Source organism: Gymnoscopelus braueri (assembly GCF_963280865.1).
Source record: "Gymnoscopelus braueri genome assembly, chromosome: 9".
Classification (NCBI taxonomy): Eukaryota; Metazoa; Chordata; class Actinopteri; order Myctophiformes; family Myctophidae; genus Gymnoscopelus; species Gymnoscopelus braueri.
The window spans coordinates 19,365,890-19,570,092 of record NC_137610.1 but is presented as its reverse complement, the minus strand read 5'-3'; the positions used below and the strand labels follow the sequence as shown (position 1 = coordinate 19,570,092).

Genomic DNA, 204,203 nt, shown 5'->3' with positions numbered 1-204,203 from the left:
CTGAGAAGGCAGTGGAGAGGGCACCACTTGAGGACAGTTGGCATGCAAAAAACAAAACAAACAAACAGCCAACTACACATAGCCTAAATAAGCATTTTAAGATTTGTGTTCTTAAAATGTTTTCTTTTTTAAACAAAATGTGTTCAAGATTTTTTTTTTAAAGAATGTCACAAGTTGTGAGCTTGTAGATTGGCTATAAATATTGTCTGTAAATAGTCTAAATCATATTCCAATAAATATTACAAACATATCAGACATCACTGATGTGAGCCAAATAAGGGAAAGTGTTTTGTCTTGGAAACTTGAGATGTGCTACCGTTTTCATATTTTTGGGGAATTATGCTCACAGGATTTGGGGTTTAGCAGTCCACTGAGAATCCCATTGTTGAAGCGCAACTTCTTTTCCCAACACAGCCTAAATCATGTTTGTCATGGGACAAATGCAACCGAGAGCACACAGCTGCTAAATCTTTCGTGGAATACAGGAAGAATTATGCCAGCAGCACAGACAAACTTTGAGCCAAGAGACCATTACGTGCCAGTGCTACAGCTTGCTACAGTGATAATTACAGTAGCTACAAGTCAATCCACACCTCCTGAGTGAAATGTAACCAAAATATGTAACCAATTTCTACATTCTTAGTTACAAATGCCACAGCAAACCCCACACATCAAAGCTAGATGAGAGCAATCTAGCTAATTATCACATTAAGTGATGTTACCATGGTGACAAATACCACAGAAAGGAGCATTTGTTGGAACAACATTAAGGAGTAACTTGAACAGTAGCTCCCGTTTTACAACCACCCCAGTGTGGTTACTCTTGAGTCTTTGCAACTTTGCAGGTCATTTTCATCATAATACAGATCAACAGGTTTAGCAATGAGGACACTTGAAACAAAAAGTGTTATCTTGAAAATAGAACCACACCATAAAGTTGGCAACTTGGCAACAATTTCTGTTAACTCACCTCCCGCAGTTTAATGGTCTGCCTGACTGCCTGCCTGATGAAAAAGGAGTAGTGGGAGAAACAGCCCTGTCACACTCTCTCTCTCTGTGTGTGTGTCGCTGTGCTACCTGATCCACTGGAGCCTCTGTGTATGTGAGAGAAAGAGAGAGAGAGAGAGAGAGAGAGAGAGAGAGAGAGAGAGAGAGAGAGAGAGAGAGAGAGAGAGAGAGAGAGAGAGAGAGAGAGACAGAGAGACAGAGAGACACACACACAGACACTCAGAGTGATGGGGATGGGAGGGGGCAGGGGTACAGAAAAGTGAAGTGGTGCCGCCATTCCCCGTCGCCCTGGAAACCAACGCTCTTTCAAAGAAATTGGCCAATGGCAAACAACGGCAATTGTGTCGAGACAAAAAGTCACATGACCGCCAAACCACCACTCCCTTTGAACAGAGAGAGAGAGAGAGAGAGAGAGAGAGAGAGAGAGAGAGAGAGAGAGAGAGAGAGGGTTAAAAAACAGTCAAGAACCGAAGAAAGAAGATAAAAAAGAATAGCAGCAAAACAGACAAAAGGATATAGAAAGAGAGAGAGGGAGAGAGAGAGAGAGAGAGAGAGAGAGAGAGAGAGAGAGAGAGAGAGAGAGAGAGAGAGAGACAGACAGAGATGAACAGAGGACACCAGGGGAGTTGGGTGGGGGGGAGGGCAGGTGTTATCCAGTCCAGTCAGAGTCACAAGGGGGGCCAGGCAGTGAACAGGCCCCACTGTCTGAGTATGAGCTAGGACCACTTTCCAGCACAACTTTAGCCTAATTTATGGAGTAACTATAAATGAGGGTCGTCTCACCATTATGGCCTGCTAGTACCTCTCATGGACCCAGCAGGTTCACTACAGCCTATCTCCTGTTGCCAAGAGGAACTACACTCACAAGGGGACAGTAACCATACACTTCTGTCTCCACCTGAAACGATACTCTAAAACTTTAGCTATCAACTTCCACTTTAGGCCATTAAATCAGCAAAAGAGACGGGTGACTTCATTGACTTTATGTTACTTACTGTAGGAGCAGCAACAAGGAAGTTATTGGTTTGTGTAGCCTCGTCAATACTTTGGAACCTGTTCAACAAAATGAAAGCAATACTTTACAGGCCAAGACTCCCAGATGAACAATTGAATTATGCTGACCACAGATGTTCAGCTATCAGCTATTTACAAAAAACTAAAATCATTTATGCATCTTTTACTTGGCAAGAGGTGCTTGAGCACAATCATCTGCCTTGTTATACCGTGCCTCGTATCCACAAAATCAGCCTCCTTCAGGACGGTCTCCCTCTCTGAAAACCATTTACCAAGAGAAAAGGGCCCAATTACCCCACTATGGCATGGCGGTGACAAGATTGCTGATGAACCATGGAGTGAGAAGACAGAAAAACCAATGGTGTCTATCTAACAAATGGACAGCAAATAACAAGGCTAAGCCTCTGCCATTGATTTATCGAGAAAGATAATGGAGAGGACTAGCTAAGGATTACCACTCCTGTAACAGCTTGTCAATGGATAATAGGCATATTCTGGCTCTGGGCTTACCCGCAGATTCCTGGGATATTATTTTGGATGAAAGATGCGGCACAGAGATTAAAACATTAAAACCGTAACTTGGGTCAGCGTTTCAGACACTGAGAACAATGACATGTAGCATACAAACACTTTACTTTGTTCCGTAAAGTGGTTCCGCTTTGAACAACAAGAATGTGGAAGTTAGGATGATAAATTATCGGCTGTGTGGCTACACTTACCGTAATGTTTAATCAAATTACTCATTGAGCCGTTGCTTGATAAGCATATCATCAGTCTAGACCTACGTCACCTGACCTCTGCCACGGTTTAGATGGACGAGCAAATGCAAAACACACTCAGATACATTAATCGGACAGACAGTTGCCTACCCGTGTTCATCTTTGAATTCCCACGTTGGCTAAATAAATGGAAGACATAATGGAATATTTATGCAAACAGGACACATTTAGCAGAACAGAGTAATCCAGAGAGAGAAAGAGATCGAGCGAGCGAGAGAAGTCAAGTAATGTTGTTCAGTGTAATGACATCATTAAAGAGATCTTCTGAGGAGGGGGGGGGCAGTAGAGGCCATAATGCCTGTCGCTGGATCAAATCCCTGTACATAGTACTGAATGAGATGAAGTATAAGATAGACCAAGTGTGTATATGAGAGAGAGAGAGAGAGAGAGAGAGAGAGAGAGAGAGAGAGAGAGAGAGAGAGAGAGAGATCTCCAGCTGGTAGACAAGCCCTTTTGTCCTCTAGTGTGAAGCAGCTGGTCAGATGAAGTCACCATAAGAGGGTTTTTCAGGACAGAATTAAAAGGCAAGCAACTACTTCACTGTCCAGCAGCAGCCGCCTTATGTTCCAATTTTCTATCCATTTCCGCAAGGAGACCAGAAGTGCAGATTTATCCTGTCCTGGGAAAATTCCCCACACACTGCACACAGCATACAAATCATTCTCAGTGCAGCAGCACTAAGTCTTATTAAATCCATTCCTGGAATGAACGATCATACTTCTATATTGCCTAAATGTAATTTGGCCGGTCTATATCATCATCTGGCAGCAGGTTTCGACTGAACATGACTCGTGAACAACTTGAATGAGCTGAGGAAGATAATGGATATAGATGGGAAGACACACACACACACACACACACAGAGTGATGGAAGAAGTACACACATGTTTTACTTAAGTAAAAGTATCAATACTGCAATGTAGATATACAGTAGCCTGGTAAACCCTCCCTCCGGAAAATCTCATTTCCATTTGATTTCAAATAAATTAGAAATTAGATTTCCGGAGGGAGGGTTTACCAGGCTAGATATACAGTGCAATTCCATGCATATTCAAAATGCACATGAGTAAAAGTACAAATGTATTGGCATCAATATACTTAAAAGTACCAAAAGTAAAAGTACACATTGTGCAGAATGACCCATTTCACAAGTTCAAAATGTATAAATATCTTTTGAAAATGGCAGATCTACAAGGATCGGCTATTTTCAAATATATAGGGCTGAAGTTGGTTATGTTTTGTTATGATAATCAAAATAACTAGTAGCCCTAACTAAAGTTTCCACATTAGTGAAGTAAAAAAGTATAATATGCCTCTGAGATGTAGTGCAGTAGAAGTTAAAGTACTGAAAATTGGAAATACTCCAGTAAAGTAAAAAATACCTCAAAATTGTGACCTTACACCACTGCACTGCACACAGACGCACGCACACACACACACACACACACACACACACACACACACACACACACACACACACACACACACACACACACACACACACACACACACACACACACACACACACACACACACACACACACACACACACACACACACACACACACAAAAGAAGATTCTGACTGACCCCATGCCAAAGTCATCCTGTACAAGTAGGCTATTCCACTCCAGCTGATGTCTACTAAATGCGTATGCTCACTCGGTAGACGGTGTTGCTCACCGAAAATAGCCATATGAGCCTATTTATGGCTATTTTTTGGGGCGCACGACACCGCCATACGAGGGAGCTCGACTTAACAAGCATGTTGAAGTGAAAGTGGAGTGGAGAAAAGGTGGAGTGGAGAAAGTGTTATCATGGTTGGTTCACTTACCAATGCTATTCGGCAGCACTTGTCGCATTATTTCCGAGAAAATCGACTTTCAGAAAAAGTATTTCACACATTTTATTATAGGCCTGTTGCTGTTGCCTTAAGTTTTGACTGAAGCACCGGTGCAGCAACTCATAACTTAAATCTGTCTTGTCTTGTTGTTGCATTGGATGAAGTGTTTTCATTTCATCCATCGTGTCACCCTCCAGTCTCCACACTAGTACTAAACAAACAACCGCACTAATTGACAGCTTTGTTAAAGGGATGGTGGAATACCAAAATGTTCGCCCCAAAACACAGTCGCCCCGGGGCAAATCGGCGAGCTCGGAACGGTCGCCACCTGGTATTCCTAAACGTAACCTCAATAAACTATGCCTGAACGGTTTAGGTTTAGGCTAAGCCTAACCTTATTCATCCTAAACGTAACCTCGGTAAAATGGTGCCAAAACCTAACCTTGTTCCCAAACTTAACCTCAGTAAAACTATGCCTAACCCTAAACTTATTTCTCTAACCTTATCCTCAGTAAAAACAAAGAATACAAGAACCGCTGGGAGAAATGAGGGCGGGCGTGTTTTGGGGCGAGGCTTGGAATTTGGCCGATAAACTCTGCGATGAAAAGTCAAAACAAACATCAGTAAAGAAAGACATGTGTAGGTCGTCTTAAGGTCAACTTTTAATACAAGCAGAACAAATGGATGGTGCTGTCCTGTGACTGCTGTCTGTGGGGGAAAAAAACGTTTTTAAAGCATTCACGGCCAAAATGTGCCTATGATGATAAGCCAACAAAGGCAAAACTAAAATAAGTGGCACTTTCACAGTTTGCCCCTTATAAAAGTGGTTGGCTGAAAAAGCAATTTAAGGCTTTATGGCTGTAGAATACCAAATTTTATGACCCATGTTTCTTTCATCCTCACCAAATATACTGGGTTGCAGGGATGTTGTAATATAAAATATGTGCTTGCCACACTAATAAGCCAACAGAAAACATTTTAAGCACCCAGTCACTTTGCATTTCCTTTGATCATTTCTACATTTGGTTTTTAGTAATATGACATTGAAAGAGTGAAAATGCTAAATTGTATATATGTCAATTTAACTGGAATAGAAAACCTTGACTAAGGGATTCCCTTAGGCGTAAGCGAAGCCTGATAATAAGCGTTGGGGCTCTAAAGATGGTGATTGGTGGGTCTGGTCTGTCCAACTTTGGTCCCAACAAAGACTTCTTAGCTGGTTCATGGATTGCCATAGAATGTGTTGTGCACCTGCATGTTCCCCAGAGGGTGAATCCTACTGATTTTGCTGACTCTATGGCCTTTTCCTCTAGCGCCACCCTTAGGCCAATCCATTTGCACACAAGATATGTCAAAATATAATAGGTGGATTGACATGAAGGTTGCTCAGCTCATTAATTCTCCCTGATGAACCTCAATCATTTAAGTGACCCCATGAACTTTCCCAGGGCTCCATACTAAAGTTTTAGTTGGTTTCACTGCAACGTTTTCATATACTGTAGGTGCACCAGCATATCATTTAGGTGCACCCACCCACACACATACATGTATGTAAGGTGCACTGGTGCGACCAATGTAATGTTTTAGTTGCACTGGACAGATATTTGGGTGCATGACATTCTGGAGCCCTGTTTCCTCTAGCCTCAGGTGAAAATGTCAAGTTTGCACATCCTGTAAAATATCTCCTAATCAAATAGGCAGATTGCAGGATTAGCTGAATCGGGTGACCTCATGGTCTTTCCTCTAGTCTATCACCACCATTATAGGTCAAAATATTCACTTAGTGTTTTCTGTTCTAAGGCACTTAGTAACTTTTTTACGCGTGCGTGCGTGCGTGCGTGCGTGCGTGTGTGTGTGTGTGTGAGATTGTCCAGAGCTAATCTCATAAACCACTGGAATGATCAGTGTCAAATTTCTTGTGCACACTGCATGTGCAGAAGGTCAAAGAAGTACCTCCATCCATTACTTATTTTTTACATATACGTTTTATACTTTTTGAAATATTTAACTCTGTATTTATGGTAATTTATTTTATTACACTTTAAAGCATTTACTGTTTGCTTTACCTGTTCAAACTATTTTACACTGGTTTGGTGTAAGGAGCAGCATGGCTTCTAGGGGCCACTAGTGGGGTTTTTAGACTCTTTGTTTCTCCATCAATGAAGATACACAGATGTTGCTATGTTACTTCAAGATGTTCTATCTAAACTGATAAAGACATTTTCATACAATCTGCCAAGGACCACACAGTAAAAATATAATAAATCTTAACATTCATAAACAATTGTGAAACATCAGGTGAATTATTTTTTCATGCCATTTAATTAGTCATACCTAGGGTTGTTAGGGAAGGTTGGCTCAATTCAAAAAGCTATAAAAATTGCGAACAATAGTTCTTGTCTACATACCTTGACGTGATGTCTTAATTTGGTTGTAAAGATTCCACCAAAGATGATTGGAATTTTCCTTCCAGCGGGATGCCTTCCATACCTTCACCTGGGCCTGTCTGAACTCATACTGTAGACATTAATTTCCACAGGTACAATGCCTGTTGGGATTTGTTACTTAAAAAACCCCCGAAATATATGCATGCCAGAGAATATTGGCATGTCTCTAAACAAGAATTGAGTTTCCCTGTAATAATTTCACTCACTCACACACACACACACACACACACACACACACACACACACACACACACACACACACACACACACACACACACACACACACACACACACACACACACACACACACACACACACACACACACACACACACACACACACACACACACACACACACACACACATCTACAGTCAGGATGTACAGTATATGAATGTAGGCTGTTGCTAACGTATTGCATGACCCTCCAGGCTCTGATAGCTTTGATGGAGTCTGCCGGGAGCTGCAACGGCATCCTACCTGGCACAATAATGAATCTCATCCAATCACAACACACAGACATTTGTGCTGCTGTGATTCACAGCATGTGTTGACACAGTTTTCCTCACTTCAGTCAGGTAACTAGTCTAAGAGCAGCTAGCTATCTTGCATTTCTGTGTCTATGTGCTTGTCTTTGCAGTTATGTGTGCTTGTGTCTGTGAAAGATACATTTTGTTAGTCGTAGTAACAATAGTAATAACAATAATCGCAGTAGTAACATCATCCTCCCTCTACGTTTAAAATATATATATAAGTTATCTCTTGGGAACATATTTGTGAAGTATTAGAAGATGGTGTTATTTTGGTGTAGGAATAATTGTCTTTTTAAGTTGATTTCTGTTTACAACACCCCCATCCCAGGCCTCTTCTAATCACTGTACCCCTTCCTTCAAATAACTGTGGAGGCCTTCTGCTTATCTAAAATGTTTCCTCTTCAACTGTTCCACGCCGTATAAAAACACACATATTTATTCAACCCTTCAATAATATGTAAAAACAGAGGTTTTATTGAATAACCGCGTCATTAGACTTGACACATACAGTAATTACAGTTCAAACCTTGTCCCAATATGCAAACTTATTGGCTACTAATCAAAGCACAAATAAAGGTTCCAACCCACAGAGTTTTCAGTACATAAACAACAAAACATTCTGTGTTTACCCGCAAATACCAGACCCACCTGGTTTCTCACATAATTTAGTAATAACTGGGGAGTGAAACAGAGCTTCTCACAAACCAGATTAAGTGCCTCTCAGTCTCAACCAGCTGTGAGAATATTCCCCTAACAAGAGTGGACAGGAAGACGTGCAGCCATTCTCCCACCATAAATGTTTCTCCTCTCTCATTCCCCTTTCGCTCAACTGTGTGATGAGAAGACGTATCAGCACCAGTAATAGCAGGCATTTGGTTCAAAACAAAACACCCAACAGGGAGCTAGTTCCAAGCAATCCCACAGATCAGCCAGCCGTATGGTGTGAGAAGATTGCCGAGCAGCAGACGATTGGCAGAGAACAGGTGTGTGCGGGAGAGCAGTGGAGCTGAAGACGAGAGATGGACCGACACTCATTAGCTTATTCAAGCAAAAAAAAAAAGAGAAGAAAAACACCATCTTCATCGTTACATAATAGCCATCTTGTGGTTGAAGCTCTGGGTTTCTGTGGACACACGAGCATGCAAGTTGAAACATACACCCACCCGTGTGCTGTGTGTATCCTTAAACCCTACACCCTAAGTGTTCTTTGCGGTTATGATGACAACCGGTCCTCTGTTATTCTGTGGCTTTTATTTGTATCCTGTTGCCGGAATCAACAGAGAGACATAACTGACAGATATGGAAAGGTGATTGTGCACGCGTGCATGTGTGTGTGTATGCATGTGTGTGTGTATGCATGTGTGTGTGTGTGTGTGTGTGTGTGTGTGTGTGTGTGTGTGTGTGTGTGTGTGTGTGTGTGTGTGTGTGTGTGTGTGTGTGTGTGTGTGTGTGTGTGTGTGTGTGTCTTTCTGTCTGTCTGTGACAACTCCAGGTATCCAAACACAAGACTGGGCATGTTCAAGTTATCAGGATGGTGGTTGAGGCGGTTCACCTGGAATGCCACGCGAACAGCCGAGTGACAAAACAAAAGTGCTACAACTCTCATACCTGTGCCCTCTGGAACAGATTAGGGATCAGATGTGGTCTGTGTCTCGTCCCAACCTTTAAGCCTCGACCAAAACTGTAGTCTCAATATGTCTCTGTGTATTTCTCTGTGTTCCATAGAGCATCATTCACAGACATACATATACATATACATATACATATACATACCCCCCCCCCACACACACACACACACACACACACACACACACACACACACACACACACACACACACACACACACACACAATATATAAATGAGACACATTAACTCAACTCACCAAACACTCTGCTCAACTCTAAATATGTTTGCACTTGTACTACTGTAGTAGTATATTAGTCGATATGTCACAAAACAAATAGTTGCCTATTGTACCAGGAGAAACTCTTGCATACTTTAAGTACACATACTGTGACTTATGATGTTAAAGGTCACCCTTGATCTGGCCTCATACAGAGAAAGGAATGCAGAACATGAATCTCGAGTTTCAAGGTGGTGAGCTGAAGGGGAGTGTTCACTCAAGAAGGTTGGAGCATAGACTGTATAGGGTTGGAGGCATAGATTATAAATTGGATGTTTTACATACAGTGCCCTCTAGTGACTTGATGACAGTATTACACATAACTATATCATTGATCATAGTCCAATCTCCACAGAGATAGACACAACATTTGTTTCGGGTTTTTTTGCAATCAAACCAATACTGATGTTTGAATGTTTCTGTGAAACCAGAATTTTTTATTCATGAAAGAAATGTGTTCACATTTAGGTTAGGTTATTCACACTGTGTTAATGTTTAGGCTGTGTTAATGTGTTCCCACTGTATTAAAGCTGCACTTTTATGTCCTACTGGGGATTCGAACCCAGGTACCCTGTGCAAATGCTGACATATTTCGCTTGAGCACGCCTGCTTGCTCAGGGGAGATATTTAATTTTGACCTTCAGGCAGTACCACTTGTCAACCGGTAGTGGTCCTACAAGACCACAGGATCTAAATGTCTCAATATAATAGCTGGGAGACCAAATACAACCACTGCAGTTGTTAGTTATATTGTATTAACATACTGTATTATACAGAAGTTTGGTCAAAAGAACATTTTATTTACAAAAAAGGTTACATTGTGTATCTTTACTGTTTAGGCCCTTCTCACATGGACAGAAATCACCAAACTTCATTGGTGAGCTGTCCCAAGCTGTTGAGCTTACTGAAACTATCGTGAATTCCAGTCATCAGTGTCTTGTTTAATTAATACTCATTAATGAGTACTACTCATTAATGGTTATCATTATCGGTCCATCCCTAATCAACATTCATTCAGAACCCTGTAGACATGGTAAAAGGACAAACATTTAGTCACTGCACAAAATATCCCTTGTGTTTTACATTTAATACTTGTTGTTTACTATTGACTATTGAGGAAGGTGGATCACAGTAACTGTGCTGTATTATTATTATTATTATTATTATTATTATTCAGTAAAATACCTCTGAGGTAGAGTTTACAAAAAGTTACAATAATGCAGAATTTAACCCTGAGGGACCCATGTGTGGTATCAATTACACACCTTCAATAATCACACAGCTAAACAAAAACAAAAGTCTAACTCTTCGGGAAATTTTATGTAACTGTAATTATAATAACCCAAAGAAATGGTACAAAAATTGTTCATTTTTAGTTCAATTCAGTCTCAATGGAGCTGATCTTCATCGGATCTCAGTGACAGCTCTGCTGAAACAGAGGCCTCACCCTGCTTAACATCTGTCTATGGTGTTTTTTCACAGTGAAGGAAACATAACTGACTGTTCTCACGGGAAATCCCAGGAAATTACATCAGATCTCCAAGCAGAGCACTCCTCTTGCGAAGTTTTGAGGCAATAGTCACACTCTAAAGCATGTCACATTGATCAATGTTCAGCCAGATGTCCTACCCGTTCCTCCCACCAGGGTATTCATGTTCTGATTTCAGTCCAGGTGTGAGCTCCCCCTGCTGGGCTGGAGGGTGTGATGCTGAGGCTGTTTTTGTAGCACTGCCCTGGCTGTATGAGGACGCATAATAGATGGTCTATCCAGTGGTCTGGTGGGTTGATGTTGGCTCGTAGACTGCATCGCTGATACACACATCCCCATCCCCGTACTGAAAGAAAGTACATTTGTTTAAGTACATTCATAGTTACACATCTATCTCAAAATATAATGTGTTAATACATAAGAATTAATCAATCAACATTAGCTGAAACTAAATTAAATCAATCCACAGGAATTCAACCAGCAAAACCTGCAAGATACTAAGTATCTGTAGTTGTTCCCTACAAATATAATATGAATAGGTTCAAGATCTAATATGCCTGCAAGATAATGTGTCGACTTGGTCAGATAAACTTTATAACTCCATACCATGGATCTCGGAGGCCTCCATCTTTCAGGGTGGTTGGCCGATGGGGTATCTGTGTCGTCAAGGACCATAGAGGGGCATTAGTTTATACACAGAAGTATGCTCTCTCAATCGATGCTAGTATTGACAGTGCAACTTCAGAAATCAAAATAGGATACTTGCGCATGATATAGTGCTACTATATGTTTTATTTATCCACACCAAACTAAAAACAGGCACTTTAAGTATAACCACCTCTTTGACCCTCGAAGATCCCAGTCCGGAGACGGTGGTTTGTGTGGTTTGCTGCTCTCCCGGGCTGGCCTTGGACATTCCACTGCCCAGGCTGAGCTTGAGTCTGCGTGTTCTTATCCCAGATGGCCTCCTTCCAGTGGTTCCTGCAGCACTCGTTGGAGGAGAAGGGGACAGGCTGGTGTCTGGAGACAGGGAGAGTCGAGCTAACTCAGGGGATAACGCTTCTCTGTGGGACAGGTCTGAAAACCAAAATGTCAACATTACTGTAGATCGCCCATTGATTGGTTATAACACTACAATTAACTGTGGAAAAGTTAGAAAGGTTGTGTGGAGCTTCTGCATTCTCTTATCAGAGACATCTCGTCTTCACTTTAGACACCATAATAACTCTCAACCACGTGAATCCTAGCATCCCTATTCTGGACATGTCATAATTGGCAAAGATTCTGCAAAATAGGCAAACATTTGGCGAATATAGATGTACATTTGGTGAAAATAGCTGATCTACAAATTCACAATGCATTGTGGTGCGATGTATTGTGAAAGTGTAAATTGGCTATTTTTGCTATTTGACAATGACGTATATTGTTTAAGTGGTTAAGTAAGGTTCAGATGTCAACATTGCTGCAGACATGTTAACGTCAAATATATGTCGTTTCTCAGTTTTTAGTGAGAGGAAGAGCTCTCAGCGACTATTCACCTGGGGAAATAGACTGGAAACAGGAATCAGGAGATGCAGAGTCAGCTTCACGGGCTTTCCTCTCCTCTACCTCTTCCCTATCATCATCATCTTCATCACTGACATCACTCTTCGTCACACAGAGGTCCTCCTCTTCGTTGCCATATTCCTCCTCCTCTTCATCACCATGCTTAATAGTCAGTATTTGTGGTAATCTTTCCCTTTTTATGTCCAGTAGGCGTCTGAAACACACAAATAATAAAAGAGGAAACAAACAAGGTGAAGAGTTGTTTCACTTCCCTCTCTCACACTTGCAGTCAAAAATCTCAACTGTACATCTGCTGTGTCTTATGCACACCTCATCATCTACCCCAGTGAAATGACAGCTATAAGTCAATTCAAAGTTTATTAACAAAACACATTTAAAACCACATGAAGCTGTCCAAAGTGCTTTACAACTTTAATAAATATTTAAAAAAATTGTTTCTTTATGGTATTGTATTGTCATTGTGCTACAAAATTGCAAAGAAAGACAAATAGGAGAAGATGGGTGGGGTGTGGATACTGGGCAAGAAAATACAAACAACTAAACGACGGGGTGACTCCCATCATGTGGATCTCTGACTTCATGTGGCCAGTCTATAACATCAGTCATCTATGAAGATCTATGACGTATGACTCCACATTTGGGCAAGGTCTCAGCCCGATCAGATCACCATTAACTTGATTGAAAATAAATATAAAACATAATGTGAATAAATGTGTGGATGTACTTCCGTGGCCTACTGGCAGCGTGCACAAGACATTTGGTGCTGATTGGCGCAGTGGTGTGCGAGATTGCGACACACACACACACACACACACACACACACACACACACACACACACACACACACACACACACACACACACACACACACACACACACACACACACACACACACACACACACACACACACACACACACACACACACACACACACACACACACACACCGTAAAAGATTTAACGTAATGGGTAGAAGTTTGAGAAAACGATAAAAGCCAAGTGGCCTTGAAGGGTATTGAGTAGAGATGGGTTTTTAAGCGAGACTTAAAGGCAGCTATAGCAGGAACACTCTTGACACAGACTGTCGCCCTCTAGCTTTAACTGGGATGATGAAGCCTCACTGTCCTAGAGCAGTGGTTCTCAACCTGTGGGTCAGGACCCCCAGGGGGTCCCCACATGATTTTGGTGGGGGGGTCCCCAGATGACAGTGAAGTGACAATTTAAGGACTTTTAAGAACTTTTTAATACTTAAAAAAAAGGAGGAAAAAAAGAAAGAAAAAAGACCATTTACTGCATCAAAAGTCATCAACAAACTGGTCAAACATTGGCTAAATTGTAACAATATAAGAAAGAGGCAAATCTACAAGCTCACAACGCCTCGCAATTTATCTGTGGATCCGAGTCAAACAAAATGTAATGCCTCAACTCCTACAATTCCAAGTGCTTGTCAGGGTGGGGGGTCCCCAGTTCAAATATGATAATTTTAGGGGGGTTTTATGGTTTAAAAACAAATCATAAAGCTGAAAAATGCATCCTGTATGGGACTGGGACAGAAGCATCCCTATTCTGGGGGGGACTCAGAAATAGCAGATCTACAAGCTCACAACGAGTCACAAAGTGTCACAGCATGACGTATTGTGAGCGTGTAGTTCAGCTATTTTCAGCAAAGAGATTTTGTTGAAATCAAACAAAAGAAAACAAAAGCTTACGGTGTCGAGAGAGGAAAAGAGTGGTCCATGTACAGAGCCAACAACTCTGGTCTAGATGAACAAGTATAGAGGGTTTAAGTGGTTAATTATAAGGGCTCTATCGGATGCCTAACAACGGCTCAGAGTACGATCTGTGATGGGTTCTAAGCACAAGAAAGGGGCACAATCCTTCTCTGGAAGGATGAAAGTCTATTGTGACTCCGGAAGTAGGCACGGTAGCTAAACGGGTGAATGGGGGTCAGTGAGTGGTCAGTACTTGGCGTGCTGCTCCCTCCAGGCTCTGAGTTCAGCGAACACACTGCTGCGCTCCCCCACGTCGGGCTCCTCCAGATCATACGTGTGTTCTGGCACGTGGATAGGCAGGTCACTCGAGGTGCACGTCGATGTGGTGGGTGCCGTCTACAGAGCGGAGAGAAGGGAACATGAGTGTCTGAGGGCAATAATAAATTATTAGATTACTTTTGAGATTAATCGAATAATCGAGAAGAGAGTTTTTTTTTTCAGATTCATGAATCAACACAAAAAAGTTCCGATTGATCAAATCTATTTTGATCTATTTTATACTTCGTCATACAAAAGTGTCACGCAAAAATAGTGAGTATAGCCGATTGACGTGTTGTGAGCTTGTAGATCGGCTATTCTCGCTATTTTGTTTGACATGTTTGATTCAAAGTCCATTTACACTACTGAATTTATTTTGTAATTATTTTGTAAAGACCACCTAACCCATTAAGACCTGGAAATCATCTGTGTCACTTTAGATTTCTTTGGCTATTGAAAAATAGCAGATATACAAGATCTGCTATTTTTGAAAAATCGTTTTAAAAAAATTGTTGATTTTTTTCAAAAAACTGTTAAGATTTAGAAAACATTTTTAAGAGTCGCCTCAGGTCTCAAATCCCCAAATCGATTCAACAAAAAAAAAGGATGATTCTTTATGATCAATTCAATTGATTAGTCCGATTAACTGTTGTGCTCTAGTGGAAAGAGAGAGAAGCGAGAAGGAAAGGAAAGGACAAGGGCAGATGAATCAAGATAAGAGAGAGTGAGAGAATGACAGCAGCTGTGTGCTTATGCCAGTATGACAGATACTGCAGCATGGTGTCACGACTGAGAGCGCCATCTGTCACCGCTGCACCTCCACCCCCCCCCCATTCCCATCGATAATTACCTCCTTCTGTTTATTCTGACATGACGTTAGAGGGGACGTGCACACTGTGCCAGCCGGCCATAATGACCTGTCACGGCCCATAAATACTCCCATTCACTCCAGTTCCATGTCCCTTTCATGTTAAACTAAATGCTGCACTTCAGGGGCTGGAACGTGCGGAAGTGACAGATTGAAAACGATTAACTGACGACAGATTGCGGATTCGGATCCTTCGAGGAAAACTTGGTGGGGATGTTGTTGTGTATTCTAACACAAGCGTGTCACGTACCCTCAGTTGCTCTCTCCTTGCTCGCAGAGCCTGGACAGGGTTACCACAGAACAGGATCTTTCCAACCCCTTCAAAAAACAACAGAGAAAGGACTTGAGCACAAGAAACCACTGTCGCAAAGTCCTCTAGGAGGCACTGTTGTGTGTTCTATACGGGTAGGCTTTCTCACAGCATGTAGGTTAGTCTATTTACTATACAGTATACACTGTATATCACAACCTTTATTTGCCCTGGGGGTAGGGAGGGTGATAAAAGGTCAGAGAGGGTGATGAGCTTCATTGGTTAGCTGCTGTATCAGCCCAAAAGCAGATGGCCAATCAGCGCACATTTAGCATCACAGCTCTAGAGAAAATATGGCAGATGACTAATCAATGGCAGTGCTAGTCTTGCGTAGCCAGAGGATCAGAGATGTTCGCCTACTAATACATCTGGTGACATGACATCTAAATTCAGTGAATGTTCTCAAACTGGGTGGAAACAAACAGAACTTTAAAAAATAACAGCATTGTAGAACATGCTAAGATTTTGGTATGGTACCAGGATTGGTATTCAAAGTAGTGGACATAGGCATCCAAGCCTATTAATTGAATTTAGATTTATCAGTATCAAAACAAAGCCAGTGCGAGCTAAGCTACAGGATGCTTAACTGTCACCGCGAGCAACTTCACTGCTGAAGGAACTCGCTCATAAAAAGGATGAAACGATTGCTGTGGAGGGTATGATAACATTATTAAAACATTATTATATATTATTGCCCAGTATTCGTTGTATTCATATACTATTGCATCATATAGGTAACATTGATGAACTTAGGAAGCAGAAATGTTACTGTTGCATGTAGCAAATGAAGTGACAGCAGTGTAGTGTAGGGTAGGCTAAAAGTCTCACCATGTGTGAGGACACTGGTATTGGAATACACTGCAGCTGTGTCTGAGTCTGCAGAGCCAGGTCTGGATCCAGGAGGAGAGAGCACTCTGGACCCAGCAACTGACACAGGTCTGGAGCCATCCATGGATGGCGGCCTGGACCCTGTGGAGGGTCTGGAGCCCGCTGAGGACAGGCTGGAACTGGGCCTCTTGTTGGGAGGACAGGTACTGGCTGCTGTCAGCTCTGCCGAAAGAACAGAGTGGGATGGGATCGCTTTATTATGAACAAGGTTTAGAGATCCGAAATTAAATATGACTGTTTCAGGTCCAGTCTTTGATCTCATAAAGAAAAACACTTGTGCGCACGCACGCACGCACGCACGCACACACGCACACACGCGCACGCACACACACACACACACACACACACACACACACACACACACACACACCATCTTCAGTAATGGCCTGGGTGGAGTCTCTGATGGCGTCTCGGAGCATGGCCCACTCTTCTCCCATGGTGCTGCTGCAGCCAGGCCCCTCCTCCTCCGCCTGCACATCGTCTAGGTAACGCAGCTGAGGGACGAGCTCCCTCACCGCTGCCCGATAGCTGTACTCCTCTGTCTGGGAGGGGTGGAGTGAGACGAGGGGAGAAAGGGAAGACAAAGAGGAGCGGAAGGAAGGAATGGAGGAGATTGAGAGAGAGAATGGTATAGGGAAAAACAGAGGGAGAGGAGAGAGATCAAGGGAAGGAGGAAGAGGGGGGAGGAGGGATTGGACAGATGGAGAAATGGAGTAAGCCAAAATGGAGGCCAAAAGATGGAAATTGTGACTGCTGTAATATATACAGATGTCCAGTTTAAAGTTTCTTCGTATTATCTAGTTAATATCAAGGTAATTATAAGACAATATTACAGGATATATTAATGCTATACTATTATCTAAATATTCTCTAGACTATTATGAAAATGTTATAGTGACACCCATATCCTGTTTCCTTGTTTGTCTCATGGGTGAAAAGGGAACAGGATCTGTGTGTCCTGTTGAAGGTGACAAGGTATGACAGCGTGACTAAAGTCATCATACTGACTCATTTCAAAAGATACAGGAGTAGGCTGCAGAATGACAACATCCCCAGGGGACCATTACGCTCAATCAAAGCCGGCACCGTGCCAGCTATCTGCAGGTGGGACAGAGGAGCTAAACGAATGTGTCAAGGGCGGCTATCCACAATGTCAATTTAGAAAGACCATACCGCCATCAATTCATGTGATTCATTCTATTCACAGCAAAAATGCCTCCTACCTCTAAGCAGTGGTGCTTCAGGTTTTTCACTTTATAAAAGTAGCATTACCACAATGTAGAAATACCCTGTTATGAGTAAAAGTCCTGTATTCAAAGTTTTACTTAGTAAAAGTACTCACTGATTTTCTCACATTTCTTCCACCCTATTCACTGGCTTTTGGGGAGAAAGGAAACGGACTAGTCACAGCTGATTCTGTTCAACGAGCGGCCTCATTGACCTTTTTTAAAGTCCAGCAAGAGGCAATAATACTTGACATTTCTGCGTGATCAAATTGATTTCCAAGATTGCATCAAAGGATTTACAAGCAACCCTCTCTGATAGTATCATGGAAAAGTGTTTTTTATCTCGACCAGGTCAAAAAGCTGGGAGACGGAGATTATGTTTTCGCCCCTGTCCGTCTATTCACAGTTAGGACACTGCTGGACCGATCGGCAGGATTTTTTAAATTGGCCTCATGGTGGCAGGCCACTTTTGGCCTATAACTCTTACAATACAATCAATATTTTTTCAAGAACCTCCACCCCAAATGTTTCAAAACGACCACATGCTGGTGCTATAACAGGTCGCATAGATCCCATTTTATCTAAGGCCACACACACAGGCATATAAGGGACCAGCATATCCTTGCAGGGCTTTAAAAGTTATCAGTAAAATTCTAAAATCACTTCTGAAGCTCAATTGCAACCTGTGGAGAGCAGCCAAGATAAGTAAAAAATATATAACTCGTTACTTGATCATTGAAGGATAGGTCAGAATCAAACATCACACAGGTTACGGGCCACAGGCAACTCACACAGGCAACTCCTGTCTAACAACACAATTAAGTATCAAGCACATGCACACTGAAATTAGGTTATGAAAGTCAGTTCATGACAATGAAGTCTCAATGGAAAGGAAAGCATCAGAACCTTCTACACTTAGCTTGCTAAATGCTATATTAGGGCATCGGCCTTCCCGAATGGCCAACTCAACACATCAGCTTCGCAGATTGGCCAAGCTTTGCGTGACATGTGTGCCTCTCTACAATTATAAATGGTAGCCTGCATAATATGACCAAAGACAAGTCTTCCATGCTGCTGTGGCAGTGACGCACAAGGTGTATTTCTTTGGAGGGTACCATTCTTTTACACAGTCTTCACTCAGGAGATCTATTGTAAATCCACTTTGGTACTGGTGTGTGAAATGTTGCGCTGGGTGGTTCATCTGAAAGGACCAAAGAGAGTCTTCCATGCTGCTGTGGCAGTGGGGCACAAGGTGTACTCATTTGGAGGGTACAGTGGCAGGTTGACCTACATCTACAACATGGGCCAGATTGATGTGCATGTCTTCAACACAGTGTTTTTGTGCTGGAAGAGGTTGCCCCTGGTGACAGCTGGAGGAGAACATCCCCTTGAGGTTCCCTCCATGCGCTGCGGCCACACAGCTGGGTTGATAGAAGATGTCATCTACATCTGGGGAGGGTGCACCGTGGAATATTGCAACGTGCTTTATGCATTCGCTGTCAACACCCACAGATGGTTTAAGCCCAATGTTTCTGGGACTGTTCCAAGGGCAAGGTGCCACCACTCATCCTGTATCTTGGGGACGGTCATGTACATCTACGGGGGACAAAACCTTCAGACTGACTACAGCTCCAGTGATATCCACAAGCTGGACACGGCCATAATGGTCTGGTCTTTAATTACACCCAGAGGCATTCCGGCATCAGAATCTAAATGTCACTCTGTCTCCATCATCGGGACAAAGATGTTTGTATTTGGCGGCATAGTGGATGGACAAGGGAACAACAACCTCAGAGTGTTTGACACAGAGACCAACTACTGGCTGGATATGCCTTCTGCACAGCTCCTTCCAGAACAACGCTCAGGTCATTCATCATTTGCATACAATGGAGAGCTGTACATATCTGGTGGCGACAACTTGAACGAGAGCTTCAATGATTTTTGGAAATTCAACCCAGAGACCTTCTCCTGGAAGAAGGTCGAGCCCAAGGGGAAATGCCCACGTGGATCGATGGCAATGATGTGCTGTTGCATGGTGCAAGATTTTATCATCCTCGTAGGAGGATGGAACATACCCAATCACCTGTACATCTTAGACTTAAGTCCTAGTCTGAAGATGTTATGCAAGCTAGCAGTTATTCAGTACGATCTGGAGCAGGCTGGACTCCCACACGATATCATCTGGGAACTGGAAGCCATGACTACCAACAGCCACAGAAAGAACAAGCCCACAAAATGAATAAATAGACGACAACAGCAGAGAACAAGATCATGAGGCAATGGAACAGAAGAAAGGGAGGAAGATGACTGCAGAAGGTGAACTTTGTGTGGGGGGGAGGGGGGCTCCACCTGTGTGTGTGTACCACACTGAACACTTGTGCATGCTGCCAGCAGGCCAAGGAACCAAATCCCTGAATGTTTTTCATTTTTGTGAATTCTTAACCCACTGTCCCTCCAGGCTATGGGAAACATGTCTGCAAGGCTATGGCGTGCAACTAGCCAATTGGGCGCGAGCTGTCCTCCGGTGCATGGGATCTATTACTAGTCAATTACAACACTACTTTTGCTCCAGGCATAAGCCGGCTTGACACATATTCTGTGAATTTACAGACAGATAACTAATTGACCACACGTCACATCAAATGTTACACTGACTATGTAACATACATGCCTGTGTGCACGTTCATGGGACAGACAGAGAGGAGAGGGATATACATGCAGTTTGACATGCATCAGACAGTTTCATTGTTACTGGGGGTGTGCCTCCTGGCAGAGATTTGTACTCCACTGACCATGTAGATGTAACTAGTTGTTTCTTGATTTTTCAGCGTGGTTCTGCAGGTGGCTAGAGAGCTAGTCTGTGTGTCTACGTGTGTCATAATTATTTATTGTGTATGCTGCCATTCGCGTACACAAGAAATACCTCCATGGATTTGGTACCTCGGAGAATTCTTTTTCACATAATTATGTTTTGAAATATTTGACGTAATGGTAGTCAATGCGGCTCGGATCCGGCTAAAACCTTGCCCAAATCAAAGTCATACTTCTTAGATACGTCATAGACGATTTGATGTCACAGAATAGCCACATACTGTAAAGTCCCAGATCCACATTGACATTGGAGCCACGCCGTTTCCATGTGGATCCTGAAATCCATGATTAGATTTTTAAGATATGCTCATGTATCCAAAGGGTAGAGACAGAATTACATATTATAGAAGACACTAGGGTAGCCAATCTCCCTCCAGATTATTTATTTTTGCCACACCATAATTGAACCCTGAGTTGTTTATTTGTTATCTGAGGGCAGTACAATATTAACCACTTTAACCCTGGCATCCTAGTTTTGAAGAATTATTACAATTTCAGAAATTGTTCTAAAATAGAATATCTCACAATGTATCACGCTACGATGCATTATGAGCTTGTAGATTGGCTATTCTTTTAATAATTCTGAAATCCTTTAGTGATTAAGTGCTTCAGTGGTTAAATGTCCATATAATGTGCCAACATATTGTAATGACTTCTAAGCACCTAACAAAGTCCTGGTTACTGGAAAAGGTTCCAGTGTCATTCAGGTAGGTTCTTTTAATTTAATTCAGGCTAGAAAGGGCTGTTTGTTCTTTTTATGTTAAGTGTATTGTTCACGTCATGAAAATGTTTTAATTTAAAATTATTTATTGTACATGACTGTGATCTGTGATCTGACATGTTTATTTCATTATTTATTTTTTGTAGGACCTCAATGAAAATACTGTAAGTCCTGGACTTTGTGTCTCATCCTCAAATGGTCATAATTACTAGTTTTCAAATAAACTACACCAAACTAAACTAATGAGCAGTGGGTTTCTGATCTGCAGGAGCAGTCATGACAGTGACTTTTCATAATTGTAACTTCTCAACTTAAACTGATGCCCCAGGTCCGATGTGTCTCCCCTCAGATGGACTTTTGGGCTTGTTGCTTATTTGGGATTGCTTCCTAAGGTAAATCAGAGGTTGTCAAACTCCCATCTGGAAATATTTTGTGCCAGGACCCCCATACAAGATTTATGTTGAGTTAAATGTTTCAAAGTTTTCATATTTTTACAAGACGTGTGTGTGCAGGGCCGTGCCAAGGGTAGTGCGAACGGTGCGGCCGCACAGGGCCCCGCGCTTGGGGGGAGCCCCGCAATTTTTTTTTTTAATGAACAGAATCACATTTATTAAGAGTTATAAAAAGAAATAACCGCAAATAACCACCAAAAACTCGGAAATATCCGCCAAAAACCGCCAAAAAATCCGTCCCCGCGCGGGGACGGGGGCGCGCACGCGCACGCGAGTTCGCACAGGGCCCCGCATTTCTCCCGCACGGCTCTGTGTGTGTGTGTTGTGAGCTTGTAGATCAGCTATTTTCAAAGTAGATCTTGATATTCAAATTTTCCTGTGTGTGTGTGCAGTGGTGGAAAGTAAGTAAGTACATTTACCCTGTACTTAAGTCCTGTACTTAAGTACTGTACTTAAGTAAAATGTTGAGGTATTTTTACTTTACTGTATTTGAGTATTTCCAATTTTCATTACTTTTACTTCTACTCCACTACACCTCAGAGGCAAATACTGTACTTAATTTACTCCACTACAATTATTTGAAAACTTTAGGTACTAGTTACTTTATAGATTTTGATTATTATTACAAAACATACATTACTTTGGCTATTTGATACTAGCCGATCTACAAGCGCACAACGCCACGCCAATACTTTTGTACATTTACTGAAGTGCATTTTGAATACCGGACTTTTACCGGACTTTTACTTGTGTAGTAAGTATTTCTACATTGTGGTATTAATACTTTTAATTAAGTACAGAATGTGAGTACTTCTTCCACCAGTGTGTGTGTGTGTGTGTGTGTGTGTGTGTGTGTGTGTGTGTGTGTGTGTGTGTGTGTGTGTGTGTGTGTGTGTGTGTGTGTGTGTGTGTGTGTGTGTGTGTGTGTGTGTGTGTGTGTGTGTGTGTGCGCTCATGTGGCCAACACTGGTTGAATACCCACATCCATGCCCCTGGCCCTGAGGCAAAGAGAGCAAGGGAGCGGCGCTTCCTCACTTCTAAAAATAGGATTTGGGTTTTTAATTCAGTTGCTTATTTGAAAAAGAAAAATGAAATGATCCTTGTGGTTGTCTGCGGAGGGTCATCGTTCCACCTGCAGGACATAAAATGGACTTGTACAGTATATTGGTAGGCACTCTCACATTTTCCCTGTGGGAATAATAACGTGTACTAGCCCTAGATTCTAAACCAGGAATCTCGGGCAGCTTTGAAAGCAAATTTCCTTAATGGTTATGAAAGAAGAAACTGGGGTGTGCTACCCCACAAAAATAGCACTGCAACATTGTTAATAATATGATGAGTCACTGCAGGAATGGATTTAAGCTGGCTAATTTCTGGTTAGCTAGATGTGGTGAATAGTCTACATTCTAACATTATGTGTGACTGACTCCTCAGGTAGGCTGAGGTGTGCCACTGCCACTGTGTGGTTATTCACTGGTGATACTGAACATTTATACTTCCATTTATTGGTCGAATATAGCCTACAACGTATGTTAACTCATTGAGACCTCGTGCAGATGTCTAGTGTTAGACTCAAGTCTTATATCTCTACTCTTACATGTCTCTACTCTTACTGCACCTATCCTTATGTTGTTGCTGCTACCACACCTGAATTTCCCCACGGAGATCAATAAGGTTTATCTTATCTTATCCTATTCATGCCCTCTGGAGCGGCAATGGCTTCATAAAACAACTATGTGGAACTTCATTATTTCAAAAATATTGAGACAAGAAATGTGGGTTGATAACAGAGAACTACAGTAATATTGTCCATATGACATAGTTTGCAATGAGGTCTGGTCTTTTATCAGGACAGAGCGAGAGCAGAGTGAGCCCAGTAAAAGCACTGTGTTACAGAGAGATCAAATTAGAGCAGGGCACTCCCACTCAACACCACACCACACAGATGGAGTGAATGAGAGAAAGAGCAAAGACTTAGAAGAGGAAACGAAGGAGAAAATAGGGGTGGATGAGGAAGTAAAGTGGATGTTTGTGTGTGTGTGAGAGAGAGAGAGAGAGAGAGAGAGAGAGAGAGAGAGAGAGAGAGAGAGAGAGAGAGATAGAGAGAGAGAGAGAGGAATGATAGTTTGGCAAGAAAGCAAATCCAAGGACCCTTCAGTCACTACAAAGAGCTTGCCTAATGCATATTCAGATCAGCCTCTCCCCTCATTGCCCTAGTTTCCTAATTAATGCTCTGCTGCTGGGTGTAAATAAACACATTCACACTGGCCCAAAAACCCACAGTATACTGAGTCTAGAATGATAGGAAGTAGAGAGCTAGCCTTCCCATTCCCAATATCTCCAACTAAATTCTATAATCATGAGCAATCTTGTGTACAGCACATTAACATCAAATGAGTGTATATCAATCAATTGCCACACCAGCTGGCTGTGGGTTAAAGACCCCTTTACCAAGTAATAAGATCACACAAACACTTTTCATGTCTCCAGAAATGGCATTTGCATTCTAACATTACTGTATGTGCAAAACCCTTGAGGGAGGTAGGAAGCATGGCATCATACAAAGATATTTCAAAGTAATTTCACGCCCACGTCACAATATCAACAAGAACAACAACCCACAACCACAGGTTTGCAACACTGTAACATCTGCCACAGCCCAAACCTTTTCACCAGGGATTCTGCTGTGTTCCTTGTTTATTAGACATCTCCTATTGATAGCTTTATACAAGTTAACAGTGAAACATAATCCTACCTCGATGGCAGCGGGGTGTGGGCAGAGACACACAGGGTTGCCCCGCAGGGTGAGTGTATTCAGTCGACTGCACAGTCCCAGGTACTGAACTTGGACCAGGTCGTTCACGTCATTACCCTCCAGATCCAACACCAGCAGGTTCTCTAGCGCGCTGACTGGACTCAGGTCCGACACGCTGTTGTAGGCCACGTACAGCTCCTGACACAACGAGATACAGCCAGGTTAAGATGGCCTCTGTTGCCATTGGACGACAGTGAAGATAAGGAAAGTGCGGGCATAGAAGTGGAATGGCATGCAACACACACACAAGTCCCAAACTGAGGACATTGCAGTCTTGTTGTTAACGCATGGTTGAGCCATCGGGGCTCCCTGGACTGACTTACGCTTAAATCTGTTTTATCAACCTGTTTTGTCAACCTGGTCCTTAGTTTCCTAATTGCTTCCATCATGCGGATTGGTCATCATGATAAAAATGGCACCACTTTCTTTTTGTTTGTTGTTGTTTTTAGTTTTTTCCCCCAATTCTTTTGTCATTGCAATCCCCCTTGTCATGTGTATTGTCACTGTCACTGCCAACCCTATACATGTTGGTCTTGGGGAGGGTGTACACAACCACGTCCCCTCTGATACACATGGAGTCATCAGCCATTTCCAAAGGAGTTTCAACGGGACGGTGTAACGCATGCGGAGGAACACGCTATTATTCCAGGTTCCACTCCCTGCTGAACAGGTACCCTGTATCCTTGTGCCACCCGGACGCCTCAAAATTGCATCACATTCAACATTGAGTTTCACTTACAGGAATTCCCACTCCATGCAGCTGTCAAATGTAATCTTAGCTATTACGTTATGTACTCAACATTAAAGTAAGAGAAGACAGACAAGTAAAGAGACGGACAGGGAGAAATGCAGATAAGACAAGACAGACAGCAAGGAGAGACAGAAAAGGATATAGTCAAATAGGGAGGCAGGCAAGTGCTTTTTAGGGGATACAAAGAGAGAGCGACTATAAAAATGGAGGGCTGTCAACATTGATACTACACTGAGACATTTACAACCTTTCAACTCTACCTCGACAGAGGAAAAACAGATGAGGCCTTCTAGGTCTCGCAGGCAGCACCTAGACATCCACAGTATCTGCAGGTGGGAAAGGGTGGTTCCCAGGTCCCTGAGAAGAATAAAGAACAACATTGCGTATGATGAGAAGGCTATTTAGTCCCTCAACTATTATGGCAAGGGACTAATTTCTCTCCCCCTCTAAACGGGCCTCTCCCCTGCATAACCCCTGCTCTCCAACGTCCAACAGAATGTCAGTCACTGTATCTAGAACTCCACAATGCTCTGTCAGCTACAGTCCCACAGCCCAGAGCAGGAAATGCTATCAGAGGCTGTGCACATCCGGTCAGCTCTTCGCTGGTCCTCTCATGGGTGGATTCAGCTCCCTATCTTCCTGCACTCTCTCTCTGTATGCTGTCTCCACCTGTGCTGACACAAGGAGCACTAGACTGTGTGTGTGTGTGTGTGTGTGTGTGTGTGTGTGTGTGTGTGTGTGTGTGTGTGTGTGTGTGTGTGTGTGTGTGTGTGTGTGTGTGTGTGTGTGTGTGTGTGTGTGTGTGTGTGTGTGTGTGTGTGTGTGTGTGTGTGTGTGTGTGTGTGTGTGTCTCGTTCTGTCCTCCTGGATGTTTATTGCATTCCTTCCATCCGATATCAATGACACAGCTGTGGCTGCAAAACTGATAGGACAATCCAAGAGAGAATGGTGCATATTGGTTTACTTTTCTTAGAACTAGCCAAAATACACACATAATCGGCTTTGTATCCTATGTGTGAGTGGCAGGTGAATGCATATGCAAGATGCAACTATAGATTCATCCAGGACAATGAAGCATACCGGATTCGTTGATGCACGTCGTCCTCTCTGATTTACAAGCTGCTGCATGCTTGTCCCCTACAGAAGCATCCTGACTGTTACAAGTCCCTCCTGGACTACCGTTAGCTTGGGTGGAAGCAGAGCAGAGCCCAACACCTGCACTGTAACCACACTGCACTCTTAGATCAGACACAAAGACCCATGAGCCTTTAAGAAGCATGCCTTCAAAGCCAAAGCATTTAAATAGATTCCAAGCCTTCCACTAAAAGGCAGGGCTGATGTGGAGAGTGACAGGTATACCCACAGGGACATCTCTGCTCTGGTTCTAATTAAAGCTCTCTTAAGGTAGTTTGACTTCTTGTAGCAGATTGTGAATACAAACTGGGTCATCTGGCTCCATGTTCTTTAACTGGACTCTTTTAAGTGGTATCAATTATTTATACCTATATAATATAATATAATATATAATATAATAAATGTTTTTCTGACCATTACACTCAGCTTGGTTTTTGTGTTACTCCTTCAAACTACTATGGGAACGGCAAACTGAAAGGGAGCGCGACGCTATTAGAGGAAACACAACACTGAAAATGAACAAGACAATGACTGTTAGGGGGTGTGACTTTCCACTTACCTTATTGACGTGATCACACTGTTGTTCAGTTTGAGTTCCACTAGCTCAGGCAAGTAGACACCTGCGAGATGATGAGATAAAAGAAAACATTTCCTTCTCTCACGTCACAGTGGGGTGATGACTTGATTCAATTGGGCCTTAAACTGCTTGGCTCACTTCCAGCCGCGCCTCACCAACATTTTAAACTCCATTCAGACTGCTGGTGGCGTGAGTCACTCCTGTACAGACAACCTTCCATCATGCCCACACTTTACGCAATCTAGGATTTTCCTGGGACGAAGTTAGGCATAATGGACAGGTTCCCTGCGATTATCAACTCACTCAGCAAGCGGGGATGCAGGATATGAAGTGGTGTGCAATAGCAACATCTGTCATGGTACAGCACGGACATTTAATTGTTTTGTTCTTTTGTTTGTTTTGCATTTGGATATTGCCCACTTGAAACGTTCCCGATGTTTCTTTCTTGTAATTTCCTGTCATGGCCTTTTTCTTGGAGTTTTTCCTTGAACAGTTGTGAGTCTAAGGACAGGGGGTGTTGTTTGTTTCCTTTGTTATATGTGGGCCTGTAAAGCCCACTAACTAAGTGATTGTGGGTGATACAAATACATTTGAGCGGAGTTAAGTTGGGTGGGGGCATGAACCTAGTGTGAGTGTGTGTGTGTGTGTGTGTGTGTGTGTGTGTGTGTGTGTGTGTGTGTGTGTGTGTGTGTGTGTGTGTGTCTGTCACATTAATTCATTGTAATTAATTCATTAATTCATCTATAGCCTCATATCTAGTTCTGAGTTTCTGCATGGCTATTCATCAAACATCGGCATCTATCACCATCTCAACAACATTTCACCTACCAAAGCGTAATGACATGGGTTCACATTAGTTGAAAACAAAAACAAGCTTTAACAACATAAACAATGCAGCTCTGTTGAAATGTGCATCAGCTTACAGGTGATTCTCCAACATTACATCATACATCATAGTTTCCATTTCTGGAAGCCTTGAATTGTGACTTTCTGTTGGGTCCTTACCAAAGTTATCCAACGTCTTTTCCCGAGTGTCCACACTGATCTCTAATGAGGTCACCTGGGAAAGGTCCTGAGTTCCACAGAAGGATTTCTGGGAAGGACAAAAAAGAGCTCTATACACAATGAATCAAAATGATCTTAGATTGTTAGTCATGGGAGTTTGGCATATTGTCTTCTGCCTTACGTATGGACCACTTCACCTATTTTCAACCTATGCTATCTTCATATAATAGGTCCTCACTAATACTCATTATAAGAGAGCAACATTTATCTGTCTACTTGCTCTGTGCCTTAGAGGAGGGCTGTGGATAGTTTATAAACCTGTCTACTACCACTGACATCATCGGTAGGCAGGTTTGGTGATTTCAAAGATTTTTTTGTCCTATGTCCTATTTTTTAATGCAAGATCTCAGTGCTTAATATTGAGTTCAGGTAAAAAGATTTGTCTGTCTCTCTCTACCTTAAAACAACACCCAGTTTGCACAACTACTTTTCTATTCCAAAATGTAACGTAGTTCACCTGAAAAACTGACACATCGTGTACTGTACTGCCTGGCCACCTGCCCAAATTTAACACAACAGATGATTATTGAGGGGAGTGTTTTGTACAGCATGCCTTTTGGCTCAGAATAATGGTGCACACACCAAAGGCTAATCACACATCTTAATGACAAGATCTCACTCTGTTCAACTTGCTGTTTCTCCTTTTCCCTGGCTGTCTGACACCCATCTCACAGGAAATCCTATACAATCGAGATTCCAGACAGTGAGATTGTTTTATGACTATTAGGGTAGAAAAGGGTAGTTGGCTTGACAACCTACAGTACAGTACCCTCCCTTTATTTTCATAAAGAAGTTTGGCCATGGATGAGGTAACTACTTTGTGGAATATCGAAACAGTAATGTGGCAATAGCTCTAAAAAAAATTTAGTGCAACACAAACAGTCGTTTCACACTACTTCACCAATCACCACTCAGCAAGCTTTGTGCGAGGTGTTGTGAGCTTGTAGATCGACTATTTTCATAATATTTATCTGTGGAACCGAGTCAAACAAAATGTAATGCCTCAACTCTCAACTCCTACAATTCCAAGTGCTTGTCAAGGTGGGGGGGGGGGTTTGTTCCAGTTCAAATATGATTATTTTGGGGGGTTGCGGCCTGAAAAGGTTGAGAACAACTGATAGGCTATTGTAGGCTGGGGACTGGGTGAACACTGATTGCATGTCTAGCTATCTCCAAATCCTCACCAGCTTTGCTGGAGACAAGTACAGCTCCACTGTTGTTTCCTCATATGAGTCCTCATATCCAGCAGGTGAAGGATTCATCTGGCCTGATCCACTTAACTCAGTCACCATCACACGAGCTGTGCCAGGTCGTGCTTGAGGCATGGACTCATGAGAGCCCCTCATGTCTCACAGGTACCTGAAATGGATGACAAAGTATTTTTTATAGCAACTAGTTCTCTTGGCTGTTTAGCAATGTACTAAGAAAAAAGGGAACCCCAGAAGAGTGGGCACCTGAGTGGGCACCATTTATAGATAATTATTTTATATTTATATGTATTTCATCATTTAGGTTTATGATATCTTTGACCACAAACTCAGGTTTAAAATATAGTAAAAATATGTGGCTAGCTAGCCACATATATTAGCTAGCTAATTCTATTCACTTCTAGTTATTTCACCACCACAGTAGTCAGTTTAAATCAGTTTAAAAGTTGTGACTGCTGTATTAAAGGTAGGGTAAGTGATATTTTTTGGTATTTTTCTTTCTTTTTTGTTAAAAAGGTTAAAGTACTATATTCTGATAGTAATCATTGCTACAGAGCGTTTGTTCGGTCACATGGGTCTCTCCAGCTCTTTAGTAAACAGAATATAGTACATTTTCAGGTAGGTGACACATTTTAAGCCAATCAGGAGAGAGCACTGAAAATGCATTTTCTGTTTAATAAAGAGCTGGAGAGATATTGGAGACTCCTAGTCCTTATATGGACAGGACACTCTATAGTAACGAGCACTATCAGAACATAGACCCATTTTGCAATTATTTGAATAATTGCAAATCACTTACCCTACCTTTAATATAAAAAAAATTATAAATGAAAGTTATGTGATCATTAAGCCGAATTTGGCTACTTTTAACAATAATCTTAAAATATAATTTTCCTTACCGTCACAATATTTGACTCGGTCCAGCAAATTGTGGTCTAAAATCCTGAGCAATAGCCTACATGTCCGGTCGAAATGCACTTAGAAAAACAAACCATAGGAGCAAAACAGAGGCAAAAGTTTGCTTGACGACGGCAGAGGACTTCCTGGATACGGTGCGGGGAGCCGCTATGCTCCCTGGGATATGTAGTATTGGGATACCTACATTGGCAAAAAGCTCTGCCTTCCAAAAGCCAAGAAGAAGCAGTGGCGGTCTGGTGGAAAAAGTACTTTAAAAAAAATTAAGTAAAAGTATCAATAATGCAATGTAGAAATACTCTATAACAAGTAAAAGTCCTGGAATAAAAAAAATACTTGAGTAAAAGTTCAAAAGTATTGGTACAAAAGTAAAAGTACTCATTAAGCAGTCCCGGCCATTTCTCACGTTTTCAAATGTATAAAATGACAAAAAATCTTTTGAAATAGCAGATCTACAAGCTCACAATGCGTTGCATCGCGTCGCATTGTGAGCTTGTAGATCTGCCATTTTCAAATGGCCTCAATGTGGGCTGATGTGGTTAATTTATGTTTTGTAATCAAAATCTACAAAGTAACTAGTAACTAAAGTTTTCAAATAATTGTAGTGGAGTAAAAGTAGCCTACAATATTTGCCTCTGAGATGTAGTGGAGTAGAAGTAAAAGTACTGCAAATTGGAAATACTCCAGTTAGTCAAGTAAAAAATACCTCAAAATTGCACGTAAGTACAGTTCTTGAGTAAATGTACTTAGTTACTTTACACCACTGACGGTGGTGGTGGTAGCTGGGGCGGTTCTATGGTTGATAGAGCTGGGCGTGGGCTCAACAGTCATCCTCACTCTCTCTCTCAATTCAATTCAATCCTCTCTCGCCCTCTCTCTCTCACTGGAAGCACATTGTTCAACGCGGGTAGATTTTTTTTTACTCAGATCGGACGCATTTGACTGGAGGAGGGGGGAAAAAAAGTAATTTTATTATTATTATCATTATTTTCGGGGGATCATTGGAAGAGCTCGTCTGTCTGCTGTGTGCCTCTGTCCCCAGGCTGCCCTACCCGCCCAGCCGGAGATCAGCCATCAGACGAGAAGAACCGTGTGTTTTCTGCTCATCTGAGGAGAAAGAAGAAGCAACAGAGTTGAAACATTGTCTCTCCAGGCAGGAACAACACGTCGCCCACCGTGTTTTAATTGGAGGCTCTGCTTATTGTAAGTATGCAGCGCACATTCCTGCGTTGTGCTACGAATGTGTCGCTACACCTAAACGCCCAATAGTATAGTACGATGGTGTCTCTTGCCGAAAAATAACAGATCTACAAGCTGACAGCCATCTCTTGACCACTTAAACCCCCATATGGGTAACCGGAGTCCCTCAGGGCTCAATAAATACTGGTGTCTATTCTGTTTTCTGTTATTGTGGGGAAAGCTTTCGCTGAAAATAGCAGATCGACAAGCTCACAACGCGACGCAATGAGCTTGTCGATCTGCTATTTTTCAGTGAAAGCTTTCCCCACAATACGGATGCTGCTGGGGTTTTAAGTGGTTAATGTAGATCTGTTCTTTTGCGGCAGGAGACACCATGGAGTATATAAATGAAGGCAAGGCGTTGTGTTTCTGTGATAAAGGATGGTGTGCTGCTGGCATCGGTGAGCCGATCAAACCGTGTTTTGTGTAAATCAGTGGAGAATGGATCTTGGATCGCAGTTTGACTGTTGCGTTGAGAATAGATTACGACATTATTATTGACGCCCCGGCAGCAAAGCTCTTAACAGCCCCAATTCTGACGTTCATTATGCAGGGTTATTAGCGGGGGTTTTGAGGCACAGCCTGGTTCGCTTATTAGTTATAATACACCATCATCTTCATGACATGTTTCTAAACCACATAGAATAAAATATATTAGATTTGATCATTTGAGTTCGGGTGTTCGAATCGAAACTTGGCAGGGAGGGATCCAGGGGATCCACTGTGCTGTGATCCGTGTGTTGCCAGGTTTTGCGAGAGAAATAAGCAACCAGGTATAGCAAAACAAGCCAAAAAGAAGCCACATGAGCACTTTAAACCTATACATCGGCTATTTGAAAATAAACATATTTTCAAAAAAATCGTGAAATAAAATGTGGAATATTTGGAATATTGTTTCGAAACATTCTAACACAAATTCCCCCTGGACCCTGGGACAAAACCTTAATGAAAATATTTGAGAACCACTGGTTTTAAGAATAATTAAAAAAAAATGGAAGCAAGTAAAAAGCAAGTACACGTTAGAAACCAGCTAAAAAAAAGCGCAACCACCACCAATTTTTACAAGCAACTTTACAATAAAAGAAGCCTAAAGTCGCTTATAATAAGACGACATGGCAACACTGGCTGTGATTTCTCTCTCTCTATCTAGCTCTCTCTCCCATTTGAAATTGAAACATAGCCTACATACTCAATGTCAGAGAACATGCTTCTATATATTCTATATATATATTCTATATATTCCTATGTTATGTTATGTGTGTCCAGCATACATAGCAGCTCTATTGACGGTTGCTGTTGACTGACCGCACAGACACACGGGTGACGCCCCGTCACATAGAGTACAAACTGACAGTGTTGCCATGTCCGCTTTTTATAAGCGACTTTGGGCTTCTTTTTCTGGGAAGTCCCTTGTAAATATTGGTGGTTGCGTTTTTTTGGGGGGGCTTGTTTCTAAAGTGTGGTTGCTTATTTGGCCTTGTTTCCTAAATGTCGTTTAAACCAGTGATTCTTAAACATTTTCATGTCAAGGACCCCCAAATTAATATGTAATTGTCCGTGAACCCCCCCCCATCTGAAAGTATTGTGCCAGGGACCTCCATACAAGATTTTTGTTGTTAAAATGTTTCAACAATTATTTCAAATTTCCCCAAATTTTCTTCAAAGATTTTTTCGAAAATAGCAGATCTACAAGCTCACAACGCGTCGCATCGCGAGCTTGTAGATAGTCTATTTTCAAATAGCCATGTGGCCTATTATAGTCGCTTCTTTTGGGCTTGTTTTCATAGACCTGGTTGCTCATTTCTCTCGCAGAATCTGGCAACACTGGTCTAAACTGAATGTAGCAGCACTGCGGAAGTTGCATTCCATTACAAGGCGTTTGGAACTCCTGGGCCAACTTCTTCTTGGAGGGATTTGATTTTTTGGTAACTGTTCTCTGTTTCTGCCAGGCTCGTTCATCAAGGTGAAAGCAGAGAACAGGGACACGCCGTACGCAAGAAAACGGCAAATTATGACAGGGCAGTTAACCACTTAAACCCCATATGGATGACATGGAGTCCCTCAGGGCTCTATACTTAAGTAGGCATTTTCTGTTTTCTGTTATTGTGGGGGACAAGCTGTGAGCTTGTCAATCTGCTATTTTCAGCGAAAGCTTTCCCCACGATACAGATGCTGGGGTTTAAGTGGTTAAACCAATGTCTGCTGGCTAAAGCATCCAGACTTTACTCTCAGTGTGATGTTAGTATCACTAGAACCAGTTGAACCACGCTCAAGTCAGATGGACCAGTCTCAGACAGGTGACTTTGACGTGGCCCAATGACTCCATGTAATCATAGAATACATTACACGCCAGTGACGTCACTGGTAAACACCTGGATAGTTAAGCCATTGTGGGAGTCTGTGTCTCTGTTCTATCTCTCTGTGAGCTGCTGTAGTCTGAAATACCGTTCGTTCGTAGCCTATGTGTATTGTGGTGAACTCGACAACATACAGGACACAATACCCACAACAGCCACAAACACAACCATCCTGCTGACCACTTATGATAATCAAAACTCCATCCATGTTTAAAATAAATAAATAATCATATATCATTCATGCCAACCAACCCCTCCCCTTGAATGCCACTTCTTTGCATTTTTCCAAGTTTTTTTGTTGTGTGTGATATAGATATTTTGACATTGTCTGAGTAGATTAGCATGTATGTAGCCTACATGTTCAGTCTGTGACTGCGAATCACGATTTAATCCAAACTGCATCGGATAACTGCATTCCAGATGTTTGCGACTGTAGTGCAGAACAGAAAGTGTCCTTGGATGCTGACTTTGTAAATTGTTTGTGTATTCCTTAAGTGGATGCTGATGAAGGAGGAGGCTAGATTGTTTGTCGAGAGGGCTGACCGTGGATGTTGGGTGTTGTTGGGTGTTGTTGGGTGATGTTGTTCTCTTTCTCTCTGCACCTCTCACTAGCATCTATGGTTATGCAGCTCAAACAATGCTTTCTGGGCACAGAGTGCTTTTTATTGAACAACAGGGAGGCCTGTCACAATTATTACATAATCGCTGTATCTAATCGCATTTATTTAGCATTTTGCTTGTAGCGCGAAGTTATTATATGATATTTTTAGTCATATCTGCCCTGTGTAATATTTGTTTACAAACCTAAAAGGCAAACAGAATATGTTATTTTTTATGTGTTATGTTCAATGCCAATGGTGACAGCCCTAACAACATGTGAAAATAGGGTGTTTGTCCCATTCTCAGTCAGATCGCAAGACCACTGATGAATTCTGAGGCCTCTCTTCTCTGATGAGCCTTATGGCTCATCCAACTGGCAGCCCTTTGTGTGGGGGCCAGGGGGTCGGGGGGGGGGGGGGGCTTTCAGCTGGCCTTTTCATCTGTGCTGCTGCTGCTGCATCCACCACCTGAAAAGATGACCCAATGGGGTAAAGGTCACTCAGACAGCCCTTCAAGCGAAGGGCGGATTGTTTCAAAGAAGCCACCATGGCACACAGGCTCTACATGCAGTAGATACACGGTTGATGCGTTCTTCTCACCTGCGTTTGTGAGACAGAGAACTTTGCTCTAAAGACCAATCATATTTGTATGTGCTTTTACAGGTCATCTTGAGGGCTGAGTATTTACACCGTCTATGAATTAATAGATTCTCTGCTTTCTGAATGATGTGAAATCCTCAACACCCTGTGTTTTTTTTTATTGGCTATGGAGAACAGAACAGTGATTCCTCAGCTGCCTGTCATCACTGATGGTTGGATGCCATTTAGGGGGATGATGTCATAGGTGCAGAGGGAGGGAGAGAGGGGGTGGTGGGCTCCAGTGGCTCCAGGATGGGTCCTGGTCTCTCAGTATTTGACTGTGATACCTCCCTGGAGAGATTCTCCTTACCATCATCGCTCCATTAAAAATCTATTATCCCTGCTGTGGGCTTGTGGCTCTGCCAGTATGGATCCTTTAACCAATTAAGCGCTTTAATGGAGAGTGGAATGCATGCAGAGAAAGACGGCCATTCTTGTGCCCTCCTCCTTCCACAGGGTGTGTTCTCTTTTGAAAGAGGGGTTCGTTGCAAGGTTAACCCATTCAAACCGGGAACGCATCTGTGTAACCACTTTATTCATATTTTATACTTTGGCTATTCATAAATAGCAGATATACAAGTAGACCTGCTATTTTTGAATAATATTTGAATATATAAATATTCTTTAAAGGGAACATTTGCTTCTGGGGGGTCCATGGAACAAATTTTTTTTAGATGGGGGTCGGCGGCCATATAGGCTATATATATATAATTTTGGGGGTCCTAGACATGAAAAAGTTTGAGCCCCACTGCTATAGCAACATACGTTTTTCTCAGAAAACTGTTGGGATTTAGAAGACATTTGTAGAATCCCCAGAAGCAAATATTTGAGTTACAAATGTTTGCTTAAAAAAAAATACATATATTCAAAGATTTGCACAAATGTTCACGACTTTTCAAAAATAGCAGTTCTACAAGCTATGAGCTTGTATATCTGCTGTTTTTGAATAGCCAAAGAAATAAAAAAATGACACAGATTCTTTCGCGGTCTAAATAGGTTAAAGGATGAGGCATGCTCTGTGCGATTGTGGAAATAAAAAGAGATGTCATGAAAATATAACCAAGACCTCTGTGTCCAACGGGTGCCCTAGTAGCCACACAGGTGGGCTCTCTGGCAAAAATGTTGGCTCTGAAAAACCGAGAGGACAACGTCAACGGCTTGGATTTTTCGTCCCCTTTTCTTTCTTTTTGTCTCCGCCAGGCCGAAAGGCATGGCGAGAGAGTATGTTTTCGCCCCTGTCCGTCCGTCCGTCCGTGTGTCCGTGTGTCCGTGTGTCCGTCCGTCCGTGTGTCCTGTCTGTGTGTTACCACCAAATCTCAGGCACCGTTGGCCCGGTCGCTGCGAAACTGTGCACACACACTCCCTGGATGCCAATTCAGAACCTCTGCCTCAAATTTTTCACATAGGCCTGTCATAGCGCCACCAGGAGGCCGATTTGTGCAAAACCCATTTTTCCCCATTACTCCTACAGTTTTTAACCAAACCTCATGCAAATCGGTACACAGTATCTCTATAGTCATGTGATCAACCCTGATCTGTCCGATTTCCCATATTCCATCCTCATTGGCTAAGGTTACCATCCAAAGTTTGCAGGATTGGTCCGTTTTGAACAAACTGCCTCAAATCATGAACGCAGCTTGCCATTTCCATAAAATTGCACACGCACATTCCCACTAGGCCGAGGAAGAAATGGCACTTAAAACTTTTCACATCAGCCTCATGGTGGCGCTATAACAGGCCGATTTGCATTTTTAACTATAACTGCACCGATCTGCGTGAAACTTTGCACGCCTACTCCCTAGAGGCCAAGGAAAAACATCTGCACTGCATTTTTCACATCTGCTTTTTACAGCGCCACCAGGAGGCCGACTTATGTCAAATACATTTTTGGATATGAATCCTTCAGATTTTATCCAAACATCACGCACATCGGTACACTGTATCTCTATAGTCATGTGATCAAGACGCATCTGTCAGATATTTCATATTCCATCCTGATTGGCTAAGGTTGACTTCCAAAGTTTGCAGGATTGGTCCGTTTTGAACAAAATGTCTGAAATCATGAACGTGGCGTGCGATTTCCGTGAAAATTTGCACGCACATTCCCAGTAGGCCGAGGAAGAAATGCCACCCTTTTCACATTGGCCTATTATAGCGCCACCAGGAGGCCACAATAACTTACCTGACCTGGCTCCGAGGAGCACTTTTTCTAGTTTTCTCTTGTTTGTTTCCAGGTCGACCCCTTCCCTCCTGTGGTCGGCTGCTGTGCCCTTGGTTTATGAAAAAGAGCAGCCCTCTCTCGTTCCCTCACCTAGTTCCTCCTTCTTTTCTCCCATCACCCCTCTCTCGCTGCGCTGTGCTCGCACCCTCAGTAAGCTGTCATGTAAGATTATCCTCTTGGTCCAGGCAGGGCTCTAGGGTTTCAAAATGAACTGTTAATTTCCCAGGCTGGAGGTGGCGGGGGCTATAAATAACCTTACACACACAGACATAGAGCACTCCTTGAGCAAAAGGGCGCAGCCATGCAAAGATTTAGTGGACCGGGGAATGGAGAGGGTCATGAGACTGTGTGTGGACACTAGCACCATGGCTGTGGACTCGCTCTCTCAAGTTGTATAGGTGAATAGTATGGCTGCAACTATCGATTCTTTTCTTCAATCGAATACTTTTTCAATTAATCAAATATTCTTTTAGCGTTTTTTTTTTTAAATAATAGCCTATATATTTTTTATATATATCAAGTTATCAACAAATCGACAAAAATTTTTTAATTAACTTTTCTGTAATCGATTAACTAGTCTGATTAACCCCACTTTGTCATACAACGGTGTCAGGCAAAAATTGCTAAAATAGCCGATCTACAAGCTCACAAAGTGTTGGCGCTGTGACACTTGCATGGCAACACTCGGATCGCGGCGTGTTGTGAGCTTGTAGATCTGCTATTTTAGCAATTTTCAAAACGTTTTTTAAATAATAAGTTTGTTTGAACTGTTGCACCCGTAGTGAATAGTACATACTAAAATCATTAGTGTTAATTTTAACCCTTAAGGCCAGTCCACACTCCACACCAATGCAACTAGTCTCAACTACTTGCAACCATTATCCCTAATGGCAGTTGCAAGGTTTTGTTGCAAGGAGTTGCGACTACTTGCATTGGTGCCGGTCTGGCCATTATTAGTCCATTTTACACACACTCTCAGTGTTAAACTTAACACTGAGGATGTTATGGGTAGGTAAGTTCTCCTGTATTCTCTTATGGTAAACTGGTTCACATTTTTATCCCTGTAAATCTGTGATTTTTCAATGAAGTCGAAGTGCTATCCTGAATGATATGGGGCTTATTCAGATGTTTTGCTACTGATTAGTGATTTTTGCTTCCTTGTAATGAACAGAACATAAAGCTGTGTTTTGAGCAAAACAAAATGGACCACATTTTGTTACTATTGGTCATCTAGTGCTGTGTAAATAACTCTGTGTACGTGAACAATTGTTGTCCTTCTGGAACGAATTATGTCTCTAGTGGAGGACCATGATATTTTGACACTAATTGCTATGCGATATGACAGCCAGAGAGAGAGAGAGTGTGTGTGTGTGCGTGTATGTGAGTGTGTACTACATGGAGGGTATAACCATCAGTAGTACAGAACAGTGAGACCAGAAATGAGTTGTGCTCTATTGCTATTTGTTTAGATATCGTGATCTCATGTGGTCGTGTCCTCATCTGGCCCCAATACCTGGGTGGGCACCTCACTGCTCCCTTGCAACCACCTGCACAGACACAGCAGCTCACTGCCAGCTCACTGCCAGCTCACTGCCAGCCAGGCCTCGCTGACAACAAGTGGCTGCACTCCACAGTGGCACAACAGCAACTCTCTATCAAAGATTCATTTAGCCTTTCCTCCCCATATGTAATGTGTTGGATTATTAATCAGCCAGCATCATGGCCTAGTTTTGAAAGTGATAGCGATAGCATCTCTCTCTCTTTCCCCCCTCAAATATACAAATAGCAGACTATCAAATTTGCATATTAGGCTGTACATTTCAGTCCTTTGAACACACATTGTGATCCAGTTATTTAACATGCATGATGAAAGGAATTGTGCTGGCACCTAATGTATCGCCTACAGAGTATGACTGTGAGCCTGATGTTAACACTGATTTACAGTATGTTTTGGTGTTGGTTGTAAGTTGTGAGGCTATAGGGAGGCTCGTTCAAGCAGTAGACATTATTATGATGCGTATATGCAGGGTTCGGTTTGTTGGGGGAGGGCTAGGGGGAAAATCCATGCTTCTGCTTTTGCTAGCCCCCCAATTTTTGTCACCAATGGGGCAATATGCTTTACCCTGCTTCTGGTCTGACTGAATTAAACACAGGCATTTCCTTTTGGGAAATGCTGACTGTCTGATAGGTATGTTTGATATTTATTTTTGATAATATCACAATTTAACAATTCGGGGGAAAAAAATATTTAACATTTTTAAAATAGCTCATAACACAACGCATTGTGATTTTGTAGCTTTTTTCCCCTCTTTTATTTTATTTTATTTTATTACAAACCAAACCCTGCATATTAGACAGGCTTGAGATTAGTCTCAAGCCTGTCATTCCAACGATGGACGGAGGGTCTGAGACACAAGGCAGCATGTCTGGGTTTTGCCAGAGAAATAGTCAAGGTAAGCCTCTGATTGGCTGGGCTGTAACGGAAGAATGATAACTTTTCACCCTGTTGCCGTTGTTGGCTCCTAGAGCTCAAAACAAAGCAGTAATAACAGGCTTAAGCCCCCTGCTAGCCCTCGATGTGAGTCTTGTTGCCTGTCCCTGTCTGCCTGTGTCAGCACAGCCTGGTCTCTGCATTGCACTGTACTCACGCCGGTGTTTATTTACTGAGAGAAGGCTGTGAGGAGCGAGGCTAGCTCTCTGGTTCTGGCAAATGGACTTCACACACCAACCAGGACGAGCTGCACCTCGTACCAGATTGGTTTATTTACAGTAAGGAAGAAGGAAGCTAAATGTTTGGCCACAAGATTGAGGGGTCGGGGTAATTCTCTTCCTGTTGTGCTTGAGAATTATAGCCATCGGGGTGTTTTTACAAGAAGGCTGCTGTTGACATTGGTGATGGTGTAGAGAGCTACCTGTTCCATTAGAACACACTCTGGCAGCTGTGTGATGACCAACAGTGTTGTGTGTGTGTGTGTGTGTGTGTGTGTGTGTGTGTGTGTGTGTGTGTGTGTGAGAGTGAGAGACGGAGAGAGGGCTAGAGAGAATAAGTGGGTGAATGTGTGTTATGTATATTGGTGAGCAACAAGTCTCCCTTTTCCATCAATCATTAACATCAGTTAGCCAAGAGTCCACTCATCAGCAAGTCTGCTCCCTGATCAGCAGTCAGACACACACACACACACACACACACACACACACACACACACACACACACACACACACACACACACACACACACACACACACACACACACACACACACACACACACACACACACACACACACAGAGAGAGTCAGACGTTGTGACAGAGGTGTACACGTATTCAGCATCTATTAATACAACACCACACCCAAGACCCAGGGACAAATATTGGACTTACTGCACTTGGAGTGTGCGTGTGTTGTTTCTGACTCTGTGCCACAGCGTTAGCCTCGTGAAAGGAGTTCTCTCTGGATGCTCTCTGTGTATCATGCTCGCTCAGACTGTCCTGAGGCCATGTTGATGTCACCTGTTACTCCTCTCCTCAAGGCAATGAACAGTGCAGCTGTGTGTGTGTGTGTGTGTGTGTGTGTATTTGTTTGTGTGTGCTTGTGTGTTGCTGTCAAGAGTAGAGCTGTTCCATTCAGCACTCGGGTGGCACAGTAGCTACCCAAAACTGCGGAGTCTGGTGGTTCGAATCCACTGCGGTGCATCCGACTTTGTCAAGTGTCTATACGAACACAATTGACCTGTGTTAACTTCAGGCGAGGGAAGACGGGACCGGTGGGGAGGGTGATATTTGTCACTACACATACTCCACTCCTACGGGCTGGTGCGGCACCTGTCAGCAAGGGAGCGTTGGGCGGGAGGAGTAGGACGAAGGCATGTCCTCCCGGTGGGGGCTCCTCACTGGCAGATGAGTCGGTAGGATACAACAGCAGTGACAACACACAGAAATGTGCGTGGGGAGGGATCAATTGGGGAGAAAAAAGGGGGTAAAAAGCGCCAAAGGAAGAAAGAGTGTTCCATTCAGGTCGGCCAAAATGCTGATGATCACCTGGCCTATAATGCTGCTGTGTTCACACTAGCAACGAAAAAGCAACAAGCTGCTATACCTTTGCAATGAGCCAGCGCCATGAAGCTATAAGAGACGCCTGTCACTTGTCGCTGTGTGACAAGTTGACCTCGCTTCAACTTTTTTTTAGCACTCCAATGACGCAGTGAAGCATCAATCAGTCATATGTTTGTTTCACCATTTCCACCCCCACCCCTTCTCTTTCCCCACAATTCCGCTTTCCCTGTGCTACCTAACCGTACCCTTTTACGCAGTGTGGCTGGAGGAACACTCAACAGTGACTGCAGCCATGTCGCTGGCCACGCTATGCTTTTAGACTCTTAGTCTTGTTTTTTGTTTTTCCTTACAGAATTATATACATATGCAGTGCCCATAAAGAACATAGGATGACAGATGAATTTAGGTGCCTATTAAATCATGACGGGTAACATAGTGTTTGTTGCAGGTGTTATGTGTAATTTTGTATTCTATATGTGTGTTGTACCTAAAATAGAATATGTTGTGCCATTAGAATAGACACAGGGGGTGAGTGTGTAAATATTATTCTATTCTATATCTCATTTACTTGTATGTTCCCTTGTTCATTGCACATCACACAGGATAGGATAGGAATACACTACAAGGCCATGAAGGCATCCATTTCAGACGGGAGACTGCTCTGCTGGACACATAGCAGATGGATCTTCTATTCCTAAGTGACAGCAAGACCTCTATTTATGACGGCAGTGTTAAAGTCAGGGTGGGGCAGATACAGATAGTAGGGCCAGAGGGGGATAATATGTCCCTAGTAACATTGATGTCATTGGGCATGCAGCATAACTTTATGGTAAAAGTAGGGATGGTTTTGTTTAGCTTATAGGGTCCTAGTGTTCACATTTATTACATAGCTGTCTTCATTTATATTAAGACTACAAAAAGCGCAACTTGACACATTGCATTGCTTCGAGTCTGACCAGTTCACTTGGTAAAATGGAAATATTTATTTTTGAAGTGGGTGAAATGTGGGCGACGCAGGATAAATAGGATGCCTGAAGTTTACTTTTGACTGTCGCTCTAAAGCAGAAAGTGAAACTGAACTTCATATTCTATTCTCTACTCTGCCATGTCATGGAAAGGTACGGGATTTCCAAGTTATTTCCCCATGAGCTCTGTCACGAGTAATGACATCGCTGACGTTGCCATTCTGTATGATGTCAACTTGAAGTTGTTACCAAGGAAAGCTTCTGTCGTTCTGTGGTTGGTATACAGATATCAATATAATCCTATTATACTTTGTTGAACGTCAAATAGAGAAAATAGCTCATCTACAAACTCACAACGCATCATAGAGCTTGTAGATCAGCTATTTTCGCTGAATGTTCGCCTATAATGACATGCCCAGAAGAGACGCTAGGGTTCATGTGGTTCAGCTGCGTCTTAAGAGACAATGTTGTCCCAACTCGATCAGTATTCTTGAGTGAAACATGACAAGGAGATCAGCAACATTTGGTTCAATATTGGAAAACCACCACGGCTGCATTAGGTTAATCTTCCTCCTCTGTCATTATTACATGATCTTTTCCTGTGTCAGACATGCATTATCAAGTCGTTACCAGGAGGCAGATGTGGTTGTCGTTTGGTAATAGATGTGTCACACATGATGTCATCGCCTACCACAGTTACCAACATCTCTAACAGCTCCACCCATATGACTACTTCCTCTGTTCATTGACTCACCTCCCTCGGCCCTCCCTCTGGTCAGCACTATATTGGTAGTTATACTACACGATCACAATCCTGGTGGCGATTTAACTTTGAGAGTATACAAATGTATAATGTAACCAAATAGACCTGTAAGTTACATTGGTGTACTTTCAGTGTTGCAAATAGAGACATCAATAAATGAACACTGAGGATTTTGCTGTGTGTGTGTGGGGGGGGGGTTGCGCACATGCAAGTACATGAACGCATGCAGGTTGCTCTGAGTCAATAGTCAAGTTGATTGTGCCGACTGTGACGGCACAATCAACACAGACTGCAGTTATTGTGCACATTTGTCAAACCAGTCTGTCTGAATGCTGTTATAACCAAGTAACTACGGTAAAATCTGGATTATTTTCACTGCATTCTTCTTTACTGCTCGATTCAACTGAACCGATTTTAATGTTATAATGGATTATTTTAGGCTAGGACAAAATGTCATGACATTATGGCACTTATGGAACTTGAAGCTTTGTGAATATTTTTTTATTGTACCACAACTATGGTTGCCACCCATCCCGTAAAATACTGAATTGTCCTTTAATTGCCAATTAAATCTCACATCCCGTTTTGAACCAATGCGGTTCAATACGGTTTGTAATGTTTTCTGTGGCGCATGGTGGTCCATCAGACAGCATGCCTCAGAAGAGCAACAGTCTTGTAACGTCAGGAACACCCAGGTTTTTATAGCTGCCCCAAGCATCTCCCAAAACGTTTATGGTATGGAACATCAATTCGATTTCCGTTGTGTATTTACTAGCAAATAGATGTCAATGCTTGCTTGCTACCTGCCATCTAACTCTCACCCCATGAGGTGAGCGAAGCCTCTTCAGTAGACTCTTATTTGTAGAGATATGTATTGTCAGCTGAAGAACAGACTACGCAGAGTGAAATCACTCAATTCCTACAAGACTTCCCTGAGGCAGACATGGTATATTGTTTAATACATCATGAATTCTTGTTCTCCTCATAGAAGGTGGCAACCCTAACCACTACTATTTAATTTCCAATACTGAGTAAATCAGTTCCTCCAAGGTAAAGCACCCCAACAGACCGAAAAACTGCATGACATTCATCTTTGCATTGCACCTCCACCCCCATAACACAGCAATTAAATAATGGGGGGAAAAAAACAACCCAGTAAGTCAAGCCCTTGTTTTTAAAGGTATTGAATCATGTACTGTAACTGGGAAGGGGCTCATTGTCTAGGTGAAAATAATATAAGTTCTGTTTACATTGGGAGTCTGTCCCGTTTCATTAATAACGGTATTCATTTGTGGCCATCTCTGCCCTGTATGTTGACAGGGCATTAACTGGATTCAGTGAGTCCACTGTGGAGACTGAGGGAACACCTGCAGTTATAAAAACCCTCTTCTGGGGCCTCTTGTTCCATCTCTCCTGGGCTGACCCCCTATGGGGGGAATGTAGACGAAATACACAGAAAGGTTAATCTAATAGCCTGTTGATTTGATCCAGCTTAACATAGACTGGGAAACAGATGCCTATTCCTTTTCTTATTAGACCTTTAACAACCTATTTTAAAGCTTTACTTTTACTGTGTTGAGGCGAGGGTCATAAATTCAACAAGCAGATATTTCAAAGCAATGATGTTTAAACTTTGGTACAACATTGGGTTGCATAGCTACCTACCTGGGCATAAGCGGTTCTCAGAAATCACTTGAAGTACATAAACAACTGCACTCAAAACAGATTCTGCCAATATATTTAAAAAAAAACACTAGTCCTGGTACTTAATTGTGGGAAAGTGAAATAGCAGTTTTCATGTTATATTACCCTTGAAGTTCTATATCAACAAAACCGATATGTCACCAATATAAGTGTAACTCGAGCGATGACACCAGTGGGTGAAATGGGTGAGAAAAGGATGTACCAGGATTCTTGTTTTTCTTTTCTTTTCTGTAAATGTACTTTGTGATTTATAAGTTTAATCACATAAGCAACACAAACATGATGGACAATATTTGTTATCATGCCCAGGTAGCTTTCCCACACAAGGTGCTACCGAAGTTCAACATCACTTTGATAATAGTTTGTTTCTTTAGTGTCTGGTGTGCTCTGTCCATGTGGTTGTGTTCAGAGGCAGGCATCGGTAATGTGAAGCCTTGGTGATGAGGATCACTCTGCCAGTGTCACACTGCACTCTTTCTCTCTCTCTCTCTGTGTCTCTCTCTCGCTCCTCTCATGCAGACTCTCACTGCCCTCAATGAGCACGAGAGGATTGGAACATTGAGTACCTTCAGCACATTTTTCACATTCCCCTCTGAGGGTCTCAACCTCAGCCCCTCCGCCACACACACACACACACACACACACACACACACACACACACACACCGCTAACACTCCTGACTGTTGGGTCAGAGATGGTAAGAGCTGTTGTGTTTATATGGGGCTGCACCATTGTTTACGAACAGATTTCTCCTCCCTCCCAGTTTAACCACTTTCTGGCATCCCTATTTTGGGCATGTCATTATAGGCAAAAATGTAACAAATGTTAAAACAGCAGATCTACAAGCTCATAATGCATCACAATGAGGCACAACGTTGTGAGCCATCTGATAGAAAAATCAACTAAAGACATAAAACAACCTATATGTTGGCCTTACAGTCAGAGCTTCAATTCTATAATATCTGATTCGGTGTCTGTCACCCGCTAATGTTTCTGGGTTACAAGCTCAACCTGGGGATATGTTATATATTTAATTTTGCCGGCACGGTTGCTAAGCTCTCTGTGGTCTTTGTGTTGTCTTTGATGCAGCAGCGGAGTGTGGTGAGCAGCAGCACAGAGGATGACGGAGTACAAACTGGTGGTGGTGGGAGCTGGAGGTGTGGGCAAGAGCGCACTCACCATCCAGCTCATCCAGAACCACTTTGTGGATGAATATGACCCCACCATCGAGGTATGTATGGCACACTTCTGCACATGCTCAGACACCTCGAGTCATCTAACCAGAGGTGGTGGTGGTGTTTAGCGGTAGTAAATGTCCACAAAGGACAACGTGTGTGTGTGTGTGTGTGTGTGTGTGTGTGCGGTAGTAAATGTCCACAAAGGACAACGTGTGTGTGTGTGTGTGTGTGTGTGTGTGTGTGTGTGTGTGTGTGTGTGTGTGTGTGTGTGTGTGTGTGTGTGTGTGTGTGTGTGTGTGTGTGTGTGTGTGTGTGTGTGTGTGTGTGTGTGTGTGTGTGTGTGTGTGTGTGTGTGTGTGTGTGTGTGTGTGTGTGTGTGTGTGTGTGTGTGTGTGTGTGTGTTCTGTGTTCTTTGTTTTGGCAATATCATTTTTGCAAATATTTTGGCGTGGTGAGGTTTACACAGTCAGTTCTCAAAAGGTGTATACACACACACACTTATACATACATACAGTATATTGTGTGTGTGTATATACATAGATGTTGATATATAGAGATAGAGTGTAGTATTTGTGCACTTTGTATTATGTACACAGTAATAGCAAAGCAGTGTGTCGAGAGCCCCTTGTCTTCACATCTGCCACTGACCACCACGTCAGTATTGTCTGACATCTTGCCCCTGGAATTGTTCTGTTTTACCGCAAAGACCAGCACTCCCCAAAACCAACTTATTTAATTTATGAGCAGATGCTCTATCAATTCAATTCTCCAAAAAGGCCAGGTTTTGGAAGAAGTTCCCTAATCTAGTTTGGAGGTGAAGCATTTAGTCTGCCCTAGTACCTTGCAATTCCATTTGTCTTTGCCACGAGAAAGAAATATTTAGACAGGGCAAAGAATTGACAGAGCTAGAGAGAATGTTTTGTCCTCTCTTCTGTTTCCCCTCTCTCTTTCTCACCACGCCTGCCTCTGGCCGGACAATGTCCTTTTTGTGTATGTGCATTCCTAGCCCCTATGCTCTAACACACAAAGGGACTGCACTCCATGTTTGTGTGGCTGGGTTGGAAGGCTAAACATTGGCTACACTGCCCCTCTGACGGCCTGCTGCTCATCTGGCGGGGACTGGACAGAGAATTTATTTTAATGCCAGATATTGGCTAGTTCATTCTCAGCATCTTCAGCTCCCTGGGCATCATTTTAGATTTGAGATCAGTGTCGATACCCGTTATTCAACACTAATACCAAAATAATACTTTTTCTTATCTTACATTTAAAAAACAAAAAACAAAACAAAAAACATCTTGAATGAATTAAACAAATACATGATTTCGTTATAGAGGAATACATAAAAGATATCTATATCTATCTATCTATCGATAATATGTGCGTGTGTTTATGTCTAGTATGAATACAATATTAAATGTGAATATAACCGTCTATGAGTTGACTGCCCCCTAAAAGGAGTTAGAATGTTTGGTCAGCTTTTTATACTAGCTGCTACAGATGTGATTTGGTGGTTGCTTAAAAAGTATCAGCGTTCAATCCAACCTCAATTGACTTCCATCTCAATCATATTTATTTAATGTATTTTCACTGGAACAGTGAACAGTCATTGCGCACTGTTCATGAATTTTTGCCACATTCTCTACAGTGCTCTAAAATACTGGAATACCCTTTTTCAGGATTCATACCGGAAGCAGGTGGTGATTGACGGGGAGACGTGTCTCCTGGACATCCTGGACACTGCAGGTCAGGAGGAGTACAGCGCTATGAGGGACCAGTATATGAGGACAGGGGAGGGCTTTCTCTGTGTCTTCGCCATCAACAACACCAAGTCCTTTGAGGACATTCACCAGTACAGGTGTGTGTGTGTGTGTGTGTGTGTGGGGGGGGGGGGATAGGGGATTCACACAATGATGACTATGCAGATGATGAGATCTATTATTGTTTATTTAATTGGTGCGTTAAAGTGCTTCGTATGGCTGTTTGTATTATGTGCTATGTTTGTGTGTTTTGGGTGCTCTCATAGGATCTGGGTGGGGAGGGGTGCGCGTGTGTGTGCGCGCGTGCGCCAGAGCCCTGCAGTAGCTGGATGATGTCATGTTGTAGCGTTTAACACAGCTAAAGAAAGCTTAGCCTCCGACTGTAAGATTACAGCACACTGCCAATGAAATTGATCCTGACTCAATTAGAGCAGAGGGGAGAGGGAGCATGCCCAAGGACAGAGAAGGAGAAAGGGAAGGAGAGATCAGAGAAAAATCTGATGGCAATGATGGTATATTATTTTATGCGATAACGTTGGGATTATCTGACCACAACCAGCCTTGTGTGCGCTATGTCGAGGTGACCGCATTCTGCATGGCCTTGCACGGCCTTGTTTGTGCCGCATTCGACACAACTAACCACTGACATCACTTGGAAAGGATGAACCTTCACACAGCCCACAAAAGCATGTATGAGCTTAGACTACATGCTAGGAATAGGTGCAGGTCAAGGCTCTGCAGCATTATTTAAAGATCCTTCGTTCATTTGTCCGGCACAGCGCGTGAGAAATCTCTATATAACTGAATGCTCTTCCAATGGCTGATTTATACTTGGTTCCCACGCAATGTCGCGCATAGCATAGCAAATGTTCAAGTACATTGCAGATCTACAAGCTCGCGCAACGCGTCGCTAAACCGCAACACCGACATGCAACTAAGTATAAATCAACCTTCATGTTGGCACACAGCGTACCACCTGCCTGCTGTTTGGCCTAGTCTCTACACAAGCATTGTCTTTCACTTGTACTCTGGACGTGAACCCACCGGTGCTGTCATCCCAGAGTGCACAGCCCAATAAGACTATAGCTGCTTATTTGTTTTCACAGGGGTATTCTCAATTCTGCGCTACTAGACTTTATATGCCTGCGTGACCAGCAAATTACAAGGCACTGTGTCATCTCAATAGCGCATCAGATGAGTGTGGTCATAAAATGCCATTCGCGGGGTCTGTCTCAAGCTGTGTGTTGGACACGGGGGGCTGACCGTAGCAAATGTAACCTGCAGTCCTTCAGCTCAGGGAGAAATGTTGCGGAGGCAGAAGCCACAGGACCGGGGCTGATAGATTGATCTGACCCACTCCCCTCAGTCAGTCCCTCAGCTGGCTAGCTTTCAGGCTGGCTGCTGTGGTGATGAGGTAATGCTGCCTGCTTGCTGTCCACCTCCCCCCTCCTTTCTCCAGCAGTGCAGCACAGCCCAGCCCCAGCAGGCCCCCGGCTCTTCCTCAGGGTCCTAGTGCTCCCCGGCTGGTTTGGCTCTCTGGTGGTAGAGCTGCTGTTGTTTATGAAGCAGGGAGGATTCTTGACAGAGGAGAATGCTGTATGCACGTGAATAAACACTAGGGCGTGTCCACGGACCCAAAAAGACTAGACGGAATAGAAAATGTGAATAAACGTGTCTATTTTTCACTTCCCCTTCACAGAGAACAGATTAAACGTGTCAAGGATTCCGATGATGTTCCCATGGTGCTTGTGGGGAATAAATGTGACCTGCCAGCACGCACGGTAGACACACGGCAAGCACAGGAGCTGGCCCGTTCGTACGGCATCCCTTACATCGAAACCTCTGCCAAGACACGACAGGTAACCGACCGTACAAGTACACAACCTCAAGTACACAACCTCACTCAGATGCAAAGGCAAGAACAACAGCAGGGTCTAATAACGGCTCCCCTGTGGTGTCAGACTTGCCCAAATATGGAGGGACGGCAGGAAGGCAGATCTGAGATTTATGAATTCACAAAATGTGAAGAATATTCACACACACACACACACACACACATACACACATACACACACACACACACACACACAAGCAGTACGTATCAAATATTCTGCAGCATGCACAAGAAATTAGGCGCTGATTTGCTAGATTAGTCTCAGACAGACACACAGACAGACCCTCTTCTAGATGGCTTGCCCCCTGGGAGCCACGGCGTAGAAACCTTCCATCTAACTCTGAACATGCAAACGGATAACAGACTCAATTCCCAGCCTCATCTAAAAAAAAAACAAGTGTTCTGCTACACAAATCACTCAATGTAGGCTACTGTAATTGTGCCTCGTTTACCATCCTCTTACAACATGTCGTTGTGAAGAAGGCAGAGGTTATTATTTGCACTCTGTGAGGTTTAAAAGGTGGACATTTTGTCCTGCAAACCCATATATTTTTTTAAATGTGTTCTCACTTTTTCTTTTAAACGGAGCATAGATTGGAGAACTGGACTCCAGGAGTGTGGTCGAAATTATTCTCTTTTTAACGACTACAAAAAAGAATACGACTTTTCATAAATAATGAAAATATTCTATTTCCCCCATAATATCTTGCAGATATCCAGTTATTGTACGTTTTCACAGATATACATGCCTATTACATACACATACAGAGCAGTGAGAGATGTGTTTTGCTGTGCTGGGAACATTCTATTATTCGGCAGGTGATGACTCATGGCCAGGTTGCTTTGCCTTGAAAACTGTTGAAAGGCTTGTGAAGGGTGATTCTCTGCACACTGTCCATCATACAGTACATGTACATTATAATATGTACTTCCATATAGACTAACACATTCAGTGCTTTAATGGTAAGTCAGTTATTCAAATTCTAAATTCATACTGTTTTTGATCATTGTTGTGTGCAGGGAGTGGAAGATGCCTTCTACACGCTGGTGAGAGAGATCAGACAGCACAAGCTGAGAAAGTTGAACCCTCCTGATGAGAGTGGTCAGGACTGTATGAGCTGTCGCTGTGTGGTATCGTGATGCAGGTAAGACATCTTCCCCTGGATCTTTGCACTGTGAAATCCTCTGTGTTCATTTAACTCTGAGAGTGTACACTCTACACTGAGTCACAAATGTATAAATTCATGCTGAGAATTTGACTGTGTACTTTTCAAAGTTGCAAACTTTACCAGTGGATAGCTACAGTATCTGCGCCTGTTGTACAGGAACATTTATACTTTCAAAATCTTCAGTGTTAATTTAACGGGGTCCATTTGGCTACATTTGTACTCTCTGAGATGAATCCTGAGGATTTTACTGTGTAAGCATATGACTGCATCATTAAAGGACCAATCAGTGATACATACATAAAACATAAACAAATGGATAGCTCCACGACCAAGAATGTCTTAATTGACTAAAAACTGATATGTTATTAGAAAATTGTATATGTTGTATTTTGGGTCTGTAATAGGTTTGTTTACATTGGTAATATTTGCAAACATTGGAGTAAGAAAATACCTATATTGTCATTTATGATGAGAGAAAAAAGTTCCAAATAGCACATTTTCCATCCTACAAATCAAATGCTTTAAGAATGCATGTGAATATAACCTAATTTATATGTTCAAATCAATCCCGCATTGGGCCTTTTAAGAATGTTTCCATTTGATTTTCCAATCAATGCAACAACACGACAGGTGTAATTGAATTTCTCGTTTTCTTTCCCTCTCTAGCTCACCGTTGCAGGGTGAGGATAGGATCTACAGTACGATGCATAGAGGCAGCATGGACTTTGAAGATTGAAAGCTGAAACAACACGAACATAAACTTTTCAAAAGAGATGGCGGTCAAAGCAAAAGCAAGCGAGCAAGGAAAACCACCACACTTGACTGTACCATAGACCTTTATTGAAAGGAGGACTTGGACCCTTGGCCTAAATGGCTGGCAGAACTAGGTTCCCCTAGGATGGTCCGTCCTCTCTTTCGGTCCATGTCTGCCTATGAGCACCACCACTAATGACTGTCGACTCCAGTGTGATCTCGCTGGGCAGCTCCCTGAGTTCCTGCTAACTTATTGTTTTACAGTCTCAACACTGGTCTTAAAGGGGGCATCACCCGCCCTCTCACACCTTGAAAGCCTAATTCCCTGGCCCCCGCCCCACCCCCACCTGCTCCCCCTGGAAAGACTGACTGGACTGGACTGGATATTGTTTTAACCGAACCCACTCATAAAAACCGCATTCCGCTTGACCACACCATGCCTGTTGCTTCTAGAGTGGCTGTGCAGTAACCTCATTATACTGGATGCAGGGGTATGAAGTCTGACATGAGATGCCATGTAGGAATGATTCGATTTTAAACGTCGTTCACTGGTTCACCTGGCCATAAAATGTTTTACTTTACAGAGATTTTTTTTATATATATATATATAATTATTGATTTGATTTCTCTCTCTCTCTCTCTCTGATTGAGGGTTATGAAAGTGATCACTCAGCGCTGTTAAGTGAGTAGGGATGTTTATTTCAGGCGACATGTGATTGCCATGTTTAAGGACCTGTCAAACTTAGCCAGAAGCCCATTGCGTATGGATGGGGATCTGCATTTGATGAAAAAAAGATGGACTCATGTTCAGAGATTGCAGCTGCCTTCACCCCCTTGTGGATCCCAATTTTTGTGTTCTAAAGATTCTCTTTGGGGAATAATAATGGTAATGGCTAGTGTAGGTTCTGGTGCAATAGGATTGTTTATCTGATTTAAAACGGATTGGGAATAAACCATCTCTCACGCCTACTTATCGTGTATTTCTTTGGTTTGCGAAAGAAGGCGCTACAGACCATTACCGGTAATTGTTGCCGCCATCTTCATGGTTGCCAAGACTGAAGTGACGTTTTCAGAACGGAAGACTAGCAATCCCTTTACAGCCATGCAGTGGGCAGGACAGTGGCAGGCCATGGTTTCAGACAAAATAGCAACCATCTTTCTTGTTGGATTTAATTTAGATAACTATGGTGTACGACTGGTATTTACTATAAGGCAACATATTGCAGCCTTTCAGTAGATAGCAGGTGCTGTTCCTCTGTTTATAAGGCTCAGGAATTGGGGTCCAGGAAGGTCTCATGTTCCTGGGCCCAAGAGAATAAATATCACCAGTTAGTTTCACCAGAGTGTAACGCACAAGTCCTGCCTTCAGAGTATGGACGATCTGTGGAACAATAGGCTACATACACCAAACTATCCTCAAACTGCTTCTCTTTCTATTCACAACTGCCGCCTCACCTCTTGAAAGGAACAATAACCAGTATAGGTGCTCCATATTAATTTGTGGAACTTACGTATAATAATGAATTTGATGTTGAGTTTTGGAGGTGCATTGCTTTGTTTCCTTAATATTGACTAGCTTGTGCTCTCCTATGATTAACTGCATTTGTTTGCTGCCTACATGGAAAAAGACTGTGTTTATCTTGCCTTATCTGTTAGCTAGCTAGTACCTCATGTATGCAGTGAATTCTGCTTGAGACAAGTGTGGTGTTCTGTGCGTTTTCATCGTTTTGTGTATGACTGAAGAAATGTTGAGATTAGACTTGCACTGTACTGTACAGTATTTGATGTTGCATTATCTTAAGAAAGGCCAACCAATCACCCCAAACACTACATTAATGGGATTTATTTCTTTTTTTATGGCATGCATGTCAGAAGATGTAAGTCTAATGTGACAAATGCAATGCCAAAACCTTCCTTTTGACATGACTCACTACAACACCCTCTGGTTTAACGCACTGTGGCTATTTTTATTCATTCAGAGTTTAAATTGTGAATTTCCATTAAAATAATATAAAAGCCAACCACATTTGAGCTTTTTTCTGTGAAGTAGATTAAATTAATGCAAAAGATTTTATTTTATTGTAACAATAGGGTTGCCCCCCTCATAGTCAATTAATTGGTCCTTTTAGGATTAGTCATACAAGAATTTCTTGGTCGATTAGTTGATTTAAATTTTTCCACAGAATTAGTTATTTCCAGAAGTACATACCTTTCTGGGATGTACAAGATGTCAAAAAGGTGCAATGCATGCATGTGTGCATCATTGCATGAGGAAAGCTCAATTTTACAGATTTATCAAATACATTTTAATGCGTTAGTCAACAAAGACCTTTACCATTACTCGACTAAGAATTTCTTAAGTCGAAAGCTCGGCTACCTGTTATCTTGTTACCTTTACAACTGTTTGCCATGACTTGACATGAATGGTGCTCACAATGCATTTTCTGTGTGTGGACTATAGGACAGACTTCCCTTGAATCCCTAAAATAAATTGTACTGTGTCCCAAGAAATCCATCTAATTCCTCTCATGCCAAAATCAAATTAAACCACCTGAAATGAGAGTAACCGACCTGGACCCTCCACTTCAAGAGGCTTCCAATGTTTGGACCTAACTTCCCTGACTGGAGTACTCCAGGTAGCCCATGCTGGGACACTAATCTGTTGGTAGAACAGTTAAACAGAATGAAGAAATGGCATGGCTTCATCCCCAGAAACTGTGGACACATTTTCACCATTATTACCATGCAAAAGTCAGAGACCTGTTTTTGTGTGAAGATTATGTTGTCGTTATCCGGATGTCTTGAAATACTCTCCAATGTTTCCTGAGTTTCAAAAATGATGAAGATCCTCCTTTACTTTGTGGCTTGGTTGAATTTGTACAGTTCTAGTAAAGCTTGTTCATTCTCACATGACTAAAAGACATTTTTGGAAATATTGTCGATGAAGATAGTGTTCAGATTGTTTTTCTCTAAATAATTTTAATTGTTATTTTGGTGGGGAGAAAAAGGGTATAAAACTGTGAATGTATCTAAATGAGTTAGAGATACTGTTTGATTTACGCTGAGGAACTGTTTTAACACATTTGAGGTAAAAAAAAAAGAAATGTTGAAAAGAATATGGACGATATTAAACTTTCCTACCATTTCCCCAAATGTGTACATTTAAGGTTGAGCTAATAGCGCCACTGTTGATCCCGATTATAGCCTCATTGCACGACGGAGTCGCGCACCAAAAATAGCCAATTCACAAGCTCACAATGTGTCACGGATGCGACACTTATCTTGTAGACCTGCTATTATCGGCACACGACTCAGTCATACGACGAAGTATACATCTGGCATTAGTTGTTTCTATGGTTGATTTTCTTCATGGAAAAGGGTGTGGTGTGGTTCTTAACGTGTACTGACAGTCCCTAGTCCTCATGTCTTCTACCTGTGTTCAACAATATATAAGATCTGTGATGATAATACCATACAAATCTATGCATTAAATGCCCATTAAATCAGAATTTTAATGTCAAGTTGCAAAAGGGATACATGGCCAGCAAACCACAGGTGTATGTGTCTGAATAGCTGGGAAGCATGACAAAAACCATATGAAACAATGGGAGTTCTGCACAAAGATACAGAGGGTCTAAGGGATTGCTTCTCCCTTGCAAAGTGTGTAACGAGGAGGTCTGAAAATGAAATGTCAAATATTTTACTTTAATGTATTTACTCTCCAGCAATGTGGCAAATGTATAACAGGACAGGAATAAAGATGTCAAGATGAACACATGTCCCAGTGCCATGTCTGTAAACTATTGTGACTACTACCTCTCTAATTGGACAGAACTGCCATCTACAGGCCGATGTACAGTAGTGTTTACACTTTCAGAGTTCACACTGGATTTCACTGTCCAGTTGGATTGACCCAGGTTTGTCATGTCATTGTCCAACTTTAGTTTGACGTGATTACTAAGCTTAGTTTATATATTTTTTTACGCAACTTTGCCGTTATTCAGTCCAGATACCAAACAATGTGAACAAGCACATTGTTGCATTAACCTCCTTCAGTAATGAACCAAGGAATTTGGGGCAAGAGTACATCATGTTTCATAACAATGCAATTACATTTGATTATTAGATTATACAGGCTAATAGTGTTGACTAACTGCTTTTAACTTCATATGTGTGTAGTTAATATTCTACTGGAAACCCTCATAGGGCCCACGTTAAACCCAGACAGGTTGTGAACTTGTATGATGGCTTAGCAGATGAGATTAAGCTTGGTTGCTAAAAGTAGCATGTTGGGCAATTTGAGTTAACATAATCAGCTAATTAATCACCAAAAAGCTTTAATTTAGCTTCCAATTAACTTAGAAAGGTGAATAGGTTATTAGCATAATTTGCATTTATTATGTAAACATTTGGTCAAAATCAAGAAATTGCTATATTTTAGTTTTTAGTGAACTTAGACAGGTGAAGGCGAGAGTGGGATCAAAGGCATTGTGATAAAATCCTGGAGGAGTTCCAGACACACTTTCATAAAATCCTGTACAGCATTGTGAATGGACAGGTGGCTCCAGCTTCTGCTTCAGATTGGTGAACAGCAGAGCAATGATTTTCTAGCTTTTCTTCCAGAAGGCTTCCATAGCACCACTGAGAAGAGAGACAAAACCATGGAGGTGATGAAGAAAGCCATGACTGTTAAAGGCACGGCCATCTACGACATGGATGCCCACTTTGCTCAACTCTAGTAGTGGGGCAGTAGCGGCGCGGCATAGACTTTAAAGATTTATTTGATGAAGAGCTCAGCCCTGTTCCACCATCACTCATCGATGAATATTGTTGCCTGAGGAAGGATGACAAGTCTGTCCTCGGCAATAAATTACGAGTACCTGATGAAAATCATCCACTTCCCAATGTTGTCCTGTGTGACGCAAGTCAGCTGCTCCAACACATTGTCTGGCCCGTGGCAGGTAAAATCAGGGACATTGCCTCTAGCATGAATGTGACGCCTCGCCAATGCCTATACTGCAGCTGAAGCTGATGAGACCTTCGTCATGAGGGGTCTGACATCACCCTCATTAGCTACATTACATGTTGCAGACAGCTGGAACAGGGATGGCCACCATAGCACCACCTAAGGGATGACACTGACATATTTGTCCTGTTAGTGTACTGGGTTTGGAAGGCCGAACTTCAATAAGCAGTGCCGATGGAGAAATGGGATGACCATCCTGGACATAAATGCCACTATCAGGCCATGGGGTGAGCAATCTGGGAACCCATTCGGTTTCTTAATGAGTAAACATACTCTGGGAAGTCTGATGATTTTGAATTGCTTTCATTTTATCGTAAACGTTCATAGGAAACACCATTACTGGGTCCATGAAATTTCAAGTATAACTCATTCATGATAAAAAATGAAAAGAAACCCACACATAAGCTTCTTGAACTGTTTTATACAGGACACACTGTACTTCCGGGATGATGACTGTTGAAAGGCTGTGAGGTCAATGCTGGGAAAGCAGGTCAGATTTATTACACCCAGGCAATCAAAAGGAAATCAGATTGTGTGCGCACGTGTTTAAGTGTGGCAGGGGCAGTATATATGTGATAGTTAAAGTCTTTAACCACTTAAGCCCTATGCACTACAAGCTCACAACGATCTGCTATTTTCACTCATTCAGACATTTTGATATATACGTTATTTTTTTACATTTCGTCTATAACGACCAAAATAGGGACAGATTAATAGTATGTCATGTATTTTTCCAAAACGTGGTCAGCAAATACACTGACTATATTCACATCACTAAAAAATAAGAATAATTTGAATATGAAACGCCATGAAATCAATATGTTTTTGTCTGGTTTGACAGGGTCTGTATAACAGGTGTACAACTTTTGGGCGTGGTTCTCTGCCTTCTTATCCTAGTTTGCCCTTCTCCATATTATGGTACATGATAGTGTGATTCTGTGAACCTTGACCCAGCTCTTTTGACAGAATGATCATTTCAAAAAGCTACAGCACAAACCCACCCAGTGGCAGTAGTTAGTCCAATAATATGTCAAATTAATTAAATTAACTGTAGAATTTGTTAATTTGGGTCACTGTCATATTTAGGTTATGTAGTCTAGTTACTGCTATTTACGGTTAAGCTGAAATTGCATAAATATGAGGTTATCCTGTCATTGGCCTGCATGGGTGGTAAAAGATGACTGGTTACCCATTAACCCTAGAAAGAGGAAAACATTCAGAGTCTGTGACAAAAAAGATACAAACCAAGAAGTGTCTTTGCCCGGATTTAAGTAACCATGGCATCCTACGACAGTGTGGATCCAATTAAGAAAATGCTTCCCAAGGTAAGAATATGTCTCTACATTTGATGTATTTACACTTTCTCTGAAGTAATAAAGATGTTTATAACCTAGGAATAAGAACCTTGCACACAGTACCTTCAAGCACCTTAAGTGCTAGGACAACGGTCAAACTGTTCTCTCTCTTAATACTGCTGCTTTTCATATTCCTTCCTTTTTTGTATATACGCGTATGCTTATTGTCTCCGCCAGGCCGAAAGGCATGGCGAGAGAGTATGTTTTGCCCCCTGTCTGTCCGTCCGTCCGTCCGTGTGTGTGTCCGTGTGTGTGTGTGTGTGTGTCCGTCCTGTCTGTGTGTTAGCAGCTAATCTCCGGCACCGTTGGCCCGGTCGCTCCGAAACTGTGCACACACACTCCCTGGATGCCAATTCAGAACCTCTGCCCCAATTTCTTCACATGGGCCTGTTATAGCGCCACCAGGAGGCCGATTTGTGCAAAACCCATTTTTTTACATTACTCCTACAGATTTTATCCAAACGTCATGCAAATCGGTACACAGTATCTCTATAGTCATGTGATCAACACAAATCTGTCCGATTTCCCATATTCCATCCTCATTGCCTATGGTTGGCTTCCAAAGTTTGCGGGATTGGTCCGTTTTGAACAAAAAGCCTCAAACTATGCACGCAGCTTGCGATTTCCGTGAATTTTCACACACGCATTCCCACTAGGCCGAGGAAGAAATGCCACCCTTTTCACATTGGCCTGTTATAGCGCCACCAGCAGGTCTAATTTAGCAAAACACATTTTTGGAACAAAATGCCTCAAATCATGAATGCAGTGTCTGATTGCCGTGAAAGACCTAAGAATAAATGGCACCCTTTTCACATTGGCCTATTATAGCGCCACCAGGAGGCCAAAATAACATACCTGACCTGGCGGAGACCTGTGCTCCGAGGAGCACTTTTTCTAGTTATTATTGCAATTGTCACTGTTATGCTACAATGTCTGAGGTGAAAACAATTATACTCTTATGTGCCTGTACACAAGATGTAACAATAAAGATGGACCATGGACCTTGAATATCACCAGTATAGTAGTATTTTCCCTTTTCAGACATATATGATTAGTGTCTGATTGTTCTGTTTTCTATCTTTACACACAGATATATGCCCATAGGAGACATGTAGCACATGAAATATTTGTTGCACGGACCCACTACAATTACCTTGTGCCAATGATGGATAAATATGGTAATAATACGCACAAAAGAATCCATATATGATGTTCTTACTGTACAGCCTGTTACTCTCCTCATTCATGCACATTTTTTGTTTTTAGTTTTTTTGTAATAAATGTTCCCTGTTTCTACAGTTTTCAATGATGGCACTGTAAAGGACTTGATGAGTTTAAGGGGCACCATCCCTGCCTTGTACAGAGGTAGCAATTACATTCACCTTGAGAAGTTGAAACATAACCTGCATTTTAACACCCTAACCCCTTCCATATTGTTTTCCACAAAGGCAAGACCTACAACATCCCGGTATGCGTATGGTTGGAAGAAAGCTACCCTGCAAGCGCTCCAATATGTTATGTCAGCCCCACCCGTGAAATGATGATCGTTGAAGGAAAGCATACGAACAGCAATGGTCAAGTCCAGCTGGCTTACCTACAGGAGTGGAGACAAGTAAGGGGATCAGACTGTACCTGGCGTTCCTATGTTGGGCATGTCAATACAGCTGAAAAACTTCCAAAATTAAAAAAAAATCACACCCAGTGTGAAGTGGGCGGTGTGGTCACAGTGGTCATCACAGTGATGGAAGTTCACTTAAAGAAAAGTAATATTGTGGACCAACCATTGTACACCCCTAACTTTAAAAAAACCCCATAAATGTTTTTTTTTTTAAATAGCAAAAAAAAACATAAATGTGTTTTTTTTTTAAGTGCATAGTCCTATTTATAGGGCTATGCACATGTGTCATGTTTCACTAGCCAATCACAGTCCTGAATAGACTGTGATTGGCCAATCACGGTGCAGGGTTAGGGGGGTACAATGGTGGCCAATCACAGCGCAGGGTTGGGGGGGTGCAATGTCCAAACCTCACATATAGGGGAGGTTTCACCGCCCAAAAATATCTGCTATTTTCACTGTGCGACACAAGTGCACGACAAAATATAGAATATGACAAGTGATTATCATGTACGATTGGGGAGGACAATGTAATGTGAGAAAGATAATGGCCAAAGTGTAAACAGCTAGGATTTTCTACCATGTTCCGGACTGTAAACAGACATGCATCATTAAATTCCTAGTCTACAGTATTCACCGACAGGATGATGTTATGAAGCTTGAGCTAGATATCAGATCTTTTATCTCGTCTTTTATCTTTTTAGGTTTAACAACATTGACTTGTTACAGTTTTTTCTAACTTGTCTGGGGATTATCTTTTATTTGTCAATCAGGCTGAGTGTGATCTTGTGAGTCTGCTCCAGGTGATGGCAGCCATGTTTGGAGAATCCCCCCCTGTGTGCATAAGGCCCCATCCAGGACCTGAACAAGCCACATGTAAGATACACTCTCCATGCATCTCTGTCGCTTATCTCTCTCTTGACTTATGTGATAAGAAGTACTCAAATTGTTTTACTTAAGTAAAAGTATCAAAACCCTATTGTAGAAATAGTCTGTTACAAGTACAAGTTCGGTATTCAAAATTGACTTGAGTAAAAGTACAAAAGTATTGGCACCAAAATATACTTAAAGTACCAAAAGTAAAAGTACTCATTCTGCAGAAGTTTTCAAATGTATAAAAATCCTTTGAAAATAGCAGATCTACAAGCGCACAACGCTACGATGCGTTGTGAGCTTGTACTCAAAATTGTACTCAAGTACAGCACTTGAGTACATGTACTTAGTTACTTTACACCACTGCTTATATCTCTCTCTTTCACATCTCTATTTCTCTTTCGCGCACGCACGCGCGCACACACACACACACACACACACACACACACACACACACACACACACACACACACACACACACACACACACACACACACACACACACACACACACACACACACACACAGCCTGAAGCAAAAACAACATGAGTGGATGTGTCCAAGGTAAACACTGATAAGAGAGTTCCATGACTATTCTAGGACACATCTACTTACATGCTGAGGCCAGGTTCAACACGAACAACAAAAACCAAAACAATTATATTGTTGTTACTTACAGTAAGAATGTATCCCTCTTTTTTTTTTAGGTTCACGTCAGTTCCACAGACAAGCAGAGGGACTTCAGGAGACTGAGGCCCACCTGTCACTAACAAGAGATGATGGTCTACCTTTCCAGCAAGAAAATGAAACCAACTGTTAGTGCATTAGTCTATGTGTTATGTATGACTTAGTGTTGCCCATTTATTTGTCTCAATGTATTAATGTCTCAATAACACAAGCTAAATAATCATAGCAATTTGCCTTTTTTAATCAGCTGGCACTTTTTGCAATTTTATCATCAATCCAGGTAAATTGGAAAGTGGATGTTGCATTACTACACCTCATGAATAGGCCTATAGCCTGCCACATTTTGTAAATATGAAATCAAACATGTTCTCAGACGATGGAAATCTACCAAAGCCAACAAAAACCGTAATATATTCCCTGTGTATTTCATTGTAATCATTTATTTCTGAAGTCATACTTTACCACAACCACCTCCAGCCAGAAGAGGGTGGTGTTGTCACAGAAAATGAAAACAGTAATAATAACCCATGACAATAATAGTCAAAAATGCTTGATCATCACCTGATCCACAGAGCCTCCTCTGATGGGCAGTTTGAATGCTTTACAGAGAACATTTCCAAAGTCACTGTACTCACATTCCACCTGTATATCTCAAATGTTTCATGTGGTCCCATTTGTATATGAGTGTGTGTGTGTGTGTGTGTGTGTGTGTGTGTGTGTGTGTGTGTGTGTGTGTGTGTGTGTGTGTGTGTGTGTGTGTGTGTGTGTGTGTGTGTGTGTGTGTGTGTGTGTGTGTGTGTGTGTGTGAGTGAGCTAGCCTACTTGAAATGTAACAAGTTCTGTTCTAACATGTTTACAATATTACAATATGAATCTATAAACGTCTTACCTTCTAAAAGTGCATCGCAAATGGTCTGTAAGTTATGTTGCAACTGCTGCGCTACTCAAAACTTGGTTCATTATTGGAGTGAATGTAGCCTAGTTGTAGCCAAGAGTCAGTAAAGGCAGGTGCAGGTAATTGGCAGAGTTGAAGTGTTTCCATCATGTTCGTAATAGGCTACTACTGTACAAAAGGTTTTAGTTTTTCATTTATGTTTTCAGCACCTAAGGGTACACAAGGTTGGTAGGCCTACAATTTTCGTATAGTGTTGTTTAGTCTCTCAAAGCCATTCAGTGACTACCTGGTAGACCTACACCCGTCAAAGAATCTTCGAATGCTACAGAGATGTCTCAAAACCAAGAGACTGGTGAAACACATAAATGTTTGTGTAACACACAGCTGCTACTAGGGGTGATCCTCGACGGGGTCATACCTATGTTCCCCGGGTTCTATGTTCCCCACTAAGGTTATGGTTAGGGTTAGGTTTAGGTTAGGTCCTATATTCCCGCTCTCCCTAGGAAACGGGGAACATAGGACCCGGGGAACATAGGTACGGAGCCCCGGCCCTAACCCAGGCCCAGCATGCTACTAAATTAAACAAGGGGAGAATGTGATTAGGCACATAGGCTATCTATGGGCACCTAGCTGCCACACAATTAACTGTACACCAAGGCATCCCGCCACACACACACGCACGAGCGCATGGTGCCTGCTTGTACTGTGTAGTGTATGTATGTGCATATGGGTATTGGTAATGGCCCATTACCTTGACTTAAAAAAATCACACCCAGTGTGAAGTGGGCGGTGTGGTCACAGTGGTCATCACAGTGATGGAAGTTCACTTAAAGAAAAGTAATATTGTGGACCAACCATTGTACACCCCTAACTTAAAAAAAAACATAAATGTGTTTTTTTTAAGTGCATAGTCCTATTTATAGGGCTATGCACATGTGTCATGTTTCACTAGCCAATCACAGTCCTGAATAGACTGTGATTGGCCAATCACGGTGCAGGGTTAGGGGGGTACAATGGTGGCCAATCACAGCGCAGGGTTGGGGGGGTGCAATGTCCAAACCTCACATATAGGGGCGGTTTCACCGCCCAAAAATCACACCCAGTGTGAAGTGGGCGGTGTGGTCACAGTGGTCATCACAGTGATGGAAGTTCACTTAAAGAAAAGTAATATTGTGGACCAACCATTGTACACCCCTAACTTTAAAAAACCCATAAATGTGTTTTTTTTAAGTGCATAGTCCTATTTATAGGGCTATGCACATGTGTCATGTTTCACTAGCCAATCACAGTCCTGAATAGACTGTGATTGGCCAATCACGGTGCAGGGTTAGGGGGGTACACTGGTGGCCAATCACAGCGCAGGGTTGGGGGGGTGCAATCGATGTCGATGTCCAAACCTCACATATAGGGGCGGTTTCACCGCCCAAAAATCACACCCAGGCGGTGTGGTCACAGTGGTCATCACAGTGATGGAAGTTCACTTAAAGAAAAGTTATATTTCTGAAGTGGGTGGTGCTACTTATTAACAATAAACAATAAATAAACAATGGTTGGTCCACAATGGGTGATTCACTTAAAAAAAACAATAAATGTGTTTTTTTTAAGTGCATGGTCCTATTTATAGGGCTATGCACATGTGTCATGTGTTTCACTAGCCAATCACAGTCCTGAATAGAGTCAGCCAATAAAGTCAGCCAATCATATTACAGCTAGCATTGAATGTGTAGGGGTTAGGGGTGTACAATGGTGGCCAATCACGGTGCAGGGTTAGGGGGGTACAATGGTGGCCAGTGATTTGCATTGAATGAGTAGGGGTTAGGGGTGTAGGGGGGTACAATGGTGGCCAATCATAGTGCAGCGAATGTCGATGTCCAAACCTCACATATAGGGGCGTTTGCACCGCCCAAAAATCACACCCAGTGTGAAGTGGGCGGTGTGGTCATCACAGTGGTCATCATAGTGATGGAAGCTCACTTAAATAAGTTATGGCCCATAACCATATAAGGAGTTCCCAATGCAACTACGCCCAAATATGGAGTGTGTTGTCTAACCTCAATGTGTCATCATAGCGCAAACAAATCAGTCAGCTCCATATATGGGCACAAAAGGGACAAGGACTGACAGATATAGAGATCGCACAGTCCACATATGGGCATATCAGTCGGATCAGCGGTGCAACAAAGGTGTGAGGGCCGTTTATTATAACTAGCCTAAAAATTTTATTAACCATAAACCCAATACGCCCATTACATAGGCTATTTGAAAATCTAACAAATGTGAACTTTTTAATTGTACATTCCTTTCAAAGTGGGTTAAAAAAAAACACTGTAGAAGCTATTTCACTGTTCACTATTAAGGACATTGAGGTAAGAAGCGTGCCTCTTCCCCAACACTCCACTGACTGTGGAGTGGCGTTGTTGCTGTGAATGGGTATGGTGCACCAGCTTAATATGTTAATATGTATTTTAGTCCTGCAATAAATAAACAAACTATGTAGGCCTACAGAGTAATGCTGCCAGTGCTGACACAAAGCCTAACAAGGAGTCTCATCTTTTCAAACGTTTATTACAACACAGCATCTGACAACATAAAGTTCACCCATCTTAAGTGTAAAAGGACAACTCCCGAGTCCCATTATGTGCATGTACACTCATTACCTGCAACGTGCTTGTGCAAGGTTAAAACACACTTTCGGGTAAACTGAAATGAATTGCAGTCTGCCGGAAAGCTAGTGGGATGGATTAACAATACACAATTAAAAACACTGACCAAAAAGAAAAATCCTCAGAAGAGGAAGATGGTATAACAGTAAAGTAAATATTACAGTAGTATTAGCTAATCAACATCAAGAATCTTTACATTGAACTTTAACTTTATAAGCAACTATATCTTCTGTCGACATGACATTCTGTACCAGTATAGGATTTAGACACAAAAGGCCTTTCAAGTAAATTCCACACAGGAGATCACATTATCTTAATCCACATCTCTGTATTATTATCCTTTGTACAATTCCGTAGACAAGACATGTATATTAAAACGGTGCAGTGAATGCATACAGGACATACAGACAGACAGACAGACAGACACAGGGGGCAAAATAAATCCAGTTATAGCACTTAAACATTTTACTCTTTTGTTTTAAAAGTGCACAGTCAAAAACTGTACAGTATATAAAAGTTAACGAGTGAGGCAGCAAGACACAAAACAAATGAACTTTTTTCTTAATAAGAAAACAATACTCCAGTTACCGGTATGTTAATTTGACTCGTAAAAAACTGTAAAAACCTAAAAGTGGGGTTTTTCACCCTCATCCTTCACCCGAACCCTAACCCTAACCCTAACGTTAACCACACGCACTCTCTTCCCTTAATCGGACTAATCAGGAATGGAAGAAGATACCACCCTGATCATCTGACCAGTGGGGATGACCTGGTCTCACCGTCAGATACAGACTGGAGAGGTCACATGACTCACTGTTGACTACATGGAAATATATTCAATCCATTTACCATAACTTCACCTTTCCCTACACCTCTGTGCCATACTCACCCGACACTGGCACATGTCTGGCAAATCATTAACAAGAGATGACTTGTTCAGTATAAGGACAAATAAGGGGCATGGCCCTGTTTTACAGTACCTTAAAGTACTCTGTGCAACTGTGTTTTTTCCTTGGCTGAGGATTCATGCACATAAAGCATTTTTCTTTTTTAAATAAGGCAACATTTGTGTTAAAGACGAGGCACTTTTTGAAAATTCTGATGTCAGTTCTCATCGGCTCCTTGTAATGTAATTATCTGCGATTGTGGGTAAATGCCCTGTGCTTGAGGGTATGTGTGTGTGTGTGTGTGGTCTCTCTCAGCAGGGGTCCTAAACTGTGCCCAGACTGTTTCTCTGGGCCCTCAGGGGGCTGAGATGTGGTGGTTGGCCTGAGGCGGTCCCAGGAAACCAAGTCTCTGTTTGTTCTTCCTTTGCTCTGTCATCTGTGGAGAAAAGAGTGTGAGAGAGTGAGTGAGTGAGAGAAAGAAAGAGAGGAGAGAATGTATAAATGTGTCTAACTATGTTAATATTGGTGTCAGTCAAATGTCATTTATTTTCCACTATTTATAACATATTTTTTTGTTTTGTTTTTTCTTCTGTTGCCTGTAACTTTGTTGGGTAAAGGGACAGGAAGATGTGCAGCATGGATACAAATAACTCAAGAGATAAAGTGCAGCATGGATACTAGGGGTGTGCCGATATATCGTCCCACGATATATCGCGATACGTTTTCGTGACGATATGTATCGTTTTGGGGGGGAAAAAATATATATATATATTTTTTTTAACAATAATTATAATCAGGCATGCAAACAGCCCCGAGGTGAAAAGGGTGACAACATGTTTTTATTTTTTCGGGTCAGGTGTCACACTATTGCCCTATTTGGATTCAAAACGGCTATTGTAGCTGAAAAGCTACAAGTTTGCATGTCTGAATAATGCAAAAACAGAATTATTTGTTTGCATTTGCTTTTTTTCTCCCCCATATATTTTCATAATAAAAAAGTGCGTATCGTATCGTATCGTATCGAAATCGTATCGAAGTTGTGAGCCCAATATCGTATCGTATCGTTTCGTGAAATTCGGCACACCCCTAATGGATACCAATAAAAAAAAAGAGGTCCCATTTGAGTTATAAAATGCAGTAAATGAGTTTCCTCTTTCCATATTGTGAATAATAAAAGTGTATCGTTTTAATATAGAGTAGAACTGGGGGTCCGTGGCCATATATATATATATCTTTTTTTTTCTTTCTCCAAGACGTGTTCCTTGGCATCAGTGATCCCAGATGCACAATGTAGCGTTATGTGGTTTTTAACCCGTGGGTTATGCTATTAGGCTGTGTTTAGCCTACTTGAGTGGGAAGTTAGCTATAGCTACCACCGAGGTCAAAAATAAAAACAATAATAGCAAACTGTAGTTCACCTGTACTGCATGCAGGCTCAGAAACAAGACTATGTGTTGAGCAACAGCAGGCAGCAAGTTGATTTTATATGTGGACTATGACGCTAATTGCTGTTGATGTGAGTACTTTATTGTGACCTGAAGTTTTGGGTGTTTATTTCTTAGGCTGGGCTCTCTAGGTCAGGATAGAGGAAGGACAGGCCTACTGTGAGGCAGCACAGGTGGGTTTGTCGACCACTAACAAGATGCTCATTGAGGTAAAATGCTACCAAATGTGTTTTAACAACTCGATGACAGGAAATGATCATGTGAAATTGTGGGAAAACAGATCAATTAATTGTTTTCCTGTTTTTTTGTTTGTGCATTGTAGAGGGGTGCATTTGGATTTGCGCTCAGGCTCGTTGAGACTCGTTGAGGAAGTGTGACCTCACCTGCTCCTTCAGCTCAAACAGCTGGCCAGAGAGCATGGACACCAGAGTGACGGTGCATTCCAGTTTCTCCTGCAGAGAGCGCATCTCGTTCTGCTCACTGTCCCCTTCGCTGCTCACCAGAGACATGGCTCTCATGCGGGGGAACCAGTCCAAGTTCTTCTCCTGGGAGGAGAGGAGACATGGTGAGAGATCAGTATGAGAGAAAGACTACATGGAAAATGGAGGTGGAGACAGTGGGGGATGGTGGCAGAAATGCAGCGGTGCGTCAATTACAGAAAAATACATACCAAAAATACAGATTACGTAAATAATATAGAATCATAGTCCTACTGGAAAAATGAAAATAACCTAAATAAACAGAGAGCTGGGAGACACAGAACAGAAATATTAATAATTCCGTCAATGGTAATTGGCCCATGTTCCGCAAATGTCAGTGTTAAAAAGTTCATACTAGGATCACAGTCTCCTGGATACTACAGATAGCAGTTATACACCAATATGAACCGCAACAGGCACTTCAATTTCTTACCCTTTCCACAAACAAGTTGCTGATGTAGGAATGAGTCACTGGGAGAGTGTGTATCTCATGTAGTGTGTCTCATGCAAAGATTATCATACAGCGAGCTTGACTACATTGGGTGTAACTAATTTCTATTTAACTGTATGGTGTCCCAGCACGCAAGGAGCACATGTTAGTTTCCGTGCTACATGAGTATAGAGACACATCTCCATCCACCAACAAGGGATTATGGACAGTAAATTGGAATGCGAGGGCCTCTCCACACATTTGCTGCAAAAGGCACAATGTTCTCTAATGCACTGGGTACGCCTCCTGTCTGAGGAAACAGATTAATACCAGACACCCTAAAACTTCAACACTATCAAACCTGCATGCTGAATAGGTTTCAATTTGACTTCACCAGGCACTTCAAGCTTTTGTGGCCAAAGGGCGTCAAACTATACTACAATGACCTGAATCATAATTATGTTAACAAAACACTACCAACCTTAATCATCTGAGCCACGTAGCTCTCAGGGCCGGTGTACTCGGTCGGGTCCTTCACCCTCACCAGAACCATGAAGTTAAGGTAGTGCCACATGTTGTGTTCTGACTTGAAATGCTCCTCAAATGACACTGTCTTGTTGTCAAATTTGTCTCTTTCCAGCCCTGTTATGAAACAGAAGACGTGAGGTTCGCGGAATGAGGTATGTGTGTGTGTGTGTGTGTGTGTTAATTACAATGTTATTTTGTGAAGCACAGTTTAACACACACCACAGATGAAGCAAGTGGTTTTGAGGACTTCTTCCTTTTTCTGTTTCTCGCTCCTCAGGTCGGCGAACGTGTCAATGATCACACCGAAGATGAGGTTGAGAACGATGATGATGACAATAAAGAAGAACAGAAGATCATACACCACCCGGGCAGCAAACAGAGGCTCCTGGGTAGGTAGAATTTACAAAGGTAAAATATAAAGTAAGTAGGTAAATAAGTACAAATGAAACCCCACTGACACTGTCATCATCACCAGGAGCAGCATATACGGTACAAAGAGAAACGTATTGCAACTTTAAGTTACAAAGAGGGATTGAAACGTAAACAAATGGGTAGCTCCCTCTAACCCCCAAAATCATAATAATCTAGAAAGGGTGCACTTAATGGAGCACAAATCTCTGACAGAGAATGTCTGATGTCATCAAAACATTTGTCTTATTGATGTCCAAATATAGTTCTATACAGCTCAATATTTGGGCTGTATGTATCTATTTTAACACATTGACTGCCAGCATTAAAAGTTTTAATGCTGGCAGTCAATGTGTGAAAATAGATGAGAATCAGAAACTTCATTACCAGGTTTTCAATCATTTGCTTTGGCAAAATGCAGGGACAACTCCAGCGATCAAGTGTATGGACATAAGGTGCAACTGGACAGAATACACAATCACCAAGTGTACATACGTTGGACAACAGGTGATACAGTATATCCATCTAAACTCATTTAAGATGTATGTTACCCTACAATGTGCGATACTTGATGTCATCATTCAGACATTTGGTTTCCTTACCTCTTTAGAGGGCCTCCTGAGAATGTCCCCCACGCCTCCTCCATTCCTCAGTCCCTGGTTCAGTACCGTTATAATGCACATGAGCAGCGTGTCACACACCCTCTCCGTCCCGTCATCCTCGGCTATCACAGGACACACACACAGAGCAGAAAAAAGGGTATAGAGGGGAACGAGTGAGTGAGAAATACAGAGCCTTTCAGAGAATAAGATCACCATGAAGATGAGTAAGATTGAGTTCTAAACACTTTTCTTGGTTCCTTTGATAAACCCACAGGGCTTCCTCATTCGGGGATCTATCTCTTCGCTCACAACCTTTCATAACCACAACCTTCTTGCGAGTCAGCAACAGAATGCAATGCAATAATGTAACTGCCAGCGAAAGAAAGTACAGAAAGAAATACAATGAAACGTTTATTAAGACGGCAGTTTATTTTTGATAGGGTGAGAACCGGAGGAGTAGGAAAAAGTGAAATTTACACAGTCAAATCCCCAGTGTTAATTTTAGTTTCTCAGAGACTAAATTTAACACGAGGAATATTACTGTGTATGAACATGGAAAAGACAGAAGGAAGAGAGAGAGATGAGGGTGAGGTCACATGCGTGCCCCTGTAGCACAGGTGATCCACAGACTGACGTAGACAGTGCAGGAGAACAAAGGCCGATGACTCACCCCTCCAGTGTGTGTGAGTGTGGGTGGGTGCGTGCGGGTGTAACCTTTAAGGAGCTACCGACAGCAAAGGTCTCATGCCATGTCTTTAACCCCATTTTCAATCGGGGATGAATAAAGTTTATCTCATCTCATCTTCCATGCACAAATACACACAATGTATGCAACATACTGTCAAACACTAGATCTGATATGTGTAACAATGAGAAAATAACAACTGTGCCTGGCACAGACAGACACAGGATCAGTAAAAAAAAAAGAAAAAAGCTTAGAATCAAATTTCAGGGAACTTTCTGTTGTTTTCAGTAAACACTTACCAGCAGCAGAGCTGGGTGAGGGTTCAGGGCAGCTGTCTCTCACACATGCCTCACCAACCACTCTTTTACTTAATAAATCCTTTGGACCTGGAACGAGAAGCACAATGACAAAAATGACAAAGACACAGAGACGTCATTATTACAAAGGATGGTCCACGTGACCGCTACCACAACTTAGCTGTGAGTAGCTGCAAACCCTTCACATTGGCTTTCATCAGCTCAGATAATACCAGGGAGAAAGACTTCAGGAATTATGTAAACTAAAGCAGCAGGAGCTCGTGTTAAATCATGTTAGCTCCACCTGGAGTAAAATGTAGGTTTCTGACCTGATACATGAAGGCGGTCCACCTCCATACGGAAGTCATCCTTGAGGAAAAGGAAGCCGATGATGGAGAAGAAATAGACAAGGAAGATGGCCAGCACGGCCGTCAAGAGGATAGAGCGACCGTTCCTGGTCACGCTCTTTATAACGTTGAGCAGTGTCTCTTCTCGGATCACCAGGTCAAACAGCTAAACACAACCACATGCAACATCATCAACAACGTTCATAGAGAAAATCTATCTTTGTAAAAATCAAAACTAATATTGAACAAAAAAAAACTACATTTCTGGTATGCTTGTTATCAATGCAATGGAATTGAAATGCCTCACCAAGAAGCTGTAGAAGAACTCGTGTACAAAGAGGCCCAGTACGCAGATGAGGGCATAGCTCAAATGGTAGATGAAGAGCATGTCCATAACAACCGCTTTGTAGCCACGGGTAAAAGTTCCCTGGTTTCCCACGAAGCTCACGAGAAAGACCACCTTGTTGAACAGCTGAAAACGAAGAAAACGGCAAAGCAGAAGTATCTCTGAAAAAGGGAATTAACTAGAATGACATTATTGTACATTAATGGACAATAATTGACGTATCCCTCCACAACGGGTTCCGGGTCCGGGTGTGGAACAGCCTACCAGAGCATGTAGTTGATTCCATCACAGACAATGGCCTTTAAGCCTTTATAGACAGTTCATAGACATCTCCTGACCACCCCTGACACTGACTGTTGAGCTGCAGTGAACCGTATGATTGGCAAATGGATACATTATCTTACTTGGCTATTGTTCACAATTGCATATTTTTTAAAAACTTTACCAGAAGTCACATGACTTACATTGGTGGCTCCCAGTAGCAGCAGAGCAGGGCCAAGGCCCATAGTGTAGATGGCACGCAGTATGAGAGACACCAGGAATAGCACCAGGCCCCACGGCTTGGGGAGGACATACAGCAAGGGGGTGAGAACCCCAACAGACACCCACAGCAGGACATTCCAGAATGGAGGCAAGGTGCCTGGACATGGGAATAAAACATCATCAACTCATTAATAAAGTGAACTAATTGCTCTGCTTGCCACAGCAGTGAAGTCTTGACTTCTCATGAGAGGCAACACGTCCAAGACGGCCACAGCGGTGGCTGTGAACCGTAAGGTTCCTGGTTCGATACCCAGCTCTTCCTGGATTTGGGTCAAAGTGTTCTTCAGCTAGACACTGAAACTATATCTGCTACTAATGAGAGTGGTACTTTGCATGGTTACCTCCACCGTAGGTGTGAGGATGTGTGTGTGCTCACGTGTGTGAATGGGTGAATGTAATGCACATTGTAAAGTGCATTGGATAAAGGTGCTATAGAAATAAAGACCATTTACTTAAGATATGTAAAGAAGTGGCTCATACAATAGGGTTGGTTGACCACTGATCTGATGACACTGAACACTTGTCTTCTTTAGCTAGCAGTGTGAAGAGGAGCAAAACTAATAGCACCTCCAGAGATTGTTACTGAAGTGGCTTTTAATTTTAAGGATACAAAGACACCACAATAACAGCCCATCAAGAGAATTCTAGATTCTAGTTTGACCAAACTGAACTGAACTCAATGCTCTAGCAGAAATGCTATCCATCTCATGTGTATCCAGCATGATGGCAAGGCACACAAGACCCTCATCAAGAATTTATAGTTCCAATATCCATCTAGAATGGATATTCTACCCATAAAGATAAAGATATCAGCATAATACCCGTAAAGATAATGATACCTGTACAATTGAATTGGTAGAATTTAGACTGACTTAAGCCAATGTAGCTCAGCCTCGTACAAAGAGGAGAGGTTCATTCCTTTGTTACACTCAGGGGGGATTTGAGCCAGCACCGGGTCTGAAGTGAGTTCATTATTACTTGTAATAACATTCAGCACATCTCACCCTCGTCTCCATCATCACCAAAGGGGTAGAAAACTGCCACAGCGATGTTGAGCAGGCAGGCCAGGTAGAAGGAGATACTCCCCCAAAGAGAAATGTGCCGTGAGAACCAGAAGAGAGCTGTATTCCCTTTTATTAAAGACATTAAGAGGATTTAGTAAAGGATAGACTGACACAAGCATGCACAGTCATACAAAAATACACACATAATTATGCAAAAGAACAGAGTAAGAGTAGGCCTGACAATTTACTATGTTAATAATGGCACCCAGGCATTATGCAACAGAACATTATAATCATCCTGTTGATGACAGTTTCTGTTGCAGCGATCATTATCTCTTTACCTAGAGAAACCACAAAGTCTCATTGCACAATTCAGGGACTTACTTCTAATCTTCTTCTGCCACTTCATCTCATTAAAGAGGTTGTCGAACTCCTTGAAGAAGTCATTGACCTTGCTGCCCTGGTCATCTCTCTCTGTGGTGGTGAACACACGCACCTTTGATTCCTCTGTCAGGTACTCACAGATGTTTGGGACGGGAAATACTATCTGTTCCATGGTGCGGTCCTGACGCACAATCTGGCAGATACAAACGTGAATTTTGAATTTGTTGCATGAGACTGAAATGGTGCATCCATCTTTTTAATGTGCGACAATGTCTGAAGAACAATATGGACTCCGTGTGCAAGATCCTTTAGTCTGGCCCTTCGCCTGAGACCAATTTGCTATGGAACATCCTACCAGGTCATGGCACACAATACAACTCCCAATCAAAATTGTGATACTTAAAACTGTATGGTATTTGGTGGATAGTTTGGATAGAGACACGTGATGCCAAGACCTACCTCTATCTGAGCGGTGTGGTTGGCATAGAATTTAAGAGCATCATCTCCCTCATGGTGCTGATCCGGCCCTGTCCCCGGTCCCGACACTGTGCCTGGCTTCAGGCTCTGCTTAAGGATCTTATGGTGTCTGGCCAACTAGGAAGCAGGAAAATAATACTTTATTACAACACATTATTCTCTCACCACATGCTCAGCTCAAACACACAACTGTAAGGTGGACTGGAATGAGATGCTTTTGTTAAATACAGTAAGCTATGTTCTTTTATAGATATAGACATTCACACACAGTACAGGGGTGTGTGTGTGTGTGTGTGTGTGTGTGTGTGTGTGTGTGTGTGTGTGTGTGTGTGTGTGTGTGTGTGTGTGTGTGTGTGTGTGACACACACACAGCATTTCACACAATCTACACACACACAAACAAACAGGGTCACACAATTAATCGCAAGTAATCGAAAATGGTGATTTTAGGTTTCACATTGATCTTGCAAGGGGGTACTAACCAGAACAATGTACAATCCATCTCCTCAACCACCACGATCACAGAGGTCATTACATACCATTTGGCCAAAGATATGTCACCAATAGCAACGAGCAACAAGGCAGGATCATTAAAAATCAGCATCATCAATAATCGCGATTAATAATCGTGATTGCAACAGCAAGCTAAATTGTTGTGATCATAATTTTAGCAATAATCATGCAGCCCCACAAGCACAAGCATTTTCTACCTGGTGACTCAGAATGTAGATATTATGTCCAACGTCTCTAGGTTTAATAAGGAAAGTTTGGGTCTCCTCATCTGGGTCACTGTCCATTCCCTGAGCATAGACCTCCTTCATCACATCCACCTGTCAAGACAAAGGCTCTGCAATTCAAAATCACTTACATTCAACTGAAAACAGACTTGTTTGACACAGCACATTGTGGATGCATTTGTGCATTCTGCGTTGGCACTTACCAGTTCATTGGGTCTCATTTTGAACAGTATCTTCTCTGCGTTCTCGCTGTCTTGGCGACTCTCCATGATGGCCAGCAACAACTTGGAGGCATTGTTCTACAAGACAGACCCCGACTGGTGACCTTTACATGCAAAATAACTGTACGCTACGTAGATGACAGAGAGTTCTGACTATCATGGTTGCATGGATCAAATATTAACCTGGGACTGTTTAATTGAGAGAAGTCACAAAATACTGTATACAATGTCATTCCCATACGTAATCCTATTTTCATTTTTTATCTACAAGGGAGATTACCACTACTATCATTTCATTTAAAAAAACGACGTTTTTTAAAACCCGTGCTTCATATTGAGCAGAATGCAAGGGCTCTCAGAGAGACAGGGGTTTCTTACCTTGAGTTCCATTACCAGGTCCAACCGATGCTTCCCCAGGGGGTTGATGTCATTGACGATCAGTGCGATGATTATGTCAATACCATTCGACTCATGCTTGACTATACAGGACTGGTTGAAATAAGAGGGACCATGGTTGATTGCATATCACTTCAGATAACAACAGCATGTTAAATCGAGACAATTTATTTAGTGAAAACCAAGTGATGTGGTCCCTACCTGATTCTCATGACAGGGTCCCTGGCAGTACTCTGTGAGGGTCTCCAAGGTCTGGCGGACAAGGTCCACATTGCTCTCATTGATGTAGAGGCCCAGCAGCCCCAGGCCTCCAGTGGTGCTGCCACAGATACAGTCCAGGAACTGGAGTGTCTCACACACCAAGTTGTAGTTAGTCTTGTTGTTCTGGTTGCGCAGAAAGTTCTATGAAAGAGTATGTGATTACCAGTTGTACATTGTCTCTACTGTCTTCCTCCCTCACTCTCTCATACAAATTCACTGTCTACGTCTCATGTAACCATGCCGGATTTAGCTAGAAGCTCATTTCAATCCGCTGTCGCCACACATAAAAAATATTTGAAGAATACCATACCTAGTTTAAATCTAACTAAAAACCTAAATACCTACCAAAGGCTATTACTTAAACAATAGAATATCTAAAGCCTAATTTGACATATCTAATATTTAAAAAAGTATCAATGGTCACATGGTTGAGACATTGTTAACAATTGTTTTAGTTTTGTAGGTAGGTTACAGGTCATGGGTCATCATACTGTAGCCGATAGGGTATTGGTCATATTATTGATCAGACATGGAAGTGTGCGTAGTATAATCCTTCCTCGTACTGTATATGACAGACAGACAGACAGACAGACAGACAGACAGACAGACAGACAGACGGATGGGGTGAATGCATGATCTCCTGGTGGATAATAAGTGAGCAAAGTGAGTCACCATATTCAATATAAATGTATAGAAAACCAAGCTTTTAAGTTCTTTCAGTTCTTAACAACCAGTACCTGCAGTTCTAAGTTATGGTTCTCGCAGAGTAGCTGCAGGTAGCGCAGGATGGGTTGCATAATGGTGATGGCAGGACTCATCTGAGTTTCCACTACGGCCTCCTCTGACCCAAGCACCTCGCCGGACTGACCAAGACCCTCCAGCTCTGTGTCCAGCTCCTTCCTGAAAGCACAGAAGGCCTTTGAGGTTGCACTAGAAGCCTCCTTCAACTGGCCTCGCATGTCCTCCCTCATATAAAGACCTGAGTCCTTCCCTATAGGGCACAAAAGGACAGACATAATAAGAACCACGATTTTTCTTGCATCAGTACTAGAGGACAAGCATGGTTGTGTGGACATTTAGTGAATGAAGTATTATCTAGTATTATTTAGTTGATACTATAGTGCAGTGGTTCTCAACCAGTGGTCCGGGGACCACCAGTGGTCCTTGAGGGGGTTCCAGGTGGTCCCCAGCTAAATGATGGAGAGTTGGTAACCAGATGGACCCTTATTAGATCTTTAACTCGAGCGTAAAATGAAGCGTAAACTCGAGCGTAAACTCGAGCGTAAAATGAAACCAAATGGACCCTTACGGGTCCATTTGGTTTAATTTTACGCTCTCAAGAGTTAAACTATTGTTAAACATCTGCATTACCTAATTTACAAGAAGTCTACACAATTAGAGAATGTAGAAGAATTGTTATGTTGATCGTTTGGCTGTTATCTCTCCTATGGTACCAACATCAATACAGCATGGAATTGTGGACACAATCTTATCAAACGAGTGAAACGACAACAAAATATTCTACGTTTTGGGGTCTGAGAGGCTAAAGCTCATCAAACGGTGGTCCGCGGCTCAAATGCCGAACAAAATAATGGACCTTGATATGAAAAGGGTTGAAAACCACTGCTATAGTGGATCATTAACTGACTGTACCTTTCTTGAACCGTTGAACAGTAGTGTCACTGTCATCGTCCCTTTTCCTGCTGCTGCAGCTGACATGTCCATCAAACATGTTGACGGACACAGTGGATCGGATCTCTTGCTGGGCCGAATGCATACGGTCGAAGAACACCTTGAAAAACCTCTCAGACTTCTTCTGTTTGTGCAGCTGGTTGTAGAACGAGTTCTGGGTGGATGGAAGAGTGAAAAAAAACTAAACTCACACAAACTTCTGAATCAGTGTGCCTGAACGTGTGGGTATCGTCAATATTTATGTACTGGCTTGCGAGTTTAATCAATCTGGGGTTTGAATAAATAATGAGAGTGTGTGTGTGTGTGTGTGTGTGTGTGTGTGTGTGTGCGCGCGTGTGTGTGTGTGCGCCACACCATGTGCAAACACTCTAGATGTTACTGTGTACCTGTATCTGTGTGTTTCCACCCTTGAGGAGGGCGATGCCCAGAAGGATGCTCTCTTCAAACACACGGTCGTTCTTGGTGTTGACGATGAGGTCAATGACCAGCTCTGATGCCCCGACATTGTCCAGGAGACACTGAATCTCCGACATACTACTGCCTGGCTTGTCAGAGTCCACCACTGGGGACCCTCCTGTGGAAGTGCAATATTCATCATCTATACTGGGTATATACTGTACTATACTAGTATATTTTCACTGTCAGGTGGAAACCTTGTATGTCCAAAACCGCTACTTTTAAGGAAATGGAAAAAACAGAAGGGTTCCAAAGAATTCAATTGAGTTATTATTTAGTCACCAGCTCTTGTTAACTCTTACCCTGCCAGAGTTTTTTCAGAACAGTCTGTAGCCTCTGCCAGGGTTTTGACCGATTTTGGTACCTTTTCGCATAGCCACAAAATATTTTTCTCAAGTATGATTGATCCCCAGAAAATTTCTAATCACAGATGATATTCAGATTTTTTTTTTTTTTTTTTCCAGGACGTTTTTAAACGTCTTTGGCAGGCAACAGCTAATTTCTCAAAGACGTTTATAAACGTCTTTGGCAGTTATAGAGTTAATATTTTCATTGGTTAAACATCTATAAAACCCACAGATACACGTAACCACTTTCACTTTCAATTTCACAATGCGTCACGATGCGTTGTGAGCTTGTAGATTGGCTAATATCGCTACTTTTGTCTTGTACGACAATATAGGGCATTAAATAACAAAACAAAAACATGTTGGTTACTAGAAATGATAGTTAACTTTTCTTAAATATCAATACATATATATTACTGTGTAAAATTCATCATATACTACATCCTGTATATATACGGCACAATATATGCTGGTTATAGTGTTACTGGTTGTATTTTTCAGTACCTCCAGATGATGGCTTGACAAAGCCTCCTGATGAGCTGTTCCCACTCCCAAAGTCTGATATGGAGTGAGGCCTTTGATTTCCAAAGTAGCGCGTGAGGAGAGACTTTCTTAACACTTTTCCCTGCCGAGTAAAAAAAATACTTTTAATCTGCACACAAACACTTCAGGCTTTGACATGAGTTATTGCTTTCATTGTTCCAGAAAAATGCACACTTTCAATGCTGCCCATTTTGAGCTTCTCAACCCAAAATCTTATCATCTCTTTGAGGGTACTTACTGATCAGTCACTCTGAGTTTCATGAAAATCTGATTGTCATGCATTGCTGCAGGCAGGGTAATAAACTAAAGATGAAGATGATCATTTGAAATGAGCAACGTGATGCCAGAAAATTTACCCTTCACCACTACAGAACTTCTAACAGCTAACTTTGAAATCAGAAAAAATGGTTGGTTGGCTGCAACAAACGTCCTCACCCTTCAGAATAAGATAATTAAGGATATGATATGACACTTTTGTCATGCCCCTCTCCCCTCCCCATGAGGGCACTAACGCACAAAAAACCTTGTCTACTCAAAAACTTTACTCATATCAACCTTACAGGCCTCTAGCAGTGAGGGTGTGTGAAAGAACCCCCCCCCCCTCCAATCTCTTTCAACCAGTGTCCTCAAGTGCCTCCCTGTGTTATGTAACGAGCGAGGCTCAAAGAATACTGATGAAGGAGCGACTGGGCAGTGGGCCCATAGACCTGGGAGAGAGCAGCAACTACACCACAGCAGATCAGTAAGCACATCAACACAGGACTAAATGCACCAAACGCCAAGAGGCAGCAGGCCGGAGACAATTTCATCGAATTCACAATTTAAATGTGAAGTCGAAACTTGATGATCAAATTGAAATATCACCATATTGATCAGCTGCTTTTCATAGGGCTTCAACCCCAGTTTTAGAGATCTTCCAGATTAAGTACTCACAGGTTCTTCAAAGCTTTCCTTCTTGTCCAGCATCTCCCTGAGAGTCTGTAAGATCTTGATACGAAGTTTTTCCTCTTTGCCCATCAGCTTCTTCGTATGTTTGATTAGTCTGTGAGCGTGACATATATCAGAATCATCAATCAATCATATGTTTTTAATTACCAAGAAGTGTGCTTTTCACACATAAATATATTTTGAGAGTGAATCTCAAAATATACATACATACATACATATATATATATATACATACACACATATGTATGTACAACAAACAATGCAACATGTAGGCAGCATTTCAAAATGAGGTTGAGTGTAACTGAATAGGGTTGTGAGAATGCTTATAATAAATTCAATAATTATGTCAAAGTAGGCAAATGTACAGCTATTGCACAATAGAAGCATCATAGAATGTATGCAATCACTTTCCTCTTCTTGTTATTCTTGCAAACTGCCTTTCTGTGCTTGCATTTGATGGTGTTCAACTGGGTGTTGATCTATGCAAATGATTCACACGTGAAGGCTTTGGACATAAACTTACTTAGACATGAAAGCTCCACTCTCACAGCGCAGGCGAGCAGCCTCTGGAAACAGCAGCTCAGGGCTGTGAAGAACGTCCACTAGTACAGAGAACTCTGCATGCACCTTAGGGCTGAACTGCTCTTCTAGACAGGCAACAACCCCCTATATACACAGCACACACGCACAACATACATGCACATTCAAATAAGAAAAATACTTTATTGCAGGAAGCAATACTCAAATGGAATACAGCCCGAGACCCTCATAGGAATAAACTTATGACAATATTAAGATAACTTCATGTGTACCTGCAGCTTCTCTATAATGATTTTGTAGTCGGGGCCGCCCAAGGGCTCCTTGCGTGGCCTCGTGCGGGCTGAGATCCTCCAGTCCTTAGCGGCCCGCTGTACCATGTTGCTGTGAACCTTCAGAGACAGAGTGTTGACTTGGCTGTCCAAGTCCACAGGGATGGCTATGGATCGTGCTTTGGCTGGGGAAGAGGACAGGGGTTTAGCCATCCACAGACATCCAAATAAGTTTACTTAGGCAACTTTGACCTGACTACACTCATTTTAAATAAAGATATGATCAGTATTCTTATGACTGCATTAACTAGCAAAAGAAAAAACACTTTGTAATTTGTTATCTGGTGTACCATTGGACAATAGCAATCAGGCACTCGCTCCTCATCTACCTATTGTGATTACCATGCACTCTGTCCATGTAGAGCGTCCGCTTAGAAAACGGTTCCCGGTTCGGTCCCTAGCTTCCCAAGTGTCCTTGGGCAAGACGTTGAAGCCCTAACTGGCCCTGATGTGCAGGTTGGTGCCTTGCATGGTTTCCTCCACCATTGGTGTGTGAATGTGTGCGTGAATGGGTGAATGTAATGCACATTATAAAACGCTTTGGAGAAAGGCGCTATATAAATCCACCAACACAAATTTGTGACAAGTCATCAGTCACCAGTCATTTTCGTATTGTAATATTTGACCAGCTCTTTTTTTTTTCTTCAGCCAAGATGGCCATATATATTTATATTTAATGGCCAAATTCTAGTCAGCCAACTGGCCAATGGAAACATTGGGACGAACTAACCGACATTGTCATTGTTAAAGCCCCAATGCTAGTGGTCAACAAAAAAATCATGATAGTTAGTTACAGATGATAATATTTCCCAGGTGTTATATAGGCTGTGACATAACACACGGCAAAGGTCAGCAAGACCAAAACTTGGAAATTAATAATATTTTCTTAGTGTCCTCAAAGCTGTGGCCTACTCATTCTGATTGTTCAAACCCCCCCAAGGCTGAACTGATGCATCAACACTCACCGACATCTGCCAGTGTTTTGATACAGCTCTCGATATTTGCCTTCTGAGCCGAGGTGATCCAGGTGCAGTTATAGATCCTGAAGGCAGACTGCAGGAGCTGGATGAAGATGGGCTGGTTTGCCTGGTAAAGAGTGGGAGGAATGGGAGGGTGTGAAAAGGTGAGAGGGAACAACACACCAGTACTAGTGTGGGGGTTCCATATATAAGAGCCCAAAATCATTTTTTTTTACATTTTAATCAAATTGAAAAAAAATTAAAAAGAAAAGTGTTTCCTCTGTGGGAGCAGATCAAACAAAATACTTCTGTCTAAAGCACCTGCTGCTGAAAGAAAAATGTAGATGTAAAAAGTTGTTTCATCACATTTCAGATGAGAATACATGGAAGCAGGCAGTCTTGTCTCAAATGTTATAACTCTAAAGTAGTTAAGAGTTGGCCACGGTCATTCTCTCCACGCTCCACACTTCAGCTGTGTGTAGAAGAAGGTTACCTGGAGGCTGGAGTTGTTGACAGAGAACTGGGAGCTGAAGAAGCCTTTGACAATGGCCATCACGGTCTCTGTGACGTACTTCTCCAGTGCCAAGTCTGCATGGTTACGGTCGGTGGTGCTGTTACACACCTGAACGAGCAAAGAGCAAAACAAAAATCCTCATTTAAAAGGACACATTTCTGTTCATTTGCAATTTCACTCTAGCCTCATATGTCTATCATCCACTCACTCATACAGTATGCGAGCGTGCCCCTAACAAGGAGATGTACGGTTACTGTACACATAGACTTCATGTTACATTTTAAGGGATATACATTGGGGGGCCTTTTAAAATCCTAAAAAGCCTTACACTGGCCATGTCCACCAGGAAGTTGTCAAAAAGCTTCCAGATGTGGTTGGAGGTGTAGATCTCCTTCATTTCGACCTCAGTGTCCACGTAGCAGTGATTAACAAAATTCACGTAGGCCGTTTTCACCTACACGACAAGACAACAGAGAGGATACACTTGAGTGACTGACAGTAAACCACGTTTTTAACCACAGAGATTGACTTCAGGAGCGTTCCATCTATGAATATGTGCACCTCTCACCTCTGGTATACATTGAACATCTGCGACAACTTTAACAATGTCGTCCAGAGGTAGCAGAGAGTTACATTTGAGCTCGGTGTAGACGTTTTTGCCCTCTGTGCAGGCGGCCAGTAGCTCCACCAGAGTGTTGTGGTAGGCCAGGGCCCCGCCCGGGTCCCCCCGCTCCCGCTCACAACGCATCATCTGCAGCAGCACCTGGAAGGAGGAGCGGTCGTTGTAGAACACCAGCACATCCTCGCCTCCGTTGACCAGCTGGACACGCACACACACACATATATTAAAAAGGTGATATACAACAGATTCAGCCACTAGATATCATACTACACTCTACAACACATTCACAACACGTCTGTTGCATAAGGTTCCATATTTCCCCGAGTCACATCTATAAGCCAGCACTTGTATGCCTATAAAGCATGCTTTGTAATGAGGCGGCTGCCTCTCTAAGATAATAATAATACATCCAATTTATATAACGCTTTTCTTGGTACTCAAAGTCGCTTTACAAAACAGAACAAATAAAAACAACTGTGCATCTCTTTCGAGAGAAAAAGTATCTTCCCCAATGAAAACAGAAGCAACATGGAAAATAGCAGATTACATTGGTAAATAAACATGGAACAGCTACCCCTGCACCACCCTGAAACCCCGGTACAGACAACATTTACAGACACTTGACAAAGATACAAATTTATTATTCTCACCTCTGTCATGACTTTGTCCTGGCACTTCTTGACATATTTGCCATCAGCTTTCACAATGGTTTGCAAGAATTTAAGGTACTCGACATGTCTCCCGTGTGTCTCGATGCAGTGGACAAAATGGTGGACCACGCGATCACTGATCTCATTGCATAGATGGTAGTTGCTCATGAAGATATGACGCATTGTCTCAGCTTCCAGCAACTGGATAAAAAAGAAATACCTCAATTATAGTTTAATGAATATTGTAAAGAAATATTTTGTGTGCTGCTGCTATGTTTTCCACTTTCAAAGTTGCTCTTGATAATTAATGTTAATGTAGCAGACATGACTGTCCAACCCAGGAAATATCCTCATTCACATATCATCACAAATAAGGATCACGTGTATGCAGGTATGCGACTATGCATACCGTGAGGCCTTGAAAAATTAGAGTTTTGGCTTCAGAATAGCATACACGTATAAGTATCAGAGCTGAGCGTACCCCTGGTGTAAGGAACAGGTAGAGGTGTTTATGGAGCAGAACTTGGTTCTGAGGGTTCCCTCGGCAGAAGTTCTGGAGAAATATATGGGCCAGGGTCATGATCTCATTCATCTTCTCATCAGTCTGTGAATTGATATAGTCGGACAAAGAGAGACACGATTTAAAGGCAGAAGCAGACAGCTGAAACAAAGACGTCACACATTTCAGGAGGATTTCATAGGGGTCAAGGGGGAGGAGAACAAGCCGTACAGCAGGCTCACCTTCTCATAGGGGATCTGTAGAAGGTCCAGTACAACAGTGTGAGCCCCCATGTTTTTTAGTAGCCTCTGCTGTTGAACACGGCTCTTCTTAGCAGGATAACACAGCTTACTTAGTCGTAGTAGGATCTAACGATCAGACAGAGACAGACGCGCACACATTCCCAACGTTAATGACACCACAATAGACTTTCATGATTAACTATGTTAAGTATGACAACAACTACTATATGACGAACAAATATCTTTGAATCTTGAAACGGAGACGGAGCATAATGAAATAACAGAACAGAGGTTACCTCTTTGACAATGTTGTAGTTGTTTGCTTTATTGCTGTCAATCTGTGGTTTAATATCCCCATCCGTTACTGGGCTCAGGATCACCTCCTGTTAAACATACACATACTGAGCTTTAGCAAATATGTATTTAGTCACTACTTCTACAATCTACTGTTGGTTTATCACATTTCCAGGGGTTCAACCATGGTACTTTAATAACAAAATAGATTGAGATTTCATCACAATGAGAAGTACAGTACAGAAATGCATTCTGTACTGGCACTTCAGTTAAAAAGATAATATTGTTGCTTTCCTAATTGTAAAATTAACTTCAATGGCAAATACTAAGCTAATGATTGCTTAGATTAAAGGTAGTGTAAGTGATTTTTTGTTAAAAAGGTTTAAGCACTATATTCTGACTCTTTAATAAACAGAAACAAAATATCAGCCAATCAGGAGAGAGTACACATGTATCAGCTTCATTTTTAGTGTTCCAGTTCCAATTTTGCCAGCTAATTTATTTGTGTCATCCCTTCCAATTTCACTTAATCTGTATCCTGTCTGAGTTCTCTAAAATTGGTATGCCGAACTGAAAAGAGCTGAAGAGACATGGAGACTAAATCACTTACCCTACCTTTAGTGTGTGCGGTGAAGAATCAAATTAAACAGTCAAATGTTTTAATGTTTATAGGTATTTCGTTAAATGTCGGGTGAAAATGACTGCCTTGGTCGTTCCAGTGTTAAATGTGTGCATTCTTCAAAAACATGGTACAACTTGACCTCGTTGTTCTGTTCCTTGGCCTGTCTGTCCCCTGAGTCCTCGGGGTTGAAACCTCCATTTTTTTCAACCCAGAGCTCAGACTTCTCCACAGTCAGACGCAACTGGTCCAGGTCAGTCTTGATCTGCTTATAGTTCTCCACATCCTGCTCTGACACTAGCAACTGGACCTAGAAACACATACACATGCATGAATGCACACACGTGCACATGCACGCACCCACCGACATAAGAGCAAAGGGAATAAGCATACAGATTCATTGAGAGAGACCAGGGTGTTTGAGAGCAAAACTAAGCTAACGTATCACTCCATCTCTTTAGGGGTGAAAAAGTCAATATGGTTTTCAAATAAAGCAACCAATGAGTTAGTTCTGATGAAAGATTCCACATCCTTTGGGGGATATGCTTTTTAATCCAAACTACATGATGATATAGAGCCAACAAGCACATAGTAGTAGTAGTTGTATGCTCCAGTGTAGTTGTGCTGTGCTATTTACCTGTTTGAAGGCCTGCAGGACCTCAGCTCTCTGGCTGAAATGTTTGAATATGAGCTGGAGGGATCCAGACACTAGAGGAGGGTAGTCTTGCATGATGAGGTGGATCAGAACCCTCAGAAAAGTGCGACCACCCTCATCATCCAGCTCCACTGCACTCATCTCTGAGCTGAGAGTACACACAGACACACACACACACACAAATACATAAATATATTGTACAGCGTGTGGCATTTCCTATATAGCTGAGATATTGAAGTTTGTCGAGTCTGATCATTCAAGCATGGTCAGATTTAACTTTTTTCTGATTCACTTCACCTACCTCCCAGCAAACATGGTGTCTGCTTTGGCTGCAATCTCGTCTATGTCTGGCTCGGACACTGGAGATGAAACAAACATGAAAAGAAACCTCACCAACTCTGTGAATTATGTATGAGTGCGGTGGTTCACCTCAAACAGCAAATGAACAACACCATAGAAAATCAATAAACCTGTGTCGTTGAAATGTACTAATAATGACAAAAGAAGGGGACTTCAGGAGGGAAAGTCCATATTTTCATCAACAGCACTCTAAGGGCAATACAGTAATTTGTGGGGAATTCCAGCATGGGATCCTGAAATGCAATTGCAATTGAGAACACTTCTCGTATCTGTTTATAAACCTGATGATGACGACTGAATGAATACTGCTTCACATTGGGCCGCTCTGTGAGTTATTGTCTCTGTAATTACTTTGTCTGACATTTAGGTCTGGGCTAGATGTGTTTCAACCAGACTCAGCAAACAACAGTGAAATAGATCATAATGGGCAGGGGTGTTTTGTTCCAGTACACTCATCAGAAAGGTATAGTAAAAGAGAGCTACAATGAAAGATGGAGTCTCACCTGACATGGAAGGGAACTCGGACATTGAGACAGAGTTATCAACAACATCCTTGTCGCCAAATTCTTTCTTGTAGATGGACAATAAGTAGGTGATCCTGTAATCCAGCCTCACACTCAGGATGAACTAAGGGAAGAATTAAATAGACACAAAGCAAATAATAACATAAAATGTAAACTAAATGAATAAATACATGAATAAAAATAGATCAACATTACCAAGCGCATGATCCCTAGCGTCCCTATTCTGGGGCGGACATTCAGCAAAAATGGCCACTCTATAAGCTCACAACGTTGTGAGCTTGTATATCGACTATTTTCGGAAAATGAATTTGGTGTAGAGAGAAAAAAGGAACAGAGCAAGTATGGAGGCCTGGGGGATCAGCAAGAACACATTGAGGACAGTGGTGCTTACTTGTAGAATCTCTATTATCTTCAGCTTGGTGTCCATCACCATGACATCCTCATTGTCTGGCATGAAATGGCCTTTCCCATGGCGTAGAGAAGGAGGTGTGTCTGGCATGTTGTGTGGGAGACCTCTACTCATCACCATCTGGGTCATCATCTCCCCAACGCCGTGGATTGTACGCAGCACATTGTTGCCTGTAAAGGACAGGTTTGGTCGTATACATTTGATCACTCATGCAATTTGGACCATTGTAACGCGGTGCCTGCCTCCAGGCATATCTTTAGGGAAATAATTACCTTACTTAATGAAAATGGAAGCAACATATGGATAATGGTTACAGCTTACATAAGACAAAACAATTTTGGACTCAACAAAAATATTTTAATTATTAACACCTTTACCGCCGGGCCCGTAGTTCTACGGGCCGTTAAATCCAACGGTTAAGCGCCGAGCCCGTAGTCCTACGGGCTGCGGTCTTTTCGCGCATGCGCGGTCCGGGTGCACTTTCGGAATTTTTTTGATCCACTTCCGTTTCCGGTTTGATGACAGGAAATAGAATTATTTGGGATCCGGTTTCGACGATCACGCCCGCTCCCATTCTACAGACGAAACTGAAACTCAATTCTCTTCCTGTAGTTTTTTCTCCTCGCATTTCACTGTTTAACGTAATCCGCTCTAACTACAGTCATGGAAGTCCGTTTGACATGCGGTCTTCACTGGGAGATACAGGGAGATCTCGCGGATGTAAACAGACCGTTCACGGCTCAATCTTAAGGATTTTAACAAGATCTATGGCGACATGAAAAAAACAAAAAAACAACAAAAACACCTTGGCACTGGTGAGTACATTATGAGATTAACCTCTGGCGGTGGATGTGTTAATAATAATACATTTATTTCGGGAGAGTAATACTTATTCAGCACATTTCTAAAAGCTCTGTGGATGTATTCTCTTATTTTTCATTATTAATCTACATCAATATGTTATCAATATGACCTAAAGGAATGGTTCACGCAAACATGAAGTTTCTGTCATTATATACTGACCCTTATGCCACTTGAAAGTTTATTTGTCCAAACAACAGGGAGGTTGATAGCACAACTTTCACAGCAGTCTTGTCCAAAGCAACTAAGTCAAAAGGTGACCAGTTCTTTAGAATTAAAAAGAACAGAAAGGAATGACCATCAAATGACTCCAAAACTACAGCCATCTGTTTTGGAAAATTGAGCACATATGCTCACACCCAGACCTCGCCCTGTAAATGTCATGTTCACATTTCACATTCATGTGGAGTAGACCTGGCACCAAAACTTTTGTAAATACAGGTCTTTTGTCCTCACAGTGTGATTGTTTGGCTTCAGAAGACTTCATACATGATAACTGGATTTTATGGTAATTTCTCACAGTTTTTACCTTTGACCTTAGTTGTTTGTTGAAGGTTGCCATGATAAGTTGTGCTGTGTTTTTTGCATGAGTATAATGACTGAATTTTAATTTTAGGATGGGCTATTCCTTCAAGGTTCACAAATCAGCATTTATAAATAGATAACATAATACAAACGCAGACATTTGAATAGCACTTTATTCAACTGTCATAAATGTATTCCTTTAGTTAATAATGGTACTGACCAGCCTCTGGGCTCTTGTTGAGCTTGTTCATGTAGGTGAGAGGGTGCTGGACAATATCCAGGATGGCCAGCAGTCTTTGTGTGAGACGAAGCAGCTCACTGAAGCTATAGAAGCCAAAGTAGACCAGGTTACGAGCCAGATTCACCACCTGCAAGGGAAATATCAAGGAAAGTAGTTAAAGATTACACAAAGCATTCCAAAAATATACACAATCCAATAACAACTGCCAGTAAGTCTTCTTTATCCACAGTGAATTGTGGATAAAGGTGACTTACTCCTTTTGGAGGTTCAATAGATGAGGTTCAAGTACTTTACCTCTAGAGTCAGTTCATTCTTCTCTTTGTCCCCAAATGGAAAGGGCTGGCTGACCACGTCCTTGAGGTATTCCTCAACAAACTCCATGGTGGGGGCAAACTTCCTCTTCTTCTCCTCTCTTGAGGTGTCGGTGAACTCGTACTCGTACCTGCGGACGCATACAGCCATGAGGGGCTTGACCCAAATTAGGAAGACATGCACCAACAGTGAGCAGCAGATGAATACACCATAAATCATACACATGGTAATGGAAAGACTCACTCGTGGATGGTGATCTTGGAGGGGATTTCCGTCCAGAGGCGCGCGTAGCGTACGGGCACCACAGCCTCCTGTGGGTCGCGGTCCACATGCATGTGCAGCATGAGGCGACAGAAGGACGCCCGCAGGTTGTAGGGCAGGCAGTCGTCAAACATGCACCGCAGGATCAGGTCTACGGGCAGCTGCGTGGACACCTGGTTGATGGCCAGGTACTGACGGTCCAGACACATCTTAGCAAACAGGTTCAACTGGTACCTACAGCACAGCACAGCACAACACCACCAAGGGTGAGAGGAGGAGTGAACTTTTACATTTATTTAAATTTGATAACATTGGGCAAGTCAAGGTGCAAATCAGAGCCCCATCGACTTCCATTATAAAATTAAAGCTAAATATTTGAAAAGGTATAAAACTTCTGTAGCCTACTGGCTATGTGCACAATAAATGTGGCGTTGATCTATCCAGCGATTTACAACATTAGCTCTGCACACACAGCCAGACCTATAGACCGACCGAGATGGCTAGAATCCTGCAGTGCCATGATGTAAAAATAGCTACAGTATTATATACAGTATATACCCTTTTTAGACTCTTTCTCTCATTCTTTGGCGGGGGGGGGGGGGGGGGTTCAGCCTTTTTTGACAGGTACAGTGTAGACTAGAGGCAGGAGAGAGCAAGGGCATGACATGCAGAAAAGGATCAGGCCAGCCTAGAATGGAACCGTAGACTCACTGTCAGTCATTACTGCCCATGTGGTACTGTATGAGCCCTAACCATTCAACTATGTTTACACGCTCTGGGGCAAATGCATAAAGAATGGACTGCGGCTGCTGATAGCACCATGAATTGCGCATCACTCGCAAAAAATTTTGCTAATCATATGATAATATAATGATAGTGCAAACAGACCCATTCATTTTGGAAGCTGAGTGCGATTTGGGCCAGCCCACCTGAGCACCCTCATGACCTTATCACTTTCATACTGATACTGGTGAATCTAGGTATGCACGTATGTTGAGAAGTCGTGTGCAGGTTGTTCCCCCACAGCTTTCTAGGTTACCCGCAGCGAAGGGTGCATTTCGCCCTTTGCGGGTGCTTTGATATTTATACATGGTTTCTTTCTTTTATTTTAGCAGCCACAAAGCCATGCAATCTTTTTGTAAATTTGAGTGAAATGAATACTGAGGACTTTATGTGTGCAGTAGATTTTACAGGGTACTGTTGCAGTTAAGACACAGGAACTCATAGGCCTGGGGCCCATGACCCACCTTTTTCCCCATACATTTTGCTAGCCTCGGATGGCTCAGGGTAGAAGACAGGGTTAAACAACACAAAATGGGATTGGCTATTCAAAATAGTCAATGCGACTTTGCTCTCAACGCCCTCAATACCCACGTATCTGACTAAATACCTCCAAAAACGTTAGCGACACCCACAACCACAATACTAGAGGGAGCGTAAACAACGATCTGGTACCACCCACCCATAGAACAAACATTCTCCTTCTACAGCACTGCCACCCAGGTGTGGAATGCCCTGACCCCATCCCTCAAACAATGTCGATCACTGGCTTCCTTTAAAACAGCCCTGAAATTTCACCTTTCAGGAGGCCAAAGGGGGAGGTAGTTATCCCTTAGACAGGCGACCCCCTTTCTTTACCCCCATTTTTTGGGCGGTGAAACCGCCCCTATAAGTGAGGTTTGGAAATTTGTACAATTATCTTGGGCAGTGAAACCGCCCCTATAAGTGAGGTTTGGAAATTTGTACAATTATCCTGCGCTGTGATTGGCCAATCACAATCTATTCAGGACTGTGATTGGCCAGTGTCACATGACACATGTGCATAGCCCTATATAAGAAACCATAACTTTAAAAAAACATAAATATGTTTTTTTAAAGTTATGGTTTCGTCCATCATAAAGAGTGTTTCAATAAATGTATTTATCTTTTGTACATGATTGGTTGACTCCATTCAGTATTGTGATTAGCTAGCAAGACACCGCCCACTTCACACAGGGTGTGATTTTTTCTACTCTGTACGTGTTTTATATTTGTGATGATATTGAATGATTGGTGCTATTTTACATGTTGATGAATTGAATACCTAGGACCCCAATGGAAACAAGACCACAAGGTGTTATCCTTTTAGACAAAGTGTTTGACTGTACTCGTGCTGTTTTTACATTTCTGTCTAATAAAATATTCAATCAATCAATCATAGAATCCCTCCACACACACACACACACACACACACACACACACACACACACACACACACACACACACACACACACACACACACACACACACACACACACACACACACACACACACACACACACACACACACACACACACACACACACACACACACACACACACACACACACACACACACACACACACACACACACACACACACACACACCTGTAGTAGGTAATGATGTCAACATCCATTTTGTGGTTTCCCTTGGCATCCTGGGCCAGGTGGCGGATGGATTTGCCATGAGGCTCCTTGTGGCTGTCAATCCAGTAGAGCCAAACCTCCTCCTCCTCCAACTCCTCGTGCAGTATGGATGTCTCCAGGGCCAGTGTGTTCTCCGTGTTGGGGATTACTCTGGAGAAGATTTGTAATCTATGGTAACTGTTTATTTGCATTTCTTTCCCACAGGTTATGAGATCTGTAGTCACGGTTGTGGTCCCAAGTCTGCACGTGGTTTGGGTGCACACATCCCCGGGTATGGACTAGTAGTGTATGACTCACCTGGTCTGAATAAGGATGTCTGCATTGATGGGATTGAGCATGAATTTACAGATGAGCTCCTGGGTGACTGGGATGGCCGTCTTATTAGACACACAGAGATCGGAGAGGTAGTCCAGGAATCTGAGATGGTAGATTCACCACATTAAATGAATCCATCACCAAGTCTTCATGCATTACCATCAGCATCAGAACACGCAAAGGATTGTGTGTTGGTGTGTTTGTTTATGCATGTTTCACATTGCATATTGTAGTACAGTATAAAAGCCTGCACGTACAATTACTTCATGTTCACTATATTTTATTTATCATATGAATGCATATAAATCCATGATATGAATTTAGACGACAAATTAAATAGAAGATAGGATATATAAAAAATATATCTTTATATCGTATCGTCATTTTTTAACATCCTGCATTCATATATATATATATCAAATCTTTCCACCCGGGCCATCACATATTCAAGAGGCTTTGGTGTCTGACCTGGGCTCTCTGTTCCGTCTGAGCAGGTTGACAAAGGTCTCTATCTCCTTGGCGGTGATGTGTTTCTCCAAGAGCTTGCGGTTGTTGTGCAGCAAGGCTGTGATGGTGTCCTCAGCAAGGATCTCATAGCCAATCTGTTTCTGCATGATGGAGAACTTTTTGGCTATATACTCCTGTGAAGCAAAAATGATGGCATGTGGTTATGAACAGTACAGATTTTAACTGCAAAAGTTTGCAAAACCAATAGTCGTAGGAACAACTACACAGTAATCTCCTGAGTGCTAATTTAATTCTAAGAGGCAAATTCAGGGATTGCGGCCGCTGATAGCACCATGAATTGCACGTCACTTGCATCTGCCATCTGCCCAGGCTTAAGGTACAGTATGCTGAGTGCAATTTGACCTTGTTTTACATCTGATTTCAAATATCCATGTGGAAAGGTATAGCCTAAATAATGGTGCCTAAATGGTGCAACACACAAGTTATTTGTGTGTTGTACGTGTTGTACACACAAATTCTTTAAATGTCACAGTCACCCATGCATTTGTGGAGCTGGTTTATTAGAGCCAGACTCAACTAACAACATTGTTGTTACAAGACAATGCTTGAAGTGGGCCTGTACTATCCAGTACAATGTAGCATTTCTGCAGATTTCTGCCCACCTGAACACCGATATTACATATTACTTATAATTACATACCGACATTTGTGCGCCTTTCGTAATTGTGCACGTGTCTCAGCACTTTCAAGGCTAAACGTGGCCACCTCCCACAAAATTATGGATTTAATTTGGACATAAGGTTATGATTATAACCCCACCATGTGCACATCCATAGACCACTCGCTCGCTGAGAGGCTATCGGATGCTTGGACACTACAGGCTAGGGGTGTGCCGATACACTAATTTCACGAAACGATACGATACGATATTGGGCTCACAACTTCGATACGATTTCGATACGATACGATACGGACTTTTTTATTATGAAAATATATGGGGGAGAAAAAAGCAAATGCAAACAAATAATTCTGTTTTTGCATTATGCAAACTTGTAGCTTTTCAGCTACAATAGCCGTTTTGAATCCAAATAGGGCAATAGTGTGACACCTGACCCGATGTTGTCACCCTTTTCACCTCGGGGCTGTTTGCATGCCTGATTATTATTATTGTAAAAAAAAAAATATATATATATATATATATATATATATATATATTTCTTTTTTTTCCCCCAAAACGATACATATCGTCACGAAAACGTATCGCGATATTGGCACACCCCTACTACAGGCTGAACGCTCCTGTACACACCTGACAAAGTGTGAATTGCAAATAAAATATATAGCATACACATTCCTGTTAAGTCCTAGACCTGATACCAGTAGCCTAAGAATGTTAACCATCATGTTTTGTGTGTTGTAAACGAATACTACGACAGGTTTCAGTGTTGGGAGGACACAGGCACACACACAAAAAACGAATAAATGAGTAAATGTAGATTAACACCAATGTAAATCTGAGGGTCAGAATATACGCACACAAACACGCGTGGCATGATGATGCCTTCGCCTGGCTACAATCACTGCTGACATGATCACTGGAAAGTCTACGGGTGACACCCCTTATAAATACACTTCATTTCCCACACACTCTCTGAAGACGCTAATAACCTTTATAATAACTTCATTTGGCTATGAGCGCTAGTGTTTGTGAATTTGACTTGTTTTGCAATGAGGCTCTTTGTATAGAAAGGCTGTTATTTCACCCCTTGCGGGTGCTTCGAGTCAAATTTGCCTTTAAATTCATTGACCTTCACCACCACCTACATTTTCCCTAGCCAGTCCAAATCAGAAACCATAAAAAAAAGAACACTTTTCTGGTCTAGATTGATCATCAGCTAAGCAAAACCCAAGTTAATTAGCATTGTTCATACACCCGTTGACCCGTTGACCAGGTCAGGTTCGGGCCGCTACGCAGGCCTCACATCTAGTAGCCTACAATATAGGCTATATACTTTTATTACAAAATAAAGCCCTTTTCACACACACACACACACACACACACACACACACACACACACACACAGTTATTAAACAGTTATTAGTTATTAAACCATGAATTTTAACTTTTTCTTCTTTTTTGTGTGTTTTTGGTCTCCCCTACCTCTCTTCTATCCCCAAAAATACCCCAGTTTGAACACTCAGGCTTTCACAGCAAATCTGGGGTTTTCTGTCTGTAAATTGGTCTCAAAACAGGCCAACTGATTTGCACCCTGACGTGACGTCACGTCAGGGTGCAATACCTCCCGTTTTTCAGTTCCAACCAAAAAAATTATAATATATATATATATTTTTTCTTTTTTTAAACTTTTTCCACACAGAACCAGGAGATAACATGCATACAAACTGGCTCAATAGTGCCCGTGCTAAACAGGACAATGTGGTATTGCAGGTGAAAGTGCTTTATAAGCCAGAGAGAAGTTAGTTGGAATGAGTATATCTGAGGCTTGATTTAGGCTCAAACCTTTTGAAAAACATTTGAGGGACATAAACAATATGATATTAAATATTTTTTTTTTTTTTTAAATTCATGGTGTAGATCCTTTAAGTAAGAAAATACGCTGATGAAATCCTGTACCCTCTTTTCCAGTCACTTTCCATATGCGATGCAAACGTCAAAGCGTGTGCTGTGTGTGTGTGTGTGTTTCTAATGACTTAGCGGTAGGTCTTCCGGTGCGGGCAGACCACAGGGGCAGGCAGACAGAGTTAAACAGGTGACAACTAAAGGCACAAATCTATCTGCGCTAGATAGATTTGACGCGCACACGTTACAGGGAATGTTGCCAGTGTAAATAATTTGCACTGAGAAGATAATACAAACTGTGTTATACTCCCGACCTGTGGGAGGCAGCAAAGTGCCATAAGGCATCCAGTGTGGCTACATGAAGAAGGATAGAGTGGTTCGCTACGGAGGCAAAATTTGGTCCAAAAAACTAATTATGTTGTTAAGCCGTGACGTTGCGCCCCGTCAGGACAACTTCCGGGTCCAAGTGTGTATTTTGCCAATATGTGCAGTGCTGTGTCCCTCACTGTTTTAACAGATCTGAGACTAAAATAACGACTAGAGTGTCATTCTACCGCTTTCCTGGCAACGACCAAGAGAAGAGGAAATCGTTATTTTATATATAGCTATATATAAATATATATATGTAAATAAATATAAAAAAAGAATATTATAATGTTAATAATAATAATAATAGATAAATATAAATATATATATTAGCCTACTTTTTTACTGTCTATGATATTAGCATTAAGACCCTTTTTAACCCTCAATGGTTCATTTCTGAAAAAGGAGGTTATTGTAAAAAGATTAACGAGTTCTGATGTTTACAATGAAGAGTGGACGGCGCTGGTGCCTTTTGGACCCGGAAGTGACGTCGGACTACAAAATGACGTCAGCCTTAAAAACCGAATACAAATGTATACTGAACAATTAAAAGTACACGAACCAAAGGCTACAGGCATGATCGATTTTAGGCTAAATGTGTAGGAAATTGGACAGGTGGTCTGCTAGAACATAGCTACAACATAGCAGAGACAAATAATAACACAGACAAAGAATAACACAAAGAATAAGACGGAAACGATAACACCCAAACTCTGCCCCTTTGAAGAGAAACAGGAAGTCGAACCACTAGCCGATTGTATTAATAGATATGGATTTTTTTTGTATTAGATACAATTGTGAACAATAGCCGAGTAAGATAATGTATCCATTGGCCAATCATACGGTTCACTGCAGCTCAACAGTCAGTGTGAGGGGTGGTCAGGCATAGTGAAACTTGTACATGCCTGGTTTTTACGGTAGTCCTGTTGGGAATGTCGTAGCACCCTGTAGCAGAGCCTCAGCATGTACTTGAAGTGAGCATAGCGCTGGTCCCCCAGGTCCTCTAGCTTGAGCATAGGACCCTCCCCCTGGTCTGTGAATGGGGCCTCCAGGATGCCAAAGATCTGTAACCAAACAGCAGGCCCACAGAGGGAAATAAGAAACCAAAGTGCCCCGTACACACATGCAGAAACCAGAAATATTCATTGATGTGTAAGTTCATGATTGACACATGTACTGTACTATACACACCAGTAGAGTTTACAGGTCAGGGATCATCATAAGGCATGGGGTACAGGTCATTTGATTGGTTGGATAGGGAAGAAGGCATGGTTAACCCTCCCTTTGACAGCATATGCAGTAACCTGTATGTATGCCTTTGTGTATGCAAAAGGTGTGTGTGTGTGTGTGTGTGTGTGTGTGTGTGTGTGTGTGTGTGTGTGTGTGTGTGTGTGTGTGTGTGTGTGTGTGTGTGTGTGTGTGTGTGTGTGTGTGTGTGTGTGTGTGTGTGTGTGTGTGTGTGTGTGTGTGTGTGTGTGTGTGTGTGTGTGTCTGCTCTGTGGACCGGCAGCAATTTGGTGGTGGTGATGTGTGCATATACTTATACAGTATACCAACGGTGTACTGACCTGGGCAAGGATGTCCTGCTCTCTCATGAGTTTCTGCCTCTCTCTGTTGGGTCTGGAGATGACCACAGATAGAACATCTTGGCCGTTGTTCGTTACTGCACACACAAAGAAAACCAGGTCTTCCAGGAGCTTGGTCACAAACCTGACAAAATATGAAGGGGGCAAAGAAATCAGACTTCTGTTTTGTATCATGCTTTTGTTCACAAAAACATTGACATCTACCCACTGTACCGCACCTCCTCTCATTCTGAGCAATGTTTCCATATTGTAGCTTTCGCACAGTAGACTCTAGGACCTTGCTGGCGTCGTTAGCAAAGTCCAAGTCCCTGACCTCAGACAGGGGCACGGATACGATAGCAAATGCCTCTTTGTCCTCTTTAGTCGGGCAGGTGCCAATCTGTGATGAATACCAAAAATAAAATACATTTAGTCACATTCATATCAATCCATCTTATCTGAAATGTATATGTGTGTCCATTCACCTTGAGCATGACAGGTCGCTCCTCTTCTATGTCAATGGGAAAGTTGGTGCTGGTCACCCAAGTGTTTGTGCACAAGTGCCTCAGCCTCACGTAGGAGTTTCTGAGAAAGCATGCCACATATTACTTACAACACAACACACATTGCTTAGAGCAGATTTGGGTTTACAGTGCAACATGTTACTGCAGTCATATGCACTACGTTTCAAGATTCAAGATCTGGAAATGTCTCATCTCTAAACCCAATTCCTTGACACTAAATCTTCCAGAAGTTGTGACTGACTGACTGACCTGGGGACCAAGCAGTCAGCTCTCTGCAGAGTGGTGGCATCGAGCTCAAACAGAGAGGCGATGTCATTACCATGGGGGACAGACACCAAGGTGAAAGCGATCTTCTCTGCTGCTTGACGTTTCCTCTTGGAGAGGCCAGTGTCCGTCTCATTCTGCAGCACCAACACATGCATAGCAAATAATGTAATGTACATACACACATTTGGAACACAGGACACACACACACACACACAGGACACACAGGACATACACACACACACACACACACACACACACACACACACACACAGTTGTTGTTTTTACAGATGAGGAATACAGGACCACAATGGAAACAAGCCCTTACGGCTTTTTGTGTTATCCTTTTAGCATCACCGTATAATAGTACCACTGTACTATTTGCAAACTGTTAATAAAGAATTCAATCAATCAATACATTGTAGAATTTTACAGACTTGATAAATCACATCATCAGTCTACGCTTCTATATTAGCAGGTACATCACAAATGTCTTCAGGCTTGCATTTTCCATGCTTTGCATCGGTTTTGGCTGCAGATGTCACCGTGTTTCTACCCACCAAATAAAATAATTCGAATGTGAGCCATACTGTTAAAAAGTAAGAAAGATGTTGGCCCAGAATCTTCCTCCACTCACATGGAGGGAATACATTTTAGATGGAAATCTACAGAGACACCTCGACTGTCCTGACTGGTCATTTTAGACTCTGCAATACATAGGTTGATTTAACCTACTGTATGTAGATGAGATATGAGGCTCTCTACAGTATCTGTCTGTCAGTCTGTATCTCTCTCTTCCCACTATCTTCTCCCTCTCTCTTCCCACTCTCCTCTCTTCTTCTTGTCTTGTGACTCACCCCACCAGCTTAGCACAGCCGAGCAGACAGCATGTCTGTCTACCTCCCCTTCCTCCCCTTATGCTAGCCCCCCCCCCCAAACACACACACACACACACACACACACACACACACACACACACACACACACACACACACACACACACACACACACACACACACACACACACACACACACACACACACACACACACACACACACACACACACACGTTATGTAAGGGGCCCTCTGTGTGTCTGTGATACAGCATTGTGTGCGCGCACGTTGAGAGGAGTTTGCGTGTGTCTGTTGCAGAGGCAGAATACAAATGTGGTGGAAGGTAGCTAGGAGCTGTGAGAAATGTCTGGATTGAGACTCGGGAGTTGAAAGACTTTAGTTGTAGAACTGTCTGTGAGTGTGCTTGTGTATGTGTGTATGTGTGTATGTGTGTGTGTGTGTGTGTGTGTGTGTGTGTGTGTGTGTGTGTGTGTGTGTGTGTGTATGCGTCAGAGAACTGGTGGGATTGCATAACCATAGCCGAGGCAGAGAGAAAGGGACCCAGAGCTGAACTCAGACAAGAGTACAACTGCACAGAAACCCTTTCAACTCCAACACTTTCTCCCCCTCAATCTAGAAAGAACAAGCCAGTTAAGTTACCTCCCATTTCGCGAAAACTAAATATTTTATTTCCCAGAGCAGCAGATGTTAGTAGATTGAATATTAGACACCAGATATATCACAAGAACATGTCTATGTCTACAGGCGCAGCTGCTGTGTATTGATTATGTGAAAGCAGTGGTGTGTTCTACCTAATATGCTACATACGTAGTACACCGTCTCAGAATTTAAAAATAATAATCGTATAATGTCTAATAACCATCCGAGGTAGCGTATCTGATACGCAGGAGGAGAGGCTGGGGGCATGTGGAAGGCTTATGTGTGGCTATTGAGGTGATAATGACCGCCGACGCTGACCATGGCAGTTTCGAAGTAGTTCACACATTAACTACTCAAAGTGGTTGAGTTACAGGGTGATTAACATTAGAAACAGTAGAAAATCAGTACTTCATATTGTAATTGTACCCAGTCTGTGTGGATGCATGTATTATAAGCCTATTTTTGGGGACCACGCGTGCACGTATATATGTACACGTGCGTGGAGGGAATAATTATGGTATACCCTCCCAAAAAAAATAGAACACACCACTGAGTGAAAGACAAGATTAAGACAAACCTCCACAGGGTGTCATAGCAGAAACAGCAGTAAGAGTGAAACACAGAGGTACAGGTAAGTAAGAGTCAGAAATACAATTAGTTTGTTACACTGACTCACCTCTCCTTTAGATTCCACACTGTCATCTTTGAAGTCAGGGTTAGCCTACAGGAGAATGAAGTGGTCAGTGATTTTAAATCATGGTTAGCCTACAGGTGAATGAAGTAGTCAGTGATTTGAAATCATGGTTAGCCTACAAGAGAATGAAGAGGTAAGGGATTTGAAGTCAGGGTTAGCCTACAGGAGAATGAAGTGGTCAGTGACTTGAAATCAGGGTTAGCCTACAGGAGAATGAAGTGGTCAATGATTTGAAATCTCAGTTGCATGACAATAAGCTGGAAATCTGATGATGATACACAAAAGAAGTTGGTTGGCCTACAGGTGAATGAAGTGGTCAGATTGGAAATCAGCGTTAGCCTACAGGAAAATGAAGGGGTCAGTGAGCCGGTTTGCTCTGATTGCTACAAAATATAAAACAATTGTCCGCCGGGCTCGGGAATCGAACCTGGGACTCGCCGTCAGACTGCGTCAGAGCCTATATATGGTATGCGCCTTAACCACTTGTCCATCGGTGCCCAGATTGCTACAAATGATAAGTGGTCTCTACTAGAACAGATATATCTGGTCATGTCAGCTGGCAACTGGATACTGGACTTTCTGACAAGACGACGCCAGGAGGTGAAGCCCCGCATCCTCAGGACGGTCTACAACAGCAGCACCATCGAGATCATCCTGATGAGACGCATCACCGCCTGGTATGGCAGCTGCACCGCCCTCAACTGCAAAGCACTACAGAGGGTGGTGCTAACGGCCTAGCGCATTGTCCAAAGTGAGCTTCCCTCCCTCCAGGAAATGTACAAGAAGCAGTGTGTAGCCAAAGCTGAGCGAATCATCAAGGACACTCAGTCACCACCCCAGCCACAATCTGTTCATGCCACTATTGCAGCCATGGCCAGGAAAGCGATACCTATGGATCAAAAGCCATTCCATCTGCAAATGTATCTCTACCTGCACAATAAGCATTTCTGGCTTATTTTTACTGTAAGCTTGTGATGTGACAATAAAGTTAATGAGTCTCCCACATTCAACCACCAGTTATAAACATCCAAACTGAGTGCTGTAGGTAGCACAAAAGATAGAGCACAGTTAATCCACAATATTCCAATGATCCTCTTGCACAAAATGTATTGCGTCACAAATGGAGTTACGGCCCACAGAGAAATACGAAATAGTATGACAGAGGTCAAGGAGTTATCAAATGATTATATATCATTATATTGATATTACATGATAATAAATACCTCAGCAGCCAGGTAGTTCCCCGTAGCGAGGTGTTTAAATCGAAACAGACTGTTCCATTGGCCAGCACCGCCTCTACAGGGATCATAGTGTACAACCTGGGGTATAAAACAAAAAAACATTTTAATTAGACTTGGGAGACTCAATATTCAATTTAGCTCTTTGTCCACAAGCCTTTCAACCCATGTGTTTACATTTTTCAATTGATAGTTTGGCCGTGATGCATTGCTCAACAGAAATAACATCAGTGGCCAGCCTGTGATGTCAGTCATCTATTACATATCCTCTAGTCATATATGACGCACCAACTTGGGAGAGTTCGGGGATAGCAATATATGGGCAAGTGTTTCAACCAATCAGCTTTGGAGAGTTGGGGATCTCCATATATGGGCATAAAAGAGAAACAGACACACATGCACGCAGAGATTCCTAGCTTTATGTATATAGATGTAGGTGTTGTACCTCGATCTCCCAGAGTGCTTTGGAGCTGGTGGCAGATGTAGCAGACTGCCGCAGGGTGGTCCTGAGGAATACATGCTGCTGCTTCTTGTTCTCATCACAGGTAAGGAACTTCTCCTGCTCTGCATGAAACAACCTCACCACATCTCCCTGGTAGTGGACATGCATTAATGTATACTGCTGCTTGGTAAGCCATTTGGCTTCAAATATGCCACAACATGCACAATCTTCTGCTTAATAAAAACAAATCCTCGCTGAAAACCATTTAAACACTCTGTATGTCCACATACCCCCTTGAGTACATCTTCTCGGTAGTCACTATGCTTCATGAATAAGTTGACCTTCCAGCTGGTGTTGCAGTTGACAGCATTGACCTACAGCAACAACCACAGATGGAAGATACAATACGGTTATGACGACAAGTACTTAAGTCATGCAAAGTGTTTTTTCCCCCAATGAATTCAACATAAGATGAAAGGCACTAATGAGCTAGGGAGCCCCACCTCCTTGCAGCCTGGGTTGTCGAGAAGCTCAATATTACTGGCGTGAAGAGGCTGCCCTGCGCTCCCTGGCATCAGGACCACCTTGTCTCCAACCACCACCTAGAAGGCAGAGAAATGCAAACAGTTATACTCTCGGAGGAGATGCAGGCTCAGACATGGTGTGAGAGTAGCTGAAGAGGCAAGACTCTTCAAAAACAGAAAGTCAGAAAGCCAGAGTATAACCATGCAAGGAAATGAAGGAATTCAGCATACATACAGTACCTTCATTTGCGGAAAAAAACTAAATGGGTGGGTGGGTGTGATAAGTGCAAACAGCAGTAGGTTGGGATTGATTGTATGCTCACGTAAGTGCTTGAGGTGTTTACAGCAAAAAAGTTCATTCAAAGAATGTGTATCAGCAAGAATGCAACAGAGAATAATGTAGTGATGAACAATCTTATCTTACAGTCACTTGAATTGCCCTTTGCTAAATTCATTCTCTCCAGTGCAGCCTGTGTAAATTAAATAACTAATACTGTACATCTCCTATAACATTACACATCAACCACACACAAACACACTGAAATGTCTTTACAGTGACAGTGCCACAGTCATATTACCTCAGAATAATGATAATTGGGTAGGTTTCTCAATGTTTTTCAAAATCGCATACTTCACCAGAACAACCAACATTCGGTTCAGTTTGGCTGGTCCAAAACTACAATATGACGTCATTCAGAGGTTCGGGTGGGCGGGATCAGAACTAAATTTGGCCTCTGAGAAGCTGTGAATTATCTGAATTAGTTCGGCTACTGTGATTGGTCAGATGTTGGTCAGATGATCCGCATTGTTTCCTCATTAATTCAGCCCAGCTTCAAGTTCATTCTGTCAGCGATAGTTTGGATAGTTTGGAAGAGACACAAGTCAACTTCCAGGAGGTACAAAAACCTCTGAAATCTCTCTCTAGTGACCAGTCATAAACACAATCTATCACTAGAAAAGGGCAAAACCTTTTCCCCACAGCGCGTCGCGGTCATGATATCTAGGTATTATTTTCACCATCGATTCCAGCATTGCTGGATGTAGTGCACTGTATACTACTTGAGTCGCTCGCCACCAACAGCGCTAGCCGTGGTGGGCGGGGTCTGGCTTCCAGAACACAGCAGTATGAAATGCAATTTGTCTCTCAGAATTTTTTTCTGGTCAGGAAGCCTTCCCGAACCATACTGACTTTGATTGTTTGGTGTAGTATACAGCTACCGTAAGAGTTAATCATCAGTTTTTCTGCATGTGGACGCAGTTTGTCGAGAATGCCAGGTTGGGACCTTAGAAGGACCACCCACGTCATACATATTTCATATCTGTTGCTACTTCATCTTATGATCATGTTTTTTGTAACTATAATTTGTGGGAGCTTTTAGGTAACATTTCACCCACTCTTTTACACCTATAAACTTGTGATAGTGACAATGAACTTGGAAGTTTAAGCTGGAGATGGCTTGTAGTCTCACCAAAGCATTACACTAGGTTACTCTCGCTACCCATATGTCCGTGAGGAAGATACTTGTCCCTGCTGAGCACAACCGAACCGCCACTGTTCTGAATTTGGTACAACTGACTATACACATATCCGTGCGCTCCTGACTTGTTCGTCAATCCTCGAAAATACACAGGGAAGGCATCGTCGCACATTTTAACACACCGGGTGGTCTAGAGGGGTAATATCGACTCCATAGGTGAGTAGTACCAATATTGTGGCACTGCCTCTTTAAAGGTGTCCAATGCAGTTACAGCACTGCTCTAATCTAACAAAAACCTTTAACTAACAGGAATTACTATCATAAAGATTTATATCCAAATGTACTGACTTACATTATTAAAGTCTTAACTGACTTAATACTTTTAAAGTTAATCTTAACAGACTACTTACTTTACTTAACAGACTACAGTACATGCACTGGAAAATGCTGGTGCAACCATGCTTTTCAAACAATTTTCAGTGTTTAATGTAAAAAAAAAAAAACACACAAACATGCACAATCAAGAGTAATACCTTCAACCAAAGGATGCTAAAGTAAGAGGGGGAAGGACAAAACCATAATTGTTATTGAGCAGGAAAAACATTAAATGTAAATTCTATTGAACCAAAATGTGGCATAGAACCCAAATGCTAAACATAATACAGGTATATGAGGTACACAAAGAAAAATGTTGCACAAAGTGACTTGAGCTAATAGTTTTTTTTGCCCTCCATTCATGTGACTATTTACCCTGTCATTTGTTGACTAGGTTATATTACTCGGATCTTGCAAGTCGCTCTAGGTAAAAGAGTCTGCTAAATGCTTGAATTTAAATTGCAATTGGGACACTTACATTATCTCCTTCACTACGGAGCTTCCAGAAGGGCTGAATGTAGAACCAGGATCCCTCGTTCCCATCCTGGTCCAGAAACACCCGCATTGCATTCTTCTCCAGCAAGGCAGGAAGACGCTTGTTCACAGTCAGGTACTTGTTGCTCTTTATGTGTAGGAGCTGAAACAGAGCATTAGGGCCATTTCAACACCAGCAAGAATGACTACCGGTACATGTTCAGCTAAAAGAATAGTCTATGGTTATGATTAGTTATTGTCCCCAGGTGTTTGAGATTTATTTAAAATGTATCTATATTGATAATTAGACTAATTAAGATTATCCAATTCCTTATGTACTAAAGGTGTGTGACACACTTTAGCAGTGGCAAGTACATTCCTTTAAGATATTCTACAACCTATCCCAGCCTGGATACCATCTCTCTAGTCTACACTGTCTGGCACTTACTATCTATCTTTGTGTTCATCTGTTGCTTACTTGTTATCCTGATTACTTTATAGTATATCCTTGTTCTCCTTACCCTCAAATTCCTTGACCACTAGTGCTGTTGTTTTTGTTTGGCAGTGGCCATGGCAAAACAACCTTGCACTTTGTAAGTTGCTCTGGATAAGAGAGTCTGCTAAATTGTTGTAAATGTGTTACATATACAACCAGGGGATACATAGCAATGTAACCACACATGAAAATGTAAAAATAACACAAATACAAGGTCTTTATTGTGCTGTGTGTGTTATTCATTCAGTCTGTAAAGTCGTACACCAAACTCAGGCACTGAAGGACAGCACTGCGACCTTGGTGAACATATGAAAACATGAGCAATGCTCTGGAGGCAAGAAAAGCTAGAGAACTGCCGGTTATACCTGGATGATTTTACTGTATTTGACAACCTCTCCCAGGAGCTTCTTGTTCTCCGACTCATTCTGCTTCTGCTCCAGTTCTGCTGCATGCTGGGTGATACATTAAAAACATTGGGAGACACTGGTATGAATTTAAGAACTGCATGACAAGTAGCAGCGGTGTAATATCATCAGCTACAAGACAGACCTGTAACTTCTTGAACAGCTCTCCCTGTGTGTTGTTATTTCCTTGTTTGCCCTGTTTTGCTTTCCAGAACTGCTTCTGGGCTGAGTACCTATTCATGGGACACACCTTGAAGAGGCAGTCTGGAAAGATAAGACACATTAGGTTTGCTTATTCTCAGTGATGTGGAGAAGCTGGTTAGACACATTAAAAACATTCCAAACCAGTGGATAAATCACTGAACACTAAACACTGGTCAACCCCCGGGATTCCCCAAATGAGTGTGCGTGGAACCATACCAGTGTTGCCTAATTAACATTTGTGGCACCGTGGAGTTGATAATAAAAAAATACTGATTTTCAAGCAAGCATTGCATGCGACAAAGTATATAACCTCACCTCTGAACTTTTTGGGTGGGTTGGCCAGGTCCCCGGAATCAGGCTGTACCACACACCGGTCATCAACAAGCCTATAGAGAGAAGAGTACCAAAATAAGTTACTGTACATGCTTCATTAAGATAAGAGAGTGTAGAGAGACAGGAAGGCAGATAGAGGGGAGAGACATGCAAGACAAGATTGGAGTTGTATTCAAAGTTAACTTTGAACCTCACGGCTCACAAGGAGAACATGATCAGTCGTCCCGGTACCCTGCATGGTACCGGGACGACTCAACTTTACTACATTTTCTGATAATCTAAGTAATGATGTTTTGATCTCAAAGAGGGTTCCCTCCATTCTTTTTTCATGAACAAAACTCAAAAATATTTCATTTACATTTTCATTGCACATGCTACAGATGAGAGGGAGTCATGAGCCCTGCCCGCCGAGCCCACCCAGTGGAGACACAGCCACTCACACCCTGATTAATAAACACTTCATTTACAGTAACGACGTGAATGGCAAGAACTGTTGTGTAAATGTGTTATTCCTAATACTGTCGAGAAATGCAGATAAGTGTACCGTAATCAGCACTTAAAAATTAAACAAAGCATTTATGCAAATCCCATCTTTCTCTTTGGTGGACCAACAAATAAGTGTAATACGAATAAGATGTTCATTCTCTCTACAAGCATCTCTATCGTTTTGCTTTATTGTTAAATTAGTTGTACTTTTTCTGTAATTGTATTCTTGCTCTGTAAAGCACTTTAAGCTGCATTTCATGTCATAATAATAATAATTATTATTATCTAGTCTCTGTAGCATCCTGGTTCAAGCTAATCTGATAAAACCCTCACTTCAGATCTGTTTGCCAGCCCAGCAGAAGGTGGTCTGATCTGCCTGCTGGTTCATTTAAACAAAACAGCTTGTTAAATCAAGGTGAAAGCTGGGGTAGCGTGGCTAATATAGAGATTAGAACAAGCAAAGGCATAGAAGACATGTATATCAGGACTGGTGTTTGATGATGAGCAGAATTAGGCACTGAGAGAACAAGTGAAGGAGAACAAGCTCCCACAGACCTTTAAGACCAGTCCACACCAATGATTTGCAATGCAATGAAAAACTGGTGCAATATGTTGCAGATAAGAAATTGCAGGGGATTCTGTTGCAAGTGTTTGCAAGTTGCAACGCGTTGCATTGGGGATCATTGGTGTGGACATTAGGCACACTGGGCTTGGGCAGCAGCAGCCTTATGTCTCCACAGGAAAACATGTGGCTTCTGTGTGTGTTTGATAAGACGTCTGCGGCTGTCATCGAGCATGCCATCCAGTATTTTCTTGTTTATTATGTGTTTAATTTGTACTCTTTAAGAGTTAAATTATCACTCTAGGTTTTATTTTCTGCTGTTAGCAATATGCCACACGTGAAAACATGGCACTTCATCACAATTATTAAGCTCAGTTTGTAAACATAGTAGTGTGCATATACTGTATCTGCCATGCAGCCAGGAACCCACAAACTATGCAAAAGCATGTCTGCAACTGCAACATCTGCTAGTCTGAGTGTGTCTTGGTATATTATGTAAAGAAATACAAAACCACTTGTTAGTGCATGGCTCTGTAGGAAGCAAAACCATCTACAAATGGCTTTTTGAGTCTGCGTGTGTGAGTGAGTGAGTGGCCAAATATGTTGTGCACACTGCCAGTTAGGCCAAGGAAATAAATAAATACCCACATTTTCTTTTTACATGTGAAAAGAAAGTGTGGGTATTTATTTCCTGTAAATAAAAGTTAAATATGTTTTATATATTTTTTTAAATATTTAGATTTTGTAAAGGAAGAGAATGTCAGTTGGATGGGAATGAAAACTTGCAAATATAAGTCAAAGTAAACGTCACAGATATGTCATAGATGACTGATGTCTAATACACTGACACATGAAGCCTGAAATCCTCTTCTGAATTGGCTCTCTGCTTGGTTGGTCATTCACAACGGTACATTCCTTCAGTAAGTAAGAAGAAAAAGATCATTTTGTACACAGGGTGCTGTTCCTTTGCTGCAAGGGACACCTTGAGGAAAGTTTAAGTATACCCACTTCTCCAGACACCACTGATATTACATACATACATTACACACATGTTTGGGTGAGTGAAAATAACCCCTTTGTTTGATCAATTTAAATGGTGCTGTAGCTATGTTTTCCTCCCCCTTATTCTTGCGGTCAGCTATTAAGACCATTGCCTGACTCTATTCACGTTGTGCTCCAGGTATTCAAATACAACTAGAAAAGCGCATTCCACAGAGTGCATAGCCTATCTCTGTTCACCACAAGGATGGGTTGCCTAGCCAGGGCTGTGGAAGGCGTGGGTTGCAGCTGTCAGGAGGATGCGGGGAAGCTGGGGGGAAATAGCATTTCTATGACATACAGTGCAACTTTTTTTTAATTCTATTTTTAGGGCACCTGAACATGACCTTTGGGCAAGTATAACATGACATGAAATAAACAGATAGTCATGCGCTTTTGATACCTGATATTTAAAAAGAAAAATAGTTTTGTAGGCTCCGTACTGTCAGTAGCTGAATTGATTGAGATACAATGTCATAGTTACAGGATGTGCTAGGTGCTTTGAGATGCAAAATAGTCAAAATTAATGTACTGTATTTGACTATGAACTAAGAGACAGACAGACATCCAAAGTTAACTTGAGCTACAACAGTCGTATCTATTCATTCAGTCCACTAGGGAAGAATACTGTGCAATGCACAATTCCTCCAATTCATACAAAGCTGGCAGTCTTGTTGAAAGTGAGCCGAGCCATTTCCTACTTGTGTTACGTCACTTGATCAGTCCCAACCCACTGGCTGCTGTGTATCACCATTTCCTCAGACTCTGTATCAAAAGTCCCATCTAAATGAGAAACAATAGAGCCCAATAGGAAGTTAAATCATGTGTTAAATACCTAAACAGGAAGGCTCTCTGGATGAGTACCTTTAGTTCATAAATAAATAACTCTCCTGCTCGATTAAAATGTCAGGGCTTTAACAGTCACCGAAAACAAGGGCAGGTTAATGATTTGGTTCGTTTTTTTAGTTACACATGAACCAACAGCTACAGCTGCATGGTGGGATATAGACCAGAAGCTAATTAAAGCTCAATTTCTTGGAGAAGGGAAAAGACCTCAGACTGTGACAATGAAGAAGAGACAATGCAATGTGTTAGTCTGACGGATGACAGTAATTTCATCATGCAACCAGTCGATGGCACATTGGAAGAACTACATAATCTAATGGCTTAATGTACAGTGGTCTCCTCATAGATCACACATTCATCAAACATTTAGAGAATAGAACAGCAATGTAATCCACACATACGAGTATGACCAGTGAATGCAAGATAAAGTTGCAAACTTTTATAGATGGGGATAAGGAATGTGGTGCGTTTTCACATGAAGGTGTATCTATACCATTAAATCATAAAGATTTCTCCAATTCATACAGATTTAATACGGCCCTGCCGCCCTGAGCAAACTGGGACATAGTACCGAGGTTATACTGTGCTTCAAGAGCCTGTGGTTAAGCTAGCTGCCAGCATGATATTTGCTTTAGATATAGTATAGATAGTGATACCCACTCTCTTTTGGTCTTGGAGTAGGTCTGGTTCACCTCAGTTCTTGATAAAGCTCTCTGCAGTCCTGTCAAACTACATCCGTTACTGAATCACTGACAACTTCATGCCTATTGCCTTTGCAACAACAGCAGAGCTCTGAACCCCCAGGCTCTACTGCCCACTTAGCATTCTAAAATGTACTGATGTATGACCCCAATCAACTGGTTGTATTTGAATTGGAATGGGCCCCCTAGCACTCATAGTTGATGGGACATTTTGAGTAAAATTTCAACTGGTTGTAAATATTGCACTGACTGGATACGAGGATGCTGCATCACCTGTGCCAAACATCACGCAGGTTGAAAATAAAGGAAGTAAGGGTGACTAATCTATTATTTAGTGTCTGTCTAAAAACACATTTCAGGGCAGAAAAGGAGGAAAGAGAGACTGAAGGACAGAAGGTGGGTGGAGCTGAGTCTCATTCCACAGGGTGAGACTAACTTTACATGCCTGTTCAGCAGGTCTTGAGGCCAGAGTGCATAACATGTTGAACCCTTGAGAAATTCCACCTTGTGTGCAGGCCACAACAGTTCTTTAGCCGCAATTAAACAGCCTATTGTGCTACTGACTATAGTGTGAATTATACTATCAAAGGATATGTCCATGGCAGCTGGTCATTATTCGCCGTCGCCGACATAGTTTATGTACTGTTTGTGGATAGTGTGAAAAGTTTTTTCTTCTGTGCCAATTAATAGTCAATAGCAAACTGCTGACAATAGGTCAACCTGCAGTTTTAAACATGTAAAATGGGATGGGGTACAATTAGCCTAATCTGTGACCTCCCTTATCAGTGACCTTCCCCCTGGGGCTAGGCCTAGGGAACAATGAAGGCAGCTGGTTTCTTTCTGGCAGAATAGGTTTCTTATGTTGTGAGACAGATGTTATCAGTATGATTAACCCAAATTAAACTGCAATGTACCCACACTAAACTGCAATGTACAACTTTACAGGCAGCAACGTTTTATAACATGATTAATTCAGTAAATGTCACATAGATTCATTTAATAAGATTTTGACAATCTATCCACATCTGATAGTTTGTCAGTTTTTTTCTTATTAACAATAACTGCTGCCTGCAACATTAGCAGCTCAGCTGCACATCATGAAACTCGTACTATAGCCTATCAGTAGTTCTCAAAGTAGGGTCCTGGGACTCCTTGGGGGGTTCTAAATTGACCCGTAGGCCTATAAGTCTGTAACTCTGACAGTATACAAATGGAATCAACGGGTCCATTTGGTTCCATTTGTATACTGTCAGAGTGAAGAGGGGTCCTAGAAATGTAAAAGTTTGAGAACCACTGGCCTACATGATGATTTACAATGACACAAATGACCGACGAGAGTAAAAGTAACTGTCACTGTCGGCCCTCTCTAATACTGTGGTTATGTTTGCATTAATTTGCATAAATGTGTGCGGTTTGCAGCGCGGCGTTTCAAGAAGCAACGCAGCCCTGAAATCTGACTGTCATATCATGACAGTCATGGATGAACTTCAAGCTGGTGTTTGCACTGTCTCCCTTTTTGGTCCGTACAACATCAACATGAACGTTCAGATTTCAAATATGAAGTGCTTACCCCGTGGCCACAGATGTTACAATTAAGTACGGTTTCTTAGATGTACCCGTATTTTCCGTATAATTCAATAAAAAGCATTTTAATCCAATCGGTGGCACATTTCTCCGTGTTTTCTTCATGCTTTCAATTACGCGACCCTATCGGTTGGGAGGTGTATTGCACTCTGATACATCATAACTCTATGAGAAAATGGCCACCAATCGGATTAAAATGCTTTTTATTGAAAAATACGGAAGATACAGGTACTTCTGAGTGCCCGTACATAATTGTAACATCCGTAGCCATGGGGTAAGCACTTTATATTTGAAATCTGAAAGTTTATGTAGATATAAGGGTCAAAAAGGGAGAAAGTGCAAACACCAGGTTGAAGTTCATCCATGACTGTTATGATATGACAGTCATGTTTCAGGGCTATGCAAAGTATGCATACCCCCTGCCATGGCCTCGTCATAACACCAAATAAGTTCTGAGTTGTAGTAGGTACTCCCCGCGTCTCGTCACCTAGTTATGACAGAAACAAGTGAACATGCATCTCATAAAAGGTAAGGTGTTAAGACACGGTACACGAACAGGTTTAATCCAAATAAACTTTAAGACGAGACGATGAACAACAACATTACCCCAAAGTGCTGATGAAGCCATTAACCGAGCCTTCCGCGTAAAGAGACACAATGTCTCCAATGTGAAGGAAACTGGATCTGTGGTCTGACATTTCGCTAGAAAGTTCAGTAATCGTTTCCCATTTGAACAGGCTGGTAGTTCTTTGATGAAGTAATCCACACGTTACAACAGATCCATCTTGGCAACAATCCTAAGATTCAGCTCTCGTTCTTCTTCCAACTGTGAAAACAGCATGAGCGTAAAGACATTTCATATCGCAGTTCGATTAAGAAGAAAAACCGAAGCCACAAAACGAACCGATGGCGTTTCCCCAAAAAGAGCTGTGTTTTACACTTATTCAACTTCTTCCTGTATGTCAGAACAGTCAGATTGCTCCTCTTCTCATATACTGTGTGGGAGGGGACTAGCGCTGTCAGGGCTGTGGGCCAATTCCGTTCCGTTCAATGACATGTTTCTGGTCAGGGACCGAGTGAGACTGTCAGTGACAGCGTGGTTACTACTAATTTGACAAACTATTAACAATATTGGATATAGGCTAACTTTATGGATATAGGTCAAATAATGGTTTGTGGTCAGTTAGCCAGACTGAGCTAGCTGACCAGTACAAAACATTATTTGTGCCCAGTGTTCCCTCAGGATACATACAGGATAGGTGGGCACTAGCCTAGGACGGTAACAGGATAGGTGGGCACTAGGGACATCTGGGCACCTCGATGTAAAATTGGCTATTTTGTCTAACATTTAAAAAAAATCTAATATTTGAAAAATTGTAACTTAAGTAAAGTAAAGTATACATGATTAGAAGTAGAACATGCTTAAACATTTGACAAAACCTATCCAGTCATTATGGGCATAAACAAGAAGTTGAAGGATACATTTAAGTCTGATAATGATGTGCCGTGCATGTTCACATCATGTATACTTTACATTACTTAAGACAATTTGTTTTACATTTTGGACAAAATAGCCAATTTTACATAGAGGTGCCCAGATGTCCCTAGTGATACAGAATAGGTGGGCACTAGGGACCATCTCAGCCCTATTGTTCCCTCCCCTAGCATTTTGTATCCATCCAAATTGGGGTTATGTTCCCTCAGTAGTCTACTGGAAATGTCATGGACCCAGAAATGTTGTTTGTGTTTCCTATGAACCTTTATCTTTAGGCCTAGCTAAAAGTTGCATGTTGGGCAATTTGCCCAATTAGCATAATATATAAATTAGGGTCAAATAAAAGAGACAATTCTAATGATCACAGACTTCCCAGATTACGTTTATTGTCTCCGCCAGGCCGAAAGGCATGGCGAGAGAGTATGTTTTCGCCCCTGTCCGTCCGTCCGTGTGTCCGTCCGTCCGTGTGTCCGTCCGTCCGTCCGTGTGTCCTGTCTGTGTGTTAGCACCAAATCTCCGGCACCGTTGGCCCGGTCGCTGCGAAACTGTGCACACACACTCCCTGGATGCCAATTCAGAACCTCTGCCTCAAATTTTTCACATGGGCCTGTTATAGCGCCACCAGGAGGCCGATTTGTGCAAAACCCATTTTTTCCCATTACTCCTACAGTTTTTAACCAAACCTCATGCAAATCGGTACACAGTATCTCTATAGTCATGTGATCAACCCTGATCTGTCCGATTTCCCATATTCCATCCTCATTGGCTAAGGTTACCATCCAAAGTTTGCAGGATTGGTCCGTTTTGAACAAACTGCCTCAAATCATGAACGCAGCTTGCCATTTGCATAAAATTGCACACGCACATTCCCACTAGGCCGAGGAAGAAATGGCACTTAAAACTTTTCACATCAGCCTCATGGTGGCGCTATAACAGGCCGATTTGCATTTTTAACTATAACTGCACCGATCTGCGTGAAACTTTGCACGCACACTCCCTAGAGGCCAAGGAAAAACATCTGCACTGCATTTTTCACATCTGCTTTTTACAGCGCCACCAGGAGGCCGACTTATGTCAAATACATTTTTGGATATTAATCCTTCAGATTTTATCCAAACATCACACAAATCGGTACACAGTATCTCTATAGTCATGTGATCAAGATGCATCTGTCCGATATTTCATATTCCATCCTGATTGACTAAGGTTGACTTCCAAAGTTTGCAGGATTGGTCCGTTTTGAACAAAATGTCTGAAATCATGAACGCGGCGTGCGATTTCCGTGAAAATTTGCACGCACATTCCCACTAGGCCGAGGAAGAAATGCCACCCTTTTCACATTGGCCTATTATAGCACCACCAGGAGGCCACAATAACTTACCTGACCTGGCGGAGACCTGTGCTCCGAGGAGCACTTTTTCTAGTTGTAATGGTAATGTACTGCAGAATGCATGAAATATGCTACAAGAAAACATTTGCAGCCTCATTATCATGCCTTTATTAACATGATCATGTATGGGGAGAAAAAGGTGAACGTTCAAAATGGTCTAAAAGTGGGCCAAATTGGCTCACTTGAAAGGTGAAAAAAAACATTGATACGAAATTACAACCAATAACATCATTTAGGGTATTAGCTAATACATTAACAAATATAGGAAACAGCGATACATTTACTTAAAAGTTAAATTAACTTAAAACCACAACCTCACACTCAATGGCCTTCACCCTCTTCATCATCTCTCTCCTCATTCCCTCATCTTTGTCTTCATCTTCATGTATTAGACCTATTTGATCCTGACGGCTGCTCTGGTGGTCATATTGAGCACTCGGGATCTGGGAGGAGCAGACAGGGGTTAAGTGTCTTGCTTAAGGACAACACATTGCCAGTGCTGGGAACTGAACCTGAGACCTTCTGTTTCTCTGGCGACCTCTCTACCCATTCAGCTATGGCCACACTTATTGTGAATAGGTTGCATTGCAACCTGACCTCACCTCCTTCACACTTACAATAGTCAGTGCAACTAAGACTTGCAGAATAGTAGCTACAGTTTCTTTGGTTGCAGGCCTTTATATGCTCTGCAGCTACATGCAGCTGGTGACGTTGAATAAATTAACTGGAACCACTGCCTGGGAGTAAACAGCGGACATGATAGCCCCTCCTTTTGTAACCTCCCACCAAAATGTAATGATGTCTCTTGCGTCTACAGGGTTGCTCTGATCAGTTGGAGGATGTTTTGTTTTTAAAGTTCAGGTGACTTTTTCCTCTGTATATCTGGTTGTGATCATTATTCATGATCTTGGCCTTCTTCTGCCGACACAATGCAAGGAAGAACTCTGTACCAGTATCTTTTATCATCAAGTTCCCCAAACACTGTATTGAGACTAGGCATTCTAAGAGTACTTTAAGCGCATACCTTGCCCTTTCCACAGGGGTAGGTATCACATCCTGACAGATAGTGTCAGTGGCCACAAGCCACTGATATGCACTTAGTGCACAGTGCACTTAATGCATTTGCCACTGAGAATGATGGCATGCCACTGCATGCAATACTTTTATGTTCAATGTACCAATGCAGCCAAGGAATGACATCAGAGACGGGACGGATGATGGTGCTTCACTTTCACCCATTTTACCAGACTTTTACCAAACCACTGGTTTTATCAGCAAGTGCATGGATGACATAGTTCCAAAAAAGACAGTTTGGAACTATTAAGAGCTGGAGAGACCCCTGTGACCGAACAAACGCTCTGCAGCAATGATTATTATCAGAATATAGTTCTTTAACCTTTTAACAAAACAAAAACAAATAACAAAAAAAGATCACTTACCCCTTAAGGTGCTAGAAAAACACACCAAAAAAAAGTGTCACAATATATTGTCCCACGATATAGCCTATCGTGACATTAAAATGTGACGATAGGTATTGTCATGATGTCATACTGTATCGTAATATATTTTTAATTATGTTTTTTATTTAAAAAAAACGTTTTGTCAAAGCAATTATGCCTCTGCACTCTCAAATAGGCCTACATCTAATCTAAGATTGTTTACACAGTATTATACTGTATCTGGTATTATAGATTTTTTTGGAGCTGTTGGAAATAACTAGGCTGCACTTGATTGGTAAAGTCCAGATGACAAAAATATGAGGTTTGTGGAATTTATAGTTATGCAGTGTTATATTACATTATATGTGTTATATTAGTGTAGCCTATATCTGTCCTCTGAAACAATGGGTTTATAGTTAGTGAGAACTTCACTTCTCCCTTAAGCTTGCACAAATGTATTTATTTGTGTGTACAAAGCACTTTGTAATTGTTTTTTAAAGTGCTTTATAAAGTTATTTTTAGATGATGGCCAATGTTGATGATACATGAGAAAAGAACATTAATAATGTATCATATCGATATCATATGCCCAACATCATGTATTGTATCATGAAATTACATCTCGACACCCCTAACCCTCCCCATCAAATACATGACATTTAAAACTGATTATGTCCGATGTTTTGCTTTCCACATTGATTAGAACATTACTGTATAGGCCCTACGTCTTGCTAAATGCACAGTGTAGTATCTGTAGTAGTGGTAGCAGAATGGATAGTGTTCTCAACTTACATGTGGGAAACCCTGAATCCTGGTCAGATTGTAGATCTGAAGTTGAGTATTTGGTAACCAGTAGTTTTACAACATTTGTCACTCTGCCCTTTTAATTAGTGACTACACTGTTGCCTACATAAAACAAATTAGGCTATCAATTATGCAGGGCTGCCAACACTTCTGGATCCTGCAGGATCTCCTGACAATCTCCTGGATTGACATTTCTCCCAATTTTTTCCTGGATTAGGTATCAAACTCCCAAAACCAGAACACAGGAAATCCTACTATGTTAAGTTTCTGGGGGAGGACCCCCAGACCCCCCGCTTGGGGGGTGTGGTCAGACTCATATTAGGCTACAGGACAAAAACAGCACCTAAAAAACTGAGCCGAAATGATCACATATATTTCAGTTTTTACTAAATACTTTCTCTTATCTAACTACATTTTCTTAATCCTTGAAGTGTGTTTTTTAAGATTCTGCCATGATGTACCAGACTGAAATAATATCCCACTGGTTAATTTTTTAACCCCATGTTAACACTTATCCTACCTAAACCCCAAAAGGGAAACATAGCAAATATTTGGAAGTATACAACATACAAATTAACACAATTTCCATACAATTTGGACTCAGGGAATTCATTAAAATTTGTATTATTAAGATTCAAGCATATCTTGACACTATTTTAGGGCAAAAAGTGAAAGAAACTGAGCCAAGAATGTTCAGATTACATCTATATTTGTCATTTTACTAAATACTTGTGTGCGTCAGTCATTGATCATTCTAAATATGCTCCTCGTTGACTTACATTATACGGTGAAACAGCTCTCAAAGTCACTCTTTTAGCATGTAAACGAACGTAAACAAAGTTGATTCAGACAATATAGAGCATCACCAAACCCAGTACTGTTTTTTTTTTTCATAAAATGTTTTAACTTCCTGTTGATTTAGCTATTTTTATTAGGAAGAAAACCCAGACTGGATCCGCGGATCTGGATCCGGATCTTCAAATAGTAAAATGAACAGGAAGTTGTCATTTTTATAAAAAAATAAAACAGTAATGGTTTTGGTGATGTTCTTTATTGTCTGAATCAGCTTTGTTTGTGTTAGTTTATGCGCTAAAATAATGACTTAGAGAGCTGTTTCATTGTACAATGTAAGTCAATGAGGAGGAGCAATTATGTTTGATTTCTTGTCAACCTTTGGAGTTACATCATGGCAAGGTAACTACACAACCCAAACCTCTACCAAAGTGGTCTTGCCCTTTAAAACTTTCCTTCCATTTGGGGAACAACAGCACCATCATCATCCATAGTCTCTAATGTCGTCATAGCCAGTGCAGTGCACGTTTGATTACCTCATTAACAAATGACATGACCTGCTTGGTGAAACATGTTCAACAACTCTTATTAACATGTAGTGTGGTGAAGTAAGTATGTACATTTTATTTGTATAACACTTCTCACAGAGATAACTCACAGTGCTATACCAAGTGCTATACAACAGAAATAAAAACACAGCATGAAACATTCAAATGATTAAAAACAACAAAAACACACACACAAAATGTAAGACATTCCACAAGTGGTTCTTAAAAATGTCCACAGAGGCCGCAGCTCTCAAGACCTGTGGAGGGGCATTCCATACATTTTAGTTTTTTACCGTTTTTTGTCCTGTGGGGGAACTTCCGAGCTTGGAGGGGGGAGCAGTTAGGGATTAAATAAGTGTCTTGCTCGGGGACATTTTGACACTTAAGCCCTATTTACAAAAAATGAAAATAGATCTACAAGCTCACAACGCATCACAGAGAGCTTGTAGAGCTGCTATCTTCACTATTATTGTCTCCGCCGTAGGTGGAGAATATGTTTTCGCTTCGTCCCGCCGTGTGTGAGCAAACATTGTTAGCCAAGCTAACATTGGTCAAGCTCCACGTGACACGTGTCAATATGTTGACACCAATGCTTTTGATTGGCTAGAGGGACGCATGACGAAATAAAATTCTATAAATAGGTGTGTCACTTCAAAAAGACTTTACTTTTTGAAGTGAGGTAAGACAGGATCAATCAGTCTTGATTAGAACAGTACCTTCCAGTACAGTACCTTCCCGTCTGTGCGTGTGTGTGTCCCTCTGAGAACACCTAACATTGGTCAAGCAAAGGCGCAGAAGGCCAAAGCTAAGAAAGCATACTCATCTACAACAGGAACATCAGGCAGTCTCCTCCACAGTTGCCCCTGTCAGCCTCACAGCTGAAGAGCTGGAGGAGGAACAGCAGAAGGTTCAAGAGCTGCAGAATCGTATCCAGAAGGCTTCCCGTCGTACGTCGCTCGTTCCTCTGGGCAGAGACAGAATCTACAAACAATACTGGCTTTTCCCTTCCACCTGTGCTCTGTTTGTGGAGGATGATTACTTTGGGCTGACGGAGGACATGCTGGAACCCCACCCTGCATCTCTACAGGATGAACAGATGGAGGATGAAGGACAGCAGGACACACAGATGGACACCATACATAGCCCCACCTGTATCCCTGCCAGTTGCCTGCCAGTCATACGCCCCAACCAATGGGCCTTCTACAGCTCGGTGGAGGAGGTGGAGCAGCTGATGGAGGCATTGAACCCGCGAGGTCACAGAGAGAGCAGCCTCAAGGAGACGCTACACCAGGAGAAAGACAGAATCACACAGATACTGAACAACACTGCTGCTGTCAAATATAATTATAAAACCAAGGCCCCAGAATCCCTTGCTACAGCTGAGAGTTTCGTGGAGAGCCGACTCAGAGATATGCTGTTGGACATTGAGGAAAGAATCTACGAAGGAAATCTGGGAACACTGAAGATAACGGAGAGAGAGACATGGAGATCAGCATTGGAGAGAGGACAATATGAACTGCTGGCTGCTGATGGCAGAAAGAACGGAGAGATGAATGGTGGAGAGGAGATGGAGGTGGATGACTCTCAGCCAATGAACAGTACCGTCCACTGCCTTGCTCATGCCCTGTTTCAGATACAACAGGAAATCGAACGCAGGTTCCTCCAAGTTCCTCTGGGCGGCGAGGAGTCCAAGAAAGACAAGAAGAACGGTAAAAACAGGAAGAAAAAATGACGACCCGTCCAGTGACAGTGACAATGGCAGTGCCAGTGGTAAGATGGTTTTGGAACGTTGGAGAGAATCTCTGCAGTCCTGCTCCAGTCTTTCCCAAGTGTTTGTCCATCTGTCCACTTTGGAAAAGAGCATCATTTGGGCAAAGTCTCTCCTCAACGCTCGCTGTAAACTGTGCAGACGGAAAGGAGACGCAGAGACTATGTCTCCAAGTTCCTCTGGGCGGCGAGGTTGTTCTATTTTGTTGTTCTATTTTACGTAAATTAGAACATTCCTAAAGAACTATGGTTAGAGATAAAGTAGGTGATTTAATTTGATTAAAATAGCACGGGTCCGCTGGCGGAGACTTGTGCTCCGAGGAGCACATTTTCTAGTTTATATTGTATTTACATTTCTGAAAAAGAAGGAAATTCTTGTAAAGTGTCAACGTTTAAATACAGCATGCTTTGATATTAAAAAGAAAATGTACTTTTGAATACTTTCATTTGTGGTTGAGTAATGTTTCACCAGGAGTATTTATACTTTGAATGAGTACTTTTGGCCACCACTGCCAGTAGAGCCTCATTTTGAAGCATATAGTGATGTCTATTTGTCCAGGACCCTTCATTTGGGCTGTATTCTTGACAAATACCTGACAGGTGAAAACATGGCTACAAAGGTGATCAAAAGAGTTAACCAGAGAACCAGATTTATGGGCAGAGTTTCCTCTTTTATCAGCAAGGATGCCCTCAGGACCCTTTCAGGGGCCCTGATCCAGCCCCTCTTTGACTTTGCGTGCACCTCTTGGTACTCCAACATCTCGATGTCACTGAAGACTAAGCTTCAGCTTCAAACCTCCCAAAACAAACTGATTCGGCTACTCCTCGGACTGGGGCCCATGACCCACCTTTCTCCCACCCATTTTGCCAGCCTAGGCTGGCTCAGGGTAGAAGACAGGATTAAACAACTAAAAATGGGATTGGTCTTCAAAATTGTAAAGCAAATTTGCCCGATTTGCCCCCTATTCCCGCATATCTGAGTAAATACCTCCAAAAAGTTAGCGACACCCACAGTCGCAAAACTAGAGGGAGCGTTAACAACGATCTGGTACCACCCACCCATAAAACAAACATGGGCAAATTCTCCTTCTACAGCACTGCCACCCAGGTTTGGAATAGTGTAACCCCATCCCTCAAAAAGTGCAGTTCGATGGGCTTCAAAACAACAGTTAGACAGACGACCCCCCACTTTTCTTTGTACATATAGCTTTATTATTATTTTTTCCCCTGCTTTTATTTTTTGTTTGTACATAGTGCTATCTTTATCTGTATTTTTGTATTGATATTTGAACTGTGGTGCCACTATATATGACTATGAATTCAATACCAAGGACCGCATTGGAAACAAGACCGCTAGGACTTTTTTGAACTGACCTTTTAGACAAAGTATTTTAAATGTAACTGTGCTGTTTTACATTTTTGCCTAATAAAATATTCAACCAATCAATCAATCAATGACCTGCTACAACAATATCATGTGCCCAGCAGGACCCTAAGGTCAACTGTCCAGAGTCTATTGGTCATTCCTCATACCATGTTGGGCGGCCATAGTTGGTTAGAGAGCCCGCCTGGGAAGCCTAAGGTTCGAAGTGTCCCTGAACAAGACACCTAACCCCTAACTGCTTCCCCCTCCGCATTCCCCCACGAGATGAAGAAAGATAATAAAAAGAAAAGAAAATGTATGGAATGTCCTTCCACAGGTCTTGAGAGCTGGAACGAAAAAAGGTCAGCCTCTGTGGATTTTTTTAGAGCCACTTACAAACATTACTGTTTAAACAAGCATTTGTAGAATGTCTTCGATTTTTAGTTTTTTTGTTGTTTTTAAGCTGGAGGTGGAGGAGGCGGAGGAGGAGTTCCCCTGCGGGACGAAAAAAGGTCAAAAACTAAAATGTATGGAATGCCCTTCCACAGGTCTTGAGAGCTGCAGCCTCTGGACATTTTTAAGAACCACTTGTGGAATGTCTTAGATTTGTTTGTGTGTGTTTTTGTTGTTTTTAATCATTTGAATGTTTCATGCTGTGTTTTTATTTCTGTTGTATGTCAAGCACTTTGTGAGTTATCTCTGTGAGAAGTGTTATATACTGTACAAATATAATGTACATAATTACTTACTTCACCACACCACACGTTCATAATCATAAGAGTTGTTGAACATGTTTCACCAGGCAGGTCATGTCATTTGTTAATGAGGTAATCAAACGTGCACTGCACTGGCTATGACGACATTAGAGACTATGGATGATGATGGTGCTGTTGTTCCCCAAATGGAAGGAACGTTTTAAGCCTAGCCTGCTCTTAAACTAACAGGGTCTGCCTCCTGGACCAAACCTCGAAGATGGTTTCAACAGGAGAGCAGCCTGATAGTTGAAAGTTCTCTCGAGGTTGAGATTCTAGGAGCCACGAAGTAAGCCTTCATAGCCTACTAGGAATGCAGGGACGTGCACTCACACTCACACACACGCACACGCAATCTTTAAATACACACTCCAAGGATTATGAGAAAATAGTTGCCAAGAAAACTATCAACAAGTATTTAGTAAAAAGATAAATAATAATCTGAACATTGTTGGCTCAGTTTTAATATTTTTTTGCCCTAAAATAGAGTCAAGACTATTTAGTAAAAACAGAAATATATGATATGAACATTTTCAGCTCAGTTTTTTTTGTGCTGTTTTTGTCCTGTAGCCTAATGAACATTGAGTACTTTTACTTTTTACTTTGGTACTCAAAGTATATTTTGCTGCTAAAACGTTTGTACACTGCAAGCTCCAATTTAACACAAATGGTGTGTATTGGTCAACATGACCTCTCACAACTCCCCACACCCCATACGCCCCCCCCCCCCCCACACACACACACACACACACACACACACACACACACACACACACACACACACACTGTAAACCATCGGAAATAGCTCATCTACAAGCTCACTGGAGCCAGGGGGGAGCACCCCACACCCATCACTCCTGCCCCCTGTACCCCTCCATCCCCCCCTTACTACTACTGCAAGCAGGTGTGTAACTGATGACAATTAGGAGAATGATAACAGGTGCTCCCAACCTGATCAACCGGAGGCACGTCTACACCCACACACAACGCAAAGACAGAGATACCAGGTCAAACTGAATTTGTATTATATACTTTTTATAACTACAGTTTTTTGGCTTTAAAGCAAGCCCACATTGTTTCTTTATAGGAACAATGTGAAAAAAACGAACAAACTGCAGGCTTTCTATTCCTGGAAAGTTAGTATGTATAAATCTCATCCGGAAAGGAGAACGTGACTGCTGTGCAACTGGGTATAGCACCTTTAAGATAAAGTAGCATCATAGACTTGCCTCATAATTTGCCCAGTTCAAGCCCATGCCCACTTGGTACCCAAGTAGCCCGCATTGAACCCATATGGGTCCCACGTGGGCGTGCTGGCTGGGAGGAGGGCAGGGTGAGTCACCAGAACCAAGGATGGGCGTTTTTGATGAATCTAACATGTTAAAAATGGAGTTTGAAGTTATAATGGGTTTGTATAGGAAGGGGGCGTGGCTGATAAAATTCATATCAAATATCTAAATACTGAATCAAGCAACTTAAAAACGGTCTGGGGGGCTCACAAAAGCCTGAGTAGACGCTAAAATTACCAAAAGTTTTTTTGAAAGTGAAATATCCCTTTAAGGTAAGTAAAACACATTTTCAAAACTAATGTTTCTTTGAAATATGCAAAATAGAGATCCAGTCACACCCAGTCATAAAGTTAAGCATTCCAACATGTTTCTAATTGTCAAAAAACATGATTTAGACATCGAGTTTGCATTTATAGCTCATCTGGTTGTAAGGTTTTAGCCAAAACCTTTTTCAGGTGGTGGCCATATTGGATTTGGCCACAATGATATAAAATATCAAATTAGAAATATTACACTTTTCAATGTTTCCCTAAACATATTCTGAACATTTTGAGCACCTCAGTCAATCTGTAGCTCCAACGGTTTAGCAGATAAGAGCCATGTTGGAAGTAGTGCACCGGTTATGGTCATTTTTAAAAGGGCGTGGTCATTTTCGGGTATTTCGTCCTGGATAGAGAAGTTCCTAAATTGTTCCCTGGGGTCATATTAGCCAAGAACAGTTGAGATATTCTCTCCTAAATTAAGTGCATACATATCTTAGCTGGGTCCTCTACTATAGGCCCAATTCTCAAGAGGGCCATCCTGACCTTGGGGACCATGCATGGGCCTGCCTGGGCCCAGCATACCTCTAAGGCAGGGGTCTTCAACAAGGGGTCCTCAGAGTTACTACAGGGGGCTGTAGTAAAAAAAAAAGTACATTAACATTACCCACCAGAACCCTAGCATCCCTATTCTGGCCTATTCTGGGGGGAACATTTCCATCTACAAATTTGCGTGCACATCTAAAACTCTCGAACGTGCATGCTGTCTTTAAACAACTGTCCTCCTATCTCCACCAGAACAACCTCCTGGACTCCAACCAGTCTGGGTTCAAAGTGGGTCACTCGACAGAGACTGCCCTCCTGGCAGTGACGGAGTCGCTCCATGCCGCTAGAGTGAACTCTCTCTCCTCCGTCCTGATACTCCTGGACCTGTCTGCAGCGTTCGACACGGTGAACCATCAGATCCTCCTCTCCACCCTCGAGGGGATGGGTGTCTCAGGCTCTGCACTCTCCCTGTTTGCATCCTACCTGACGGGTCACTCCTACCAGGTGATGCTGAGAGGGTCTGTGTCAGAACCACACAGGCTCACAACTGGGGTTCCCCAAGGCTCGGTTCTGGGTCCTCTTCTTTTCTCTCTCTACACTACATCTCTTGGTGCTGTCATCCACTCCCATGGCTTTTCCTACCACTGCTATGCCGATGACACCCAGCTGATCCTCTCATTCCCCCCCTCTGATACCCAAGTGGAGGCACGCATTGCTGCTTGTCTGGCTGACATCTCGGAGTGGATGTCGACAAACCACCTGAAGCTCAACCTGGACAAGACCGAGCTGATGTTCCTCCCGGGGAAGGGCTGTCCGCACCGAGACATGGCCATCACCATTGATAATGCTGTGGTGACCTCAACTCGGACTGCGAAGAATCTGGGTGTGACCCTGGACGATCAACTGACGTTCTCGGCAAACATCGCATCAGTGACAAGGTCCTGCAGATTCCTCCTCTACAACATCAGGAGGATTCGCCCCTTCCTCACGGAGAAGGCAGCCCAGGTGCTCATCCAGGCTCTTATCATCTCCCGCCTGGACTACTGCAACTCCCTCCTTGCTGGTGCTCCGGCATCTGCCATCAGGCCTCTGGAGCTTGTTCAGAAAGCTGCGGCTCGTCTGGTGTTCAACCGCCCCAAGTTCTCCCACACAACCATCCTTCTCCGTTCTCTACACTGGCTCCCCGTAGCGGCTCGCATCCAGTTCAAAACCCTGGTGCTAGCCTATAGGGCAGTGAAAGGAACAGCTCCTTCTTACCTCCGGGCTATGGTCGATGCCTACACCCCTGCCCGACCACTTCGGTATGCCACCGCGGGGCGACTGATTGCCTCGTCACTCAAGGGTCCTTCTGGCCGATCCACACGGTCACGACTCTTTTCTGTTCTGGCCCCACAGTGGTGGAATGAACTTCCCACTGATGTTAGGACAGCAGAGTCACTGCCCATATTTCGCCGCAGGCTGAAAACCCACCTCTTCAGGAAACACTACCCTTCCTCTCTGCCTGACCTACTTGTTGTTAACTAGTTGTACGAACGCTTGTTTTCTATTGTTGTATTGTTTATTGGATCTTGTTTAGTCGATACACTTATTTGTTTTAGCTCATGCTCATTTGATTTAGCTATTTTGTCTCATCTGTTTAAGGAAATAGGTAGCTGATATATTGCACTTTTACCTTAGCGCTAGGTATACTCTTGGTTGCTTGTTTTTGCAGAAAATGCACTAAAGACTTCTGGTGATTAGTAGTTTTCGTTCCCTACCTATGTTGAATACACTTATTGTAAGTCGCTTTGGATAAAAGCGTCTGCTAAATGACTGTAATGTAATGTAATGTAACATTTGCCGAAAATAGTAGATCTACAAGCTCGCAGATCTGCTATTTTCGGCAAAGAGATTTTTTGTAGAGGGGGGAAAAGAGTACCAAGTACAGAGCCAACTGTCAAGTTTACTAAGTATAGAGGGTTTAGCGGTTAAATATCTTAACACAACACTGATGATAGTGCTGTCAAACAAGTCTATGAAGCTGTCTATGAAATGTAGAGGGGGTCCATGCTTTGTCTCTCTCGTTGAAGACCCCCTGCACTAAGGGATTCCAGCTCTGGCTATCTGAAAGAAGGCTTAAGAGGCAGGCACACTGCCTGCTACATATATGAATATGATATATGACTGCAGTTCAACTGCATTGTCACTTTTGCTGTACAAGCTCCCAATCTCTGACCTATACCACCATCTAGTGCCCACATGCGACAGCTGAGATACAAAAACGTATGGTAGAGTATTTTAATAGAATATAACTGTCAAGCACATCTATAGTGGTTAGTGTTAGTTAGTCTCCCTACCTCCCTGAAATTTCGACCCCGGTGTAATAGTATTTTTGTGCGTCACGTGCCGTTCATTAGCCATCTTGGCCGTAGTTCGGACATTAGCTGCAATTGCTTTGCTCTTTCGGGAGAGGGAGACAACTAACAAAAAACCGAGGCGTAGATTGCCTTAGGAGTAGGACCTATTGTGACGCGAGGTTTGTGCAGGTGGACCACAAAGTACTCACTGTACTGATTCCCTGGTGGTGAGATGGCAGTGGAGGGTGGCTAGGCTACACACCCTCCATAGCCTAGTATTATAGCCTATTATTTAGTACAAAGTATACGTATAGTATTCAAAAATGCAGAGGTGAATTAAAGCTTAGTTAGTTAGTTAAAGGTAGGGTACGTGATTTTCTTCGGTCAAAATCAGTGGTGGAAAGTAACTAAGTACATTTACTTAAGTACTGTACTAAGTACAATTTTGAGGTATTTGTACTTTACTTGAGTATTTCCAATTTCCAATACTTTTACTTCTACTCCACTACATCTCAGAGGCAAATATTGTACTTTTACTCCACTACATTTACTTGAAAACTTTAGTTACTAGTTACTTTTCAGATATAAACTATGATATAATAAAACATACAATAACCACTTTAGCCCTATTTTATACATAGGCTATTTGAAAATAGACGATCTACAAGCTCACAATGCGTCGCATTGCGACACGTTGTGAGCTTGTAGATCTGCTATTTTCAAATATTTAGTACTTTTACTTTTGGTACTTTAAGTACATTTTGATGCCAATACTTTTGTACTTTTACTCAAGTAATTTTTTTATTCTGGACTTTTAATTGTAACAGAGTATTTTTATATTGCAGTATTGGTACTTTTACTTAAGTAAAGAATTTGAGTACTTTTTCCATCACTGGTCAAAATAAGAGTTAAATAGCTCTATATTCAGATAGTACTAATTGCTATAGAGTGTTTGTTCAATAACAGGAGTCTCCATCTCTCTCCAGCTATTTTATCAAACAGAAAATGCATTTTCAGGTCTGGATACCAATTTTATCCAATCAGGAGGATAGGATACAGATTAAACAAGAGAAATTGGAAGTGATGATGACACAAATACATTAGCAGACAAAACTGGAACTGGAACACTACAAAAATGAAGCTGATAAATGGGTTCTCTCTCCTGATTGGATGAAATGTTGTCACCTACTACTTTATTAAACAGCTGGGGTCAATAAAAATATTTGAATAATAATTAAAGAGCTGGAGAGACAAGGAGACCTCTGTGACTGAACAAACACTAGCAATGATTACTATCAGAATATATATTCTGATAGTAAAAAACCCTTTTAACCCAAAAAATATCACTTACCCTACCTTTAATGTAGGGTAGGTGAGGTGAGTTATTGCAACCAGCAGTGGTGTAAAGTAACTAAGTACATTTACTCAAATACTGTACATAAGACATACTTATGTCATAAGTATGCTATTATGCTATTATGGATTTTTATACATTGTATCCATTTTCAACTTGTGAAATGGGACATTCTGCATAATGAGTACTTTCTACTTTTGGTACGTTTTGATACCAATACTTTTGAATAATAGTAAATTTTGAATTCCGGACTTTCACTTGTAACAGATACTTTTACTTGAGTAAAAAAAATGGGTGTACTTTTTCCACCACTGTTAAGTTATTGCAACTTGCATGTTATATGAGGTTTAAATCGGGCCACCAGGCCAGGCGCAGGACCAACATCTGTCAAGATCTATTTGTCAAGCGACACCGTCGTACCACGGCCTGTAGAGTCACACTGACGTGACAGAGTCCAGCCTAGTCGTCGCTTCAGAAGCACAAAGTGAATGATCCAGATCCACTGTGAACATCATGGGAGCAGACGCGACACACAGCTGTAAGTAATTTCCGATTAATTTGTCACACGTAGGCCATGTCGCGTTTCCTCCTTAAGAGTGATATCAATGTTTTTACGTGCGAGTTATTACGTATTTATGTTTTTAAGGTCGTAATAATAAACTCTTTCACCTTTGGCTACCTCGTGGAGTGTGTGCGGAGTTCGGTAATAGTTTATAAGTCCGCGCGTCTATATAACAATAAAACAATCCTTTATTTTCCTTTAGCTTTATGTCTCTTGTTTGTACGTGATATCTGTTCTTTTGGTCATAACACGCTGTCAACATTAGGGTCACAAACATGGTGTCCAGCAGCAGCCAGCAGAGACAACAGACAGTGAAACTTGAAACAGGTGTATGGTCGCTGCTGCTGGTCCCTTCTCTTTGTTTCCCACGCCAGCCACACTTTGAATGCTTACCATTTTGGTGGTGGTAGAAGTACTCTCATGTTTTACTTAAGTAAAAGTAGAAATACGTGCAATGTAGAAACACTCTGTTACAAGTACAAGTCCCGGTGTTCAAAATGTACTTGAGTAAAAGTACAAAAGTATAGGTGTCAAAATATACTTAAAGTACCAAAAGTAAAAGTACTCATTATGCAGTATGTCCCATTTCACAAGTTTGTTATGTATAAAAATAGTAAAAGTACAATATTTGTCTTTGAGATGTAGTGGAGTAGAAATAAATTGAATTGTAAATACTGAAGAAAGTAAAAAAAACAACAACAAAATTGTACGTAAGTACAGTATTTGAGTACATGTACTTACTTATTTCACACCACTGATAGATGCTAATACATGCTTTTCCTCAGTCGAGAAAAGATGTTACAGAGAAACCATGTTAAAGTGCTGTCTTGTTAAAGTGCTGTCTTCTTGTGTGCTGATAAGCATCGTTTTTAGTTTGTTTTCCAGATCCACTGACTGCTGACCTAGAATAATCTCTCTCTATTAGGCTGTACAGCGCATCATGTTACAGTGCCATTGTCTAAACCCTGAACAAATGTTTGGGTTAGGGGTTGAGGGTGATTAACATTGCCTATACATTACAGGCTAGTGAGGCTACTGGATTAACGCATTCTTTTTTCCCCCCAGGAACTCGAAAGTTGAATAGTGTGAAAACTCTGGAATTCAACTGGATTATCATCTGACTTCACTCACTTTGGGCCAAGAAACAGGATCATTATTTAGACCACACATTTTCAGATCCTGGCCCGGTCTACAATGCCTTTTAGATCAACATGTCTACTTTGAAGCAGGTTATCCTGAGTGATAAAGACCAAGACGTGGAAAATAACTTGGACTGGAGTTCCATTGAATGGCTAGTAAATGGTGTTGTCACTGCAGGTGTGGCGACTGCACAGACACAAACAGACCAGCGGTCCACCGACCACAAGCAGACTCAGACAAGCAACCCAGTTATAATGCACATAGATCTGGCACGGACACACTCCAAGCGGAGGCACACATCCCTGGTGGATGTTGACAGCTTGGTTGCGCCACTGTTACAATTTGACCGCCTGGCACCGGGCCGCATCTCCACATCTCCAACCTTGAGAAGGATGAGGAGCACCCGACGCCCACAGTTGGATTTCCGGGACCCTGTCAAGATGGAGAGCACGCAGGAGGAGCCCGGCGCTGGCGACTTGCCGACTCTCACGAGTCCCTTATCCCCAGCACACAGGCACAAGTCTCCACTTCCACCAAGCCCCCTGTCTGTGTCTGATGGAGAAATCCAACATGTTAAACACCAAAATTCATCAGCAGGCAGACAGAGAAGCAGATCACATAGATCAAAGACTTTTGACAATGGCATCGCTTCCACGAGACCAGCATCTCTGTGTGTGCTTCAGAGTGTTGGGAAAGATTTTGAGTTTCCTGACGGTGCCGTTCAGGTGAGCTTTTACTAATTGAGTCATTGATCAAAATATATTTTTTTCAATGCAGCATTATGACTGAACAATGCATGTGGCCCAATTCCCCTTTTAATCACTTGATCCTTGATTCCCTAGTTGTTACTCAATCCTCTTGCAAATATCACCCCCATTTCATACCTGTCATCCTGTAATTTGTCCATTTGTAACTGAGAGCGTACAAATTTAACCAAATGGACTCATTAAACTAACACTCAGGATTTTACAGTGTATTAAGCATATTGACACTGCTGTCCCTATTGTGTCAAAAATCTCCAAAAAATGATTAATTCTTTTCAAAAATGGCAGAAATAGCAGATCTGACTCACAATGCATCGCGATGCGACGTGCTGTGAGCCTGTAGGGCTCAAGTGGTTAACTGAATTGCCAGTACATGTCCCTCTCTTTCTACCTTACCTCCTGTGGTGGTCATTCACAATGCATGCTTTTGACAGCAAATGAATCAGCAGTTACATGCACCGACAGCTCTGACCAACCCCACAGTCTAGAGGGCCCTGGGAAGGCTCCTACCCGGGGCCCCTATTCGCCCCACAGTCAGCAGTCACCCAATAATGGAGGGGTCAGTGAGCGATGGAGAAAGATAATGGGGAGACCTATTCATCGGCTCGCGGTATTCAGCCGGGCACATTCTCAATAGAGCCCCGACATTCTCCTCAGATATCAGAGGCTTTTGAATGCAAGTGACCACTTTAAACACTGATTCAAATTTGAATGTCTTTGAAAGTGATATAGTGGCATGGCTAGTCGTAGTGGGGCCCATAGCACTGTATAATGCTTAGTGTACAGTATAGCATCCTTTCAGAGCAGAGAGCAATGTAAAAATAGTTTCAGTGAGACAAGTAGGGCTGACTACTCTGACGAAACCTTTTTTATTTTCAAGGTTTACAGTGCTAGGTCTATATGTCTCAGCACACTGTTTTAACGCTAATGTGTTCATTCTGTATGTATTATTATGTATGGTGTGTGTCAATTTATGTCTGAAAGCGCAAAAACGCCTAACGATCAACACAATTCTTTTGCAGTGTGAACATTCGCTAACGTCCTGTTTTACTTCATCTTGCAGGAGAACATTCATTGTCCCGATCCCGAAAGGTATGTACTCCAAATCAACCTGTGTCCTCTTGACTGAGCTGCAAAACACCAGGGTTAGGCCTCCAATTACGACATTGTGCCGGAATACATTTGCATATCACGCAGACAGTAAAATTATTCTGATAACTGATAAGCTCTGGGCATTTGCCATCACAATGGGGAACATAATTTGTTTGCCATGTTTTTCCGAGCCAGTTCTATTTTGCACGATCAACCGCCTTCCTGTTCCGTAAACATCTCAAATTCATTAACCAAAACAGTGTTTGTACCGACACATCTAAAAGGACTAAAACCCTCAGTGCCAATCCATCCATTTGTAACTCTGAGAGGGTACAAAACCAAATGGACCCAACTGTTTCCCAAACAGTGGGTCGGGACCCATCTTTTGGTCGCGGACCAATTTTTATGGGTCGCGAGTAAATATCAATTTTTTCCATTTCCTACATAAAAAAATAAATAATTAAAAAATATTTTAAAAAACTTTAAACAAAGACAATCACAACTTTTTTCAAAAGTATTTAATTAATAAAATGAAAAAAATCGAATAATTTCCATAAGTAAATAATTAAAAAAGTTTAAGAAGTAGTGAATATAGCAAATCTACAAGCTCACAACGCATCGCTTCACGCCACGTTGTTAGCTTGTAGATTTGCTATTTGGGTTGCGGGCAATCGTCTAATTTCTCTTTTGGGTCTTGAGCTAAAAAGTTTGGGAACCACTGCGTTAGTGCACTCTCAGAGTTGAATTAACTGAGGTCTTTACCGTGCAGAGGTCCTGTACATGATGTGCACTTATGAGTGACGATGATTGGACCTGGAGCCCAGGGAGGCCCATTGTGCATTCTTTGTGTCACGTCTTTGTTAACAAGGGCATAAGCTTGCTGAGTCGAGTTATGAGAGTCCCATGGTTATGTGTGGACTAGACAAACCCTCATTAAGGGTGTTTTCCCCTACTGCCACCCTCCTAATGGGGTTCTGGGCTCTTCCCCTCACGGGATAATTAGGCAGCTATTGTCCCTGTAATTACACCCGGGCACTGTGCCCCTTCTAGTCACCAGAACCAACAAGCCATTGGTCAGGACAGTTTTTGTTTTTGGGCATCATCATTTCTCTTGTGTGTGAACAAAGCGCCCATTTTTTTGCGTGCGCCACTTGTGGCAGAAGAGACTACAGAGAGAGCATTCTGTGGTCACAAAGTAACAGGGTGGCATTGTGAGGGTACCAGGGAAACCATCAGCAATTAAGCAGTGACCTGGTTTGGGGTGATCCTTGTGTGTTTTCTTACGACCAATGCCAGATTTTTGGGTCCGATGCCGATCCTGAGTTTGGAAAGTCGCAGCCCCCCGATTACCAATGTTTTGACCGATTATTTTGTGCAAAAAGAGCTAAACTCTAATCAATTTGAAAAACTTTTGATAAAAGATTTTATTTGAGAACATTTAACTAGCTACTAGCATATAAAAAAAGAGAGAAAAAAACGCTAACTCTTTGATAGATATTACATTTAAATAAATTGTATTAGTGGAGTTAATTTAAGATACACAAACTAAACATTTCATTTAATCACTTAAGCCTTATTAAAAAAAAGAAATAGCAGATCTACAATACATTACATACATATACATAATACATTCCAACATGACGTGTTGTGAGCTTATATATCTGCTATTAACTCATCTGCAGCCAGTGCCAGCGTTTTTGAGAATTTGTACTAACCTTTCAAGAGCCACAGAATATTTGGTCACAGAATATTTAGCTCCAGGACGATCGACACACAGGGTGTCACAAAAGACGGAGGGGTGTCTCTGCTTCCATCGGGGGAAAAAAACGTGTCACGCGACTCTCCGTTCTTTAGTTATTGGCTGTTGAATATAGCTTGTTCTCGCCAAAAACGCAGAAAAAAAAACAAGAAAGCAGTGAAAAATGTTTTTTTTTTCTAAATCCTTTAACATTAGATCGAACCGGGTTGGGTTTAACTTTGTTGTGATCACGTTATTTCCGGGTATACTCTTCTCCGGAAGTCATAGGATCACTAGCGCCATCTAGCGTAAACACTGAAAACACTGTTTTGACGTGTTACACGTCATTGGCACTGTGGACTTTGGAAAAAAATATGTGTTGCATGTCACTGACACTGAATGAGTTAGAAAAAAAACGACAACACAGATTTTTGAAAAATTACCAATTTATTGGCCAAACCGATATATCAGTCTGGCTCTAGTGTCATCAGCCACTTCTCATCCTCTGTGTGCAAATGCTCTTTTGCCGCGGACTCACAGTGCCACTTTTGACTGCCTACATATACATCGATCAGAGAGTTGGATCAGTTTACTAGAGGGAACGCAGCCCGGGAGTGAGAGCAAAGAACAGGCGGTGCATTCAGAGCCCAACAAAAGTCTCCTGGAGGGGGGGAAAAACAGTACTGGGTTACAACAGCTATCCACGAGACTTACCTAACATTCAGGTGTACATATTGGCCCTCCAGCCATGTGCTATATGCACTTTGTTTAGTCAATGTATTGTTGATTTACACAAGGCGAGATGGTGGTTATGCAAGCAAAGCATTATGGATGGTAAATACAGTATTTAGAAAAGCCATTATGTACTGTTGAACATGCAGGTGATCCAAAATAGGCCTCTTATAGAGGAAGCTAACTTAATTTTAGTCTTTTGAGACATATTCACACACAATGGTAGATGCAACATCATAAACCATCATGCTTCCCCTACTGCTTCTGTTCCCGTTAGTTGTATTGTTATAGTAAACACTGTAACCAACACATCTTCCTTATGACCTGCCATCATGTTCTCCTGGTAACCGTCGCTATGCAAAGATAAGTCTCATTTAGTCTCATTACAATTGTCGTATGGCAATGAATTATTGGCATCAAATGTATTTTATCTCTTTAGATTTCTTTACAATATTACTGCAATAATAGTGAATATAGTACACACTACACAGTAAAATCCATTTGTAGCTATTGAGAATGTACAAATGGAAACAAATGGACCCTTATGGGTCTATTTGTTGCCATTGCCACAGACTATCAGAGTTAAATTTACACAAAGTATTTTTGTCTAGGTATTCTGACTCAGTCCCAGAATTGAACCTACAGTATACTGTGGCCGAAACCAGCCTGGCAGATTACCTTTTGCCTCAAGTCAGTTGTTGGTTCTGGTTTAAGACTTACGGTGAACTTGAACACCTAATCATACTATGGCTTCATGGCTTGATATTGAAGTATCTGTCACTGTATTATTACAGAATCTTTATTCTTGTAAGGAGTACAGAACAAACATTCAATAAATTATAACAACACATCAAGGGGTGGATACTAGGCATAATTGATTTAATTATTGGATAAAAACATTCATAAGAGCCCATAACATTTTGATTCTGACATACAGTATGTGGATGTGCATATTTCTGTGAACAGCAATCCCCCAATAACAACAGCACAAGGACATGGAATCATTTGCTGTCTGTCTGAGCTCTGCCTGAGGCTAAAAGGCAGGCCTGTGTTTTTCCGGTCTTGGCAAAGCTTTGGTTACTAACTCCAAAAGGAGGCCAGGAGAATTCTAACCATGATACTGTCTGCTCATCTCTTGCAGCATAGAAGAGAGAAATGTGCTGATCAATTAGTCTCTTATCTTTCTGCACATTACCAAGACAGAAGACACATAATAGTTATCCAGAACGAAGGGGGGTTGCACCGTGCCCCAAGCCAGTACTCCAGTGCCTTCATTCTACTTGACATACGTAATAGTTGTCCTTTAGAATGTATGCTATTCAGGCTACAAAAAATGTATTTGCATGTAAATTAAAGTGCAGTTGAAACCAGGTGAAAGTGTAAGAATGAAAATTATGTTAAAGTTAAGTTAAAAGATATGGCCTGAAGTGCAAGTATTTATTTTTCTACTGTTTTGACCTTTAAAACTATAGTTGTATACTGTCTAAAGTGTGTGGGGAAAGCCTTCCTTGTGTATTTACTTATTTTATTTTTTAAGACACATGTTAAGAAAGCTTAGAGGGAGGGAAAGTGTGGATGGCTGACTGGTGGGATTGGATCTAAAATGAGCAGGAGAATGTTTGGTTCCTACTTCCTAGAGTTAAGCAACCCAACCACCACACCATCTTCCTCTAATCGTTGTTGTCTCCGCCAGGCCGAAAGGCACGGCCGATTGGCTAAGAATGGCTTCCAAAGATAGCAGGAGTGCTCTGTTTTGAACAAAATGCCTCAACTCATCACATTCGCAATACGTTGCAGAACAAATGCCACCCTTTCAACATTGCCCTAACATAGCGCCACCAGGAGGCCGATTTTTGCAAAACATTTTTTTTATATTACTCCTACAAATGTTGTCCAAACATCACGCAAATCGGTACATATTATCTCTTTAGTCAAGTGATCAAGACGGATCCGTCCGATCCGTCCGATTTTTCACATTACAGCCTGATTGGCGAATTCCAAACATTGCTGGCCCACACTAACCTACCTGACCTGGCGGAGACCTGTGCTCCGAGGAGCACTTTTTCTAGTTTTGGTTTAAACTGCACATCTTTGACATGATCTTAAGAGGCACCCTGAGGCATTTTCCATTCTGTTGGCTTGTTGTCATTACTGTCAGTTTGGATGTTCTATTCTATTCACTACATATCTCTATTCATAGGCTTAAGGAGAGGAGACGGAGTTCTGTGGTGGTCAGCTTACCAGGATTGGATTCACCAGGGGATCTATTTGTATCCAATGGGGTAGCTGACATGTTGAATGGTTCCAACATCTCAGGTACATCTGAATTTAAAGTTTCATGATATCATGATATCTCTAATAATATCACGGCATATATTTGTACTGTGCATTCACAGCCTGCTAATCTGTACGTAATTCACGTAAATGCCCAAATGCCAAAAAAACATGTACCTACTGTAAGTTGTGTCCACCCTTGGCTACAGTTTCAACCCCAACACACTATTTTGTTTGTTTTGCTTTCTAATCCCATCTGTTCTACTGCAGATTTTCTCAGCCGTGCTTTGGCAGTTTTGTTGTTTTCTTCTCACCCCATGCCTTGTGTTATAATTTTAACAGATACCAAGAAGTCAAAGTGGCCTTTTTCGAGGCGTAGCACGGTATGTGTTTTATTTGATTGTTTGTAACATTGGTGTACTTTAGAGTGTCATCATTGGGGCATGTTTTGAAATACTGGTCTGATTAAGAGAGTACCTTTTTTCTTTTGTCGTTATGCCAATTAATTCGTCCCCACACACATTTCTGTGTTGTCACTGCTGTTGTATCTTACTGACTCACTTGCCAATAAGGAGCCCCCACCGGGAGAACGTAGAGCCTACGTCCTACTCCTCCCGCCCAACACTCCCTGCTGACAGGTGCCGCCCCAGCCCGTAGGAGTACATGCAATGACTAATATCACCCTCCCCGCCTCTCCCTCCCCCGAACATGGGCCAATTGTGTTTGCATAGACGCCCGACAAAGCCGGTTGCACCGCGGTGGATTCGACCCCACAACCTCCGTGGTGGTGGGCAGGGACTTTACCATTGCGCCACCCGAGAGTACCTTGTTCACTGACCTCATTTCTCAAAGCAGATTAATGGTTGTCCCCTTCACTTTGCCTTGCAGCTTTGAAACTGTAGTGATACTCCATGCAACCACACCAGACACAGAATGTTGGACAGACAGACACACACACACACACACACACACACACACACACACACACACACACACACACACACACACACACACACACACACACACACACACACACACACACACACACACACACACACACACACACACACGTCAGACACTCACACTTACACTCACGGCATACATAAACGTGATGACCATACATATATCGGCTGGCTTAGTGTTGTCCAGACAGAATTTCCACATAGTTGCATAAATGTGGTAACATTATTAGTCGTAAGCGTCTTGGGTCATTCAGTGTGATAAGGTTTAGGACGCTGGTCTATGAGGGGAGTTCTGGCATTGTCTAGACACTTTGGGCTATGTTCGTGCAGTATGGCTGGTGTTATGACGGTTGTCAATGTGATACTTTTACCCAGAAATGTCTTCGGCAACCTTACTAGTTTCATGTCATAAATCACAGGGAATCCTTTACTATCTACAGTATGTGCAGACAGTTTAATAAAAAGAAAATGGCAGGAGCTATTATAACTTATTTAGACCTGAGGCCGATTTTAAAAACGCCCTCTAAATCCTAACCTAAGTTTTCCAGAAAATCTATTTTTTATTCAAAAGAATTAATAAAAATCCTGTTGCTATATAACAACATCTAAAACCGGTTTTAAAGGTATAACAACGTATAGGCTTTACCGGTATTAATGGGATAAACCAACTTATGTTGTCCTCTGCAACAAGTCAAGATCAGGCCAACATTTTCCTCCTATCCTTTTTTTTGGGTAATGTTTTCTGGAGCGACAGTAGACATAGTTCATAGTTTGTTATAGTTTGTGGGAGAGGGGGGGGGGGGGAGTGCCTATTTTGTGCAATAACCTGGCCAATGCTCTGTGCCAAAACCTGAAGATACTCACGTTGCACTGGCAACGCTGAGCAAGTTGATAACTTGCTGTGTTTATTGCTTGTTAATCCTACTATCCTACTATAATTCTACAAAGCTCTGTAGTGGTGGTGAGGTCAAAATTGGTTCTGCCCGGTTCTCCTCAGTGGCTGGAGCAGTTGATCTGAATTTGCACACAGCCATTGACCATTACCATGTGCACGGAACAGCGAAGCCCGTTTTTCGATTTCACCAAATCTCAGCTGTTTATTAGCGTTTTTGTGTAAGCGTTTTTGTGTAAAAGAATGTCGCCATGGTTACGGTTGCCCAGCTGTGGGATGACCCCGCAAGCTATGGGACGAACTGCCTCCCGGGTTGCCAGATCATGTGCGCATGATCCCCCCAAGGGTATGGACTAGTACAGTATAACTAACACAACTGCGGTGGCTGGAGGTTGTCTCCCTGCTCTTCTACTGAGAAATGTAGACCCTGTGTTCTGGGTAGGAACACAATTGCTTGAGGTACGGCCTGAAGCTCATCTCCTGCCCAAGCGGGCATTGCGTTTTAGCTCTTAAATGTATTTTCTTTCTCACATGTACCTAACTTTAAACAAAATACATCTAATCTATTTTTTTGCACAGACTAAAGGGAAAACACCCACTAGCACGGCATCAGATGTTGAAAAATATCTTTCAACAGCACCGATCAGAGACTGGAGAGAGACACACTTTCAGAAGTATAAGGTAAATTAATAAGTATTGCCAACTGAAAATATGATTGGCCATGCTGTCGTCTTTGTAAATCATGGTAGATGCAGTAGTTACCTGAAATCTACTGCAATTGACCATCAATCATTATCCATGTTTGAACTATATCCACGTTTTCAGTCTCAAACATAATTCAATGAATAACACCTCTGTTAGAGGGATATTTCACTTTTAAACATGTTTTGGGTAATTTTACGTCTACTGAGGCTTTTGTGTATCACCCCCAGTTTTTAAGTTGCTTGATTCAGTATTTTAGATTTTAGATATTTTATATACATTTTAACTATGATAGATTCATCGAAAACACCCATCCTTGGTTCTGGTGACTGATATTGTCCTTCTAATGTGTGAGGGGGGCCGTGTTTTTTTTATTAGTTTTTTCATTTATTTTTTGAAATTTTCGGGGGGAAATGATTTAAAAAAAAGTATAAATAAATGATTAATAATAATAATTTGAAAAGATCACTGCCTCCTCACGCATTAGAAGGCCAGTATCAGCAATACCGCGGGAATTAGGGGTGCTGGGGGTGCGGCCGCCCCCCCTCCCCCCAGGTACCGCACCCCCCATTTTTTTAATAATAAATCGGTAAAATCAGGCAAAAATAATAATTAAATAACATAACTCTAACCTAACCCTAATCCTAACCCTAAAACCGAAATAATGAAACCAAAAACTGGGGAAAAAACGAACCGAATCCGCCCAGAACCGCGAAAAATGTTTGCGAAGCGCGCACGCGCATACCGCACCCCTAACCTAAAAGGTCTTCCCGCGGCTATGAGTATCAGTCACCAGAACCAAGGACCTGTGTTTTCGATTAATCTATCATGGTTAAAATTGAGTTAGAAGTTACAATGGGTTTGTTTAGGAAGGGGGCGTGTCTGATAAAAATGGATATCAAATGTCTAAATACTGAATAAAGCAACTTAAAAACAGTCTGGGGTGCTCACAAAAGCCTGAGTAGATGTTAAAATTACCCCAAACAATGTTTGAAAGTGAAATATCCCTTTAACATTGACTATTTAACCACTTAAACACTAGGCTAGCGTCCCTATTCTGGGGGCGAACATTCAGCAAAAATGGCAGATCTACAGGCCACAACACTTCGCATTTGCAATGCGTTGTGAGATTCTAGATTTGTTTTCGCCAAAGATATTTGTTGTTGAGGTGAAAAAAGGATCATACTTAGTATAGTGCCCTGGGGGACAAGTGCTCTTATTTCTTTCTGCTCTATTTGTCTTTTACTTGGTTTGTTTGTGTTCCCGCCCATCCATTGATCTGTTTGTCTGTCGCTAGGACTGGACACTGGCTGACTTCCTGCGAGACCAGTCCTCCCAGTATGAAACGGACTCTGAACCCCAGGACTACAAGAGACAGGAGGCTGTGTGGGAACTGTTAACCAGCGAGTGCGTTTACTTCCTGGATCAGTTGATGGTTCTCAAGGAGGTGACTGACTCTAACTAAAGCTGCCTAACACACACACACACACACACACACACACACACACACACACACACACCTGCTGCCTTGTGTTGATTATTAGATCAAAAGTACAGATAAAAGTCTCTTTTTGTTTTGTTTCCACCCCTTGACAATAGAAAGTGATATTAAATGGAAGTACAATGCATTATTCCTTTGGGGCTTTCAGGTGTTTCTGGCTACACTGACTAACCTGCAGACGAGAAACTGTCTTACGGATGTGGACTCCTGGAGGCTGTTTGCTAATCTCAACGAGCTCTGTCTGGTGAGACCTGACTCAAATGCAGACACTGTCCACTGAGAGATGACAAAATAAAAGGCTACATGGCTTGGGTCTGTAGAGCCTAGTAAAGACCAAGATTCGCAACAAAACAAAACCGAAAATGTCAAATTTGTCGTACGGCGGTGTTTTTTTTTTCCTGAGCGTATCCTATATTTTCCACATATGCCACATATTTACGCTGGAAACGCCAGCAGCATGATGAGAAGCTTAGTGTCTATTCTGCACTGCATATTCATGCCTGGTGTTTTTATCTGGTCGCAGAGAGTAGGAATATTTTCTACGTTTTTGGAAGAGCACCTTGGGTTTTCAGCTGGGGGAAAAACACTTTGGACCAAATCGGTGGACACACAGCCTAAAGGTCCTTACACACCGGGGCGAATTCTTCATGCGAATAAATACGATTTTTTAAAACCTTATAAAGTCAATGCAAGCGTCCACATCAGTTTCGCGAAGCGAAAAAGCGTCTTTTAATTATTCGGAACGAGTCCGAATTTTGAGTATATTCGCATATTCGCCGGTGTGTAAGGACCTTTAGAGGTGTAGTTACAAAAAGGCAAATTAAGACACAAATATTAATATCCGTCTTACTTTTGGAAACCCTGTGCAGCAACAATAATAAATAATCTTAAATACAGATTTCTAACTGCAGTGGTCATATCTTATGGCCCAATTAACAGCAGAAATAACAGTATAGTAGAGTAGTAACACTCTACCGTCATTACAATATTGTAATGAATGCCACTATCATATAACAACTATGTCTTGGGTTCATGTCAAACTGAACAGCTATCTTTTTTCATGTCTCCGTGTAATGTGGACTCTGTTCCTCTCTGTCATTTACAGTACAGTAATCATTAGACTGCCACTAACCTGACGGCAGGGTATGTGTGTTAAAGAGCCGGTGTTGATGTCATACTTGTGTTCTGTTACAGGTGAGCTTTGGCTTCCTGAACAACCTCCTACATGTCATCAAAGGCACTTTGGAGGGTGGCGGACCCACCTTGCTGGAGGAGCAGCTGAGCAAGGCATGTTATAGCCACACACACACACACACACACACACACACACACACACACACACACACACACACACACACACTACTATACTTGTGGGGGCATCAGTATTTTAGGATGAAGATTTTATGAATGCCATTTTAATGCATTCTTTTTGCCATTTTTAACCCCAACCCTAAAGCAGAAAATAGCTGATCGGCTATTTCCGATGCACAACACAGGCATGCAACTGGCATCAGGCATTATTCTAACCCCAACCCCTAAACCTAGCCTCTAAATGCCTAATCCTGACTCCAACCTGAATCTTTTCCTATTTGTAAACCTAACTCTCCAAATTTAACCATAAAACGACCATTTCTCTTGTGTGGACCAGCAAAATCGTCCTCACTATTTCTCAAATTCTACTGTACTTGTGGGGACATTTGGCCCTCACAAGTATAGTAATAGACACACACACACACACACACACACACACACACACACACACACACACACGCCATGATGAATTCCACAGGGGTCCTTGAGGGGGTTCCAGGGGGTCCCCAGATACATAATCTTCATTATTACATGTAGAAGTAAATGCAACTAAGAATGGCTATTTTGTATGCACTCATACAACGTCCAACAGCCCCCCACCAAAAAGTTGTTTTTAAAACTAAAATAGAAGGTTATGAACTCGACACCGCGGTATGCATAACACAACCGCAGTATGGCGGTGGTTATTTTCTCCAGCCCTAGATCAGTATATATTCAGTAAAGGAATACTGGTTCAAATGACCATATCGGACCAAATCATGTCTAACAATAAGTATGTTCTTAGATTAGATTGGGGCCTCAGAAATAAAAATCTTATCAAATAGGGTAATTGAGGATCCTTGAAATACCTGATGTCAGTTGACCAAAAGGTACTTTAATAAATTGTTCTGTAAGTGAACACAGTGTGTGGGATTAGGCCTACTCCTTTTTTCAACATTGTGAGCTTGTATCTAGTACAGTATCTACTGTATGTATCTGTCCTAGCTTCAATAGTAGCTAGCACTCTGTCCTAGCTACGATGGTAGCTAGCACTTTGTCCTAGCTACAATGATAGTCTGAAAGTGTTTTGTGCTGTGGGAATTTTTGGCGATTAATTAACACAATAAAATACACCATTTCAGTAAACTGGCAAATCATGTACCACATGCAAGCGGGGTCGAAGGAAATTAGATATAATATGTATATTTTATTCATTAACCGAAGTCCCTCAGGGGTCAATTCTGGGCCCCCTGCTTTTTCCCTCTACACCAAATCTCTTCACCGAAAATAACCGATCCGATGTGCTACTTTTGCCAAATGTTTGCCCCCAGAATAGGGACGCTAGGGTTCATGTGGTTGATAGCTCTAGTGATGATAGCACTAATATAACAATTGAAAAACTGCATTTTATTTTAAACCAGAAACCGCACGTTTATATCCAGAAAGCCAATATGGTCCTCTGTTAGCTTTTGTTGCCTTATTTTGTTGTTACCTGGCGTGCATTAATTATTATTATTATTAATGTTCCTCTCTTCCTGCAGGCTTTCCAGGAGAGCGTATGCTACTGTCTGCAGAAGTATTGCCTCAACTACTCCACGGCTCTGGTTTATCTGGACAGCCTCAAAGCCAGAGAGGACTTTGGCTCTTATGTGAAGGTACATGGCGACGACTCCCTGCACAGGTTATTTTGCGTCAGTAAATCGGGGCACGGCAAGGCCCGCGGTGCACCTTGACAACCAGGCAGGCAGCGCGGGGGCCAAGAATGAAGAGAGAACACACAGTGACGCTGCTCCGTAAACAACCATGACCTGTTCACGGTCACTAAAGGCTCACCAGGGTTGGAATGTGACAAGTTGTCTCTCTGCATTGTGTAACTTTCCCTCTCAACCCAGTTCCTCACTCCATTGTTGTTGTTGTTTTTTTTTCTTTGTTCCTGGAGATCATTTTTCTGTTCCACATTCCCCTTCCTCTACTTCCATTTCCCCTCCCCCCCTTCTCTCCATCGCGTCTTAACAAGCGCTCCCCTTTCACCCCCACCGCCCTGACCTTTTTTTTTTTCCCTCTTCTCCCTCTTTCTCTCTCCCTGACCCTGCTCTCCTTTAACCTCTCCCCACTCTCTCTCTCTGTGGGTTTATCCCTCTGTCTCTCTATTAACCCCCCCTCGCTCTCTCAGTGGTGTGAAAGGAACGAGCAGTGTCGGAGGCTGCAGCTGCGTGACCTGTTGGTGGCGCCGTTGCAAAGGCTGACTCGCTACCCGCTCCTGCTGAGGAACATTGGGAAGAGGTGCAGGACGGAGGAAGAGACCAGCGGTCTGCAGGTCATAGCGGAGCAGGTGGACACGTCCATATGTGAGCATCATATTCTTCTTAGGCCTGTCACAATTATTCATAATCGCCTAATCACAATTATTTGGGATAATCGCAATTATTTTCCATAATCGTCATAATCGTTGTTGAGAAAGGTTCATAACATTTTGAGAAAAGAAAATCAAAAATAGAGGAAACGGCAGATCTACAAGCTCACAATGTGAATTTCCACTATTATGTAACACATTTTGAGTATAAAATATAAAATATGGCGTATTTTGGCCATAGCACATTATTTATTTAGATTATTGGTATCGGTCATTGTCAGTCATTTATTTGTGTATTAAAGTTTTTTTTGTCATAACTGCCCTGTGCAACTCTCGTTTACAAGGCCTAAAAGCCACACAATTAAATCATTAATCGCAATCATTTGTATGACAACCTATCGACAAGTAAAATGGGATAATCGTGACAGCCCTAATTCTTATTCGCCTCGGCATCACTGAATATCAGGAATCCTCGTAACGCAATGTTAGACTTTGGTAGAACTTTGAGTCCAAAGCCTGGACTTGCAAGATGAAAAGACCTTAATAAACCCAAATGTATATTTTGTCTTAACTGCATTTTTTAAATTTTAACCTGGATGTGAATGCGCATTGTAATTTCCGCGTCTCCATCCATATTTTCATATTGCAACTAGCTCTTCCCATTTAAGCCACAAAGTGCACAGTCACATTATGCTGTTAATGTTTTATCTTTCCTTGATACTGTCTTGGCATGAGAATAGTGAAGAACAGCATGCTGACTCAGTGTGTCATTAATGCCTCATCAGAGTATGCTCAATGATACAGAAATAATAAGTACATTGTTGCTCAGCTCGTTTTGATACAGGAATAATAACATTGCTGCTCAGCTCGTTCTATGACTTTGGCGACACACACACACACACACACATTCACAAGCGTAACTCCTTTACATTTCAAGCGATGAAAGGAACATTGATAGCATTTGCTTTTATCAGAACCTGTGGGTTACATGGTGGTTAGTGATATGTTTGTCAGGTTTTGGTTTAACAAAACATTGGGGCTTATCTTGGGATGGGAGGCCATTATATAAAGGATTGATAAAGGATTCACTAAGTAAACATGAGCAAGGAGATACCAATTCATGTCTTTTAGAGCTTGCTATCCAAACAGATTGGGCATGCTTTGGCCTGAAGCCAAATGGCCATTTATTCTTCACAACATGTCTGTGCCTGTAGACACGGACTGGTGGTTTACTCTGTAACTAGATTGACGGGAAATAGCCGCTGGAGACACCTCAACGTGATTGTCTCATATTTAATTCAAATAAACCAACCAGTCTGGCTTCACCTTTCTTTGATAACCATTACATGGGTGTGACACTGAACACGCAATAAGAACACTGCACAGGGAGTTGGTGTGACAGGGGAATATTATTGTAACTCTGGCCTCAATGAACAGGCCAATGTCCTGTGGGCGTGGGGGATATTTACTGGAAAAGGTGTGTGGTTTAATCTCTCACGCCACGGTACCATCACGCCCATGCTGCACACACACACACACACACACACACACACACACACACACACGCTATAAAAAAAACTTGGTGAGATGTAATGCTAGACTAGAGCTCTGCTAACCATGCTATAACAGTATCATGCCAAATGTATTAGAAAATATTGTTCGTATCAATGTGAGCAGATTATATGACAGCAGTAACTGGTTTAGTCCATCTAAACTAAGTAGTAGGTCTTTCGGCTAAATACCAAATATACAACCTTAGGAACACCCTGCACTGGTTTAAGCTGACAAATCGGTATTGTCTTCTTTGGTAACACATAATATGAAGCCCATGTCTGTAATGCATTATAATCTGCTTATAACACTGTAAAAGTATAGTTATGATGACTCACAAATATCACAAATATTTATGCTTTATAACAATAATCTGAACACATTTCAAAGCATTTTATTTATTATAAATAGTGAGAGGGCGCTTGGTGCCACAGGGGTAAAGTTCCTGCCCACCACTGAGGAGACTATAGCCAGATCCCAATTCTTAAATGTGTGCCTCCTTGCCGTCTCCGTAGATCAGCTAGTTTAGAAATTGTTGAAGATTTTTTAAAGCATAAAATAGGGCTTACGTGATTAACCCAACACTTATGTAAAAGACACAACTTATGCCGTATCATGATATTACAATATAAAAAATCACAGACTATATCTAGTTTCATATAACGGTGTCAATATGATAATAATATATATTGTCCAGCCCTCTTATAATACATTAAAGACATAGGCTTTATAGAAAGTGTTCCAGTGTATTTTAAATGACATCTTGAGACACGCTTTTTTCAGACTTTAGCTTTTCTATTTTAACTGTTCGTTTGTCTATAAAATAAGATAAACCTACACAGCAAAATCGTGATGTTTAATTTAACTGAACATAACATAACACTGTTTTTCCACTATCTCACTCTGTGTGTCCAGGCGATTTAGAAGGGAAGGTCAAATGGTTGGATAACTACCAGAAGGTGAAACAACTGAGAGATGCCTTGGTGTGGCTGCCTGTGTGGGAGAGAGACAAGCGCGCCTTCGTTCCCGAGGTCTGTGTTTGTACACTGTAAAACATTTATCTACTTTAAACCTGCCGTCCCTATTTTGGGCATGTCATTATAGACACAAACATAAAAAAATAAATCTACAGATCTACAACCTCACAATGTGTCACTCACATCCTGTGGTGAGCTCGTATATTGGCCGGCTGTACAACAAAGTATATAGGGCTTAAGTGGTTAACATTCAGGATTTTACTGTGTGTGAGAGAGCAGGACTTTTACTGACTGTGTGTGTGTGTGCGTGTGTGTGTGTGTGAGATTGAGGAAGAAAGTCATATCAACTGATAACAGCATATCAGAATGTGAAATCAAGTAATCGTGTTCATGGCACGAAAAGAGAACGTTATTTCCTGGTATTCAGCTTTTTACTATGCTACAAGTTATTGCATATTATTTGTAAATTAGGCCCAGTATCAGGGGTCAAATAATTTATATCAATTTATAGGTGTTATAAATGATTTATTTATTCATTTACGTTGTCTGGGGGATTTTCCATTCACTTTTTTTTTCTTTTTTTCTCCAGAATTTGAAACACCTCCTGAAAGCTGTCACTCTGGAAAACCTAATCTCTCATCGAAGCCTATTGCATGATGGGAAACTGGTGCTCACAGGTGAAACTGATTTAATGGAAATCCAAATAAAATGCTGTGCAGACATGGCACTGTAGTATATTATATGAACATGCTTGTTGATCGGAGCATGCTGAAGATCCATGTTTTTCCATTTATTACCAGAAAACGCAAAGCTGATAGACGTATATGTGTTCCTGTTCGATGAATTCCTCCTTATCACAAAGATAAAGAGAAACAAAAAGGTACATCAAGTCTTTTTCACTTTTTTGGGATCGTGAACTTTCAAAATGTGTAGAAGAAACAGAGGATACACAGTTAAATCTTAAAGGGGTAGTTCACCCCCAAAATAACGTTTTTTCTATGGATTACTCACCCCATGGAGCCTTGAATTCATGGATATTTTTTTGTTTTTGTCGCATTCCTTCCTTTATTATTTGATTATAATAAATTTAGCCCCATTGATTCCGGTAGGAGACACAAATGCATTTGTGTCTCCTACCGGAATCAATGGGGACAAATTTATTATAATCAAATTATTGGCTTAGGAATGTGACAAAAACAAAAAATATCTATGAATTCAAGGCTCCAGGTGGTGAGGAATACATAGAAAATAAGTTATTTTGGGGGTGAACTACCCCTTTAATGTGTTATTTCAACTCAGTATACAAATGGAACCGAATAGACACTTACGGTCCTACAACTCAGAGAGTGTACAAATGGAACCAGAAGGACCCTGGCTTACGGGCTTGTAACTCTTAAGAGTTTACACTAAGGATGCTACTGCTTAGTGTTCCCTCAGCAGGCTGTCATTGATCAAGTCCCTCTATGTTTTCTCACTATTGAACGTGCTCTGTCCACATCTTCTGCAGAAGTCTGTTGGACCAGAACAGAGTCCTATGAGACCGCCACAAAACCTGGAGCTGGATCAGCTGCTGAAGGACGGCAGCACCTTCACAGTTCTGGACCAGCCCATATCAGTGGACCGGCTGCAGCTCAAGAATGTGGATCAGCTCAATGCGTCAGGTAGCTGCCATGATCTCCATCTTTTATTGTTTGGATTACATAATTTCTCTCCCGGCTTCACGTGACCGACCGCCACCTTTCTTATTTACTATCAAGGCAACAGTCATGCAGTTTGCACCATTCTAATGCGGCACCTGTGTCCTTTTACGGGGGAAAAGTACCTTTCCCAATTAAAACAGAAGCAACATGGATATTGCTTATAGATGAAAACAAAACAATATAATTTTGGACCTGACAAAATTGTTAAAATGATTTCACAATCATATTTTTTGGCGGGAACCACACAGACTTGCTGTCCAACAATGAGCAGTAGACTGCGACATCAGTGTCATTACAGACAGACGGCTTACTACAAGAGCAGCAGCCTCCCAGTAAAGTTAAATAAACAGTCATTCTGTGTTCCACTGCCGTTTGAACGATTTCCTACAGCGGACGTTTCTTAATAAACCATGGTTTCCTTTTATAAACCGAAAATGACTTACCTGGATTTCATAGAATAGCCTAAAGCGATCTTTTCTCCCTTAATGTACGGTTTTGGTTTTGATGTTAATATTATAGATTCCATGGCAACCAGCAACATTGGATAATGATAGGCCTACATAGGGCATTAACAGAATAATCGAATATTCGACTATTCGACTATCAAGCCACTATTCGACCACTGTACATCAAAGTCGATTATTCTATAAGTGGCTTTTCTACAGCAGACACGCAGCTGTGAGCTCTGGTGTGACCTCAACTCGCATTCCTTGAGTCGAGTCGTCAATGCCATTGGCAAAACAAATATATATTCGAATACTTATAGGTCGAATAATTCGAATGCTAAAAATCACTATTCGTGAATGCCCTAGGCCTACATAATGTTGGATGCATTTATCCAACACGATAAAGTGTGCGGCTTCTGTTATGACTTCTGACACAGTGCAATTCAGCCTGTCAATCCCTGGGACAGAGCGCACACAGCAGCGGCACATCAAAGGCAGAGGCACAGCTGAAAAGCGCTTGTAAATTAATTGCTGAGAACTGCCGCCGGTGCCTGGTTACATTGAAAAACAAAATCAGTATAACATAACAGTTGGAAAAGGAAAGAATCACTTCTGTCCTTGTCAATCACCAATCCTACAGTTTGCGTTCTGTACACACGTAGAAAAATAATGATACAAATAATTCAATTATTAATGAAATAAAAATGTGTCAATGAAGTGGACTGAAAGCAACAACTTCACCAAATTTGGACGGCAGGTTGAAAGTGGTTAAAATGGGACATATCAGCTGCGTAATTGCCGATATCGATACAAAAAGCTAAATAATGGTTGATGTATCGGCCCATCCGATATCGGTTTGACCCTATTACAGGGATGATGTTTAGAACTAATGTTATTGAACCCTTCCTTTTCAGCATCGGGCCTGCCTCACTCTTTCATAATCATGCATCAGAACCGCTACCAGCAGTGCATAGGTGCATTCATCCTGCAAGCTCCGTCCGAGTCTGTCAAGGTACGCTGTCCCTCTTAAACCAGGAATGTGTGCGTTTGTCAAGCTCCATGATACAGTACGTTTCATAAGACATACCAGCATTTCACATGAATGCAGCTGCAGGCCTACGTTGGCAGAGCACTGATGAACTTCCGTTGGCATGATCGCATGCCTAGCAGTCTTCTCGTGGGAATCAGAAATGATTATACCTTACGTAATATGTGGATCATTTAAAAACCTCTCCCATCTGAACAGCAACCACATGAGGTTCAAATAATGACGTGCACCTGTCTGTTAGCTTGGAGTGGATTAGTCATGTGGAAGTTCATTGGTAGCTTGGGTGTTAAAAAAATCTCCAGTAGGTGAGATAATAATCCTGAGATAGTTCTTCAAATGTCATTTACACCTGGGCAGCGTGCAAATGACTAAGATGTTTTAGATAATGAAGCAAAATTACACTTCATAACTATACCTTTCATGCCAACTTGCCTTTTGTTATTTTTGGAAACCATTCCCTCCCTGGAATGTACCCGCCAATAATATCAAATCTTTGCCACTCACTCTGGGTTGTTTTAAGGCTATTTCAATTTATAACATCTTTGCCCCAGCCAGACATTATAGTCAAATTGTTAGGCATTACAATTAAACACGGTATAAACCATCCAGTATTCCTTTAGTAATGTGTTTCATCACTCAAGCTGTTGACATGCAAAAACCATTAGATTGCACACTGCTGGATAGTATGCCACATGTTCACACCCCCTTGTGCCGTTTTGTCTTTTATACAGAAAGTGTGGATGTCAAAGATAGAGGGCGCTGTGACAGCACTGCTGAAGCTGGACTGCCAGCAGCCACGACTCAAGAGCTCCTCCCTGTGGCTGGAGTCCTCACAGATATGACTCCTCTGACCCTGGCCTGCACTACTACAGTACACTACCTAAAGGATCTACTGTCAACATGCACTCTAAAGCCTGGTTTGTGCTTCTTGGCGGTGTGGAAGGCGCTCGTGGTCTCCGTGAACCTCACACCTTTTAATAGTTATTGCAATCAGAGCGATTCAGGAGTGGACCTCCTGATCACCATAGCAACGAACCCTTCTTCTCAAGTTGTCTTTGCTGTTATTTTTGTAGTCTACTGTTGGTGGCCAGCGGTCAGTGCACCCCGTCCATGTAGTTACAAAATATTGAAGGTGCGTGACTACACTTTCATGCACCGTGGCACAGGCCGCGATTGCATCGCAAATGCCACTTAGGGGCGGCAGAGGCTGAGGAGGTAGAGCGGCAGCCTGGGAACCGGAAGGTCCCAGATTGGATCCCCAGCTCCTCCAGGCTTTGTGTTGAAAGTGTCACTAAGCAAGACACGGAACTCCCTGAGCACCCCTTTGGCTACACGCTGCTCCTTATAGTTAGGATGGTGGCTACACATTGCTCCTTATAGTTAGGATGGGTCAAATGCAGAGAAGTAATTATTACCTCACAGGGATCAATACAAATACCCTTTATTTACCCTGTATACTGCACAGGCTGCATGAAGCATGTGTATCAGGCTTAAAGGATCCCTGAAGTCTTGTCAATTACTGTGCCCATATAGGATCATTTTGGAAAATAAATGCCTAGACTGGGAAGGGCATTGCTGGGATGGGACAATAAATCTCTGATCGTGTAGTAACTATTTGTATTTGTTGTTGAGTGCCATGTGGTTTGTACTGCAGATAATGCATTTTAATTTGTCATGACTTGAGTTTTCATGAAACCATTCGATAAAAAAAGGAAAAAACAATTTAGGGGAAATATAAACACTGAAGTTTTATTTACTTTGTCAAGATGGAAAATCTGAGAAAAAGAAAAGCTTGGTACATCTTCACATAAATAAAATATTTTTTCCTTTTTTATAATGAATCCCTCTCTCAGTACAAGTAGTCAATCATGGAGACTGTGATAATACACACAGTAAAATGTTAATTGTAAAGGGCCGGTCAAACTGAGCACTTACTATAACTATAAAAAAAATATCATTTTAAAAATCAAGTGGATGGCAGAGACCACACGACAACCTATAATAAATACAATGGTGAACGATATAGTTATCGTTATTATATAGTGCGCCGTGTGAATGGCCCTTAACCTGGTTAGTGTTTGGTTCCATTTGTACACTCACGAGTTAAAACTATCAGTGAGGATTTTATTGTGCAGGGTGCATGTCACACTGCTCACGCAGAGTAGGACCAAACAAGACCTTTGCTTAAGGCACACCCACATCACCAAATATGATACCAAGACACAAAACATGGAAAAGAGTGTGTGAACTACAAGTCAACTGATTCATCATGCATGACCACTGACATCAACGTGAATCAAGCCACAATTCAGTGTAGGTCTATAGTGCCATTTTCTAAAAATGAATAAGACATTGTTGGATTTACACGTTTTGCTGTCGACCTGTGGGTTTATCCACAAGTGTTTTTTTCCCGTCCATTACAAATAGAAACATTTTACAAAGATAATTACGATAACCTTAGTCTTAATAAGCAATTAAGTACAATTAAGATGATAACCAAAACATTAGAAATGCTGACGCTTGCAAAAAGTTGGGTTTTCTTTTCTGTATGCGTGTGGCAGGGACTGGAGGGCTGCATGGTTGAACCCAGAACACAAAGTGCAGATCTTCTATCTAGGTCTCAGTAACCAGCATTAGAGTAAATATTACTGGTGATCTTCAAGGTTTAAAAACAGGTCCTTTTCTGTGCCAATCTGAGGTAGACAAACAAAATAAATGCAACGCAAAGACAAGTGTCCTTATGAAAGTTGGCTGTTGAAATGGAACATTCTTTTCTAGAGCCTACAGTGCAGTAAAGTGCAGGGCATAGACACAGCTCAGATCAGCAGCCTATGTCCTACACAAGCCATTCATTTGCGGAATGCGAGGAGAGCCTGCACTGTCACTTGCTCAGTTACATAGCCTACTCCAGCCACTGTAGTTGACAATTGCACATAAAGGTCTTACCGGTATCAGACAACTTGACAGCGAACTTAAATAACAAAAAAGGAATACATTTTTTTTTTTACAGTGTTGTCAGTTACAGATTAGTCACACAGGCTGTACACAGAACCTACAGCAACCACTGCAATTTAAATCAACATTGACATCTCCGAAGAATGTGCACAAGAGAGATACTGAGAAGCTTTTGAGCAGCCATACAGTGGAGCTGTACACTCACCACCAGAGCCCTACCACACACACACACACACACAGAGCCCTACCCCCACACACACACACACACACACACACACACACACACACACACACACACACACACACACACACACACACACACTTATTGCTTGAAAGCAGAGCACACAGGGCTCTAGCAGTAGTCAAAGCGGTTGAATGGAGACGGGCAAAATAATGCTTAACACACAAGCACCATTCATAACCGCATTAACTGGGGGGAAGCACCACCATTTGCAGAAATAAAAAAAGCAAATTAAAAATTAATCCTGCTTTATAGAAATGAGTAGCACTGAAAGAAGTTACAACACAAAATCAGTTGTACATAAACATGTGAGATGTTCATACTACGTGTTTGTGTTTGATAGAAAATGTAGGACATTGTGGTTTAAAACTCCAAAGCATTTGTAGAGAACTCTTAATTTCTGAAAAGAAATTATGGTGAAAAACAAAAAAAATAAAACATGGCTGTCATCTTGCCTAAATTCCACCGTTTACAGACTCCTGCAGACATTCTTTGGTCATGAAACAGGCTGAATACTTAGCTTTTAACAATAACAAAACCATCCTGCCCCACAAAGGTAGAAGACCAGATTTGAGTAGAAAAACATGGAAAATGTCGACTTAAAAGTATTGTATGTGATGGGAACATGAAGCCACACAGCAATAACCACTCTTCAATAGTTGATTATTGTGTAATCTATGACATATTTTAACACGTTTTACTAGCTGACTTTTGTTTGACAGTGAGTCAGATCATATGCTGTAATAGTTCTATATATCCCAGTTATACCCTGGAGAGATTAAATGGAATGCTCAAAAAGACAATTTGCCTGCATTTTGGTATTCACACATTTCTGAACTTATATAGGCTGCATAAGCATACAAAAGCGTCCTCAACTTTAACAACAAATCAATAATTATAGGGCAAATGACCACATACTCCCAAAATATCCATTATTGAAAGGCAATAAGCGGTTAATGCTTATGGTCTTGGCTTCACTTAATTTAATCGTGTAAAATTTCCAGATTTGTAGATAAAAAATAACAAATTAGGTGTGTAAGTCCATTTCTCGAACATATTTTATATTTAACAAAACAATTGATTTTAGCTTGATTATTACATCCTCATTTAAAATACAAACAACACTTTCAGTATGATTTTCTGCTTTAGAACTCTGGATGCCTCTTACACCTAACACTTACGCCAACCACCTTGCTAACACTACCAATGCCACATGGAGATGAAGGTGCAAATATATGTGCATGTGAAGAGATGGATGGTGCTGTGCAGCTCTCCCCAGCTCCACTCTCTGGCAGTCCACAGGAGCAGCAAAGGCACAATACAGATACGGGCTAGCCCTCCCCATTCTCACTATCTCTTGTTCCACCCTGTGGCTCTGTTGCTTCATCATCATTGCAGTTGAATGAGCGTCATTGATCCACAGACGAATGGCTCTCAACCCCTGGACACTTCACACCAGAGCCGGAGCCGAGTCGCTGCTGTCGCAGGGAGATGGGCATTTGTCCACTCAGTCTGTTCATTATAGAGCACATTAAATATGACAAAACATGCCTTGCTCTGCCTGAGGGGAGGGAGGGAGGGAGGGGGCGGGTACACATGGGAAAAACAGAGATCACCCTTGGAGCTCCTCGAAGCACGTCTCGCACACTCGTACTGGCTTCTTCGAAGAGGGGGTGAGGGCATTCCTGCACGAGCACTCATTACAGAAGATGTTTCCACAATGTCTGCAGTGGTGCTGGATGTTCACAGAGACACAAGACAGAGGTATGGTCTATCAATACTCGCAGGACAAGACAGTCTCACAGCACTACAAGTGGCCTATACCGGTGTACATAAACAATCAAGCACGAATGTCATCTCTCACCTTCCTGACGGCGAGAGAAAACCCCTTTCCACATGCCATGCAGTTCTGCACGTCGTGATCCTCTGTCCACTTCCTGGTCAGAGATTGGGACTGCTTGATCTATATGGAGGAGAAAGGGCCAGAGTTATAAATCAATGCATACAACAATCACTTACAACCTACGTATGTACTCTGAACAATCATCAAATACAGTAGCAAAAATAGCCGATCCACAACGCATCATGTTGCGAGGCGTTGTGACCTTGTACGCTGGCTGTTTTTGCCGAATGTTCACCTATTATGAAATGCCCAGAATAGGGTTCATGTGGTTAATGACAATTGATATTCAAAGACTACCTAGAGGTGTGTATACTTGAGCTACATGGCTCACCGCAGAGCTTGACCGTCAACTTTCACCATATGTCATATTAGAGATTAAATGTATGAAATGACTAAATGTAATATTTGTATTTGTTACATCTCAGTACAGAAAAGTGAAGGTCTTTGGTTTTGGCTGCTGCTTAGAAATAGCTAAATATGTACAGTAATCAGAGCAGTTTTAGGTGCTATATGTATGTCTATTATGTATGTGTGTGTGTGTGTGTGTGTGTGTGTAGAGTATGTACTATGTACATATACTATATATATGTATATGTTTGTGTGTTCATTGGTAATATAAAGTGTCAATTGCATGTGTGTGTGTGGGATGTGTTTAAATAATAAGAGTTGGTGTGAGTAAGGTGCTGTGTGAACTGTTCTGCCTTCATCAATCAAGCATGTGTGTTATGTTTATGTATTTTCTTGAGTGACATTCAGTACATACACACAGATGGCCTCATTACAATAGTTTTGCAATCACGTCGTGGCTCAAATAATTAGCTTAGCTGTAATGCAAATAACACAGTATATTCCCAGAAGTGTCTGTGCTCTAAACAACTTTGCTGTACACCACTATTGCAAGAGATACATTGCTTTAGTGTGCAAGTCCTCGGTCTAACCTGCAGTGACTGGTTCTCTCTGCCAAGTTCTTGCATGGCTGCAGTCGTGTCATCCAGCTTCCGTCTCATCTCCACCACTTTGGCTTGCAGCTTCTCAAGCTCGCCCTCGCCTTTCACACACCTACAACATGACCGCAGAACAACGGTAAACAAACCACACCTCATCACACTTTAAATTAACATTAACTATTTTAAGATTCAGTCATTACAAATGTTTACATTTTAGGCTAAATTGGTTACACTGGTTCAATTAGTCATTAGTAGAAACAAATTTAAAAAATAATTTCATTTACACCTATAATGACATGCCCAAAATAGGGATTCCAAGTTGAAAGTGGTCCAGGAAGTTTTTTTAACCGTCAAGAAATGAATTATTTCCAAAACCTTTCACAGTGCAGTTCAAGTTCAAGGGGGTTAGCTCATCTCATGGTGCCACAAATGTTACAAACCTCTCCAGGAGGGCCCGTCTCTCATCCTGGTTGTTCTGAACCGTGGCCTCCAGCACGGCAATCTCTCCCCTCAGCTCGTCCGTCTGTTTCTCCAGCTCGCCCACCCGCTTCTGGCTGCCCTGCCACTCTCTTTTCAGTGTGGCCACGTTCTCATTCAGTGCGGTCACCTGCACGCCCAGCTTAGCCTCTGCCTCCTCGCCGCGCTTCACCTGCTCTTCCCTGGCTCGCTTCTCTGCCGCCTTGAGGAGGGAGGGAGGGAGGTTGGGAGCATTTAATGTTGTGACTCATATTCAAAAATTGAAAATGTCCGGGCACTAGGCTGCTAATGCTCGAATCCCGTTCCCGACGAACTTTGCTGCGTGTCACTCCCCATCTCTCTCTCCCCATTTCCTATCAGTCTACTGTATTCAATCAAATAAAGGCAGAAAAAGACAAACAAATATCTTAAAAAAAAAAAAAAGGTCTGAAAATGTTAGATAAAATCTAAATTATTAATATTATTTTAAAGATAGCGAGCAAAGAAGATCTACAAGCTCACCACGCATCGCAATGAGACAACTGTGAGCCTGTAGAACGACTATTTGCTCTATTTTTTTTTAAATAATCCAAATATAGCACATTTAGGAAATTAAAGTGGTTTTCAGCAGATTTGCTGGATGGTCATACCAGCAGGGCCTGGACCTCCTTAGTCTGGGCGAGAAGCTGTTCCTCCCTCTTGGCCACGCCGTCCCGGGTGGACAGATGCTCCTTCTGCTCCTTCCCCAGGGCTGCCTGCGCTGCCTCCACCTGGCCCTGCCCCTCCAGTTTCTGCTGAATCAACAACTGCTTGGCCTCCCGCAGCTCACCCAACTCCTGAAAGACAACGCTTAGTTTTATATAAACATGGAATCTGAAATCTTTGATTTAGTACAGGAATGAAGTCTGGAAGAAGATTATTTTCAAAGAATATTTGTCCAAAAGTCAGAGATCACTCTGTACGCAGATAAGATGTGGCATCTTGCCATTACACATATAATGACATGTTATGAGTTGCTGGCTGGGTAATACACCGGAATGTTTAGCATTTAGTTACCTGATGTGTCTGATGATCCCATGTGGGATGGGTCAAGCAATAGTCCTGACACAAAAATTAAATATCCATTCATTCACAGTGATAAACTGTAATTTGTATTCACGACAAAGGTAATTTTTTTACCGTGAATAAAGGCACCAACCTGCATGAATGAGGTGAGGCATCAACCAAAATGAATAGTTTTGATGCGAAATACTCACAGGCGATTTTTGTTCATTCATCACTCCCCCGGTGTGTAAAGACCTTTATTCTAAAGGCTATTATTTCCTGACAGCAGGTTGCTGTTCTGCCTCTGTTTACATTGCTATGGAAGTGGAAGCTTGTAAGCCAAACTCACTGTACATTATCCATTACATACCATGGCCACTTGCCAAAGGTTAAAATAAGTCATGACTATTCATATTCTAGGGCAATAGTTGGAAAAGCCACAGTAATGACGTAGCTAATGTTAACATTAAATGACAGTCAGCCTAATACAATTTTTATCATGCTTATTAATTTAGAACGGTGATGAGACCGCTACATCAAAACTGTGCGGTTATCTGAAAATAGAGCACACCCTCCGGCCATTCTGAATGGAGTATTCTCCATGGCCATGGTATAATTAAAAGTAACTGTCTGACCTTTTCACTTTTCTCCGCTAAAGCTTTGAGTTCAGCAGTCAGTCTGGTAGTGTTCTTCTCCAAGCTGCTGTTGGCCTTGGTCAGTTCATCTACTCTGGCCTTCTCCTTCTCCAACCCATCCTTAGCCAGAGTCTGAGAGATAGAAGAAGACAAGAAGTCAGTTGCATAATGTCATACATCAGTTGTGTGCGTGTGTGTGTGTGTGTGTGTGTGTGTGTGTGTGTGTGTGTGTGTGTGTGTGTGTGTGTGTGTGTGTGTGTGTGTGTATATACACCTGTTGTTTCTGGAGTTCTGTTAGGGCTTGGTCTTGTTGTTGAAGTCTCCCGTCCCGCTTGGCCAGCTCTTGCTCCGAAGAGGCCCGGCTCGTCTTCAGTTCTTGGATCTGCTCCTCCAGGACCCTCTGATGTGTGCGGTTGGCAGCCAGCTCCTCTTGGGCCTGGTTTAGTTTCTCCTCCGACGTCTTAATTGACAGGGAGACACAGCTCATATGAGGTTCACACACAGGAGAAATGCCATTACAGACTAACAGCCCTTAAGTGCAGAAAACTAGCGTTGCACTGACCTCTACAGGATGAAGCTTTCAACTAGGTTGCACTGTTGGCCTCACTTGGCCACACCCCAAAAGTCATGTAATACTACCAGTTTTTCCTCATGTGCCAACGGTTAAATATGTACTATTACATGACAATGGGGTGTGGCTAGCAGTGCAACAAATTTTACATTTATTCTCTATTTATTTTTACAAGGTCCATAGCCATAATTTTACTTCACTGTAAATGAGCCAGTGAGACAAATGGCTCATTTTTTACCACAGTAGCTAGTTCAAAGTTTCAACTTGTAGACACCAGTATCCATATGAATTACAGCAGTACCAGCCCCCCTCTTCCTAAAACATACCTTGAGGTCCTGGCGCAGTGCCGAGACCTCAGACTCCTTTCCATAGCAGTCAGACTGCAGTTTGGTGAGGCTCTCCCGGCTCTGCTCTAAGCTCTTCTGGAGATCTGCTGTGCAAACCTTCTCAGCAGCCAACTCCTGGCCCAGGCCTGATACCTTCTCGCTCAACCTGCCCACCTCCTCAACCTACCGATGGGGGGCAGTTTATATATACACAATATCACTACCAATAAACCAATATGGACTGCAGATACATGTAAATATGCAACTGGTATTATAACATGTGGATTAATTGTGAACAGTATTATGGAACTGAGGGGAACACTACTTGCCTTCTTGGCATTAGCGCCCTGTAGTTCCGTCACTTGGCTCTCCAGTTTCTTCTTCTCCTGGTCGAAGGACCCCTGGACTGTCTTTTGCTGTGCCTGCAGCTGCTGAACACCTTTCTCCTTCTCTTTCAGTGCCTCCTGAGTCTTTGAGTGCTGCTGTGTTAGTGCAGCCAGCTTGGTGTTCAACCCTTTCTCTGCCTGGGGACACATTGTTGTTTATTCGACTTAGTTAATTTCATCACAGCAGTTGTCCATATTCACATTTTAGCCATATTGCTGAGACCCCACCCACCCGCCCACTGACCATGTGATTAGTGCTTCCTCTACACTGTAAGGTTACTGTACTTACCTCTCTTAGCCTCTCTGTCTGCTCTTTGACCTCTTTGAGCTCCTTAGCGCTGGCCTCTGTGCTCTTCAGAAGCTCCTGTCTGGCCTTCTCATGCAACTTCTCCTAGAGGAGAATAATAAGAAAGAAATATACAACATACAATGTCAATAATAATAATATTAATAATATATAATATACATAGATACATAGCTATGGATGTGACAAAGGCGGGTCCACTTTACTCAAGATACAGTATATCAACATGACACATGTCACTGGATTAAGATTCATCCGCTAGATGAGTAGCCTCCTCCTACAGAGTTGAGTTTGAAACACATTACAGTTTGCTGAACTCACCTTCTCTTCCATAGCGGACTTACTGCTCTTCCTCTCCTTGTCTAGTTGGCTTTGAGACTCTTTCAGGGCCTTGCTGGTCTTGGCCAGGCTGTCTTTAGCAGCAGCGAGCTCCTTCCCTCGAGTGTCTCTCTCCTCTTGGGCCTTCTGGAGGTCTGACGCCAAGCTTTGGGCTTTTCTGTCCAACTCTGCTTGTTGCGCCTTCCCCTCCTGTGTCACCTTGTCCAGGTGGGCTCTGAGAGCCCCCATCTCCTGCTCAGAGCGCTCCAGCTGCTGGCGGCTATCGTCCAAGGCAGCCGCCTTCTTCTTCAGCTCCTCTTGTAGCGTCACAGCCCTTATCACAAAAAACAGGACTTTTATTGTATTCTGTACCTCTGTGCCGTTTACATTTCTGACTGATAAAGTATTGAATCAAAGTATTCAATATCAAAGGAAAAGGCAAGTTAAAGACAAAGCACTTTACTGGTTTCTAGTTATTTATCAAACACAATTCATGAAACACAAACTCATGAGACGTACGTGGCACAAAACATATGTGGCTGTTATTAGAATACCCTATTCTTCATGCAAAATCAAATACAATAGTGTCAAACCTCACACAAAATGTTTTACTAGCCTATTATTTTATCATTTGATGTTAAACTTTGTAACTTTCTTCTTGTTTCCACATTTGAGCAATACTTGCCCGTTCCAAACACAAACGGGCATTTTGATGAGGTCTAATTTGTCATCTAAAGCAAATGAGATGCACACAAATCAAGGCTGTACACACCCTTTAACAAATCCGACGTTGCCCTTTACTAAAGCTGGCTCCAGACCAATCCAAATCGGCCCGACTTTGGGCCGATTTGGCTTCGGGAAGCGTCGGCCAGTCGGTTAGGGGTCCGTCGGCCAGTCGGTTAGGGGTCCGTCGGGACCTTTTCGGCCGACCCAGAGCCGACCGAACATGTTCAGCTTTTTAGCCGACTGGCAGAGCAGTGGCAGTGACAACAAAGGGCTGTCGGTGTTGCCAGATTATGTGAGAGAAACAAGCGACCATGTCTATGAAAACCTACATTCACTGTTTCTCGTTGTTGCTCCCAGAGAGAGAGAGAGAGATTGATTGATTTGACCTAGTTTTGCGCAGTTTTGGTGCGCAACACAACCCTCGTTTAAGTGAATTGCTTTCACCTGCTGCTGCTGTGTGGAGCGCAGTGGTGGAAAAAGTACTCAAATGTTTTACTTAAGTAAAAGTATCAATACTGCAATGTAGAAGTACTCCGTTACAAGTAAAAGTCCCGAATTAAAAATGTACTTGAGTGAAAGTACAAAAGTATTGGTATCAAAATGTACTTAAAGTACCAAAAGTAAAAGTACTCAAATGTTTGAAAATAGCAGATCTACAAGCTCACAACGCGTCGCTTCGCGACGCGTTGTGAGCTTGTAGATCGGCTATTTTCAAATAGCCTAGGTATAAAATAGAGCTAAAGTGGTTACTGTATGTTTTATAATGTAATAATTTATATCTGCAAAGTAACTAATAACTAAAGTTTTCAAATAATTGTAGTGGAGTAAAAGTAGAATATTTTCCTCAGAGATGTATGGAGTAGAAGTAAAAGTACTGAAAATTAGAAATACTCCAGTAAAGTAAAAAATCCTCAAAAGTGTACTTAAGTACAGTACTTGAGTAAATGTACTTAGTTACTTTACACCACTGGCGGAGTGTGCGCTACAGGGCATATCTCCAAGCCAGGGTGACCTACCCAGGCTCATGAAATTCATATGCAGGCATAGTAGCCAATTAGAATGAAATCCGCAAAAACGGACTCATATACTGATACAGAACCATATATTGGCTAATATATTATGGCTGTCGGGTGGAAATCTTGTATGTTCCTTTTTTATTATTATTTAAAAACAATTTAAAATCGTGAAAATAGCCAATCTACAAGCTGTAATTATTAATAATTAAGAAATACTATATTTTAAAGAGTGAAAAATCAACTAAAGTCATTATTAGTGCAAGTTCATTCACATTTCATTTGAATGAAAATAACTTGTGGGTAAAATACATTCTGTGAATCTAATGTGATTAATGTGACCCCTACTTCAGTCAGTGAAGTCCAGGGCTGAATGTGACATATTGAGACCTATATAACTAAATATTGGTCATTTGCCAACACATTATTTTGTGAAATAAATGGGTTATATTTCACAGATAGTTATACTATTCTTATAATATATTAAAATACAATGATCCTTAACCTTCAAGTTAAATGCATTATTTCCGTGGACTTAAAAATCTTTTTTGGACTTAAAAATCATTATTATTTTTTTGGATGGCCTTCCTGCCCTGGCAGGAAGACCGGGCAGGGCCTTTGTGCCCTCCAAAAAATTACAACACCAAAGGCCAAGTGGCCTTGCCCCTAAAATGACGAAATTCCAGGCTTGAATGCAATAGATGTACTCTGAGTCTGTTACAAGTAAAAGTCCAGAATTCAACATTTACTTGAGTAAAAGTACTAAAGTATTGGTATAAAAATGTACTTAAAGTACCAAAAGTAAAAGTACAAAAATGTTTGAAAATAGCAGATCTACAAGCTCAGAACGCGTGCATCGCAACACGTTGTGAGCTTGTAGATCTGCTATTTTCTGCTAAAGTGGTTAATGTATGTTTCATAATGATTTATATCTGCAAAGTAACTAGTAACTAAACATTTCAAATAATTGTTGTGGAGTACAAGTATAGACAATTGGAAATACTCCAGTAAAGTAAAAGTACCTCAAAATTGTACTTAAGTACAGTACTTGAGTAAATGTACTAGTTACTTACACCACTGCACGTCAGTGAAGAAAAAACGCTGGGAACATCCCTAAGTGGCTTTGCAGGGAAACAAGCCCAAAGTCGCTTATAATAAGCAGACCTGGCAACGCTGGCAGGCTAAAAGTCAAATTAGCACATGAATGGCCAGTCGGCTGACAGACTTAAATGCCAACTTTTGCCAACCGAATACCAGTCTGTTGCAGTCTGGAGTAGTCTGCAATAGTCTGGACGAGTCTGTTTGGTGCGGAGTTACCTTTAGGAGCAAACCTAAGTTAAAATTTAAGAAGAGCTTTGTGAACGAGGCCCAATCTGTGCTCCTGTGTGTCTCACCCTGTTTTCTCTGTTTGCAGCTGGTGCTCCAGTTCCTTGGCATTCTTCTTTGCCTGCGACCTCTCTGTCTGGAGCTTCTGCACCTCCTGCTGTGCCTGCTCCCGTGCTGCCTGCACCTCCACCAACTGCATCTCAACTTTCTGTCACAGATTACCACACCAGTCACACTTGAGACGAATATAGTGCACATACCGTAGTAAGCACACACAGGCTTTGACACTCACACACAGGCTTCACACACTCCCCACTCCCTCATCAAGCAGTCTTACACCAAACACTTGACACTGACCTTGCCGTGTCCCTCTAACTTCTCTATTCGCTGTTCTGAAGTCAGCAGCTTGTCTTTGCACTCCTTCAGGCCAGCGTCCAGCTGGCTGCACTGCTCCCATTTCTCCTGCAGCCTGCGGCCTTGCTCCTCAAACTTCTTCTGAGTTTTACTCAGCTCCTGGGAGAGGGAGGGAGGGATGTCAGGTACACTTATTCACGGGGCACTTTTGACAAAAGAGATTCATCAATACGATATTGAAATCAAATGTGGTATAAAAGCAAAAGAACACTTTAGGTTGTGTGCTATAATAAAAAATATTATGACTGTAGCTGCATGGAAGGAACCATAGGCGAGTGCCGTAGATTATCAAAGCTGTGATGTTCTTTACGATGACGCACAAGCATTCTATTGTGTAATTACGCATCAAAAGCACAGCTCCTCACAAACCTGGCTTTGGTGTCTTTGCCAAAAACAAAAGTCAACATGCCGGTGACTGAGAGCTATGTTGCGTTTTATTCCCAGTTCAACACCAGTAAAGCCTGAGTTATACTTAAGCCCAGTCCACAACAATGATTCATGATCACGATCAAACATCTTACAACACATACACTGGCAATAGATTTCTCTCTGCAATGTATTGCAACGGTTTTGTTGCATCGCAAATCATATGTGGACTGGGCTTAAGTTGCGTGTGGGTGTTGCACACTCAAAATAGCAGATCTACAAGCTCACAGGAGCCTGTGGAACCATTATTTTCAGTGTGCCACACGGCATGCAACCAAATCTACCTGAGACATAAGGCTCTGACCTGTTGCTTGTCCTGCAGTGCATGCTGGGCCGTCTCCAGGTGGTTCTCCAGGTCAGCCCTCTGGGCAGCCTTGGCGGCCTCAGCAGACAGCAACATCTCAGTCTTGGCCTTCAGCTGGGGGTACATTGTAAGAAAAACAACAGTCTGACACATATGTGGATTAACCCATCTTAACCCATTCAATCCGGGAACACATCTGTGTCATTTTAGACTTTAGCTATAATCATTATTTTTATACTTTGGCTATTCAAAAATAGCTAAATATCAGAATTTCCATTTCATGTTAATAGAGCTGTTCTATAGATTTCCCAAATAAATCCCCAAAGTGTATGTCCAACAAATCTTATTTGAGTCAGTATTTGCTCTGATAACTGGTTTGACCATTAAGATGAGTAAAAGTAGACAAGTGATTGTGTAGGTTACCTGTGAGTCCAGCTGAGCCACCTTCTCCTTGTTCTCCGTGAGCTGGGCTGTAAGTTCAGTGACAGAGGTCTGGAGTGCCTGCGCTCGGTCCTCAGCAGACCGCAGCTGGGTCTTCTGCTCCTGGACCTGCTCATGGAGGATGTCCTGGGCCTGCTTGTGGCTTTCAGACTGGTTCTTCAGCTTGTCTGTCATGTGGCTGGCCTTAAACCCCCCGAGCACCAGTTACAGAAAAGACTATTAGCACATTCTGTCTTATCCTGTTAGATAATGATGTTATACTAGCAGCCGATCTTGATGTTGCCACTTTCTTTCTCTTTAGTGCAAAAATGTTTTCCTTTTTTCTCCCAATTTAGTAATTATGCCAATTGCCAATTCTCCCATGTACTGTAGTCCCTTGTCACTGCTGACCCCTATTGGTTGGTCTTGGAGAGGGTGTAAACAACCACGTGTCTCCCCCGATACATGAATGGGAGTGTTGTCCGAGTCCATGGCAAATGGCAACGGTTGCTAAGTTAGCATTGGACAATCATTATTGGAGGCGGAGGTTAGCAAACGGTCTATTGTGTTCGCTGCAGCACCGATTCAAGCTGGTGCCACTTTCTAAACTCCACTTAAGTTGTGTCAGTATGTGTGTGTATCTACCTGTTCTTGTAGTGTATGGTTCTTCTCTTTTAGCTGGCTGAGAACAGCCGTCTCTCCTTCCCCAGCCTGGATCTTGGCACACAGGTCTTCTCTCTCTGTCTCCAGCTGACTCACGCTGTCCTTGCTCTTCTGCAGAAGGGCCTCCAGGTTCTGGATCTTCTGGTCCTTATCGCCAATCTGACGCAACACTTGCTCCAGGTCATTCTAAGCAGAGACACAAGGTATAATAGTTTTGAGTGCCAAACATCAAATCGATAAGATTCAATTGTCTCCATGATTGTCAGATTTTCTGAAAAGTTCTCACCCAATTCTGAAATTAAACATCTGAAGCACAAAATGTAAAAAAAAAAAAACTCAAGTGAAAAGAAACGCTCAATAATTAACTCAGCGGAATATAAAGGAAAAGATGAAATCACATTCTAAAGGACTCACACTAGCACCAGTGGTCAGGTCAAGGGGAGATGATTTGTCATGACATTGCTACCAGGTATATGCAAAACAATATTTTTTGTAAATGTCAGTGCATGAGAATTTTCACATCATGTAACTGCCAGACAATACTAGTTAAAAATGTTTTAATTTAACCCATTAAGACCTGGAACTGTTGAGCTAAAAAGCATTATTTTACACTTTGGGCTATTCAAAAATAGCAGATCTACAAGCTCGTAGCGCGGCACTCGGTGCCGCGCTATGAGCTTGTAGATCTGCTATTTTTGAAAAATCGTGAAAATGTGTGCAAATCTTTGAATATATATATTTTTAAAGCGAACATTTTTAACTCAAATCTTTGCTTCTGGGGGGTCCCTGGAACAAAATATTTTGATGGGGGTCCGCGGCCAAATACATATCATTTTGGGGGTCCTTGACATGAAAAAGTAGAAACATACGTTTTTCAGAAAACTGTTGGGATTTAGGAGACATGTAGAATCGGCTTCAGGTCTTAAAGGGTTAAAAATGTTTTAATTTAAAGGACAATTCATGCTAACTAACTACAGCTTGGTTAGAGCAGGAGGTAGAAAGCAGGAATTGTCGAAGTGAAGGTTGAGCTGGGCGGTAACGGTACCTGAGCCTCCCGCAGCTTGCCGTTGGTGCTCTGCTGCAGGGCCAGCACCTCCTGGTGCTGCTGCTTGGCCTTCTCCACCTGGTGCTGAAGGTCCGTGCTCTTAACGGCGCTCTCCTTCAACTGGACATCCAAAGACACCAAAGTCAGCACTTTACATTTTTCCCCAAGATATCTGACGATTAACCACTTTAAACCTGGCACCCCTATTTTGGCCGTGTCATTATAGGCGAACATTTTCAAAAGATTTCATCATTTTCAAAAATAGCAGATCTACAAGCTCAGAGCTTGTTGATCGGTTATTTTCGCTAATCGTTGTACGAGGAAGTACATAGGGCTTAAAGACAAGGAAACAGAAGACATTTTAATCTAGTAAAATCTTCCAATCGTGATACCATTATTGTGATGTCCACGATGCTACCGGTACAGTTGCCTTTTAATTTTTTTAATATAATTAATGATATTAAAAAAGCAACTGATAGTGTTGTCTAGATATCCTGTAGTATGTATATCTGAAGTTGTCCCTTTCCTGTTGCCTTACCCTTAATTGGTTGAATCATTAATGCTAAAAGTACAGTACAGTTAAATCAAAATCTGTTCATGCAGAGTCTTGCAGACATACATTTGCGTCTGTTAATTTTCTAATTCCGCTCCGGTTCAGCCGAGCCTACCTGTTCCTCTGCACGAGAGAGTTTGAGCTGGAGGTCGGCTGCTTGCTGCTCGCGGTCCTTCAGCTTCTCCCCGGAGAGCTGCCGTTGTTCCTTCAGGCGGCCCTGCAACTCGCCCAGCTGCCGCTCAGCCTCCAGCAGCTTAGCATGCAGCTACAGGAAGAGCAGACAGGTAGACAGGGGAGAACGCCATCAGACTTCACACGGGAATGGAAAACAGAATCAAATGTCCCTTTCATTTCTCAGCTGAGTAGTTTTTAAATGGTACATACGCTGTTAATTGAGTATACAAATGTAACTAAAGGGTCCATTTTGCTTATCAAAAATCTATTATAATTTTGTTTGCATTGATTCGTTGATGTATAAAAATATACTTTTAAAAACCTGTGCTTCTCGATTGTTCAGTTAATTGTAATAAACATGAATCGATATAATTATTGTTATCATAACACCATCTCCAACAACCTTGCACTAAAACAGTGAAAGGCTATAGCAAGTAGTACTAGTACTAGAGTGCTTTAATCAAATAAATCCTGTATCATTTTATTTGAGGTGTACCTGACTGATCTCGCTCTGCTGCTGGGCTCCATGGCTCTCCTTCTCCTCTCTTTGCTGCTGCAGCTGTTTCCTCTCTGCCTTCAGTTCCCCATGCTTCACCTCAAGCTCTGTGACCTCCCTCTTCAGCTTCGCCATATCCTCGGCCCTCTCGCCGAGCTCCGCCCGCGCCCTCTGCAGGGAGGCCTCGGCCCCTGCGGCTCTGGCCTGCAGCTCCTGTATCTCCATCTCCCTCTGATGCAGACCTGCTTGCGCTTCCTTCTTGGCAGTCAGCTCCAGCCCCAGGTGCTCCTCTAATCCGTGGTGTTCCTTCTCCTTGCGGGATAACTTTTCTGACAGGCTCTGTGAAAAAGCCATGAGCACGAGAAGTTAGGATGATGGCGTGTGAAAATCATACAAGTGTGGCTTTAAGTTATTCTTCTCTCCACTTTGATGTCGTCTTGGTAATGTCTACGGTAGGAATGCTGGAAATGGTTAATAGATTCAGCACAATGTTCAAAGTGCTCTGGTGGCTCAGTCAGATAAGCACCAATGTTCAGCTCAACACCTGTGTTGCACGTCATCCCTCCTCTCTCTTGCTTGCTTTCCCTCCCTCTTCAGTTTTCACCGTCCAATGTAGAAACCAATACAAGTAGAAATGTGATAGGAGCTGCAAGAGGGTGAAAGCGCCCTGTGTCACACGCACATTCGTCTTTAAGAACTCTTTAAGAACACATTTTAAAATAGAGTGGAGTGACATTGCTAATGTGACATTGCTAATGACAGATTTTATGACAAGGCACTTGGAATACCAGGGTTATGTATACATTGCATGGCCCCTCCATACAGTAAAACTCCTGCAGTAAATTTGCCAGCTGGGTGATAAAGTACAAAATGCTGTTAATGGTGCTTCGCTCTGCTAAGTAGGGAGTGTGGCGGTAAACCTCTTCTATCTGCTTTGCCCCAAGTCACATAGCAGCTGGCTCTCATTTATGACCATCCCACAATCCCTCTCTCTGGAGACTTCGTGCTGTTATGTCCATCCCTCTCCTCCTCATGCCCTTGCTCACCGTCTAGCTCTCCCCGTGTCGCCACCACGTTGTGCTGCTCAGTTATTCATCTCTAATCCTGCCTTTAGGATTCAACGAAACTCCCGCTGGCTGTTCACCTGGCTGTTCTTAGAACTGATCCTCTATGTGGTTCTCTCATCTCGTCTTTATCCTCCTCAGCCTTCTCCCCTTTCCGGTCTCGTCTCTATTCATCCCGTGATGAGGGACCTGGATCAAGTCTCAGGGCACACTGCTGGGGGGTTTCAGGTCCATAAATCCCTCCTCTTCTCATCCAGACACTTACTTGGCTTAGAGCACAGCGCGATATGGACACACGCCTGCCACGAGAGGACTTCATCTCTAGCTGGCAGCACACACAGCAAACTGTCAATTTGCGCTGTGGTACATTGGTGCAGTAACAGTTACCTGTGATCGTATTTCACCCCAAGTGACAGTGGCTGCATGGCAGAGATCCCCACCCATGCTGGGTTTAATTATAGACGTGCGTGTGATTTTTGTCAACATATCAGCGTTGCCAACGCAAGCTCACGCAGCCTGATGACAGGGGGCACATTGTGATGGAGCGATGCAGAGCAAGGGAGGATGGTTAAAATAAAGTAGGCTGCCATGTTCTGCACTTAAGGGCAGCTGGTGAGGCTCGTTAACCAGTATAAAATTAAATCCCCCCCACCTAGCTTTTGTTGTTGGCAGGCAAATGCCTTGGTAGGCATGTTGTCGTTGCAGATATGTGCTGACCCCTGTAAACCTGTCAAATGACTGAAATAACTGTGCTTAACTGTTTGTTTAGTAGTGCACAGTAAAATCTTCAGTGCTGATTTATCCATTTCTAACTCTATGTGGGTACAAATGGACCCAAATGGACCATGCAGGTTCACTTGGTTACATTTGTGCACGATCAGAGTTAAATTAACGTACTGTAGGGATTTTATTGTGTATTTGTGTGCGCACTACCTGGCTTTGTTGCGTCAAGTTGTTCAGGTTGCTCTGTAGTTGGTGGATCTGCTGTGTATAGACAGCTGCTTCTTGGGGACCCTTCTCCAGCTCTGCCTTCAGTTGGGATATGGTCATCTGTTAATGCAACGATATTACAGGTGATCCAGAAGGGTATATAGTAGAACATAAAACAACCGCACAATTACACACTATGACTATGGCATACATCACTAAAAAGGTGGCAAATGTAAAAACAATCCAAACACGTATTAGTACTATTATCACAAATTTAACTTATAAATAAGATGTATGGACAAAATCCTGGACCTGAAAAAAAAAATGAAAAAATGCTAAATACATTACTGTATATAGTCAACTGAACTCATAGGAGGCATTCAAGTAGAGGTGCAAGCAACAGTTAACCGAAGTAATCAATTTAATCGATTATTTAAAAAAAAGAAAAAGATTTGAATCAAATAATCGATTTTGGAGAAAACGTGTGAAGTACAATAGGGCTGCAACAGTTAACCACTTTTAACTTTCCATCCCTATTTTGGGCATGTCATTATAGGTGAAGATATATTCAACAATACAATTGAATACAATTTCAAAAATAGCAGATCTACAAGCTCACAACACCGCGAGATACTAAGCTTTGTTAGCTTGTAGACTTTCTACTTTTGCACGAAAAGAATCTTTCGCTTCAATTCACTCAATTCATCAAAAAAAGTAATCGATATAATAATCTCTTAAGAAAAGATGCAGCCCTATATTCAAGTCTGGGGCCAACGTGAAACAAGAAGTTTTACCTCCAGTTTACGAATCTTCGAGAACAAGCAAGTGCGGAGGGGGGAAAGGTGCAGAGTGGATGAGAGGGGGGTGGGGAGAAAGAGACAGGTACACAGGTGAATCACAGGCCAGACAGACACTGCTACACAGAGCAAGATGCTGGTTGGTTCATTAGATTAATATCCAAAAGTGTCATTGAACCACTAGCCTTGGTGAAAACATAACCAAATATGCACATCATCTTGCTATGTTAGCATTAAGCTATCTACTGTTAAAGGGGAGGGGGGTTATGTGCACATTGGTGTGGTCTTCATTATTTAAACAGTCAGCGATGTATAAGGCTGCAGCGTACTTTTTGCTGAAGTTATAAGAACAAGTTGCAAGAGCAAAATGATGTAATTGCAGAGAAAATGAACAAACGCCAAAGTTCTTTTTGGCACTTGCACCTCCAAGCCTTTCGAACTCACCTAACATCACCACAGATGACACCAATGCGAGCATTGTGTCTGACTGAATCAAGGAGCTTGTGATTATTTTATTTTATTTCCGCAATCTGCCAGCAACGTACCATGGATAGTTGCCAGACCCAGGGGGTCAGGCCTACATGAGGCTTTGTCGGTCCCCTTTTGCTATCGTTTTCGTCCATATATGGACGAAAACGTTTTCTTACATGTCCGTCTTTTTGATTGGCCAAGCTTAGTGTGACGTTTAGAAACCATTCAGATTTCCGGCCATTCAGATTTCAACCACTAGGGGTCTGGCAGTACCAGGTCCCCTGGTTCCCTTGTTTTGAATACAGGTTGTCTGAGGAGCATAGGAGTTACAAACCTCAGAAAGAAACAGTGGCGGTCCAGAGGCAAAATGACAATTTCAGCACTGTACACAGTGGGTGCGGTCTAACATTCAGCCCTGAATGCCAAGCCGCATTAGGTATGAAGGAATTCTGACTGCAGAGAGCCTTTTTCATATTCCATCCTGAGCGAATTCCGAACATTGCTGGCCCACATTAACCTACCTAACCTGGCGGAGACCTGTGATCCGAGGAGCACTTTTTCTAGTATGTGATTGATTATTGCCTCATAATAGATAGAACACCAAAGAGTGGAGCAAGCACATTCCAGCACATAGACAATTGAACAACATCACATGTTCTTCCAACAGCCTATGTACAAGCTAGTTCTCTGAGAAACTTTTGATCACTGCAATAAAGAATGATCAGTGTTAATTATCTCTTCAAGCGGTTATGTAATTAAAAGCCAGTCAGTATGAGCCACAAAAATGGACACTTGCAGCTTCTTGGGGTGTTGGAATTTGATATTCTCCTGATGAGGGATGAGCTGGAGGGATGGTGCAGGGAGAGAAATATACTGTAGCCGATGGATGGAACCCTATAAATTATCACTCCAATTCCCTCAAAAAGTCTTCAGGGATCAATAATGCATAATGCAGGAAATAGGACATAATTATGCACCGGGCAGACATGTCAGGATTGGAAACTAGGCCTCAAGCCACCTGATTTACAGATTAAATATATCGTAGCTTAATATAATTTGAAACTTGAGGACATCTTTGCAGGTGAGTCAATGTAGAATGTGGGACCTAAGTAAATAATTCAGCAAAGGGTGCAGAACCTTAAGCATACACATTATATACCAGTATGCTATAATCTTACAGAGGTTTGTATGTATGAATCTAAGTATCTCTGTGTGTTTGCCTTTATTCAAATATGAATAAAGAAGTTCGCCAACATAATAATAATAGGTTGAATTCATATAGCGCCTTTCATGAACCCAAGGACGCTTTACTTCAAAAACAATGAACAACCAACAAACAAACCACCAAACAAAACAAAAAACTACTATTTGCCATAAGCCTGGGAGAATAGGTGTCTTTTCAACATGACACCCTTTTGACAGAAAGAAGGTTTTGCTGCCCTTTTGTTGCTAGTTTTGGTGTTGTTCTAGGGAAAGTATTAGAAGAGCCATTATTAAACAGAAACAACAGTATAAAGGGCAAGCATCTCCTTGGTTCCCCTCACCTCTGAGGTAGTGTAATTACTCTGCAGCTCCTCATAGTGGCATTTGAGGCGCTCCGACTCTTCCTCCTTCTCACGTGTCGTGCAGTCCATCAGTGTCTGCACTTGCACGAGCTCCTTCTGCAGAACCTCCACGTCCTCCACTCCCGGCCGCTGCAGCTAGGGGGCAGTGCAAAGACATTCAGCAGCAAAAGGGGCCCCTCTGGGTGTAGGGGAAATACATGCTGAACTCATTTATGAAAGCATATTAGAAGAGGGGTTATTGCTCCTTGGATTTCTGCCACAAGCCACCAACCGATTTTGATATACTAGAAACAGTAGACAGCATTATGTATCAGATACAGGGATCATGGTAAACGTGTGTCCAAGACTTGTACTAAACTCTGTACAGACTACTTTTTAACTCACTTCATTCAAATTCTTTGGATGAAGTTCTGTTACACACGTTTCCATAACAACAGTGAAAGGGTCATGTGGGGGGTGGGAGGCTATTCTCCGGAAAGCAGCTGAGAGCCAAACTGATTTCATGGTTTCAGTTCATGGATTCAGTTCAGCGTGTCTCATTCAAACAGGAAAGCACATTATTGAGAAATGTGTCAAACAACAAAGTATGTGTGAAGCCTAGTAAGAAGGGAATAAACCTCAGTGCATTGCAATCTGAGTGTGTATTATACCAGTTCTGTGTGAAGTCTCTCATTTTCCTGTTTTGCTGTCTGCAACTCTTGGGTCAGTTTGGTCAAGCTCTGGTCAGCGGCCTCCCGTAGGCTCTTCTCTTCATCATAGCGTGACTTAATGTCTGTTGGGTTCGACCACACATTCAGGCCTTATTAATAACATCCCGATCAGAGCAGCTGGAATACCAACCTGATTAGAATGCGTTTTAAGATAGCTACCTGTAATCAAATCAAAAGGGAGATTTACCCATTCTTATTGTAAGGAAAACAGCAATATAAAACTGTTATCACAGTACAATATTCAAAATTCAAACATACTCTATCAAGTGGAAAAACAACCGATACAAGATAATATGTGCGACACAATGGGGGTTGCGTAATTTACAAAGGCAGCACAGAGACCCCCAGTCTCTTGGCTTGCTTACCCCAAACTTACCCACTATCTCTGTGGCCAGCTGGGCAGCCTTCTGCTCAAACAGGTCTTTCATCTGTTTGATGTTGAATTTCTCTGTCTCTGCCTCATTCAGTTTCTTCTCCAGGACTGACAAGAAATGAGCAAAGCAGCTTTAGTAACTAAAGATCATGATGGAATCTTTTTTAAATTTATTTTCCACTCTGCTCACCTAAATCCTCTGTACCCGTCTGTCCGTCTCCCTGAGAATTCAAAGGAGTGAAAGAGAGAGAGAGAGAGAGAGAGACACATTGACATGTACAGTATCATCCGTATTGGTGAGAGCAGAAACAAGATCAGGCATCCATAGATCACATCTTAAATACATTGTAGTTTCATATTCTTCAACTCCTTCCACATTTGTAAATCATGCCAGTTTTTCTGCGGTATTTGTCAGTAGAGTGACTGTGATTACTTTATAGTTGTTTAGCAACTTAAATGAATTACTTGCTTCAGGTGTCCCTGCACTTTGTCTAACTCCTTCTTTAGCTCTCCGGAGAACCATTTTTCTTCCTAAAATAGAGAAGAGACACATACACATGCATATTACAGACACATATGCACACACAAAATGCATTGTAGACAGTTTTTTTTTTAAATAAACACAGTTAACAACCAATCATTGTCCATATATACAAGATTATACCTTGAGTGAGACATGCAAGTCCTGAACTTCTTGCCTCAACATTATGAGGTCTTCCCTACAACAAGGAAGACACATTTGCATGTTAAAGGAATATACCCGATTACACAGACAGCACGAGTGCACAGTGAGATCTCACTATGGTGTTGATTGTGATTAATAATCAATCAATATAACACTTCATAAACAATGAATCCGTTAAATGTGAGGTTTTCTTTTTACCGACTGGGGCCCACATTGGTGGGCATATCTCCTGTGTCGTGGAACAACTCGTAATGTTTGAACAACTCCTCAGCAGAGTTGTGAGACTTCATGCACTGAGGACAGATGAAGCCCTGCATAGAGAAAAACAATCATTAGGACCAAGCATCTTTTTTTTTGACTTTGCCAGGATATCCCATATTTACGTAAGCAGACAGCTTCAAAAGAATATTGCCATAATGTAGCGATGCAGAGACAAAAACAAAGGTGTGGTAGCAATTCTGAGAAAACAGAGGCCTGCAAGTTAGAACGATGCCACAAGCTTTCACCCAGAGAACTAATTGTCCAGTTACCTCAGAGGTCTGGTCATTGTTGAGGTCTGCACTGGGCGGCTGGTCTGACTCTGAATTCTGAGACCCTGCTTTCCCAGGAGTCTAGAGGACATAGAGAAGATAAAGGATTAGTCTGAAGACTCATTTGCTATGTAAACAATGAAAGTGTAATTAAATGTTACAACATGTATCAACTAGAGTGGACATTTTCTTCTTTGTTTCTGAATAATTTTAATATCTTGGCCAAAGCACATCACAGATGAACATTAAAAAGAATTCTACCTCCACATTAGTCTGACTTTTCCCCCATGATACTCATCGAAACTGGTTGGTTGTGATTTTGAACATTGAAGCAAGTCTTAAACAATCAGAACACATTCCTGCCATTGGGGATGTAATGAAGTCTAATTCCTATGTCTCAAACATAAACAAACATCCTCTCTGCCAAAGAGGAGTGTTTTATTCTCCCATTGAAACCACATTCTCATAACGTATTATTTAAAAAACAGCTCCACTGTCCAGTACCTAAAACTATTGCTAATCCAACCTTTGATAATAGATAATTAGGCTAATTGTTTTATTTAGCTTTTTGTGTGGAGATCATCTGCACAAAGTATACATGACCTGCTCAGACCTCACAAGTCACTGTAATGGGGCGTAAAAGTAAACCAGATGTTTACATTAAAGAACACACCCTATCATTAAGAGTTATTAACCCAGCTAGGGAGAGAGGACGTCACTGATGAAAATGTCCATTCAACAAAATATTTGATCTGACTGCAGTGCTGATGCCTGACATTTCATGAATGAATGAATTAGGCCAGCATTTCTGTGTGCGGGAAGAGGTTAGGGAAGTAATCTGTTTGGCCTACACATACTTTGAGCAGTGTCATGTGAGGACACTGGAAAGTAGGGAATCACCGCCCCTTAGAAGAGAGGCTAAGGCTAAGCCTTCACTTCACGAAACACACTTTGACCCTGCCTGCACTCAAAAGAATAATACTACACTGACTGTTGGATACTTAAATGGAGTCCTACAGAGAAGGTTGTTCTATTAGGAATAAAGCATGTTATCATGTACAAGACCTCACTCTCTCACTCCAAGCTACAGTTTCTACAAGACAGCCAAGTCTTGTAAGCTGTGTTATCAAAAGACACTTTGTGGAGCAGCTCTCATTACAATGAATAGGGCAGTTGTGTACATTTGTGCGGCGTCGCCCGCCTATCACTGATAACATATCCTGGCTGTGGTTTCTAATCTAAACTCAAGGGAGAGTTGTCTTTCAGTTCTTGTGCAAGATTCATTATAAAGTAACATTATTATTATAGTAATTTGCTAGCAGTAGCTGGGCTGCCTGGAAGAAGACATGTAAACAGATCACACACACACATACACAGCTGCTATAAAAGCAGTGGTTGATCATTTATCTTAACTAACATAACATCATCTAACGTAAACCAATAAACAGTGGTGTAAAGTAACTAAGTACATTTACTCAAGTATTGTACTTAAGTACAATTTTGAGTTTTTTGTTTTACTTTACTGGAGTATTTCCAAATTTCCACTACATCTTAAAAAGGCCACCACTGCCAATAAAGGCCCATTGAAACAATTAAGCCCACAATGGGCTTATAGAGGTGCATATATTTAATTACATTATTATTTGTTTCTTACTTATAATGACATACCCAAAACAGGGACACCTGGGTGAAAATGGTTAACACAGTACATTGTAAAGCCAGGGTTTAAAACCACTGGCTGTATTCCAGGGGTTTAGTATTCCAGGGATTTAAAACCACTGACTGTATTCCAGGAGTTTAAAACCACTGACTGTATTCCAGGGGTTTAAAACCACTGGCTGTATTCCAGGGGTTTAAAACCACTGGCTGTATTCCAGGGGTTTAGTATTCCAGGGATTTAAAACCACTGACTGTATTCCAGGGGTTTAAAACCACTGACTGTATTCCAGGGGTTTAAAACCACTGGCTGTATTCCAGGGGTTTAAAACCACTGGCTGTATTCCAGGGGTTTAGTATTCCAGGGATTTAAAACCACTGACTGTATTCCAGGGGTTTAAAACCACTGACTGTATTCCAGGGGTTTAAAACCACTGACTGTATTCCAGGGGTTTAAAACCACTGACTGTATTCCAGGGGTTTAAAACCACTGACTGTATTCCAGGGGTTTAAAACCACTGGCTGTATTCCAGGGGTTTAAAACCACTGGCTGTATTCCAGGGATTTAAAACCACTGACTGTATTCCAGGGGTTTAAAACCACTGACACTGACTGCATTCCAGGAATTTAAAACCACTAACTGTATTCCAGGGATTTAAAACCACCACTAACTGTATTCCAGGGGTTTCCACCAACAAGCAACCAGTAGCCTTTTTATTTTTTTAAAAGCCTAGGATAGTCTTTATTAGGTACCATGGATAGGTCAGTGACGTGGCAAACAATCGGTAGTAGGAAGTAGAAAAGCATGTTTCTTGTTTCAAAGAAACATGAGACCTGGGCAAAAACATTTAAAGAAAAAATATTTTCGTCTGTAAAAAAACTAGTCATTAAATTGTTTTGCGTCAATTAACTATATAACAGCATGGTTCAAACACTTCCACTACTTGTCGTGACGTCACCGACGAATCCTTGGTAAACCTTATTCTAGCCTGTATAGCTAACGTTAATGTCAACGTTAGCAAGCGAACATGGCAATGAATTACACACAGCCAAACTGTAAAATACAAACACTAATAACTACCTAGGCTGGCTTAACAAAATACAATCATTTGTGTATTAATGGTTGGTTAATAATAACAGCAACGGTGGCGCACAGGCAAGGGAAAGCACCCTCATCCAGTCAGTCAGTCATTGCTAGCTAAACATCAGCTCTGGGGTCGTAGTAAAAGGAGCGCTCGATACGTTGTCATGGCCCAGACAGCGGGGCGGAGCTTTGGTCTTGGACGTACACACTACCAGTGTTGCCAGATTTTGGGAGAGAAACAAGCAACCAGGTCTTTGAAAACAAGCCCAAAAGAGTGGACTGTCGGCTATTTGAAAATAGCAGATCTACAAGTTTGTACTTTGTAGATCTGCTATTTTCCCAAAAAAATCTTTTCAGATGGGGGTCCACGCAGACAAATACATATTAATTGGAGGTCCTTGACATGAAAATGTTTGAGAGACACTGGTTTAGACTACATTTGGGAAGCAAGCCCAAAAAAACCGCAACCACCAATATTTACAAGCGACTTGACAGAAAAAGAAGCCCAAAGTCGCTTATAATAAGCGGACATGGCAACGCTGCAATACGGGCGGAAAAGGCGCAGCCGTGCAACGCCGCGTTTCAAAACGTGCGCCCCCCCAAGTCAGTCTATACGGTAGGCCCGTTTCGCATGTAAAGCGAGTTGGTTTCATCATAAACAAACTGCCCTTTTCTTCCAAGAAAGACTCACCATCTGGAGGATCCGTCTGAGCATGGTGCTGACTGGCTGTGTGTGTGTGTCAACACGACAATAATCCAATCTTCAATGTCCCAGAGGTAAAGTTTATGTCGCTGGATAAAACGAACACCTGACCAGCTCCAGGCAGACAGCAAGCAGCGGCGAATGGGCGGGGCTGAGACGAACTGTCTGGCTGATCTGTACTATAGCATCATAAACTGTATATTAATATTCAACACATCGTTAGCCTCATAGCAAAATTGCCCAAGTCTTATTTTGAAGGTTTTCAGGAAAGAATAAATGAAAAATTGACTTGGGCAAAAAAAATAAACCTAGGCTAAAACGACACAACACACTCATTTTGCCTAAGTCATGTTTATCTGCCTTTATTTATACCTGCCTAACTCTACTCGCCTAATACAGCTGATTCATCCTACCTTATTGCCTATGTTCTCAGCATATCAGAATGCTTGTTACATTCAAAATGATTTCTGCCTAAGTCAAAAAGTTATTAAAAAAGTTATAAATGTAATAACACAGTTATTAATTTTGGGATGTACAAGCATTCTTATAGGCTGAGGTGAGGACATAGGCAATAAGGCACAATGAAGCAGCAGTGTTAGGAGAGTAGAGTTAGGTAGAAATGTCAATATGATGTGAAACAATAAAATCATTGAATAAAATTCTAAAAGGCATGTTCAATAAAAACGACAGTTTATTGAAACATTTTATATACAAGATGATGGCACAGATAGTAATATTCCAGTCACCAGATAACAGCAAAAATTACTCCGACCTACTGCATTACTGTAATATAAAAGTTAAGCATAAATCAATATTTAACCTTTCATTTCCTGTCAAAAATGTAAGGTCTATATTGACTTACTGTAATATTTTCCTGTTGATATGCGGGAGTGTTTTGGGAAAATAAATATACATTCAATCACACACACACACACACACACACACACACACACACACACACACACACACACACACACACACACACACACACACACACACACACACACACACACACACACACACACACACACACACACACACACACACACACACACACACACACACGATAAAGGCTGATAAAAGTAAAGAGTTTCCGAATCTATTTAAGGAGATTTGTGTTGCTTGGAGAATCAGGGTTATGCATACAAATGTAATAAAAGGTACATATTATATGAACAATGTAAAGGCACTTACATGAACCAGTAAGCTAAAGCTCCATGCATGGTTATTTATTCTATAATCCCAGTGCCTCCTGATTATTTTCTAAACAAACATAAATATGACTCAAAATGTATTTAACAAAATGCATTTAACTAAACATATCTCACTAGAAAGAAAGGGGTGCAATGCGGAGTACAGATCTCTGCCAGTCCAGGCGGCCTAACCAGGGCTGTGTAAGGCGTGGGGATTGTTGCTGTCAGGACCTAAGGAAGCTGCGGGGGAGAATAGCATTTGTTTCTGCAACAAACAGTCGCATTTGCAGTGCCTGGCCGATCCACACGGTCACAACTTTTGTTCTGTTCTGGCCCCACAGTGGTGGAATGAACTTCCCACTGATGTCAGGACAGCAGAGTCACTGCCCATCTTTCGCCGCAGGCTGAAAACCCACCTCTTCAGGAAACACTACCCTTCCTCTTTGCCTGGCTTACTTGTTGTTAACTAGTTGTACGAACGCTTGTTTTATTGTTGTATTGTTTTATTGGATCTTGTTTAGTCGATACACTTATTTGTTTTAGCTCTTGCTCATTTGATTTTGCTATTTTGTCTCATCTGTTTAAGAAAGTAGGTAGCTGATATATTGCACTTTTACCTTAGCGCTAGGTATACTCTTGGTTGCTTGTTTTTGCAGAAAATGCATTTAAGACTTCTGGTGATTAGTAGTTTTCGTTCCCTACCTATGTTGAATGCACTTATTGTAAGTCGCTTTGGATAAAAGCGTCTGCTAAATGACTGTAATGTAAATGTGCCCCCAATGGGTGAAAACACTTTTGGCTCTGCGTTGTGTGGTGGCCCGGGCCCCTCAATATATCGGACAATGCATTCATGATTTTTGGGATTTGTTTGTAACATAGTCCGCTTACGCCATTTATAGCGAATTGATACGGAATATCAAAAGATCTGTATGACAAAATCTGTAGGAGTAGCAAAGAAAATGCTAATGCCAAATTTGGATTGTACAACTACAGTTCAAGTGTTAGAGGCCAAAATGTAAAGGGCGCTGGTATAGCGCCACCATGAGACCGTTTTGAAAAATCGGGGGTAGGTAGAGGTACCCTGACTACACACACAGACCCACAGGGGTGAAAACAATCTCTGGTGTGGCGGAGATAGAATTACACAAAAGTAATCAAATGTTAAATTATTGGTTAATACTGTCCATATGATTGTGCTTTGTCTTTCTTTGGTGGTTGTTACATTTTTAAGTTTAGATTAAAATGGGGAAGACATTTGGGGGCTTGTCATCACTTTGAAAACCACCTAAAAGATAGCAAGCGACTAGTCTGTATACTCTGTAACAGTATGAGCAAGCGACTAGTCTGTATACTCTGTAACAGTATGAGCAAGCAGCAATCAGATTGGCAACATATAAGCAAATAACACATTTGATGCAGTAACTAGCTACACGTGTGTGTGTGTGTGTGTGTGTGTGTGTGTGTGTGTGTGTGTGTGTGTGTGTGTGTGTGTGTGTGTGTGTGTGTGTGTGTGTGTGTGTGTGTGTGTGTGTGTGTGTGTGTGTGTGTGTGTGTGTGTGTGTGACTGTGTGTGTGTGTGTGTGTGCACGTGTGCGCAAGTGTGCGTGTGCGCATGTGGCCCTTCTATCATTACAGTCCATCCATTTGTCACATCACCATTGAATTACCCCAGTCCAGCTCTATCGCAGTCAGGGGGAGCATGTCACAAGACTCGGAATCACAGTAATGTGAGATTAGCATTACAGTTGCAGTCCTATTTCATGGATTTGACTCCAACAAGAAGATTAGGTAAAGTTACTGCTTGCACAAAAATATTTGTCAGCAAACTGTGAGTTGCAGCCCAATATTCTTAGACATGTTACTACAGTAGCTGTCTTTATTACAGTGAAAAGTGTTATACACAGACATTATTTGGCAGTGAGTCATCACGCCGGCACGGCTTCCTTTCAGAGCCAACACTTCCCTCTGCTGGCCTCAAGGAAACCACCCAAATACTGTGTGTGCGCCATCAAGTATCCAAGTATTGTTCAGAATGCAAGACCTTTACAGTGCATAAGCAGGGCACTGGAGAATCCCTGTTAGAGCAGTAGGCTTTGAAGTTGCATATCTATTAGCTGGTGATGGTTGTTTAAAAATATTCATATAAAATATTAAATATACTTTTAACATATTTTGGCACTCTTTGAGCCCACTTAAAGTGAGTTTCAAATCGACGTTAGAAAGTCCGTAACTGTACATTTTAAGCGTGTAAATACATGTGTTAGTATTGTAATTCATGCAAAAGTCTTTTGTCAGTAGATGTATCCATTCGGGGGGGTCCTCTTTTAGGAGCCAAATGATGGCAAACGCTGACAACTGTCCTATCTGTTGAGTAGATCGTCTGAGCCCTGTGTGGAGCAAACGTAGCGAGGACCATTGTTGTCCATCACAGGAGACATCACTGTGTTGCCATTAGTGGGGCTACACATGGGACTGCAGGTGGGGTTACCGGTAGCTGTAAGTCTGCGTAGGTACTCTGCATGGACAGGCTTGTGACTCTGCAGAACTCTGATGGCCTCGTCAATCTTGAACCACTTCCGTTTCCTTCCTGTCAAGAAGAGTGAAAGAAAGAAGAGGGGGAGGTATAATAATAATAAACTGCTAGACACGGCTGTCGAGGCGATCAAACATTATTTACATGTGCGAATCATACAGATGTCTTTTTGGTAGTATTGCGTATTTTTGTAACCACTTTCAACCTGCTGTCCCTATTTTGTCATTATAGATGAAAATCTTCCAAAATGTTCAAAAATAGCGGAAATAGACGATCTACAGAACAAGATAAAGTGTCGCACCGTAACACATTGTGAGCGTGTAGATATTTTGACGAAGATATTTAGTGTAGAGAGGAAAACAATCAGGGTACCCACCTAGGATAGACCTACTGTAAGTATAACTGGTTTAAGTACTTAGTTAATTGAAGCAATTCATAAAAGCACTAAAGATGACTACACTTTTACAAGAAGGCAGGGCAAGGAGGAAGAGCGAAATGTCAATTTATTTGAAAAATATCTAACACAGTCATACAACATGCTCAGGAATTATGCAGAGCATTTACTTCATTGTGGAAGCACACAAGTTTGACGTACTTCAGCTAGTGTTTATGAAGCCATCATGTCACTCAACTTGCCCATAAAGCATCTTCCATAAACATCATCTGTCCTGTAAACTGTCAGCTGGAGTTATTTATACACTGCTGTAAAACCACTGTCCCCTCCCTTTCAATAGCACGCCGCGTATTATAAAACATAATCTACTGTGACCTCTGACATTAAGGGGGCATAAGGGGGCTCTGTGAAAGGAGAGACACCCTGTGCACTGACACCTTGAGGTCTTCTACTGCAGTGGTTCTCAAAGTGGGGTGCAGGGATCCCCAGGGGTTCTTGAGGGAGTTCCACGGGGTCCCCAGCAAAATGAGGAACATTACATTTTTCGGCTATTCGAAGATGGGTATCCATGGCCAAATACATATAACTTTGGGGGTCCTTGACATGAAAATGTTTGAGAACCACTGCTCTACTGTTGGCTTTGAGGAAAATGTGTAAATTACACAAGACCACTGGAGTCCTTCTGACGTAGTCTTGGCCCTGGCATAGGGCAAGAGAGGACAAGCATGGAGGGGGCCGTGGTGAGTGACGATTACTGGGAAAGCAACTGCACACAGCAAACACGCCTGCCCCTCGTGAACAGGCACAACTATATTTATATTTGAAGGAATACTACTTTCTTTCCAGACCAGCTACAAATAGTTCAAGTTTTAAATTACCGTGTCCCTTGTCAAATGTTATATTTAAAATACCAACCAATAAAACAAATGATGCTAATTCTATTTGGATACAGTCCAGCAAATGGCTTTACAGAAATTGCCTTGTAAGAAACATTTTCAATGTTCAAGTGATGAGACAAAAACAGATAATCCTGGTACAGGATATAATATATCGACTCCTGTTATTATAGAACTAGAATTGAAAAGGCAAATGAAGTAGCAACTCACTTCGTCTTCAGGTAAATTGTACTCAGCGTTTTAACCAACACGTTAATTCAACTGAGACAAACTGAACTAATGCTGTGGAACTGGTATTAACCATTAGCCTATTTTACATCCAGTAAAATGCTGATGGTAGAGATATTTAACCAATTTGCACCTGGCTTCCCTCTTTTAGGTATGTCATAGGTAAAAATTTTAAAACATTTTTGGTGCGATAGATCGGCACAGCATGTGATAGACCACCTATATTTGCCACTGAAATAGGGCTCAAGTGGTTAACAGGTGGTCTGGGTGTGCAAACAAGTTACTACATTTTTTCAGTCAATATTTTAGGGCCATGGGTCAGGTGACTAGGGAACTCTTATGACAGCTTCACAGCTTTCAAAGTGTTGAGTGAAGACACCCACACACACACTGCACAGTTTTCCTCTCTTGGGTTTTATGTTACTAATTATCACATTCCTTCAAATCAACACAATCATAATTGTCCAAAGTTTGGTTTAAAATTACTTTGATTGGAGAGCCTCCCAGCCAGTAAGTGCACAGATCTATGCTCCAAGTGAGTGCGAGGACCCGGGTTCAAACCCAACCCGGTCTTATCTGACATGTATCTCTCCTATCTCTGCCCTATCTGAAATAAAGCATAAAATGTCCAAAATAAATCTTGCAAATAAAATAAAAATCTTTGATTACGAGTTTCAACTTGCATCGTTCCCGACTAGTATTGTAAAGTGTTCAACCTTTAAGAAGTATTACCGTACCAAACATTAACCAAAGCATAAACATTGCAAGTGAAAAGAAAATATATGGGAAGGAGACCTCAATTAACTTAAAGAAGTTCCTGATACAACCTTAACTGTGTGATGGCGAGAAATAAGTTTTTACTGTACAACAGCTGCTTCATTCATAATGTCTGCAAGCAATGGAGTTAAATAAATCTGTGTTTTGTATAAAATGCGTCACAAATGGATACATTTACATGAACTTAAATAAGCAAAACTGATAAGATAAAAAAGGAGTTTTTAGCTTTAATGTAGAAGCATACCAATGTTGACAGAATCCTCCCAGGCCTCCAGTGTCTCTGTCACAGTGAGGACGTAGACATATGTCCTGTGCTTTCTGTCCTTGTTGTGCTACAAAGATTGACATAATGACACAATTAGTTTCCATCGTTGCAATAAGCTGCGTTTATATGTTGTATGTCGTCACCTTCTTAAAATAATGGCCTAAATCTTTTTTTGAGGAAAATTATATTTTCCTAAATCAGCTCTCCTCTGGTAAAATCGCCTATATCCTTATTGAAAAGATCATGCTGCTCCCGCCCCAGTAGTATTAATGGCCTATGTCAAGAGTGTGACCTAGGCCGTTTTATGTTGTCTAAGTCGAAGACAATGTGACTTGGGCCAATTAATTTTGGCCTAAGTCACATTGTCTTGTGACCTAGGCCAAAACAATTACTCCACAAATAATTTGGTTTAAGTTAGGTTTACAATTGCCAAAGTCAAAACACAAATTGGCATTTAATCCTCTTATATTACATAACTGACAGACAGTGTTATTTTTATGTCAATAGTCATATATTGTTATAAACATTTTGGGTGAAATGACTAAGAAATATCATATAGTTTGTTTTGGTTCAGTTTTTTGAAAAAAGAAAATGATATAGGCCATTATGTGTGGCTTTAACAGGGGGGGGGGGCAATAACAGAGATTTTCTGGAATTACAGAAATGTTGTAATAAGATTTGAAATACTGCGATATGACGTTTTAATCCATGCTGAATGATAGTTTTACCTCAAAAACCCCCAGTAGTCTGCCAAGTTTTCCCTTCACACCAGCCTGTGTAGACCGACAGATGGAAATTAAGAAAATGAGTCATAAACTGGTTACTGACACTAAACATTCAAGCATGATAGGACCCTGTGACCCTGCTGAGATCCCTGTACTGCACCTGTACTGAATGTCACTACTCTCAAATACATTTGCATTCTCAACTGGGTATATTATTGTCCTCAACCAAGCTTCATGCAGACCTTGGTACCATGCAAACATTTCCAGGTGAAACTGTGATGACCAAACAGAAACTAGGTAGGGATGACTGAACCATGCACCAGAACCATTGGTGGACATCAAAGGTACAGTCTACAGTGATTACTGTATGTTTTGTGCTTAGCTGAAGATTATCTATATTCTTTGGGGGTGCTAAGGGGATGATGTTTTTTTGTAGGCCCACCCGGAAGTTAACTCCGCCATTGGTCCCCACTGGACATTTCCAATGGAATTTCTGCATTGCATTGTGTTTTTCCTTTTTGATAAATTAAGAAAAGAAGGCTATGTAGCAAACGATGGCTTATGATATTCACACATTCTGCTCAACAAGATTATCTCCACAAATCAACTCACTTTTTATGACAATTAATGTAGGGAAGTAAAAATAAAACAACACCACTTAACCACTCTGTTTTCTGTTTCTGCTGCAACACGTTGTGATCTTGTCGATCTGCTATTTTCTGCAAAGGTTTTTCCACAATATGGATGCTGGGGTTTAAGTAATTAACTCATAATTCACAGTTGAGATATTGATGGGTGCAATTAGTGTCATGGAACAAAATGTGACACCCTCCAAGAGCTTGCTTAGGATAGCCACAGACCTTATTTTCTGCATATATTGAATACTCTTTTGTATTAAAAAAAAAGAAAAGAAAAAATCTGGCAATGGAACCACTACAAACTAATTTCCAGGTTTTAGGACTACAAACTGTAGCACTCTTATGCCAATGTAATTATGGAGTTCATACAGAATGTCCCAAGTCAAAGTCAGGCGACTCATTTATTGAAAACTTCTCCCTGCGAACTGGGAGACTGGTAACACCTGGCAGCATTCCAGGAACCAATGGCTTGGTTAGTTCTTTTGAACCATGAGGGTATGCCATAATTCTTCTGGCATGGCTGCTCCCCCAAGAGTCCCCCAGAACCTGTTTAGACGAGTGTGGATCATATGACAAACAGAGACACAGACACAGTACACACCAAGGGATGTTTTTTGTTTTTTTTACAGGGATATTTTAAACTATTCTCATCCAACAACAGACCACAATAAAAATGTAATTTTTTATTGTAATTATTTTAGGGATTGCATTGAAAAGGCAGCAAATGGTAGAATAAATATAAGGTCATGTTACCAGTTAGTTGATGTGGTGAACTTGTCAGCGGGGTATTTTGACACATTTTGATTATTATCCAACAGTCCTTGATACGTTAGTATATCCGTACTCATTGGACGTGTCTCTCTCTGAGGTGGAATAGGATGAGGGTAACTGGAAACCCTTTCCAAATGTCACCGCTGTACGTCAAAATTGTCAACAGATTTCTCTCTAAAGGGGGTGCCCCCTGGCCTAGCGGTCCAGGCGCATACCACATATAGGCTCTAATGCAGCCTGCCAGTGTATCACGGGTTCGAATCCCAATCCCGATGACCTTTGCTGCGTGTCACCCCCCGTCTCTCCCTGTTTCCTGTCTTATCTCCACTGTGTACTATCAATAAAGGCAGAAACTCCCCAAAAATATCTTTCTCTCTAAAGCAGAACGACACACTCAAATATGGTCACTGAATAAGCACCAAAATCACCTTAATCTGACCACACTCACTTAACTACTCAAGACTGATTTTTTTTTTTTTTTTAATGACCCAAAATAGGGATGCCAGGTTGGCAGTGTTTAATTGAATGGAAATCTACCCATCATTTCCCAAAAGTGTCTTACCTCTAATGAGTGGAGCCGCAAGTAATACAAAACTATTGCAACTAGTAAGTTGCGCTCAGTAGAGGGAAAATCTCATGTCCTAATAATAATAATGATAATAATCTAATAATAATAATAATAATATCTGAAGCAAAAATGTCTACCTACATCCATGACAGAGTAGCGCAGCATGTGATTACCAGTTATAAAACGTATTTCCTCTTGCTCATATACATTCATTGTCTACCTCTCTCCATCATTCTGTCTGTTTGGGGCATGAGGTGACAATGTTTTGGGGTTGCGTGCGAGTATGAAGGCAGGGGGCAATAGGGGAAAGGGATATAATAAAGGATTCTGATGACATTATCACAGGGCAACCAGAGTAGACAGGCTACTGTATATGGAGACAAATCTTTGGACACTGAACACATTGAACAGTAGTGAGACATGGTGTCACTGAGCATGGGCACCGGAATAGGCCATTTAAGCCAGGTATTACGGTAATAGAACGTCACATCTAAAGCCTATCGCTATTGTTTGCGAGTTCAACATTATAATCCAATCAACTGTCAAGCCAACTGATGTCCTTCAGTACTTTCGTTCTACTATAGAAAAGCGCCTCAACCACCTGCTTTTCATAGTTAGGGAATTTTAGCAAGATGTTTGGACCACAATTTACTACCAATAGCTTTCTACACCAATGTGTTCTTATAGGTGTCTAGAATCACCTCTCAATTAATGCAAACCCAAATCCTTGTGGAAAATCCTGGAGAGCCAATCAAAGTTAAAGAGCCCAGAGGGCTTGGGTGAAAAATATGAAAAAAAAAAAAAGTCTAAAATTAACTTGTGAGGTGTCTAACTAGGGGTTTTCAGGGGTACTGAATACATTCCAACCATTATTTTTGAGTAAAAATGTCTCCCTGGCCATCTAATATTGGTATATTGGTTATTGTTAAGCTGTAATGTAAAGCACAGTGTATAATCAATGGTAGGGGGTTGGGGTGTTGTTGAATTGATTCTATACAGAAAAATAAAATAAGAAAATATTGCTAAACACTTGATAAGAGTGTACACCTACTGTGCACATGCTCAGTGGGATACACTGTCTGCATGTGGGGAAGGAGCGGGAGTGTTGCATCCTGGAAAATATTTCTGGACGATTTTAAGGTATGGTAGTGTATCTACTTTTTGGCATTTCTTTTCCTCTGCTGGCAAAACTTTTGATTACCGTGAAATCAAATCAAATCAATTTTCTCTAGTCTAGCCTATTGCTTACATTGAACAACCATTAGTTAAACAATCATGACATTTGTCTTTTAGTAGGCAACAACATGGAAGAGGATTCTGTAGCTTGTGGCTTAAGGTGCTTCATCTGTGGTGGTCCTGAGACTGAGATTCAAAAGCTCTCAAAAGTCAGCCAAAAAGGCTATGCACAGATTTTGTCTTATTCTGAGAGTGTGGATGATGCAGCATTAATCAGAAGACTACATGAGGACTGGAAAAACGGAGATGACCCCAAACTAAGATACCATTTGGAATGCAAGACCGAGCTATACAGTCGTGCAAGAAGTATATCCACTGGAAATCGTACGTTTTTCATTGTGATGAAAGTTGCCACGTCCATCCAGCCATCCATCTTCAACCGCTTATCCAGAATCGGGTCGCGGGGGTAACAGTTCCAACAGAGATTTCCAGACTTCCCTTACCAGAGCAACATTAGCAACTTCCTCCTGAGGGATCCAGAGGCATTCCCAGGCCAGTGTGGAGATATAATCCCCCCATCTGGTCCTCGGTCTGCCACGGGGTCTTTTCCCAGTGGGACTTGCCACGAGAATCCCCTTTGGGAGATGCTCGGGAGGCATCCGCACTAGATGCCCGAACCACCTAAGCTGGCTCCTTTCCAAGTCAAGGAGCAGCGGTTTTACTCCGAGTCCCTCGCAGATGACCGAACTTCTCACCCTATCTCTAAGGGAGAGGCCGGCCACCCGTCTGAGAAAACTCATTTCGGCCGATTGTATCCGCGATCTTATTCTTTCGGTCATGACCCACACTTCATGACCATATAGGTGAGAGTAGGAACGAAGATTTCTCTGTATATCGAGAGCTTTGCCTTCTGGCTCAGCTCTCTTTTCGTCACAACAGTGCGGTATAGCGACTGCAATACCGCTCCTGCTGCTCCGATTCTCCGGCTGATCTCCTGCTCCGTGCTCCCCTCACTCGTGAACAAGACCCCGTTGCCACTTGCAGATTTCAATCCTATTCTATGTTGTGAGTGACATCATAATTTAATAAAAACTTTAAACATAATCTATTCTTTAGAGCAAGATGAGCAAGACCAACGGCCAGACAGGAAGAAAAGATGAAGGGCATTGTCTGGGTCAAGTAGTTCAAGTGCTAGCAGCTCCACATCCACAGCTCGGTTTTGCATTCCAAATGGTATCTTAGTTTGGGGTCATCTCCGTTTTTCCAGTCCTCATGTAGTCTTTTGATTAATGCTGCATCATCCACGCTCTCAGAATAAGACAAAATCTGTGCATAGCCTTTTTGGCTGACTTTTGAATCTCAGTCTCAGGACCACCACAGATGAAGCACCTTAAGCCACAAGCTACAGAATCCTTTTCCATGTTGTTGCCTACTAAAGGACAAGTGTCATGATTGTTTAACTAATGGTTGTTCAATGTAAGCAATAGGCTAGAGAAAATTGATATTCTAATTTTACGGTAATCAAAAGTTTTGCCAGCAGAGGAAGAGAAATGCCAAAAAGTAGATACACTACCATACCTTAAAATCGTCCAAATATTTTCCAGGATGCAACACTCCCGCTCCTTCCCCACATGCAGACAGTGTATCCCACTGAGCATGTGCACAGTAGATGTACACTCTTATCAAGTGTTTAGCAATATTTTCTTATTCTATTTTTCTGAATAGAATCAATTCAACAACACCCAATCCCCTACCATTGATTATAAACTGTGCTTTACATTACAGCTTAACAATAACCAATATACCAATATTAGATGGCCAGGGAGACATTTTTACTCAAAAATAATGGTTGGAATGTATTCAGCACCCCTGAAAACCCCTAGTTAGACACCTCACAAGTTATTATTGATTTTTTTTTCATATTTTTCTCCGAAGCCCTCTGGGCTCCTTAACTTTGATTGGCTCTCCAGGATTTTCCACAAGGATTTGGGTTTGCATTAATTGAGAGGTGATTCTAGACACCTATAAGAATACATTGGTGAAGAAAGCTATTGGTAGTACATTTTTTCACAGATGGTCCAAACATTCCATAACTATCATGCACATCCAAAACTAGTGGACTGATAGTTGGACCTGAACAAGGTGTTGAAAAGCCTTTGCTTTGGGAGTGACAGGGGAACATGGGAAATAGACCATGCATGGGCTGATTGATCGATAGTTGTTTGTTTGTTGTTATTACCTTGGATTTCTCCGTTAATAGATGATGAGACCTAAGGAGTAGTTCACCCAAAAGATTACTTATTTTCTATCAATTACACACCCCATGAAGCCTTGAATTCATGATCATTTATTTTTTTCACATTCCTAAGCCAATAATTTGATGACTGGCGAAGTCTCCTGCGAAGTCTCCTACTGAGTCTACTAGGAGACTCAGTAGGAGTGGGAGACTCAAAGAGTCTCCTACTGAGTCCGATTACCCGGTCATCAAATTACTGGCTTAGGAATGCAACGAAAAACAAAAACTCTCCATGAATTCACTGTCTTAGCACACAATCTAAAAACAAACACTCTATAGCAATGACTGCTATCAGAATAATGATTTAATTCTGAACTTTCTCATCAATCCGCAAACTGGGATTAGTTAATTCTGTTTGTATCATCAGTCAATCAGAGTGAAGTGTCAGGTTCTCACTGCCCCACATTCACTCTCAAGTCCTTAATGGGAGGAAGTTAAGATCCATGCATGTCTGTGATTGGCTAGTTCCGGTCCATAGCCAGGAGGGACGATTTCCTCTCCTGCTATACACGAATCCACGGAGCGCAGGGCAGCTGCAGTCAGCTGCAGTCACTGACTGCTCACGTTACTCTTTTACCTGCTTTTTACTAACTTTTACTAACACTAACTTTACAAAAATGTACAGAAAATCGGGACGAACCACCTATGTCAGGTGCCAGTAGGCTAGTTTATGGCTGCTCTGCTAACGTCAACAGACGGACAGAACCGCAGCAGCAGCTGACTGACACCGCAGCAATGATTGCGCAACCTACAGTGCAGCACTTCGTGTATAAGTCGGGAATACTTCACATTATCTTATCATGTTGCTACGGTACCTCCTTCATTCCCATCACTCTCTTTCTGTCAATGCAGATATGAATACCTCCTATCCTCATAAGGCCTTGATAATGTATATGATGCTCATAAGGCCTTGATAATGTATATAATGCTCATAGGGCCTGATAATGTGTATAATGCTCCAAGTTGATCATATCATGATTAGGTCCAGCATGTTCGGAAGTGACCTGTCAACTAATGAAATGCAGTATAACTCCTGCTTTTGACATGCAAGTTAAAATGTTTAGTGGACTGCTTAAAATCAGTTTGCCTACTACGACATTCAGAAGAAAGAAACACTGTTACACATAATAAATACACATTCAATCCTCAGTGTTAATTTCACAGTTGAGACTGTACATCAAGAATCAAGAGGGTTGTATTTGTCACTCACTCATACATACAGGTACAAGCAGTGAAATGTTGGTGTAGCATGTCTGCAAGACACCAATAGCAATAAAAAAACAAGACAATACTAGATTTTAATTAAACACAAAGAACAAGAAAAAATGTATAAGATTACAAGATATTAATAAGGTTAAAACGTACAGGCAAGACCCACACTATAAACCTGTAAAAAAAAAAATTGCAGCAGGGGGGAATTTGCAATAGGGAATGTTTAGGGGGGTATAATTTTTTCATACTGTATATATATAATTTGCAATAGATAATATGCATTTACATCATCAGCATTAGCAGCAAAAAACAACAACACCTTAGTAGAAATGGGGGGGCTGTACAATAGGGAAATGTTCAGAATTAGGGGGGTAATTTAGTATCAGATTAAAATAATGTGCAGTTAAGGCATGTACATCTATTCATTCAGCATTTGGTGTTTGGTTAGTATTTGGTGTTCCGTTGTGTAGTAATGCAGTGAGTGCACACGACTGACTTGAATTCCCTCGGGAAGTAAAAGGGACAGCGTGTAGGTACTCCATATCAGCCTAAAACAAATGCACGAGGAGGATAGATTTCCCGTAGACTACACCAGTTATTTCTGTCATAAAGCACACACCACTCCCCTTTGATATGTTGGTTTTGTCGCCAGCCTGTCAATATGAAAACATAGAGAACCGATTACGCTTGGATGGTTTCCAGGTCCACCTCGGTAGAAGTTAGTCTCATGTCTCAGAGAAGATTACAATCTCTCAATCCGGGAGCGGGTTCGTATTTCATCACCCTCAACTTAGTAGCAATGGTCCATTTTGATCTTGATCGATTGGACACTGATTGGGTCGGGAGTGGGGCTCAATTTGGTTTTGACGTAAGCCATTGTCACTTGTCCGTTCTTGTATTTCTGATCTCCTTCCTATTGTGGCTCTAAAGAGGTGCCATTGATGTAGCTGTATTGTTGCCTTCTACCTTTGTCCGCTAAGTATCTCCACTGACCACAAAGATGTGAAATAGGTGAGTCCGACATAATGCTATATTGAGTGTGTTCTACGGTAATATATAATCATTAATCGATGCTGCAAGGCTTAACAAAAAAAAGTATAAATAACCAAATAAAAGGCAGACTAACCGCTAAGACAAGCGATGTGGCATTGTGCAATTTCCCGTAAGAGAATTGTTAGTGTATGATCGTGGCAATGTATGTTTTCATTTTGTGTGTGTATGTTTTCATTTTGTGTGTTTGTGTGTGTGTGTGTGTGTGTCTGTGTGTGTGTGTGTGTGTGTGTGTGTGTGTGTGTGTGTGTGTGTAGGTTTTTTGTGATTCTCTCATAATTCTCCTGTGGACAAGCTCACCTCCTCATACACCTCTCTGACAGCAGCACTACAGGGCTCCTCCTCTGGCTCCATTCCTCCTCCTGGCACAATCCACTGGTCAGGGTGTCGACTGCTGCTTACCAGTAGCACCTGCCAGACAGACAGGACAAAGATCTGTTGCCAGCAGGAGTGTCTCACCACCACCAGCCCCCCCCCCCCCTCCTGTGCTTAGGGGTGCCAGAAGCATGCCCGAGTTCAGAATGCTGGAATGGCTGAGTACAGTATGTCACTATTCATCCAGCATGCTAGATAGTAGATACTATCTACTGTAGCACAGGTCTGCACACATCAGCTAAACTGAACATGATCAGTGGTAAGTACTCAGATCTCTTACTTAAGTAAAAAGTAAAAATACCATAGTATAGAAATACTGTTACAAGTAAAAGTCCTGCATTAAAAACTTGTACCAAAAGTACTCATGCAAAATGGCCTTTCCAGAATAATAAATATTAATTTATTGAATTATAATTATGAATGCATTATTGTGTAGTTAAGTATTACAGCTGACCAGCTCAGTAGCCTTGTGGTTAGAGTGTCCGAGGTCGGGGGTTCAATCCCTGGCAGAGTCATACCAATGGCTATAAAAATTGTACTCAATGCCTCCCTGTTTGGCACTCAGCATCAAGGGTAAGACATACTGTACATCAGTGACTGTCACTGTACCCCAACCCCTGGTCCTTTCAAAACCCAAAAGATATTGAGACACATCAGCCAGGTGGCGCAGTGGTAAACCACCACAGAGATTGTGGGTTGGATTCCACTGTGGTGTATCCGGCTTTGTTGAGCATCTATAGACTCTATACGTACACACTTGGCCCGTGTTACATGTTGGGCGGGAGAAGTAGTCCTCCCGGTAGGGGCTCCTCACTGACAGTTGCGTCAGTAGAATACGACGTGAAAACACACAAATGTGTGTGGGGAGGAATCAATTGGCATAACGACTACATTGGGGAGAAAATGGGGTAAAAAGCATTACAAATAAATAAATAAAAGACACATCAGCCAACCTGGTGGATTAAAGCAGCAGCCAGAGCCTATGTTTAACTGACCTGAAACAAGAAGTTTGGGCTTTCAGCGCAGTATGCCCCTATGGAGTTGCAGTCACTTGACCTTAAAGGTTTAATGACGTTCACTTTTACACCACATTCAAAGTCTTTGTCCTGGTCCTTCAAAAGTGTACAAAAAGTTTTAAGTGAAAATTCCATTCCAGTGATCAATGGCAGGTGTTTTTCTCTCACATTTCTAAAGCCTTTTCAACTGCAATGAAAAAAGAAATCTTTGCCTGCGGGTGTCGCTGGAGAGGGATTTTGCCTGTCAATCATCGCCTCTGCTCCGCCCCCCCCAAAGGAAAGGATAGGGGAGGGGAGGGGCGAGGAGGAGAGTGGGCGGGATTATTCGACAGTGACCTCACTGTCGAAGGGCCAAGCTCAGATTACTTTTCAGCCTAATTATTCAGAAAACCCCAGACCACAGAAAATCCACTGAATGTTTTAAGTTCAGGTTTTTTGGGTGTAATTGAGGTCATAAAACCCCAAATAAAACATTGAAAATAAAAAAAGTGAAAATGAATGTCATGATACCTTTAAAGGCTGTTGGGTGTCACATTGACCCACATTAAGGCCACGTGTGATTACCTACTGTAAAACATTTAATAATACTTTTTGCTGAACACCGCATCGTGATTGGTTGAATACCCTTCCCGTCTGGAGACCAGATGACAGCTTCCTGTTCTCAACTTTTACCCGGACAGAATGACCGACTCTCTGTAGTATTCAAAGATTGTGGCAGCGATAGTCTGGCTTGAGAGACTAGACCGAACCCTAATAAGTCTTTTGACATCAAGAGTTGATTAAAGAGCCAGCCTTTATTATATTCTACATTACAGGCTCAGGGAGTAACATAACCCACAGTCACCCTTGCACAGTTTTCAATTAGCATAATGTCCCAGCAGGAAAGAACAGTGAAGCCTGACAGATCTATGAATCCGTAATCCGATCTGTAATGACAATGTCTCCTTGACCACCGGGCAAAAATAGTCAACTCTCTGTTGCAGCAAAATTATTGTGTGGTGACTGAATTTTCTTTGACACTTCACGCCTCTCCTGATAGCCTGTAACTCATTCACAAACCAGGTCAGGAGGAGGATTCATAAGCCAGCTACATTCTAATAGCTATATTGGTTTACAGACTTCACTGCAATCCATACCATTAAGTAATGAAATCAACTTCACTCTCAGAATTATCTGGGGTTATCAAGTCTGAAACTAGGCCTTGAAAAGAATTAGCAAACTATTAAATTACAACTAAGAGGATCACGAAAAAAAAAAAGTTCCTCTTAGTGTTTACTGCTTTGGATAACTGAAATACATTCTTAACATGCATGAGGGTGAGAGTGTGACACACCTTTGAGCACTGGCACACATTTGGCATCTAAAGCCTGAGTTATAGTTGTGTGTGGGAGTCGTGAACCAAAAATAACCGAATTACAAGCTAACAAGATTCTTCAGCTATTTGCAGCGTGCAACACCCGCGTGCAACTAAGTATAAATCAGCCTTAACCCACTACTACTCAATTGACCCAGGCAGGTTACTACTGTATACTGTACAAGCACGAGCACAAATAGGGAATGGAGGGGGGTCACCTATACTTTTCTTTTTACCTACCTACTCAAAATGTACCCTCCAGCAGCTCAGAAGACTGGTGAACAACAGGCAATGAACGTTAATAACTCAGTCAATATTTGTGTAAGAATAACAGACCAAATAAAATCCTATCACATGATGTTTAATCTGTGCTACATGTTCAGAGGCGTGATTCTGTAATATCCATGCTGGCAATGAAAACCTTCAGTTCATGAGTGCTTGGTTACCTAAAGTTAATAAAGAGCCATGTTAAATTAGGCAGATCTACACAGAACCCATTAACAGCTAAACAAAGGACTATGACAGAGCATAGGTGAAGGTAGCTCCATAAAGAACCTCTCACTCCGCTATACAGCTCCGAGATGAGGTTCTATGTCGTTCTCATCCAGAATCGGTGGAACGTCCGCCAAGGCTCCGCTGTTTACCCTTTTGTATACATCGTATCCCAAAACTAATGGTAGATTCCAAACCACACGGATGTTTAAGGTTTGGTTCGGAGCATAATATTTTAGGTCCGGAGCGAAACTACCCGTTTAAATTGCTTATTTAGTCAGCCTGTGGCCATGTTTCCCATTCAACCCGGAAAACCCCCCTACGTCCGCTGCCAGTACTGCTCCCGGTTTGGCTACAATGGGAAACATGGCCACAGGCTGACAAAATAAGCGATTTAAACGGGTAGTTTCGCTCCGGACCTAAAATATTATGCTCCGAACCAAACCTTAAACATCCGTGTGGTTTGGAATCTACCATTAGTTTTGGGATACGATGTATACAAAAGGGTAAACAGCGGAGCCTTGGCGGACGTTCCACCGATTCTGGATGAGAACGACATAGAACCTCATCTCGGAGCTGTATAGCGGAGTGAGAGGTTCTTTATGGAGCTAAGGTGAAGGCCACCGCATGTGAACATGGTGTATGTGCCCATGGCAATGAGTGCAAGGGGTTAGTAAGCATTTGGGTAGGGGTGGGGATAATTTTAGCCTCTGTCCCACAGAATGGGTCTGTGTAGAGCTCCGAGGTAAACACTGGCCACACTCTTACAGCGACAATTGTACACACATATGCATTCATGCATGGACACACAAATAATATGTAACACATACACTCTCACGGAGTGACGTGCGCACAGCCACATACACTCACAGCCAAGCAGGCTTTACAAAAAGCACTGGTTCAGCAGTTGCCATTCTGAATGAAACCAAAACAGCTTAGTAGAGCAGGCCAAAGCTTGATTTATACTTCATTGTAGGACGGACTCCACAATCCATTGTGAACTTGTAGATAATCTATTTTTGGCAAGTCTTACAACAGTGTATAAATCAGGCTTTAATGTCCCCAGTAGGTACTGACACTGAGGCTTTCTCAGGAAGAGCTGTGTGTGTGTGTGTGTGTGTGTGTGTGTGTGTGTGTGTGTGTGTGTGTGTGTGTGTGTGTGTGTGTGTGTGTGTGTGTGTGTGTGTGTGTGTGTGTGTGTGTGTGTGTGTGTGTGTGTCTGACTAAATATTCCTCTATGGCCTTTACCATGTGTAACAGTGGCCCCCATTTAGAATGATACCACCATATCACACTCACAGGAAAAACAATCCCCAAGTCCCAGTACTAGTACTGATACTGAAAATTGGGACATACATTAACCTAGAATCTAGAATTGGGTAATATTATGCTAAAATGTGATCCATGTTAAACCATGTTTAACATTGCTGAAATTAAATCAAAGCAATTTAAATTTCATCCTTTTATATACAAGGAACTGGAAGGTCTTAATAGTATAAATAAGGTGATGATTTGAAAATAAAACAAACCAATAAAGAAAGCTGCTCTTTCTCCAGAAGAAAAAAAATAGCCACTATTGAGAAGCAATGTCCTATTTCACATCGCCTAGTCCTCTCACAGTGATGTTATTGTGTTGTTGTAAGCTTACGAGAGCTTCAGCCACATAAAATGTGTCATCCTGCCAACTGGCAAATGCCCCCCCCCCCCTCTCATAGTGTTGTAAAGGGAAAAGGGACAGAATTAGATGGCTCTGTAGTCTGTACTGTGGTTTCTGAGTGGAAATAACAGTAACTTCCTCGTCCTGTCTAGCACGTATCTGCAGACCTGTTCCTGTCCACCTGGCCACCACAGCAGTCTACCAAGTTAACTGGCATGTTGGAGAAGTAATTGTACACTGGGCACGTGGTGGACTGATAGCAGCCTATTACAGCAGGTGTGAAACATGGACTCCAAAGCCACCACGACTCTTGAATGAAACACAAGAGTAAAAGTGGTACACCATGCCCAAGAGGCTTAATATCCATAATTACACATTCTGTAATGAGAGAGGCTTCCGGGTATGTGAGCATTCAATCACAGATAGCCCTATTGAGACTAGGATTTAGAGGCTACTAATGAAGAGGTTACAGAATTAACAGTGAAGACAAAGTGAGAGTGGTGGCAAGGAACGAGGGTTGGTGCAAGAGCGGAATGGGAATCTGTCAGGGGATAGCTAGTGCCTGCACCTTGTTTCTATAAATTGCAGCTGATAGGTCACTTGGTGTGTGTGTGTGTGTGTGTGTGTGTGTGTGTGTGTGTGTGTGTGTGTGTGTGTGTGTGTGTGTGTGTGTGTGTGTGTGTGTGTGTGTGTGTGTGTGTGTGTGTGTGTGTGTGTGTGTGTGTGTGTGTGTGTGGCACATGGCCCCCTCATATGGCACGTGATACTGGGATGAGCTAATTGTTTACATTCTGCTTGAGCTTCACTGGCATCATGCCAGTCATTTTGTTTTAAGTTTGATAAGTTTGCCACACCAATACCAATGGCATTTTAAGTATCCCATTATGCTAATAAAAAAACATAATATTTGTCTAATTTCACTACAACACCCATAGTTTAAAATGATCAAGAGCACTAACAGGCCAGGGCACTCATTTTCTTGGGATGCTGTGTAGGCTATAGGCCAAGGTAGCCCTAGAATGTCTGTGATATATACATTTCATGTATTCCAAATTAAATGTATTTTAACTACCTTGAGCAGAGATCCATCTAACATCATGCAACATTTCATAATAATGTCCACTTGCAGGCTAAAAACTTGTCATACGGGGATCACTAAAGACAACCAAGCTCTACAAAATGTATTTTATGTTTAAAACATGGTCATTTTTATGCCAAATTTTCAGTGAGTTGGGTCTTCTCATTCATTCACTGACAGTCGGATAATAACATGCTGAAGGTCCTGTCTTACGAACTGTGTCTAGTCTACTTTTTACTCGGTCTGTAGCCTATCTTGACTCTTGAGCACAAATAGAGGGATTACTAGAAGAACAAAAATCCTGAAAAGAGAGTTATTATGGTCTTGTGCTCGGTTACCATGCCAACACAATGTTTCGTGTTTTTTAATAGGTCAAATAATTGGCCCTTGGAACTTTATTTTCGCTAAGATGGCACAGAGTTTTAGCCCTGAAACATGACTGTCATACCATGACAGTCTACTTAATTGAGTATTTCCAATTTTCAATACTTTTTACTTCTACTCCACTACATCTCAGAGGCAAATATTATACTTTTACTCCACTACAATTATTTGAAAACTTTAGTTACTACTAGTTACTTTGTAAATGATTCCACTGCAGTCATGGTTATTTGACAATAGCCGATCTACAAGCTCACAACATGAGCTTGTAGATCTGCTATTTTCAAAGGATTTGTATACATTTGGAAACATGTGAAATGGGATATTGTGCATAATGAGTAGTTTTACTTTCTGTACGTAAGTATATTTTGACGCCAATACTTTTGCACTTTTACTAGTAGGCCTACATTTTGAATTCCGGACTTTTTGAGTATTTCTACATTGCAGTATTGATACATTTACTTAAGTAAAACATGTGAGAACTTTTTCCACCATTGCATTGATGTATTATTTGCAATTAGCATACATACCGGGGTTAATTCGATTTGAAAGCAGTTTCTACATCGCCCTTATATATAATACAGATACAACCTACCTCGTCCTCTTTTTCATTCTTGAAGCATAAACACGCCGCTCGTCTCTTGAAGCCTTCCCCGTCATAAGTCCGTGTCTGGTTGGGCTTAAACTTCATCATGTATTCCAAATCTTCGAGGACAAGGGCGGGATGCGTCAAAGATCTGTGTACTTTATCCAAATCAGGAGGATCCTACCCGAAACGATCGACTGCCTTTGCCTGCTGCCTGCCCAAGTAGTAGGACAGCACTGGATCTGGATGGATCCCTACAATAAATACCCACAAGCACTTCTTCAGGCAATCCCGGGGATTTACATGTGCGCTCTTTATTCATTCCTGGTCGTAAACAACACTAGCCTTGTGTATGATCGCAAATCATATTCTAGTACCTACCTACCATGCCCATGCTTAGTGCCGCTGTCAACATTTGAGCAGTCCAGTCCCACTGTCAGTGTCACATTAGTGGTCAATGAGCAAAGCAGCAACATGCAACCAGCTGACCTAAGAGCTGTCTGCAGCACCGCCACTGGCACTGCAGCTCCGTTCCACGATGCCAGTATAGGCTACTGTTCAGGCGAGGCGTTTCCCAAGCCAAGCATGAATGAATTGGTGCCTCGTTTTATACAGTAGGCTACACACACCAGTGTGGTTCCCAAACTTTTTTGCTCAGGAGCCAAAAGAAAAATCTGATGTTTGCCAGGGAACCAAAACTAGTGAAAATAGCAGTCTACAGTCACAACACATGTTGTGAGCTTGTAGATTGGCTATTTTCACTACTTCTTAAAGGTATTTCTTAAAGGATATTTGTGTTCGTTTTTTATGGAATTCTTTTGAAAAAAAATTTTTTTGGGGGATTTTCTTTGAAAATTGTTTGAAATGATAATAATTAAAAACAAAATATAGGATATTTACTCGCGACCCATACAAATTTATTCGCAACCCACATATGGGTCCAGACCCACTGTTTGGGAAACAATGGCCTACGCATACAACTCAACACGACAGGCTACAGTTTGTATTTCAGACAGTGGCACTCTCGGAAACCAAACTAGTTTGTGCAAAGGTAAACTAATCTAAACCCATGCCTATTAGCCTATGATGGCAATTTGAGGCACTTTTCAAATAAAAACGCAATAATTGTTACAAAAGTTTTTAGTCAAGTAAGTTGTAGGCCTACATTGAAGAGAAATATTGGTTGGCTAGGGAGCCTATCACAGTACTTCATGGACATGTACAAAACATTTACTTTTTGTTTAAGATTATGTCCATGCGGTTGTCTTTGTGTCTGGTGCCAGTGTGTCATGTACTTGTATACGGTATATATCTCTCATTTTAGATCATATAGTCTTTAGCAGAGTTGTGTCCTTTACACCAGTAGAGGGAGTGCTACTGTTGCACAAAGCACCCTGCTTGCATGGGATTATTATTTATTTATTTTTGTTTTACAGTCAGCTATTTAGCTATTGTTAAAATAGTTGGTATGGTAATGGTAATTTCCTAGAATCTTATGTGTACGTACAGTATAGCCTATGTATGTATGTGAGTGTGTGTGTGTGTGTGTGTGTGTGTGTGTGTGTGTGTGTGTGTGTGTGTGTGTGTGTGTGCACGTAAGTATCAAATGGCAATGCAAGATGGGAATGAAATCTGTGCAGTCGGTAACTGTAACTTTAGTCTTGTTGGAGTTTATAGTATCACTTCATGGGCTGGGGATGGAAACTGAACCTGCTGGATCGATTCAAGACCCAATGCGCCAGTACTCTGGTAAACCCCATCTTTGATGATCCTCTGGACTTTCACCCTCCTCCTCTGGGTGTAGAGGGCTGGCAACTCAGGTCTGGTGATGTGATGTGATGTGATGTGATGTGATGTGCTGTGCTGTTTTACCATCCTTTGTAGAGCGTTGTGGTTGTGTTTTGATCATCTTCTGTACCATGCAGTGATGTAGCCAGTGTGTGTCTCAGTACACTCTATATGGTGCTCAAGTTTCACAGTATCCTAGAGTCCATGTTGAAAGTTTTCAATCTGGAAAGAAATATTAAGAGCCATTATCCTGCTGACTTGAAAACAGTGCCCACATGATGTGACCAGACACGGTCCTTGGTTGCTGATGTGAATCCTGAGGAACTTAATGCTGATCACTCTCTCCACTCCTGCACTGTAAGTCCAAGATCATCTCCTTTGTTTTGCCAACATTATGATGGAGGTTGTTATCCTGACACCATCTCTCACGTCCTCTCTCTGTGATCAGGCTAATGATAATGGTGGTGGTGTCCGCAATCTTTATAATGGAGTTTGAGCTGTGCATGGCCACACAGTCGTGAGCGAGCACACATCCTCAGTGTCACGTCAAGTTAATAGTAGTGTCTGGTCTGATGTAAGTGAATCTTTTTTTTTTTTTATGATTCAATGTTTATTCGTTTTTTGTTATACACAGAGATTAGAATATAAACAAAAGGAGTGTTAAACACCAGAAGCATACATACGAATAGACAACAAAAGCAACAAAAGCAATACAATACAATACAATACAATAAATCAAATTAAGAAGAACAAAACAAAACAAAACAAAAAAACAACAATGCCAAGTGATCCTGGGTATTTCCTTTACATACATTATATTCAATGAGGTAAAAGGGGGAAATGATGTAAGTGAATCTTAAGTAGCCTGTGAAAAATGAGATTCACCGATCTAGAAAATAAATATCTTGAAAACGTAGCACAAATATATTTAAAATGTATTTTAAAACATCACATACGCCACCTATAATCTGTTTAATTTTTTTTAGATTGAGCCTTATACGTTGCAAAATACTTGGAACAGCATAGGCTATTAGCACCATAATAGTCACTTCCACTTGCATCCAGCACAGCCCTGCGTGCACACGTGCATGCAACCTGTCTTCTTATCGGCCTGTGGAAGAATGACATTCTATCAGAGACTGGTTCAACTTTAACTTTATTGTCACATCATAAATTTAAAGAGAGATTGAAATGAAGCAGCCAAATGTGCCAAAGTTTTGTCTCAAAGACAAGAAGGCACAATATATATAATGTCAAATATACATACGGTGCATTGTCAAAATATAAATAAAATTAGGCAGAAATGCTTCTTGTGCAATTAGAGAAACATTTACAGTAGATATGAATAGCAGCCGATACAGTGTACTGCAGTGCATAATCAGTACCATGTGCTGCCAATAACCAGTGACAGTTACCTTATGTGGACTATGCGGTCAACAAGTGCTTACAACTCTGCACCTTAATCCCATGTACAACACGCTGATTTACATTTTTATTACGTTGGAGCTTTACACCTGTAAACCTGTGATGTGACAACATTCTGAGACATCAGCAGCAGATATCAATGTGTATCAATCATGTAAGTGTCTGCATACGTGAGTGCAAGTGAAGCAGCAGTTGAGTGTTACAGCCATACTGTATGTAAAGTGATAATGCATGAGTGAGTGACATCATGTGTCGTCAATACTTACAACGACGAGGCTCAGCAACACGTGTTGATAGTTGACAGGTGGAGGCAGAAGGTACTTTAGTCTGGTGGAATGGCTTTTGGTATCGCTTGCCAGGCCAAGGCCAAGGCCATGGCCACGGCAGTGGCGTGAGCAGGTTGTGGCTGGAGTGTCCTTGATGATTCACTCAGCCTTGGCTACACATCGCTTCTCGTTTATAGTGCGGAGGGAGGGAAGCTCACCTCCGATGACGTGCTGGGCTGTCCATGCCATCCTTTGCAGTGCTTTCGTTTGACGGCGGTGCAGCTTCCATACCACAGGGTTAGGGCTGGCAACAGCAGGACAACACACTTTCAGCAACAGTTTATTGGGTCATCGAGTTTAATGTTTAAATGCTCATAGCATTATGGGGTTACTTGCTCATTTGACTCATATTTCCTACAGCACTCAAGTGCTGTTATCTTTGTCAACCAAAACAGTCGTCGTGGAGGCTCTGCACTGGCCCCTCCTCCATGAAATTTTGAGATAATATGACATAAACCGGAGCAACGGTGAGTGAGGAGGGAAAAGGTAAAGAAAATGATTGGGGCAAAATGGTCGCACTCTGGAGCCCTGTACCAGGTGTTGCTGAGCCTTTTTCACCACATGTGTGGTGTGTGTGGCCCATTTGAGGTCCTGAGCAATTTGCATGACGAAGAACTTGAACCCACTGACCCTCTCCACTGTGATGCGTCACTTCCTGGGCCTCCTGCAGTCCACCATCAGCGCCTATGGTCTTGTTGATGCTGACTGTGAGGTTGTTCTCCTGACTCCATTGTTTCAATATCATCAATGACGATGATCAGGACCATCACCGTTGTGTTGTCAGCATACATGCATACAATGACAATATTGGAGTTGTGCGTGGCCACACATTCATGTATGTACATGGAGTAGAGGAGAGGACTCAGCATGCAGCCCTGATGGGCTCCTGTGTTGAGGGTCTGATGTAATGTTGGTTGGTTCAACTGGTCCATCTGGTTTCAGCAACTAAACCACTTCAGTCCCAGCTGCACCTGTGAAACTTCCCTGGAAGCTGGCCAACTTCAAAAACTTTATTAGGAGTTCTATGAACAGCTGAAATAGATTGAATGTGGGTAGGTACAGGGCCGTAGACAGACCTTTGTGTGAAACTAAATTGAATAATCCCCCTAAATTTGCTTTATTAGGTTATTGGAACCGGCTCAAGTTAATAATAAATCAAATCAGCGTTCAAGTGTTGTTTCATCATTTCCATTTCCACCCCTTCTCTCTCAATACAATTCCTGCTTGTAATGGAGGAAAAACTATTTCTTGCCATCAGCAAGTTCCATGCTTTTAACCCAAGACTATATTTTACTTTATAATTTTCTCGCTTGTCAGTGACTCACGCTTCATGACATCGGCGACGGCGAGTGTTGAGCTACACTTATGGCTGGTTGACAGTGTAGCTCAACATGCTTGGTCATTTTGTAGCTTTGTAGCTACCAGTGTGAATGCACCATTACAAATATTAAAATGTTAACCCCTTAAACAGCCTATCACCAGAACCAAGTTCATGACATGCAAGGCATAGACATACCTTGTATCTAAAACCAGACTGATCAGGAAACAACTGCCAACAAAAGGCCCTTGGTGTAGTCTTGAGAGAAATGATAACATTGGGCAAAAAAAGGGCAAAGCTAACAGGTGCTCAGGCACTGGTATGCTGCAGAATGCATGCACATGCCACAAAAAACACCCTGGATTTGATCCAGAGCTAAACTGAGGAGTTGTTTTCAACTTAACTAGACATTTTTTTTTGTTTTGAAAAAGGACCCACGTTTATTATTTGAAGACTTCTATTAAGTTAGAAGAGATACTGTATCTGGATAAATGTTTTTGTATGTTCAGAGGCAACGTTGAGGAACAACATTCATTGTACAGATACCTACATTGTACTCAAAATTAACTAAGGATTTAGGTTCTGATCCAATACGTTTTGGAGACCTATTACAGTATATGTGACAGTATTGTCCACAGATCTTTTGTATACAACAAGCCTACAGCTTTTTTTCAATTTTTTTTTACAGGATTCTTTGAAGGGATTATAAAGAAAAAGTAACTGACCAGTGACCTTGCTATTAAAAAAAATCCAGAATAGACCTCATTCAAGTTTATTTAAAAGGAACACTGATATATTTTAGAATCTGACCCCACACGTCAAGGACCTTCCTTAACAGTTTAAAAGAGGAAACTTGAGGAATCATTCTAAATCAGATTTGTAACACAGTTAATTATTTTTGGCATATATTGTTAACCATGTCCCCAACATAGCAGATATTCTCTAAAAGGGTTAAATCATATTTTTCATTTCAGGTGGTCTTTAATGTCTTTTAGTAAGCTAATTATTTCGTGAA

At 41.9% G+C, this 204,203-nt stretch overlaps 6 protein-coding genes across 12 annotated transcripts; 2 read left to right on the top strand and 4 right to left on the bottom strand.

The window, feature by feature from the left end:
* Window positions 1–11,000: 11,000 nt before the first annotated feature.
* Window positions 11,001–29,633, bottom strand: lrrc56 (leucine rich repeat containing 56; the record flags this gene model as incomplete). The annotated part of the gene is made up of 13 exons (XM_080438061.1): window positions 11,001–11,359; window positions 11,620–11,669; window positions 11,852–12,090; window positions 12,552–12,772; window positions 14,545–14,687; window positions 15,728–15,795; window positions 16,616–16,837; window positions 17,046–17,217; window positions 24,701–24,898; window positions 25,772–25,868; window positions 27,205–27,265; window positions 28,228–28,315; window positions 29,472–29,633. 13 exons carry the CDS (start codon window positions 29,631–29,633, stop codon window positions 11,188–11,190), a joined length of 1,893 nt encoding a protein of 630 aa, XP_080294187.1. The 3' UTR covers window positions 11,001–11,187.
* On the top strand, window positions 17,469–55,477 carry LOC308091476 (GTPase HRas). Of its 4 annotated transcripts, none has more exons than XM_080437113.1 (6): window positions 17,469–17,487; window positions 46,043–46,181; window positions 47,808–47,986; window positions 49,588–49,747; window positions 50,803–50,927; window positions 51,618–55,477. In XM_080437113.1, exons 2-5 carry the CDS (start codon window positions 46,071–46,073, stop codon window positions 50,920–50,922), a joined length of 570 nt encoding a protein of 189 aa, XP_080293239.1. In that variant the 5' UTR covers window positions 17,469–17,487; window positions 46,043–46,070; the 3' UTR covers window positions 50,923–50,927; window positions 51,618–55,477. The 4 variants fall into 4 exon arrangements, with proteins under 4 accessions (XP_080293239.1, XP_080293238.1, XP_080293237.1 ...); XM_080437112.1 differs by lacking the exon at window positions 17,469–17,487 and adding an exon at window positions 31,268–31,613; XM_080437111.1 differs by lacking the exon at window positions 17,469–17,487 and adding an exon at window positions 31,268–31,613 and having other exon boundaries at window positions 46,040–46,181.
* Window positions 55,478–64,713: 9,236 nt separating this feature from the next.
* On the bottom strand, window positions 64,714–111,578 carry LOC308092621 (inositol 1,4,5-trisphosphate-gated calcium channel ITPR2-like). Its single transcript, XM_080438630.1, has 57 exons — window positions 111,204–111,578; window positions 105,363–105,433; window positions 104,989–105,107; window positions 104,805–104,891; window positions 103,948–104,106; window positions 101,596–101,694; window positions 101,383–101,466; window positions 101,096–101,242; window positions 100,636–100,731; window positions 99,395–99,439; window positions 97,210–97,361; window positions 96,922–97,021; window positions 96,676–96,836; window positions 96,440–96,581; window positions 95,777–95,935; window positions 91,925–92,097; window positions 91,439–91,558; window positions 91,103–91,291; window positions 88,678–88,929; window positions 88,417–88,564; window positions 88,102–88,249; window positions 86,478–86,665; window positions 86,066–86,189; window positions 85,504–85,561; window positions 85,185–85,350; window positions 84,690–84,857; window positions 83,931–84,017; window positions 83,635–83,760; window positions 83,375–83,497; window positions 82,894–83,094; window positions 82,190–82,441; window positions 81,950–82,075; window positions 81,601–81,729; window positions 81,114–81,234; window positions 80,092–80,273; window positions 79,803–79,945; window positions 79,265–79,373; window positions 78,293–78,413; window positions 77,372–77,559; window positions 76,947–77,139; window positions 76,031–76,284; window positions 75,234–75,434; window positions 75,015–75,125; window positions 74,619–74,714; window positions 74,389–74,508; window positions 73,661–73,795; window positions 73,202–73,394; window positions 72,818–72,943; window positions 71,735–71,910; window positions 71,232–71,396; window positions 70,907–71,090; window positions 70,581–70,667; window positions 69,597–69,718; window positions 68,806–68,971; window positions 68,540–68,700; window positions 67,533–67,694; window positions 64,714–66,140 (listed from the first exon to the last, which is right to left on the bottom strand). Exons 1-57 carry the CDS (start codon window positions 111,293–111,295, stop codon window positions 66,060–66,062), a joined length of 8,088 nt encoding a protein of 2,695 aa, XP_080294756.1. The 5' UTR covers window positions 111,296–111,578; the 3' UTR covers window positions 64,714–66,059.
* Window positions 111,579–127,165: 15,587 nt separating this feature from the next.
* On the top strand, window positions 127,166–151,812 carry plekhg7 (pleckstrin homology domain containing, family G (with RhoGef domain) member 7). Its single transcript, XM_080438633.1, has 17 exons — window positions 127,166–127,270; window positions 128,360–129,159; window positions 130,262–130,290; window positions 134,961–135,076; window positions 135,377–135,417; window positions 137,468–137,569; window positions 138,888–139,037; window positions 139,240–139,335; window positions 140,286–140,378; window positions 141,923–142,036; window positions 142,555–142,729; window positions 145,201–145,316; window positions 145,852–145,939; window positions 146,063–146,142; window positions 146,770–146,923; window positions 148,323–148,420; window positions 149,188–151,812. Exons 2-17 carry the CDS (start codon window positions 128,506–128,508, stop codon window positions 149,296–149,298), a joined length of 2,217 nt encoding a protein of 738 aa, XP_080294759.1. The 5' UTR covers window positions 127,166–127,270; window positions 128,360–128,505; the 3' UTR covers window positions 149,299–151,812.
* On the bottom strand, window positions 150,185–176,796 carry eea1 (early endosome antigen 1). 2 transcript variants are annotated; one of them, XM_080438631.1, is made up of 29 exons: window positions 176,659–176,796; window positions 173,228–173,308; window positions 172,896–173,008; window positions 172,677–172,731; window positions 172,478–172,543; window positions 172,203–172,233; window positions 172,016–172,120; window positions 171,580–171,701; window positions 170,909–171,064; window positions 168,100–168,216; window positions 166,103–166,441; window positions 165,548–165,697; window positions 164,880–164,999; window positions 163,817–164,020; window positions 163,175–163,375; window positions 162,752–162,865; window positions 161,965–162,120; window positions 161,676–161,815; window positions 158,546–158,876; window positions 158,210–158,311; window positions 157,864–158,058; window positions 157,535–157,717; window positions 156,912–157,097; window positions 156,638–156,769; window positions 155,609–155,794; window positions 154,943–155,181; window positions 154,494–154,614; window positions 153,517–153,615; window positions 150,185–153,387 (listed from the first exon to the last, which is right to left on the bottom strand). In XM_080438631.1, the coding sequence occupies exons 1-29, from the start codon at window positions 176,680–176,682 to the stop codon at window positions 153,265–153,267; spliced, it is 4,191 nt and encodes a 1,396-aa protein (XP_080294757.1). In that variant the 5' UTR covers window positions 176,683–176,796; the 3' UTR covers window positions 150,185–153,264. The 2 variants fall into 2 exon arrangements, with proteins under 2 accessions (XP_080294757.1, XP_080294758.1); XM_080438632.1 differs by lacking the exons at window positions 173,228–173,308; window positions 176,659–176,796 and having other exon boundaries at window positions 172,203–172,229; window positions 172,896–172,978.
* Window positions 176,797–179,725: 2,929 nt separating this feature from the next.
* Window positions 179,726–198,872, bottom strand: nudt4a (nudix (nucleoside diphosphate linked moiety X)-type motif 4a). Of its 3 annotated transcripts, none has more exons than XM_080437631.1 (6): window positions 198,713–198,872; window positions 198,341–198,585; window positions 191,693–191,803; window positions 183,685–183,729; window positions 182,936–183,023; window positions 179,726–180,450 (listed from the first exon to the last, which is right to left on the bottom strand). In XM_080437631.1, exons 2-6 carry the CDS (start codon window positions 198,437–198,439, stop codon window positions 180,224–180,226), a joined length of 570 nt encoding a protein of 189 aa, XP_080293757.1. In that variant the 5' UTR covers window positions 198,440–198,585; window positions 198,713–198,872; the 3' UTR covers window positions 179,726–180,223. The 3 variants fall into 3 exon arrangements, with proteins under 3 accessions (XP_080293757.1, XP_080293758.1, XP_080293759.1); XM_080437632.1 differs by having other exon boundaries at window positions 198,717–198,872; XM_080437633.1 differs by having other exon boundaries at window positions 179,726–180,446; window positions 198,341–198,872.
* Between the last annotated feature and the right edge of the window lie 5,331 nt (window positions 198,873–204,203).

Excerpts from the sequence above, each read along its gene's own strand:
- LOC308091476 (XM_080437113.1), top strand. The coding sequence starts at position 46,071 with ATGACGGAGTACAAACTGGTGGTGGTGGGAGCTGGAGGTGTGGGCAAG. Across the intron at positions 46,182-47,807 it reads AATATGACCCCACCATCGAG|GATTCATACCGGAAGCAGGT; the intron begins GTATGTATGGCA and ends ACCCTTTTTCAG. Across the intron at positions 49,748-50,802 it reads CCTCTGCCAAGACACGACAG|GGAGTGGAAGATGCCTTCTA; the intron begins GTAACCGACCGT and ends TGTTGTGTGCAG.
- LOC308092621 (XM_080438630.1), bottom strand. The coding sequence starts at position 111,295 with ATGTCAGACCACAGATCCAGTTTCCTTCACATTGGAGACATTGTGTCT. Across the intron at positions 77,560-78,292 it reads TGTCAAGCCATCATCTGGAG|GAGGGTCCCCAGTGGTGGAC; the intron begins GTACTGAAAAAT and ends GCACTTCCACAG. Across the intron at positions 70,668-70,906 it reads GGACCGCCTTCATGTATCAG|GTCCAAAGGATTTATTAAGT; the intron begins GTCAGAAACCTA and ends TTCTCGTTCCAG.
- plekhg7 (XM_080438633.1), top strand. The coding sequence starts at position 128,506 with ATGTCTACTTTGAAGCAGGTTATCCTGAGTGATAAAGACCAAGACGTG. Across the intron at positions 135,418-137,467 it reads CTTTTTCGAGGCGTAGCACG|ACTAAAGGGAAAACACCCAC; the intron begins GTATGTGTTTTA and ends TTTTTTGCACAG. Across the intron at positions 139,336-140,285 it reads ATCTCAACGAGCTCTGTCTG|GTGAGCTTTGGCTTCCTGAA; the intron begins GTGAGACCTGAC and ends GTTCTGTTACAG.
- eea1 (XM_080438631.1), bottom strand. The coding sequence starts at position 176,682 with ATGCTCAGACGGATCCTCCAGATG. Across the intron at positions 161,816-161,964 it reads AGTTAGAGGGACACGGCAAG|AAAGTTGAGATGCAGTTGGT; the intron begins GTCAGTGTCAAG and ends AATCTGTGACAG. Across the intron at positions 158,059-158,209 it reads AGACAGAGAGGCTAAGAGAG|GCAGAGAAAGGGTTGAACAC; the intron begins GTAAGTACAGTA and ends ATGTGTCCCCAG.
- nudt4a (XM_080437631.1), bottom strand. The coding sequence starts at position 198,439 with ATGATGAAGTTTAAGCCCAACCAGACACGGACTTATGACGGGGAAGGC. Across the intron at positions 183,024-183,684 it reads GACTACTGGGGGTTTTTGAG|CACAACAAGGACAGAAAGCA; the intron begins GTAAAACTATCA and ends CAATCTTTGTAG. Across the intron at positions 180,451-182,935 it reads GGAGGATTCTGTCAACATTG|GAAGGAAACGGAAGTGGTTC; the intron begins GTATGCTTCTAC and ends TCTTCTTGACAG.